At 36.5% G+C, this 252,652-nt stretch overlaps 8 protein-coding genes, 1 long non-coding RNA gene and 2 other non-coding genes across 23 annotated transcripts; 6 read left to right on the top strand and 5 right to left on the bottom strand.

The window, feature by feature from the left end:
- Nucleotides 1–20,422: 20,422 nt before the first annotated feature.
- LOC123564162 (cyclin-F-like) lies at nucleotides 20,423–30,316 on the bottom strand. Of its 2 annotated transcripts, none has more exons than XM_045357527.2 (13): nucleotides 30,157–30,316; nucleotides 28,691–28,857; nucleotides 28,072–28,178; nucleotides 27,761–27,828; nucleotides 27,174–27,364; nucleotides 26,794–26,955; nucleotides 26,269–26,498; nucleotides 25,811–25,975; nucleotides 25,219–25,523; nucleotides 24,931–25,018; nucleotides 24,580–24,679; nucleotides 24,100–24,409; nucleotides 20,423–23,789 (listed from the first exon to the last, which is right to left on the bottom strand). In XM_045357527.2, exons 1-13 carry the CDS (start codon nucleotides 30,161–30,163, stop codon nucleotides 23,278–23,280), a joined length of 2,412 nt encoding a protein of 803 aa, XP_045213462.1. In that variant the 5' UTR covers nucleotides 30,164–30,316; the 3' UTR covers nucleotides 20,423–23,277. The 2 variants fall into 2 exon arrangements, with proteins under 2 accessions (XP_045213462.1, XP_045213461.1); XM_045357526.2 differs by lacking the exon at nucleotides 30,157–30,316 and adding an exon at nucleotides 29,256–29,461.
- A 2,347-nt stretch (nucleotides 30,317–32,663) lies between these two features.
- Nucleotides 32,664–59,285, bottom strand: LOC123564158 (coiled-coil domain-containing protein 40-like). The gene is made up of 18 exons (XM_045357523.2): nucleotides 59,232–59,285; nucleotides 56,326–56,450; nucleotides 55,748–56,104; nucleotides 53,930–54,165; nucleotides 53,324–53,407; nucleotides 52,669–52,888; nucleotides 51,070–51,368; nucleotides 50,297–50,400; nucleotides 49,653–49,896; nucleotides 48,812–48,994; nucleotides 47,373–47,618; nucleotides 44,954–45,167; nucleotides 43,582–43,751; nucleotides 43,180–43,271; nucleotides 42,684–42,872; nucleotides 40,416–40,536; nucleotides 39,128–39,286; nucleotides 32,664–33,883 (listed from the first exon to the last, which is right to left on the bottom strand). The coding sequence occupies exons 1-18, from the start codon at nucleotides 59,255–59,257 to the stop codon at nucleotides 33,635–33,637; spliced, it is 3,318 nt and encodes a 1,105-aa protein (XP_045213458.2). The 5' UTR covers nucleotides 59,258–59,285; the 3' UTR covers nucleotides 32,664–33,634.
- On the top strand, nucleotides 58,460–58,532 carry Trnae-uuc (transfer RNA glutamic acid (anticodon UUC)). The gene has a single exon. It is a non-coding gene; the product is annotated as a tRNA-Glu (tRNA).
- Nucleotides 59,286–59,350: 65 nt separating the features above from the next.
- Nucleotides 59,351–107,667, top strand: LOC123564159 (TBC1 domain family member 16-like). Its single transcript, XM_045357524.2, has 11 exons — nucleotides 59,351–59,458; nucleotides 62,786–63,049; nucleotides 63,333–64,650; nucleotides 67,443–67,615; nucleotides 69,861–70,028; nucleotides 87,727–87,875; nucleotides 91,108–91,242; nucleotides 93,468–93,654; nucleotides 94,101–94,198; nucleotides 94,477–94,705; nucleotides 98,773–107,667. Exons 2-11 carry the CDS (start codon nucleotides 62,852–62,854, stop codon nucleotides 98,956–98,958), a joined length of 2,841 nt encoding a protein of 946 aa, XP_045213459.2. The 5' UTR covers nucleotides 59,351–59,458; nucleotides 62,786–62,851; the 3' UTR covers nucleotides 98,959–107,667.
- LOC123564161 (uncharacterized) lies at nucleotides 80,591–84,354 on the bottom strand. The gene is made up of 2 exons (XM_045357525.2): nucleotides 83,905–84,354; nucleotides 80,591–82,114 (listed from the first exon to the last, which is right to left on the bottom strand). The coding sequence occupies exons 1-2, from the start codon at nucleotides 84,147–84,149 to the stop codon at nucleotides 80,719–80,721; spliced, it is 1,641 nt and encodes a 546-aa protein (XP_045213460.2). The 5' UTR covers nucleotides 84,150–84,354; the 3' UTR covers nucleotides 80,591–80,718.
- A 7,459-nt stretch (nucleotides 107,668–115,126) lies between the features above and the next one.
- On the bottom strand, nucleotides 115,127–115,199 carry Trnav-aac (transfer RNA valine (anticodon AAC)). The gene has a single exon. It is a non-coding gene; the product is annotated as a tRNA-Val (tRNA).
- Nucleotides 115,200–115,393: 194 nt separating this feature from the next.
- On the top strand, nucleotides 115,394–127,082 carry LOC123564157 (p53 and DNA damage-regulated protein 1-like). Of its 2 annotated transcripts, none has more exons than XM_045357521.2 (4): nucleotides 115,394–115,616; nucleotides 121,571–121,733; nucleotides 122,285–122,385; nucleotides 125,617–127,082. In XM_045357521.2, exons 2-4 carry the CDS (start codon nucleotides 121,594–121,596, stop codon nucleotides 125,775–125,777), a joined length of 402 nt encoding a protein of 133 aa, XP_045213456.1. In that variant the 5' UTR covers nucleotides 115,394–115,616; nucleotides 121,571–121,593; the 3' UTR covers nucleotides 125,778–127,082. The 2 variants fall into 2 exon arrangements, with proteins under 2 accessions (XP_045213456.1, XP_045213457.1); XM_045357522.2 differs by having other exon boundaries at nucleotides 115,396–115,483.
- A 16,326-nt stretch (nucleotides 127,083–143,408) lies between these two features.
- On the top strand, nucleotides 143,409–168,819 carry LOC123564155 (uncharacterized). 2 transcript variants are annotated; one of them, XM_053536819.1, is made up of 8 exons: nucleotides 143,409–143,552; nucleotides 149,481–149,627; nucleotides 155,239–155,441; nucleotides 158,677–158,935; nucleotides 160,701–160,917; nucleotides 161,358–161,459; nucleotides 163,976–164,091; nucleotides 166,506–168,819. In XM_053536819.1, exons 2-8 carry the CDS (start codon nucleotides 149,499–149,501, stop codon nucleotides 167,313–167,315), a joined length of 1,836 nt encoding a protein of 611 aa, XP_053392794.1. In that variant the 5' UTR covers nucleotides 143,409–143,552; nucleotides 149,481–149,498; the 3' UTR covers nucleotides 167,316–168,819. The 2 variants fall into 2 exon arrangements, with proteins under 2 accessions (XP_053392794.1, XP_045213454.1); XM_045357519.2 differs by lacking the exon at nucleotides 143,409–143,552 and adding an exon at nucleotides 143,906–144,061.
- Nucleotides 168,820–177,003: 8,184 nt separating this feature from the next.
- LOC123564156 (interferon regulatory factor 1-like) lies at nucleotides 177,004–182,744 on the top strand. The gene is made up of 10 exons (XM_045357520.2): nucleotides 177,004–177,129; nucleotides 178,213–178,485; nucleotides 178,711–178,899; nucleotides 179,333–179,451; nucleotides 179,659–179,794; nucleotides 180,438–180,560; nucleotides 180,908–180,978; nucleotides 181,344–181,452; nucleotides 181,593–181,654; nucleotides 181,920–182,744. The coding sequence occupies exons 2-10, from the start codon at nucleotides 178,221–178,223 to the stop codon at nucleotides 181,944–181,946; spliced, it is 1,101 nt and encodes a 366-aa protein (XP_045213455.1). The 5' UTR covers nucleotides 177,004–177,129; nucleotides 178,213–178,220; the 3' UTR covers nucleotides 181,947–182,744.
- Nucleotides 182,745–184,144: 1,400 nt separating this feature from the next.
- LOC123564153 (uncharacterized) lies at nucleotides 184,145–221,704 on the bottom strand. The gene is made up of 3 exons (XR_006688952.2): nucleotides 221,570–221,704; nucleotides 216,253–216,485; nucleotides 184,145–186,096 (listed from the first exon to the last, which is right to left on the bottom strand). It is a non-coding gene; the product is annotated as an uncharacterized LOC123564153 (long non-coding RNA).
- LOC123564151 (interferon regulatory factor 2-like) lies at nucleotides 186,569–225,474 on the top strand. 10 transcript variants are annotated; one of them, XM_045357511.2, is made up of 9 exons: nucleotides 186,569–186,707; nucleotides 214,757–214,991; nucleotides 215,355–215,591; nucleotides 215,819–215,943; nucleotides 216,261–216,408; nucleotides 217,388–217,420; nucleotides 222,520–222,918; nucleotides 223,555–223,601; nucleotides 224,872–225,474. In XM_045357511.2, the coding sequence occupies exons 2-9, from the start codon at nucleotides 214,778–214,780 to the stop codon at nucleotides 225,055–225,057; spliced, it is 1,389 nt and encodes a 462-aa protein (XP_045213446.2). In that variant the 5' UTR covers nucleotides 186,569–186,707; nucleotides 214,757–214,777; the 3' UTR covers nucleotides 225,058–225,474. The 10 variants fall into 10 exon arrangements, with proteins under 10 accessions (XP_045213446.2, XP_045213443.2, XP_053392795.1 ...); XM_045357508.2 differs by lacking the exon at nucleotides 186,569–186,707 and adding an exon at nucleotides 191,504–191,548; XM_053536820.1 differs by lacking the exon at nucleotides 186,569–186,707 and adding an exon at nucleotides 191,504–191,548 and having other exon boundaries at nucleotides 214,757–214,995; nucleotides 215,359–215,591.
- Nucleotides 225,475–252,652: the final 27,178 nt, after the last annotated feature.

Here is a 252,652-nt window from a genome sequence, read left to right as displayed (position 1 = left end):
TGTCATAGTTCATGTGCAAAATTATTGCATAAACTCAAGAGTACTAAGGTTGATATTATATAGATTAGATTAAAAATTGTTTTTTCTGGAGAAATTGTGTATAGTTATATGATTTTAATTGCATTTTATGACTAAATTGAAACAATTTATGAATTTTATTATGCATGGAACATAATTAATTTGTCATTTGTGTTTTATTGCTTTATATTAGCTTTAGTATGACTGAAATATTATTTCAAGATAAATCAAAGCTTTTTTGAAATGTATCAATTGTCACAATGACATTATGACAATACAGGATTTCATCAACTCATTTGTTTCTTTCTGATACAAATCCTTTAGTTAAAATACTATTTTTGGACATGGACTCTAAAAACTCCTAGAATTCTCAAAGGGTGGATTGGTCCGATAGAATTGATAAATTAAACGAGACTTACTGTAAGGTGAAGTTTGATTTCAATTCTGTCGGACCAATCCACTGAGAATTATAGGCCCTCCCTCTTTTTCGAAACCCACCCAAATTTCATTATTTCCATGTTCACAAAAATATAGTATAATACTCTGAAGTCTGAGGCTAGGTCACGTGACAGCAGGCGAGTTCACTCCTATAATTCTCAGTGGATTGGTCCGACAGAATTGAAATCAAACTTCACCTTACAGGTAAGTCTCGTTTAATTTATCAATTAAAATGAGTACCCCGGGGGTCACATGGTTTATATAGACTTATATAGGGAAAAATTTGAAAATATTCCTGTACAAAACCACAAGGCCTAGGGCTTTGATATTTGGTATGTAGTATTATCTAGTGGTCCTCTACCAAGATTACTCAAATTATCACCCTAGGGTTAAATATGGCCCCGCCCCGGGGGTCCCAAGTTTTACATAGACTTATATAGGAAAAAATTTTTAAAAATCTTCTTGTCTGAAACCACAACACTTAGGCCTTTGATATTTGGTTTTTAGCATTGTCTTATGGTCCTCAACCAAAATTGTTCAAATTGTACCCCTTGGATGAAAAGAGGCCCTGCCCTGGGGGTCCCAAGTTTTATATGGACTAATATAGGAAAAAGCTTTAAAAATCTTCTTGTCTGAAACCATACGACCTAGGCTTTTGATATTTGGTATGATGCATTGTCTAGTAGTCCTCTACCAAAATTGTTCAAATTATGCCCCTGGGGTTAAAAGAGGCCCCGCCCTGGGGTTACTTAGTTATTATGTGAGTTATATAGGAAAAATACTTAAAAGATCATCTGATCCTATCTTCAAGACTGTTTAATTATAATTACCTGATGACCCCAAGTAATATGATGTCACTTGACTGTGACCTTGACCTACTGATGTACTTTCTTGTTTTTTTGAAGATACAGCCTTGAAATTTTGATGACATATACAGTTTTACACAGTAAAACTGAATTTCTTTGACCATGTATGTGACCTACTGACATTCTTAATATTTTATCATCATTTTGGCATTTGAAACATGTAGCTCATATTATTCAGGTGAGCGATCCAGGGTCATCATGACCCTCTTGTTGAAGAAAATGTAGAGCTATTGCACTCGCCCTAGTGTCAGCGTCACCGTTGGTTTAAGCTTTTGATAAAGTCTTGATGTTACTTTCAGAGCTATTGATTTGAAACTTAAAATAGTTATTTACTATCACAGTCAACACAAGGAGAAACAATCCCCATAACTCTGATTTGAATTTTGACAGATTAATGCGTCTTTTTAACATAGAATTTTTCAGTTAAAGTTTTTGATAAAGTCAAATATCTCTGTTATTATCAAAGCTTTTGACTTGAAACTTGAAATAGTTCTTCACTATTACAGTCTACACCAGGAGCAATAATCCCCATAACTCTTGATTTTTGAATTTTGACAGATTTATGCCTGTTTTTATGCCCCCGAAGGGAGGCATATAGTTTTTGAACCGTCTGTCGGTCTGTCAGTCTGTCCACAATTTTCGTGTCCAGTCCATATCTTTGTCATTGATGGATGGATTTTCAAATAACTTGGCATTAATGTGTACCACAGTAAGACGACATGTCGCGCGCAAGACCCAGGTCCGTAGCTCAAAGGTCAAGGTCACACTTAGACATTAAAGGATAGTGCATTGATGGGCGTGTCCGGTCCATACCTTTGTCATCGATGGATGGATTTTCAAATAACTTGGCGTGAATGTGTACCACAGTAAGACGATGTGTCATGCGCAACACCCAGGTCCGTAGCTCAAAGGTCAGGGTCACACTTAGACGTTAAAGGATAGTGCATTGATGGGCTTGTCCGGTCCATATCTTTGTCATCGATGGATGGATTTTCAAATAACTTGGCATGAATGTGTACAACAGTAAGACGACGTGTCGCGTGCAAGACCCAGGTCCGTAGCTCAAAGGTCAAGGTCACACTTAGACGTTAAAAGATAGTGCATTGATGGGCATTTCCGGTCCATATCTTTGTCATCCATGGATGGATTTTCAAATAACTTGGCATGAATGTGTACCACAGTAAGACGACGTGTCGCACACAAGACCCAGAAATGCAGGAATTCTACCAACATGCTGGAATCTAATAAAAAAAATCATTACCTTTTTTTTGGCATCCCATAAATCTATATACTTTTGTATCATAGCTCGGTGTTTTTTCTTAACAAATTTGGTGCAGGTAATTCGTATACACTGAGTACAGGGTGCGGTAACTAAAAGTGTGCAGGTATTTAATACCCGCATGCTAGTTACCGCACTGTTGGATAGGGAGGTATGCCAGCATGTCTGGAAGAGTAGACAACGAAGTGTACTTTATTGATTTTCTGCTCTAGCATTGGTTTCTTTTACCTGGGCTTTACACATTTGTAAAGCAAGGATTTTAAGTACTCACTGAACTGCTGTATATGGCAATGTGGAACGCCTACAACTACCATATATGGATGGCTATGATATAAAACAGAAAGAACATTAAAACTCTCGCTCCCTCGTACAAATCGTTTACCCTCGAGTTTCAATGCTCTTTCTATTACATACCAGCCACTAGACCATTGATAAACACCTTTATTGGTACAAACCCAATGATCATAGACAAACTGTTTTATATCTTTAAGATTTTCAATTTGTTTTACTGTAAATTTAAAATATTTGTTATTAGCAAAAATGTATTACAAAACCCAATCAGCAGAATAAGCTGTAGAAAGGTTAGCTACTTATGGAGTTTGTAGCTTGTTAGCTTTAAGAACATGAAACCTATCCCCAATCTTGACTCTGATAAGCTGAATATTAACAAAAAAGTAGTATAAAAAATCCTAAATGTATGGTATTCGGATAAAGAGCATGAGCTGTCTAAGGACAGCAATGCTCCACTATTCAACAGCCTTGTCAAATGAATGAATATAAAAGTAAAAAAGGGCATAATTTTGTAAAAATGCAAAACCGGGATATGGAACCTGTACAGTCCATATCAGCTAATGACAAGTGTGTGACGTTTCAATTCATTCCCATTAGTGGGTACTGAGATACCAGTTTACATATAAGAACTTGATCAAAAATTTCTAAGTAAAAAAAAAGGGGCATAATTTTGTACAAAAGCAAAATAGAGTTATGGAACTTTGTGCAATATAAGTCATTTCATCACAGTGAGTAAGTGTGTGAAGTTTCAATCCACTCCCAAAAGTGGTTTGGAGACACCAGCTTATATACAAATTGGGACGATTTGATTTGGGATGAATTGGGACGATCGGTGCGACACAGACACCGATGAATGGTCGAGTCCAATAGCTCTACTTATTCTTTAAATAGTGAAGCTAAAAACCAGTTTTATTAAATTATTTTACAATATCTTTTATATCAGGACTTAAACTTATAGTAGCATTACTATTAGTGCAGTTATCAATGGCTGGCATCTTCCTAACAATTCTACCATATCATGTTGAAATTTTGTCCAAAAATACATGCATGTGGCCAAAACTGCCCTTAAGATGTGGTGATATGGTAGATTTATAAAACCAGTAGCCAGAATTAAAACTTTTGCCTTATGCTGTCATATCCCTAACAGATAATACTTTCTGAAACAAGCAAATTCATATCCCCCACCAAATGGGTTGTTTTGTGAATCATACAGCACTATATTTTGAAATATAAAACAATTAAAGGGCAATAACTTTGCAATTACTGAAGAGATCCTGACCAAATTTGTGTGTGCACCACCACCTTATAGGGATCTATATTGTATTAAGTTTCAAGAAAATCCAACAAAGGGTTTCTGTGTTGTAATTAAAGGACAATAACTCTGCAGTTACTGAAGAGAACCATATAGTGTATTAAATTTCATGAAGATCCATCAATGGATAACTTGTTATGTGGGAACTTATTGTGGACAGGCTGACTGGTGGGTTGCAGGGTGTTGTATGAGGTGTGCAGGGGTGGAGATGAGGCCAGATGAGCCCAGGCAAGAGGGTAAGGTTTGCTGGTACAATGAAGGGATGTTGATTTTTTTGCCAGCAAGGAGAGGGTCCAAAATTAGTCTCAATTTTTTAACTGCAAGGCAGACCGATTTCGCAGACTGACATTTACCGTATGTGGAGGAGAGATATTGATCGACCTATGCAAAAATTATCACAATATCGCAACTCGCGTTCAGTTAGTTGGACTATCCCATAATATGTCCCAAAAAGACAGGCTTTTGTTTACGGCCGTGGGTTTGACCCCTGTCGAACAAAAATTACTAACATTTGATTAAGTTCTTCACACATGGCTATAGTCCAACTAATTTGTCTCGACCTCAGGAAATATTGCGTTGTTTTTCTTATGGGCAATCGATTTTGATATTAAAACAATCCAAACGTCAAAACATTGTAGATTTACAAAAACTGTCATCAGTTACACACCTGGCTGGCATGCTGCAGAACCAGTGAAGCTGTCTGGCACTGGAGCCTCTTCTGTACCAGCTGAAAAGTATAGTCTCCTGAAGTAATCGCACTATGAAGTTCAGTAGTGACTATGAAGTAATAAACAAACTTCAGTTATACTCAATATTATATCATATCATTATCAGATCATATAAAGCCATAGGCCCCATCTAACGGTATCCTTATGGTATAGCATTATATAGTAAGAAAAGATTGTGTGCGTATAGGGCCGATTTTGCCCGGACAATAGTTTCGACATGCAGAGATCAATCATTTACATATTAGACGTAGGGGAGTTAGCTGGTGAATCCCAGTTGACAAAAACTAGTATTTTCTAGCAAATACCTTTAATCGGTAATGAATGCAGTGAGGTCCATAAAGGTACATTCTGTATTTGCAGCTCCCATCTTTATTTTTTGGCAAGCCCACTTGCGGCGAGCCCGGCATAGTCACTAAAATGATAGTTCGGTGTGTGTGTGTATGGCCGATTTTGCCCGGACAATAGTTTCGACATGCAGAGATCAATCATTTACATATTTCATAAATGTTTACCACAAAGAGATAGTGTCGCGCTCTAATTCCAGGTCCCTATCTGGAAAGTCAAGGTCGCTCTTAGATCGCCTTGATAGTCTAGTGGTAAAGCATCTGCTTCGAGTGCCGGAGGTCGTGGGTTCAATCCCCAGCCACGTCATATCAAGGACGTGAAAAATGGTACCAGTAGCTCCCTTGCTTGATGCTCAGGGAAACTGGCGTCTCTTCTGCCATACCCTCGTGGCGATAGATTTCATCAGGAATGAGGTGAACAGTTGTCACGGTGGCGATACCCTGGGTATGCAGGGGTGCAAAATGGCGGCGGAATCTCTCGATTCAGGTAACATTTTTCATTATTACTGTCTGAATACTTAACCAATTTTAACGAAATAAAGACGAGTGCCCGCTCATAAGAATACTACACCCTCGGCTATAAAGCTTGGGCTCCTGAATTTCGTAGTTTTTGTGAAAAATGCAACGGCGCATTCTTAAGGAAAAAATGCAACTGCTATGTAGGGGGGTATTTTTATGAAAAAGACTAAACCAGCTATCCCCCTGTGTTTCGAAAGACGGCTTGTAGGGCGGAACCGGGCTTGAAATGTTCCAAAGCTGTTGTAGAACTTTAGCAAGTGAAATCAACAGTTTTCGGCAATTCCGTGGGATTGAAAGGAAATGCTATGTGGGGGAGGTGTTTTCATTATGTTAAGTGGGGGAGCTTTTGACATGTGGGGGTGACTTAACTGGCTGCTAGGCTGCTAGAGGCACGCGGTGATATGATCATTTGATATATAAAGTATATATAATATGGATAGAAATTATCTCAGTAGAAAAAAAGCCTTTTCAAGAATTTTTCATTTTGAAGGTCGGTGTGAAGTAAACATATAAATGCCTTATTCTACGGACACATTTGGGTACATGTCTCTAGAACAGATTGTCAACTCCGTCCGCTCAGATTCGTACTTGTATTTTGATAAATCGGGGGCAATATCTTTGTTGGTCTCTCTCTCTCTCTCTCTCTCTCTCTCTCTCTCTTTCTGTGTGTGTGTCTCTGTCACGAAACATAAACATATCATATCAATAATTCATATCTTAATTGATGTCTTTGAAACTCACATACTTTACTCTTTGTCATATTACCTTTACATATCAATGTCATATTACCTTTACATTGATATACAGACATGTTACCATGACCTTCAAGATAACTTTTTCACGGTAAGACACTTGGCAATTTTCCTATTTATCAAATTAATGCTAATGAATGATTCATTTCTTTATATATATATATATATTTGAAACTCACACATGCTTCTTCCCGCTTAAAAATATGAACTCGGTATTCAAGATAACTTATTCGAGGCCAAACACTTTTACCATTACTTTTTCGTATCTTTGCCCATTACATTTGTAAATAAACATTTGACCTTGGTCTTCGTTTTGGCATATTTATACGTCAAGCACTTAGCTCTTTTTCCAGCTTCATATTTCAACGAGGGCAATGGCTTCTAAAACACATCTAGTTTTTCTTAGTTTTCTCATATACTTATAGTCAGTTAGCGTACTCCATGCCCCACCTACCAAATATTTTATTTTCTTGTGGCAGCAATGTTTCCTTATCTAATTTTCTGATTACGGTAACCGTTTTAAATTTGGCAAAAAATGAAAAAGAACGTGTTAGTGTATTTATTAATTACAACGTAAACAGAAATATATATAGTGAAAGTCAAACTCGTAGCATGATATTTCAAACCGAATTGTTGTATATTGTTCCGGACAGAAATTTCGCCTGTGTATGTGAAAAAGTTTGACCCATCAAAATATTGTTCGAACGCCGAATTATTTCCCGTGTACTAGCAGTAAATTTATACGGGCAAACACGGTTCTTGCAACTGAAAAAAAAAAGAAGTGAAAGGTTCTATTCAAAAATATTATGTTTTACGTGCAGTTTCTTTTAAAAATAAGGAGGAAGATAGTGATATCGAAAATGTTAAAAATCGTTATTTAGACAACTGCTTTACCACTTAGAACCATAGAATATTTTAAGTTTCAACTGTCATGCCTATACTTCAGTACAATACAACTTCTAATTCCACCTTTAATATTTTTTCTCAATTTCTTTGAAAGAGTTTTTATGAATGTAACCATCGCTGTTCCTACTTGTGGAGATGCAGCCGATCAACTGATATAAACCCCGTCGCAAAATTCGCAAAAAAATCCAACAGATATAATATACTTTTAGTAACACACGTCGGGGTTAGTCTTATTGAAACAGCATTTGTATTTCAAATTAAATTTTACTATTCTCACATGACATTTGCACCGGTGGTAAACGAGGTCGTGAAGCATTTTCTCCGTTAAATGAAGACAATCTTTGTCGTATAATACCGTGGGTAGTGACAAACTGCCCGATCGTTCAAAATCAAATTATTTTGCACGTAAAACTCGGGGTTGCATGGTTATAAAATGGTCAAATAATAAAGAATATAATTGAACGTCTTGTCAACAATGTTGTTATTTGATTATTAGCCAAATCGATCAAGTACTTATTAAGAACAAGTTATGGCCAAATTTAGTATAATAGATCCAGCCCCTTATGACACCTATAGCTTTATATCTAGGTGTCGTATGAAAATGCACTCCCCAAAGGCCATAGCAGTATTGTGATCAAGTTTCTAGCAGCCTAGCAGCCAGTTAAGTCACCCCCACATGTCAAAAGCTCCCCTACATAACTTTATGAAAACACCTCCCCCACATAGCATTTCCTTTCAATCCCACGGAATTGCCGAAAACTGGCGATTTCACTTGCTAAAGTTCTACAACAGCTTTGGAACATGTCAAGCCCGGTTCCGCCCTACAAGCCGTCTCTTGAAACACACGGGGATAGCTGGTTTAGTCATTTTCATAAAAATACCCCCCTACATAGCGGTTGCATTTTTTCCTTAAGAATGCGCCGTTGCACTTTTCACAAAAACTACGAAACTCAGGAGCCCAAGCTTTATAGCCGAGGGTGTAGTATTCTTATGAGCGGGCACTCGTCTTTATTTCGTTAAAATTGGTTAAGTATAAAGACAGTAATAATGAAAAATGTTACCCGAATCGAGAGATTCCGCCGCCATTTTGCACCCCTGCATACCCAGGGTATCGCCACCGTGGTTGTAGAACTTAGTTTACAATCGACCTAACATAATTTAGTATAAACTTTTCTTGGGGGTAAAAGACATGTCAAATCTTGTTTGGACAATAAATTCAGCCTTTTTTTTATTTGGTAAAAATGTTTGACTTAATGAAACGAAGTGTCATACGCAAACCCAGGACCCCTATCTTACAGATCGTCACACTTGGAGGTCAAAGGTCACTTTAGATATTGTCTGGGCCCTAACTTTGACATATATGGAACAGTTTTTGTTTTATCTGGCAGAAGTGTTTGTCTCAACATCTTGAACTCCAGCTGTAGTGACTGCTGTTGAGAATGCTACATCCTGAGAAACTTCCAGTTGCACTGGCCAAGGACTTCAGCTACATCCTGAGAAACTTCCAGCTGCTCTGGCCAAGTACCTCAGCTCATCCTGAGAAACTTCCAGCTGCTCAGACCAAGGACCTCAGCTACATCCTGAGAAACTTCCAGCTGCTCTGGCCAAGGACCTCAGCTAAATCCTGAGAAAACTAGAACCTCAGCTACATCATGAGAAACTTCCAAACTAGGACCTCAGCTACATCCTGAGAAAACTAGGACCTCAGCTACATCCTGAGAAACTTTCAGCTGCTCTGGCCAAGGACCTCAGCTACATCCTGAGAAACTACCAGTTGCTCTGGCCAAGGACCTCACCTACATCCTGAGAAACTTCCAGCTGCTCTGGCCATGGACCTCAGCTACATCCTGACAAACTTCTAGCTGCTCTGGCCAAGGACCTCAGCTACATCCTGAGAAACTCCCAGTTGCTCTGGCCAAGGACCTCAGCTACATCCTGAGAAACTTCCAGCTGCTCTGGCCAAGGACCTCAGCTACATCCTGAGAAACTCCCAGTTGCTCTGGCCAAGGACCTCAGCTCATCCTGAGAAACTTGCAGCTACTTAGACCAAGGACCTCAGCTACATCCTGAGAAACTTCCAGCTGCTCTGGCCAAGGACCTCAGCTACATCCTGAGAAACTCCCAGTTGCTCTGGCCAAGGACTCAGCTCATCCTGAGAAACTTGCAGCTACTTAGACCAAGGACCTCAGCTACATCCTGAGAAACTTCCAGCTGCTCTGGCCAAGGACCTCAGCTAAATCCTGAGAAAACTAGAACCTCAGCTACATCCTGAGAAACTTCCAAACTAGGACCTCAGCTACATCCTGAGAAAACTAGGACCTCAGCTACATCCTGAGAAACTTTCAGCTGCTCTGGCCAAGGACCTCAGCTACATCCTGAGAAACTACCAGTTGCTCTGGCCAAGGACCTCACCTACATCCTGAGAAACTTCCAGCTGCTCTGGCCATGGACCTCAGCTACATCCTGACAAACTTCTAGCTGCTCTGGCCAAGGACCTCAGCTACATCCTGAGAAACTCCCAGTTGCTCTGGCCAAGGACCTCAGCTACATCCTGAGAAACTTCCAGCTGCTCTGGCCAAGGACCTCAGCTACATCCTGAGAAACTTCCAGTTGCTCTGGCCAAGGACCTCAGCTCATCCTGAGAAACTTGCAGCTACTTAGACCAAGGACCTCAGCTACATCCTGAGAAACTTCCAGCTGCTCTGGCCAAGGACCTCAGCTAAATCCTGAGAAAACTAGAACCTCAGCTACATCCTGAGAAACTTCCAAACTAGGACCTCAGCTACATCCTGAGAAAACTAGGACCTCAGCTACATCCTGAGAAACTTTCAGCTGCTCTGGCCAAGGACCTCAGCTACATCCTGAGAAACTTCCAGCTGCTCTGGCCAAGGACCTCAGCTACATCCTGAGAAACTTCCAGTTGCTCTGGCCAAGGACCTCAGCTAAATCCTGAGAAACTTCCAGCTGCTCTGACCAAGGACCTCAGGCACATCCTGAGAAACTTCCATCTGCTCTGACAAAGGACATCAGCATCCTGAGAAACTTTCAGCTGCTCTGACCAAGAACCACAGCTACATCCTGAGAAACTTCCAGTTGCTCTGGCCAAGGACCTCAGCTAAATCCTGAGAAACTTCCAGCCGCTCTGGCCAAGGACCTCACCTACATCCTGAGAAACTTCCAGCTGCTCTGGCCAAGGACCTCAGCTACATCCTGAGAAACTTTCAGCTGCTCTGGCCAAGGACCTCAGCTACATCCTGAGAAACTTCCAGCTGCTCTGGCCAAGGACCTCAGCTACATCCTGAGAAACTTCCAGTTGCTCTGGCAAGGACCTCAGCTACATCCTGAGAAACTTCCAGGACCACAGCTACATCCTGAGAAACTTCCAGCTGCTCTGGCCAAGGACCTCAGCTACATCCTGAGAAACTTCCAGCTGCTCAGACCAAGGACCTCAGCTACATCCTGAGAAACTAGAACCTCAGCTACATCCTGAGAAATTTCCAGCTGCTTTGGCCAGGGACCTCAGCTACATCCTGAGAAACTTCCAGCCGCTCTGGCCAAGGACCTCAGCTACATCCTGAGAAACTAGAACCTCAGCTACATCCTGAGAAATTTCCAGCTGCTTTGGCCAAGGACCTCAGCTACATCCTGAGAAACTTCCAGCAGCTCTGGCCAAGGACCTCAGCTACATCCTGAGAAACTAGAACCTCAGCTACAACTAGAGAAATTTCCAGCTGCTCAGACCAAGGACCTCAGCTACATCCTGAGAAACTAGAACCTCAGCTACATCCTGAGAAACTTCCAGCTGCTCAGACCAAGGACCTCAGCTACATCCTGAGAAACTTCCATCTGCTCTGACAAAGGACATCAGCTACATCCTGAGAAACTAGAACCTCAGCTACATCCTGAAAAATTTCCAGCTGCTCAGACCAAGGACCTCAGCTACATCCTGAGAAACTTCCAGCTGCTCTGGCCAAGGACCTCAGCTACATCCTGAGAAACTTCCAGCTGCTCTGGACAAGGACCACAGCTTCATCCTGAGAAACTTCCAGCTGCTCTGACCTAAGGACCTCAGCTACATCCTGAGAAACTTCCAGCTGCTCTGGACAAGGACCACAGCTACATCCTGAGAAACTTTCAGCTGCTCTGACCAAGGACATCAACAAAAAACTAGATCTGCCAGGTAGGTTTTAGTATGATTAGAAATGAATCATTTGACCGTGTATGTTCACTTTACAATTCAAAAAAACACAAGTAAGTGGAAGATGTCTGCAACTGATCTCAGTGATAACTTCTGAAGGGACTTGACTGCAAAGTTTGAAGTTCAGGGTATGTCAATCCGTGCCATTCCTAGTTGAAGCTTTAAAGAGACGTATGCTTGATGAAAGGTGACTGCTTGTTATTGTCAATATTTTTATATTATAAAGTAGGGGTGGCGGGGAGGTGAGGAGAAAACATGAAAATTTTGAGTAAGTCGAATGATGCTATGATACCATTTTATTAGCTTTAATGTGTTTTCAGCACAAATTTTCCTATCATATATGTGAATTTAGAAAAATTCTATGAAAGGAAAAAAACTATAGGAATTCTCTTTAAAAGTATATTATTATAGAGTCAATAAACAAGAGCACTGCCTTGCGGGTGCAGACGCTCGTCTGATTTTTTTGTCCCAGTATAATAGAAGTATTGTCCTACCTGTGTGTATTTTAGATATAAGTCCAAAAGGGGCCATAATTCTTGCAAAAAGCAGGATGGAGTTATATTAATTGCTGTACAGAGACAGCCATTGATGGTGAACAAGTGTTGCAAGTTTTAAAGCAATAGCTTTGACAACTAGAGATGCTTTTGAGAAAAGCGCATGTCTCCCACAACTGCCCCTATGAAACATGTCTAGTTTCTCTAGATGGTTTAGACGAGTGGATCCAATTAGACGGTCTGGGCGAGTGGATCCAATCAGTAATTCAAGGGCCATAAATCAAAAGTGCCTAGGCTAGTTATCAAACTTGGCTAAGGTCCCTTACAGAAGAAAAAGGCCTGCTGCGTACTTTTGCTGTGTACATACAGTGTATATGATGCGTACATGATGTGTACTAAAATCAAGGGCTTTAAATAGTACGCAGGATATACACCGCACATACACCGATAGTACGTTTGTAGTACGCTTTTGACATGCAAATGAGCTCTGCCGCGTACTACTTGCTGGGTACATGCTGTGGACTACATAGTACACAGGATGTACGCTGGAGGAATTTAGTATGCGAGAAATAGTACACAGCACGTACGCGGCACATACACTTTTCACATGCAAATGAGCCTGCGGTGTACTACCCCTGCGGTGTACATGCTGTGTACTCTTGCGGCGTACATGCTGCGTACTCCTGCGGCGTACATGTGGTGTACTCCTGGCCAGAGTCCTGCGGCGTACATGCTGTGTACTCCTGCTGCATACATGCTGTGTACTCTTGTGGCGAAACTGCTGTGATAATGTAAATTCCTTACCCCACCAACTTTCGTATGCAAATGCTGATCATTTGGACAGATACAGAAAAATAAGTGACATGCATCAATAAGTATTTACCCTTACCAAAATAATGTAGATTGATGTTATCAAATAAATTAGTATGCTTTTCTTCATCCACTTTTCAATGAAATAAATCAATTTTTGTAGCATGTAATTTGGTAAACATTTGAAGAAAATGGCGTAACTGCATCAAGGGGAAACCACTTTAATGCAACTAAATATAAGTGTTGTGATTTATTATAGACAATGTGTGCGTAGTATGTATTTATTCTGATTAAAATCCATCTGAGAACAATCTAGGACTGGAATTATATAAGCATTTATACACATTTACGTCCGTAAAAAGTAGCGCACCAAAAAATTTTGGATTGATTTTTTCCAATGGGGCGAGCGCAATTAGCCAAAAACGTTATGGAAATATACAAGCGGCAAATCCGATGAACAACTTTTTAATTTGGTGAGGCCTTAATGAGTTAACATAATGAGCATTAAAGCCTTTATAAAAATGATAGAATGGTGTTTTGCTTAAGAGTATTCAAATAACAGTGAGAGCTATTAATTCTTCTCATTCGGGCGCTGTTGAGGCATTATCTTGGTAATTATTTCATGTATTACAAAATGTAATGCAACGAAGTTCAAATAAGGCTTTTCAATTATCCAAGCTAGAAAGCTCCAGGATTAATTCGAAATGAAAAAGAATATATTTTTACACTGCATGCAAGGTGCAGCTCAGAAATCACCAAGATGTAAGCTTCACAAATGAACATTGCAAATAGTTTGGCAAATTTTCATTGTTCAGAATACCGGTAATCTGAACTACTCTATGCTATTAAGATAAAAGTTACTCGGAAATCAAGTTCTTGCTTCCAAGAAAAAAAAATGTACAAATCCTTCCTGCATGAAGAGTATACTTCAGACTTTTACCTAAAAAAATTCAAAGTATAAACACCAAAAGAAAATTAACAAGTCCCTCCCGCGTATATGAAGTTTACTTCAGACTTTAACTTATAAAAAAAGACTAAGTATAAATGCCAAAAGAAATTGTACAAGTCTTTTCCGCGTATATGAAGTGTACTGCACAAATTTCAAAGTATCTGCAGTGTACATGCAGTGTACTATTTTCTTGTACAAGTCCCTCCTGCGTACATGCAGTGTACTCATTAAATTTTCAGAGTCTGTGCTGCGTACTTGAAGTGTACTAGTGACCTCCTGCGTACATGCTGTGTACTCGTCGAAATAGTACGCGGCATGTACACAGCATGCGGTGTATGTAAAATGTACTCCTCTGGCGTACTACTGTGTTCGCAGCATATACACAGCAAATACGCAGCATGTACGCCACAGAGGCTTGCTTCTGTAAGGGGTCTTATGGCAAAACACATTTTGTTCAAGTTTGGTGAAGATCGGATGAGAAATGTTTGACTTAGAGAGCGGACAAGAGTAAAAAGGCGAATTTTTCGGTAATTCAAGGGCCGTAACTCCAAACTGCCTGGACCGATTTGGCTAGTTATCAAACTTGGCTGAGGTCTTATGGTCAAACACATTTTGTTAAAGTTTGGTGAATATCAGATGAGAAATGTTTGACTTAGAGTGCGGACAAGAGTAAAAAGGCCGATTTTTCGATAATTCAAGGGCCATGATTCCAAAACGCCTGGACCGATTTCGCTAGTTATCAAACTTGGCCGAGGTCTTATGGTCAAACACATTTTGTTCAAGTTTGGTGAAGATCGGATGAGCAATGTTCGAATTAGAATGTGGACAAGAGTAAAAAGGCTGATTTTTGGTAATTCAAGGGCCATAACTCCAAGATGCCTGGACCGATTTGGCTAGTTATCGAACTTGGCTGAGGTCTTACAGTCAAACACAACTTGTTTAAGTTTGGTGAAAATCGGATGAGAAATGTTTGAGTGCGAACAAGCTTTGTGACAGACACACACACAGACTGGGGTAAATCAATATGTCTCCCACACCACTGTTTGGTGGGAGACATAATTAAGAAGAAGAGCTGACCTAAACATAAAACTACATACCATATTTTCTAAGTCCAAAAGGGGCCATAATTCTTGCAAAAAGCAGGATGGAGTTATATTTCTTGCTGTATACAGAGTCAGCTATTGATGGTGAACAAGTGTTGCAAGTTTTAAAGCAATATTTAAACTTTGATAGTTTAGGAGAAAAGCTGACATAAACATAAAACTTAACCAGGCAACACCAACGCTGATCAAGTGATGACAATAACTCTTCCTTTTTTCAACAAGAGGGCCATGAAGGCCCTGTATCGCTCACCTGACCTTTTGACCTAAAGATCATCAAGATTAACATTCTGACCAAGTTTCATTAAGATATGGTCATAAATGTGGCCTCTAAAGTGTTAACTAGTTTTTCCTTTGATTTGACCTGGTGACCTAGTTTTTGACCCAACATGACCCTGATTATAACTTGACCTAAAGATTATCAAGTTTAACATTCTGACTAAATTTCATGAAGATACAATCATAAATGTGGCCTCTAAAGTGTTATGCTGCGTTTACACTTAGCCACGATGTTCACGATTTGAGAGAAGCGTGGTGAGTGTGGGGGCTCGTGGGATCGGATCGTGGTGATCTTGAGGGAACTTGGTGGAATCATGATGATCGTAAGGATCCTGGCAAAATTTTTGACTGTCAAAAATTTTGTCACGATCCTTACGATCATCATGATTCCACCAAGTTCCCAAGTTTTTTGACAGTCAAAAATTTTGCCACGATTATCCCGATTTATCTTAAATCTTGAGAGAGCTTGATAGAACGTAGAAATCGTTGTAGAGCGTAATGCAGCTTAACAGACCTTAACGTAGCACATCAGACCTTGATGCTCCATCGTATGGGGATCTTGATGAACGTGGAAACACGATTCTAAGTTCCACTAGATCTGCAGGCATTCTTACATAGTTGACGTTGGAGCCGACATCTTCACACCAGAGTTCTGTGAAAAGTTGAGAGCATTGTCCCAGTTGGTGCCTTCGGTTTCCACTTAACCATGGTCTCACCCACCAGGTCTTAAGCTTTCTATTTCTTCTTCTCATTTCTCTCTTATATCCTGCCCTATTCTGTTGCTTGTTGCTGCTGCCGACGAGTAACTATTATAGGCATACACGAAATATGCAAATTCAGCATTTTGTTCAGCTCTTTGATGCATAGCTCGTTCCTCTTTGAAATCTCTGGAGAGAATGAGAGGGTGACCCATGATTTCTATTTATACTCCAGTCGTGCTCAAAACGTGACAATCTTGATCAAATCGTGACCATAAATCGTAGGAGAGCATAACAAAACTTGATAACGTGAGGGATCTAAACAGAGCGTGACAAAGCGTGATAGCATATCATGGTAATCGTAAGAGAACTTGAGAGAACGTGATGAAAATCGTGGCAGATCTCGACCAGAATCGTGTTGGTTTCGTAATAAAACGCTGCAGGTAGTAACAAAACGTACTGAGAGCGTAAAAAAGCGTAGGAAAACGTAGTAATACAAAATCTGTGCAATAAATCGTGGAGCTCCGAGCTTTTCTTTAAATCGTGGACATCGTGGATATCGTGGCTAAGTGTAAACGCAGCATAAACAAGCTTTTCCTTTGATTTGACCTAGTGACCTAGTTTCTGACCCCACTTGACCAAGATTTGAACTTGACCTATAGATCATCAAGATTAACATTTTGACCAAGTTTCATTAAGATATGGTCATAAATGTGGCTTCTACAGTGAAAACTAGCTTTTTCTTTGATTTGACAGGGTGACCTAGTTTTTGACCCTACATGACCCAGATTCAAACTAAACTTTTTTTTTTGTTGTTGGATTTAACGTTGCACCGACACATGATAAGTCATATGGCGACTTTCCAGCTTTAATGGTGGAGGAAGACCCCAAGTGCCCCTCTGTGCATTATTTCATCATGAGCGGGACCTAGTTTTTGACCCCAGATGACCCAATATCAAACTCATTCAAGATTTTATTGAGTTTAACATTTTGACCAAGTTTCATTAAGATTGGACCAAAAATGTGACCTCTAGAGTGTTAACAGTCAAATTGTGGATGACGGACAACGGACGATGAAAACAGATGAGCTAAAAAAAGACCTTAGAAACCTAAAAGGGGTCAAACAAAGTTGAGAGAGGACCTTGCCAGAATGCAGTTTGCTGGAGTTCTGGCCAGTAGCTTCAGAGTAGAAGATAATTTGAAATGTTGACAACAAACCAATTGCCTATACCAGTATACAGTGTAATACTTAATATGTAAATTAAGCAATACACTTTTAATTTGAATTTCCATTTTAACTCATTTCATTGATGAATAGTGTCATATAGATAGCTAAGAACAACTTGGTTTGTTGTATTCATCCCTATTGGCCAAGATGTGCACCCAAACTATATATAACGCATACCACATAGAAACTTTGGGTTGAAGTTTAAAATAATAAAAACCTGTAGTATTCACGATTTGATTTTGATGAAATTTTCACAGAATTAAGAAATAATTTATAGCAAAAAGAGTGCTTTAGCACTATTTATGCACGATTGGCGGTTATACGTCAGGCGTAATAATTTCACGAGGGCGCAGCGCGAGTGAAATTATTTGTACGATGTATTACCGCCTGAGTGTATAAATAGTGCTAAAATACGATTATGCTAAATCATTTTAATTCTAATATGCCTTTAATCTAAATTAGTAGATAAAATATAGTAGCGCTCTTTTTTGATCGCAACAAAAACTTGACATCACCGCCGTTAATGTGAGTCATCTAGCGATAAAGGTTAAAGAGACAAGCATTTAATGAGTTAAATGGTAGAGTAAAATTTAATTATCTAATAAGTGTTTATTGAAGGAATATTAAATTTGTTTTCAAAGTGTATCTTTACACATTTAGACAGGATGATTTCGTTCAACAGGAGTTTCATATGGGAAAACTTGACCAACAGGACAACTAGAGCTACCGTTTTGATACAGGGCAAGTAAAATATGTGATCAGAACTTGGCATACTTATGAGAAATCTACCGTGTTTCAGAATTTAAGGAATGACACAATTGAGCAACTGATATGACTTAATTGACCTGACCAAGTGACCAGGGTTGTGTGCTCTGCATTTTCCTTGATAGATTACAATGGCTATTTTATAAAATGTTTTCACTGCAAGAGAATGAGCAGACAAAATTGAGCTATTGATCTTGACCTTATGGTGACCTGGCCCGTGTCACAAAATTTGATGTCGCGCTCAGCTGAATTGGAGTTTAAAATTTTAATATCAATTACTAAAACTTTAAGGTTAAATTCTAACTGAGACTGCCATCAATACTGAATAGCACTTCAAATTAGTATAACTTAAATATTAGTTATAATGCTATTAGATGTAATGACAATACAGTTTCATTATCAAACCAGCCGAGCTGAATGTTTTGTAAACGGCCTGATGTGCATTCTGCAATGTTCTCTTGATGAGCTAAATACCCCCACTGCCAATAAGCCAGAGATACGCTGGGCACTTTTATATAATAGCTGCTACCATCAGAGCTTTTCAAAATTTTAATAAACTACTGAAATAAAAAGTTATAAAAATTGCATATTTGAAAACATTCTTCATTGGTGTATATTTTAAAACAAAAATTCGTGAAGTATATTTCACAGAGTCGTAGACACAATGCTCCTGATGCAGTCATAATCTTTTTATTGTTCAAGTTATAGTCTGGAAACAGTTTAACTGTACCAGGTTATCGTGACCTTGACCTTTGACCTACTTATCTCAGAATCCGTAGGGGTCATCTGCTGCTCATGATCAACCTCCATATTAAGTTTCGTGATCCTAGGCCCAAGCGTTCTTAAGTTATCGTCCGAAACTGTTTACTGTAAAATCATTTAATTTCGTGGGCACGAATTTTCGTGGTTTTGGTCAAAACGGCAATTTCGTGGGGATATGAATTCGTGGATTTCAACTTTTTAACATATCGAGGGCTGAGCGCGAAACTATTGTATCTTGTTCTTGATTTATATACAGTTACAATAGTTTCGTGCTCAGCCCACGATATAATGAATGGGAATTTTACTTGTTTGTTGGGATTAAATTTCGTGGATTGACTCAACCACGAAAATTAGTCCCCCACGAATTTTAATGATTTCACAGTAACTGTTCCGGGTCACTGTGACTTTGACCTATTGATCTCAAAATCAATAGGGGTCATCTGCTGGTCATTATCAACCTATCCTAGTCCCAAGCATTCTGGAGTTATCATTTGGAAACCAACTGGTCTACGGACTGACATCAGTAAAACAATATACCCCTCCTTCTTCGAAGGGGGGCATAAACATAATTTAAACTAACTTTCAAAAAAAGGAGCTAATGAGGTCATGAACACTGGAAAATAGAGAATGTAAACAATTCCCACATGGTTCATTTTATCAAAAAACAAACTGATAGTGTGTATTGTTCTACATCCCAAACTTGAATACCTTATTCTAACACGATCCGATTCATTTTCCTATTAAACAAAGAAGGCTGAACACAGTGAATTATTATACAACAAATCACTGTTCTGACGTCACAATTATTATGTCATAGCGTCAAATGGCATAGCGGCACGCTGGAAAAGAAACTGATTGAAAACGAGCAAATATTTCATGAATGTCGTCAAGGATGTACTTAAAAATCCTTGGTAATGTGTTAGAATCGAAATAATATATCTCATTTAGTGATTTGCTCTTGAATAAATCATTGTTTGTCGTTCAGATGCATATTATTATATCACTCGGGCCGCGCCCTCGTGATATAATTCCTTCGCATCTGAACTCCAAACAATGATTTATTCAACGACAAATCACTGGATGAGATATATTATTTCTTAATTATTTCTACATTGATTGTTAGATTATCTCAATTAATGGGCATGTCAGCAATAAGAGAAAAGCTAGATTTGAAGTTTCCCTGTAACCATCAAAACATGTAAGCTCATGTTTCTTCTTCAACTGCCCATTGTTTATATTTGCTTGTGAATCATTGAAAGCGAGCTATTTTAGGCATTGTTATTTGATAGGCCTCTCCTACAAAAGTTACTGCCAGGGTATTAAAAGTTGGTGCTTTAACAACTGATGCTAGTTTTATGAAAATCATTCCTGTGGTTTTGGAAATTTTGAACTAACACAAATTTAAGCTATCTGATCTTTGACCTCCAAGTATAACCTTGACCTTGGAACCAGTGACCAAAGTTGTAATCTCGGCTCTGTTTTGATAAGATAAATAAGTGATGCAAGTTTTATGAAAATCTTACCAGCAGTTAAGAAGATACCGAGCAGACATAAATATGTATGGATTGACAGACAAATGGACAAGACTCCAATATAGCCACCATATACTTTGCATCTGGGGATATGATAATGGCAATTTTTGCACTTGCTATGTTGAGTAAGAGTTGTATAAAACTAACCAGTGACTGAAGTTGAAATTTCATTTCATTTATTTGATACAAAAATATATCCAGTAATATATATATATATATATAATAATCATAGACATAATGTGCATATCTCATTAACAGTAATCAAATCTATAACATAGACCAAAACAAACCAAACCTGAGTTTCATCTCTTATAAGGAATATATATTTTCACAGAATTTATGGAAATCCAATATCTAAAATGCTGCAATTATTGAAATGTAACTGACCGTGAAGTGTAGTATGATATATGCAGAGATGAAAACCTCAGATTGTATTATACTGGCCTAACAGTGAGAAGATAGAAAGATGGACAGGACAGACAGAAAACATACATTGTAAGCCTCCCTTTCTGCATTCTTTGGACAAAATATGCTTAAAAATTGAAACTGACTCGCCTTTTGTTAAGACAGACGAGCCATTGACAAGGTAACATGGTACTGAAGCTTACTGTATGTACAGGTAGGAGGTACACGAGTATTAGATACATGTACATATATATGGCAACAACATATTTACACATTTCTGTGTTATACTTTAACACACAAAGACACACATTAACAACACTACTCTACTTTAACATACAATAAATAACCTTTCATACAATTTTTAACTTAAACAGCACCAAAGTCTGCTGATATTAAATACACAAGCAAGGATCAAAAATGCAATAATAACTCCTTGGTTATTCTGCAGGAGTATACTGTATGCTAAATTTTGTTACCAAATACTTTTTTTACAATGAAGTCTTATTTAAGAAAATTGAATGACTGTTCAAAGAGCTAGACTTCTTGTTAACCTGCCTGCTGGCGGCAAGTGATTATGCCTTTGCGACCAGTGAAGACCAAGATCAGGCTGATCATGGTTTGCACTGTTTGCTATTCAATCAGTAAATTTTCAGTGAACTCGACTTTGAATATTAAATGGTATTGCCCAAACTGAATGATGGACCAGTCTATTATAGAAATTTAGCAGTCTAAGGGTTAATGGCTGTAATTTCTCTATTTATAAAAGTAACTGATGAAAATCTAACAAAACAGACAACAAATATCAACAACACACATGTTGTGATTTAGGCAGTGAAAAGCTTCATATATAATCTAATAAACATATTAACAATACTGTGTAATGATTAGAAGTAAAAATAAAACTCAATTATCTAAAAACTGACTAGTGTTTTTCCCAATATTGTGATTATACAAAAAGCACAACTGGTGCATTATTAGTGGTTAGTAGTAGAAGCTGAAGTTGTAAGTTTGATAGCACAAAATGACTTGCCATGCACCTACTGTAGATACAGGTAACCCATACTTCTTTAAAACAGAAGCTTGGTTTTGAATTTAAATAAAGCTACTACCAACAGAGAAAACTATGGAAAGCCCACATAGTATGTGGTCAGTGTGTCATACTGATAAAAATGTTGTTTCTAAATTTCAAATTTGCTTTGCAAAAAGAAAACTTGTCTCAAATAAGCTTTATCTTGGAACATTCATACAAAGTTCCAGTAGATTATTCTATCAAAAACTGGCTGAATGTAAAAATTATCCAAGACACTGATAAATAAAAGCCTCTGACACCAGTGACTTCTCCATATTGATTTTCCTTTCTCAATGCAGTGAATGGTTTATTCAATATAAAATCTAACCTACATAAATACTGTGCACCAAACATGATTCTAGGTATAGACTAAAACATTACTGTTTAAAGCACATGGTGTGCTGCATTTCCCAAATAATTTATCATCATTGTACATAAAATACATGGGCAAATTGAATATCAATTTAGTTTTATTAATAGTATTATGATGAATGTTAATTTTTTTTTACAAAAAGACAGTTTATTATAAAAAAAAAACTGTATTCAAAAACCAATCTTATGGGTACAAATAAAACAATCATCAAATATATAAGATTTACAAAATTTACAAAATTAAAAAAAAAAAATCTGATTAGAAAATCACATTCACTTCAAATGCCTGGCATATAAAGTGTAATCTAATTAAATTATAGCACTTCATTGGATAACTTAATTATATCTTACACAAGTTCTTGTAATAAATAGTAGTTATACATGTGTCACAACAATGTCTCTAAAAAGCTTCTTTTTTTTTCAAATTTCTTTCAAAATGTATGAGTTCAACTAAACTTCAAATGCCCCTTCGATATCTTTGATCTGTCATATTACAAAATGGTGTAATTTTGAAATTTACAAATTTAGAAAAATATGTTGTAAATAACTTTAATAGTGTAGTTACTATAGTACCATTTTATCTACCAAATTTCGATAAGTCACAAATAACACATAAATATCTAGAATTTAGAAATGATGCTTTGAGCAAATTTGTTGTACGGCAGAAAAATTATGACAAAATTAATACTAAATAACCTTTTTATCCAATCATATCCTGGAATCAAATTTAAATTTGATTTGATATTTTTCAAGAAAGAGATTGCCAAAAATATCCAGGGGTTGTCAGAAGTTTTGAATTAAAAGTATACACAAGTCAAGTCATATTAATAAAGCTTTAGCTCTGCATCGAAACACTGTACTAGAACATTACAAGCACAAATGCACTTGGATTAAAGGGTTACACAAGCAATTTGTATATTACATAGTAGCTGCCTATCAGGCTGTTTTACTCCAATTATCATTCATACACCTGTCAGTACACATGTATCGACAAGGATATCACAAGTTAGTTTTGAACATTGCATCACAAAATCTTCTGTGAAAGCTCTCCGGGATCACTAGAATATCAAGAAATGCCAAAACTTTGGTCAGTACAACATATATGCTGTATGAACTAGAAATGCTTGTATTATGCACACGTAGCAATATTACATGTTGTAACTTTATTTGAAGATGAATGTTCTGCTGCCACCACTGATCCTACGACTTCGTCTTTTTGGGGTATTTCTCAAGGTCATATGCCTAGGTGATCGTGAACTCTTTAATCGCTTAATTCCAGACAGTCCACTAATGTCACACTCTGAATCACTGGAAAGAGAGCCACATGCACCAGAGGTAACGGTTGCCGATCGTAATGTCATGGAAGTGGATCGCAAATTAATGAATGATGTAGAAAATGCACTATTGTCAGAACTAGAACACAATCCCATCGAGGTGGATGGACCGTCGCTATCATGAGAGCTCTGTGATGATGATATTTGAGATGAATAATCACAGTCAAACTTTGAGCTTGAAAATGAAAGACATTGTTTAAAGGGTGATGGTGCGGAGAAATTAAATGTCGACTTCTGTGGAGATCTGGTATTGTCACTAGAGAAAACAGAAATATGGTCCCCTTCATTTCCCAGCATTCCTTCATCTGACAAAACTTCACGCTTGAGATCCTCGATGCTCTCTGAAATTTACAAATTTGAAATTACTTTTTTGTATATACATGATGTATTAATCATATCTTATGTTGGCTATGCCCAACAGATACATGTATTTAAAATTATTTAAATCATTCTATTTCAAAATAAAAAGTGGTCAAATAACTTTTCTTACAAATCGGATATGAGATGAATAATAAATACAACATATCCCAGGAATCATTCACAGCATTAAATATTACATAACTTGTATTCTTTGATAAATTTAACTACACACAGCTATGATGATAACGTATTTTAAACAACATTAGATATATCAGAGAAAAAAGTAAGTACCATCAATGATGATAGAATCATCAAGATCATCTTCTCTGTCACCATCATACCCTGACAGCACCGATTCATTCAATCTTGGAGAGTCGTTTAACATTGGGGAGTCAATGACTGGTCTATGGAGCCTGGTTCTAGGAGTTTTGGGAGTACTTGTTGTCTTGTTGGATTCACTCCTCAGACCAGTTCGCCGCCTCTTCTTCTGAGGTGACACTATCAGCTCATCGTCGTTTCTGAAACGCACGTGGATGTCCATCCCATGCACAATATGATGAGTGACTCCCAAACTCTTGCACAAATCTTTGTAACTAATTATCTGCAAAAGATAAAAAAGGAAATCAGCATTATAACAATGTCTGGGAAGTGTTTTTGTTTTGGTTGCTTCTAAAATGACTTTTTATCCATAGTTAAGAAAAATAATTAAAATACATGTTCTGTCCAATAATTCTAGAAATGCATATATTGTGATATTGCTGTAATACTTACTTCAATTTCACTGACTCGGCAACAGTCATCATCAGCGTACCTCTGCTTTACTGCTTGCAGCGTAACATCTCGGTGATCCACTACAGAACCCTCCAGGAAACTGTACAACAGAAAATCACAGAAAACTTAATACATACGTATTTGCATTAGAATTTAACATAAAATGTATTGACTATTCTATTAACCGTCAACAATCCTGATACTTATTATTTGTTGACAAAATTCTGCTAAGCAATCCCTTACATTTAAAGGATATTTTGCATTAAGGTCTCAAACCATTATAAAACTTTTTGGCGTTTTTTTTTCCCATTTTTTTTTTAAATTTAATATACTGTTTTGCTGAAAACCTACCATTTCTCGTGCATATGGAAGGCACATCTGTTCAAGTCTTCTATACAGAACCCTGTTGCTTCTTGCATTGTACTAGGCCATGCATCATCTATAAAGACAAAATACCATTGTACTTAATTTCTACAGTGTAAACAATATCTCACTGAAAAATCATCAAACTATTTCATTTTATGTGTCTGACATCTACAATATCATCTGCTTATCAAAATCTTTGCAAACTGAAGAACTTATTGCCAAAACCCAAGTTGCTGTTATAGATGGAAAACAACATCATTTATAAACACTTACCCATCTTTGTAAGGAGTCTGGACAGGAGAACAGCACTAGCAGCTGTTTCTGCAGGACTGTACTGTCCCATCTCCGCCTGTAGCAATGCAAGTTCACAGATATACTGAGACAGGTAACATAGACGACGATCATGACTCAATATAGTGTTGAAGATTTCAGCAAAGTCAACGCTTGTTGCAGTACGCAGATTTCCACGCAATGTTGCCGTGATTTCTCCCATCATTCTTACGACATCTTCATATTTGTATGTGTTGTCAGTTAGCCAGGCAGCTTCTCGTATTGTGATAATGTCAGAACCAAGTAACCTAAACACACAAAATCCAAACTTAAATTCACTCAGAACAAACTTCCGTTTAATTGTAATATAAATGTAATTTCAAAAATTAAATGTAATATGTTAAAACAGATTTGAACAAAAACTTCATCATTATTAAAGAACAACTTTAGCAGGCTCTGAAAACTTCTATTAACAGATTTTCTCAAAGCATTCTCCACTGTCATAACTCATTAGGAACTTAATTCAATCTCATCTTAAACCACTGTCTAAACACTTTTTCACTGATAATTGGCAAGTTTGTAATTTGATTCCTACCTTGAGCATAGAACCATAGCTGAAACACCGAGCAACTGAAGCTTGGACCTGGGTACAGAGTTTACTTGAAGAAACCGATCCACAACCCCAACAGCCACGTGGAATGTGTGTGTCGAAAACAACTTCATGGCAGCTACCTCAGCTAACCAGTCTACTAGAATATATCTGAAACAGACAATAACATACATCTAAATGAAACTTACACAAAATATTTCAGTCTTGAAAACAACATTATGACAAGTATTGCACAGTGAAAGTTTAGATAAATATTTCACTGAACACTGCTTGAAATAACGAAAAATTATGAAAATTTAACCTGCCCATCTCTTTATACAGACACAGATAAAGTTACCCACTCGGATAGTGCTTTCTGTCATTTATCTGAAGTTGAACATCCTTAAAGTTTAGTTTATATGCTTAACAAAATGTATTTACTGGAGAATTCCAATACAACTTACCTCATTGAGGCAGTAAGTTCCTGAGATCGCTGGAAGCTCTCCTGAGTATTGAGGGCAGGGACGGAATGCACGAAATCTCGAATGAAAGACATGGCTTTGGATTTGCATATACCGCCATATTTGGAAACAGCGTAGTATTTACATAGCTCTAGTTTAGCATCAATATGTCCTAGGCTGCATATATCACGTAGTTTACGTATACATTCTAGTTCCCCAGCTTTATCTAACACCTGAAATGTAGAGCATGAATACATAAAACAACAGTCCTATAAAACTTACACTTACAGTTTCATTTATATAAAGATACCACTTAGTTCCACCAAACAGAGATTTCTTTCAATAAAAAGATCCAAAAAGGCTATATACACGTTTGGAATTCAACTGAAAATCTATATTTAAAAGTCTGAATTCCCCTTTCCCAATAGAGCTATACACGGGAATTTGGCATTTAAAAGCCTGAAATCAGGACCACTCCTGATAAGTAAGAAAAATTAAATGTGTTGCATGAGAAATTAATTTACATACCGAAAAATTACATTTTGTGTGTGACCACAACATGTAGGCAGCAATCCCAGAGCCTTGACTTGCTGCCTGTTCGAGGTAGGATACAATTTCATCATTATTCTTGTCTTTATCTAACAACTGTAAAGTCTTCGCTACACACACCTCCATCTTTCTACTTTCATCCTATAATTGTAAAAGGAATATTATGTTGTAAACATATCATACGTCACCAGCAAATAACATCTATATTGAATTTATACAGATTTTCATTCTTTTATCTGCAAGTGAAAACATGCCATGTTGTCTGAAAACTAATGCTATTTGTTGGATGCTTTTCATTCTTAAAAAAAAATCAAAACATTTTGTTAATGTAAAATAGCATTTTCTTATCATTTACATACCTTTTTCAAATATTCCTTCATGTAGTTGAACACACACTCCTTACAACATGCCCCATTTAGGGACCATGGTGGTCGTATAAAGAGCCAGGTAAAGGGGTCTGTGTTAGGGGTTAATGATTCTACTCGGCAGAACATTTCTGCTGCTTTAGTTCCATTCCTTGACACTTTTTTCCCATCATTATCGCCTTGTACTGAAATAAGAACAAAAACATATTCTTAATCTATTTGTCAAAAGCTGGCTACATGTGCAGAACAATGACAGAGAAATTTTAAGAAAACGTGATACAAAACTAATAAATCTTTCTTAAATTTGAATGACACTCTGGCTTCATTAATGATAGTCATGTGACAGTACTGTGTAACCTATTACAACATCTTCAGAGAACAAACAGCTGTATATAAAGGCAAGTATTTTGTTTCCCCGCAATGTAGGATAATCATGGAACCAAATAACTGTTGTTACATTTGTAAAACCAGCACATTCCTAACAACCCTCGAGAGATTGCAATGCAGTATAAATTAAAGATTAAACTGTTTCTATGGAAACACTGGAATAAACGCAAGGAAATGCTGCAACAAATACTTACATCCTTCATTATAGAGGTAGGCTATGGCAAGTTTAACCAGGGCTTCAATATTTCCTACTTCAGCAGCTCTAAAATGCAAAAACACATCTCAGTTAGAGAACAATTGAATTCAACAAGTAGCTATATGTCATTATTGTGGGATTATGGTTACAAATACAACTTAATTTAAAGAACAGAGAAAAATGCTTGTTTCTGTCAAGGAAAATATAAACAAACTTTACTTTTGGTTGTAGAAGAACTGAGTATATGGAAATAAAGCAATTCAAATGGTATAATAATTACTGCTTAGTGCATTTTATTAAAAGACTTACTTGTCAAAGTGTTGAAGATTAACAGAAGATGGCCAGGATTCCTGAAATGTGACACATGCCCAAATTGACTGACTGTTGTCAATCAAGTCTCGAAAGTATGGATGAACCTGAAACAAAGAATTGAACTGTAGTTATCTACATAGATGATGCCTGTTTAGATATTATTAAGAGCAAATAAGAGAGAGATCAAGAGTTCACTGGTTACCAAATAATTTTATTCTGTATTGTGATACTTTAGCAATCTCTTGCTTCATACTAAAAGAATTTAACATGTAGCAGAGTCTGCATGTAGGCTACAGCGATGAGACTTAGATAAAGAATAAAGAGTTTAACATGTAGCAGAGTCTGCATGCACGCTACAGCAATGAGACTTAGATAAAGAATAAAACCTACAAGTATATCACTTTTTGACTGCCAATAACTGAAAATTATTTCTTCAGCAGATGTTCTTTTCTTTGCTCATCACAGGTTCATTGATGTTGATATCACTTGATAAAACTGTGTCAATGTCCAGACAGACTGATTTTGATATTTCATCACCTTGTGAATGAAGTGATAATAAACAAACTGGGCATCAATAATCTAGTGTGAGAAAATAAGTCTTCAAAGGAAAGTTTACCTGTCTCATGCTGAGAAGATCTTTTACATGTAGGCTTTTGAGGAGATGTATCAGGATTTCTTCTGGCAGGTCCCATATTGTCAATCTCTGCTGGCAGCTTCTCAGATGTTTATGAACTGGGATAAACTCATTTGGTGACCTCTGGAGTCCACTTAACATTCGCATCACTAAAAGCAAGAATTATAAAAACCACTAAAAAAAAATTCAGAAGTATTAACAGTCACCTGTTCCCATCCAAAGCAACTATTTTCTATTTTGTAATATAGCTTCAGTATTTATGCAGCAACCTTCAGTCACCTTCCATAATGTCAAGCATCCTTCAATTATAAAATGTTAAAAATATAAAAACATTTCTAAATGATGTTTACTTGTGTCAAAGACATATAATCTAAGTAATGCTACTGTTTATTTAATGTAATTATCTACCACAATCTGATAAAGATAAAGCTAACTGTCATGTTATTGGTCCCTATCCAATATCCTAAAATGTTTGTAAACATTACAATGTCAAAGTCATCCTAAAATTTTATCATAAATTATCATCAGATCACAATGTTCTACTTACAGTAAGAAACAAGCACCATATTTCAAAACTAATTCCAATTCAATAATTTAAATAAGTATTATCTTTGTTCCAGGTTTACTGTTTAACTATTTTTGCAAAGTAACTCATTGCTTAAAACGTAAAGCGATTTTGACAGATGAAATGTACATGTACAAACACATGGATTTTTTTTTCTAAAATTGGAATTGTTTTGGAGAATACCTTTGCTGATTGGATAATTATTGGAACAAGTTTCTACCTGGTGGCGATTAACCAATGAAAAATACTGTTACATTGTTTCAAGTCTAAACGGGAATTTCCGCCAGATGCAGGTTTAAACTTATACATACATGTGTGAAGTTATACCTACAAAGAAATCGATTATTGATTTATCACCGAGTGATTGAGTCGCCTTGAGCCGCGGTGATAAGCTGATTAACGGTTATAAATAGACCGTTAGACGATCAAAGACCGCTATGCATCAACAGTTCGGCAATTTTTTTATTATGAATTTAAATAATCTTAAAACCATTTCAAAAACAGGCTGACTGTATCATCATGTATTGCTTAGTTAGCCGTAATAGTAAAACTATTAAAAGAAAGAAAATGCTAGAGTAACGAATGTTGTCACTGATGTTTTAAAAACAGATCAACAACAACAACAAAAACAAGAAAAGTTCATAATCAAAGAACTGGCGAAAATACATCTGCTGATGATTTATATGGTCTTAAATTAGATACATTAAAAATATCCTGAAAAAAAGCCTGAATAATTTAATGCCTTTTAAAATTTAAACTTTGGAAAGTCAACTTCAAACAGCAGGATCCCCTATATTGACCTAATTATTTTGAACAAAACTTAGAAATTTGTGTTTAAACAATATCAATATAATTATAATGATAAATAAATAAAACACTTTACCTTTCATATTCACTCTATTGCACAAAACGTAATAATTTCACAGTAAGCAGAAACACATCATACACGCTACACATACATCCATTCAACTGTCAGTTTTCATCAGTTGTACGCTGAGCATTGATTGGCTGATACGGTAAATCGTTTACAAACAGTGGGAACTACGCCTTCCCAAGATTCCCGAGGCACTTTCAAATTTTGAACTATATATCTTGGTTTTGATTGGTCCATTAGAAAAAAGTTTTTGACAAGATGCGGACGGCAATTTTGTAAACATCTAACATGTCACTATGAAAGAGAAAAAAATGTTTGCACCCAGTTGAAAATAAATATCTAGATTCTATTATTTTCCAAATGAGAAAAAAAATGCAAATTTTTTCTTTTAATAGATCTAGATCTAGATCTAGATCTAGTCAACATTCAAACTTTTTGGAGTCCTCAATAGCTGGAATTTACGATTGAATTTGTTATTAAGTAACATCATTTACTTGTAAAGTTTTAAATTCTAGCTCTAATATTCAGTTCCGCAGCTCGTTTTACAAAAGTTGAAAACCAAGTTCCCTCTCTAATGTATAAGAAAATATTTATAACTTGTATGTGGTTTATTATATTTAAGGACATATGAGCCGTGCCATGGGAAAACCAACATAGTGGCTTTGCGACCAGCACGGATCCAGACCAGCCTGCGCATCCGCACAGTCTGGTCAGGATCCATGCTGTTCGCCAACAGTTTCTCTAATATTGCAATAGGCTTTGAAAGCGAACAGCATGGATCCTGACGAGACTGCGCGTCTGGGTCCATGCTAGTCGCAAACCCACTATGTTGGTTTTCTCATGGCACGGCTCACTATCTGAAGTGTGTTCAGCTTTAGTCAGCTAGCCAAATAATTAAAATGAATCTAGCTGTACCAAAAGTAGGCCTACTGTTCGTGAAATAAGCCTAACTTGCCCATAAGCCTTAATTTTGTCCCAAGTAGGATACGGGTCCCCAAATCCTAATTTAATTGATATACTTACGATGTTAAGCATGATTAAACGTTCATATGCATCGTGTATTCAGAAGATTACCCCTTGCTCTGGAATGTGTCACATTGATGCAATGCATGAAAAAGCTGGCTTCCAAATTTGACACGTTCAAATACACAACACCATCTTAAAATACAAAATATTTTAAATTCTTGAGACATGTGGATATACAATTATCAACACATTGTGTTTTTTAATTTGCGCCGGGTCCGTCTCTTTTCATCTTTGTACGCTTCATTAATCTGAATAATTTAAGGGCACGTGCCGACATGCGCGAAATGATCTTACGTAGGTTGTAATTGATAAGTAATTGATTAATAATTGACATTAATATTCGGCTAATCGCCAGAATCATTGGCGCCAAGACACGTGTCCATTGTACCGCTGATTGCTAAAAGGGATACGTCTATGTACAGTTTAAGTCAAATAAAACAATTCTTCTTCTTCTCTTTACTGTACTACATACTGGAAATATGCCTACATTCAGTAGTAATACCAGGTTTTTAACGACTTTTCCTTGTTCTCTTGCTTCTTTTTGTTTGAACTGGCCTCTAGCTTTGCACTATTTATAGTTCTGTAGGTTGTCAAGTCTACTGGAACAACTGCTCTTTTAAGGAGCTCAAACATTTGGGATCTGGGTCAGATAGTGGCTTAGGTAGAGTACTTAGACTAATACTTGTAGCGTGGGCTGATCAGCAGGATAGCAAGTAATTGAGATACTGAGGTCTCCTGCCGACCCAGACGTTTTGGCAAACAGATGTGATTGTAGATAATCTATTACTGCTTTACCAAAGATCAGACTGTGTGTACACAGACAGGCCATTCCGTGTTCTAAGCAAGTATGATGATTCAACACATACAATCCCTATTTTCGAAGTTGTGTGGACCTGAAAAAATGCTAGGTCGCATTTTTCATATCAATTAGATGTCTGTAATAACATTCTGATGTCGACATCATTTCAATCATAGAAGAGATGAAGAAGAAAAAAATTCAATGTTTTGCCAGAAAGAAAAAAAAATACATGCAAGAAAAAAAATGTTACATTTGTGTCTTTCCACATTAAGTTATTGATCTCGTTGAATACATATGAGAACCTTCCATTTTATTCAACTTGTTTCATAAATTTAATAAGAAAAGACTTGTAGACAGTCCTACAAGATTCTCTATATAACATTTTCTAGACAACAAAAAAGCTATTGTGGTAGTTCAATTCATTTTCCTTTTAGTACTAATTTCTGAAATAAATATTACTTCTTTCTTTAGCACCTATTGTCCACAACCTCTTCCACCAAAGGGGCTAATCTCTTCTTGTTTACCTGCAACATTCTTAGATCGAACAATTCTCTATTTGTCAATGCAGAACAAGTACCTTGATAAGTGAGAAATACAAACAAATGCAATTTCGTATTTAAATGCAATTTTCATGTACAAAAGTTTTCATTGGCAATTAAGTTGATCTAGAATTTAAACAAGATAACAATACTCTGATGTAATCGGCCCTTTATTGGATGTACACTGCAGTGCTTAGATCCTGTTCCATTTGAAAAAATAAATTGACAGAACTAGATATCTAGACAGAACAGAACAGAATTGCTCTACACTTCACTAGTAAACTGTTGTAACACATCCTTATAAACTGATCTTTCACATTTACGTTAAAACAGTCATTCCTTCCAACAAATAATTGCAAACTATTTAAGTCTAATAAAGATAAAACAAACTTTTTGTTTAGATTTATTTTAGCACAAATATTGAAATTGTGACATTTATAACAAAGAAAATACGATCACAGATGTTCATTGATATGTACACATTTATACATAAATAAGGAGAAAGACACAATGTTCAAACACAAGAATACAGTTCTCAAAAAAAAGACAGATGATTCAAATTTTAACAAATAAGAAATTTGGATGGAATAACTTTTATGAAACCATACATACCGAATTATATGGATATAGACATTCTTATAGATAAACATGGTCATACCTCCATTAAGACTTTGACTGTGGAATTCTTTAAACATTGTGCATAGTACATGAGTATGTGCAGTGATTCACTATGCAGTCATAGTTCACAAAATACTTCATAACCGACAGTCTCTGTACACCAGTACTTTTTACAGAAAATATCAAATATTCCTATCTTATGAAACTCTGTGTTAACGTCATAAAAATTTAACCAAAAGAAGCAACAATTTAATAATTAAAGAGTTATACATGCTGCAGGGAACCAGCAAGTTCTGGCAGTGTTTTTATGCAAAATCACAAATTTTACATTTTCAATAAGAGGGTAAATCTTTTGTAGAAATAAATAGCGGTTTATATACTTTAAAAAAGTCATATATCTATATTTTCACATAATTTAACAATTATAATTTCATACAACAGAAATTCAGTCACTTGTTTTCAGTTTTATCACAGAACAGTTTTTTTTTTGTCGACTTTTATTCCTCTATAAACTTTCATCATCTACAGACTTTGAGCTAAGATTAACAGTGACACGTCGTAAAGTGGGCTGTGCATGAGGATACTCCTGGTTCAACCTGTCCACGATGGCGCTCAGAGATTGCATCCGGTCAACCTGTTTCTGATACTCTGATTCTAATGATGCCTCGGACTTGCAGAGCCGGTTGTACTTGCCTTCCTTTGCCTGCTGGTAGTATTTCATCTTCTGTTGTCTGGCCAGCAATTCTGTCATGTTCTGAAATCACAAATTTAACATTGAGACTGAACGAAACTAAACTGGTACATTTTAGTTGTCGATAAAAGTGTAAATATCTTACTTTTTGTGATGCAGAGTGGCAAACAAATACTTCCACTTGTTCTTTCATTGGCTAAACAATCAATTGATTGTTTGTTCCAGCCCCTTAATAGATGTAAATTATTCTTAAAAGGCTCCTTGATAAATAAAATTTTTGTTCTTAAAATACTTGACTAACGTGTCAAAAATTCCATTAAATTAAAGCCTGCCATATGCCTGTCACTCGTATTATATTGCAAAGCAAAAGTGTGCCAAAAGCAGCAGATTTATAACAAAGGACAGAAGTTGATAATGGTTTCATCTTGTACAGTTAAAGCTGATTGTAAGGGATTACCAGGTATTAGCAGAGTATTACTATGACATGTTGTTACAGTCCTATCTGCTAAAAGCTACCACATTAACTGAAGAATTCCTAATCTTATAAGCTTTAGTAAATTGCATCCTTTATAAAAATAAATAATATCCAATTTTGTTGATAATTTAACCGTACAACAGATAGGTATAAACACATTCCAGTTCAGCAGTTTTCCTTGTAAACAATTTTATGAACACCTTGTTTTTATCGTAATATAAAATACGGCTAACCATCATACCCTATAAGAAATAGATCTTCTTGTATGGAAGAAACATTCCTTCATTTCTCTGTTTCTGAAGATGGACAACATCGCCCAAAACTATGTATTACAAACCAAGACCTTGAAAATTACTGCCAGTGAAACTCACTATAGAAATAAGACTTCTTGTCACAGAGCCTTTGTAAACAAGAGATGATTCTAAAGGTCTTCTTTGTAAATGTTAAAAAAACAAAAAACAAACAAACAAAAAAACCCCTAAAAATTCAAAAGCATTTAACAGCAAAAAGCATATGTCACAAATAGGGAAGTTGCAATATGTTTTTTTATCAGATGAAAAATAAGTTTCAACTAATTTGTCAACTGTACAAGATAAAACAGATGCTGACAAAGATAAATTCTGACACAGCCTTAATGTCATGACGAAAGAGTGGCGGCAATTTTAAACATCATCTAACTGAAAATTTGAACATCCTCAGGCAAACTTTCTCACATTTCTAATGAAAAGGTGTCAAAAACCGTTGTGTTACAGTAACAAAGAGATACTTAGAAGCAAGTGATGCACCATACAACTGAGGTCTATAATTGTAAACTACAGCAGCCCCTAGCTAAAAATGGCGGGATCAATTTATTCAAAATTTGTTCATTTTGACAGTTACCAAGTTTGCAACAATTTACAAAAGTACCATTAATGGTACAAATAAACATGTCAGAACCTAATTGTGATTATATGGTAATAGTTAGGTCACACTTTATAACACCTTTATGCATATTTAATATACTGTATGCAAATTTTATAAACATTTTTATTGATTTATTTGAGCAAGTTGTTACATGATGTTAGCAGTCAATAATAATTTCAATAAAAGCAATCATCAATGTTGTTAAAGTTGTAAACTTGTCAATAATCAGTTTTCATGATGTTTTCACAAAAATTTATGGCAAATTCAAACATGGAAATATATGTCTGTGGCTCAGTTGAATATGAATTTTAATAAAGGTTGATATATTTGTTCAGGTAATAAATAAAGACGAAATAAATAACATATTTGAGATATATTTTCATATTTCAATGAATGACAGATTTGCCATTATACAACAATGCACTCTTTTGCAATATCTCACTATAAACGCCATTTGTGGCTAAGTTCATAATTTCAGGAAACGAAATAAGCAGAGAAAAAAATTGTAAAAGATATCACGGTTTGACTTCAAACAGACTTAAAATGAAGGACAAATTACTCACATATAAAATCACCCAGGACCACTTTATTTCACCAAGGCACAAAATATGCCCCACTTTGTTAAATAAAAACAAAAATATTAATACCAAAATATTCTGAATTATCTTTGTAGAATCAGCCCTGCTACTTTTAAATAAATATATTACAATAGATATAATTTTTATTATTTTCATGCATTCATATAAGGATTTAGATATAAATCAAAATATTTTGCTTATATTTAATATTTGTACTAATTGTATAGGGGAACCAGCAGGACCCTACTTGGTGATGTAACACAGTAATCAGTTGGTATTTATACATCTGAACATCACAGTGATCTAACAGAATAATGCTTAACTACACTGTTACCTTCAAAGGGAAATGTTGATCAATGTGCCACATACAGCAGATAAATGGACAAAAGCCTAACAGTTGTTTAATATATCATTAAGTCTGTATTCATAGATATCTGCAGGTAACAAAGGAATCTGATAACAATGAATGAATGCGGCTTAATTTATCAATCATTAATAACACTACAGCCTGCAGACAGGCACAGTAGGGGTCATTAGGGGTCAAAAATACCCTGTCGGGGGTAGGGGCTACATACAACCCTTAATCCTGTATGAAGAATTAATAATTTAATTTTTCATGCAGTAATTTATTTCAAATAGAAAATGTTTTGAACATTAAAGAATTATCTGTTAATCTTTTATGAAAGTAAACCTGTCTATAATTTACTTGTTATATTACATTTGCATTCATTATCAAAACTTATTCAATTATTTTTCCCAATTCAAGTGTACTAAAGTCCTTGAACACAATCTAAGCACAGTTTTTCTTCTTTGAGCTAAGTATGATGTAATTCGGGGTTAAATTCAATTGGTTCATTCATATATATAAGTAATGTCTAGCTTAATTAAACATAAGCCTCTGCTTTATCAACAAAGACAACAAAAGAACAGAAAGTAAATATGTAAATATTTGCACAGTCTAACTATACTGAGATATCTATCACATCACTATCTATGTACCACAGTTAGGCAGTATCACAAATATAAGGGGTCGCTTGGATATAACAAGAAATTTGGAGGGAAACTTAAAAATCTGGAATAAAGGGGACAGGTGGAGACAATCTCTAAAGTCTCACATTTTGTGTTAATATATAGCAACTATACATACTTTAAGCAGGTGACTTGTAAAGCTAGCTGGAAATCTCACATTTGTTTATGATACTTCATATTTCTGCTAATTATCTATTTCAATATTAGCAGGGAACATGACTTTAAAGAGATAATGTTATACTTGTATGACACCTACATTGAAAGGTTGGAATATTTTCACACTGGTCTCTTAACTAATTTAGATGAAATATATCACATAAAAAATACAATAAAAATCAGACAAATTCTAGGGACTGTGCATGTCAGTATTACCCTGTATGAATTCTTAACATCAAGCATTTACTGAAATTCTGAATGTTTTCCATGCTTATTTATTAATTATATTTTGCTATGTCAAGTTATAGGAATTTACCTAGAGACTGACTGAATGTAATTATGTTCCGTTCTTACTATGTCTATTCTAATCAAAGAAGGTGTTTTTTTCATTTAGAAGGGAAGAGTCTGTATTGTTATTTGGGGAAAAATAGCTTGGTATACGGGCACAGAGGAAGAAAACTCCTCATGTAAAGTCAATTTTTGGGAAAAGTGCATTTTCGAAAGAACTTTTCTGAAAGCGTGAAATCTATAAACAACACCTAGCAGAAGGAAACAGAAGCCCTGCAAAGTAACAAAATCTTTTTTTTTTGAAAAGTCCATCTTTTTAAAACTTTGCTTCCGCTTAAGATAATGTTTCAATTCAGGTCAAGAAAGATGGACTGTTAGTTAAACGACAGTCACTGCTTTTCCCACCAAATTTTGAACAGTGGAGTGGGGGCCGTCTCAGCACACTTATAGCTCAATTATCTACTTTAGAGTTATTACTATATAGCCTTAGGAACACAGAAACTGGCATAAAATGTTACATGTCATCAAACATGACAGTTAATTCATCTATTATTGACCTAAACCCTCAGGAAATGTGTCTGGTCAGAACTGAAGGGGCAGGTGACCCTTTTAAATGTAGCGGCAAATTCAAACAACAGTTAAACTAACAGTCACTATGTTGACTTGTATGTTTACTTTATTAAAGCTTTGATGATAAGGTATTCAAATGTATGACATACTAATAAATACAGTTATATGATGGTAATGCTTTCATACAGTTTTCTGTTGCTGATTTTAATTCAAGCCTTAATGAGCATATCTATGATTAATGAAAACTGAATTTTTTCATTCAAACTTTTTGTTTCAGTAATTTTGAATATTATATATTTTATGGAACAATATGACAATGAAGGATTGAATCCAATGTGATTGTTCAGACACATTTCATGCTAGTCTAGACAGCCTACAAAGCTCGATCAGGGCTTAATTAAGAATTAAATGCTACTTTTAGTGAATGTAAAATTTTTAACATATTTATTGTACATTGACTGAGGAGAGAGGCAAACCACTGTGCCTTTTAGTCTACCCCAACATCAAAGTGCCTCAAAGAAAGACAAGTTCAGGAAAGGAATCATATCCCCTATGTAATCATCAAACCGTACTTAGTTGCTAGTAGCTTTTGTCTTTGTTTCACCTATCAGTCAAGATCTGAAAATTTGATTAATTAGAGATTTGACCAGGCATGCCCTAGAGCACCTGAACTAATTTCCTCCTCCCCCAGTATTGTTTACTTGACAGGTACCATATTGTTTCCTTGTGATATCTATTAGAGAAAGGGCCATAAATTTGTGAAAAGATCTGTATTTGTCAAATTTAATTGCATTCAACAAATTGAGTTTTTATTGCTTTTTTTTTTCAAAATGTACAGTTATCTATAATCTTTCAGATGTCCACTGTCATCATGTAACTGTGTGAAACTACAGTACCATAAATATGTCATCTCTATATATTGTTTATAGAAATATTTGTATGCTTAACTGAGGAGAAAACGTAAAATTGCTTTTTTAAACTTTTCTTTACATTTTCAAATCCTTTCTTACAGAAACACGTCTTGTGCAAAATGTAATAGTTTACTTTAAAGGCTGTCTTAATATGCTAATTAAAAGTACAGTTTAAATTTCACTTATTTTTAACTGACTGCATTTCTGACAGTTAATTTAGAAAAGATGTTAATCTATAAATCACTCAATAATTTAGCAATTAGCAGATGTTCATTCTCTACCTTTTTAATTAATTAACAATAGTATAGTTTGTACATTTGAATAAAGCTAATAGAACAAATAACATTGCAGTTCATATAGGGTAATGGAATTTTGGGAGAATAAACGTATATTATACCTTCTGTTTAACTTCAATAAGTCTATCAATATCTCCATCAATGGTGTCCGAGTTGCTCTGCAATGATTGGACGTTCAGCTGACCCTGTTCCAGCTGCGAGCTCAGTTGTGTCTGGTGATCACGTAACTGCTGGATTTCACCATCACATGAATTTGCCTCCTGTACAACACAGCAATGTTCATACAGCTATTACAAATTTATGTAAGTTTGTGATTCTCAACAGTTTATATCATTATATCTCATTTTTAGTGAGGAAGCTACTAATAGCATTTTTCATATTTTTGGTATGACATGGCCAGAAATTGAACCAACAACCTCCTGCACTCGAAGCCAGTGCTCTACCATTAGGCTTCCAAGGTGGTACCAGATAACAACAAATTCTATGTTAAACTGAACACGGAATTTAGTAAATCATAAGTCACACTGAATGCAGATTTTAGTAAAAGTTAAACTATCAGGAATATTACACAATCTACAATTGCCAACTCTGCTTCAGCATTCATATTTACAATGTTCCAAAGTTTTGATTTAGAAAATATGTTTTATCAAAAGTTACATATAACATTGCTTGTCTTATACTAGAAAATATCAGTAAAACCAATAGATGCTCCATGAAGTACCGCTATTGCCTTTTGAAAGCACAAAAGCATAATTCATTGAGAAATACTCCAGACAAGGATGCCACTATAGTTACTAATGTTGAATAATCAAAGGGCAATGACTCAATGAAAAATCATCTGACTAGAACATGAAAGGTAATACATCCATCTATTCTTGACAGTGAAGCTTCCTATGAATTGTCACTGAATTGTTGCCAAAGGTTGCTGAGGGATACTCCAGACAAAAATTGGTGCTATAGTATACTAATGTTGAATAATCAAAGGGCAATAACTCAGTGAAAAATGATCTGACCAGAACATGAAAATATGCACATCTCCTGATATGAAGTGTCACTCAATGCCAGTGAGCAGTTGCTGAGAAATAAACTGGACAAGAATATGTGACGGACTGATGGATGGAAAGACATGAAACAGCAACATATAATTATGTGTCCTCTTTCTGGGAGCATAAAAGACTTTATGGCCTTTTCTAAAAACAAAGAATTGACTTGGGATATAAATTTAAGTCTAAAGCCTAATTCAAGAGTCTTCATAAAACAAAATAAAGATATCTTGAGCCATGTCATTTCTAAAATTTCTCTTAAAAAGGAAAAATACCAAAGTGAATAGATAAGATTATCACTTCTGAAATCAGAAAAGAGTTATGGACTTATGTTCAATGATCATACCTGAATTGTTTGTTTAATCTTTTTTCTAGTTTCATTCATTTGGCGTTCAAATGTTCCTTTTGTTAGCACCTTCTTGTTGATTTTCTGTGAGGCGTCCCCTCGAGTAACTATCGTGTCACGTCTGAAATACAGAATATCAAGGCTTCGGTATAATAACAGGGACTAAAGAATGATCAACATTCTGAGTTGTGTTGAAACTGGAATTTCATTTCTGAATCCTTATAAAAGCGAGGGACTGAAGTGTGGTTTGAATTCCTGGAAGCTATTCAATTTACACTAATTTATCTTAGCATGATCGTGATGAAAGCTTAAAGCTTACTTGAACCACTCTCTAGTACACTTTCTGGAAAAACAAGTACTGGTATCATATCAGGTATGCTGATGATCCTGGGAGGCGGGGCTAGAATCCAGAATCTACATGTTACCACTCCCCTTAAGGAACCTTTTTTCAACGGGTCCTGCAATATACCACTAAGGACCGCTAAGGACCACTAAGGAGGCACAAAGGACCACTAAGGACCTCTAAGTGTGCACTAAGGACCACTAAGGGGTGACTTAGGGTACAATAAGGGCCCTTAAGAAAAATCTAAGAAATAAATGTTAAAATAAAAAAGATATGAGTAAATTATTTCAGGCAGTTTTCCTAGCAAAGACCGCTAAGGAGGCACTATGGGCCACTAAAGACTATTAAAGATGCACTATGGACAAATTAGGGGCAATTACGATAATAATTATTGAAAGCAGTGCCAATAGATTGTATTACTTTAATTTTCAAGTTTAAATTTTAATTATAAGATAGCATGGCCAGCTAACAGACTGCTTAAGTTATAAATGTCTCATGAATAAATATGCATTTTGTCTGTATCGCATAACAACACAATCAAAATTTAGTAACTTTATTGTCTTCAATCTAAAATCATGAAATCTTATTTAACCTTATTTATCGATATAATAATTATAATATATTGATATAATGTACCTTAACAAATTCATATACTATATGTCTTATCAAAAGTTCTATATACATACATACTAATCAATTAAGTCAACGGAAATTTTAATTAACCTTATTTATTGATTTTTTAAGAAATCCATACTATATCATAATATTATGTCATATCAATAAATCATATATTATATATATTTTTACAGAACAATAAAACACACAATTGCATTACTTATCAAAAGTTCTATGTACAAACATACTAATCACTAAAAGTCATTGAAAATTTTTATTTTAAAACCTTATTTTAATTTTGTACCTTAGTTTAACAAATTCATATACTATATTATATGTCATTTCAAGAAATCAGATATATATTTATAGAATATTAAACACACAATTGCATTGCTTATTAAAAGTTCTACAAACATACTAATCATTAAAGTCATTGAAAATTTTGATTCTTATTTTAATTTTGTACCTTAACAAAGTCATATACTGTATTTTATGTCATTTCAAGAAATCAGATATATATTTACAGAAAAGTACCTACAAAGGACTAATTAAATATCATTTTCCACTGAATAGTTGTTTGTAACAATTTTTACAATACAACAGAGCAACAATTTAATATAACTGAAAGATTTTATCAAACACAGCTTGAATGGATGCAATCAAGAAATCTGCAAAATATATTCATTTCTTAGAAAGGGAATTATTTATGACAAATTAATTATTGATATTTATTTCTGTACAAATTTATCATATATGCTTCTATATTTGAAGACATATATTTTAGAATCAATATATTTAGATATTTCTTTTCACTTGATGGTATAAAGAAAACTGCCTGAAATAATTTACTCATATCTTTTTTAAAAATTTAACCATGCTATCTTAAAATTAAAATTTAAACTTGAAAATTAACGTAATACAATCTGTTGGCACTGCTTTCAATAATTATTATCGTAATTGCCCCTAATTTGTCCATAGTGCATCTTTAATAGTCCTTAGTGGACCATAGTGCCTCCTTAGCGGTCTTTGCTAGGAAAACTGCCTGAAATAATTTACTCATATCTTTTTTATTTTAACATTTATTTCTTAGATTTTTCTTAAGGGTCCTTATTGTACCCTAAGTCACCCCTTAGTGGTCCTTTGTGCTCACTTAGAGGTCCTTAGTGGTCCTTTGTGCCTCCTTAGTGGTCCTTAGCGATCCTTAGTGGTTTATTGCAGGACCGTTTTTCAACCCTAAAATCCATGAATAATTTCTAATCACTCAAATGCCCTTACTTCCAAATTTAAATTGTTACAGTAGATGTTTTTACCTTGACACAGCCTTCTCCATCTCTTGTATCATCTTTTCTTGTTGCTTCATCAGCTGTGAATATCGGACCTGCATACGATGGATTTCGGCCTTCATGGCACGCACCTCGCCTTGACCAACTTCGGAGTCCACAGCAGCACGAGTTTCACGAGCAAGCTGAGTTTTCTTCTCCCACAACATAATCTGACGTCTAAGCGAAAAGTAATACCAAACTTAGACATTCCATCATATGTCAAGTATTTACATCATAACAAAAGTTCTAGTAAAAGTACTATGCATTGTGTTGAATAACTATTTACGATATTTCAAATATTGTAAAATTAACGCTCCTCAAAGAATTTTCTGTGTAACATTTCATTTATCTAATTTATAAAATTGTTAAAATATTTCTTTGTTTTTTCCCCTTAAAGATTCTATAAAACAACTGGGTTGAAACTATCGCTTCTCTTTAACTGTAAGGTATAAACTTAGCCTCTACATGACTTTGTTATACTTACTCAGCCTCAACAAGACTGTTGAGCAGCCTTTCTTTCTCCTCCTTCAGAGCCTCGAGGTTAGTCTGTAATTCTATAGACTCATGTTCGTGGTCCTGAAAGACACAGCATTTTGCATACACATATATATCTATTCTTTACACTTACTTGTAACAGTTAAATACAATAAATATTCAAACTTCTTTGTAGGATGATGATTCCTCAAACAAAAATAAACTTTGTGCACGATTCAAACTACTGACCATCAGTTCAAAGTACAAGTACTATGCTCTACAACTGAAACAGCTTTTGTAATTACGTACATTCAACAGACCTGTTGCTTTTGCTATTTTTTGTTTTTAGAGCCTATTTTTCTGACAACTTATTGACACACAGCAAGGATACTGCTAAAACTTTGGAACATACCTTGAGCCTAGTGATGAAGTCGTTTTCTTTGAGGATATTGTCTTGTTGCAACATGACTTGTGTTCCCTTCTCTTTATGTAAGAGTTTGTTTAGTTTGATCATATCATTCTGCATGTTGCTGATGCTGCGTTCTATCTCATACGTCTCCAACCTCTGACCATCAATCTCACCTGATGTACAATATAACATACACATGAGCAAACTTTCAGAAATTACCAGGCTCTCTGTAGCTTGCAGAACAAACTATAGTGCTCTATAAGCTAAAAGAACTAACTGCATTGCTCCTCAAGCTAGCAGAACATATTACAGTGCCCTACACACTAGAGAACACACTCCAGTGCTGTACACACTAACAGAACAAAGTACAATGCTGTATACACTGACATAACTATAATGCTCTACAAGGTAACAGAACTAAATACAGTGCTCTACAAGCAAACAGAACTTACTACAGTGCTCTACAAGCTAGCAAAGCTAACAAACTTAATTGCAGTGCTCTACAAGCTTATAGAACTACAGTGCTCTACAAGCTTACAGAACTACAGTGCTTTACAAGCTTATAGAACTACAGTGCTCTATAAGCTTATAGAACTAACTGCAATGCTCTACATGCTAACAGAACTAACTACAGTTATCTGCAAATTAACAGAACCAACTACAGTGTTCTACAAGCTAACAGAATTACAGTGCTCTACAAGCTAGCAGAACAAACTACAGTGCTCCTTGAGGTAACAGAATTGCAATGTACTACAAGCTAGCAGAACCTATTACAGTGCTCTACACACTAGTAGAACACACTTCAGTGCTGTATACACTTACAGAACTAAGTATAATTCTGTATACACTAACATAACTAACTACGGTGCTCTACAAGCAAATAGAACTGACGGCAGTGTTCTACAAGCTATCAGAACTAACTACAGTGCTCTACAAGCAAACAGAAGTGACTACAGTGCTCTGCAGGCTAACACAACTCACTATAGTGCTCTACAATCTAGCAGATTAACTACAGTGCTCTACAAGCTAGAAGCATTAATTACTGTGCTCTACAAGCTAACAGAACTAACTACATTGTTCTACAATAATAGCAGAACTAACTACAGTGCTCTACACTTAGCAGAACTAACTACAGGGCTCTAAATAACACAGAAAATGTCCTAATATGAAACAGAGGCAAGTGGTAAGTTACTACCAGTCAACTAGTAGAAGAAAATAGTCAAATGTTTGATATTTGCTTATTGAATGCTTACTGAAATTTTTGTATAACCAAATGAAATACAATCAAAGCAAGTTCTGTACAAAGGTTTAATGTACTTCATTCCCTAAAAGAGAATGTTCTGTAATAAATTATAACAAACTAAGCAAAGAATACCTTCAGTTCTAGCTTTTTTCTGGGTAAGAATTGTAAGCTGTTTCTTCAGCTTGGTTACATCAACAGATTGTTCATCCTTGTCCTTAGAAAGTCGCACCAGCTCAGTCTGCTGTCTCAACCACAACTGTTGCAGGTCAACAATCTCCTGTACTCGAGCATCTATTGATTTCTGTAGTGAGTTGATGTTGATCTCAAGTGGACCAAGTTCAACACCCTAAAAAGGAGGTAAACGTGTTAACATCAGAACTGTCTATACATAGTATTTATTAACCAAAGTTTAGTTTTTTTCACTTGTTGAGGTGTTGTTGTTGCAACTCTTATTTGACTTTATGATACTTTAAACTTAAATGCAGACATTTCATTTATAAGCTATACCTTTTGGGAAATTATGACAGAAAATGGTGGCAGCTTCAGAACAAGTTCCAATCCTACTTATGTCAAGTGCTGTAGACTGAAACACTGCCATTATAAAAACTATACAAGGATAAAAATTCGCCACCAAATGTAAACAAGAGGACCATGATGGTCCTGAATCGCTCACCTATCTCCACATGACCCAGTGTTCAACTGAGTATGACATCGTTATTTCTATTATATGACATAGTGACCTAGTTTTTGAGCACATGTGACCTAGATATCATCAAGATAAAAAATTCTGACCAATTTTCATGAAGATCCATTGAAAAACATGGCCTCTAGAGAGGTCACAAGGTTTTTCTATTATTTGACCTAATGACCTAGTTTTTGAAGGCACGTGACCCAGTTATGAACCTGACCTAGATATCATCAAGGTGAACATTCTCACCAATTTTCATGAAGATCTCGTGAAAAATATGGCCTCTAGAGAGGTCACAAGGTTTTTCTATTTTTCGACCTACTGACCTAGATTTTGACTGCACATGACCCAGTTATGAACCTGACCTAGATATCATCAAGCTGAACATTCTCACCAATTTTCATGAAGATCCATTGAGAAATATGGCCTCTAGAGAGGTCACAAGGTTTTTTCTATTTTTAGACCTACTGACCTAGTTTTTGACCCCACGTGACCCAGTTTTGAATCTGACTTAGATATCATCAAGATGAACATTCTGACCAATATTCATGAAGATCTCATGAAAAATATGGCCTCTAGAGAGGTCACAAGGTTTTTCTATTTTTAGATCTACTGACCTAGTTTTTAACCCCACATGACCCAGTTTCGAACTTGACCTAGATATCTTCAAGGTAAACATTCTGACCAATTTTCATGAAGATCCATTGAAAAATATCGCCTCTAGAGAGGTCACAAGGTTTTCCTATTTTTAGACCTACTGACCTAGTTTTTGACCGCACATGACCCAGTTTCGAACTCGACCTAGATATCATCAAGGTGAACATTCTGACCAATTTTCATGAAGATCCATTGAGAAATATGGCCACTAGAGAGGTCACAAAGTTTTTCTATTTTTAGATCTACTGACCTAGTTTTTGACCCCACATGACCCAGTTTCGAACTTGACCTAGATATCATCAAGGTGAACATTCTGACCAATATTCATGAAGATCTCATGAAAAATATGGCCTCTAGAGAGGTCACAAGGTTTTTCTATTTTTAGATCTACTGACCTAGTTTTTCACCCCACGTGACCCAGTTTCGAACTTGACCTAGATATCATCAAGGTGAACATTCTGACCAATTTTCATGAAGATGCATTGAGAAATATGGCCTCTAGAGAGGTCACAAGGTTTTTCTATTTTTAGACTTATGACCTAGTTTTTGACCCTACGTGACCCAGTTTCGAACTTGACCTAGATATCATCAAGATAAACATTCTGACAAATATTCATTAAGATCTCATGAAAAATATGGCCTCTAGAGAGGTCACAAGGTTTTTCTATTTTTAGACCTACTGACCTAGTTTTTGACCCCACGTGACCCAGTTTCGAACTTGACCTAGATATCATCAAGGTGAATATTCTGACCAATTTTCATGAAGATCTTGTGAAATACATGGCCTCTAGAGAGGTCACAAGGTTTTTCTATTTTTAGACCTACTGACCTAGTTTTTGATGGCACGTGACCCAGTTTCGAACTTGACCTAGATATCATCAAGATGAACATTCTGACCAACTTTCATAAAGATCCCATGAAAAATGTGACCTCTAGAGTGGTCACAAGCAAAAGTTTACGGACGCACGGACGCACGGACGCACTGACGCACGGACGGACGACGGACGACGGACACCGCGCGATCACAAAAGCTCACCTTGTCACTTTGTGACAGGTGAGCTAAAAAAACATTAATATACTGGTCTTACAGAAAACAATCATTTAAAATTGGTAAACAAGGTAAAGGATGTTATAGAAATTTGCTCAACTTTATTATTATTAAACCTATTCATTAAAGTCATTAAAACTGACAAGACAGACACTTACGCCAGCCTTGCTGATCATAACTTCAAGTTTTTTGTTGAACTGATCAATGAGATTCTGTTTACGCTCAATGATTGCGTTTCTGCGCACAATCTCGCTCTCACTCTTGTTAATGATCTCATTCTGTCTGGCAATCTCCTTATCAAGATCTGCTGAGATTTTCTGTAGACGTTCTATACGAGCTTTGACATTGGAGATCTGTAGGGTATTCTGGGATATGTCGTTCTCCACCTCGGCCATTTGTGTTTCCTGTAGTAAATCAAACATTTCATTTCAAGCTTTTAACCCTTAGCCTGCGACATTTCTAAAATGGAATGGTCCTTCATTCAATTTGGGCAATACCAATTGTTATTTGAAGGGGTGTTCACTAAACATTTACTGACTGAATAGTGAACAGTGCAGACCATGATCAGCCTGCACGGATGTGCAGGCTGATCTTGGTCTGCACTGGTCGCAAAGGCAGATACAATTGCCACCAGCAGGCTAAAGGTTAAGAAGATTACTGAATTTATAAAACAATAGATCATACCCAGATAAGCCCATTGTTTCCAACAGTGAGAAATCAAGATTTTTCAAAGACAGGGAACTGATCCGAATGCGAAAGAATATGAATTATATTAAAATACACATCCTGTCAAGTTAAAATGTAAAAGAAACATACATATGAGCCATGCCATGGGAAAACCAACATAGTGGCTTTGCGACCAGCATGGATCCAGACCAGCCTGCACATCCGTGCAGTCTGGTCAGGATCCATGCTGTTCGCTAATGGTTTCTCTAATTGCAGTAGGCTTTAAAAGCGAACAGCATGGATCCTGACCAGACTGCGCAGATGCGCAGGCTGGTCTGGATCCATGCTGGTCGCAAACTCACTATGTTGGTTTTCTCATGGCACGGCTCATATATTAAATGACCTTTTAGCCTTTTTTCTAGGATATACATTGTGATGTAATGACATTCACTCCACCCTGTGCATTACACATCATGTTGCACAAGTGAAATATATTTGTTTTACTAGCTAAGTATCTTCCATTCTTTAACTACTAGATTTTACAATTTCATTTGTGGCTTATTGTGCAAGTATTGCAGGACATGTTTATCTATGAATCAGTTACAGATAAATTAATCCATGTGAATGCTACACATGGCACAGAAAGACAAAACATTGAATGTTCTGTACAGAAAATTTATCTCAAATTCAATATTTCCAACAGATTTATTTTTGTTAAAAAATACCCTTTTACATTTCACTTTTTCAATTATCTTTTTTTGATGTGAAACAAGAGACAAATTCAGAAAATAATTAATACGAATATAAATCAACTTTATGCATCGAGGCATGTCTGTACTTTTAGCTCAAAACAATACTGCGGTAAACGCCGAGGATAGCGGATAAGTCACGCCTCTCTAATTGTCGTTGAATTATAGTCTATGTTATTTACCAGTTGTTTAGTCAATTCCCGTTTCTTTGTGGTAAGTTTTTTGGTATACTGAGCAGCCTTGTCCATGGTGAGCTGACTCCTCATCTTTTCCATGATATCATCCTCCAGCTTCACTTTCTCCAGATATTCTCTCTCTATCTGCTTCCATAGAGCATTCAACTCATTCTGTCTCAGTGTTTTGTCCTACAAATAATGAAAGTAAAAGTTTGAATATAAAAACACTTTCTGGCATTCTAAACTTTTACTGCAAACAAATATTAACATAATGGATACTATCATTAAATGTTCTTTAATTCATAATCATAAAAGTTAAATACACTATGCTCACAAAAACTGTGATTTAACCCATTTTCCAACTGCACACAATAAGTTCTTATTTATAATTCATCAAGGAACAGCAGGATCAATATGATACCTTGAAGTCATTCAGACATTTTTGTTATTTGAAGATACAAGGCTCTGAAGAAAACAAGAACTGGTAATTTAACCTTAATATACTGTGAAATCATTAATATTCGTGGGGGACAAATTTTCGTGGATTTCGTGGTTAAGTAAATCCATGAAATTTAATCCCAACGGACAATTAAAATTCCAATTCATTTTATGTTCAAAAGTTGAAATCCACGAATTCATATTCCCACGAAATTGCCGTTTTGATCAAAACCACGAAATTTCATGCCCACGAAATTAAATGATTTTACAGTAATGTTATAATGTCAAGACTGGAAATATTATACTGAGAGACATGTATTTTGAACAGTTGTTGAACAGCATCCTATTATCCACTATTCTGGTCTGAAAATAATGACACAAAGGTTGTTCTCTAGACTACTAAACTTACAGTCATTGCTCTGTTCAAACTCTGCTCAGTCTCATGAAGTATCCTGGTATAAGTGGCATACTCTGACTTGAGGGCGTCGTGTTTGCTCTGGCACTGTGTCAGCTGTTTCTTCACGGTCTCGATATCTCGCTCTGTCTTGTTCAGTATCAGAGTCAGCTTCTCATTTTGCTCCTGCTCTTTCTGGATTGATTTCTTGTACCCTTCAATCTCTGTCTCCAGGGACAGCACCTTCTGTTGTTGCTGACTGATAATCCAATAGAATATTCCCATTAGTATAGATATAAAATTGAACGCAATTCAAAAAGGAAAAATAGTACATCCATTACCTGGAGAAAGAAAGAGGTAGAAATGTTACAACCCCCATCCTGAAAAATGATATTAAATCGGGATAGTGATGTAGACATGTACCTTTTGATATTTCAATATGCTTCTGTAAATGTACAAGGAAAATTTAATCAAGACTCAAGAAAAGGTAAAAAATTTTAGATTTATAATTGATTTAAAAATGAAATTACTCTGGTCTATAAGATTAAAGTCAAAGTCTTAAATACTGTCAGGTGGAGCACTTTGTCCTTTCTATCTGTAATGGTAGAGAAAAGCTGTATGTCTACAACCATGACTAAAAAGATATGGCAGTTAGATACCTGAGTGCCTCGAGCATGGCAGCATGAGCCTCATCTCTCCTCCTCATACCAATCAAACTGCTGTTCCACTGCTGGTATAACTGCTTCTTCTCTAGACTGATTGCCTGAAATACACCAGCAGCTATAACACAACTTGAAACATAAAATACATGGTGTAAAATATTATACAAAATACCCTGACTCAAAAGACTTTTCTTTCACTATAAACATAATATTTACATGTTTTCTCTTTTCTGTCTACTGTTCACACCTTCCAATATTTTTCACCAGCTATCATGTTTTGTCTTCAATGCATTTAACACTATTTTTTCATGAAATATACCCCAACATTATCTTTAAGATTTCAAGTTGTGCATCAGCTATTTCCTTTATGTGAAAACATTATTCAAAACCGAGCATCAATGTTTATATCTATACGGCAGTCAAAAAATAGCTAGGTCCGATGTGAAGGGTCAGGGCATCTGACCGTACGTCCAATATGGTATGGAGTGGGTTGGTTTTTACTACTGCCGAGGTATTTTTGCAATGCAGTTTTCTTACATGCATGTTCAGTTTTTATCACATCTGCATGGTCAGACGAGTTTCCATTTGGTCAGATGGGTTATCCTGGATCGTCTGACTGAATGTCAGACAAGTCTTGAACCTCTTTCACCATGACTGATACAGTTATCCACCCACTAAACTAAGCAAACTTACTTTTACTCTAGATTATCATGCAGTCAAAAGCCAATAATACCAATGTTCTATAACACAGTTCACGTTTTTAAACTTACCTCAATTTCCATATAAGCTTCCATCAACTGTTCTTTGGCAGCTTTTGTCTCTTCTAGCTGGGCAGTGAGCTGTGCTTCATACATGGCGATCTCTTCCTTGAGTTTATCTACCCGTTCTACAAGGCGGTCTACAAACAGATCCTGTTTCTGTTTCTCTATTTCAGCCTTGGCTACCTCGGTGTCGGCTTTCTCAGCTGCTCGCCTCATGATGGCAATGTCAGAACGCACATCCTCCTTGGCATTCTGCATGTAGAACAGTCTCAGTGCAAGGTTCTCTACCTCACCCTGCAACTCAGACGCTGAAAACATCCAATAAAAGAATTATTACGAAGATTATTAAATTAGTAATATCAACTTCCAAGTTATATTTATAATTTTTCAGAAACTCTTTACTGCAATAATAAATATGTTATTACCTTCACTCTGCAGGAGTCACAGAAGCACAAGGTAAAGTATCCAATCTAATCATATCTACAATACTGACCTGGTATGCATCTGACAACATCAGAGGCACTGTAACTGAAACTCTATTCAGCTGCCAAAAAAACCCCCAAAAAACAAGAGCTGTCGGAGGACAGCAACGCTCGACTATTCAACAGCCTTGTCGATTGAATGAATACGAAAGTCGAAAAAGGGGCATAATTTAGTAAAAAAGCAAAATAGGGTTATGGAACCTGTATAGTGCTTATCAGCTCATGACAGTGGACAAGTGTGTGAAGTTTCAATCCATTCCCATTAGTGGGTACTGAGATACCAGCTTACATATAAGAATTTAACCCAAAACTCCTAAGTTGAAAAAGGGGCATAATTTTGTAAAATGCGAAGTTGAGTTATTGACCCTTTGCACTGTATGTCATATCATGACAGTGAACAAGTGTGTAAAGTTTCAATCCTTTCCCATTAGTGGAAACTGAGATACCAGCTTACATACAAAAACTTAACAAAAAATTTCTATGTTGAAAAAGGGGCATAATTCTGTAAGAAAGCAAAATAAAGTTATGGGACCTGCTTTGTGCATGTCAGATCATATCAGTGAACAAGTGTGTGAAGTTTCAATCCATTCCAATTAGTGAGTACTGAGATACCAGCTTACACACAAAACCTTAACCAAAACATTCTAAGTCGAAAAAGGGGCATAATTTTGTAAAAAAGCAAAATAGAGTTATGGAACCTGTGCAATGTAAGTCAGTTTATCACAGTAAATAAGTGTGTGAAGTTTCAATCCATGCCCACAAGTGGTTACTGAGATACCTGCTTACATACAAAACCTTAACCAAAAATTTTTAAGTCAAAAAAGGGGCATAATTTTGTTAAAAAGCAAAATAGAGTTATGGAACCTGTGCAATGTAAGTCAGTTTATCACAGTGAATAAGAGTGTGGAGTTTCAATCCATTCCCACAAGTGGTTGCTGAGATACCAGCTTACATACAAAAACTTAACCAAATCGGGACGCGGATGCGGACGCTGACGCGAACACCGACACATGGGTGAGCTAAAAACAGAAATATTTTATTTGAGAAATCCTGTTTAACAAAATCCTGTTAACCCTTTAACACATTTAAAACATGAAACAGATTGTGCTGTCTTGAATACACTTACTCTTTTTCTTCTCCACATTAGCATTATACTGTAGATCTTTATACATATTTCTGACATCCTCTAGCTGTTGTTCCTCCTGAGTTCGCACCTGTTTCACCTCCGAGAACTCATCATGCCGTTTCTCGAGCATCATCTGGTACCGAGCAAGTTCTTGTTGTATTCCGTAAAGATCTACACCAAGGTCCTCGCGCTCCTTCTTACGATTTTTCAATGACTCATCCTGTATTCATATTATAAATGTACACAACTAAAGTCATCTATCGCTTTTTTAAATTCTTTGATGGAAACAACATGTTTCAAGCTATTTATGCAATTCATTTCACTGCAATAACTACTTCATGAGAAGAAATTTGAACTATTTGGAAAGACTTGCCTTTTCTTTACTGCAGAATCCTTCTACTAAATTGTAAATCTTATGTTTGAATTGGGTATAATAATTTTTTTTTTCAACAGAATTTCACTTAACAGGTCAGTTATCCTTATAGCCTTTCTGCATTTCTTGTTAGCAAAGACTTCAATCTCACAAAAAAACTTAGCGGCTAAGGACATTTTTTCCCAATTTCTTTCATTAAATTATATCAGGTGACTACATCTCAAATATGCAAATCAAGCCATCATGATTGACACTGACTTTAAAGTACAAGATTTTCTTTACCAGTTCTCTCAGTTCTAATGTGACTTTCTCATTCTGTTTGGTAAGCTGATTCTTAAGAGCAGCTTGAAACCTTTTCATCAGTGGCTGAAAGGTGAAAAGCATTTGAAATATAAATATAACATAGCTAACAGTTGATGGAAACATATTGCATCACTTAATAAAACCTTATAGACATCAGAGATCATTTACAAAATTAGAGAAAATATGAAATTAGAAACAAGGTTAAATAGTTTCAGTGAAATATAAAATGAAATATATTTTTTAACATGCTAAGTTGTAAAAGAATTACCAGAACAATGCTTAAAAGGGTAGTTAGTAAAATCAATATGAGCCGCGCCATGGGAAAACCAACATAGTGGCTTTGCGACCAGCATGGATCCAGACCAGCCTGCGCATCCGTGCAGTCTGATCAGGATCCATGCTGTTCACTATTAAAACCTACTACAATCAGAGAAACTGTTAGCGAACAGCATGGATCCTGACCAGACTGCGCGGATGCGCAGGCTGGTCTGGATCCATGCTGGTCGCAAAGCCACTATGTTGGTTTTCTCATGGCACGGCTCATATATTGTACTGAATGTCTGTAAAAAATAAAGGTTAACTTACATGGTCGGGTTCAAGAACTACCATAACGTTACTCTCAGCATCACTGCCCTCGTCTGAGTCCTCTTCCTGACCCTCATCTTCTTCCTCATCATCATCACCTGAGCCATCACTTCCATCACCATCTGGTGGTCCACCCCCTCCTGCAGCCATTAGCTGCCCATAGTTCTGGTCCATACCCTGGAAATCATCCTCCACTACATTGTCACCATCCCCATCATCCCCACCTGGTGCAGGAGCTGGTTGAAACAGAAATATACATAAACAAGAGCACCGCCTTGCGGGTGCTGACGCTCATCTGATTTTTTTTGTGTAATAGAAATATTGTCCTACCCATGATTTTCTAAGTCTAAAAAGGGCCATCATTCTTGCAAAAAGCAGGATAGAGTTATGTTTCTTGATGTACAGTGTCCACTTATGATGGTGAAAAACTGTTGCAAGTTTTAAAGCAATAGCTTTGATAGTTTATGAGAAAAGTTGACTTAAACATAATACTCAACCAAGAAAATGATTTTCTAAGTCCAAAAGGGGCAATAATTATTGCAAAAAGCAGGATGGAGTTATGTTGCTTGCTGTAGTTTATGAGAAAAGTTGACTTAAACATAATACTCAACCAAGAAAATGATTTTCTAAGTCCAAAAGGGGCAATAATTATTGCAAAAAGCAGGATGGAGTTATGTTGCTTGCTGTACAGGGTCAGCTTATGATGGTGAACAAGTGTTGCAAGTTTCAAAGCAATAGCTTTGATAGTTTATGAGAAAAGTTGACTTAAACATAATACTCAACCAAGAAAATGATTTTCTAAGTCCAAAAGGGGCAATAATTATTGCAAAAAGCAGGATGGAGTTATGTTGCTTGCTGTACAGGGTCAGCTTATGATGGTGAACAAGTGTTGCAAGTTTCAAAGCAATAGCTTTGATAGTTTAAGAGAAAAAGTTGACCTAAACATAAAACTTAACCCAAGAAATCTGATATTTTCTAAGTCCAAAAGGGGCCATAAATCTTGCAAAAAGCAGGACGGAGTTATGTTTCTTGCTATACAGGGTCAACTTATGATGGTGAACAAGTGTTGCAAGTTTTAAAGCAATAGCTTTGATAGTTTAGGATAAAAGCTGACCTAAACATAAAACTTAACCAAGAAAACTGATTTTCTAAGTCCAAAAGGGGCAATAAATCTTGCAAAAAGCAAGATGGAGTTATGTTTCTTGATGTACAGGGTCTGCTTATGATGGTGAACAAGTATTCCAAGTTTCAAAGCAATAGCTTTGATAGTTTAGGAGAAATGTTGACCTTAACATAAAACTTAACCAAGAAATCTGATATTTTCTAAGTACAAAAGGGGCCATAAATCTTGCAAAAAGCAAGATGGAGTTATGTTTCTTGCTATACAGGGTCAGCTTATGATGGTGAACAAGTATTCCAAGTTTCAAAGCAATAGCTTTGATAGTTTAGGAGAAAAGCTGACCTAAACATAAAACTTAACCAGGCAACGCCGACGCCGACAACCGCTCAAGTGATGACAATAACTCATCATTTTTTTTCAAAAAATCAGATGAGCTAAAAAGAACATGTATTTATCTCATACAATTTTCTTAACTGGCAGAACAGTAAAATCATTCATCAACTGCTTTATATATCAAATTTCATGTTTCACTCCAGCAAACTACTTTAATGGATAATGTAACAACCTTTTGTCCCCGAGGTTGATGTCAAATAAAAAAAGAAGTTTAAACAAAACTTATGACAATGGCCATCATAACAACTGTTTTAAGAAATCTGAACATCAAAGCTCCATAAATGTCAATTCGACCCAGTTCTTACCTCCAGCAGTGTCCTGTGTTTGTTCTCTGGATGCTGACTGTGGTCTACTAGCACTAGCAGGTCTTGAACCTTTTCTAGAGCCAGCTGATGCAGGGCGGTCCAGTGACTGGCCTGTTTCCTCTCTGTCCACACCAGGTTGTTCCCCTTGTTGCTCAACTGGCTGTTCTACAGCCTCTGGTGAAGGTGCTTTATTGTCAGCTGCTGAACCACGCCCACTTCTTGGTGCTGACGGAGGTCTGTTGGAACCACCAGATTTGGCAGAAACAGGTCTTGATCCAGGTTTGCCTGATGCTGGCCTGGAGCCTGGTTTGCCTGATGCTGGCCTTGAGCCTGGTTTTGCTGATGTGGGTCTGGATCCTGTAACAGATTTTTATCTAAATAAAAACAGACAGAAAATAGAATACGTCTTCAGTTAGTATTTCAGGAAAAATTTATGGAATTCACAGGAGAACAAACACTTTTTCTAATGTTAAGAGCTTCAGCAGTGTTTATTCTAAATGCACCAGTATCAATTAAGTTAAATCATAGTCACTTAAAGTAAATCAGGAAAAAAAGAAGAATCATTCAAAATGACAAACCTGCAGCAGATTTTGCTGCTGACTGAGGTCTACCAGATGGTGGTCTCTCTGCTTGTGCTTCACTGGGCTCCCCTGTCCCGGTGTTCTCTGCAACTTCATCCTTTTTGGATGCACTAGATGCAGGTCTGTACAAAGAAAACATTAAATGGTGTTACACCAAAATCAAAATCAACTGGATTTGTGCAAGAATAATTTATGCAATCTTCAAAACTGGAGGTTAGTATCCACTTTTTGCAGTTGCTAATTAATATATATATATATATATATATATAGAAATCTTAATTTGTGATTATTAAAAAATTAAGTGGATTAAGAATTGGTAATATTGGGTACATGGATTTAAAGACAAAGTTACAATGTAACAAAGATCCTTTAAAGTAAACCTAGGGGAGAAAATACCAGGGTCCCTACTGGGGACTGAATCCTGGACCTTGTAATTAACAGCAAGGCTGATGGAAGTGTTCTATAAACCTACTATCACTACACTTCTTATGACTTTTAGCCATAAAAAATCAAAGACAGGGCTTTTTTCCCCTACAAATCTACCTCTGGTAAAAGGAGGTAATCTCAAAGCAAACAAGTATCTTTTTTCCCAATTCTGAATTTAAAATTTGAAATGATTGTGACCTTTTAGGGTTTTGCTGTTTTAAAATAGTTTTGCTAATTTGTATTTATATTTTGGTTGCTAAAACAACAGTTATACTGTTGAACATTTACTGAAATGCAATCAATTAATATTTTACACAAAAAATATCTTTACATAAATTTTGGTAATTTGCAAATTTTCCCAAACTGGCAATTAGACAATTTCCAAGAGAATTTTTCTAATTCCACTGGTGTTGGTGGCATTCTCAAAATTATGACAAAAAAAAGGCCTGAAAGAGCATAGCATTTTTATGACGAAAAATCCCGACTGCCTGTGGTGGGCAAACCCTGGTCGCTCAGGTGTTAGTCCAATGCTCTAACCACTGAGCAAAGGAGTTGACTCCCTGACGCATTTGTGAGAGACTGGCTTTAAACATTTATCATTCAAATTCTGTCTTGTATTATAATTATATAATCAGTTTTTATCTATTTTTGTGTGTTGAACTGTTTTATTAATATCATAGAAGGCCACATTGAAACTTAAGATGTTTAATATGTTCTAATACTGTTATATATCTTTATGTGTTACCTTCTTTAAATAAAGTTATTATTATTATTATTATATATTATCATAAACATGCAGGCGATGCGTAAGCCCTTCCCCTCTTCAGATTCCAAACAACCTCACCTTTATAGCTCAGTGGTAAAGTGTCCGCTTTGAGTGTGGGTGGTCTGGGGTTTGATCCCTTGCAGTGTCATACCAAAGACGTGAAAAAATGGTATTGCTTGGCACTCATCATTTTAAAGGGTTGTACCAGGAGGTAAAATCAGCACAGGTAAGTATATCTTTAATACTGGATACCTCCTTTGTCACACAAGAGCTTTGTAGCTCAGGTTATATGTTGATTATATGCGACATTAAATAAAGCTTACCTTTATCTTTATGACTTTAGCCTTAACAAATCAAAGAGGGTAGCATTTTATGACGAAATAATCCCAACTGCCTGTGGCAGGATTTGAACACAGGTCACTCAAATGCTAGTCCAATGCTCTGTCCACTGAGCCAAAGAGTTGACTCTTTGAAGAGGGAAGTGTTCCGGTCCCTTACAGGGCTCAAATTTAACTTTTTTGACCACTTTCAAATTTTAGTAAGTAGCTTTTTTTTTCTTACTTGCTAAATCTGAAAATCTTCTTGCAAATTTAAACTTTCAATAAAATTTTTACAATATCCTTAAAAATCATGTTAGAACACTAATATTGTTTGCAGGGTTTTCCTTGATGCACAATTTTGTGCAATTTAGCACACTGATTATCAAAATGACCCTGAAAATAATTGAGAACATGTCATTGATGGCGCAACTTAACTACCAGCTGAAATTAGGGTGACACGAATTTTCGTACTCAATATTGTGAGTAAGTACCGATTCGCGAAGTAGTAAGGTAGACTGCGTTCTAAATTTAATTATCGGATAGACTGCTACATCTCTTTATATGGTAAACCATTTGTAGCAGTGTGTATATAATTTATAATTTGTCTATGATATTGATTGTCCGATTAGCTCAGTTGGTAGAGCATCTGACTTTCAAGCATAAGGTCGCAGGTTCGAGTCCTGTATCGGGCTGCACGTTTTTCCACTCCTATTACGCATTCAACAAAAATGGCTCACCAACAAAAGATGCATGATTTCTGTCTTCTGCATGCGAGAAAAAACCCTGTGACTGCCTCATCCTCAAACGAAAACGCAAATATTAACAAAAACTGCGGCAATACCGTCTATATTATTTGTACTGTAACTCACAAAAAAATGTGTGTGACGTTTTTATCAACTCACATTCTGTGAAATCTGCTTGCATTTAGCAAGTTAGCGATAGCAAAATTTGAGCCCTGACTTACACATAGCCTGCACATTTAAAGCCCATGTCTGACAACTGCGTCAGGGAGTAGACTTCGACAATATACTCTACAATGCCTCTGTGGACATCGACTGGAGAGGGCTTTTCAGTCTTTGGCTTTGATTTGAAATGCAGTATCTGTTTAAATTTGCACAGGAATGTTCAAGCTCTTTGGTACAATCCAACAATTTCAATATGTTAAATCCCCACCAACGTCGATATATTTCTTGTTTGTAAACAACATTGCCTTGGAATGTTTGAGAAACATTTGGGAAACTACAATAACCCAGTTTTATTGCACAACGAACATGAACATGCTAGTGTCATTATGTTAGATAAATGTACAAATGAAAAGCGATGTCAATCACTTAGAATTAGGATAAAATCATAATTCGTGACGTTAAAAATTAAGTAAAAAACTCTAAAACCTTTCTGTAGGATCAGAATCCGCCATGATGTTTTGTTGCTAGGCAGGAAATAACAGTAGAACGTATTATGGGTAAATATAATCCAATGAAAACCTTTGTTACAAAATCAATAAATAAACGGATATGTTTTGAGATATACCCATCGAATTTGTCCAAGATAATGCGTGTGTAAAAATCAACATTTCATTACGTTTCTTTGCTGCCTGTTTGTCTATTTGCTGGAACAAGTATGACTTTAATGATTTAACAAGTTTTGCTTTTTCATCATGAGTTACATACATTAAACTTGAACCTGTAAAACTAATGAAAGATAGAGAGACACAAACTAAAACAATACTGTAGTCTGTACTGCCGATAGTTAGCCTATCCATCATCATCATTTTCCAGTCAAGAGATGGTTGTGGAGTGGTAGTTTTAGCAACAAAATGGTCTCTGTTTTCATCTGATGGATATGCTCGTAGTTATATAACTTAAACAATTTTTTTTGCTGTAGTGGTATAGTACTTTTTACATGCCTCCTGTTACTTGAAAGGCATATAGAGCAAATCTCACCAACATCACATGGGAACTGAAAGATCTCATTTTACTGGTGTATGAAACAGACAAAAGAAGGATAAAAAATTGTGTCATGAAAAACTTTGTATCAAATCGTTTGTTTATAATGTTAATGGCCGGTGTTTTTTAAATGTAACTAGTATTTCCTACACGAGGAAAGAATGAATTTATGATTGGAAGTTTGAGAAGTCAACAGTTGTCATATAAAAATTGGACCCGATTCGGTTTATTACATGCCGGTCGTATCGCCAGTGCATTTAATACTTTAATTAAGTGTCTGTTGATTTGAGCACAAGTGATCAAGACAGCAAAAGCTTCAAGTTCAATAAGATAACGCCGTGACATGACATTACGTGAGATTATCTCTTGTTGCCATTCTGTGTATTTATACTTCTTTGTGACGGCGTTTAAGCCGTCTTTTATCAATATTTTTATGGTAGACCACAGATGAGATTTCTTAAAGTCCAGTAGAAAATCTGCAGTGATGCTAATGAATTACAGCCTGTGAAGTGTTTTGGTACCAACTTCACACACATGTAGGTGTTATTCTGTATTCTACACAGAATCTGATGACTTTCTTGTGCTCCCTGGCAATTTCCCAGTATATGTTTCATCATTCACTTAAAATGCCTGTGTGACACGCTGAACAACTAAGAACTAAGTGATGCTACATTTCGCGGTTCCTATTTTAAAGTTGGGAGATACATCCAATTAAAAGTATGTAACAAACCAAAATGTGCACCAAAGAAAACTCGGGAGTTAATAATTGGTTTCTGGCTTGAACAAGGATATGACGGGCTAAATTCGGGAGTGCTTGAATTAAATATATTATCGAATGAAAATAAACCTATTTTTTTGCAGCATACATGTATATAACTTTGATAAAAAGTCAAAGAAAGTTTTTTATGCCCCCGAAGGGAGGCATAGAGTTTTTGAACCATCTGTCAGTCTGTCGGTCTGTCCGCAATTTTCGTGTCCAGTCCATATCTTTGTCATCCATGGATGGATTTTGAAATAACTTGGCATGAATGTGTACCACAGTAAGACGACGTGTCGCACGGAAGACCCAGGTCCGTAGCTCAAAGGTCAAGGTCACACTTAGACGTTAAAGGTCATTTTTCATGATAGTGCATTAGTGGGCGTGTCCGGTCCATATCTTTGTCATCCATGCATGGATTTTAAAATTATTGGGCATGAATGTGTACCACAGTAAGACGACGTGTCGCGCGCAAGACCCAGGTCTGCAGCTCAAAGGTCAAAGTCACACTTAGACGTTAAAGGTAATATTTCATGATAGTGCATTGATGGCGTGTCCAGTCCATATCTTTGTCATTCATGCATGGATTTTAAAATAACTACGCAGCGCAAGACCCAGCCGCGCGCAAGACCCAGGTCCGTAGGTCAAAGGTCCTAAACTCTAACATCGGCCATAACTATCCATTCAAAGTGCCATCGGGGGCATGTGTCATCCTATGGAGACAGCTCTTGTTGTATAGTTATTTTTGATAAAAGAAATTTCTAATTTCTTGGAAATAGACAAATGTCGCAAAATAAATGTGATTGTGAAAAAAATACAAATAGACATCAATGAAAATGAGCAAATCTCGCCAACATCACATGGGAACTGAATGAGATCTTATTTTACCAGTGTATGAAACAGACAGTAGAAGGATAAAAATTTGTGTCGTGAAAAACTTTCTATCAGATCATTTGTTTATAATGATAATGGTGTTTTTTTAATGTTGTTAGTATTTTCTACACGGGGAAGGAATGAATTTATGATTAGAAGTCTGGGAAATCAAAAGTGGTCGTTTGGAAATTTGACCCCATTCGGTCGTCCGTTACCTGTGTATGAAACAGAAAGCATAAAAATCTGTGTTGTGAAAAACTTTCTATCAGATCGTTTGTTTATAATGTTAATGGTGTTTTTATTTAATGTTGTTAGTATTTTCTACAAGGGGAAGAAATTAATTTATAATTGGAAGTCTGAGAAATTAACAGTGGTTGTTTGAAAATTGGACACGATTCGGTTTATTACGTGAAGGCCGTATCGCCGGTGTAATACTTTAATAAGCGTCTGTTGATTTGATCACGAGTGATCAAGTCAGGAAACGCTTCAATAAGATAACGCCGGTTATAGGCTATATACCAATAAAAGAAATTGTTCTTTGTTTCATATAAAATTCAGCTACTTCAGAACAATTTTTTTACAGTTTCTAGATTTTCACTCCATCGTAGACCTATTTTCCATAAGATATCCATACATTTGCTTTAAGAAAACGAAAAGAAAAAGGGGTGTTGAATAGTATGCAGTGAAATGCAAGTCAACTGACGTCAGGTACCCACATACTGCCGCATTTCAGAAAGCGGTCCGAAGAATAAACACCCTACTTTCGTTTTCAAGTAAACAACTCGAAAACATGCGAATATTAGCATGAAAAGTGTCCTATTTTATGTAAAATTCATTCCACCAGTGAAATAATGCCCATTTGGCCCCCGATTTACGCGCAAATGTGCCAAAATAGAAAAATTAGGATCTATTTATTAGGGACTTCTTTCGACTACACCACGGAGGCATATTTTTGACCGAATTACTGCATTATAACCTTAACGCAGTGATACATGCCTATGCGAGATTATCTCCTGTTGCGATTCTGTGTATTTATACTTCTTTGGACAGAATGATAGGCTTTTTTGAAACTTACAGGAGGGACTTATTTTTGGTAATATGCTGGTTTTCAGACATAGCTGAGTTGTCAGATTGAATTTGAAATGAAATGAAATAAATTGACAGTTATAATTAAATACAAACCGTTACTGTGTGGGCTTAAGGTCTCGTTACCAAACTGACAGACCTGGACTCAAGATGCGTGTTTACATTCTTCAAGTAAATAAGTATACATTTAACTTATATGATTGATAGCATTAGTGAGCAGGACAGAAATTTAAGCACTTTCATTTGAGATTTAAGCAATTGATAACTGATATTTACATTGCAGTTTGATATCCAGGAAAGCTTCTGACATGATTTTGGAATAAGGAGACTGTCAGGCAGTCTGGAGAGTATGGCATTCAGTAACATTTTCAAGAAAGCTTCAAACCTGTTGGGTTTTACTTCACCAACGAATGTGAAGCCGCCACCTCTAGATGGAGAGATTATCTACTGTAAGAACAATGTTTGTGTCCATCCGCCAGCAACCTTGAATACTGACAAAATGGAACATCATCAGGGATATCTCACCCTCAGGTCAACTAATGACAAGGTATACCTCTAGATGGTTCCTTATTTCTGGAACCAAGTATTGCAGTCATGTCAGATTGATAAGCTGGGACAAATTATTTTCAATTCTTCAAAAAGATTCCTTTTTTAAATGTCAGCCAGCTCTTAAGCCATGAATTGTAACATTTCTGAATTGTAACATAACAGTCATTTTCAAAGAGTGTTTATTGGTCTCTTTTTTTATGCAGTTACGCACCTTTCATAGTCTTTAAAATATGTATGAAAAGTAGATTAATTCCTGTTTTCAAACTTACGTTTATTTGTAGATTGCTGGCCCAACCTTGATTCTTACATGGATTCCAAATTCAACCCTTAAAAAGAATACCAGAAGCATTGAAAATAGTCCCAACAGGTCACATGGAGCTACACCTAAATCCAGTCCCAGACGAACACCACGTCAAGAATTTTCTAAAACTGAAAATAGCGTAACAACACCGACAACATGTATGACAGATCTGTCTCCAATGGATTCCTGTGTATCTGTTGGGAGTGATCTTGGTGAAAAATCGTCACAAAATGCTGCCAGAAAGGAAATGGATATTGATAGTAATTCAGACTCCACAGGATCAAAGGAAGAAGGTGTAGATAGCTTTACACAAGATGATGAACATCGAAGAAAACTCAGCAGTGCCAGCAGTGGAAGTAACTCCGGAATTGCTTCAGCTGGTGATGAATTCATTCAGAACAATGAAAAATGCATAAGTAATTTGAACAAACATAAAAATGTAGGCCAACATGTTAATGATTTATATGTTGAAAAGGTTAGTAAAATCAATTCTGAGCTGAATAACCTAACAAAACTTGCTCTTGAGGATGACATTACAACTTCGAAACAAACTGCTAGTAGTTTAGAAGCATCTGATCTACACCAAAATGAGTTAAATGCACAGAGAAAGCAGCGGACAAGTTCAAGTAAATCTATCAGTATTGAAATGGATGGGGATAGTTTGTGCGTAACTACAGAAGAGCTTGATGATGAAGTTCTGTCCAGTGAGAAAAATCTCAGTAGTGAGCATAGTGATGACAGTGACATGGAGTATAGGTATGAATGCAGCAATAATAATCCACCAAACAGGTGTTCACAGGAGCAGTCAGTCAACAGTATAAATGGGAATAAAAATTCCGGTGCTGAAAACATTGACAATGTATCAAGTATGGACCATTTGACACAGAATGGAATAAATAGCTCAGATTCTCCAAGTACAGAAGAAAATACTGTACAGAGTCAGCAGACTGTGCCACCTCATCCTCAGAGCTTGGATCTTAGTGCAATAAACACAACAGCAGTCTCAGCTGGTTTAAATGAAAATGACTTTATAGCGCCCAGCATTTCAGTTACACACCGACAATATTCGTCAGATTCGTCAACAACAACTTCAGGTCCTGATTCAGAACCACCAAGCCCTTACTCGTCGTCTCCTTCATCGTCACAATTTGAGCCCATAATTTACCTGGACACACCTTCCAGTCCAGAGTCCCTGTCACACAACCTACAGTTTCCGGAAAATGCTGTGAGTTCCAAGAAAGACAAAGACAAGAAATCAGCAAAGGAGCAGATTTGTGGGGTGTTCTCTGTAGATCTTGGTAAGACCTTGACAATGTTTTTTACAGTTTTCTTTTTATACGCCCGTTTGAAAAACGGGACGTATTATGGGAACGCCCCTGGCGGGCGGGCGGGCTGGCGGCGTCCACAGAATTTGTCCGGAGCATATCTTCTACATGCATGAAGGGATTTTGATGAAACTTGGCACAGTTGTTCACCATCATGAGACGGAGTGTCATGCGCAAAAACCAGGTCCCTAGGTCTAAGGTCAAGGTCACACTTAGAGGTCAAAGGTCAAATTCAAGAATAACTTTGTCCGGAGCATATCTTCTTCATGCATGGAGGGATTTTGATGAAAGTTGGCACAATTGTTCATCATCATGAGATGGAGTGTCATGCGCAAGAACCAGGTCCCTAGGTCTAAGGTCAAGGTCACACTTAGAGGTCAAAGGATACAAGAAAGAAAACTTTGTCCGGAGCATATCTTCTGCATGCATGGAGGGATTTTGATATAACTTGGCACAAATGTTCACCACCACGAGGCGGAGTGTCATGCGCAAGAACCAGGTCCCTAGGTCTAAGGTCAAGGTCACACTTAGAGGTCAACGGATACAAGAATGAAAACCTTGACCGGAGCATTTCTTCTTCATGCATAGAGGGATTTTGATATAACTTTGCACAAATGTTCACCACCACGAGGCGGAGTGTAATGCGCAAGAACCAGGTCCCTAGGTCAAAGGTCAAGGTCACACTTTGAGGCCAAAGGTCAGATACAAGAATGACTTTGTCCGAAGCATTTCTTCTTCATGCATGAAGGGATTTTGATGTAACTTGGCACAATTATACACCATCATGAGATGAAGTGTCATGCGCAGTTCCCTTCTTTAGAATTACTTCCCTTTGTTGTTTCTATAAATAGCTTATATTGTAACTTTTTCATTACTAGTCGTAGGGAAAAATCGAGACCACTTTTCTGTAGTACAACATGCATGCTACATCCAATTAGGAGGTGTATTTTGACCAATCTCTACCTGGTAAAGATTTTTGTGGGGACTTACAATTTTTTTTTGGATTTTTTTTTTTTTTTTTTTTTTTTTTGGATTTTTTATTTTTAAGATTATCTTCCCTTAGTTGTTACTATAAATAACTTATATTGTAACTTTTTTATAATTGACCGTAGGGAAAAAACAAGACCACTTTTCTGTGGTACAACATAGATGTTACTTTCAAATTTTAGGTGTATTTTAATGTATCTCTACCTGGTAAGGAGTTTTTTTGTGGACTTAGAAAAACAAATGACTTACAATGATTACTAAACAACCACAAAATTAAAATTCCATTTGCAAATACAGGTGCTAGAGTAAAGAAATTTGCTGTGACGGGCGTATATTGTGACATTCTGGCACTCTTGTTTAAAAAATATATCACTACTAAAGTGATTTTAGTTATGCCCCTCTATTACCACCTTAACTTTAACAGAAAAGTTTATATATAAGGGGAGCAGTGGTTAAGGTTTCCGCCGCGCAACCCAGGGGTCGTGGGTTCAAGCCTCATTGGGGTCACGACCATGACCTCATATGACACCAGTACTGGTTTTCCCAGGAAGCGGACTCGAGAGTGGTTCAGGTAAGTTTAAAGCATTCATCACAATCGAGCTAAAATAAATTACCGGTAGTATAAATAAATAAAAAACTTAACAAACATCCTTGGGAACGGCTCCAGCACATGGTCTTTAATCAGTATAAACAAGGGAACCTTTTACCCTATAGCCATTATGACCAGTTGTTGTTTTCTTAAGATAAAGCTCACAGTGATCTTGAAACTGAAAATCTGTTCCGTTTAATAACTTAACGAAAGGCAAACTTGATTTTTCTCAAATTACTTCATATTAATTTTTGGATCAGTAGGTCAAAGATCAAGGTCAAATTTAGTTTAAAATTGGTTTCTTATTATTGAGTGGCGCTGTGAGAAAACTAAGAATCCAAAACAACAAATTTTATTGTTAGAATGCCCTTATTGGTATAGGGGTCAGTAGGTCAAGGTCACACTGGACCATAAACATTGAAGATAGCTTCAAGTCAGTAGCTTGAGAATGAAGAGTGGACTCAATGGTTCAGTGATATGATGCCAGGCTAGGAACCAGTGTCATGAATTCAATTCGTAGCTCCCCAATTAGGAGTATTAACGTTCATGAGACTTTAAATAATAGTCCATTGTTGGTGTTGTACTCTTTACATAACAAGAGGAAACTTCTCTTCTCTATTTTTAACTGCAAAAACCTAAAATGACAAACTTTTTGTAGTGGAGGTCATCCAAAAGCCCTGGATGACTGATAGCAAATTTGAATAAACATTATACTAGATACATAAAATAGACACTTCATGACTGTCCTAACCATGATATTCATCTCTTTCTGGCCTGGGTTTGACATTTCCTGATTATATTTTTGTCAGTAGGTCAGAGGACCAGGACTTGATTTTTTTGCCAAAATTACCTTGAATGAATTCCTGTTGTAGGATAAGGACTATGGATTTCAAAAAGTCTGGTGAATAAACCAGTGTAAACTGTTTGAAGCCTGTGTTTTAACAGTGCTGTGAATTGGATTTGATGTTCTAGCGTAAGTTGTAAGTATTCCTTGTTCTATTTACAGGAAAAAAATCTTCAGCTGTATAAGTGATGTTGATTCTTACCAAAGTCTTCCCTAAAGATGTTCAGATGCATTGCACACTATTTCTTTTTCCAGAAAGAAGTGTCTGATTTTTCCTGTTTGTTCACTTCCAGTATGAAAATAACAGAACTATGTCTGAAATATGATGTAATTTATATTTTTCAGGTCAGATGAGGTCATTACGTGTGTTCTACAGTGATCCTGAAAACACTATTGGTCAGATTGTGATTGCAAGTCGAGAGAGCCAGTATAAAATACTGCACTTCCATCACGGAGGCCTAGATAAACTGGCAGAGATATTTCAGGACTGGAGTCTCTTTGCTACCAATCAGGACAAAGTAAGTGAAGTATGCCGTTCATTGCACACAGATGTTCCAGTGGCTAAAAACAGAAATACTTAAAACAATTTTTCTCAAGAACATCTTACTGGATATTTAACATGGTCAGAAACACCATCTGTGCATGGATTTTTAGCTCGATTATTCAAAAAATAGTTAGAGCTATTGGACTCGCCCATGCATCGGCGTTGGCGTCCCGATTTTGTTAAGATTTTGTATGTAAGCTTGTATCTCAGTAACCACTTGTGGGAATGGATGGAAACTTCACAGACTTATTCAGTGTGATAAACTGACTTAAACTGCACAGGTTCCATAACTCTATGTTGAGTTTTTAGCTCTTTTTGAGCTTTTGTGATCGCTTTTTGTCCGTCGTCTGTCCGTAAACTTTTACTTTAAACAACATCTCCTCATAAAGCGCTAGGCCAATTTCATCCAAACTTCACAGGAATGATTCTTGGGTGACCCCCTTTCAAAATTGTTCAAAGAATTGAATTCCATGCAGAACTTTCCAAGGAAAAACTTCAAAAATCTTCTTGTCAAAAACCACAGGGCCTAGGGCTTTGGTATCTGGTGTGTAGCATCATCTAGTGGTCCTCTACCAAAATTGATCAAATTATTCCCCAAGGGTCAAATATGGCCCCGCCCCGGGGGTCACATGGTTTATATAGACTTATATAGGGAAAACTTTGAAAATCTTCTTGTACAAAAGCACATGCCCTAGGGCTTTGATATTTGGTATGTAGCATCATCTAGTGGTCCTCTACCAAAATTGTTCAAATTATCCCCCTAGGGTCAAATATGGCCCCGCCCAGGGGGTCCCAAGTTTTACATAGACTTATATAGGAAAAATGTTTAAAAATCTTCTTGTCTGAAACCACAACACTTAGACCTTTGATATTTGGTTTGTAGCATTGTCTTATAGTCCTCAACCAAAATTATTCAAATTGTACCCCTTGGGTGAAAAGAGGCCCTGCCCTGGGGGTCCCAAGTTTTATATAGACTTTTATAGGAAAAAGCTTTAAAAATCTTCTTGTCTGAAACCATACGACCTAGGCTTTTGATATTTGGTATGATGCATTTTCTAATAGTCCTCTACCAAAATTATTCAAATTATGCCCCTGGGATTAAAAGAGGCCCCGCCCTGGGGTCACTTAGTTATTATTTGAGTTATATAGGAAAAATACTTAAAAATTCATTTGATCCTATTTCCAATACTGTTTAATTATAATTACCTGATGACCCCAAGTAATATGATGTCACTTGACTGTGACCTTAACCTGCTGACCTACTTTCTTGTTTTTTAAGATACAGTCTTGAAATTTTGATGACGTACACAGTTTTGCACACAAATCGTAAAACTGAATTTCATTGACCATGAATGTGACCTACAGGCTTTCTTAATATTTTATCATCAGTTTGACATTTGAAACATGTAGCTCATATTACTCAGGTGAGCGATCCAAGGTCATCATGGCCCTCTTGTTTACAAAATTATGCCCCTTTTTCGACTTAAAAATTTTTGGTTAAGGTTTTATATGTAAGCTGGTATCTCAGTACCCACTACGGGAATAGATTAAAACATCACACACTTGTTCACTGTGATGATCTGACATGCAGTGCACATAATCGATAACTCTACTTTGCATTTTTACAAAATTATGCCCCTTTTTCAACTTAGCTGTTTTTGGTTAAGTTTTTGTATGTAAGTTTGTATATCAGTACCCACTAATGGGAATGGATTGAAACTTCACACAATTGTCCATTGTCATGATATGCATTGTACAGGTTCCATAATCCTGCTTTGCAATTTTACAAAATTATGCCCCTTTTTTGACTTTAATATTTGTTCATTTGACAAGACTGTTGAGCATTGCTGTCCTCCGACAGCTCTTTTTTTAAAAGTTTGTTAGTTCAGGTGATTTGAGATATGTTACTGTCTTTTTGTCACCAGTCTAGAAAGTTTAGGTTCTTAAAATGTTATCACTGACTGGGTTAGGGCTGATTGTGCAGTTTTCTGTAGTTTTGTTTATTACAGCTTGAGATAGATGGTTGTGATTTAAGCTTATGAATACTGTTGTTGTTGTCTTCTGGGATTTATTAACAGTTTTCTGTACAAATCATTTTAGAGGTCAAGGTATTTTTCAGTGATATGGTGTGCTTGTTTCTCAGGAAATTTCAAATGTTTATCATATACCAGAAAGAAATATTCTTTTAAGTTTTATGTTTATTTTTTTTTTAATTGAAGCTGAATGAGACAGACAGACACTATAAGCAGTTTATGATAGTGAAACCATCTATAACAGATGACCAATGTGATCCTGAGGAAGGGGTTTACAGTATGGTGACAGAGGATATCTGGCAAACACATCTCATGGATGATGGAGTCATAGAAGATGATTATCAAATCAGAAAGGTAAGTAGTACTCATTTTTCTCAAGGCTAATTATACTCATTTTCTCTCAAAGTTAGTTATACCCATTTTCTCTCAAGATAAGGTAAGTAATATTAATTTTCTCTCTGGGTTAGTATACTCATTTTATGTCAAGGTTAGTTATCCACATTTTTTCTCAAGGTTAGTAATTCTCATTTTCTCCCAGGGTTAGTTATACTTATTTTCTGTCAAGGTTAGTTATACACATTTTCTCTCCAGGTTTTCTCTCAAGGTTAGTTATGCTTATTTACTCTCAAGGTTTGTAATTCTAATTTTATCTGAAAGTTAGTTATACCCATTTTTCTCTCTAAGTAAGTCATAATGATTTTCTCTCAAGGTTAGATTTGAAACTTGTTTTTTCTTTTTCTAGGTCAATTACCAACCTCACTGGGTCATGTCCCATAACTCTGATATGCATTTTGGGCAAATTATGCCCCCTTTTGGCCTTAGAAAATTATGGTTAAAGTTTTGCATGCAAGTTTCTTTCTCCAAAACTAATACAGATATTGAATTGAAACTTCACATGTGTCTTCAGGGTTATAAATATAGTTTACAGCATCAAGAACCATAACTCTGACATGTATTTTGGCCAAATTATGTCCCCTTTTGGACTTAAAAAATCCTGGTTAAAGTTTCGCATGCAAGTACATATGCTATTACTTAAAGGCATATAGATTTGAAACTTATTTTTTTCTTTTTGCTAGATCAATTACCAACCTCACTTGGTCAAGTCCCATAACGGTGACATGCATTTTGAGTAAATTATGCTCTCTTTTGGACTTAGAATTTTTCGTGCAAGTCACTATCCTCAAAACAAATGCAGATATTAAATTGAAAGTTCACATATGTCTTCGGGGTTATAAAACTAGTTGATTGCATCAAGTCCCATAACTCTGACATGCATTTTGGCCAAATCATGTCCCCTTTTGAACTTAAAACTTGCATGCAAGTTACTATCTCCAAAACTAATGCAGATACTGGATTGAAACTCAATAGATATTTTAACATTTAGGGTAATATTCCCGCTTCTGGGGCAACAATTCGAATAGTTGAGCACTGGCTGTCTTACGGACAGCTCTTGTTTTGGAAGATTGTTTGCTGGTTAAAAAGTGGCCATTGCTATTTCCTGGTCAATAATTACATCCCAGTATTGATTAGGTACAGACTTCAGTAGGACATAGGATTTGTTAACAAAACTGGTTCTTTTAAGGGGCACCAGCTTATTGAAAGAAATCTCTATCCTCTTTGTAAAGAAATTTGTTAAATATATGTATTTATATACCCACATGTTTTCTTGTGATATGATTTATTAAGACCCTGTTAATAGGCCTGCAACCAAAGGACAATTTCAGTGTTATTAAGTTAAATGGAAAAAATAATTGAGAATCCTAAAAAGGTAAATAAGAAGAATTTGTTTGTTAGGGGCCAGCAGAAAGATAAAGAAATTAAATGGGAGCCATTTTTGCTAGGTAAGTCAGGTGAAGGATTATCCCTTCATGTCTTCTTTCCTCTTTGCTTTATACATGTGAAACATTGAACTACTTATTACTCTGCCTTAATTGTATGTTGCTTAAAATGCATTTCACATTCTCCTAGGTGGCTCTGTTGACAAATAAAGTATATTTACTCTATGTATAGAGTAAGGCTACGTGTGTATAGTCAGGCTTCATGTGTAGAGTCAGGCTACATGTGTAGAGTCAGGTTACATGTGTAGAGGTATGCTTAATGTGTTGAGTCAGGCTACATGTATAAAGTTAGGCTACATGTGTAGAGTCAGGCTGCAAATGTAGAGTCAGACTACATGTGTAGAGTCAGGCTTCATATATAGAGTCAGGTTTAATTGTAGAGTCAGGCTACATGTGTAGAGTCAGACTACATGTGTAGAGTCAGGCTACATGTTTAGAGACAGGTTACCTGTGTTAAGTCAGGCTGCATGACTGTATAGAGTCTAACTACTTTTGAAGTCAGGCTACATGACTTTGTGGAGTCAGGCAAAATGACTGTGCAGAGTCAGGTTACAAGTGCAGTCAGGCTACATGACTGCGTAGAGTCAAGCTACATGGTTGCATAGAGTCAGGCTGCATGGTTGTGTACAGTTAGGCTACAGATGCAGTCAGGCTGCATGACTGTGTAGAGTCAGGCAACATGTGCAGTCAGGCTACATGACTGAGTCAGGCTGCATGACTGTGTAGAGTCAGGCTACATGACTGTGCAGAGTCAAGCTTCATGACTGTGCAGAGTCGGGTTACATGACTGTATAGAATCAGGCAACATGACTGTGAAGGGTCAGGTTACATGTGCAGTCAGGCTACATGACTGTTTAGAGTCAAGCTACATGATTGTGTAGAGTAAGGCTACATGTCTGTGTAGAGTCAGCTTGCATTACTGTGTAGAGTCAGGCCACATGTGCTAGTGTTATTTCTAGAGCTCAAAAAGGGCAGGGTGCTGTCTAAAAGGGGCAGGGTGCTGCCCAAAGGGCCAGAGTGCCGTTTTAAACTGGAAAGTTACCGCAGCAGTAGTTACATTTCTAGATGTTTATAGTTATGTATTCATTACATTTATGATCATTGTGTACACACTTTTAAATCACAGAATAAAGTGGTAAAAGATATGTTCCCAAAACCAGTAACAGAGTTTACAAAGGGTTTTACATTACTTTATATATTTTTTTTTAAACCATTCATTGAAGCTTTTTTCTTAAAAAATGTCAACAAGGATGTCAATTTATTCATATGAGTATGATATAATATATAGTGGAGGGCTTTTATATGTTATTTGTAGGCCTATCTAATAAGCTTGAAGCCAAGATCATGTTAAAACATAATAAAAAGGTCAGTTTCAGGTCACATTGTAAACCAATATGTATCAAAATTCATGTCATATTAATTAGGAATTTCATCAATTTTTTATTAACAGAAAAATGCTAGAAAAGTTTGTAAAAAAATGTATCCAAAATGTACTATCTGGATACTGGTACACATTCAGAATGTCATGTGAAAATGGGTTTTGCTCAGTTTACTTGACTTACTAAAGTAAACCAGAGATAATTCCTCAAATTATGATGTTACTTATCATAAAAAATAACATTGATAGTCAGCTTTTTAGCTCACCTGAGCACGAAGTGCTCAAAGGTGAGCTTTAGTGATCACCCTGTGTCCGGCGTCCGTCGTCGTCCGTCCGTCCGTCCGTCGTCAACAATTTGACTGTTAACACTCTAGAGGTCACATTTTTGGCCCAATCTTAATGAAACTTAGTCAGAATGTTACCCTCGATAAAATCTTGGATGAGTTCGATATTGGGTCATCTGGGGTCAAAAACTAGGTCACCAGGTCAAATCAAAGGAAAAGCTTGTTAACACTCTAGAGGTCACAATTTTGGCCCAATCTTAATGAAACTTGGTCAGAATGTTACCCTCAATAAAATCTTGGACAAGTTTGATATCGGGTCATCTGGGGTCAAAATCTAGGTCACCAGGTCAAATCAAAGGAAAAGCTTGTTAACACTCTAGGGGTCACAATTTTGGCCCAATCTTAATGAAACTTGGTCAGAGTGTTGTCCTTAATAAAGTCTTGGACGAATTTGATATTGGGTCATCTGGGGTCAAAAACTAGGTCACCAGGTCAAATCAAAGGAAAAGCTTTTTAACACTGTAGAGGCCGCATTTATGACTATATCTTCCTGAAACTTGGTCAGAATGTTAATATTGATGATCCTAAGATCAAGTTTGAATCTGGGTCATGTAGGATCAAAAACTAGGTCACCCGGTCAAATCAAAGGAAAAGCTAATTAACACTGTAGAGGCCACATTTATGACCATATCTTAATGAAACTTGGTCAGAATGTTTATCTTGGTGATCTTTAGGTCAAATTTAAATCTGGGTCAGCTGGGGTCAAAAACTAGGTCACTAGGTCAGATCAAAGGAAAAGCTTGTTAACACTCTAGAGGCCACATTTATGACTGTACCTTCATAAAACTTAGTCAGAATGTTAAACTTGATGATCTTTAGGTTAAGTTCCAATCTGGGTCATGTTGGATCAAAAACTAGGTCACCCGGTCAAATCAAAGGAAAAGCTAATTAACACTGTAGAGGCCACATTTATGACCATATCTTAATGAAACTTGGTCAGAATGTTTATCTTGGTGATCTTTAGGTCAAGTTTAAATCTAGGTCAGCTGGGGTCAAAAACTAGGTCACTAGGTCAAATCAAAGGAAAAGCTTGTTAACACTCTAGAGGCCACATTTATGACTGTACCTTCATGAAACTTAGTCAGAATGTTAAACTTGATGATCTTTAGGTCAAGTTCCAATCTGGGTCATGTTGGGTCAAAAACTAGGTCACCCGGTCAAATCAAAGTAAAAGCTAATTAACACTGTAGAGGCCACATTTATGACCATATCTTAATGAAACTTGGTCAGAATGTTTATCTTGGTGATCTTTAGGTCAAGGTTAAATCTGGGTCAGCTGGGGTCAGAAACTAGGTCACTAGGTCAAATCAAAGGAAAAGCTTGTTAACACTCTAGAGGCCACATTTATGACTGTATCTTCATGAAACTTAACACTTAAACTTGATGATCTTTAGGTCAAATTCGAATTTGGGTCGTGTTGGGTCAAAAACTAGGTCACGGGGTCAAATCAAAGGAAAAGCTTGTTAACTCTCTAGAGGCCACATTTATGACTGTATCTTCATGAAACTTAGTCAGAATGTTAAACTTGATGATCTTTAGGTCAAGTTCGAATCTGGATCATGTTGGGTCAAAAACTAGGTCACGGGGTCAAATCAAAGGAAAAGCTTGTTAACTCTCTAGAGGCCACATTTATGACTGTATCTTCATGAAACTTAGTCAGAATGTTAAACTTGATGATCTTTAGGTCAAGTTCAAAGCTGGGTCATGTTGGGTCAAAAACTAGGTCAGGGGGTCAAATCAAAGGAAAAGCTTGTTAACACTTATTTATGACCATATCTTAATGAAACTTGGTCAGAATGTTAATCTTGATGATCTTTAGGTCAATAGGTCAGGTGAGCGATACAGGGCCTTCATGGCCCTCTTGTTTGAAGGAATTATGGAAAATTTGAGTTGAGTTGAGTTGAGTCACAGCCTAAAACTTGGCAGATTGAACGCTTCCGATTGCATACGACATCGGGAATAATAAGAATCGTGAACGGATATTCTAAACTTATTTTTGCTTCCGAAATTCATTAAAATTTGTGGATTTTCTGGTTGAAATTAAGGTAGGATCAGACTGCAAAGATATATACTTCTTATACTAAACAATGGTCTAATATAATGCTTGCTAGAAGAAATTTTACAGGGGACTTTCACGTGCTCCTCAATGATTCTCGTCACCTGTGTGCACTTGCCGTGACATAATTTGCTGATCAAATAATCGGCGAGGCATTTCTACAGGATAAAGGTCGGGATTTAGCAGAAGATCAAAGGCAGGAGGGCACATTTTAAGGGCAGCGTGGCGGCAGTTAAAAAGGGCAGGGAGGGACGCCCCGCTGCGTCACTCTAGAAATTACACTATGTGCAGTCAGGCTGCATGATTGTGTAGAGTCAGGCTACATGTGCAGACAGGCTACATGACTGTGTAGAGTCAGGCTACATGACTGTGTAGAGTCAAGCTACATGTGCAGGCAGGCTACATGACTGTGCAGTCAGGCTACACAACTGTGCAGAGTATGGTTACATGTGTAGAGACACACTAAATAACTGTGTAGTCAGGCTACATGTGCAGACAGGCTACATGACTGTGCAGGGTCAGGCTACATGACTGTGTAGAGTCAGGCTACATGACTGTGTAGAATCAGGCTACATGTGCAGTCAGGCTACTTGTAGAGTCAGGCTACACAACTGTGCAGAGTAAGGTTACATGTGTAGAGTCAGGTACATGTGCAGACAGGCTGCATGACTGTGTAGAGTCAGACTACATGTGCAGAGTCAGGCTACATGGACAGTAAGAGGCTACATGACTGTATAAAGTCAGGCGATATGATTGTGTAGAGTCAGGCTACATTTGTAGAATCAGGTACATGTGTATAATCAGTCTACCTGACTATTTAGAGTCAGGTACATGTGTAGAGTCAGGTACATGTGTAGAGTCAGGCTACCTGACTGTTTACAGCCAAGCTACATGTATGGGACCAAGCTCAACCAATAGATGGGGCTTTATCTAGTTCAGTAAATGTTCTCTGTAGAGATTTACCAAGCACTAGATTTTGTTTTATTGTTAGGATTATGTAAGTTACTAGTCAGACTGTTTGTTAAGATCTTAAGTGATCACTCCACCAGCTATTAAAGTTTTGTACAGTTATGTCCTTTTTCTTCCAAAACATACTGCAAGTGTCAGATTATATAAGAAATTATTAAAAAGAAAATTAAAAAAGATCCAGACAAGTAAGTTACATGTATAGTTGTGTCAGTTAAATTAAGAAGGGACGTAACTGTTTTGTGCTCTTTTCATCAAAGTTTGTACACAGTTATCTCTCTTATCATATAACCACACCATATTTATATCACATTTCAAACTTTTTGTTGACTGGCAGAATAAGCATGTGATTTACTGGATATATCAATGATGTATAAATATAAGAGAAAAGACAGAGATATTGTTTCCATGAGAGTAGGAGACTACTGTATACGTCTATATTTGCACGGCGAAATGTTGGCGTTTTTAGCTCACCTGTCACAAAGCGACAAGGTGAGCTTTTGTGATCACGCAGCATCCGTCGTGCGTGCCTGCGTGCATGCATACGTGCGTGCGTGCCTAAACTTATGCTTGTGACCACTCTAGAGGTCACATTTTTCATTGGATCTTTATGAAAATTGGTCAGAATGTTCACCTTGATGATATCTAGGTCAAGTTCGAAACTGGGTCATGTGCGGTGAAAAACTAGGTCAGTAGGTCTAAAAATAGAAAAACCTTGTGACCTCTCTAGAGGCCATTTATTTCACAAGATCTTCATGAAAATTAGTCAGAATGTTCACCTTGATGATATCTAGGTCAAGTTCCAAACTGGGTCACATGCCTTCAAAAACTAGGTCAGTAGGTCAAATAATAGAAAAACCTTGTGACCTCTCTAAAGGCCATATTTTTCATGGGATCTGTATGAAAATTGGTCTGAATGTTCATCTTGATGATATCTAGATCAAGTTTGAAACTGGGTCACGTGCGGTCAAAAACTAGGTCAGTAGGTCTAAAAATAGAAAAAACCTTGTGACCTCTCTAGAGGCCATACTTGTGAATGGATCTTCATAAAAATTGGTCAGAATGTTCATCTTGATGATATCTAGGTCAAGTTTGAAAGTGGGTCACGTGTCTTCAAAAAGTAGGTCACTAGGTCAAATAATAAAAAAACTTTGAGACCTCTCTAGAGGCAATATTTTTCATGAGATCTGTATGAAAGTTGGTCTGAATATCCAGCTTGATGATATCTAGGTCAAGTTCGAAACTGGGTCACATGTGGTCCAAAACTAGGTCAGTAGGTCTAAAAATAGAAAAACCTTGTGACCCCTCTAGAGGCCATATTTTTCAATGGATCTTCATGAAAATTAGTCAGAATGTTTAACTTGATGATATCTAGGTCAAGTTTGAAAGTGGGTCACGTGCAGTCAAAAACTAGGTCATTAGGTCTAAAAATAGAAAAACCTAGTGACCTCTCTAGAAGCCATATTTTTCATGAGATCTGTATGAAAGTTGGTCTGAATATCCAGCTTGATGATATCTAGGTCAAGTTCAAAACTGGGTCACTTGCCCTCAAAAATTAGGTCAGTAGGTCTTAAAATAGAAAAACCTTGTGACCTCTCTAGAGACCATATTTTTCAATGGATCTTAATGAAAGTTGGTCTGAATGTTCACCTTGATGACATCTAGATCAAGTTTGAAAGTGGGTCACGTGCAGTCAAAAACTAGGTCATTAGGTCTAAAAATAGAAAAACCTAGTGACCTCTCTAGAAGCCATATTTTTCAATGGATCTTCATGAAAATTGGTCAGAATGTTCGCCTTGATGATATCTAGGTCAAGTTTGAAAGTTGGACACATGCGGTCAAAAACTAGGTCATTACATCTAAAAAAAGAAAAACCTTGTGACCTCCCTAGAGGCCATATTTTTCAATGGATCTTCATGAAAATTGGTCAGAATGTTCATCTTGATGATATCTAGGTCAAGTTCGAAACTTGGTCACGTGTGGGCCAAAACTAGGTCAATAGGTCTAAAAATAGAAAATCCTTGTGACCTCCCTAGAGGCCGTATTTTTCAATGGATCTTCATGAAAGTTGGTCTGAATGTTCACCTTGATGATATCTAGGTCAAGTTCGAAAGTGGGTCACGTGCAGTCAAAAACTTGGTCAGTAGGTCTAAAAATAGAAAACCTTGTGACCTCTCTAGAGGCCATACTGTTCAGGAGATCGTCATGAAAATTGGTGAGAATGTTTACCTTGATGATATCTAGGTCAAACTTTTCATGAGATCTTCATGAAAATTGCTGAGAATGTTCACCTTGATGATATCTAGGTCAAGTTTGAAACTGGGTCACGTGCCTTCAAAAACTAGGTCATTAGGTCAAATTATAGAAAAACCTTGTGACCTCTCTAGAGGCCATATTTTTCAAATGATCTTCATGAAAATTGGTCAGAATTTTTATCTCGATGATGTCTAGGTCAAGTTCAAAACTGGGTCACATGAGCTCTAAAACTAGGCCACTATGTCAAATTATAGAAAAAACGACGTCATGCTCAGTTAAAAACTGGGTCATGTGGGGACAGGTGAGCGATTCAGGACCATCATGGTCCTCTTGTTTTATGGCTTTGATTTGGCGGTGTTAAGATTTGGTGGTATAGCTCTCAACCTCCAAAATAAAACCTACTGTCAAAAAATCGCCAGATTAAACCACCTACTTTTTTTTCCGACAGTCGTAATGACCAGTTATAGGTATAACCTGTCAAAAATGAATTAACGATAATCTTCTGAAAGACAAGTTATGAGTGATTGAGATTTAATTCCATTAAATCTCTCGGAGCATTGTAGTATATACACGTAATTTGATTAAACATTCACCAATCATGTTGTTATCGTCATAATCTGTAATGGTATCTGTCATTATTCAATTATAATTATGTTATATTATATCAATACCGTACATGATTATTACAGAACAAAAGGTACTATTGATAGTTCTAATATCTTATATTCATTAGCTACTTGTACATCTTTTGTCATATGTTTGTTGTATACGTTTTCATACCTGTCGCATTTGAGATATCGACCTGTAATTTACAACTTCAGAATAATACGCGTGTCAAGAAGCTCCCCATTATTAAGATCAATGATAAAATGACAATCACTGTTCTACTGGCTGTAACACTAAATTGCTAATTTAGATATATTATAGGTGCAAAGTAAGTCCCAATAAAGAGGATCGATGACAAGCGCCAAATAGCCGTTCTTCTGTAGTATTTGCCAACAGAGTGTCATTGCCAACTGAATCTGCAGTACTTTTCTCCCTTATGTTGAATTATCGGCAGATGTTATTAAAGAGCGGTGCTTATATTTGGCGATGTTTAGAATTGGTGCATTTGTTGTTGCCCGCCAATATAGCCATTGTAAAGGCACATGGTATGGGTATAATATTATGTGGGTTATTGTAAAGGCACATGGTTAGGGTATATGTGGGTTATTGTAAAGGCACATGGTTGGGGTATATGTGGGTTATTGTAAAGGCACATGGTTGGGGTATATGTGGGTTATTGTAAAGGCACATGGTTGGGGTATATGTGGGTTATTGTAAAGGCACATGGTAGGGGTATATGTGGATTATTGTAAAGGCACATGGTAGGGGTACATGTTGGTTATTGTAAAGGCACATGGTTGGGATATATGCGGGTTATTATATCTCAGAATATCTCAATCAGGACTGATCCAGATTGTTCATGTGGCTCTGGAGGTATGGCCTGTGAATTACTAAAAGTTGTGAAAATTGACAGTGACCACTTTTTAACTTGAATATTCTTATCTGATTTTCACCAAACTTTTTCAATGTTTATGGGTAACTGTGTTATATCATGACAAAGATTGAAATCCAAGTCTCTGAAGTTATGGCCTTTAAAATTGGAAAAAATGACAGTGTTAGCTTTCTTACTGGAGTAACTCTTTTCAAACGTTTATCAAACTCTGTCACAATGTTTATGGGCATAATGCTTCGTTCAGGTTTGATAAGTTACTGCGCAGTCCACTCTAACTTGAGCAATTCTTATCAAATAATCACAAAACTTGGTCACAATGTTTCTGTGCATATTATCTTGGCCATATTTGATAAACAGTCAGATACTCGCTGTCACTTTTGAGTCTGGCCCTTGAATTACTTAAAATTGTGAAAATTTACAGTGTCCACATATTATAGCTAAAGCAGTTTTTAACCCATGGTCATCTTAAGGGCATATTATCTTAATCAAGTTGGAAATTCAGACTCAGCCAGTTAGTCCTTGTTGCTCTGGAGTTATGGCCCATAAAAAGTCGAAATGGGTAAAAATAACAAGTAGTATGCTAAATAATTATCCATTTAATTCAAAAAAACAAAAGTAGTCTACTGCAATGGGCATATATTAAAACGTTTTTGCACGCTCATTTGCATAATGTCTAAGCTTCCTTGCTGTGACAAATATACAAAACTATTACTCTGTTTCCATGTCAAATACTTGAATGAAGTTGGTATTTCCACTAGTAACTACAAGCTGTTTCTTATTTCTGTTGTAACATAAAGACTGAGGATTGCAGATGTCATCGTTTCTGTCCAATAAGGTTTGAAAACTTGCGCCATCTCTTTCAATATTGTTATGCACATCTACTGTGTTTAAGATAAAGTCACACATAACAATGTCAGAATCCCCAATCAGACATATACCTTTGGCCTCTTCTGTTTTGCTTTCTACTGCACTTAAATATATTTCAGCTGGAATTGTCATCTGCAGGTCTATCCTTACGACCCCAGAGTGTTTATCTGCTGTGTATAGAAATTCCCCATCATCACTGACAGTCATATGTTGAGGGCATGAAAATAAATTTCTCCCCATAGTGTCAAGTTTGAACGTTTTAAGTATTGTCCCCTCTCTGGTGAACATGTGTACTTGCCCCCTTCCCTCTAGTATGCCTCCACCACCACAGCTTACAAAGATCTTGTTACCTGCACAAGCCACGCCTCTACATTTCTGGTTTACTTTAAAAGAAAATGTAAGTTTCATGTTTCCCTCATTGAGTGATACAAACTGTATTTTCTGAAGAAAATGGAGGGACACCGCCACCTCGTCTCTTCCACTGCAGCAGATGGCCCAAGGTATTCCGGGGAGATCACATGTGTTAGTCAGCTGATATGTTTGATTGAGATATTTAATGTTTGTGTTATTCCAGTCTGTCAATAGGATCGATCCATCTGACATAACACAGGAACCATTTATATCACATATAGATGTATCTTCTGGTCCCGTAACATCGTAGAATTTGCATACTGCTTCTCTAGGTTCTGAACTATTGTCTTCTATCAAACACTTTCCCAGTGCATTAATGTTACCTAGAAATTCCTCCATTGATTCAGAGAATATAGCATTAGCATTTTCTAGTTCAGCAGCTGTTATCTTCTTCAGTATTCTTGCATAATGATTGTCAGGGTCTTCAAGAATTCTCCTTGCCTCTGACTGAGTTTGTTCAGTGAAACCTGCAATGTCATCTACGTCAGACTTTGTTTTTGCATTTTGGAGTTTAACCAGTGTTGCATCAGATTTAGCCATCAGTATCTTTACTGACATTGTTTTCTCTGAATAAGCCTTTTCTATTTCATGATGAAATTCTTCTATTGCTACAGCAGTGTAAGTTCGAAATTCTTCCAGCCAGTCAAGAATGTTTGTTTTGAGGTCAGTTATCTTTCTATCAACATGTTCTTTGACTTTCCGGAGTCTGTTTTCACATTCTGCTTGGTCATGTTCAGAATGATTCTGAAGTTGTTTTTGCAGTGTTAGAAGCTTCTCTTTGATTTCTATGAGTTGTTGGGTTGTTTGATTGGTGTTTTTACTGTATCTGAAAGATAATATAGTGTTTATTGACAAAACTGTCTTATTTTCATATGGGTAATTTCAGATTGAAGGTTTGGTTGAATGGGGAATATGCATTACTTCTTCAGATAAATGGTATTGAAATTTTCTTATGATGAAATTCTCAAGTATGTTTCAAAATTATGTAGAAACTCTTCCTACTTTAAAAGCTGTTTTTAAAACAAGGTCTTTGTTTTTAAGTATGACAATAACTTCCTTTTGTATTACTTTTGAACAATGCGTATGCTTTTCAATTATGCATGGACAAGTAAAAAACAAAGGTAAAACTACTTTACTGTCATATCAGTGTCATTTGTTTTTTAAGACCAGACTTGAACAGATTTCTATCAGTTTGACTGTACATGTTGTAGAAACCTTTTCTATAGTGTGCATATTTACATTTTCTTTAAGGATAGCTCAAACATTAAAATAGATATAACAGAAGGATGGAGTTGAAATTCAAGAAAAATACAAAATTGTGTTTACTTTTATGTATAATTGCAACCCTGCTGGATTCTGGATTGGTATTTCCTGTCTTTTCAATGGTTTTTAACCACATTTATTTATATAATTTAGTTTTGATCTCTCTTAAGTTTACCAAGTTGATACCTTTATAATTTGTCTGTCATCTGGTCCTATCATTTTAGCAGTTATAAATAATAATATTTGTGAGCAAGAACCAAAATGATTAAAATGATGGTGTCTCAATTTTAGGCTATCAAAATTGTATGCTGGCTGGATATTATATAGAGGGAATAGTTCACCTGCGGGACTCGTGTTGTATTCACCATTGATAGCAGTTCATTACCCCTGATGGTCGAATGATTAAAAATATTGAGATTAAATCTATCAATATTCACATTTTATGATCAAAACAAATATGCTGAGTGTTTTATTAACTCAAGCATACCAAATGATACAGTGGTTGAAATAGTTTTACATGAATTATTTCCTATCCTTAGTAGCTTGATGTAACCATACAAAATGGACAAATTGTTGTTGACACAAGATTCTGGGTGTTTGTTCCATAAAACTAGATTATACTGGCTGTGATTATTGCTAAATAGTTAGTCTTGATTTTTTTCACACACTACAAAAAATGTATTCGCAGAACAGGTAGAGCTATTGAACTTACAAGTGTGTTGGCGTCCGCTTTCCTATTTCCTATTTATTTTGTTTGTAAGCTTGCATCTTAGTAATCACTTGTAGGAATGGATTGAAACTTCACACACTTTCACTGTGATAAACTTACTTACATTACAAAAGTTCTATAACTCTTATTTTGCTTTTCTTACAAAATTATGCCCTTATTTTGACAAGGCTTTTGATTAGTTGAGCATGTTTGTCCTAAAAAACAGCCATATTTTTACCAGAAAATCAAAAAAATCAGAAATGAAGTAAAAAGCATTTATTACATTTCAAACTCCACTATTTTAGAAATTAATGTTTGTAAATACTGATTTTTGTCTGTGACAAATTAAATTTCTTACTGTATCAAGAATGAATAAAGGAGTAAGTAAGAGGGTAAATTTATTAACTTTTTCAAGAAAGCTTTCAAAAATTCTCTCTTAAAACATGTAAACGAAGATCATCCATCTTACAGTAAAAGTACTAATATGAATCCTGTTTAAAAAATAACTCAATGGTTCTTCTATGTTCCAAGAAAATATGTGAAAAAAATTAATATATAAGATATCATTTTCTTTCTAAAAGCAGAATTTTGCTAATAACATTTTTCTTTAAATATCAAACACATAATGCATGTATTTTACCCACCTGTTATTGTTTTTCTCTAGTTTCCAATTGTTCACATTGGAAATATTGTCTTCATCAACCATCCATTCAGAACTGGTATCATCTCTTCTGTGATCTTGTAAACATTGAAAACAAAATAAACTCTCACAGCCCACACAGAAATTCAGAATATCAACACTGCTTCCATTCCTTGTACACTCAGTACAAAATAGTTCATCAAAATCTTTTTCCTTAATATCTAAACTCTGATAAAATTTTAAAGCCATTTTTCTAAACTTCCCTATATATATAACTTAATTTAGTTGTTTGTAGGTATTTCTTTGTAAACTGTTTAAAATTGTTTTTATGTTGAACTGATCGGGTTACAGTCTTATTGTTGACTTCAGTCCTGTATCAGCTACAGTTATTGACACCGATGTGACGTACTGGTGAACATGGTTGCCTGTTGCTGTTTGAAGTACTTTACTTGTTTGGGTATTTATGTTCGCTTGACGCAGTGAGTGCATCACACTGCCTTACTATATATGAGGGTTGTTTCATAGGTTCCTCATGTCATACTTTGCTGTTATTATATTGATGAATTTTAACAGGTTGGGAAATATAATGAATTATAGAGACTAGTGCAACCAAATTCTTCACATCTTTTTACCCAGACTGTATATATCGAGAGCTATCCTACTAGCTCCAGCAGTCGCAGCCGCTTCCCTTTTTACTTTGAATTTCAGATTAATTGACTTTATCTCTATTATTAATGAATGGATTTGATTCTAACTTAAACTAATTGTGCCTCAACATCACCCACATCATATGACACTAATGCCATAACTCTGGCATAAATATTTTATGAATAATTATAATGTCCTCCTTTTACTTAGAATTTCAGGTTAATTTTAGTGCATTGTCACTGTATCTCGGTTATTTTTCAAATGGATTTAATTCAAAATTGACATGGTTGTTCCTGTTCATGATACACATCATATGACTGAAAGACCATAACTCATATATGGGTTTTGACTGTTGGACTTTTCAGCTCTTTTAACATTTTTTACCTTCCTTGTTCTGATATAGCCAGTGTATTTCAGTGTATTAAAAATGTCAGTTGACAGTTACAGCTGTCTGTAGATGACTGGACCTCAATGGATGCAGTTCATATTGTCAGATTGGGAAATCTAGACTGTGTCACTGTCAGCATGTGTTCAGTAATTTAAACCACATAATTGTCAGCATCTTCACATTAGAAAAGAAAAACATGTTTTATGATAGATATTTTTTTCTGTTTGACCATGGTCAGTATTGCAGTTTTACAGTCACATTCTTTATTGTTCTGTCTCACTTTTTCTTTTAAACATTTAAAATTGTATAAATCTCTTAGTTACTGGTGCCTATGCAGTTTCTGATATACATGCATTCTCAATAATTTCTAACATGTCTACCTATGTTCTATGCATCCAATGTAATGTATTGCTATTATGTTACAGTAATATACAAAGTACTTCTATTTTCAATATACTTGATATTATTTTTGCAAATATTAATTCTTGTACAAATTATATATAAAGAGATGGAAAAAGTCAGAAATAGTTAATATAGAAAGATCTACCCCAGCTGGGATCACAACTAGGCCAAGCTTGGGTCACAACACGGCCCGGCTGGGGTCACAACTCAACCCAGCTCAAAGCCCACTCACTATAGGTTGATAAATATTTCCTCTACATGAAATTCACAAATTTGTTGATAAGTCTCAAAGTATTTATGTCTGAGCATTTCATATCTTTAAGAGTCATTTATTGACTAAGGACACCTTTACAACATCCAGTACTAATAATCATAAATACCAATAAAGGGACACATGTACATGCAGGACATACTCTGGCTGAATAAGAATAAGACCCACTTGCCCTGGTAACTTGTGAACCACAAGATGGCTTAGTCCCATGCCCTTCTCAAAAAAGTCTCTAAAAAGTGTAACATTGTTGTGCCTTCTGGTCTTCTGCTATGTAATAATCATTGCAAGCGTTATCATCTACACTATTTTTGTAAAAAAATATGTCTCCTCCAATTATCTTATAAATAAAGATTTTCATAAAACTAGGATTAGTTGTTGACCTCTTCTAGACAACATACAGTCTGCATAATCTAGGTCACTGGGTCCAGTTTCAAGGTCAAAGTTGGAGGTCAAGGACATGCTGAACATTTCCTTTAGCCCTTTGAAGGATTTTCAGATAACTTTGCACAGATGTTTACAGTGCTGAAGTCAACTTTTGTTCATTCAGTAGCTCAGTCATACTTCGAGGTCAAAGGTCAGATAGGCAGTATTTCATGGTCTCCGTATCTCTTCACCCATTTGAAAGAGTTTTAAATGACTTGGCATAATTGTTTTCAATTCCAAAAGGATGTCCTTTCTGTTGTACATTTTCCAGTCATACAAGATCAAGGTTATAGGTTATATGGTGAGGTCAAAGGTCAGATTGGCAGTATTTTTCCACCCTGTATCTTTTTCCTCTTTGAAGAATTTTTCAAAGAAATTTGCCGTAATGAGACCTTGTTCAGAATTCAGTTTTCAGCCATGACAGTTCAAGGTGAAGGTCATAAGGTGAGATCAAAGGTCATGTTTATGTTAAATTGGCAGTATTTTATGTTATCTCTGTATTTTAAAACCTTTTGAAAGATTTCCAAAAGAATTTGGGACAAAATGTTTTGTCTTAAGAATTCTACAAGCAAAACACAACATTTAAGTCATGTTTGTTCAAGGCTACTACCCTTCCATTTAGATACAGCAGTATGAGGAAATACATACATGTTTCACATGCAAATTAATTCCATATTTGCCTTACTCCTTTTATGCCCCCGAAGGAAGGCATATTAGTTTTCAACTGTCCATCCATTCGTTAGTTCGTTCGTTCGTTCGTCACAACGTTAACTTTTTGCATGAAGGCACTTTACTCGCGAACCACTGCACCCAGGACCTTCAAACTTCACATGCTGATAGTACTTATTGAGTACACGACCCCTACTGACTTTGGGATCACCAGGTCAAAGGTCAAGGTCACCAGGTCAAAGGTCAAGGTGCTGCAGGGGAATTTGTCACCATTAGTGACAGCTCTTGTTTCCAAGAGATGTTAGGTCAGTTATAAGAAAATTAAATTATTAAAGGCAGCTACTGGCATTTATTGTGGAAAAAGTCAACTTGGGATTTTTCATCAACCCCTGTAGTTTTCCTATACAAATGGCTTAGTTGTCGGAATATTAAAGCTGTAATAATTTTAATTTTTCAAATGTTTTGTAGAAACATAGTGTTATTAATCTTACGTAAGAGAGTAATAAATTAATATTTTTAACAGAAGAAATTTATGAAAGACTCTACACTGAGCAGTTGTCAAATCTGACGTAAATTCGTACAATAATATGTAAGTATTGTCGTCAAGTATAGTGAATAATGTTCTATATATTTTATTCATCAGGCAGGTTCATATTGAAAATGGGGAATAATGAACATACTATAATATTTGTCTTGTCTGCATTTCATATTGCACAGAAAATATCAATTTAATGCTAACTGTATTTCTGTTTGTCAGAAAATTCATTGAAAAATATAGCATTCTTGTACAATCATAGAGAAACAGTTGACATTAAATTTATCATATTGTAATAAAGTGAAAATATTGTTGTAATGAATTTGTTGTTTGATGTTACATTTGATGAAGGTTTTGTAGACAATTGAATGGCAAAGAAAGTTTCAAAATTGTAGTCAGTGTGCAGTATGTATTCATTATATTGCCTTACAAGATATAGTTTAATTGAGATCAAATTATTTCACTTTCGAACCTGTTCTGTATTTTTCAGGCAATATTTTTCGGTGGTTTAGAGCCATGTTTACGCCATGAAGTATGGCCTTTCTTACTTCACTACTATCCTTTCGACTCAACATTTGAAGAGAGAGAACAGATCAGGAATGACAAGTATATTGAGTACCAAAACATCAGAAAGAAAAGGTATATCATCAACACTTTTCCCATAAACTGATAAAGATATCTGTCTTTCCGCCCTATAGGTTGTTGTAGATAGTCTATCTATCTGTCTGTCTATCTGTCTGTCCATCTGCTGTTACATATTTTATCAGGGTGGCTAGAACCTGTTTGCTGGATTATGTCTGACTTCATAAAGTGAACAGAAGAGCTGACCTGCCAGTTCTGACTGTTTGATCTCATTGGCAATAAAATTGCACTCTTCATTTGTTTACCATCTCTTCAAGCCCCCCACCCCCCCCCACCCGATTTAGTTCATTAGGAAAATTGCATATGGATCCCCATGAGTTTGAACCCCGAGTGACACCGAAGGGGACTGTAGGAATGCCCTCTGTTAGCTGTCAGTCCACAAATCTGGATCCTGCAATAACTCAGAAAGTATAAGCTATGTTCATAAAACTTGGTATGTGAATAGAGGGCAATGTACATGACTTATACTTGTAGGTCAAAGTTCAAGGTCACTATTGAAGGTCAAGTAAAAATTGTTTCTGCTCAGTAACTTTTATATGCATTGATGGATTATCTTAATGCTATACACAAACATTCCCCATGATGAGACAATGTGTCAACGCATGATCTATGCTTGTCGGTTAAAGGTCAAGGTCACTGTTCAAGGTCAATTAAAGATTTGTTTCTGCTCCATTACTTTAATTGCATTGAAGGATTTTTTAGTATTACACAGAAATGTTTCCCATGATTAGACTATTTGTTGCACACATGGTTACGGTCAAAGGTCAAGGTCACTATTGAAGGTCAAGTAAAATTGTTAGGGGACTTCTTTATTGCCACTTCAGTACTCAGTCACATGTTGTATATCCTTTAAACACATGACCACAAAAGAAGAATTTTTCAACAATTCTGGGATGAATATGGACAATATTTATCATATTATTAAACTAATTATCTCCCCTGATTTCTTGTTAGTATAGACCCCCATTGGACAGCGCTTACCTCCAACTACAAGTATATGAAAAAACTTAAAATATATATTTTTTTTAAATCATTTTTTAGTCCATTCGCACATACTCCAGCAGTTTGGAAATAATAAATGTATGTATATGTATATACATTTTTAATCAAAATTTGAATTCAGTCACGAATTTCAGTTTGGTATTCCAGAGCTGGCAGAATTTATTTGTTCCCAGGTAGTGATATAGGCGCAGTACAAAGCCGTGTTCAGACCCTGTCCTTTAGATGATGTCAAATGATGACGAGGCTTTATATGTTTATTTGCAAGAAAGTGCCAGAATAGTTATTATGTCTCCCCAGGAGACATATTGTTTTTGCCCTGTCCATCCTTCCGTCCGCCCGTCCATCCGTACGTCACACTTCATTTCCGAGCAGTAACTGGAGAACCATTTGACCTAGAACCTTTAAACTTAATAGGGTTGTAGGGCTGCTTGAGTAGACGACCCCTATTGTTTTTGGGGTCACTCCCTCAAAGGTCAAGGTCACAGGGGCCTGAACATTGAAAATTATTTCCGATCAATAACTAGAGAACCACTTGACCCAGAATGTTGAAACTTCATAGGATGATTGGTCATGAAGAGTAGATGACCCCTATTGATTTTGGGGTCACTCCCTCAAAGGTCAAGGTCACAGGGGCCTGAACATTGAAAACCGTTTCCGATCAATAACTAGAGAACCACTTGACCCAGATTGTTGAAACTTCATAGGATGATTGGTCATGAAGAATAGATGACCCCTATAGATTTTGGGGTCACTTCGTCAAAGGTCAAGGTCACAGGGGCCTGAACATTGAAAACCATTTCTGATCAATAACTAGAGAACCACTTGACCCAGAATGTTGAAACTTCATAGGATGATTGATCATGAAGAGTAGATGACCCCTATTGATTTTGGGGTCACTCCGTCAAAGGTCAAGGTCACAGGGGCCTGAACATTGATAACCATTTCCGATCAATAACTAGAGAACCACTTGACCCAGAATGTTGAAAATTCATAGGATGATTGATCATGAAGAGTAGATGACCCCTATTGATTTTGGGGTCACTCCCTCAAAGGTCAAGGTCACAGGAGCCTGAACATTGAAAACCATTTCCAATCAATAACTAGAGAACCACTTGACCCAGAATGTGAAACTTTATAGGATGATTGTACATGCAAAGTAGATGACCCCTATCGATTTTGGGGTCACTCTGTTAAAGGTCAAGGTCACAGGGGCCTGAACATTGAAAACCATTTCCGGTCAGTAACTTGAGAACCACTTGACCCAGAATGTTGAAACTTAATAGGATGATTGGTCATGCAGAGTAGATGACTCCTAATGATTTTGGGGTCACTCTGTTAATTGTCAAGGTCACAGGGGCCCGAACATTGAAAACCATTTTCGGTCAGTAACTTGAGAACCACTTGACCCAGAATAATGAAACTTCATAGGATGATTGGTCATGCAGAGTAGATGACCCCTAACGATTTTGGGGTCACTCTGTTAAAGGTCAAGGTCACAGGGGCCTAAACATGGAAAACCATTTCCAATCAATAACTTGAGTACCTCTCGACCCAGAATGTTGAAACTTCATAGGATGATTGTTCATGCAGAGTAAATGACCCCTATTATTTTTGGGGTCACTCCATTAAAGGTCAAGGTCACAGGGGCCTGAACATTGATAACCATTTCCGATCAATAACTAGAGAACCACTTGACCCAGAATGTTTAAACTTCATAGGAGGATTGAACATGCAGAGTAGATGACCCCTATTGATTTTGGGGTCAGTCTATTAAATGCCAAGGTCACAGTGGCCTGTTCATGTAAAATCATTTTTTGGAAATAACTTGAGAACCACTTGACCTAGAATGTTGAAACTTAATATGATGATTGGACATGCAGAGTAGATGACCCCTATTTATTTTGAGGTCACTTGATCAAAGGACAAGGTCACAGGAGCCTGAACAGTGACTTGAGAACCTCTAGGCCAAGAGTGTTGAAATTTAGCGGGATGACTGGACATGCCAAGTAGATGATCCCTATTGCAGCCAACCATCAGTGTCTCTTTGACTTTCGCTCCTGACACCTATTGACTTCTTGCCTATAGGACTTTGCATTGGGGGAGACATGCGCTTTTTTACAAAAGCATTTTCTAGTTACACTTTGTTGAAAGGTTTTTTGTTGAAATTAGGACCCATTTGTTTATGTTATTGATATTTTGTTTAATGAATTTCTTACAAAATTACCAGAGAGTCTATGTCCGAGGAGGAACAGGAATCATTCTGGCGAAATGTTCAGTGTACTGTGGAGAAAGATGTTGTTAGAACTGATAGAAGCCATCCATATTTCAAGGGAGAGAATAATCCTAATATAGAGGTGCTCAAGTAAGTCGCAATTATCTTTCCTGGGTGAACATGGTGTGTAACTGGATCACAATAATTTGACAGAATTTATTCTTTTCAAGTAAAAGAGAATAGTTAATCAACTGTCTACATTGTAAACATGTTTTTCAAGCATATTTGCAAGATATTTGATGACACCTGTCTGCAAGAGTTTTTAGAATAAATTGTGGTAATTTGTATTTTGTCTGTTTCTAAGTTTTCTAGTTTATTTATCATTGCCCCAGTTTCCAACATGGAAGAATGTTTTATTTCAGATTGCTTAAGTTTAGCGCAGAGTAACTATTGTAAAATACTCGCACATGGGATTACAGTTTCTGTCTAGAGAAACTGTGTACACTGAATCTGGTTTTCAGGTCCATTGTCTTACACAGGGCCATAGAACTGCCTCATTTGTCTATTTTCTAAGACTATTTTGACTTTGTATAAACTAGAAAGCATACTTTTTGTTTGTTTTAACCTTGAGAAGGAAAACATATTTATTTCTGTGTTGTAATCCTTGCATTGACCTCTAAAGTTTCTTTAAATGAATTCACTTGACTACATTTGCCTGAGCTAAGATTAGAAAACCATGTACAGGATTTCTTTCTATGAACTGCTTCACCAGACTTTGTAGCATCCTTGCATGGACTAGACTTTGTAGCATCCTTGCATGGACTAGACTTTGTAGCATCCTTGCATGGACTACTTTCAAGTTGTTTAAACTGGTTTTGCTGGGACATCAATTATGAATTACGGTATTTACAGAAAACTAAAATAACAAACTTTTTACAAAAGTGCAGTGATATGAGGTTATTACATGAAGCATTACTTAGTAGTCCCCTAACAACTTGTTACATCCAGGCTACTAGGATCGAACTGTGGTGTCACCACAAGGTCCGTTATTTTACCTAGAGCTTCATAAGGTAACCTTGAAAGAGTTACGCAGGTAACATTGTGGATGAGAAATTGAAATCCTTCAGGTTATTGTAGATATGATATTTCTCTCATTTTACTGTCATACTGACATGCATAGTTAAAATGGATTGATTATTTCTTACCTTGATGAATTGGGTGTGCAATAATCATGACCAAGTTATGCAATGTTAGGATAAAACCTAGAAATTGCTACAAAATGTCATTTTCCACTTTTGAAAGGGATTTGATTCATACCTAAAATAATTGTTCATCGTCACCACCTACATCATTTGACACAAGGGCCATAACTGTGACACCTGTATTTTATGAGTTATCCCACTTTTAACTTAAATTTCAGGTTAAAGTTTAACTCTATGTTATTACCAAACAGATTTGATTCAACCTTTAAACAGTTGTACTACATCAGCATCCACATCATATGACACAAGGACAATAACTCTTGCACCAATATTGTTTTTAGTTGTCCCCCTTTTTGCTTATAGTTTCAGGTTAAAGTTTTGATGCACTTTCACTTTATCTCTGTTATTCCCAAATGGATTTGATTCAGACTTAGAATAGTTGTACTACATTATCACCCACATCATATGATACAAGGGCCGTAACTCTTGCACCAATATTTCATGAATTATGCCCCCTTTTTACTTAGACATTCAGGTTAATTGTGGTGCACTTTCACTATATCTTTGTCATTACTTAATAAATTTGATTAAAATTTAAATTAGAAACTTAAAATAGTTGTTCCACATCATCACTCACATCATACAACACTTGTTCGATAATGCTGGCACCAGTATGTTCTGAGTTATGCCCTCTTTTCACTAATAGAATTTCGGGTTCAAGTTGGGATGCACTTTTGCTGTATCTACAGAATTACTAAATAGATTTGATTCAAACTTAAAATACTGTTCCGAATTATTAGCCACATAATATGACACATGATGCATTACTTTTGCAGAAGTTTACCATGAATTATGTTCCTTTTATTCCGATTTAATGTTTTGAGACTTAAGCTATTGTCCAATATCTTTATCCACATTTGAGTCATTAAACACTCCAGTGACAGCTCCAGCTTCCTCAGATGTACCCAATTTCACTATCCAACATTGAAATAGTCGAGCACGCTGTCTCCTGTGACAGCTCTTATTGGTTGCCTCCTCAGTCAAGGGACTTGTCTAACAGTTTAAAAGAAGGACTTAACATTTCATCTTAAACTATTTCTGTGTCTAAAATTAATGTTCACATCATCAAATGAAGCCAGTTTGTAAATGACATACAAAGTATTTGAATTTCAGGAATATTTTACTAAATTATGCTGTAGAGAATCCCCGGTTCGGATACACACAGGGTATGTCAGATCTCCTGGCTCCGGTGCTGGCTGAGATCCAGAAAGAGGTAGATGCATACTGGTGTTTTACTGGCCTCATGCAGAAAACCATCTTTGTTAGCTCACCAAAAGATTGTGACATGGATAAACAACTGGTATAGTGTTTGATGTTGTCATCTCATTTCACTCATTACACCATTTAAAAACTGATTAAGTATGACCCTGACATTGAACTAAATCGGACATTAATGACCTGTATCTAAATATTTTTGTTGGGACCGTAAATTTAAGATGCAGTTATATGGTTTGTTATTTCACACTAGCCTCGGAATCAATGTATATATCGATTACTAGACTGTTTATAAACATAGAGGAATTTTGTACTGTCGCTATACAGGTAGTGGTAGCTGGAACCTGGAAATAATACAGTCAACCCCCTAGTGCAGTCACGTACTTGGAACAAACCATCTTGTATATAAGAAAAGAGCTTACTTAAAAAATAAGAACAAAATTTATAAATCTAAAACTTTAATTGTTAAGGAGATGATGTTGGGCAGTGACGTGATGTTTTGACATGATGAATGCTGTTGTATATTTCCAGCTGTATCTGCGAGAGTTGTTACGACTGATGCAGCCTACATTCTATGAACATCTTGTCCATCTGGGTGATGATGCCTTGGAGTTACTGTTTGCTCACAGGTGAAACTGTTAAATCATTATTTCCATTGATACAAAGTTTATTGATGTTGAATAACAATTGGTGTCATGCAAGATTATTGATTGTAAGACTTTTATTCCATTCTGGAGATATATCTCGAAAATCATTTAATGAGCCAGGAAGATGTCTTTTTTGCAGGTGGCCTGTATTCACAGTTTAAAATACACTGCAAAATATTATATGAGGGAATGATACTAATGGATTTTAAAGCTACATGTTTCACTGTATATGATATTGTTAACTTGTGAATGTATTTTAGATGGATCTTGCTGTGTTTCAAGCGAGAGTTCAATGAGAAAGCTGCCCTGCGTATCTGGGAGGCTTGCTGGTCCCACTATCAGACAGATTATTTCCACCTGTTTATCTGTGTAGCCATTGTGAGTATCTACGGAGAGGATGTGGTAGAACAGTGTTTACCTGCTGATGAAATTCTCCTACACTTCAGTAGTCTTGCCTGTCATATGAGTGGAGAACTTGTCCTCAGAAAGGTACTAACAAGTAACAACATAAATCAGTGCTCGGTTTCTCAGGTTTTCTTTCCCTTAATTTCACTTCATGTTGTTTTAAAGGACTGTAAAATTTAATCTGACAGCTAACTAAAAGTTATTTTATGGAGTAGGAAGTTGGGGGTAGAAGGCATCATGGAGTAGGAAGTTTGGGGTAGAAGGTATCATTGAGTAGGAAGTTGGGGGTAGAAGGTGAGGAAGTTGGGGGTAGATGGTATCATGGAGTAGGAAGTTGGGGGTAGGTGAGGAAGTTGGGGGAAGAAGGTATCATGGAGTAGGAAGTTGGGGGTAGAAGGTGAGGAAGTTGGGGGTAGAAGGTATCATGGTGTAGGAAGTTGGGGGTAGAAGGTATCATGGTGTGGGAAGTTGGGGGTAGAAGGTATCTCGGAGTAGGAAGTTGGGGTAGAAGGTATCATGGAGTAGGAAGTTGGGGGTAGAATATATCTTGGAGTAGGAAGTTGGGGGGGGGGTAGAAGGTGAGGAAGTTTGGGGTAGAAGGTATCATGGTGTAGGAAGTTGGGGGTAGAAGGTATCATGGTGTAGGAAGTTGGGGGTAGAAGGTATCATGGAGTAGGAAGTTGGGGGTAAAAAGGGGTAGTTTCCATTTTAGCGGTCCCCACTGACTTTGACTATTTATTTTAGAAGGGTTGTGTTTAAATTCTTGTTAAAATAACATAGCTTTGGTATGGGGCCAGTAACGCTAATGATAAAAGCAGGGGTGTGGGGACAGCAGCCCCCAAAGTAACGTGACGTCATGACGTATTTCCGACCGGGGACCGCTAAACTGGAAGTGTCCCGTAGAAGGTATCATGGAGTAGTGATTAAGATGATCTGGTTCATTCCAAAGGTAGTTCAACCTTTTCGTAACACAGTATCAAAAGTTGATTGCCAAAGATGTATGCACAATAATAATGATTTTTTCTAAACAGTAATTTCAAGTGTTATGTAATAATAGCTGTTGAAATGCTATTTGAATTAATGTCAGAAGACTAATTAATAAGGCACTTAAGTCAAAAGGATTGGCATAGTGTTAAAATGGGGGACAAAATTTCAAGGATCTCATAGTGGTGTCTATCAACGTAAGTCCCAATGGAAATGGAAGCAACTTTTCATATAACTTTTAAATCCACAAATTTAGTCCACTTGAAACGGCAGTTTTTGGCAATGACCATGAGATTGTACTACATCAAAATTTAACAATAATATTAATATTATCCTATTTTGCAATGCTTTTAATTCACCTGAGCACAAATGGTGCAAAATAAGATTTTTAAGATTGTGGATGTCTGTTTTCCAGTTCATTGTCCACAATTTCTCAAAAGAAAACATCTCCTCATAAACCACTATGCTAATTTCAACAGAAATTCATGGAATATTTGATTGGTGTCCCCTTTCAGATTCCTTTTAAATCTAGGTCATCCATTCAGTGGCAACCAAAAGAAAAAACTTCAAAAATCTTTTCATCAGAAACCTTTTGCCTTATTTTGCAATAGTTTCACAGAAAGGTTCCTCAGGTGACCCTCTTCTAAATTCCTTCAAATCATTTTGTTTCGCTAAAAAATCCACTACAGCCAGGGGGCAGGGCTAGTTTTTCCTATATGGGTGTACTTAAAAAAAAGAAAAATCTTCTCTGAGACTGGTGGTCCAGGTTCAAAATACCTTCACAGCAGTGTTCACTTGGTGAGCCTCTGACAGATTCTTCAGATTATTCTGTTTCATTTAAACGTATGGCCTCCAGTCTGCATGGAATACTTTGAAAATCTTCTTTTCTGAAACTGCCAACCCAATTTTAAATTTATTTTACAGCAATGTTCCTTTATTGGCCCTTATCCTTCAAATGATTGTGTTTCTTTAAAAAAAACGTGGCTGCCAGGGTGGGGAGTTAGTTTTCCCTGTACAGAAAAGTTTGAAAATTTTCTTCTCTAAAACTGCTGGCCAAATTTCAAAATTTCGCAGCAGAGTTCCTTGAGTGGCCATCTGCAAAATTCCTTAAGATTGTTCTGTTTTGTTTAAAAGCATGGTCTCCAGGGGGCAGGGCTAGATTTCCTTACATGTCTTTATGCAGATCATTATGAACATCTTCTCCTTTAAAACTGTTGACCCAATAGGTAAAAACATCACAAGCATTGGCCCTTAAGTGGCCCTGTACCAGATTCCTTCAATTCATTGTTTCTTTAAAAAAATATGGGCGCCAGAAAACAGGGCTAGTTGTCTCTGTACTTCTTTATGGAAAACTTTAATAATCTCCTCTGAAACTTTTGGTTTGATTTTAAAAATAATTAGACAACAATGTTCCTTAAGATCCTGTACAAAATTCCTCCAAATTATTCTGCGTTGTTAATAAACATGGCTGCTATATGAAAAACTTTGAAAATGTTCTCCTGAAACTGTTGGCCCGAATTCAGAATAATTTCTCATAGATGTTTGTTGGAAACAGCTGTACCAATTTCTTTCAAGCTCCCATTACTCCAAACTGCTTTTCCTGTAAAACCATAGCCTGCCTGCTTAGCTCAATATGGAGAGAGCAGATCTACGGATCGCAGGGTTGTGAGTTCAATCCACAGACGGGGCGTATTTGATATAAGAAATTGTGTCTGAAATCGTTCGTCCTCCACCTCTGATTCATGTGGGGAAGTTGGCAGTTACTTGTGGAGAACAGGTTTATACTGGTACAGAATCCAGGAATACTAGTTCGGTTTACTGCCTGCCGTTACATAACTAAAATACTGTTAAAAACAGCATTAAATCCAAAACAAACAAACACCTGTCGGCATTGTACTTTGGTTTAAGTTCCTAACTCAGCAACCATTTCATGTATTGGACTGAAACTTTGTGCAAGGCTTCCTAGTCACCAAACCTGCTGAAATAACTGAGTTAGATAATGCTTGGTCAAATTTAAGTCAGATTAGACAATTCAGTTTCAAGTTTTGTGAGCTATCATGAAGCTGTATCTCAGGTACGCCTCAACTTCTGACATTTCTTTCTAGTCATCAAGCCAAATAAAGTAACCATGTTAGATAATTCTTTGTTTTATTTATTCTAAATTATGGTTTTTTTTAGACATAGAAAATTTCTGTTAAGTTTTACATGCAACAATCAAGTTACATAATTCCTGTTAAAGGTTTTCATGCAACTATCAAGTTATACCTCAGTGGACTGAAACTTCACATAATGCTTTACAGTCATCAGACTTAATGAAATAGCCATGTAAAATCACTCTTGGTTGAATTTTTGTTCACAGTTTTGTCATTTTTAGCTCGACTGTTCAAATAATAGGTAGAGCTGTTGGACTCACTCATGCATCAGCGTCAGTGTCACGATTTGGTTAAGTATTTTTAATGTAAGCTGGTATCTCAGTAACCACTTATGGATATGGATTGAAACTTCACACACTTATTCACTGTGAAGAACTGACTTACAAGTACCTTGCACAAGTTCCCTAACTATGTTTTGCTTTTTTACAAAATTATACCCCTTTTTCTCCTTTCATTTTTAGCTCACCAAAGCCAAAGGCTCATGGTGAGCTTTTGTGATCGCTCAATGTCCGTCATCCGTCGTGTGTTGTGCGTCCTTCAACATTTTAGAAAAAATCTTCTCCTTGAAAACCACCGGGCAGAATTACACCAAACTTCACAGGAATGATCCTTGGATGGTCCCCTTTCAAAATTGTTCAAAGAGTTGAATTCCATGCAGAACTCTGGTTGCCATGGCAACCAAAAGGAAAAGCTTTAAAAATCTTCTTATCCAAAACCGCAAGGCGTAGAGCCTTGATATTTGGCATGTGACATCATCTTATTGTCCTCTATCAAGATTATTCAAATTGTGCCCCTGGGATGAAAAGAGGCTCCGCCCCGGGGGTCACAAGATTAACATAGACTTATATAGGAAAAAACTTTAAAAATCTTCCTGTCTAAAACCACAAGACCTAGGTCTTTGATATTTGGTATGTAGCGTTGCCTTGTGGTCCTCTACTAGGATGTAAGCAATATGGTACTGATGAATTGGGAAATTAAATCTTGAATAAATGAAAGGCACACATTTTATTTCAGGCTCGAGGTTTGTTGCATGAGTACCGTCGACGTCCTGTGATACCATGTACACTACATGGTTTGTGTTCCCTGTGTGGCCAGGGTATGTGGGACTCGGGTCATGTACCCACAGTGGAATGTGCAGGCAACCACCTGAATGTCGAGTGCCCCTACCTTAGCCCAGTCAACTCGCCAGAATCTGAATAAGATCAGTAAAGAAGGAGCAGAGAATCAACAGTTTGAGCTTGAGTCAAAGTGTGATTCATGTTATAGAGATATTGTGGAAGTACAAGAAAGTTTCATATAGGTGACTGGATAAAGCCAGGTGTAAATGCAGAGGTTTTATCCCATCTTTCCACAAGTTATTCCATGAAAACTTTGGATTGATTTGGAACCATTTGTTTCTTTTGTTTTTTCTTTTGTATTCTGTTAATCTCAGTTTTTGTTTGTGCCAAAGATGGCTCACAACTTTTATTTCACTTGCCCTTGATTGAGTCTTGTTTCACTTGCCATAGGTTAACATTTTTTGTGGGGTTTTTTATACTTGTTGACCAGAATTTTACTTCAATTGAGCCTTTAGAAACTGTCTTTTTTCATGGAAAATATTGAAATTACTTGTCCACAGTTTGGGTGAAATTTTTCCACATGTTCATTTCCACCTAGTTTGACATAAAATGTATAGATGACACTGAAAAGTGTTAAATTGGGTGAAAATAAAAGTTAGATATCGGTAAATATGCAAGAAGAATTTAAATTTTCTGCATTATTTCAAAAGCTTCGCAACAGTTTACTACTTTTGCACAATATTTTTGGTTGCCCGTAAGAATATCTTGGAAAAATCTTATGTCAATAAGTTTGTACCACTAGTCACTTTCAGAGCAATCACTTTTAATAGATTTTTGAGAGAAATTTTTTTCACCTTAAATGTGTGGGTTATTAAGACTAATTGTAAAATTTTAAGAATTGTAGCCTGTTATAATCTGGCCCGGGCAAAAGCAATATTTAAAAATGAAGTAATATGTTTTGTTATTCTGTCTCTGTACACTAACAATGTGAGTGAATAGTTTACTAACAAGTTTATAAGACGATGTTTACATTGATGATCTCAGTGATGAAGCATTCCTGTAACACAGTACAGCAAAAAGTGGCACTTTAAGCAAATTCTTAGAGTAGGATAATGTCTGAAAACATGATGTATTCAAGATAATTCCTTACAATTATTGAATATTATTACAGTTATATGATACTTTACACAAGGCTTGAAATAGTCGAAGATTAGATGCTAACCTTTTAACCTAAATTGAATTTTTTTTTTTTAAATTCTCATTATTTAAGGGTTTTTGCAAGTCTGTTTTCATGACATATGTTTGTAGTTTCTTATTTTTTTGTGATCATTTTTTATTTTGATATCTCTAGTACTTGTGGGTAAGCTAGTATCCATTGTTAGGCATTCACAGTTGATTTGGTGAAACTCTTAAGAGATCATAATTTAGGCTGGATCCTAATGAAATTTAGGTCATTTGCCTTAAAATCCCATACACCATCAGAATTGGGTCAGAAACTAGGTCAGTAGGTCATATCATAGAAAAGCTTTGTTAATTCTGAAGAGGTCATATTTCTGTCTGATCTTCATGAAACCTGGATAGAATGTTTGTCTTTATGAAAGTTAGGTCAAATTTTAAAACTAGGTCATCTAGGGTCAGAAAGGTAGGTCACTTGGTCAAATCATATTCTAGAGGCTGTGTATTTTCTGCCTGATCTTTATGAAACCTGGTCAGTGTTTGACCACATGAAATCTAGGTAAAGTTTGAATTTGAGTCAGTTGAGGCAAAAAGGCAGGTCACTAAATTATGTGGTAGAGTCTTAACACTTTAGAGGCCATAGTTTTAACTTGATATATATATGAAGGCTATTAAAATGTTTTTCCTCATGAAATCTAGGCCAAGATTTAACCTGGGTGGCTAGGATCACTTTTTTTGTGCAGTAGGTCAGTTAGTCAAACATTAAAACTTAATTAACACATTAGAGGCCATATGCTCTACTTGATCTGTGTTTAATTAACTGGTTTATAGTTTTTGTCTTTATGAAGGTTTAGTTAGAAACAGGGTCATACGGGATCAAAAAGATGGCCACATGGTCAAATCATTGAAAGCACTCTAGAGGGAAGCCATATTTTGTACCAGATCTATAATGAAACCTGGTCAGAATGTTTTTCTTTAGGAAGGCTGTATTAGGTGCTGAAGTGGGTCATCTAGGAGCCAGAAAGTAGGTCACAAGGTCAAATCATATAAAATTTTCTTAACCCTTAAAAGACCTCATTTTACTCTTGATAAACATGAAACCTACTGAAAATGTTTATCTTACAGGTATATCTAGGACAAATTCGAATCTAGGTCATCATGACATCATATATAATATCTTGGTATAATTTCAGTTTTTCCCAGTTTATTTTTTCATTTTCCACATTCGATTTTGGGATACATTTACAGTTCAGATTAATTAATTTATGTCTTCCATAGAGCTGGAGTATAAGACAATCTCCCGCCTCCCAACACTCTCCCTTGTTCATTTATAATTGGTTGGAATTTAACATAAGTTGTATAGAATGAAGGAAGGTTGGGATTTGTTGGCCACATTTTTGTTTCTCATTCTAATGAAGACCATCACAAAAACTTGCAAGTTTTTTTATGCATAATATTTTCTGTATTAAGACAGGTAGTATCTTTATGAGAATGAAGTGTCCATTTTAAATTGAAAATGAAAAGCTTTTAAAAAAAAACGTGTGCAGATTACATTGTTTGTTAATTGACATGTTATTTGATAAGAGGATATATTTCATGAGAAATAATATATTATTAGTCAGATTTTTATTAAAGTGTAGGAGTAAGGAAGAGGTAGTGTTAAAGCCGTCCCTTGTAGTACATAATATTACTGTATAGTACATGTTTTATTACATTTGATGAATCTGGTATTTACATTTCAAAAAATCTCAAGGACTCATATTTTGGTGACATTTTGATACATGATTGTTTTAGAAATTATGGCATTTTCTCATTTTGTTATTTTATGCCAGTTGATAGGCAGTCACATAGTATGACAGGTGATTTAGACAGGAATAGGTTGTTAAGAGCCTGTCAGAAAACATGCATTTCTTCTACATATTCAGATACTATTTCCTAGACTTATTTTAATGTTTTGAATTTTATACCGTAATATTCCTAGGAAACATACCAGAAATAAAAATAAACTAATGTTGTCATTCTGATACACTTTGCTGTATTACGTGGAAGGGTCAAGCTTTTGTTTATGATAGTGCCAAATTAATCTTAACCCTTAGCCTGCTGGCGGCAAGTGATTCTGCCTTTGCGACCAGTGCAGACCAAGATCATCTGTGCAGTCTGATCATGGTCTGCACTGTTCGCTATTCAGTCAGTTTCTTTTTTGGTAAACACCCCTTTTAACAGGTAATGGCACTGTCCAAATTGAAAGATGGACAAGTTCATTATAGAAATTTAGCAGGGTAAGGGTTAAATAATGTCCTAGAGACAATTGTATAATGTCCTGTTCAGGTGGTTATTGTGAACTTCAGTTAAAGCTTGCAGTATATCATAGTTTATCATGATCACTTTAACTACTGTTTACTGCTAGTTTGTATTTCTTTTGACATTACCTAGTTGAATACTCACTGAGTAGGGAGGGAGAAGACATTTTCAGAAAATTTTACTAAGACTTATGATAAAGAAAACTCAGTTGTACTATGATCTCAGTAGTGTTTTGTTAGCTTTTCCATTTAATAACGGCTAGTACCTTCTAATTATGGTACCTAGGTGGAAGTAACAATTACTGTTTACAGGGTTTGAATGTTTTATTATAAATCATGTGTCATTGTAAATGTTAACAAAGTTCATGTTTTACTATCAGGACTAAGATTTTGCTTATACTCAGATTGTTCTAGCTTGTCATAGTCTGAAAATGGAGTAGAAATTTGCTAGACTTAAAAGAAATAAACATTGAATCCTGTAAATATTAACAGTTGAAGACAACCTGTCATTCTAGTGGTATTGTTAGAAAAATATTTACATTCGTCCTATTCTTTTCCATTGAAAATTATGACGTTCATTTTGTATGAACAGCAAAAGAAAAGGGGTGAAATTTACGTCATTGCTGCTTTGTGATAACTCACTGCTGTTTTGACGATGTCCGCATATAGTCAGGGAGAACCTTCCTTAGATGATGTCGCAGTTATTCCGTGTGTTGAAACGGAATGGCCGGGAAGCTGATTTTAATGTTAAATGCCACAAAATATGTGCAATTTATAATATTATCTTGTTTACAAATGGAAAGGAAATATAATATAATTAGAAAAACTATTTTTTTCGGTGTTCATGCAAAATGAATGACAGAATGGGATCGGCGGATTAAACATGAATTGCTAGTGCGATTCATGATTTGCCGATCCTATTCTGTCGTTCATTTCGCATGAACACCAGAAAAAATTATTTCATTTCTTAAATACATTGAAAAATACAAGGCGGATCTTGTGTTATGGTACTGATATATCGTATAGGTATATTATGTAAGTATATTCCATATGCTGATATAATAAAATACATGTATTAATGTTTCAAGCCTTTAGGGAACACAGAAGTTAAAATGTTACCACAGGAATGACATACATCTTGTGCTAAACACCAGCTGACGTACTGGAGTATTATTTAGATGCAGGAAATATTGTGCCAAGGAATAGAGAGCTGTCCAAATGTTCAGCACATGTACCTTCTACCTTTAACATCCAGTACAGGACCGTAAACAATGATTGTCAAGCTAGGGTGTTTAAAGGGATTTTAAGAATCAGTAGTAGGCCTAATAATTTTAGAAATTTTAATGTTGATATATTACTGAGGCCCATATGGAAGATTGCTGCTGCCTTGTTGAATAAAGTATTATTATTATTATTATTATTATTGTAATAAACTTAATATATGATCAGATACGACCTGGTAAATAGGTATGAGCTCCAGTGTAAAACATTGTAATGTCATAAAAATTCTGATATTTAAGTTACAGTGTATTATAAGCCCTGCATGTGCCATGTAAGTCTCAGTGTTTGACAGAGTTAATCAATTATTTTTATAGAAAAAAAATCCTAGTTATTATTATAAATATAAATCTTAAAATACAAAGTGGCAGAAACTGCTCTGAATGTTTGCACAATTACTATACATGTACTTCATCATCCTAGATGTATTTCAATACTTCATTGCCCCTGTGTCACCCTTATATTGTAATAAAATTACTCATAACCAGGCCCAGTGTTCACGAAACATTTCTTGGTCTCAGCTGAGTCAGAGACTGAAATTTTGATAGCAAATTTTAGTAGAACTTACAGATTAAATTCTGATTGAAACTGGCCATCAGTACCGAATAATCCCTTAAAAATAGTTAATACCTTAACATTTAATTCTAAACATGTAAATTAGATATAGATAAAAAATAGGTTTTATTATCAAACTTAGCTGAGACTGAAAATGTTTTGTGAACATGAGGCCAGATATTACAGGTTATACTCAAAACCTCTGCAGCTCTCAGTTCTAGTTATTTAAGCTTTTTGTCTTTACAGGACATCCTCAAAAATATGCTATTTCTTCCACTTTCTTTTAGTCTTTACCTTACTTAGAATTAATTTTGCAAATTGCACTCAGACTATATTAGTTAATTATCATTTTTGTTCAGCAGGTTGCCAGTTGTGTATTGTATGTTATGTTATCTGAAAAAGTGAGGGCATTGAAAAGGGAATGTATAGTATAAATGATAAATTAAAATGTTTGTATAATTGTGTGATAGTATAATTTTTAGGAACATAAAATGTCCTAGCCATGCATCCCTTTGAAGAAGTGGGATGTTTTGCTTTGCACATGTTGGTCATATTGGTTGGTCTGTTTGTCTGTCTGTTATTATTGTATTTATCTGAGTGAGAAACACTTGACCCAGAACAATCAAACCTGGTAGCATGATCGGGGCATATGAAGTATATGAACCCCAATGATTTAAGGGTCAATTGATCAAAGGTCAAGGTCACAGGGGCCTGAACCTTGAAACGCTTTCCCCCAATAAATTGAGAACCCCTTGACTCAGCACATTAAAACTTGGTAGCATTATTGGGCTTATGAAGTAGATGACCCCTTTTGCTTAGGGATCAGTAGGTCAAAGTCAAATAAACCTGAACTTCGAAAACATTTTCTGCTCACTAACTTGCCAGATCCAGTATCTTCAAGCATGATAGCTTGATTGGACTTATCAAGTAGATGACCTGTGTCATTGTGGGGTCAAAGGTCAAGGTATACCGCCTCAGTAGCCTAGTGGTAGAGCGTCTGCTTCGACTACAGGAGGTTGTGGGTTCGATCCCTGGCAGCCTCATACCAAAGATGTGAAAAATGGTACTAGCAGCTCCCTTGCTTGGCGCTCAGCGTTAAAAGGGAAACTGGCTGGCTTCTCTTCCCTTATACCTTTGTGGTGATTGATTCCATCAGGAATGAGGTGTGATTAATATAAGTTGTAGAACTTGCTTAACAATCGACCTAAAATAAATTAGTATAAACTAAAGTGTCAAGGTCATTGTGATCATGGGACTGAATATGGGACAACCCATCATGGGGGGCATATGTTTTTTTATACACAGCTCTTGTGTGAGATTTAGACTGGTATAATTTAAATAGTACTTGAAACAGACACTTGCAGTAGTCACATTTATATAGGAAAAAAATCTCATGTACATTTTTGTATATAGTTCAGCATTCAAATGTATATAGGCGACAGTCACCTGTATAGGCAAGCAGTCACTTTTATGTAGGTGAACAGTCACATGTGTATACACCGTGTCAGTCCATAAAGATACCTTATAGTGCATTTTACATGCCCAGTACTTCCAAGCGCAGGGCACAGGGCACAGGAGTCTCACAGCGGAGTATAAACTGAAATCATCATTTCACTGGAAAAGTGTCTATAAACAAGGGTGAAATTAAAGCATATTTTTTTAAGACTCTGACAAAACTTCTGATAAAATTTATTACTGTATGTTGATATGCATAGTTCAGTGATGTGTATTATCTGACTGAAGACATTGTTAATAGTCTTTGACAGACAATGTTTGGAATGAAGCCATGTCCACTTTTACTCGGCATAGTAAATTGCTCTACAAGGAGACCTTTATGGATTGACACAAATATACATGTATGTCAGTTGGATTATTCTAATCTCGTTTTCTCATAGACCTATTTATATATTAGATTTATATTTGTTTTGGGCTTTTTTTTTGTTAGGAAAACTTTTTATTAAGCATTGTTGAGTGTTATAAAGACTTCCAGTACCTTGCTGTAGAGAGACTTGTGGAACTGTCTTTTTATTGATGTTTTTAAAGCAAATCAGAATGGTAACTATAATACATAAAGGTTATATATGGAGGTTTAAAGTGTCAGAAAATGTGAGTTAACATTCATGGAATGTCTCTTTATTAGAACTTTACCATGCTGCACTGACAAAAACATATTATATAGCGAAAAATACATGTAATTAAGTTTGCTTGTTTGTTATATTTCTTACTTCTGATTGCTGTTTATATTTGCTGGCTTTTCCTTAAGCAATTCCTTAAAATTGAAAGTCCATCAAGAAGTATTATAAAGAAGTATAGTTTATATGAAAGTTAGTCTGTGTTCACTTAGAGAACACAGCATTAGGGTTTAGTGCAATATCACATAAAAGTGCTTAATATCTTAAATAGAATATTTTTTCTGATCTTCATTTTATTGTTGTTGTTACTTGTGCATAAACATTCCATTATTTGAGTTTTGTGTTACTGTAAACACCTATAATGCCGGTGAAAAAAAATGTATTAGTTATCACATAACAGATTTTCAGTGACCTGTACAAGTGACAGATCACATGGTTTTAGTGCCAAATTGTAAAAACTGCTAAGGTACACACAATATAGTATTTCAGTAAGAGGTTGTTTTTTGTTGCAAATACATGTACGCTGTATGAAACTTTGCAGCTTCAAGAGGAGCATTGGTCTGGTAGTAAAGGTGTTTGCCACTCAACCCGTGGATTGTGGGTGCCTAGGGCCACTGCTTCACCTGATATGACATCAGGACTGCCTTTTCTAGGAAGTGGACTCGGAAGTGGTTCAGATAAGCTTGAAGCTTTCATCACAATTGAGCTAAAATAAATTAGAATACACTAAACATTGTGTCAGTGGTTTTATCTCTGATGACTGGTGGTTTCTTTACAACTTTATGGCAGGACTTGTTCTTAAATACAAAAAAAAAGTTTTAGTAAATCTAGGACAGAAAATGAGGTCACTTGGTTGGTATAAAGGTTATTAAAAATGTATAAAACACTAACAGCTGTATTTTAAGACAGACTCATTGACATAAATCAACATGTATTTATCCAACTTGGTCAGTTGTATTTTAGTAACAGCAAGTTTTCATTAAAAACGATAGCTGCAAAGGTTAAATAATATGTGACCATGTCAAGTTTAATAGATAGAGCAATGAAACTGAATATAGTTTTTTTGTATATAAGATGTATTAAAATTGATTTATTAGGACAGAAAATAAAACCTTAAATGCTTTACCAGTTATTCAAAAGAACATCCATTTCTCTTATAAGATATAGGAAATAACACTGTATATATTTTGATTTCAATACTATTATTATACACACATGCACATTCTTGTAAACTTTTGTCTTTCATTCTGTTTTGGTGATATTTTTGTTTTTTTTGTTGATATTATTTCAGTGACAAGTCATAATATATTAAAAGTGTATTTAGTTCTGAATATTATATGTAGTTGTGGTGTTAGAAGTGATATTACAGAAGAATATATACATGTATATAAAGATAAAAACAACAGCAAAGTTTGTCTTTTGTTAGCCCTGTCTTTGGTCCAGTCACACAAAGTCGGCTTTCAGCATTTATATTATCTTTTATTGAAAATTACTATATAAATGTTGATATATACCTATATTACTTTTTGAGGCAAAATCTAACAGCTCTTGCAACGGGAACCAACCCCCTTACAGTCCTCTTCACAAATTAAAGTAAACATGTAATAGACTTAGCTATGGGAAATATCCACTGTGGAAACCCAAAATCTGGACATCATGTAAGAAGTGTTAATGTTTCAAGATATTTATTATGATTTAAATATTTTAACAGAACATTTACAGTGACTTTGCAAGGCAAAGATGCATCCAAAGGGGCGGGTTTCCAAATCAGTAACAAAAGAACGCTTTGGCCTACAGTGGTTTCACCTCATAAGATAATTGCCTAGTGTCAGTAGATGACCCCTATTGTTTTGGAGGGGGTCAGTAGGTCAAGGTCCCAGTGACTTTGAGTTAAAAATTGGTTTCTGTTAGACCACTGAAGAACTCTTCATCCTACACTTGTCAAGTTTTATACAATGATTGCCTGTTTTCATTAAATGAGCCTATTGTTTTGAAGGTTAATATGTCAAAAGTCAAGGTTGCAATGACATGGGTCAGAAATAGGTTTCTAATCAACAACTGAAAAACACCGGCCTACAGTCATAAAACTTCATAAGATGATTGGCTGTGGTCAGTAAATTTCCCCTATCATTTTAGGGGTCACAAGGTCAAGGTCACAATCATCTTGAGCTGAAAATTTGTTTCTGATTTTTAACTGAAGAACACTTAGGCCTGCATTCATCAAACTTCATAAAATGATTGCCTTGACTCTTAATGTTTTTAGCTCGACTAAATGAAGTATATGGAGAGCTATCCTACTTACCCCTGCATCAGCGTCTTTCCGCGTCCCCACCTTGGTTAAGTCTTTTTACACTTTCTCTTTTTTCTCCATATCTCTGTAATTACTTGATGGATTAGCTTTAAACTTAAAATAGTTATTCCTCATCATCACCCACATATGTTACAAGGCCATAATTCTCACACCAATATTTTATGAGTTATCCCCCCTTTTTACTTAGAATTTCAGGTTAAAGTTTTGATGCACTTTCACTCTTATGGATCTGATTCAAACTGAAAGTAGTTGTTCCACATCATATGACACAAGGCCCATAACTCTGGTACCAATATTTAATTAATTATCCCCCCTTTTACTTAGAATTTCAGGTTAAAGTTTTGATGCACTTTCACTATATCTCAGTTATTACTAAATGGATTTCATTCAAACTTAAAATAGTTGTTAAACATCATCACTCACTTCATATGACACAAGGGCCATAACTTGTGCACCAGTATTTCATGAATTACCCCCCCTTTTTTACTTAGAATTTCAGGTTAAAGTTTTGATACACTTTCACTCTATCTCAGTAATTTCTAAATGGATTTGATTCAAACTTAAAATAGTTGCTACACCTTATCATCCACATCATATAACACTAGTTGCACACCAATTTTTCATGAATTATGCCCCCTTTTACTTAGAATTAAGGTTAATTTTGATACATTTTCATCTTAGTTATTACGAAATGCATTTGATTCAAACTTAAGTAGTTGTTCCACATCATCACCCATTTATGACACAAGGTGCATAACTCTTGCACCAATACTTCATGAATTATGCCCCCTTTTTGCTTAGAATTATACTTATATAGTGTTTTGATACACTTTATCTTTACCTCTCTTATTACTTAATATTTTTGACATTGACTCAAGCTATTGTGCAATATCTTCATCAACCATTGGAGTCATTGAACACACCAGTGACAACTCTTGTTTCCTCAGATGTGCCCACTGTCACTATCCAGCATCGAAATAGTCAAGTGCGCTGTCTTCTGTGACAGCTCTTGTTGGGTCAGCAGGTCAAAGGTCAGTGTCACAGGTTTTGCTCAGTAGATTAAGAAGGCTTTGGCCTACAGTCCACAAATTTTTTGGATGAATGTCTGTGGTCAGTTTATCGAAGGGAAATGTCATAGTGGCCCCTGGACTGAAAATGGGATGTCTGACTCAGCCATCATGGCAAGCATTCATATTTTACAAACGTGTTTACAAACGTGTCTTGTTTCCCTGTCAAATTTGATCATAAGTTTTTCGCACAGGTCCATACTTGTTATCAGCTCTGCCCATATGTTAATGTATCATTAATCATATGACTGCTTAGACTAATGAAAAATGTTTGATCATAAGTTTTTTAATTTAATGATCTTTTTACCGTCTGTCTGTTCGCAACAATTGTGTCTGCTCCATACAACTTAAACCCCTTGAAGGATTTTCATGAAATTTGGGTCAAATGATCACATCATCAAGAGGATGTGCAAAACTCATAAGTCAGCCATGTTGGCTCAAGGGAAGGTCACAACTCTAGGTCAAAGATTTGAACCTTCCATTTTGTTTCCGCTCTGTATCTCCTAAACCCCTTGAAGGTTTTTCATGAAAATTTAGTCAAAATGATCACCTCATCAAGACTCTATGCAGCACTCATGAGTCAGCCATGTTGACTCAAGGCAAGGTCACAACTCGAGGTCGAAAATTTGAGCCTTCCATTTTGTGTCCACTTTGTGTAATATTCCCCTTACCAAGACTATGTGCAGAACTCAAAATTAACCCATGCCAGCTCAAGGTCACAACTCGAATGTTTAAACCTTCAATTTCCTAAATGATCACCTCATCAAGTCTCGGCATATCGCTTGGAACAAATTCATTAATGTTATCATACATGGACTATAAAATGTACTTAACAGCGTCAATGCTAATCCATCCAATACCATCAGCTCTTTCAGTATCCATAACAGTGGCAGGAAATATAGCTGTATTTCAGACTGCCTTGTTGTCCCCTGCCTTTTTTGAAGAAAAATAGGGGGGACATAGAAATAGGCTGTGTCCTTCATGTCTGGTCCATAACTCTGCCATCCATGAAGGGATTTTGAAATAACTTGGCATAAATGTTCACAATAATAAGATGACATGTCATGTGCAAGACCCAGACCCCTAGCTCCAAGGTCAAGGTCACACTTAGAAGTCAAAGGTTAACAGGGTCTGTTTCTTGTCCGTTTCATAACTGCTATTCATCATGGGATTTTTAAACTACTTGGCATCAATGTTCCCCATGAGACAATGTGTCATGCACAAGATCCAGTGACCTAGCTCTAAGGTAAAGGTCACACTTAGAGGTTAAAGGTTAACATGGTCTGCTTCTTGTCCAGTCCATAGCTCTGCCATCCTTGAAGGGATTTTAAAATGACTTGGTATAAATGTTCCCTATAATAAATGGACATTGTGTCATGCACAAGACCCGGATCCCTAGCTCCAAGGTCAAGATCACACTTAGAGATCAAAGGTTAACAGGGTCTGTTTCTTGTCTGGTCCAATAACACTGCCAATTATCAAGGGAGTTTCAGATTACTTGGCACAAATGTGTCCCATAATGTTTTAATTTACCATGTGCAAGAATGCGAGACCCAGACCCCTAGCTCCAAGGTCAAGGTCACCTTTGGACATTTTTAGTATTTTTAGCTCGACTATTCGAAGAATAGTCTAGCTATTCTACTCACCCTGGCGTCGGCGTCGGCGTCGGCGTCACACCTTGGTTAAGTTTTTGCATACAAGTACATACAGCCATCAATTAAAGGCATATAGCTTTGAAACTTATTTTATCTTTTTCTAGGTCAATTACCAACCTCTCTGGGTTAAGTCCCATAACTCTGACATGTATTTTGAGCAAATTATGCCCCCTTTTGGCTTTAGAAAATTTTGGTTAAAGTTTTACATGCAAGTTACTATCTCCAAAACTAATGCAGATATTGAATTGAAACTTCACATGTGTCTTCGGGGTTATAAAACTAGTTGATAGCAGCAAGTCCCATAACTCTGACTTTCATTTTGGCCAAATTATGCCCCCTTTTGGACTTAGAAAATTCTGGTTAAAGTTTTGCGTGCAAGTACATACAGCTATTTCTAAAAGGCATATAGATTTGAAACTTATTTTTTCTTTTTCTAGATCAATTACCAACCTCACTGGGTCAAGACACATTACTCTGACATGTATTTTGAGCAAATTATGCCCCCTTTTAGACTTAGAAAATTTTGGTTAAAGTTTTACATGCAAGTTACTATCTCCAAAACTAATGCAGATATTGATTTGAAACTTCACATGTGTCTTCGGGGTTATAAAACTAGTTGATAGCAGCAAGTCCCATAACTCTGACCTTCATTTTGGACTTAGCAAATTCTGGTTAAAGTTTTGCGTGCAAGTACATACAGCTATTACTAAAAGGCATATAGATTTGAAACTTATTTTTTCTTTTTCTAGATCAATTACCAACCTCACTGGGTCAAGTTCCATAACTCTGGCATGTATTTTGGGCAAATTATGCCCCCTTTTGGACTTTGAAAATTCTGGTTAAAGTTTTACATGCAAGTTTCTATCTCCAAAACTAATGCAGATATTGAATTGAAACTTCACATGTGCCTTCGGGGTTATGAAACTAGTTGATAGCAGCAAGTCCCATAACTGATATGCATTTTGGTCAAATTATTTCCCCTTTTGAACTTAAAACTCTTTTGATATTTAACCTTTTTGGGTAATATTTTCCTGCTTCTGGGACAATATTTCGAATAGTCGAGCTTGGCTGTCTTACGGACAGCTCTTGTTTATTGTCTGGTCTGTAATTTTTTTATGCATTGTTGTATATTGTAATAACTTGGCATAAATATTCACCATTACAAGACATATGTCATATGCAAAGGTCAAGGTCACAGCCATCCAAGTTAACTTTCTTTTTTTTTGTTCATGAAATTACCTCCCTTTTTATATGGTTAAATATAATACATGTGTTTTATTAGCTCACCTGAGCTTTTGTGACCGCTTGGTGTCTGTCATCCATCAACAATTTCTAAACAATCTTCTTCAAAAGAATTGGGCAGATTTATACCAAACTTCACAGGAATGATCCTTGGATTGTTCAAGTTATGATCCGAGGGTCAATCCCAGATAGCAGACATGCGTTGGCCCAACGTTGGGCCAACGGCAGACTCTTCGTTGGCCCAACGAAGATTTCCAACGTTGGCCCAACGCCATTTTGCTAATTGGCGCAACGTTGGCCCAACGGTTGGTACACCGTTGGCCCAACGACTGGAATCCTACACATATCGTTGGCCCTCCGTTGGGCCAACAACTGGTATCCTGCACTTATCGTTGGCCCTCCATTGGGCCAACAGTATTTTTTCGTCTATCATGGTTGGTCCAGCGTTGGGCCAACGCTATCCCAACGATTACGAAACTGAAAAAAAGACTAAAACTAACACTATTTAGTAAGTATTTTATTTTCAAATAGTTGTGATTTTGTTAAACTTTAACAAAAAGAAATCTAACAGTTATTTAAAGTTTGTTTGCAATTTTCCTGAAGAAATATAACAGAATATTTCATCACTACAACATGTCAATTATTGATTCCAGCCTTTTATAAATCTAAATATGTTTCTTTTAACAGTCACTTATTAAATCCCACTAATTTAAAAATGAATAACTGTCTGTATATTAACTCATTATATATCCAAGTTCTGTTTAATTGTTTTCTTTTCTCACTGAAGTTGCTGCTTTCCTTTTTTCTTCTTGTTTTTTCTTGTGCACCACAATGCTAGGCACTCCATTATTACTTTCTTGAACAGCACCCTGTAAAAAATCATAATGTTGATTAAACCAATTAACAATATAACAAAAGAAATGCACATAAACCTCTGGATATAAACTTGCGTAAAATGTATGAAATTTATTTTTGTCTGTATTTAACCGAGAAAAATATGTTAGAATTAACGAGAATATGAGTTATTTTATTTAAAGAATTTAATACTCAACACAAGTGCCATCCGCCGGCTTTAGATAAAAGTATTTAACGTATGTTTAAGTCACATGGATATTACTTGCATACAGGATTAAGAAATTCTCTGTTTACTTGATTCCACAACTTTATAAAATATATTCAAAAACTTCTACTTACAGTTTATAGCTGGTAGACCGGGTTTTTGTTAAATCTAGATCTATCACATGTAAAACAGTTTCCTTTACTTCACATATATGCAGCTAGAAATCTGGCCTAGAGAGCAAAATCAACCACATTTTCTGGGATTTCTTACATAACCCGGGTTAACGAGAGTTCATGTTCTGGAATACTCAACAGATTTATTGTAAACATGTATAAAATTAGATATTTGTTATAGAGTTAGTAGTGTTTTTTTTTCTTCTTTTTTAACTTTCTTTTTCAAAGTAGTAGATTTGAAATAGTTCAAAATGTCATTACGGCTGCAGATAAATTTTAGGTTTAATTAGCCCAGATTTAACTGATTACGAATTGGTGCAGAAAAGTATTTAATTATTAATTAAATATTGCATGTTACACGTACACAACGTGTATACCTGTAGGAGCTTGTGATAAAATATTCACCTGTAAAATATATAATTATTATATTATTATTTTTAATCGGCCAACGTTGGGCCAACGTTGGGCCAACGATGTTTTCTCTGTATAAGTCTTTCTCTGAAAATCTATATTGGGCCAATGCAGAGATATCTGTGAATGAAATTCAACGTTGGTTCAACGTTGGCCCAACAGCTGTATTTACAATACTTATTAATCATTGTTGGGCCAATATTGGCCCAACAACGATTATCCTTTGACGGTTTTTCGTCGTTGGCCCAATGACTTCATGTTTACAGGGATATTGGTCCCGCTCTGTGGTCCCTTGAATTTATTTATCTTTTCATACTGCTTAAGCCGCTTTCGGGTAAACTAGCAGGTGCGCGTCAAGTGCAAGAATAAAAGTAGTTTAAAAGCAATTTGAATGAAGACTTCAAAAGTAGTTTAAAAGCAATTTGAATGAAGACTTCAAAGTAAACTAATGAGAATGAAATAAAAGCGTGATAGTGTAACGTTAATACAAGATGAAGGTTAAAAGCTTAAAAAGCTGGTAAAAACAACTGTCTCTAGTACTCAGGGACCATTTGAAATGAGAGAGGGGCTAAGACTTAAAGCTTAAATTTCCTCTAGGTCAGATATTAAGAAGGTAGTACTGGGTAGGCTATTCCAAAGAACAACTGTGTAGGGAAAGAAGTAATACTTATATTGCTGGCAGAGGTGTGAATTTGCCTAAAGGAAAGGGGGTGCATGTGGCGTGTCATTCTCATGAGCACCACAAGATGTGATGGAACCGGCACCGCCACCAAACCATACACAATTTTGTAGAACATTATCAGTCGTGCCATAGAGTTCTATATAGGACATATAAAAAAAAAAGAAGAAAAAACTGTTCTTCTCTGGACCTAAGAGGCACAGAGCTTATATTTGGACTTGATAAATCACCAAAAAATTGTTGAAACAAAAAAAAAAAATTAAAAAAATATTGATCCCGCTGAGGATTGAACTCAGGACCTTCCGCGTGTTAAGCGGATGTGATAACCACTACACCACGGGATCTGATAGTAATGTGCAAATAAAACAATGGTTATTAAATAAAAAGGTAAGCATTTTTTATTTCAGTTTGAATCCCGGAGGAAAAATGTTACTAGATCTATATACATTAATCACAACTCATCAATCAGATATAATCTTCGGCAAATAAATAACATCACGCCAAACAAAAATTCAATAAAGAAACCGGAAACGAAGTTATTTGCTAAAAACGAAACCGGAAACAGTACTGTGTTAAACCTACTTGCTCGCAAAATATCTAAAACTGCTTCTGTCATTATTTCTAAAAAGTAAATATAGAAGATTAAGGAACAGATGTTTATTTTCTTTACAACTATACATAATATTGATGTTTAAATGTTATGCCGACCAACAACTGAGTTTTCGTTACACTGACGAACTATTCGGATAGACATAATTTTGGTAAGAAGAAAGCCCCAAGACTATCATCTATGATATCTTCAAAAGAAAATCGTTGTTTTCTAGAAAAAAACGCGAAGCACTTATTTTACAGTTAGATGGCCTCATATTACCTTTTTCACCTAAAAGTATTGTACTGTTTAGATTAGGAATTGTCGAGCTGTCTAGCCATCCACTAGTTGGACTAATCTGACGCATGCATACAGTTTGTTTTATAGTGTGACAGGTCAAACTGTAGCGGGGACTGCAAATGTCAGAAATTAAAAAGCAGTCACTCAGCGACAGTAAGCTTGTCAAGCCATCCGCTAACCGTAGTCCAACTAATTTGACGGGATCCTAGGAAATATTGAGTTATTTTTCTTATGGGCAATATCTAATTCGCATCAAACACTGGAAAGACCAAAATAGTAGTGGAAACTTCTAATTAAATTGTCATCCCTGCTGATTTGGATTTAAATGTGATGTTGTTGTGAATATCAAATAAATTAAAATAAAACTTACATGTATTAAAAGTTACCAAATAATTTCCAAAATTACAAATTTTCTGATGATCTATGATTTAAACCTATGTATGTACTGTACACGATTAACGTTTACTGAGTCTACAAGGCAATATGCGCAAGCAATTAAAGCAATAACTTTACATGACCATTATTTTGGTCCTTCGAAGTTTTGACAGATAGTTCTGGCTACCATAGCTTAACTGACGCTAGTTTCATTTTCTGATGGTCGCGTCCATTAAGTTATGGTGTAACCCCATATGGTTAACTGACCAGTGTCGATCCGCAACATCTTACACAGCCTCTCGTGAGAAACTGATGACATCATGCAAAGTTCAGAGCATGTGTTTATTTTTGAAAATCAAGATCAACATTTTGCACATTTATGAATTTAATTGAATTATGAATATAACCATTTTCAATAAAGTTCATGAAAAACATACATTAGAAGGTTTAAGTCCACAGAAAAGGTCAATAAATAACGATTCTATACTGCCTTTTTGTTTTCAAAATGAAGAGTACCCACTACCCAGATCAGGTGACAATTGCAATGGTGGGCAAAATATTGCAGACAGCAGTACCTTTTTGAAACCTGTGTGTATAACTTGTGTTCAGATTGTGCTGCATGGATTAATCATGTCAGATCAAAAGGAAAATGGATTAGCAATATTTTAAAGTAAAAGTTGAGTCCATTGCATTTCATTTGATGAAATTACAGCGTGACAGACTTCTGGCACTATTTCTGGTTAGGTTTCAATACAGGATTAATTTCAGCTAGGAGAAGCATTGACGAGCTAACTGTCCCTGATTAGCGGCTTTTGAGCCGTGCCATGGGAAAACCAACATAGTGGGTGTGCGACCAGCATGGATCCAGACCAGCCTGCGCATCCGCGCAGTCTGGTCAGGATCCATGCTGTTCGCTTTTAAAGCCTATTGGAATTGGAGAAACTGTTAGCGAACAGCATGGATCCTGACCAGACTGCGCGGATGCGCAGGCTGGTCTGGATCCATGCTGGTCGCACACCCACTTTGTTGGTTTTCTCATGGCACGGCTCTTTTTAATTTCTGACATTTGCAGTTTGACTGTCACAATATAAAACAATCTGTATGCGTAGGATTAGTTTGACTAAGAGATCCATAACAGCATATAAACATCTCTGAGGCTGAAATTTTTAAAATGATCTGACAGTAGCATTATTTTGACTGCCGGTAACCGGAAGCCAATTCGCTAAGGCTTTTCTTGACCTAAGGAAATCAAGTGTAATAATTTAATTCCATTTTTATATATTTTATTTGCAACTCGATATATTTTTAGCTCACCTGAGCAGGTGAGTTATTGTGATAGCTTGATGTCCGGGATCTGTCATCTGTCAATATTTAGCTTGTGTATGTGATAGAGGCTGTATTTTTAAGTTGATCTTCATGAAATTTGATCAGAATGATTGCCTTGATTAAATCTAGGTCAAGTGTGAATATTGGTCATCTGGGATCATAAACTAGGTCACTAGGTCAAATCAAAGGAAAACCTTGTGTATGCAATAGGGACTGCAATTTACACTAGATCCTCATGACATTGATCAGAATGTTTTTCTGGATAAAATCTAGGTCAAGTTCAAATATGGGTCACCTGGGGTCAAAAACTATGTCACCCGGTCTAATAAAAGAAAAACCTTGTGTGCGCAATAAGGGCTGCATTTTACACTGGATATTCATAAAATTTAGTCAGAATGGTTGCCTTGATGAAATTTAGGTAAGTTCGAATAAGGGTAATCTTGTGTTCAAAAACTAGGTCAACTGGTCATATCAAAGAAAAACCTTGCATGTGCGATAGAGATTGATCTTCATGAAATTTGGTCGAAATGATTGCCTTGATGAAATCTGAGTCAGTTTCGAATATGGGTCACCTGGGGTCAAAAACTAGGTCATTAGGTCAAATCAAAGAAAAACCTTGTGTATGCAATAGGGACTGCATTTTACACTGGATCTTCATGATATTTGATCAGAATGTTTGTCTGGATCAAATCTAGGTCAAGTTCAGATATGGGTCATCTCGGTTCAAAAACTAGGTCACCCAGTCAAATCAAAGAAAAATCTTGCATATGCGATAGAGGCTGTATTTTTCAATCGATCATCATGAAATTTGGTCTCACATGGTCAAATCAAAGAAAAATCTTGCATATGCTATAGAGGCTGTATTTTTCAATTGATCTTCATGAAATTTGGTCAGAATGATTGCCTTGATGAAATCTATGTCAAGTTAGGATATGGCTCATCATGGTTCAAAATCAAGGTCACCCGGTCAAATCAAAATAAAATCTTGCATATGCGATAGAGGTTGTATTTTTCAATTGATCTTCATGAAATTTGGTCTCACCTGGTCAAATCAAAGAAAATCTTGCATATGCAGTAGAGGCTGTATTTTTGAATTGACCTTCAAGAAATTTGGTCAGAATGATTGCCTTGAAGAAGTCTAGGTCAAGATCGAATATGGGTCAACGGGGTTCAAAACTAGGTCACTAGGTCAAATCAGAGAAAAACCTTGTGTATGCAATAGGGACTGCATTTTACGCTGGATCTTCATGAAATTTGATCAGAATGTCTGGATGAAATCTAGGTCAAGTTCGAATATGCGTCATCTGGGGTAAAAAACTAGGTCATCAGGTAAAATCAAAGAAAAACCTTGTGTACACAATAGGGGCTGCATATCACGCTGGATATTCATAAAATTAAGTCAGAATAGTTGCCTTGATGAAATCTAGGTCAAGTTCGAATATGGGTAATCTGGGGTCAAAAACTAGGGCACCCAGTCAAATCAAAGAAAAACCTTGTGTATGCGATAGAGGCTGTATTTTTAGCCCACCATCATCAGATGGTGGGCTATTCAAATCACTCTGCGTCCGTGGTCCGTCGTCCTTCCGTCCGTTAACAATTTCTCGTTATCGCATCTCCTCAGAAACTACCGGGGGGAACTTTGTCAAAATGATGTATTGGTACCCTAGTTGTGTCCCCCTGAAAATCAGACTGGTTCAACAATTTTTGAGTGAGTTATGGCCCTTTGCTTATCTTTATAATTTACATAGATTTATTTAGGGAAAAACTTCGAAAAATCTTCTTGATCAAAACAACAGGGCCTAGGGCTTTGATATTTGGTATGAAGCATCATCTAGTGGTCCTCTACCAAGATTGTTCATATTATCCCCCTGGGGTCAAATATGGCCCCGCCTCGGGGGTCACATGGTTCATAATGACTTATATAGGGAAAAGCTTTTAAAATCTTCTTGTCAGTAACCTACAATATTCAAATTTGGACCACATGTATAGTTTTGAGTGGCAAGATGAACCTTGACTTGAGTTGACCTTGATTTTGACCTAGTGACCTACTTCCACATTTCTGTAGCTACAGCCTTCAAATTTGGACCACAATAAAATTTGTGACATGCATAGTTTTGTGCACCGAAAAAACTTTGACCTTGACATTGACCTAGTGACCTACTTTCACATTTTTGAAGATACAGGCTTCAAATTTGGACCACATGCAAAGTTTCGTGTTCCTAAATGAAATTTGACCTTGATTTTGACCTAGCGACCTACTTTCACATTTCTCAAGCTACAGTCTTCAAATTTGGACCACATGCATAGTTTTGTGCACCGGAAAAAACTTTGACCTTGACATTGACCTAGTGACCTACTTTCACATTTTTGAAGGTACAGGCTTCAAATTTGGACCACTTGCATAGTTTCATGTTCTGAAATGAAATTTGACCTTTATTTTGATCTAGTGACCTACTTTCACATTTCTGAAGCTACAGCCTTCAAATTTGGACCACATGCATAGTTTTGTGTAATGAAAAAAACTTTGACATTGACCTAGTGACCTTCTTTCATATTTTTGAAGATACAGGCTTCAAATTTGGACCACATGCATAGTTCTGTGTTTTTGAAATGAAATTTCACCTTGATTTTGACCTAGTGACCTACTTTCACATTTCTGAAGCAACAGGCTTCAAATTTTTGTGTTCTGAATTGAAATTTGACGATTTTTACCTAGTACCTACTTTCACATTTCTCAAGCTGCAGCCTCCAGATTTGAAGCACATGCATAGTTTTGTATACTGAAATGAACTTTGACCTTGAAATTGATCTTGTGACCTACTTTCACATTTCTCAAGCTACAGCTTTCAAATTTGGACCACATGCATGGACTGCATGCACAGTTTGTGTACTGAAATGAACTTTGATCTTGATTTTGACATTGAGCTAGTCTTGAAATTAGAACACTCAAAACTGGCTCAATGGTGGGCGCCAGGATCGCTCTGTGATCTCTTGTTCAATTCATCTTCATGAAATTTGGTCAGAATGATTGCCTTAGGTAATGTTCGAATATGGGTCATCTGGGATCAAAAACTAGGTCATTAGGTCAAATCAAAGAAAAACCTTGTGTATGCAATAGGGACTGCATTTTACACCAGATCTTCATGAAATTTGATCAGAATGTTTGTCTGGATGAAATCTAGGTCAAGGCTGAATATGGGTCATCTGGGGTCAAAAACTAGGTCACCCAGTCAAATTTGGACCACATGCATGGACCGCATGCACAGTTTGTGTACTGAAATGAACTTTGACCTTGATTTTGACATTGAGCTAGTCTTGAAATTGGAACACTCAAAACTGGCGCAATGGTGGGCGCCAGGATCAGTCTGTGATCTCTCTTGTTCAATTCATCTTTATGAAATATGGTCAGAATGATTGCCTTGATGAAATCTAGGTCAGTTACCAATATGTGTCATCTGTGTTCAAAAACTAGGTCACTAGGTCAAATCAAAGAAAAACCTTATGTATGCAATAGGGACTGCATTTTACACTGGATCTTCATGAAATTTGATAAGATTGTTTGTATGGATAAAGTCTAGATCAAATTCAAATATTGGTCATCTTGGGTCAAAAACTAGGTCACCCCTGTCAAATCAAAGAAAAACCTTGTGTACGCAATAAGGGCTGCATTTTACCCTGGATATTCATAAAAGTCAGAATAGTTGCCTTGATAAAATCTAGGTCAAGTTTGAAAATGGGTAATCTGGGGTCAAAAACTAGGCCGCTAGGTCAAATCAAAGAAAAACCTTGTTTGCAATGTATGCAATAAGGACTGCATTTTACACTGGATCCTCATAAAATTTGATTACAATGTTTGTCTGGATGAAATCTAGGTCAAGTTCGAATATGGGTCATCTGGGGTCAAAAACTAGGTCACCTGGTTAATTCAAAGTAAAACTATGTGTATTCAATTGGAGCTGCATTTTTCACTGGATCTTCATGAAATTTGATCAAGCTGTTTTCAGGTGAGTGACCTAGGACCATTTTGTCCTCTTGTTTTCTGGTGTTTATTTATTATTCTATCAAACATTTTCAGAGTGCATTTGCTGTGCAATGTTGACATCATTCTTATTTTGTGTATTACAGTACAGATCAACAGTTAGTTCAAGATGGCCAGCCAGAATGAGGAGATAGGACGGCTTACACAGCACCTTGGAGAGATGGAGGTTGTAGCTGAGGATATCCTTACAGACAGACAACAAATCATTGACCTAGACAGAAAGAGACAGAAAACTAGGGAGGCCGTAAGGTATAGAAGTAATAGAAATCACATGATATGTTATACACATTGAGGAGGCAAAATCCGCAGTAACGGGTTTAGCAAATTTTTTTATTACCATTGTCATTGAAACTGATGTAGTTAAACCTACTGACCATTTACATGTTCAGGACATTATTGCTGAAGTGCATGTTTACAAATTTCTGTGTCATGTTTTACAGTGAATGCATTCCTTAAAATAATTCCTGGTCACAAAGGGATGAATGTAAAACATTCAGTAACTTTCAGCCCACAATACAGCTACTTCATGTGATCGGTAATAGTGTAATACAGTCTATATTGTCCATATTACTGTCGTCTGCTACAATTCTTCTATTGGGCCATGCTAAAATGAATGTCAGTATACATAGATGTTCCGCTCTAACTGCTTATTTCCTTGAGTTTACAAATTGCAAGAAAAAAGGTTGAATTTGAAAAGAAATATGAATTTAACGGATAATGTTACATGTACCATGGTTATACTTTAAGAGATGACGATGATACTTTAATGATAATTCACATGATTTTAAACTACATTTCAGAGTTCTGTCGAAAGACAAGAAGAGTCAGAAACAGTGGGTATGCTTTGGGGATATGTTCATCAAATTTCCGTCAGATAAAACCAGGAGAATGCTTCAACAAGGTAAAAGTTTTGGACAGAGTGTGGAGAGTTGCAAAATGACATATTTCAGTCCTGTTTAAGTTCAGAGTTATATCTGTAATATTTAGTTAATTGAGAACATCTTGTTGATGTACCTGTTGTTCTCCTGCAATGGAACCAACAGTTCATATTATGTGTAGGTTTCACTTGGAGACAGTTCCTTGAATATAAATATTGCTTTAACTGAGCTGTTAGTAAAGGTGGATATTCCAGTGTCCATCATCAGCATTTTTACTTAAACATCTTTCTTCTGAAACAACAGGTCAGAATTACACCGAACTTGGTCAGTAGCATTCTGGCATGGACCTCTTTCAAGTTTATTCAGTTGGTTTAACCTTGGCCCCTTTGAAGGACCACCAAAGCTAAAAATAGAAAAAACCTTTAAAGAACTTTTTCTCGTGAACCCCTTGATGGATCTTCATCAGATTTTGTCTGTAGCATCATAACATCCTCTCATAACGTTCAAATTGGTGCACTTGGCCACTTTTAGGGGCCGCTAGAGCCAAAATTATAAATACCTTTAAACAACTTCTTCTCATGAACCACTTGAAGGGTCTTCATGAAACTTGGTTTGTAGCATCATTATAAGGTTCTCTTTCAAGTTTGTTCACATGGGCGCACTTGGCACCTTTCAGGGGCCACTGAAGCCAAAATTAGAAATACCTCTAATGAACTGCTAGAAGAATTTTCATCAGACTTAATCTGTGGTATCATTAAAAGGTCCCCTCCCAACTTCATTCAAATGGGGGCACTTGGTCCCTTTTAGGGGGCCACTAGAACTTAAAAAAGAAATGCTCCTGACCCTTGAGTGGGATCTTCACCAGACTTGATCTATACCATCATTATAAGGTCCTCTCCCAAATTTGTTCAAATAAGGGCACTTTGAACTAAAAATAGAAATGACTGTAAAAGACTTCTACTCATGAACCGCTCCAGTGATCTCCATAAAACTTGGTCTGTAGCATCATTATAAGGTCCTCTACCAATGTTATACAAATTGGGGCACTTGACCGCATTTAGGGGCCATTAGAACTAAATATAGAAATGCCTTCAGAAGACTTTTTTCTCATGAACCGCTTGATGGATCTTCATTAAACTTGATGTGTAGCATTATTATAAGGTCCATCACCATAATTTTTCAGTTTGAGCCAAAATTAGAAATACCTTTAAATGACTTCTTCTAATGAATGGCTAGATAGATTTTCATCAGACTTGTTATGTAGGATCATTTTAAGGTCTTCTCTCAGATTTGTTCAAATAGGGGCAATTGGTCCTTTTTTGGGGTCGCTAGGGCTAAAAGTAAAAATACTTTTAACAACTACTTCTAGTGAAATCACGCAATGGATCTTCATCAAACCTGGTCTATTGCATCATTAGAAGTCCTCTCATGGGGTTGCTTGGCCCCTTTTATGGGCCGCTACAGCTTAAAATAGAAATTCCTTTAAATGAATTTTTCTCATGAACAGCTTGATGGATCTTTATCAAACTTGATTTGTAGCATCTTTATAAGGTCCTTTACCAAATTTGTTCAATTAGGGACACTTTGCCCCTTTCAGGAACTGCTAGAATTAAAAATAAAAATAATTTTAAATAACATTTTCTCATGAACTGCTTGATGTGTCTTCATGAAAGCATCATTATAAGGTCCTTATTTCAGACTAAAGGTAAGCAGGTTTCTCAATAACTACTAAACCAAATGCTTACAACGTCACACATGTTTGCAGTATCTTGAGACAACCTCACTTTGTAAGTGACATAACTCTAGCTTATATTTTGTGAAAATTAAGCACACATATTTTACGTCAAATTACAGGTTAAAATTTTGCAAGCATGTAGAAGTTGCAAGTGTATAAACTCCGATTTTAGCATGCTCTGCAAGTATGCCAAGTCAATCGCCGTAGCGTTACGCTCACATGGTTCACCTTGTCAGAGTATATGATACTGTGATCGGATGTTTGGTCATTGATCTTCTTTTCATTTGACTGACGTATAAACAGTACATTTGTGTGAAAAGAAGGATATTTGATAAATAGATTACACTAGACCAGTGCCTGTGGTTACATTAGCGCTGATAGTAATGAAATTTTGCATGAATGTGCATTTTACATGACAAAAACATGCAATAATCATAGTTATAACAAATTTAGTATTCCTCATTCTGAAGTGCAAGTTTCAGACTTCAGATGTTGAAGCCGCAGGCTTAGCTCAGTAGGGAGAGCGTTGGTCTACAGATCGCGGGGTCGCGAGTTCGATCCCCAGGCGGAGCGTATGTTCTCCGTGACGATTTGATAAAAGACCTTGTGTCTGAAATCATTCATCCTCCACCTCTGATAATTCATGTGGGGAAGTAGACTGTTACTTGCGGAGAACAGGTAAGTAGTGGTATAGAATCCAGGAACACTGGTTAGGTTAACTGCCCGCCGTTACATGACAGAAATACTGTTGAAATATGGCGTTAAATCCAAAACAAACAAACAAATCAGATGGTGAATATGAATACAGGCCCTGGATCAAATTTTGTATCTATTGTATGTATTATGTAGATACTGTTTTGGTTATATTTGCATGTGCATACAGATCAAACTGAAATGATTGCTAAATGTAGGCTGAGACATCTGATAGGTAAATGCTCCAGTAAGCCTGATAGGTAAATGCTATGGTAGGGCTGATAGGTAAATGCTCTAGTAGGGCTGATAGGTAAATGCTCTAGAAGGGCTGATGGGTAAATGCTCTAGTAGGGCTGATAGGTAAATGCTCTGGTAGGGCTGATAGGTAAATGCTCTGGTAGGGCTGATAGGTAAATGCTCTGGTAGGGCTGATAGATAAATGCTCTAGTAGGGCTGATAGGTAAATGCTCTGGTAGGGCTGATAGGTAAATGCTCTAGTAGGGCTGATAGGTAAATGCTCTAGTAGGGCTGATAGGTAAATGCTATGGTAGGGCTGATAGGTAAATGCTCCTCCAGTAGGGCTGATAGGTAAATGCTCCTCCAGTAGGGCTGAAAGGTAAATGCTCTGGTTGGGCTGATAGGTAAATGCTGTGGTAGGGCTGATAGGTAAATGCTCTAGTAGGGCTGATAGGTAAATGCTCTGGTAGGGCTGATAGGTAAATGCTCTGGTAGGGCTGATAGGTAAATGCTCTAGTTGGGCTTTCTGTTTTATTAACTTGGAATCTTTTGATTCTTGTAATCAGTAAAGCAACTTTATTCATTTCAGACTTTGACCAGCTTGACAGTGAAATTGGTGATCTTCGGAGAAATTTAAAACCAAAAGTGAATAAGCTGAGAGACTTGGAAATGAAAGAGGATATTAAAGGATTTGATTTAAACCCGTTAAGTAGGGAGGAACTGAAGACATTGGAAGGATACTGTGACTGATGTACAGGTCTCATGGAATTGTTAGCTACACCTACATTGACAGTGTTACCAAAGTTAAAGTTACAGGTTACAGTGAACTACTATGGACAACTAGAGTGTTTGAGAAGGAGTATTTGTTACACCTTCAATTGAGAATGTTCAAGCACTAGTTTGTCTTCCATATAAGATTATGCTTTCTGTTTGAATGAAGTTGTTCAATCGTCAATAGCAGTCGATTCCGTCTGCATCATCAAGTAGATTCAGTCTGCATTGTCAAGTCTTCAGGTGACAAAGGCCTCTAAAAGGTATTTTAGTGTGGTTCCTGGACTTAGTATGACACAGACCTATACAAGATTTTGTAATCTGACTTTAGGACTTCAGATAACACAGACCTGAACTAGATCTTTTGTTCCGGCTTCCTACTTAAGATTACTTAAATCTGAAGAAAATCTTGTGTCCTGACTAATGAACTTCGCATAACACAAACCTGAAGATCATATACATTAAGATATCCTCCAAAAAAAAGCTAAATCAGGGTACATGTTTCATGTAGAGTATCGACTTGTAGTTGACATTTATCCAACTTAAAATTGTGTGTTGTAGGCAAGAATTTATGTTACATTATACTGTAAAAGCAGAAATTTTCGCAAGGGTTTAATTTTTGCAATATTCGCATTGCCCTACATTTCGCGATAATTAATCCCAGCATAAATATTCACCATTAGTTTAATTCAGATTCAAGCAGGATACCATTTTACAATTTCGCGATGGTAAAACCTCTCAAACATACTCAAAATTTCAAATTCGCGAAAATTTGACCCAGCGAAAATATGTTCTTTTACAGTAAGCATTGTGTATGTGATCTCAATGAAAATTATATTGAAATTCTGATTAAGTTGATGTACAGATACACAGTAATTGAGAACCACTGCATCATGGGTAAAAGCCAGATATTTATTCATCAATTTCTGTTGTAACAATCTGACATGTACCAACTCCTGAATCTAACCACATTTTTTTAGAAAATTCTTAAGTTTGTATAGAAAGGTGAACAAAAATCATATGTGTACTTAAACTTTGAGTACTGTGAAGTTATTTTAAAATATTTAGTACCGATTTCTATGGATTTTGTGGTTGCAGGTATGCGTGAGATTAAATCTCAGCAAACAGAAAAGTTATTAATTCATATCAGCAATACATTAAAAATATCAGTACTTAATATCAGAATAATCTCAGTACATATATCATTTCATATCAAAAGTTATTTAATATCAGCAATACAGCAATACAAAGATTACAATTAAATATCTTTATATATGTTTATAACAGTAGTGTTGTTTTTTAGCTCACCTGTCACAAAGTGACAAGGTGAGCTTTTGTGATCGCGCGGTGTCCGTCGTCCGTCGTCCATCCGTGCGTCCGTCCGTGCATGCGTCCGTAAACTTTTGCTTGTGACCACTCTAGAGGTCACATTTTTCATGGGATCTTTATGAAAGTTGGTCAGAATGTTCATCTTGATGATATCTAGGTCAAGTTCGAAACTGGGTCATGTGCCTTCAAAAACTAGGTCAGTAGGTCTAAAAATAGAAAAACCATGTGACCTCTCTAGAGGCCATATATTTCACGAGCTCTTCATGAAAATTGGTCAGAATGTTCACCTTGATGATATCTAGGTCAAGTTCAAAACTGGGTCACGTGCCATCAAAAACTAGGTCAGTAGGTCTAAAAATAGAAAAACCTTGTGACCTCTCTAGAGGCCATATATTTCACAAGATCTTCATGAAAATTGGTCAGAACGTTCATCTTGATGATATCTAGGTCAAGTTCGAAACTGGGTCACGTGCCGTCAAAAACTAGGTCAGTAGGTCAAATAATAGAAAAACCTTGTGACCTCTCTAAAGGCTACATTTTTCATGGGATCTGTATGAAAGTTGGTCTGAATGTTCATCTTGATGATATCTAGATCAAGTTCGAAACTGGGACACGTGCGGTCAAAAACTAGGTCAGTAGGTCTAAAAATAGAAAAACCTTGTGACCTCTCTAGAGGCCATATATTTCATGAGATCTTCATGAAAATTGGTCAGAATGTTCACCTTGATGATATCTAGGTCAAGTTCGAAACTGGGTCATGTTCCGTCAAAAACTAGGTCAGTAGGTCAAATAATAGAAAAACCTTGTGACCTCTCTAGAGGCCATATTTTTCATGGGATCTGTATGCAAGTTGGTCTGAATGTTCATCTTGATGATATCTAGGTCAGTTTCAAAAGTGGGTCACGTGCCTTCAGAAACTAGGTCAGTAGGTCAAATAATAGAAAAACTTTGTGACCTGTCTAAAGGCCATATTTTTCATGGGATCTGTATGAAATTTGGTCTGAATGTTCATCTTGATGATATCTAGGTCGAGTTCGAAACAGGGTCATGTGCAGTCAAAAACTAGGTCAGTAGGTCTAAAAATAGAAAAACCTTGTGACCTCTCTAGAGGCCATACTTGTGAATGGATCTCCATAAAAATTAGTCAGAATGTTCACCTTGATGATATCTAGGTCAAGTTTGAAACTGGGTCACGTGCCTTAAAAAACTAGGTCAGTAGGTCAAATAATAAAAAAACCTTGTGACCTCTCTAGGGGCCATACTTTTCATGGGATCTGTATGAAAGTTGGTCTGAATGTTCATCTTGATGATATCTAGGTCAAGTTTGAAACTGGGTCAACTGCAGTCAAAAACTAGGTCAGTAGGTCTAAAATTATTAAAATCGTTTGACCTCTCTAGAGGCCATATTTTTCAATGGATCTTCATGAAAATTGATCTGAATGTTCACCTTGATGATATCTAGGTCAGTTTCGAAACTGGGTCACGTGTGGTCAAAAACTAGGCCAGTAGGTATAAAAATAGAAAAACCTTGTGACCTCTCTAGAGGCCATATTTTTCATGAAATCTTCATGAAAATTAGTGAGAATGTTCACCTTGATGATATCTAGGTAAAATTCTAAACAGGGTCACGTACCTTCGAAAACTAGGTCAATAGGTCAAATAATAGAAAAACCTTGTGACCTCTCTAGAGACCATATTTTTCAATGGATCTTCTAGAAAGTTGGTCAGAAATTTTATCTTGATAATATCTAGGTCAAGTTCAAAACTGGGTCACATGAGCTCAAAAACTAGGTCACTATGTCAAATAATAGAAAAAACGACGTCATACTCAAAACTGGGTCATGTGGGAAGAGGTGAGCGATTCAGGACCATTATGGTCCTCTTGTTTTTAAATCCCAAACATTGAGTTCAAAGGAAGTTTGAAACAAGACTCTATGTTTAGGACAGTTTTAAAAGAATCTATTGATTTGTTTTGTTGTAAACTGTGGATCTTTCTTTTAAAATATGATCAAAAGAATGTCAAGCTTTTTTGAGTTATTCCCCTTTAATCATTACAATCTGATTTTATTAAGTACTTTTATATTACTTTTTTGATTTAACCTTCAGCCTGCTGGCAGCAAGTGACTTTGCCTTTGCGTTCAGTGCGGCCCAAGATCAAAGAGGTATTATCGGTCATGTCGGGGTATTATCTGACAATACAAAATATTCCTGATCAAACACCACCAAATTAAGTTACACATATTCCGCTAGTTATGTTAGTTGTAAAGCATTTTATGATGATTCCTCTTAACCTTTCCAGGCAATAATAATAGGCTGCAAGTTAGATTCAATGCATATTAAACAACTTGCCCAATAACGATCTTTATGAGTAATGTTTACAAATGCTTCCTGTATGCAAAAACGGGGAAAATTGAGTCAGATTACACAAATGAGTTTGTCAGATACCCTTTAGTTGTTACCTGACTTAGCGAAAACAAAATCTCCAGTCTTCATCCAAGATACTCGGGTACTCCAGGGTCTGTAGAATGATGGTCTGCCTATCCAGTTCCTTATTTGTACCCACATCCCTGTTCGGTAATACCACAAAGTGAGCTAGTCTGTGCAATTATGCAATGCAGTAATTCTGAGTACAATTTCACCTTAATTTTTAGGTTTTCAAAAGAAAATGAAAAATGTACGTGACAATAAACTTCACATTCACATCATCATTCTTGGTTTTATCTAAATACTTTTCAATAAATATTTTCATGGGTTTTAATTATTTGTTATAGGAAATACCGGTACATTAATTTTATACAGGCAATTTTTTCATGCCACCATGTTTCTGCCATTGTTATACTTTGTAAAAAGGGGATAGATTTTTTTTAAATACATGTGGCTGGTGTGTTATACAATTTAAGCAACATAACTGTCAGGGATAAGATGTTTATTGCTATGTCCATTAATACCCCCATGTCCAATAATTATAGGTTATTAGCTTTGTATCGGGAAATATGCACGAGTTCTCAGCGGAAATATTGCGCGACTTAGGAGCGCAGCATTCTTCCGCTGAAGAACGAGTGCATATTTCCCGATGCAAAGATAATAACCCTTTTATTACATACACATCTACACCTATTAATATAATGTAAATATCATAAATTTGTTCAATAGCCTGAATAGGATTGACACTACTGAACTAAATAGAAAAAAATAGTGCAAGAACAAACACTGAATTACGTCATGCACCCGATATGAAAATCAGGCGTCGGTGTATGGAAAAATATTGACATTTTTGGTACCAGCGTAATTTAACGGGGAATAGAAACATGTATGTTATAATACCCTGATCGACGTTACTGACTTTTAAAACACATTTATTTTATAGGATATAACTTTTATCCTTATAAAAAGCTGTTGTTACTTCAATTTTAAGACAAATCTATCTTACTTTTGTTCAGCTTAGATTCTAAGAATAACTAAATATTTTTAAATCGGTGTTTGTGAAACACCTATTCTTTACTTCTAAATGCGTCCTGAACTTTCTGAAAGGCAGTTAAAATATCGCATCTAAGTGCTGCGCAACATTCAACTGGCATGGTTCATATTTTATTGCATGGGGAATCTGTTCCTTGCAAAGACATGTATAGCAATCTCAGACAATAATACATTGCAGCCTGTTTTCACAGATTTTTTCTTCCCAGATGAAACCAGCTTCTATTTATGTTTCAGAAGTGATCTCAGACACAGGTTTTTAGCTCACCTGTCACAAAGTGACAAGGTGAGCTTTTGTGATCGCGCAGCATCCGTCGTCCATCCATGCGTAAACTTTTGCTTGTGACCACTCTAGAGATCACATTTTTCATGGGATCTTTATGAAAATTGGTCAGAATGTTCACCTTGATGATATCTAGGTCAAGTTCGAAACTGGGTCATGTGCGATCCAAAACTAGGTCAGTAGGTCTAAAAATAGAAAAACCTTGTGACCTCTCTAGAGGCCATACTTTTCAATGGATCTTCATGAAAGTTGGTCAGAATGTTCAACTTGATGATATCTAGATCAAGTTCGAAACTGGGTCACATACCTTCAAAAACTAGGTCAGTAAGTCAAATAATAAAAAAACGTTGTGACCTCTCTAGAGGCCATATTTTTCATGGGATCTGTATTGAAATTGGTCTGAATGTTTATCTTGATGATATTTAGGTCAGTTTCGAAACTGGGTCACGTGCGGTCCAAAACTAGGTCAGTAGGTCTAAAAATAGAAAAACCTTGTGACCTCTCTAGAGGCCATACTTTTCAATGGATCTTCATGAAAGTTAGTCAGAATGTTCACCTTGATGATATCTAAGTCAAGTTTGAAACTGGGTCACGTGCCATCAAAAACTAGGTCAGTAGGTCAAATAATAAAAAAACCTTGTGACCTCTCTAGAGGCCATATTTTTCATAGGATCTGTATGAAAGTTGGTCTGATTGTCCATCTTGATGATATCTAGGTCAAGTTCGAAACTGGGTCAAATGTGGTCAAAAACTAGGTCAGTAGGTCTAAAAATAGAAAAACCTTGTGACCTCTCTAGAGGCCATACTTTTCAATGGATCTTCATGAAAGTTTATCAGAATGTTAACCGTGATGATATCTAGGTCAAGTTTGAAACTGGGTCACGTGCCGTCAAAAACTAGGTCATTAAGTCAAATAATAAAAAAACCTTGTGACCTCTCTAGAGGCCATTTTCATGGGATCTGTATGATAGTTGGTCTGAATGTTCATCTTGATGATATCTAGGTCAAGTTCGAAACTGGGTCACGTGCGGTCCAAAACTAGGTCAGTAGGTCTAAAAATAGAAAAACCTTGTGACCTCTCTAAAGGCCATACTTTTCAATGGATCTTTGTGAAAGTTAGTCAGAATGTTCAACTTGATGATATCTAGATCAGGTTTGAAACTGGGTCTTGTGTCATCAAAAACTAGGTCAGTAGGTCAGATAATAGAAAAACCTTGTGACCTCTTTAGAGGCCATATTTTTCATGGGATCTGTATGAAAGTTGGTCTGAATATTCATCTTGATGATATCTAGGTCAAGTTTGAAACTGGGTCACATGAGCTCAAAAACTAGGTCACTATATCAAATAATAGAAAAAACAATGTCATACTCAGTTCAAAACTTGGTCACTTGGGGACAGGTGAGCGATTCAGGACCATCATGGTCCTCTTGTTTTGTGGGAGACATTGTGTGTTTTCTTCCAAGCTTACCATAACAGTGTACAAGGGATATACACCCACACTGATACACCTGGGTCACATTTTTGTGCCCCTACCCCCTCCGCCTTCCCCAACTCCCATTTGAAGTTGGCACCTGACTTTCTGTTTTGGATTTTGCTTAGCCAGACCAGACTTATTAGCCCTTGACTTAGAGAAAAATATGCCTAAAAGGGCATAAGAGTTTGTGTAGCAAGAATATTAACATGTTTTTGACCAGGGTCATGAAACATGAAAGGAATATTATTCAGCATGTGAAATTGTGTACCTGGGGTTTTGTTTGGGACTTCTATTGATCTAGATTTATGGCCCTTTTTAGCTCACTTGAGCCAAAGGCTCATGGTGAGTTTTTGTGACTGGTCAATGTCCGTCATGCGATGTCAGTCGTCAGGGTTCGCACAGGCTTGAAAAGTACTTGAAAATGAAGGGCAGTCTTGAAAAGTCCTTGAAAACACAATTTGTCTTGAAAAGTGCTTGAAAATTGCCCAAAGACCTTGAAAAGTACTTGAATTTCTTATTTTGTCGTATGCTAGACAATTAAAATCTCCCCAAAAACCAAAAGTAAATCTTTTAGAATAAAATGGCAAGTTTCGAACAATGGGCAGAGCTACGAAAACGCCGTAATAAAAAAAGGTCGAATGTGTTCGGGACGAAAGCAAAGTTTGGGTACGAATGTTTCGTACTTTCTGTTTAGCGTTGTCTCCCCTGAGTAAAATGGCGTCAATTCGTCACGGAGCATGAATCGCAATTCTTAGGAGGCAGTAAACAGTTTTCTGAGCTTCTCGGCCTAGAGTCGCCAACCTAACTTTCAAAACCTCACACAAAAGTCTGTAACCACACACCTGAAATAAAGATATTGCAACATTAACATCACTGTATGTCTACCGTTACAAACCATCTGCAATACATCTCTAATATCTGGGTTTTCTTTTTACAAGACCTGAATTTTGTGCTCTCCCGGTTTCGCGGAAACTGATGCCCGAAAAAAGCTAAATTTGCCAATTTTTCAATCGCTGCAGAAAATTCCCTAAAAATGATAGCCACAATTGCTACACTGTTCCGTACTCAGTAACACTGTAAAATCTGAAAATAAGCTGAAATATATGGGCCCTCCGTACCGTTTTTTCACTATTCACTTTTCCTGAGGCACCTGCTAAAATGACAACCCCACTTTCAGCTAGCTCAGAGGAAGCATTTTTATACGCTCCTGCAAGTCATTACGTCATACTATAAAGATCAAGGCTACTAAATGATTTTTCTTTAAAATAAGTGAAAACTCAATTCTAGCCGCTGAAACTTCAATTCTAGCAATTATTATTATTTAGAAGTTCAAATATGCACTTCATTCCGAAAATTTGCTCTTATTTGTAAATTTCACCCGGCCAATTCGACACTAAAGCTCAAAAACTGTTTACTGCCTCCTTAAGGGAGACAAAAGTGACCCCAATAGTATGAATTTGTTTTTTTATTTGTAATTTAATCAATTCTGACCAAAAGAAACCCAATTTATACATATCCAACAATGCTGTTGAAAATTTTGACAACTGGAGTACATCATGTATGCAAACTTCTACCAGGAACGCGTACGAAATTAACTAGTAACTTTATAGTTTCATTTAAGGCCCACTGCATACAGAAATGAGGTCTCAGCCATGTGTTTAGTATCTAAATATGTTCAGCTGCCAAGCTGGCTGAATATTATAGAAATTTTAAGTCACTGGTACTGTGCTGGACCTGCTCCAAAGGGAAACTACAAACACATGCATGAGCACCTATGTCACCGTTTTTAACGTTTCACAAAATACCACTACATGCTAATTTGTCTATTCCAAGACAGTAAATGGTGTCTTATGAAGATAATTTTTGCACTGTGATATTTTGCTATGATGTACATGACTTTCAACCCATAGAACTGACTGCATTAAACCCCGAGTCCATGTTTAAGACCTCAATTTGATAACGATCACTTTCCGCGAGTGATGAAATATGAGAAAACGTTACTTTTGAGACAAACCTTTCAAAATCCCCTCTATTTCAGGGAAAAGATGTCTATTCTCTAAACTTTGTGTGCTGTGACTGGAATCTATGTTATATGCAATATGTACATAAATTCTAAACTGAAACGAACAACGAAATACTGATTCAGAGGACATACTGCCGAAAGTACCCCCGAGGTCTGTCCACAGTCCGAGCCCCTATTTTGCCCTTAAAAAGCTTACTGAATTAATAGAAATCAAAGAATTTGCATTTTAAATGCCTTATTTGGGCGCTTTAATGTCACAGTAAGCAATGTCTAAGTAAAATGGTGTCATAAGATATATCTTTCATTATATGGCTCGGAAAACACTGTAAAATGACTTTCATGTCTGAATCGCGGTTATCTCCCTTAGTTATTTCTCTTAAAAACTCTCATTTTGCTTCAAAATTAACTTTAAAAACTCATATTCTTCACAAATCATACTGAAAAACCCCTAAGACATCAAATAAATGCACATGGAAGAAACTTACAAATTTTCAAGATTTGCTCTTAAGGAGGCAAATAAACAGTTTCTGAGCTTCTCGGGCCCAGAGTCGCCAACCTAACTTTAAAACCCTACACAAAAGTCTGTAACCACACACCTGAAATAAAGATATTGCAACATTAACATCACTGTATGTCTACGTTACAAACCATCTGCAATACATCTCTAATATCTAGTTTTCTGTTTACAAGACTGAATTTTGTGCTCTCCCGGTCGCGGAAACTGATGACGAAAAAAACTAAATTTGCCAATTTTCAATCGCTGCAGAAAATTCCTGAAAAAGATAGCCACAATTGCTACACTGTTCCGTTTCTCCTAACACTGTAAATCTGAAAATAAGCTGAAATATATGGGCCCTCCGTTTCCGTTTTTTCACTATTCCACTTTTCTGAGGCACTGCTAAAATGACAACCCCCCTTTCAGCTAGCTCAGAGGAAGCATGTATACGCTCCCGCAAAATCATTACGTCATACTATCAAGATCAAGGCTACTCAACTGATTTTCTTAAATAGTGGGAAACTCAATTCTAGCCGCTGAAACTTTAAATTTAGCAATTATTATTATTTAGAAGTTCAAATATGCACTTCATTCCGTAAATTGCCTCTTATTTGTAAATTTCACCCCGGCCAATTCGACACTAACAGCTCAAAACTGTTTACTGCCTCCTTATCGTAATGGGAAAGTGTGTGACAGTCTTACGGTACCCCCACCCCAAACAGTTACCATTCTGTTTGCATCATCGAGTGCTAGTATTTCAACTAAGTATAAAAAAATAATGTACTTTAAAGCAGAAATTATATGGACAATGCAAACCAGAAATATACCTTAACAAGTCCAATGAAAAAATTAATAAAATATTTCAAACCATGTTTCCAGACAGTAAAATAGCCCAAAAAGTTTGCTCTTGGTGAAAGAAAAAATGCTATATTGTTATTTGGCCACTTTAAAAACTTACTGATGAAAAGATCAGGGGACCATTTGTCGCTTTTGATTGTGAAACTTGAAAATAAAGATGCAAGAAAAAAGATGGATCATCATATTTAGGTTTTGGGAAGCAGAATCACAGCAGGAAGTAACACGGTATTATGGTTGAATAAGTCCTTGAAAAATATAAGACAGTCTGAAATAGTCCATGAAAAGGCCTTGAATTTGACTTGGCCTTGTCTGTATGAACCCGTCGTGTGTTCCGTCAACTTTCCTAAAAAAATCTCTCTTGAAAACTACTGGGCAGTTACCCCATACTTCACAGGAATGATCCTTGGGTGGTCCCCTTCAAATATATTAAAAGAACTTCATTTCCATGCAGAACTCTGTTGCATGGCAATGGAAAGGAAAAACTTAAAAATCTTCTTGTCCAAATTACTGAAAGGCAAGAGCCTTGATATTTGGCAAGGACATCACTAATGGTACCTCTATGAATATTGTTCAAATTGTGACCCTGGGATGAAAAGAGGCCCCGCCACGGGGCCCAAATTTTACATAGACTTATAATAGGGAAAAAATTTAAAAATCTTCTGTCTGAAACACAAGACCTAGGCCTTTGATGTTTTTGTATGAGGCTTTGCCTTGTGGTCCTCTATGAAGATTGTTCAAATTGTGCCCCTGGGGTGAAAAGAGGCCCCACCCGGGACCACAAGTTTAACAAAGACTTACATAGGAGAATACTTTAAAATTCTTCTTGTCTGTAACTAAAACGCCTAGCTTTTGATGTTTGGTATGTAGCATTGCCAAATGGACTTCTACTCTAACAGAATTGTTCAAATTATGCCCCTGGGATAAAAAGAGGCCCTGCCCTGGTTCACTTTGTTATACGATTTTTGTAGGAAAAAAATACTTCAGAAATTATCAGATCATATTTCCTAGACCTGATTATTCATATTACACGATTCTGAAGTACCCAAGTGATTAGAGTCACCTTACTGTGACCTTGACCTACTGAACTACTTTTTGTTTTTTTAAGAAACACCTTGAAATTTTGATGACAGTACATTTTGCATACCGTTCTTAAAGCTGACTTTCAGAGACCATGAATTTACCTACTGACCTACTTTCAATATTTATGCATCAGCTTGCATTGAAACATGGACCTCCTATTACTTCATGAGAAGATTCAGATCATCAGGACCCTCTGTTTCTGTCAAGAAAATATTGATATGCAAAATATCGCATGTATCTCAATAAAATATTGGACAAAGAAAGATAAAACTTTAGAGGATTTTTACATATCATGTGAAGTTGTGCACCAAATATTCTATTTGGGAATTCACTTAGTCAGACCAGAGTTATGGTCCTTGACCTAGTGAAAATACTCATAAAATGCTTAGTTTGTTGTGTTGCATACATGTATGTCTTAAAAATATTTGACATATTTTCATAGATCCATGTTAGAATATCATTCAGGATATAAATTTGTGCACCTGAGTTTTGATTATGATTTCACTCTGCAAGACAAGAGTTATAGCCCTTGACTCAGTCAAAATATGCATTGATGGAATAAAAGTTTGTGTCCCATGAATCTCAAAAATTATTTGACCTAGAGTCATAAAATATTAGAGAAATGATCATGTGAAGTTGTGCACCAGGTGTTCTGCTTGCGATTTCACAAAGCTAGACCAGAGTTATGGTCCTTGACATAGTGAAAAATACACATTGTGTTGCATATACAATGTATTTTAAAGAAAATTTCACCAATAGTCCTGAAATCATGAACAGTGACAGGAAGTGGGGAAATTTCACCTAGAGTCCTGAAATCATGAACAATGACAGGAAGTGGGGAAATTTCACCTAGAGTCCCGAAATCATGAACAGTGACAGGAAGTGGGGAAATTTCACCTAGAGTTCTGAAATCATGAACAGTGACAGGAAGTGGGGAAATTTCACCCAGAGTCCTGAAATCATGAACAGTGACAGGAAGTGGGGACATTTCACCTAGAGTTCTGAAATCATGAACAGTGACAGGAAGTGGGAACACCAGTGTCCTATGGACACATATCTAGTTTGTGTCTGCTTTGGTACTTAATGCACAATTCATAAGGCATACATTTTCTTCAGATATATCAATAATATGATTATTCTTACAGGCAAATAATTAATCACAGAATAGCATATGCTAATAAAATCATATTAACTTTAATTATATCTATATTTGTATCATTATTATCATCTACTATTTATATATACATACTTCATATTGTCACTATGCTATGCTGTTCTGTACAGCAGGCAGGATAAATGTGACCTGAAAATAAAAATAGCAGTGTTGCTAATCTGAAATCTGACTGGTTCTGGAATCGCCTGTAGCAGGTATGGGATATGAACCAAAAAGGGCCACAAGAACCAGGCTGGTTCTGACATCATCTGTAGCAGGAACTGTTTATGACCTGTCCATTGCTAAAAGAACCAGGCAGGTTCTGGCATCGACTGTAGCAGGAATGGGATATGTCCCGCTCAGAGTTATAAGAACCAGTCTGATTCTGACATCGTCTATACCTTGAAGTAGTTATGACACGCCCATTGCTACAAGAATCAGACTGGTTCTGACATCGTCTGTAGCAGGAATGGGATATGCCCCGCCCAGAGCTACAAGAACCTGGCAGGTTCTGACATCGCCTGTAGCAGGAATGGAATATGCCCCGTCCAGATCTACAAGACCAGGCCCTTGGGGGGGGGGGGGGGTTTTTTTTCTGACATCGTCCGTAGCAGGAAATGATATGCCCCCCGCCCCAGAGCTGCAAGAACCCAGCAGGTTCTGACAGCATCTGTAGCAGGAATGGACTATGCCCCATCCAGAGATACAAGAACCAGGCTGGTTTTGACATCGTCTGTAGCAGGAATTGGATATGCCCAGCCCAGAGCTACAAGAACCAGGCTGGTTCTGACATCGTCTGTAGCAGGAATGGATATGCCCAGCCTAGAGCTGCAAGAACCCAGCAGGTTCTGACATCGTCTGTAGCAGGAATTGGATCATATGACCCGCCCAGAGCTACAAGAACCAGGCTTGTTCAGACATCGTCTGTAGCAGGAATGGAATATGCACCGTCCAGTGCTACAAGAACCAGGCTGGTTCTGACATCGTCTGTAGCAGGAATTGGATCATATGACCCGCCCAGACGTCAATTTCTTGTCCAGCTGTTCTGACAATCGCTGTAGCAAATGGGAAAAAAAAAAAAAAAAAAATCATATGACCCGCCCAAGCTACAAGAACCCAGCGAGGTACTGACATCGTCTGTAGCAGGAATGTGATATGCCCCGTCCAGAGCTACAAGAACCAGGCAGTCTCTGACATCGTCTGTAGCAGGAATCGGATATGCCCTGCCCAGAGCTGCAAGAACCAGGCTTGTTCTGACATCGTCTGTAGCAGGAATGGAATATGCCCCGACCAGAGCTACAAGAACCAGGCTGATTCTGACATCGTCTGTAGCAGGAATAGGATCATATGACCCGACCAGAGCTACAAGAACCAGGCAGGTTCTGACATCATCTGTAGCAGGAATGGGATATGCCCCGCCCAGAGTTGCAATAACCAGGCTGGTTCTGACATCGTCTGTAGCAGGAATTGGATATGCCCCGTCCAGAGCTACAAGAACCAGGCAGGCTCTGACATCGTCTGTAGCAGGAATGGGATATGCCCTGTCCAGAGCTACAAGAACCAGGCTGGTTCTGACATCGTCATCGCTTGAACTAGTTATGACAACGCTCATTGTGCTACAACACGAATCAGACTGAAGTTTCTGACTCCTCGTCAGGTAGCAGGAATGGATATGCCCCTCCCAGAGCTACAAGCACCCCATAGGCCCTGTTCTTGTCATTGTGCTGTCCGTGTCAGGACTTGGGATATGCCCCGTCCAGAGCTACAAGAACCAGGCAGGTATCTGACAGCGTCTAGCATTTGGGAACTGGCCCGCCCAGAGTCTACAATACCAGGCAGGTTCTGACATCGGTCTTGTAGGCAAAAGGGATCATAGATCCGCCCAAGCTACAAGAAACCAGGCTGATTCTGACATCGACTGTAGCAGGAATGGGATATGACCCGCCCAGAGCTACATCGTCTAGAGCTTGAATTAGTTATGACACGCCCATTGCTACAAGAATCAGACTGGTTCTGGCTTCGTCTGTAGCAGAAATCGGATATGACCCGCTCAGAGCTACAAGAACGAGTCTGGTTCTGACATCGTCTGTAGCAGGAACTGGTTATGACACGCCCATCGCTAAAAGAGTTAGGCAGGTTCTGACGTGGTCTGTATTAGGAATGGGAAATGCCCCGCCCAGAGCTACATGTGCCAGTGTGGTAGCAGGAACTGGTAATGACACGCCCATCGCTAAAAGAGTCGGACTGGTTCTGCCATCTGTAGGTAGCAGGAACTGGTTATAACACGCCCATCGCTACAAAAATCAGGCAGGAACTGACATCGTCTGTAGCAGAAATGATATATGACCCTCCCAGTGCCACAAGAATCGGGATGGTTCTGACATTGCATGTAGCAGGAATGGGGTATGACTTGCCAAGTGCTGCAAAAATCATGGCTGGCCCTGACATCGTCTACATGAGGAATTGGATATCAAAGAAATTTTATATCATGAGTTGTGACAGCACAATAGTAAAATTAGATGGACTATTTTTTTTTAAGAAAAACTAGGTTTTATATATCAAGTACTAACGAATTCACAGTAGGGAGGCCGGGGCGCCCACTTAAAATGTGTCAAGCATGTGTTTTCCTCGCAAGTAAAGCTAGAGGTATTAAAAATTGATCGTTTCGCTCACACATCATTTTTAATCATAATTAATACCACGGCTGCGGTATACCTATGTTTATTGGGAATTTTAGCTCGTTTCACTTGTACATGCTCCTTATAAGTATATAAATATTATAACACATGTTCTACTATCTTCCCTCTCACAATAAATTTCAAGGGTGTAACTACTGTTACGCACAATACGCACGTGCGTATAATATTTTCGCCTATTTCTTGTCTGACTTACGCTATTTCAACAAAAATGTTGAATATCAAGCGTCCTGTGTTTCCAAACTTTGTGACCACCTATTTAGTATCAGCTTTCAAACAAACTACATGTAGGCTATAAAGCTTGTTGTTCCATATAAACCATCTGTAGTACGTATTGATGTACCTTTCCTTTCCTTTCTTTCCTAAACGCGTCATCGGGAGGTACTAATCTTCTAAAAAAAAAACAAAATAAAAACGTGCATTATAAGTTTTTATAAATAGAACATTTTGTACGAATTTGGACGAGTTATCATATCGATTATCTCAGGATGATTTCTCGATAAATCCCAGAAGGGTTTGAATATGGATCGTATCGAGTCGTGAACTATGTAACTAGACCAGATATTAAAAAAAAGAAGCTTTGTATGCCATAGAGGACACATTTGTGATACAGCTTTCACGAAAGCTGGTCAGATTTTTGTAATGAATTACCAACATACTTGTGCAGAAGAGAGTAAACCGATGTAACGCTGTTGAAATAAGCAAGGAAATAAACACTCTTCTTGCTTTTTCACCAATAGCTAACACTTCTTTTACTCACTTCGTCATAGATACATTATTATGTGCCAAACTTGGTGGAAATAAACATGCTGAAAAATTCACAAACTGTGGGCGTGCACTTTCACTTCTTATTGGAGAAACATCTTCTAACACATGACAGACCAAAACATGTTAAACAACACTGAGCAACTGCACATTCAATTTTTACAACTTTGTTTTATGTCCTTATTCAACATCACATCGATGTATTTAAGATATTTGAACAACATGCGATTCCATCGCAAAGGAATAACGAATGTTCAACAGTAAATAAAATCTGTAGGAAAACCCTTTGGAAGCACAGAGTGCAACCAAGTATGATAATAACAGAGTCTGTTTATGAGAGGTAGTGCCAAGTGCAACACCCCTCACGCCCCCTAGCACCGGCTTAAGCGGAACTCTATTACCAATGAATATTGGAAATGCAAATTTGAAATCCCCGTTGCTTTATAATATAACAATGTGGTAATCAACATTTTCCTCCCTGACATATCTACAAGGTGTCTCGATGTTAACACCGAGCATTTCTGGTGAATTTTCAGCTAAATATACAATTGTTAATATATTATTATTTACCAGATTTTTAAAGCGCTCTTTTCATCTATAAAATAAACGTTCAAAAGCGCTGTACAAACTACACATCACAGAATGATATGGGACATACTATACAACACAAAACAATATAATCAACAATAAAAGGTATTTAGCCTGAATCAGGTTTTATTTCTACATTTTAATTGTTCCTAAGATATTTTAAAGACAATTTAACAATAGAAAATCTTTTCCATTACAAAAGCTTGTTAAATCTCTTATCTTATCTTATTTTATATTATCTTACCCTGAACTACAAACTGAGTTTATAAATGTTTTTCCATGCTCATTGTTGAGTCTAGAAAAGCACCAAGATTTCCTTACACATTTAGTGGTTTAATGTTCTCTTCTCCCAATTTACACAGTAACCGATTGCAATATGTTTCTCGTTTCTTTGAGAGAGATAAATACAATGACTCTCCAGTTTTATCGGCTTTTGATACTCACATGTTGCTGTTCATCCAAGATTACGATTTCTACCGATTCGAGACAGTTTTTCAACACAGCGTAAAGCATCCTTTTGAGAGACCGGATTTGTGGTTTGAAAGATAAATACTGCAGCCTCAATGAAGAATTAGTCAATGTTTCTGCATATTGTACCAATCTGGTTTTAGTGAGCATTGTGAAAAATTTTGATCGAGAAAAATACGGACCCCTGTGGACACTGTATGTCAATTTTGCAACGGTTTTGACAATTCAACTATCTATGGGTCACTGTTTGTAGCGGTCGCTCAGATATTGAAGTTTCACATCAAAAGTGGTTCCTCCCTGTGATACCAAAGTGTCCGTGAGGCGGTGCATTAAAGGTGTTTGTGGTCGATGGTATCGAAAGCAGCCGAAAAGGTCAAGCATCACTAACATGTGTTACATCATTTTGGTCAACGGGAGTTGAGAATACGGAATTATGAAATAAATCATCCCCGAATAAGCCAACTAAACAGCTTGCTTTCTATTAGCTGTCGGTCCCTGACAAATGTCTCCCAGTCATATTCAACAATGATTGTCATTAGGCGTAAAAAAAATGTTTGTTTCAGGTATCCCGATCTACCCTAAATTTTAAGCCCAACCCTAAATGTTTTTAAGAGAGAATATGGAGATTTTTTTTTTCAACTTTTTAACAAGAAGTTGCAAAACTGCACTTTTAATGCTTTACACATAGCCAGTGATGTTAGAAGTCAACTAACTGATACTCTAAAGGCATAACTCCTTTTTCTGTATTCATTTTTTTTTTTTTTTACACAAAAATAATTTCAGAAAAGTCTCCCTTAATAAAAAAATCCCCCCCACCCCCCTAAAAGAAAAAAATTCCGACCTACCTACCCTAATTTTTTTGAGCATGTTACCGAAAACAAAGAATTTTTTTAGGCCTTTGACTGGGAGGCGTTTGTCAAACCACCGCCATTGATGTACAGTACGGTACAGGTACGGGTACTGGTACGTAAACAATCGTGAAAATGGGTCAAGTTCAAGTTCAACGTCATAATTTATGATTAGTGTGAAGGTTGGAAAAACGTGACCAGATTGAGACTCGGCTAAGGTATGTCTTTACTTTGGTTTTTATTTTATACATGAATGAATTTAACCATTTTTATTTATCACAAATGTGGTCTTACAAGTTAATTGTTTCGCTAAACTGATGTACAGTAGGCCTACCATGAAAATAAATTTAATATTATCAGATTATGACAAAGTCAAAGCAGCACCCTTATGATAAGTTATGTGCAGTGCCAGTAAGGAATCTTTTTCAGATCCACGAAAAAAACAACAGAAAACTGTTTTTGTAGTTATATAGAGTGCTTTGTACTTTGGGTAACTGCAGCATAATCTCCCTTGAGGAAGTATCGTCATTCTTTTTTCCATAAGTTTCACATAAAATTTTGAGGTTTTCCAAGAAAGAAAAAAAAGTATAAACTTAATGTACTATTAGGCAGTTCCTTGGTTGAACTAATAGTGAAACTTTGGAGTAACTGGAAGTGGCCTTACATACCTACAACCACCTCTCCTCTAACATTGAAGGACCAGGCATCAACTGAACTGCCAAATCAAGTAATATTTATTTACAAAATCGGAGATAATAACAAGTAACATTAGCTCTAGTTAGTTTTTTGCACTGCCTATCAGTTTCTAGCCAGAGACATCAACTGAACTTTCTATCAGTTTCTAGCCTCATCCAAATGTATGAGTCTGTCAAACATCTTCGTCGCCATTGTAGTAAGATACTGTGAAATTATTAATATTCGTGGGGAACTAAATTTTCGTGGTTGAAAACCACAAAATTTAATCCCAACGGACATGAAAAATTCCAATTCATTTTTATATCAATGTTCAAAATGTTAAATCCCAACGAATTCATATCGCACGGAATAGCTTCTTTCAGACCCTTACCAGCAATTTCATGCCCACGAAATTAAAATGATTTTACAGTACCGAAGTCTCTACCGAGGATCGATCCTGGGACCTTGTGAACTGTAGGCAGACACACTAACAGCATCACTAAAAGGTTAACCTAACAGAAAGGCTGCTAGAAGTGGCCTATATACCAACAAACAATTCACTCTTCTCCTCTAACATTAAAGGACCAGGCATCAATTGAACCTCCTATCAGTTTCTAGCCCGAGGCATCAACTGAACCTCTATTAGATTCTAGCCCGAGGCATCAACTGAACCTCGTATCAGTTTCTAGCCCGAGGCATCAACTGAACCTCTATTAGTTTCTAGCCCGAGGCATCAACTGAACCTCGTATCAGTTTCTAGCCCGAGCATCAACATAATAACCTACCTACTCAGTACTATCAGTTTCTAGCCTCATCCAAATGCACGAATCCGTCAAACATCCTCATCGCCATTGTAGTAAAATACCATAAACTCTACTGAGGATCGAACCCCAGACCTCGTTATCTGTAGGTGGACACGCTAACCACGTCGCTAAAGGGTTAACCCACCAGCAAGGCCGTTGGAAGTGACCTTATATACCTACAACTACTACATAATAAGACTTACTTTAAATTTGCATGGAAACAAAGTCTGGCTTCAACTTAATGAAAAAAAAATTCTGACACCCACACTAAAAAAAAAATGCTGGCTCCAGGTCAGATTTTTTGAAAAAAATTATTTTCCGTTACTCTGAAAGCCATATTCTTTGCTTTTGAATTGCTTTTAGAGGTAAGTATATATGCATGCATGTGTGTGTGTGTGTCAGCACATAACGTCACAAGGATTTTGGTTCTTTGTTATCAAGGAAGACCATCATTGCTTTTGAAAACAGCTGCAGAAGAGTGCAGAAATTAATATAAAGTATTAAAGCTGTAAGGTGTAGTTTTGACTGCATCATTTCAAAATATATGAACAGTAACCTATACTGTATACATAGGCATATGAGTAGGGGGAGGGGAGCACCACCTTTTGAGTGTACATATATTTCCTTCTTACTGACAAGAATATACAGATAATTTTATCCTAAAACGTCTCTAGAATTGTGCATGTGACTTTTGAAACAATTATCAATGGTACCGTCTAGAACCCTAATAAAAATTTGTACTAAAAATATCTTTGTTTTTCTTGGAAAATCAGACATAATATAACTTAAACCTAGAGTAATTGATGAACATATTATAATCGCACTGTCCGTGTGTGCTTCCATGTAAATTCTGGTCCGAGCTGTAACTATGCCATCCTTAGACAACGATAATTCGTAAATAGTCAATCGCAAAGCAGACTTGTACCCGTCTATATTTCATATACAACAGTAGCGTTGTATATATATCGCGGGAAACTTGGGCAAAAAGGCGTGAATTTTGTGTCAATTTACCATCTAACAATACAGGCGAACGCCGGAGTTAAATGACCTTGCAATATTCTCACCAGTTATCAATGGGATAAAAAATAAGACTGACTTGGAGGTAAATTCAGTTGACAACGTCTAAATATTAATATCGTGAAAATGACCCCATGTTATTAGATACCAATAAAATTGAATTACAATAAACTACATATTTGTAGTGTAGAACCAACTGGGTAAAAACGTAATTTACACATTCACTGAAATGTTTCCAACAGTTGTAACTTTTTATGTTCACTTGTTATAAAAAAGACATGTCAGCACGATCCTTACATTTGCAAACAACTGGATCCAGTTCTTCGAAACTTTAACAGGCGATTGACTAAACGGTCGATTAACTTTATCAGTAGATTTCGACAGTTTAGAAAACTTAGAAAATCAAATGTACTTGTTAAGGATTATAAACACTAATTAAATCATCTTTACAGTAAAATTACAATATCATACTAGTGTTTCCCACCCACCAAGACTAGTATCTTGAATAGAAATTTAACAGGCGGTTAGTTTAACAGCTTAATGCAGTGGTCGTGGGTTCGAGCATCACTGGGGTCACGACCATGACTTCTCATAAGACCCCAGTACTAGTTTTCATAGGAAACGGACTCGAGAGTGGTTACAATAAGCTTAAACAGTTAAAGCTTTCATCACAATCGAGCTAAAACAAATTAGTATAAACTAAACTAAATTACAGCCTGTTAAAGTTTCGAACAACTTGGCCCAGTTAGAAAGTAAAACAACTACATCTAGGGCTGTCATCGATAGAAACGATATCGATGTATCAACGATATTTTTTTGTCGATCGATTATCGATTCCCATTTTCAAAAATCGATATTTTACAGAGAGAAAAAAACTACCCAAATAAACACTCAGACCCTAAAAAACAACTAAAGTTCACAAAATTGTAAATTTAGATAAATGCAAAAAATAGGAGTGAAGGCAAAATAAAAATGAAAGATGTTATTAATTTTTATGTATTTCTTTTATTTTATAAATACAAATACAACACAATCAAACAGAAATATGGAAAGTAGGCAATAAAACTACAAATAGCATTTACAGGAAGGTATATAGTATGCATATGAACAAATAGGTCGTTAATGTAACTTAATAATCAATATATCGATGTATCGTCGATATTTGTCTTCTGATATATCGGTATCGCCGATACGCCTAAGACCCAATCAATGACAGCCCTAACTACATCATTCTTACAAGAAGGGCACGATATAGTAAAAGGTATTCCTAGTCCTACGAGCATCTACCCACTGACTATATCCTGATAAACAAAGTAAACAAATAAAAAAAAAATAACTAACTAACTAAAAAAATAAATAACCTGGCTATCTTCTTGAATCAACGTATCTGTCATCGTGTTTCGCCAACATGCAAACTCCTCACAAAAACTAATTGTTCAGCATGGAGTCCAATTTTGAGTATTTTTGAGAAATCCATACTTAACTGTTTAGCATTTTGTGATTGCAAATGACTCAAAGTGTTAATGAACGTTAAATCTTAGTAAATCCGGTATTTGAGTAAAACTGAATTTATACAAATAACCTGCATTATTTCATATGCCCTACTGACAATTAAGCGCTAACGGTACAAAGATGATATTACTTTTATAAAAACACGTTAATCCTAATTTCTATTGAACGCCTGGGAGAGTTTTCAATAATTGCAGTTTTTATGTCACGTGGTCTAAGTCGGATAGACAACTCGTGCCATTGTCTACGGGATATATACAACTCGCTTTGCGGCACGAGTTGTCTATCCTATACATAAAGACATTTTGAAAAAGCCTGGCATAAATGTTCACCATAATGAGACGACTTGTCCTGCGCAAGAACCAGACCCCTATCTCTAAGGTCAAGATCACACTTACAAGTCAAAGGTTAACAGGGTCTGTTTCTTGTCTGGTCCATAACTCTGCCATTTATCAAGGGATTTGAAAATAATTTGACACAAAATTTAATGTTAATAACCATATTGAGGTGTGTCACACTTATGACCTGGGTCTTTCAGGTCAAGATCACAAAATTATTCATACCTAAACTATTCTGGTATATTTTGCACAGACAACTATGGCATTCTTTTGCATACTTAGGGCGCATTTGTCGTTAATAGTAACAGCTCTTATAAGTGTTGAAATCCTCTTAGAATTGAGGATTTGACATGCATACATTTCAAAATGTTCATAGTATTGTCGTACCTCCTTACTACAGAAAGTTTGCAACACCTTTTGAAAATAGATGACCATTTTATTGAAAATAGTTCTCAAACAAATTGATAAAAAGATGGAATAACAATATTTATAATGTTTAACACTTTATAATAAAAAAATCACTTAAAATACAAACTTTCCTTCTGATTAAAAACAGAAAACACTTGATGTCAGAAATTTCTAAAGTTCTCTTAAGAAGTTAGCATTTAAAATACCAAATTTTGCAGGGGGAGCATTCCTCTGACCCCTCCTAATTTATCCCTCAACATCCATTTGGCTTGCTATGTCCCTTAATGCTTAGTTATCTTTTTACACACATATAATATATGTGGGTGTGGGTATGTGTGTACACAAATAGCAGATTTTTTAACATTTTGCTTATAGAAGTATATGACTGTCCTCAAAATTAGGAACTATAATTTGAATCTTACAGCTTCTTATTTATAGAATTTAATAAAATTTAGTTATTTTATGTGTACTTACTAGCACTTACATTTTGCCATATAACCTATAATTGTGCCAGTGCGACGTTAAACCCAACAAAATAAATAAAATGTTCTAAGTACTTACATGTATTACAGCAAATTATTCAGTACAGAATATTTTTCTTATATTCATACTTATTTTAAATAACAAAAAAAAAAACTTTTGAAAAAAAAAAGTCATATCTTTGGTTTAATCTTTAAAAAAGATTCTGACTTCATACATGAAGAAAGGGAAGAAAATTCTTGACTCCAAGTAAAATCCCAGCCCCACTCCCCAGCCATCAGAAGTCCAAATGGTCGGCCCCTTAGAAAATTTGGCCACAGCTTTTGTTTTAATATCAGCTAGTATGAGCTGGAAGGGCTTCAAGAGAGAGTTGTCTTTAGACAGTCCTTGTTATCTAAAAAAGCCTGTCAGTTAGGCCTAAAAAAATTCTTTGTTTCCGGTAACATGCTCAAAAAAATTAGGGTAGGTAGGTCGGAAATTTTTAGTTTTTTTTTTATTAAGGGAGACTTTTCGGAAATTATTTTGCGTCAAAAAATAAATGCAAATAAGGGGGTAATGCCTTTTTAGAGCATCAGTAAGTTTATTTCTTCCCTTATGCAGTAACCAGTATAACCTGCAACCAGTTTGAAGGTTTATTACACTTAACAGACATGGATATTTGTCAACAAGTCGAAATTACTGTCTCATCATAACTTTTGACCTGATTTCCTATGCTAGACAATACATAGGGTGATAGGGAGATAAGATAAGAATGTTAGTAAGTAAGTAAACAAAATGTATAAATACCTATACCATCACGTTCACACTGTTCACATTTAAATGTCAGACAACCTCATACTTGGCAGATATTCAGCTGAGATACTGCTTACCTATATAAACCGACAGTATTAAAGTTTGTTTATTTGATAATTCACAGAGAAATCAATGCAGAAACATGAGTTTTATGCCAACAACAAGTGAAGATCTAAAGCTGAACACAATGACAGAGAACATTGCTACATTGCAGAAAGCCCTTCAACGTATCACTGATGCTAAAAGACAGTTGGGCAGGAATACCACAGAGGTAAAAAAATCTTGAAATTTTCCTTTGTTCTGTTTTTTGTTCTGTGGTATTTTTTGTGCATTATTTGTGGATTAGTTGTAGTGGTTTTATTATTTTATTGTTTGTCTTTATTTTATTTAGCATTAATTTGTTATTTTCCTGGAAAAATTAGGAGAAGGATTTCAAGGATTTTTATACAATGTCGCCAGGCATATGTATGGTTTTGACAACACAGAAAATGACATTGGATGACCCCAGCTTTTTCAGGAAGTAAAGAAAATGAAAGTAAACAGGCTAAAATTGAAAACAAAAGTCGCATTTGCATTGGTCTATTATAAGTCAGGGGTCACCCTGTCTAAATGTACCGGTATGTGCGTGCACTTTTTTTTTTGCTAATGGGGATTTTCAGCATTTCCTACAATTTGAAAATACCTTGGCTTTAGCACGACATGAAAGCTTTTCATCTACGAAAAAATATTTGAACTTGGAATAAAGTCCACAGGTGTCCATAACGGAGTAAGGGTATAATATGGAGATTTTTGGAACTTCGTCAAATCGTTCAAAAGGTCCTTTTTGATGTTGACAAAAGCCAAAAAGTTTAGCTGTTTTTTTGATGAAGGGGACAAATCCTCATCCGTACTTATAACAGACAGGAAAAAAACCCTCCCATCAAAATTTCAAGGTGGACCAAACCCTACTTAGACAGAACCTCCCTTTATGCTATAGAAATGCTTGTAAAACATACATCACATCAGATATTTTTTTCTTTAAGGATTTAATCTTTTAGATGCATCCACTATTCATGTAAATCTGTTCCACAGAATATGTTAAATGTGCCAGGTGGGGGTGGGGGGTTGGGGGGGGGGGGGGTGAGTAAAGTTATGGGTAAAGTACTTTTAATTTATTGCATTTTCCTTTTCTGTTTCATGCACCAAAAGTGTAATGAGTTTCTGTTGCTGACAAGACCTATCGGAGGACAGCCAGGCTTGTCTTTTTGTTCAAAGTCTTGTCACTAAGGAAGTTAAAATAAATCAAACAAACTATCCTGTTTCAAATAGCTGTTTATTTATAATGTATGTGCCTCATTTCTCTTTCATAACATTTAAATATTTAACAGTGTCACCCCATTCATTTTAAAAATGTCTTGAACTCGTGTCAATATTAAGTCTGGACAATTTTACATGCTACTATGTGTAACTCTGAACTGCGGTTTGTTTCAATATTGAAAGTGTAACAATATAAAATATATACAGCATTCATTATAGTCTAATTCTCTTATTTAAATTTATTATTTTGTGTTATCTGAACAAATATACTGTGAAATCATTTTTATTCGCGTAGGGCGAATTTTCGCGTATTTCACGCTAGAATTTAAGACTGCGCTATTGTATTTTTTCATTTCTACAATTGAAAATGCGCGAATTAAAGCCCGTGTGAAACAGTCCTTTTTTACGTTTGCGTGAAATTTCATGCCAGCGAATTTAAATGATTTCACAGTAAAGTTTTCATAGCATTCTGTAGCCTATGTCACTATTAAAACTAATATCATATCAGTTAGACCTCTACAGGTAGAAATTAGTAACGGCAACAGTAATTCTGAATACCTTGAAATGAATGAAATAGCCTAGGTCACGGAGGTAGGGAAAATCTAAATATTATGCAAAGTAAGCGATTTTCATCACTCAGATAATGTCTTTTTATAGGTAATTTAATGATTAATTCATAGATATGTATAAACAATACTGTATGTTTTGAAGCATTAATCCAGTTTTAATTTTTATGAAAACCAGAGTACACTGTACAAACCAAAATACAAATTGCTAAGTTGAAAGAGGGCATAATTCTTACTGTGGACATCGAGATACCAGCTTACACCAAAATAGGAACGTGGATGCCAATGACTGTTTGAATAGTCAAGCTACAAATTATCAACATACAATTTGACACTTTGCCTTCAGGGTAAATGACCTCCATTTATAAGTATACAATAACTAATCCAAGGTCAACTGGTCATATGTGTACTTTGTACATGAAGTTCATGGGCATTATGTAAAGAAATGTTTAACTGATTTGTACATATATAGAATAGACACAGTCACGAGTTTGTCCAACTTACTGTCTGACTTACAGCACGTGACATAAAAACTGAAATCACACAAAATATATATAACTTTGTATTAAACTGTTATGGGGGATAAACATAACATAAACAAAAACTTAAACTGCTGGTTAGATATCTAGAGTTATTAACTTTGACTGGCAACTTTAGACTATATAATATATTGAATATTAGACAGGTTGTTTTATCAAACCTTTTCTTTTATCACATAAATTAACAAGAGCTGTGGGCGTAGGAGCGAGTTTAACTTGGGGGGGTGGGGGGGGGGGGGCAAACCTTTTCGACCGGCGGTTTGTGTGTGGGGGGGGTAGCGGCAAGGTATCCTCGTTGCATTATTTGTGACAAAGCTTCAAAGCCTTGTACAGACCATAGGCCCCTCCAACCTTTATGTTTTAGCAATCATTGAGTTATTCTGATGATACACATACGACTAGGCACTGAACGGTCTTAATCCAGTCATATTATGTATTGTTCTAATTAAGTGTGCCATTTTTTTTACATTCTTCTGTTGAAGCCCTGGACATACAATCAGTTAGCACTGCATTTGTCTAACTGTGGTATAAAGTTGTGGAAATATCATTTCCCTTGAATGGACAATGAAAAACAAAATAATACATAATGTTTACATGCATAAACAGGCTTAATAGTTAGGCCTACATTGATTTTGCAGACGCTCAAACCGGAACTGTAGTGATTGCGCTCAATGATATATTATTTTTATAAAATGTAAACAGTTCTTGGCGTGGCGCGTACAGATTTCAGTTCTCACACTATGGAAAGAGACAAGTCAGAATACAAGGGAAGGCCAAATGTAAATCAGAAATCAGGTTGAAAAGAATTATATGATGCTAAGTAAATGTTATATTAGACTGCAATTTATATCTCTTTTCCAAAATATTCGGGGGGCCAAACTATACTTTGGCCCCCCCTCTCCTAGCTTTGGGGGGGCCTGGCCCCCCCTGCTCCTACGCCAGCATGCTTGACTATTCTCAGTGCTTGATAGTATAATATAAGCAATGAGTAAAACTTTAACATTACAATAAGCATATTCTAAGTCAAAAAGGGGCCATAATTCAGTCAAAATGCTTGATAGAGTTGCCTCCTCCTTTTTACAGACTGGGGTCATGATGGTAAACAAGTATGCAAAATATGAAAGCAATACCTCAATGAACTTTAGAAATATTTGGGGTGGTACGCAAACTTTTAACATTTATTCTAAGTCGAAAAACGGCCATAATTCAGTCAAAATGCTTGATAGAGTTGCCTCCTCCTTTTTACAGACTGGGGTCATGATGGTAAATAAGTATATGCAAAATATGAAAGCAATATCTCAATGGACTTTGAAAATATTTGGGGTGGTACGCAAACTTTAACATTTATGTGACGCTCACAACATGTAGGGTACTATAAATATGGAAATTTCTGCTTCATAACTTGTGACATATATGACCTAGAACTATGAAACTTAAATTAAATTTAAATCACCATAATGGAAGAACATGAATAAATTGGTTTAGAGATTATTTTTATCGTGTGATTCCCCAAATAACTTTCAAACTGCTGCCCCTTTTGTACTTGTTTTTCATTATTTTAACTTTTTCCGTGACAAGGCTTTTGAATAGTGAAGCGATATGCTGTCCTCCGAAAACTCTCCTTTATTAAACAAGTTCAGGGTACTTTAGGTGTAAAAAAAAAAATTGTTTATTTCCGGTATCCTGACCTACCCTAAATTTTTAGCCGGACCCTAAATGTTTTTATGGCCTTGGAGAATATTTTTTTCAACTTTTTAACAAAAAGATGCAAAACTCCACTTTTTATGCTTTAAACATGGCCAGTGATGTTAGAAATCAACTTACTGATGCTCTAAAGGCACAACCCCCTTATTTGTAATCATTTTTAGACAAAAAAATAATTTCCCAAAAGTCTCCCTTAATAAAAAAAAATCAACAAAAAAAAATTTCCGACCTACCTACCCTAATTTCTTTGAGCATGTTACCGGAAACAAAGAATTTTTCTTTTAGGCCTTATTAATTTATGTATTTTCTCATTATTTTCTATTAGATTGCCTTTCTTGAACAGTGATCATTTTATTACTGTATGTGTTTTGCCGTCGGCTTATTTTCTCATTACCAAGTCTTACAATCAATGAAAGAGATAATTACGAATTTCTGATGTATTGATTTTCACAAAAAAGGTATTATTAAGTCACAGCTTAAGCCCTTTAATATGTGGTTTGGGACAGAAATCATTTTGGCTCGAAGAAACATTGACATTGTTACATGTACAGGTATTTGTTTAGGAGCTGGTTAGTTAGGAATTTTCTGTTACTACAAAGCTTGGAAGTATCTAACTCTGTGTCAACTATATACAAATGGATGATTGAAGTTTTGAGTGTTTGATTACTTAAGAGGAGTTAAAACATTAGGCAGTTATGTGTCTTTGGTCATGAATATTTATTGCACTGTTATAGAGATTTTAACACTGTATAAAAAGTTTGATTTCAAATTTTAGTGACTGCCACCATAGATCACAGGCATTTGGCAAATTTCTTTGGTCATTAATGATGTTGTATATGATACTATATAGTAAATTAGTGCTGGATATATTTTTGGGGTCCTGGACTATGGATGTTTTTATGCCCCCAGCATCTACTGATGCGGGAGGCATATATAGTGATTGTCCTGTCCGTCCGTTCAAGCACACGATTTGTACCTTATGTGGTAGGAGGTGTGGCCTAGGACAATAGAAATCTTTTGTATTCGTTCCGTAACCACTTAATTCTTTTGTTCCTTAAGTGGTCATTCTGTTGTTTTCAAACAATGGAATGACCACCTAATACATGAATCGTATGGGTGTCCGTCCTTACGAGGTTAACCAAATGGGACTCTGCCCGGACCGTTTCGTCTAGCATCAATACCCCTTCCTAGAATGACTTGATACTAATGCAGATGTAACCTGTGACCATTCCTCATCTTCAGACATCACCTGACCTCAGTTTGACCTTGACCTTGACCTCATTTTGGACTTAGGTTGCTTTATATGGGCCATCTCTTGGTTAACCAAATGGGACCGTTTCGTCTAGCATCAATACCCCTTACAAGAATGAATTGATACTAATACAGATGTAAACTGTGACCATTCCTCGTCTTCAAACATCACCTGACCTCAGTTTGACCTTGACCTCGTTTTGGACTTAGGTGGAAAATCTATCGACAAGGATGCCACTGGGGGCATCAAACGTTTATTGAACGCAGCTCCTTGTTTTAATCATATATAGCATCATTTATAACCAAATAAATATGCCGAATGCCTGTGCCATAGATGATATCTATCACGAAACAGCAGCTGAATCTTTTTGGTTTGGAATTATCATGTGCAGTTAATACATTTTTTAGTGCTGAAGGACGCTAAGACATGCTTTGGTTTTTGCAGCTTGATGCAGAAACTATGACAAATGAAGGTATACAAGTTTTGTTGGTACATGATGCATAAATTATACACTATTTGTTGTAGGCCAAGTCTAGAATACAGTGTAACATCAGTCGTCAGCTAGAGAGCCTACGTAACAGGGAGGTGTGGCTGTTGAACCAGTTGGATGTAGTGTCTAGTGCAAAAGAGGAGGTTCTACAACAGCAGTCAGCTCGCCTCAACCAGACTCTTGGAGTGCTACAGAGTGCAGTCCAGTTTCCAAACAACAGCAGTGATAACATTGTCAGGTGAGCTTGTACATACGCTCAGGATAACATTGTCTGGTTTAGTTGTATGTGTAAGCTCAGGATAACATTGTCTGGTTTAGTTGCATGTGTAAGCTCAGGATAACATTGTCTGGTTTAGTTGTATGTGTAAGCTCAGGATAACATTGTCTGGTTTAGTTGTATGTGTAAGCTCAGGATAACATTGTCTGGTTTAGTTGTATGTGTAAGCTCAGGATAACATTGTCTGGTTTAGTTGTATATGTAAGCTCAGGATAACATTGTTTGGTTTAGTTGTATATGTAAGCTCAGGATAACATTGTCTGGTTTAGTTGTATATGTAAGCTCAGGATAACATTGTCTGGTTTAGTTGTATGTGTAAGCTCAGGATAACATTGTCTGATATACTTGTAATATAAGCTATGTATAGCATTGTCCAGTATAGTAGTTTGTAAGCACAGGATAACATTGTCAAGCTTACTTGTAGTTAAGACCAGGATAACATTGTCTGGTAAACTGGTGTGTGAGCTCAGGATAACATTGTCTGGCTTACTTGTATGTTAGCTCTGGTATACTTGTATGAAAGCTCAGGATAAGATTGTCTTGTTTGTTTTGTGCATAAGCTCCAGATAACATTGTTTGGTATAATTGTATATAAGCTCAGGATAACATTGCCTCATAATACAGCTCAGAATAACATTGTCAGCTGCTACTTTAGTTCAGCATAACATTGTCAGATACACTTTTACCTTAGCTGAGAATGACATTTTCAGGTATGCTTTATGTAAGCTCAGAATCACAAGGTGTATATGTCTCAGTCTTCTTGGAAATGTCCAGTATGTGTATCTCGGTCTTCTTGGAAATGTCCAGTATGTGTATCTCGGTCTTCTTGGAAATGTCCAGTATGTGTATCTCGGTCTTCTTGGAAATGTCCAGTATGTGTATCTCTGTCTTCTTGGCAATGTCTAGTATGTGTAATATCCAGTATTTGTGTTTCGATCTTCTTGGCAATGTTCTGTGTATATGTGTCCCAGTAATGCCAGTATATGTGTCTCAGTCCTCTTGGCAAGGTCAGTCTGTATGTCTCAGTCTTCTTGGTAATGTTAGTAATGTCTCAGTCTTCTTGGGAATGTCCAGTATGTGTGTCTCAGTCTCTTTGGAAATGTCAGTATGTGTGCCTCGGTCTTCTTGGCAATGTCAGTATGTGTGTCTCAGTCTTCTTGGAAATGTCCAGTATGTGTATCTCTGTCTTCTTTGAAATGTCTAGTATGTGTGGATCAGTCCTCTTGGCAATATCCAGTATTTGTGTTTTAATCTTCTTGGCAATGTTCATTGTATATGTGTCTCAGTCTTCTTGGAAATGTCAGTATGTGTGTCTCAGTCTTTTTGCCAATATCAGTATGTGTTACTCAGTCTTCTATGCAATATTCAATATGTGTGTCTCTGTCTTCTTGGCAATGTGTAGTATGTGTGTCTCAGTCTTCTTGGCAATGCGTAGTTTGTGTGTCTCGGTCTTCTGATAATGTCAGTATGTGTGTCTCAGTCTTCTTGGCAATGTCTTGTATGTGTGTCTCTGTCTTCCTGGCAATGTCAGTTTGTGTGTTTCAGTCTTCTTGGCAATGTCTAATATGTGTGTCAAGGTCTTCTTGGTAATGTCAGTATGTGTGTCTCAGTCTTCTTGGCAATGTCAGAATGTATGTCTCAGTCTTCTTAGCAATGTCTAGTATGTGTGTTTTGTTTTTTTTGGCAATGTCAGTATGTGTGTCTCGATTTTCTTGGCAGTGTCAGTTTATGTGACTAAGTCTTCTTGGCAATGTTCAGTATGTGTGTCTCAGCCTCATTGGCAATGTCCAGTATGTGTGACTCAGCCTTCTTGGCAATGTTCAGTATGTAAATCTCGGCCTTCTTGGCATTGTCCAGTGTATCATTGTATGTGTTTCAATCTTCTTGGCAATGTCCAGTGTATGTGTGTCTCAGCCTTTTTGGCAATGTTCAGTATGTGTGTCTCAACCTTCTTGGCATTGTCCAGTGTATGTGTTTCATTCTTCTTGGCAATATCCAGTATGTGTGTCACAGTCTTCCTGGCATTGTCCAGTGTATGTGTTTCAATCTTCTTGGCAATGTCCAGTATGTGTGTCTCAGCCTTCTTGGCAATGTTCAGTATGTGTGTCTCAGCCTTCTTGGCATTGTCCAGTGTATGTGTTTCAATCTTCTTGCCAATGTCCAGTGTATGTGTGTCTCAGCCTTCTTGGCAATGTTTAGTATGTGTGTCTCAGCCTTCTTGGCATTGTCCAGTGTATGTGTTTCAATCTTCTTGGCAATGTCCAGTGTATGTGTGTCTCAGCCTTCTTGGCAATGTTCAGTATGTGTGTCTCAGCCTTCTTGGCATTGTCCAGTGTATGTGTTTCAATCTTTTTGTCAATGTCCAGTATGTGTGTCACAGTCTTCCTGGCAATGTCCACTGTATGTGTTTCAGTCTTATTGATAGAGTCCATTATGTGTGTCTCAGTTTTCATGGCAATGGCAATGTCCAGTATGTGTGTCTCAGTCCCCTTTGAAATGTCCAGTATGTGTGTCTCAGTCTCCTTTGTAATGTCCAGTATGTGTGTCACAGTCTTCCTGGTAATGTCCAGTGTATGTGTTTCAGTATTCTTGGCAGTGTCCAGTATGTGTGTCTCAGTCTTTTTCGCAGTGTCCAGTATGATACAAAATATTAAAGGGGATTGATGTCATGTAAGTTCATCAAGTTAAATGTCAAGTTTTTGACTTTAATACATCTAGATATATGATTAAGATGCTAACAGGTAGATAAATATTGTCACTGACAGTAGTGTAACCAGATCAACATAAAATATGACACACAGAAATGATAAGTGGACAGATATAATGTGTTGTTGAATAGAAATAATGTAAATATTGTTAAAGCCATATATAGGCCAATGTTCTTGTTTTGAGCTGATATCAGTGTTATAATAGATATAACAAAGTTTAACAATGAGGATGAGTTTATGAACCTGTAGTCACGTTTTTAACAGTTTAACATTATTTACTTGCATTCTTAAACTCAGTATTTTAGAGAAATTCATAGATAAATGCTATAAAGTTGAATGAAAAAGGTTGAAAAATATTTTTTGCTGAGACTTATAGTTACCTTTTGATGTTAACCAAAATAAAAAGACAATGGAAAATCAAATATACACTGTTATATGATGTAATGTTAATGCTGTCCTGTTATTGATTACTGTTCTTGTGTTGCTAGGCTGGATCTAGGAGATGTTCATCCTGAGGAGACCCCCTATGTATGTTTCAAGTCAGACCCCAGCAGTCTCAGAGATGCCATCATGAATTATGGTCGTATTGACCCAAACAGTGCTCCACCCCTCACTTCCCCATTCATGGCTGCAGGCCAGTCAGCGCCCAGTCTGCCAAAACAGTTTGAGGACTACAATGATGCGGAGCACCATGTTCTGTACAAGACTGTGGAGGAAATCAACAGAACAAAGACCAGCGAGCCGTGTGTAAGTACTGATTGTATCCTCTGTGGGTGTAACAACTAACAAGGACAAGGACTAGTGTGTCGCGCATAAGTACACATCTATTGACTGGAACAGGTAAAAGCCTGCATTGACTCTCATTTAAAATGATTTTTAGCTCATCTGATTTTTTGAAAAAAAATGATGAGTAATTGTCATCACTTGAGCGGTTGTCGGCGTCGGCGTCTGCGTCTGCGTCGGCGTTGCCTGGTTAAGTTTTATGTTTAGGTCAGCTTTTCTCCTAAACTATCAAAGCTATTGCTTTGAAACTTGGAAGACTTTTTCACCATCATAAGCTGACCCTGTATAGCAAGAAACATAACTCCATCTTGCTTTTTGCAAGATTTATGGCCCCTTTTGTACTTAGAAAATATCAGATTTCTTGGTTAAGTTTTATGTTTAGGTCAACTTTTCTCCTAAACTATCAAAGCTTTTGCTTTGAAACTTGGAATACTTGTTCACCATCATAAGCAGACCCTGTACATCAAGAAACATAACTCCATCTTGCTTTTTGAAAGAATTATTGCCCTTTTTGGACTTAGAAAATCAGTTTTCTTGGTTAAGTTTTATGTTTAGGTCAGCTTTTATCCTAAACTATCAAAGCTATTCCTTTAAAACTTGCAACACTTGTTCACCATCATAAGCTGACCCTGTACAGCAAGAAACATAACTCCATCCTGCTTTTTGCAAGATTTATGGCCCCTTTTGGACTTAGAAAATATCAGATTTCTTGGTTAAGTTTTATGTTTAGGTCAACTTTTTCTCTTAAACTATCAAAGCTATTGCTTTAAAACTTGCAACTCTTGTTCACCATCATAAGCTGACCCTGTACAGCAAGCAACATAACTCCATCCTGCTTTTTGCAATAATTATTGCCCCTTTTGGACTTAGAAAAATCATTTTCTTGGTTGAATATTATGTTTAAGTCAACTTTTCTCATAAACTATCAAAGCTATTGCTTTAAAACTTGCAACAGTTTTTCACCATCATAAGTGGACACTGTACATCAAGAAACATAACTCTATCCTGATTTTTGCAAGAGTGATGGCCCTTTTTAGACTTAGAAAATCATGGGTAGGACAATATTTCTATTATACAAAAAAAATCAGATGAGCGTCAGCACCCGCAAGGCGGTGCTCTTGTTAAAAATATATCCACTTGCTCCTGAAAGTCACAAATCAGCGAGGCAGTCAAAGTGCTTACAGTAAATTGCTATAGTTTTTCAGATTATGTGATAATGACTGTATTTGTTCAATGTACATTTTTGCCCTATTTGATACCAGTAAAGTACATATATTGTTTACTAAAAAAATAAGTTATATTCTGTTAAGATTATTTTGGCAAGGGATGGTACAGACAAAATTTAGTTGCACCTTGCCTTTTTCAAAGAAAACTCTGACATCCATGAAAGGATTTTATTAAGAAAAAAACAATAACAAAAAGCAAATGCTGTAAGACTAAGTGTCACTTGCAAGATCCAGACCCCTAGCTCCAAGGTCAAGCTCACAGTTTGGAGGTCAAAAGTTAACAGGGTCTGTTTTGTGTCCCGTTCATAACTGTGCCATTCATCAAGGGATTTTGAAATTACTTGACACAAATCTAATAAGACCTTTGTCTCAAAGGTCAAGGTCACACTTAGTGGTCTAAGATAATAATAATAAAAATCAGTGCAAGTGAACAGAATGGCTGATTAAATATTAATTGATATAGTATTATTTGAATTAACACAATGTAATTTATCTCACTTCAGGTGCAAGTCAATATACCAAAGTTGTCTGGCAGGATTGAAGACTGGCTACTGTACCCATCTGGTAGTACTTCAGTGAACTCTGACCCAAGGTTTACCTTTCCACAACTTTCAAACAACCTTTCTGATTGGCTGAGGGCTCCTATCTCTATGACAACATCGTCAAAGCCAGCACCTGTGGTGACTTCATTGAAACAGAAGACGTTGACACCAGTTGAAGGTAGAACATTGTTTACATGTTTCTGTGATTAGTAGTGGGACGTAACTATGTTCTCCGTGACGATTTGATAAAAGGCATTGTGTCTGATATCATTCGTTTCCACCTCTGATTCTGGTTGGAAAGTTGGCAGTTACTTGTGGAAAATAGGTTTGTACTGGTACAGAATCCAGGAACACGGGTTAGGTTAACTGCCCAACATTATGTAACTGAAATACTTCTGAAAAATAGCATCAAACCCAAAACAAACAAACAAAACGAAGGAAAACAATCTAAAGTCATTAAATTTTAATCACATTCACAAAGCTATCTTATGTGTAAATCATGGTCAGAATCATATACCAGATGTACGAGAAGGGCAAAATATGCAACTGTTTTATGAAACAAGTAAAATCACATTAAATAAAGAGGACAAGAGGTAATATATTGTGCTATAATGACAGGTATATCAACTGATGCAAGTATCAAAACATGGCTGCACAAGATAAAGCAGAGTCCACACGAGGAGGAGGAAGATGATTACGACTTTGTGGAGGAAATGTCAGGTAATATAACAACATGTTCAACTTGTTGCTACATGCTTGAATAAATTCTATAAACTATAAATGTTTTAGTATGTTATCCTGCTTTTGACTTCTTTAGATCAGCTAATTTACTGAAATGTGATTTTCTTGCACATTTGAACAAAAAAAAAAAACAACCCCAAAATATGTAAGTTGGTCTTATGACTAATATAAGATTAAAGTTGTAGTTAGTTTTGACTAGACAATGGTCATAGTTACATGACATGAGCATTGCTATTGAAGATAAAAACTGCTGTATGTTCAGGTTCAAAAATAATAAGATACATTCTAACATGACCCAGTGTGTTATCCTATTGAACAAAGAAAGCTGAAAGTTATTTTTATGTTATTTGCAATAAAATCAGCATTTGATAGATCAGAGTATCATATGTCATAACAGCATGCTAAAATAGAATATTACACAGAAAAGGCAAGTGTTTGGTTGAGGCTCTAAATAGTAATCTCTGATTCCACATTACAGTCAAAATAATATACAGTCAACATTGTATTAAGAGACCACCCAAGGGACTGCTAAGAAGTGGTCTCTTAATGGAATGGTCTCTTAATGAATTTCAGTCAGATGAAAATAAAAGTTATTTTAACTGTTAGTATAACTGTATTTATTATGAACATACATGTCGTGGGCTGAGCGCGAAACTATTGTAACTGTATATAAATAAAGAACAAGATACAATAGTTTCGCGCTCAGCCCTCGATGTATGGTTTCAAAATCTGTTTTAACATTATGAACACTTTTCCAAGTCCACAAACTGTGAAAATTATGGCTAGATTGTTTGTCAGTTTGACTGATACAAAGGTCAGTTGCATTCAGTCACGTGCAAAATGTACTCGCTAATTACGCAGATGAAGAAATGCCCGGTAGAAATTTGGTACCCAGTCGCTTAATAGATACTTTTGTCAAATATTTTACCAGTCGGGACTACATTAATGTGGTCGCTAGTCGTTTAATAAAAAAGTCGTTTAATGGAATGAATCTATATACTGAAAACGTTCGGGAGGGATTTTGACCGGTCGTTTAATACAAAAATCGCTTAATAGAGGTGGTCGCAAGTACGATGTCGACTGTATCTTAAACAGTGATTTTCTCTTGAATAAAATCATTGTTTGCCATCCAGACAAGTATTATCGTATCAAAATTGTTTTAGTGGTCTTATTAAATGGGAGACATATCGTTTTTACCGTGTCCGTCCGTCCTTCGTCCGTCCATCACATTGTATCTTAAACAGTGATTTTCTCTTGAATAAAATCATTGTTTGCCATCCAGACGAGTATTATCATATCAAAATTGTTTTAGTGATCTTATTAAATGGGAGACATATTGTTTTTATCTTTATATTTTGTTTCCATCCATCCGTCCTTCGTCCGTCCATCACACTTCATTTCCCATCAATTACTGGAGAACCATTTGACCTAGAACCTTCAAACTTCATAGGTTGGCAGGGCTTACGGAGTAGATGACCGCTATTGTTTTTGGGGTCACTCTATCAAAGGTCAAGGTCACAGGGGCCTAAACATGGAAAACCATTCTCGATCAATAACTTGAGAACCATTTGACACAGAATGTTGAAACTTAATAGAATGATTGGTCATGCAGAGAAGATGACCCCTATTGATTTTGGGATCACTCAAATAAAGGTCAAGGTCACAGGGGCCTGAACATGGAAAGCTTTTTCCGATCAATAACTTGAGAACCACTTGACCCAGAATGTTGAAACTTCATAGGATGATTGGACATGCAGAGTAGATGACCCATATTGATTTTGGGTTCACTCTGTTAAAGGTCAAGGTTGCACCTTACAGAACATGGAAATCCATTTCCGTTAAGTAACTTGAGAACCACTTGACCCAGAATGTTAAAACTTCATAGGGTGATAGGACATACAGAGTAGATGACCCCTATTATTTGGATCACTCTATTAAAGGTCAAGGTCTCAGTGGACAGAACATGTAAATCCATTTCCAGTCAATAACATGAGAACCGTTTGACCTAGAACCTTCAAATTGCATAGGATGATAGGACTTACAGAGTAGATGACCCCTATTGTTTTTGGGGTCACTCCATCAAAGGTCAAGGTCACATGGGGGTGGCTGAACATAGAAAACACTTTTCAATCAATAACTTGAGAACCACTTGACCCAGAATGTTGAAACTTAATAGGATGACTGGACATGCAAAGTAGATGACCCCAATTGATTTTGGGGTCACTCAGTGAAAGGAAAAGGTCACAGGGGCCTGAACATAACTTTCATAACTTGAGAACCACTAGGTCTAGAATGTTGAAACTTAGTGGGATGATTTGACATGCCAAGTAAATGATCCCTATTGCAGCCAACCATCAGTGTCTCTTTGTCTTTTTCTCCTGTCCCCTATTGACTTCTTGCCTATATGACTGTGCATTGGGGGAGACATGCGCTTTTCTACAAAAGCATCTTCTAGTTATCTTCTAGTTATAATTCATGTTTTACTTTTTCTACAGATACGAGAACACAGTGTAGCTTGGATACCTTGGAGCAATTCTCAGAGGACCATGAGAAATGGCTCCACAGAGCTGATGACTTTGACATTGACACTGACCCACAGGTTCATATACAGGTAATTTTTTTTTATTAGCTCACCTGTCACAAAGTGACAAGGTGAGCTTTTGTGATCGCGTGGCGTCCGTCGTCCGTCGTCCGTCCGTGCGTGCGTTCGTGCGTAAACTTTTGCTTGTGACCACTCTAGAGGTCACATTTTTCATGGGATCTTTATGAAAGTTGGTCAGAATGTTCATCTTGATGATATCTAGGTCAAGTTCGAAACTGGGTCACGTGCGGTCAAAAACTAGGTCAGTAGGTCTAAAAATAGAAAAACCTTGTGACCTCTCTAGAGGCCATATTTTTCATGAGATCTTCATGAAAATTGGTGAGAATGTTCACCTTAATGATATCTAGGTCAAGATCGAAACTGGGTCACGTGGGGTCAAAAACTAGGTCAGTAGGTCTAAAAATAGAAAAACCTTGTGACCTCTCTAGAAGCCATATTTCTCAATGGATCTTCATGAAAATTAGTCAGAATGTTCACCTTGATGATATCTAGGTCAAGTTCGAAACTGGGTCACGTGCGGTCAAAAACTAGGTCAGTAGGTCTAAAAATAGAAAAACCTTGTGACCTCTCTAGAGGCCATATTTCTTAATGGATCTTCATGAAAATTGGTCAGAATGTTCACCTTGATGATATCTAGGTCAAGTTCGAAACTGGGTCATGTGGGGTCAAAAACTAGGTCAGTAGGTCTAAAAATAGAAAAACCTTGTGATCTCTTTAGAGGCCATATTTCTCAATGGATCTTCATGAAAATTGGTCAGAATGTTCACCTTGATGATATCTAGGTCAAGTTCGAAACTGGGTCACATGCGGTCAAAAACTAGGTCAGTAGGTCTAAAAATAGAAAAACCTTGTGACCTCTCTAGAGGCCATATTTCTCAATGGATCTTCATGAAAATTGGTGAGAATGTTCACCTTGATGATATCTAGGTTAGATTTGAAACTGGGTTACTTGCAGTCAAAAACTAGGTCAGTAGGTCGAAAAATAGAAAAACCTTGTGACGCCTCTAGAGGCCATGTTTCTCAATAGATCTTCATGAAAATTGATCAGAATGTTCCTCTTGATGATATCTAGGCCAAGTTCGAAACTGGGTCATGTGCAGTCAAAAACTAGGTCAGTAGGTTGAAAAATAGAAAAACCTTGTGACCTCTCTAGAGGCCATATTTTTCATGAGATCTTCATGAAAATTGGTGAGAATGTTCACCTTAATGATATCTAGGTCAGATTCAGAAGTGGGTCACGTGCCTTCAAAAACTAGGTCATTAGGTCAAATAATAGAAAAACCTTGTGACCTCTCTAGAGGTCATATTTTTCAATGGATCTTCATGAAAATTGGTCAGAATTTTTTATCTTGATGATATCTAGGTCACATGTGCTCAAAAGCTAGGTCACTATGTCAAATAATAGAAATAACGACATCGTACTCAGTTCAACACTGGGTCATGTGGGGATAGGTGAGCGATTAAGGACCATCATGGTCCTCTTGTTGTTTATGCATTCATATTTCAGTTGAAATTAAACACTAACATTATTATGTCTCTCCTAACACAAACAAAATTAATTAGTATGGGTTTTGCACTTTTTAGCTCATCTGAGTATAAAATGCTGAGAGTCAGCTTTTAGAGCATTGAATTCCATTGTCCACATTTTCTTGAAAGAACATCTTCTAAACCACCAAGCCAATCAAACTTTTGAGGAATATTCCTTGGACGGTCCCTTTCAGATTCAGAAATCTGGGTTATCTATACAATTTTAGTTCCCCTGGTAACTTAAAAGAAAAAAAACTTCACTCTAGAAACTGCTGGCCAGATTTATAATAATTTCACAAACTTCCTCTAAAGTTGTTCTGTTCTGTTACTAAATATGTCTGCAAGGAGTCAGCTGGCTTTCCCTATATGGCGAACCACAGGTTCATTTTCAAAAGAAATTCCAAAATAATTTCCTTTGGTGACTCTCTACCAAATACCTTCATATCTCTCTGTTATGTTACAAAATGGGGCAGGCATGTTTTCCCAATATGGCTGTATGGAAAACTTTGGAAATCTACTCGCAAATCACTTATCCAATTTTAAAATAATTTGTAGTTTTCTCCATAACTATGGCTGTGTTTCTTTGTTTGACTGTCTATAAAATGCTGTATATGCTATATGGACTACTTCCTCCAAAACTGTTGGCCTGAATTTATTCTTGTTTTTTTTTTTTTTTTTTTTTGATAATGTCTCTTAGTATCTTGTGTCATCATTCACACCTCCCGCCACCTCCCACTTACCCACAGTACCAAATACTTTCCTTGCATAACAGTCTGCCAGAACTGCCAAGCAAGCTTTGAAACTCAGGTGAGCAATGAAAGGTCATTATGGCCCACTTGTTGTCCATCATTTTTGACCATTCCTACTTTTACTTATCATTAACTTATTTTATACAGGTAATGTCTCAGCCAATGGATAAATGGTTGCTGAAGTCGAGTCACATGGAGTACAGATGTGAGGAGCCAGCTGTGATTGACATGAGTCGCTACTTGAAGAAAGTCACAGATGAATTAGATCAATGGCTCTTCCACCGTGCAGCAGGCAAACAAGGCAGTGACAGTGGTGTTGAAATGGAAAGCCCCATCAGTGAACGCCTGCGACCCATTGTACCATCATCCCTGGATCTGACCTGGTCAGTTGGCAGTCATTTGTCAAGAGCAGACAACCCTTGGATTCACAGGTCAAGGACAAGTACAAGGTCCAGCAGTTCATTCTCACCAGTTTCAAGCAGAAGTTCAAGCTTCTCCAGCGTATCCTCCAAGCTCTGTAATTACAACAAATGGTTGTTAAAGGGAGACAACTCTGAGGATTCCTGTCCCTCATTGGGTATTTTCTGTCCAATCATGGACAAATTTGAAAAGGATATGGCTGATGTATCCTGGATTAAATCTGATAAAAAGAACTCGACACAAAAAAGTGATAATCCACTTTCACGTTATGATGCAGAAAATTTTGATCCTGCAGTGTGGCTGAAGCCCCAGGTAACTACAAGCAGCACATTCTCTGATGTAGATTCTCCCCTAAAGAAAGTGATTGAGTTCCAGAAATCCTCCAATAGTTCATTTTGGATTTTAGATTGCCAGCAGAAAGCTGAGTCACATCCACCATGTTTTGAGAAGATGCTAGATAAGGGAGGCAATCAGTGGTTGTTTCAGCCATTCAAACCTATTGTTGAAGGTGATTTGGTAGAAGAAGAGTTATGCTAACAGATAACTGATGTTACGTTACTTTTATGCTTTCTTTATTCTTAACTACTTATATAATACTTTCAGTAAATGAATTTGAACATTTAAACGTTGTATATAAACTAAATTGTAGGTTGAGGAACCTCATCAATGCATTTGTTATTCAGAGTACATATATACAGGATTGTTCTAATCTGAAAGTGATTTAATTGTTCATTCACAACAAATCATAAGAGATATAATTATCAATAGCTGTAGTACAGTAGTATGTTTGTTGTGTAATACACTTGTACAGACAGTTGATTTCCGTTTTAAATCTAGAACACTTGATAACATTAATGTCAAAAATAAACCTCTAAACATGTGATACAATAGTGCTTTCTTTTCAGTATGCTTTGTCGTGAATATATTTTACGTTTACTAGCGTTTGAATTATCTCTAGTTGTTGTTTTTACAGCAGTGTGGTTGGATGATATTTGTAAATAGTTTTGTATTCCAATTTTCATACACTGAGGGCAAGGGAGTGATGGTTGTTTCTCTACTTTTGGAATTTTTGAAGATTTTTTGAAAAAGAAAATCTCATGTTGAAATTTTACAAAATGGCAAACCTACTTGGCTATTAGTTGGTTATTATTTATGGTTCTTTTATGAAATTTTGTTGAACATGGTTCCTTATATAAATTGATTGACAGGTCATGGTTTGTGCTAAAATGACTGGTCTAAAGTTAACACGTATGACATTCTGTGATGTAATGTAATAAAACTCTTATTGAATGCTTGCAGCTAGATAGTTAAAACTATATGCTGTCTGTTAAGCCATTCAGTAAGTATATAATATTGTATTATTTTAGTTACTTTTAAACAATGCTCCTTGAGAAATTATATATTGGGATTCTATACAGCATTGGAAATAACCTCGGAAAATATATTGAGAAACTACGCATTGTCTCTGGTTTCCCAATGAGTCAGCAGAATCCCACCAATCAATAGTATGTAAACTAGACAATAGTTAATTGTTTTTACAAGATGTGATGCTCAGAACAGCACAGAAAAAAAGTGATTTTAAGTATCTTGACCAAGTCTTGCTATAATCTCATTGGGTGAACAGAAAAGGGAAAAAAAATACATTATAGTAAGCTAAAAAAATTCTTATTTGAAAGGTCTCAAACTTGTTTACTAATGTTTAGTCAAAATCACTGTAGACAGTTTGACCATACGGATACATTGTTTAATATCTCTCCCAGACTGTTGTAAATAGTATGTATCATTTGTTATATGATTTTAAAGTGTTCAGTTTTATTTTTATCAAATATTATTCGTTTATTTCTGTTTCTTACTTTACATTTCAGTTGATTATGTATACATTAAATATTCTTGTTTGAAAATTCATTATATCAGAATATTACATAGCCAGTTATAACTGCATTGATTTATGTAGGCATTGTAATGGTTTCCTTATATACCTGAATATCTCCCTGCACTGTTCTGTTTTTAATCAGTGGAATAAAACAATATTTTAAATATGTGTCTCTTTTAGTTATCACAGTAGTTCCCATTTATCGTTAGAGAATATCCCAGCCTCTCACTGCCTGGTTTTAAGACACAGTTGATTCTGCCTTTGCGACCAGTGTGGATTCTGATCAGCCTGCACATCACACCCTTTTTACGTCACCAGGTCCATGAGGTCAAATCAAAGGAAAAGCTTGTTAACTATCTAGAGGTCATAATTTTGGCCCAATCTTAATGAATCTTGGTCAGAATGTTACCCTCAATAAAATCTTGGACGAGTTCGATATTGGGTCATCTGGGTTCAAAAACTAGGTCACTAGGTCAAATCAAAGGAAAAGCTTGTTAAAACCCTAGAAGTGACAATTTTGGCCCAATCTTAATGAATGTTACCCTAAATAAAATCTTGGACGAGTTCGATATTGGGTCATCTGGGTTCAAAAACTAGGTCACCAGTTCAAATCAAAGGAAAAGCTTGTTAACAATCTAGAGGTCACAATTTTGGCCCAATCTTAATGAAACTTGGTCAGAATGTTACCCTCAGTAAAATCTTGGACGAGTTCGATATTGGGTCAAAAACTAGGTCACCAGGTCAAATCAAAGAAAAAGCTTGTTCACACTGTAGAGGCCATATTTATGACTGTATCTTCATGAAACCTGGTCAGAATGTTAATCTTGATGATGTCAAGTTCCAGTTTGAATCTTGGTTATGTAGGATCAAAAACTAGGTTACCAGATCAAATCAAAGGAAAAGCTAGTTAACACTGTAGAGGCCACATTTATGACGGTATCTTAATGAAACTTGGTCAGAATGTTAATCTTGATGATCTATAGGTCACGTTCAAATCTGGGTCAGGTGGGTTAAAAAACTAGGTCACCAGGTCAGATCAAAGGAAAAGCTTGTTAACGCGCTAGAGGCCACATTTAAAACTGTATCTTCATGAAACTTGGTCAGAATGTTAATCTTGATGATCTTAAGGTCAAGTTCAAATCTGGATCATGTGGGATCAAAACCTAGGTCAACGGGTCAAATCAAAGGAAAAGCTTGTTAACACTCTAGAGGCCACATTTATGACTGTATCTTCATGAAACTTAGAATGTTAATCTCTCCAAATAGAAAGATGGACAACTTCATTATAGAAATTTAGCAGAGTAAGGGTTAAGTGAAGGATAAGGTAGTAGTGTTTCCTCGTGCATTTTACCAAAGATTAATTTCCAGTTTGCAAATAGTGAGGGTTTTGACTGTTAACACTCTAGAGGTCACAATTTTGGCCTAATCTTAATGAAACTTGGTCAGAATGTAACTCGCAATAAAATCTTGGACGATTTCAATATTGGGTCATCTGGGGTTAAAAACTAGGTCACCAGGTCAAGTCAAAGGAAAAGCTTGTTAACACTCTATAGGTCACAATTTTGGCCCAATCTTAATGAAACTTGGTCAGAATGTTACCCTCAATAAAATCTTGGACAAGTTCGATATTGGGTCATCTGGGAAAAGCTTGTTAACACTTTAGAGGCCACATTTATGACCATATCTTAATGAAACTTGGTCAGAATGTTAATATTGATGATCTTTAGGTCAATAGGTCAGGTGAGCGATACAGGGCCTTCATGGCCCTCTTGTTACAGTTAATGGTACTGTCCAAACAGAAAGACGGACAACTTCATTATAGAAATTTAGCAGGGTAAGGGTTAAGTGAAGGATAAGGTAGTAGTGTTTCCTCATGCATTTTACCAAAGATTAATTTCCAGTTTGCAAATAATGAGGGTTTTGAGTGGGTTATGGTCCTTTGCTGGTAGTGCTAGTGTAAAGAAGTTTGCTATGACAGGCATATATTGTGACATTCTGGCATTCTTGTTTATGGATGTCATGAAACAATCAACAACTGTAGGTTTTTGTATATGCAAATTTTAATCCAAGTGTTTTGTTATAACATATATAGTACAATATTGTTTATACATCATTAACAGATATTGGTTCATTATGTTATTTTGCAGTAGGGAAAATTTGGTGCCTTCCAGTAGTGGACGGCAATACTTCATTCACTTATTTCCCGGTTTAGCTTATAAAATACCACAGGCACCAATATTGGACCAGGGATGAAAAAAGATATGATCAGACAGTTCATCCTTATCAATCCAAAATGAAAAATATGTTGTGAAATATGAGCCTCTTTCAAATGATATAAGGCTGGAATCCAGAGATTCGAGCCTGCGAGCAATGGGTTCACTTCCCACGCTGTTGTGAAATAAATTCTCTAGAAAATTAAAAAAAAATTATGTATTTAGTTAGGCCTGAAATGGAAAACCATTTCTGATCAATAACTTGAGAACTACATGACCCAGAATGTTAAAACTTCATAGGATGATTGGTCATAAAGAGATGATGACCCCTATTAGTTTATACATAATTTATTTTAGGTCGATTGTGAAGGAAGTTCTACAACTTATATTAATCACTCTCGACACCATTCCTGATGGAATCCATCGCCACAAAGGTATGAGAGAAGAGGCAAGTTTCCCTTTAATGCTGAGCGCCAAGCAAGGGAGCTACTGGTACCATTTTTCACGTCTTTGGTATGACGCGACCGGGGATCGAACCCACGACCTCCCCGCACTCGAAACGGACGCTCTACCACTAGGCTATCGAGGCGGTTAATTTGATTTTGGGGTCACTCTTAAAGGTCAAGGTCACAGGGGCCTAAACATTGAAAACCATTTCCGATCAATGACTTGAGAACCATTTGACCAAGAACGTTGGAACTATAGGATGAATGCACATGCAGAGCAGATGACCCCTATTGATTCTGGGGACACTCTATTAAAGGTCAAGATCACAGGGGCCTGCACATGGAAAACCATTTCCGAACCACTTGACTCAGAATGTTGAAACTTTATAGGATGATTAAACATGTGGAGTAGATGACTGCTATTGCTTTTGGGGTCACTTAATTAAAAGTCAAGTTCATAGGGACCAGAACGTGGAAAACGGTTTCCGATCAAGAACTTGAGAACCATTTGACCCAGAACCTTCAAACTTCATAGGATGATAGGACTTAAAGAGTAGTTGACCCTTATCGTTTTGTGGTCACTTGAGCTAAGCTCAAGGTCAAAGGTCCCTGAACATAGAAAACTCTTTTCAAACTATTTTCAATCAATAACTTGAGAACCACTTGACCACAGAATGTTGAAACTTTATAGGATGATTGGACATGCAGAGTAGATGACCCCTACTGATTTTGGGGTCACTCGATCAAAGGTCAATGTCACAGGGGCCTGCACATGGAAAACCGTTTCCAGTTCATAACTTGAGATCCACTAGGCCCAGAATGTTGAAACTTAGTGGAATGATTGGACATGCCAAGTAGATGATCCATCGGTGTCTCTTTGACTTTCGCTCCTGTCCCCTATTGACTTCTTGCCTATACGACTATAAAGGTAAAGGTAAAGGTAAATTTTTATTTACCGTCGCTTTAAGACACAATTAACATAAGCTTTGTAGAGCTTTTTGGGCGACCCTATTTTAAAAACAGTTAAAACCAAATTGCTGGTACCCATTTACAGCTGGGTCGACTGAGGCAATCGTGATAAAGTGCCTTGCACAAGGACACACCGCAATGGGAGTAGCAGGCATCTTCTAGTTTCTAAATATTTTTGTTTGTTTCCTGAAACTATTTTAGCGCAAAATTTCGCATTAATGCTTGTCACGACCGAGATGCTTGGTAGTTATCACGATATCCTAAACTTTCTAGCAAAGCTGTGCATTTTTGCTGAAACATTATCGCAATATTTTTTTTTCTAGATATGTTTCTTATTTCCATGAAACGTTAGACTATTGAGATAAACTTTTTCAGAAAAGTACGAAATATCGATCAAGATTAGTTCTGAAAGTATTGGAATAACTAGATCTATTTAACTTATAAATGGCAGCTGTGGGCACTTACACAAAAGCTTTCAGATAATAATGTAAATGATCGCAATAATATTTCCAGGAAACCTTCAACTATTGAGTATATTAACCTTTTCAGAAAACTTGGCATTTTGAAGTATCGCGATTGCTACCATTAGCTATCTTGTGGCAGAAATATGCCATTATATGGCACAGCTAATATTGTAACGTTAATACCTGACTACAAATAAAAAGTTGCATCTTGTATCTACGTTTCTGTGCCCTTTGTATTCATTTTTGATGAAAAACAAATACAAGCCGTGTACATTTTGTGTATTTAAAAATGGCTGAGGTCGTAAAATGGATCACTTGTATCACTCGATATTACATGAGTGTCTTTTCATATTGAATTTATTTTAATAACGAGTTGAATAATATTAAATAATATTAAAAATGCGAGGCCCTTCGAGCATTTTATCAGTTTAATAAAATCAGTGTGGTAAGTCACGAACGTAATTTTTTCATCATATGTTAGCTTTTCCTGCCGAAACATGAAAATTTAATCAACGTCTCCTATACTTTAAGGAGGTAGGATACCTTGTTACAAGGGTAAATTCAAATTAGTTGAACCGCAGCATGTTTTTGTATTTCGTGTAATATGAAGTTTTAACTGCTACAATCTCAATTTCGTTTGTCTCTGTCCCTTCAAGTTCAATTTTTATCCAGGTTTGAAGAACATGACCCTCCAAAGGTATTTCATATTGAAAGAAGAAGGAAAATACGGATATTAAACACTTTTCAGTGTATTTTAGTTTCACTGATATCCGTAGAAGTCTGCATAATTGATTATTTTACTGGTATGCACGTTATTTTTCTTATATAAGCTTAAAATGTATATGTCGCGGGGCTCGTGTTTCCATGGTAACGCATTTTCTCTCATTTTTAAACAACTATGTATAAAAATAGGGGTTTTCGACGGCTTCAGTGCCATTCTGTTAATGACCAACATGAAATATTTGGGTAATATTATTAGCAAAATACCAAGCACTTTATATGGTACCCTATTTTTCTTAAATTTTAAAGTAACCATGGCAACAGAGATGTTTAAAATAGCTTATATCTTGCTGTTTATCGTAATTTCTTTAAAAAAATATTGAATAAGATTATCTTTCTGGTTGATGTAGCTTTAAAACATATTATTTCTAACGTAGGTTACATTTTCGTGCTATTTGCATTTATTCAAACAAATTTCATAGCTTAGAATACGTACAGCAGTACCCCTCGTCTGCCATTTTTCATGGAAAAATCGTTCAGCGTGCTGCTATTATTCTCATGGATATTGTTGAAATGAAAATAAAAAGCCGAAGCTGTGTTTCTGAAATAGACCAGTGTCAACGCTTTTGAATTTTACATTTAGATACATAGGTCACGGGCTTCGTTTCCATGGTAACATCAATTCAATTTAAGAAACCACAATTTTCTACTGAAATTTGAACAATTTTAGATCTTAGTTTTAGTATGTAAGTAACAAATTATCAATGGAACCTGAAAAATAGGTATTACAAATCAAACTGCTAGACTTTTTATTTGAAAATGGCCGTAACAAGTAACCTTTTACCCAACTATATTCCAAATAACATTGGTTGCCATCATCCATTTTCTTACATTCCGCATAACATTTCAATATAACTACATAAAAGAAGCAAAATATTGATTATTATTCAGAGCAAAAGACTCATAAAAATATTTCAGCAAATAATGGTTATTTCAAAATAGTTAAAATAAAGAAAATGTACAGAAGTACGTACTTTCAAGATAAAAGCTATTAATTTTGCGCGGTAACTGACACGTAACGTCATGACGTCAATGACGTCATTTTAAGGCAACAATGTTTTGAAGCGTTTCTGCGGCAATTTATTCATTATTTCTGCATTATTAAACCATAAAGCATCAGATCGAAGACAAGTTCATGATTTGTTTTCAAAAGAATGAATATACAAACACATTTAGTTTGTCGTAAACGTTGTCGTAAATCGTCACGTTAGCTTCCGGTTGGACATGCGCACATACAAATATGAAGGTAACCTACCTCCTTAAACGACGTAGACGTCAAAGCTTCATTACACTAAAGTCTGTCCCACCTAATTTTAGACCTCCGGCTATAGTGTATTATCAAAATGTAACGGCTTTATTTCACTCCCACGACGTCAAATATGTGATCAAATTATTCATCGTATATGTTACTAAATGCATGATATATATCGTGCATTAATACATATAACACCGTATAACAAACACGGACATGGCAAAATATAGGAAGAAGAAGACTTTTCGTCATTAAAAACTTCCTCACACATTGTATGGTTTTCCAACACTAATTGCTATTCCAAGAGCGACTACTCGCGCGAACTTATTTAACCTTTCAGGTTAATAAATAAAATCTGAAAAGTAGATTTCTTCCCCTCAACTGCAAAATCAGTTTACCGCCTTCTCGTCACAGTGTTTTGATAAACGCCCACATATGCGGTATTGCACAAGTTATTTTTTAAAGAACCAGTTTTCTTGTACCGCGTTACATCTGATGTAAAGTTCAGCCTTATATTTGGTGCCCCACAAGGACCAGCCTACAAGGATCAGGTTTCAAGTTACATTCGGTGCCCCACAAGGACCATTCTTCTTATCCACTTATCTTCGGTGTCACACATATCCAGCCACATCTAGTGCCCTACAAGGAACAGCTTGAGGATAGTCTATTGTGTAAAGGGATATACTGCTGACACTATTACCCTGCTATATGACCTGGACAGACTCCAGAAATGTTAAAATGACTGGATGATGTCGTTGCGAGGTGATCCGCTAAATCAATTGAGTCCCCGATCCACGGCCAACTGACACATCTATCTGGGACAATTCATGTTGCAGCCTTAGTCAAGAAGATCAGTTACTCCCAAGACTTCCTCCGAAAAAAAGATCTTGTTCAGGCCTATTCTGAACCTGTAGGCTACATCGCCACGCACATTAAAGGCATTGACCTCCAGATTGTGCGATGGCAATTAAAAAAATTTTTTATATAGATATCAGAAAATTATTGCTTTATTTCTATACTGAGAAGCTTTGAAACTTAGTTACTGATAGATTATATGAGCCGTGCCATGGGAAAACCAACATAGTGGGTTTGTGACCAGCATGGATCAACACCAGCCTGCGCATCCGCGCAGTCTGGTCAGGATCCATGCTGTTCGCTAACAGTTTCTCCAATTCCAATAGGCTTTAAAAGCGAACAGCATGGATCCTGACCAGACTGCGCGGATGCGCAGGCTGGTCTGGATCCATGCTGGTCGCAAACCCACTATGTTGGTTTTCCCATGGCACGGCTCAATTATGTTATGGAAACACATAAGAAGTAGTTACTTTTACATATTTTTAGACCACAGGAAAAAAAATTATTGAGGTGGCGGCATAGGTTCAATTCCCGACTACAGCATGTTTGTTTTTCTTGATTTGGCATTTTTAAAATAGTTTAGACGCAAAAACTACTCATGTTTTAATGTTGATAATATGACCGAACTTCAGTTTTAAATAAAGAATTCGACAATCTGTCGCCAACATTCTTCCCAGCGCCCGAGCTAACTCGCTTTAGTTTCTGGTCATTTTCTGCAAAACCCTTCGGACACCAGACTTTGAAACATCCGCCACAGCTGACCCACCATGCAGTAGTTCAACGCGAGACGTAATCATCCCTTCCATTTCATTTTAGTCTGTGGACGGACCGTGAAGCAACGAATTTATCTGCGCCATATGCCTATACATAACATGTATTTTTTTTGTACGACGCTACCTCAGGGTGGGGTTATGTGCAAAACTATGATGACATGGTAATATTATAATTATCACATTCGACACATTGATACAATTTGGGGAAACTGGACACACGGCTGGATGCCCGCACGCACGAAAGGCACAGGGCGGCAACTTCTTAGATGATTGTATGTACTTTACAGTGTACATCGTCGTACTCATACTTAGGAAAACCCATACTTTCAGAAAATCCAGGTTAAATTTACATAATTCTGTAGGAGTTACTCACTGAATCACCGACATGCTTGAAATAGAGCAGACACGTTCATTAGGAATACCTAATTTAAGTAAACAACCATTAAGAAACAATTTTTCGAAAATACGTTAATAGGTTATATCTATTAATAGACAATGGGGAAAAATATTTTTCCGTGTTACTAAAATTAGTATTCGCGGAAATTTGCAATCGCTATTCTCGGAAGAAATTAGATATAGATATCACGTGACCGCGCTTAAGTATACTAATATTTTGCAGTCGTTGTGACATTGTGTGAATAAACAGCAAGAAAGTTACGTCTAGTAAACTGCCAGTTTATAAAAGTTTTAGGATTTATTTCTGCAGCAATCGAAACGACAGTAAAGGTTAGTGGATATTTCCTGTTATGTTTTAAAATATTTAATTGCCGCGTATTACATGTATCCTGTATTCGGACGGTGGCGTAGTGAAACCAAATCCAGGATGTTTATTTTTAATCGAAACAAATTGCTTACATTGTTCCTATTGCTGAAATTGTGCAGCGACGAACACATTTAACAGTTTTATGTCCAACAACAAGGACAGTTGTCATTTTCAGAAAACCTTGATCAGTTTTATTGTCCTGGGTTTTATTAAATTTAACGCATCTTAAATGGGGATTGGTCAAGTGCCGTGATTTTAGTGCATTGACCATTTTATGTTTACATGGCCTAGTTTTGGAAAACAAGCCAGTCTGTGAAGAGAAATATATGGCGAGTACCGATGGCACTTCTTGCGAGTTTTAAAATATGTGCCAGTGTATCCTTTGGTTTAAAAGTCTACAATTAATGTACCTAGGTTTAAATATACTGGATGGAGAATAAAGACCTGTTTAACAAATTTACAACACTGTGAAATAAAGTCAAAAATAGCGACAATTTAAGTTATTGAATTTCTACCCCGGATAGCCGAGCTACCTCGCTATCTGCATAATTGAACAAAGCGATACCGGCCGGGTAATATACCAATATAAACACTTTTTCACTTCCTTGAAGATAAAGTGACTTGTCAAAATACCCGGGACTTCATCTTTTATCTATTAATCGTCAATGCACTATAGATAAAAACTATATTTCATCTAGAGCGGTGCATGTCTGCAATCATATTTTACTTTATAAATGCATAATATAATATTGTCTGTGCTTATAGTACTTGACGTCATATCAAGGTAGTTGTCAATATAGGCTATGGATGGATTGCTGACCAAACTTTATAAAATAAACAAATAAATGATAATAACACGAAAAAATATGTGCACGGGCGGTTATCTCCGTTACCAATATTGACATTTCTCTTCGTGTTTTACGTCGTTGCAGTTTATGGTGCCACAATTGTTGTCATTGACTAAAAGGGCAATTTGGAGTATGTAAATGTTTAAAATCGTTGATTTATTTAGCTTGCATAGCCACAAATGGTTTTTTACATTGCAGAATTGAAAATGCCGCGTGGAAGACCAAAATCCAAGAACTCGTGCAAGGGTCGCGCCACATTGAGGACTATTGACCGGAAGCCAATACGTCCTCTAGAGCGACAGCGCATGCGCCCCTGGCTGATGGACCTGCTGGACAAAAGGACATGCCACCAACTCGTCTGGATGAATAAAAAAGACAAGACGTTCCGTGTCTCATGGAAACATGCAGCTGGTCAGACGTTCGATCCTGCAGCAGATGCCACCTTGTTTGAGCTGTGGGCAAGGCATACAGGTTAGTACATTGCAATAAAGGGTTACAGTTACGGTCCGGTTTAATACTTCTTCTGATATCTTAACAAGGAGATGAGTGAATTTTAATGGACGAGGTCGATGTCCAGGTCTGTGGGCTGCTGGACATGAAGTAAATATAATTGACATGCAGACCATGCAGTGAATATAAATAAGACCTTGTGTAAAACTTCCTGGACTGTTCTTAAATGCGATGTTTGTTTTTCAGGAAAGTACTACCCTGGAGATCGTCCTGACCCCAAAAAGTGGAAGGCCAACTTCCGATGTGCCTTGCATAGTGTACCGGATGTTGAGGAAGATAAATCACTCGGTGTTCGGCGTGGAAACAACGCCTATAGGGTGTACAAATTCCTGGATGAAAAAAGAATTAGAAAACCAAGCATTAAGAAAGAAAAAGGTAAAGTATGTTACATGTTACAACATTCGGATAAAGTAGTCATTTGAGTTTGTTTGGTCGCGTGTCCGGTACCCGCGTGTCTCATCTTGGTGAGCGACATGATGTTTTACTGTACAAAGGGTAGATGAGAGGGAATTGACTGCTTTACTAAGTTAGCCTACATGTTGTCTGTATTCATGAGAAATATTTCGATTTATAAACCTCAAGACCTTGAACAGCGGATCACTGCATGATCATGAAAATAGGTATATTATATTACGGGTTGTATTGTTGTACTTTGAAATATGATACCGGGTGCAGGAAGACATGAAAAGAATTGGCATGCATTCAGTAAACGTTTTTTGCAAAGGACTTGTCAGTATTATTGGGAAAGAGAACATGTACGAGTAAATAAATGGTTTATTAGTAATTATTTTTGAATTATTGGTTCCAGATGAAAAGAGCTCTGACGAGGATTCCGAGTTTGAAGATTTTGCAGTTGTTAGGAATCTCGGAACAAGGTCAAGGCCGAAGAAAATCGATGAGGACGAGTTCGATAGTGAGGGATCAGAGGTAAGTTGAAAAGCAAATAAAAATACGTCATGCAGCCTTTATTTTGATCATACACCTTGTTGTATAAATAAGCAGCCCATGGTCTGAAAACATGCGCACTCAAATTTTGATAAAAACTATTAGGCTAAAGCGATCAAGAGTGGTTCGTTTTATTGAAGCTCTTGTGTGTATATTCTGTTTTTTAACTAAGTAATTTTATCACTGCAGACTGGTTACAGTCCTTCCCATGAGAGTAACCACTCAGACTGGGATCTCACAACCGAGGATTTAAGACGTCAGGATCACGACACAGAAGCGGAGAGGTCGCCCCTTCCAAACTTCGAGGAATTGTGTCAGTCCTGTCGTAAGTATCTTTTTTAAAACAATGTCACCCGTACGAAAAAAGAGCAGTTAAAAGTGTTACGGATGTTTGGTAACAGTAGGTTACAATCCTTGTCATCAAGGTACATATCTGTCATGGGTTATTCATCCAGACTATTCGAGTTTTAATTGTCCGCTTTTAGTATTGATCATGACTGTTTATTATGGCATGCACACATTGCACAATGTTTATTATCTGCGCATAAAGACATTTTTGTGCAGTTTAATACATGTCCAGATAAAAGTCGAACCTACTTGGCATTGTCCTCAAAAGATAATTATCTTGAGTATGCAGATAAATCTTTCAATGCGCAGTGTTCAAACCTCAAACTTAAATAGCGATAAAATATCTGTATATAAATAAGATACACTAACAAAGTGAAACTTCCGAAAACACTTTTATCTTCAGATCTATGAAATAAATAGTTCGCTAGACACACAATGATGGTTCATTATTAAACTTCCTTGGTATAAAACCGCTTATGTACATGCTTGACAACAATTGTTCATAACATACATGTTCTTATAGTATGTTCAGTGTTAATAGTGATTTTTCCTGTTGTAATTGTTGAATATTTACGACGCTAGAAGTTTTAAGATTGACATTCTTTTCTTCTTCGTTTTAGCAAACAGCTTTTCCAACAGAATACCCAAAAAACAGAAACGAGTCCCTGATATCCCCACCCTGGAGACCATGAACGCTGTACAAAACCTGCAAACAATGGAAACTGAGATATATACCCGGCAAGGTATACATTTTAACTCGAACCATTGAATTTTCGTATTATCATTCTAATATCTAGGTTATCTATCATTCAATATTGATAAACTCTTCACTTTTACTGACGAGTTATTTGATTTATGACAAAAGTACTGGTATCGTGATAAAACTAGAAGATAGCGTACAAAGTATTACATAAGTATATTGATTGTGTCCCATCCAGTTCAGATGACGAGCTTGTGTCCACTGTGACTCTTGAAACGCTCTAATCAAAACGCTCTGAACTGGTTAGGAAACAAGCATACATTTGTATATTGTGTTAAAAATTACAGGGTCTTGTTTTTTCTAAGTATGGAAATTGAACTTGTTTTGCAGGTCCAGCAGTGACTGACCACACCTACACAGAGACAGAACAATCCGAGGGGGAGCTAATCCTTTTCTTGAATGTAAGTGTCATATACAACTTGTAACTCTTGTGACATTATCTAAAATACAACATACTAAAAGCTCCCATTTATTTAAAGCCCCGAAATGTAAAAATATTTTATACAGTTTTATAGTACATTAGGTAAAGCAAACAATTAATATATTATGGTCATTTAAGATACTTAATGTATTATGGTCATTTGTCGTGTTTATACTGGAAAAGAAGTAAGGTTAAGATACTTAATGTATTATGGTCATTTGTCGTGTTTATACTGGAAAAGAAGTAAGGTTAAGATGCTTAATGTATTATGGTCATTTGTCGTGTTTATACTGGAAAAGAAGTAAGGTTAAGATGCTTAAAGTAAATGTGACCTTGACATTTCAGTATGATACTGTAGACCAGGACATGGCTGAGGAGTCAGACTACATGGAGGGTTTCTGGAACTCTGTTATTGACACAAGTCTTGATGTACAAGAGGAAGTAGTTTCATCAGGTAATTGTCGTTTATAAACGTATTTTACATAGAATACTAGATTAGATTTTGAAAGTAAAGTACACTGGTTTAAATAGAAAATTTATATCGCTCTCTTAATTGTCTTTCCCTTATATTGATTATTGTGTCTTTTTTTGCAGGGGACTGTTTTGATGGACCCAGTGTTATAGTGATGGAAGAGACAGATAAATCCTATGACTATGTAAGTATTTAAAAACAATATTGTGTGGATAGAATAAGTGCTAGTTCAAGGTGAGATCCAGATAAAAAGTACTGAAAATAATGCACGTGATGCCGTGCGCTACTGTTTATTGCTATTTTAACCGTTTTAAGGTATTGTTTAATAATATCTGCCACAATTACCTAGTAAACAACTAACCAATTAGTTGCCAAAGACTCCTGATGTTATTGAGGAAATATGGTCAAATATTATTTATTTAAATTATGTATTGTTTTATTTTTTCCAGGAATACACAAGTTTGTCGCAGCTGTAGAACTATACAAAGGCAACTGGATCTGACTGGAGGAGAATGGTTGTTACAATGTACATAGATGTCTGAACTCCTTAATCTGAACAGTCCGAGATACGCGAGACATGTCTCCGTGTCAACAGTGATTTCGGCCGACAATATGTATACCAGCACGGTATTCTGCAGCCCGATACTTTGTGACTATCATGTATGACGACATTTTGTGGTCATCATGTATGTAAACACTCTGTGGCCAACATGTGCAGATTGTGTGCAAGCAAATGGCCAACATGTTGTTGTCTGTGAGATAATACACTCATGATGTGTCTGAAAGTGACACGACGGGAAAATGTCCAGGTAGAGCAAGTGACGTTGATTCATACAGGAAGGATAAAATTGCTTGTAGTTCCTGGAAACTTGGAAAGCCATGTTAATAAACACATACAAACAAATAAGACAGAGACAATAGTTCTTTTTCTTTGTTTTAGAATATTAATGACCAGTAGATAGCAATGTTACTGGAAAAATTGCATTTGTTACAAGTGTACTTGAAATTGAAACGGTTTTTTGTTGTTGACAATTGTTGTACATACTGTAAGATACTGACTGATTAGTGTTAGTTTATCTAAGTTAAAGTATGAATACTTTGCAGATTATGATTAGATCTGTGCAATATGTATGTGATATAGTCCTGATCTTTTTGACATTTCATTTCATAATTAGATGCATTCAACATTTTGTTTACTCTTTTTATGATAATGTGGTTATTGTTGAATGGTGATGTAACATTATATATATTTTGAAAATAAAATTTAAAACGAATGCTGTTGTTACTGAAGTGTAAGATGTTTCACAGAGCCCGACTCAAACAAATGAACCGTGCCATGAGAAAATCAACATAGTGGGTTTGCGACCAGCATGGATCCAGACCAGCCTGCGCATCCGCGCAGTCTGGTCAGGCTCCATGCTGTTCGCTTTTAAAGCCTATTGGAATTAAAGAAACTGTTGGCGAACAGCATGGATCCTGACCAGACTGCGCGGATGCGCAGGCTGGTCTGGATCCATGCTGGTCGCACACCCACTATGTTGGTTTTCCCATGGCACGGCTCAAATTAAGTTTCAAACATCTGTTAACGTTTTAATTCGTTTATCCGCCCATCCCTACCCAAGAACAAAGCTTTTGGTCAGAATTGTTTGTCTGCACTGATTTCGCACCTATTCTAGTTCGAAAGCTCGTCAGGTTCTATCAAAATCTAATTGAACCACCGTGCACTGTTACAACCGGCTTGGGATATATCGAAACACGCCACGTCATAATTATTAAACAAGATGCGGATATTTTTCAAGTAAAACATCCGTAACTGCATCACAGACTAGACTTTAATATGATCTTTGAATGTCCAATATTGTCACAAGGCCCAGGACATACAAGACATGATATATGGCAAGGCAGTGTACAACACACACACATATATATATATATATATATATATATATATATATATATATATATATATATATATATATATATATATATATAGTTAGGTAGTTCATTTTCAAACAAATGCGATATACCTATGAGTACATACAATCAGTGCAGACGTTTTACAAAGTACAGTATATGACAAAACTTGAGACCATTTTTGAATCAAAAAAATGATTACCATATTTGTCTTTATTAGCAACACCCTGTAATCGAATCACAACATCATGACAGTTGAAATATAAAAGGGTAACTTTTGATTTATAAAACACAGCATATTGTACACTAAAGTAAAGTATACACATTTGCAAAAATGATAACACACGACAAGATCAAAAGTATTATGGCAAAGTAAAAGGAATAAATAATAACCGTACTTACAAACAGATTCAGTGCACTATCAAGTTATTGCGACAAAAGGCCAATATTAAATGATAACATACTGTATGCATATAAGCAGAATGAGCACGATGCAGTTAAGGTCAATGCAGTTATCCGCTTCTTGCGTTGAGGTGACGATATATGAGCCGTGCCATGAGAAAACCAACATAGTGGGTTTGCGACCAGCATGGATCCAGACCAGCCTGCGCATCCGCGCAGTCTGGTCAGGCTCCATGCTGTTCGCTTTTAAAGCCTACTGCAATAAGAGAAACCGTTAGCGAACAGCATGGATCCTGACCAGACTGCGCGGATGCGCAGGCTGGTCTGGATCCATGCTGGTCGCACACCCACTATGTTGGTTTTCCCATGGCACGGCTCTTATGTGTTTTCTCCACAAAGTAAGATCATGACTTGCTATATATTCAAAATGATCAATGTATATACGAAACATTAATAACAAAAGCATGTGTTCTGCGACCATATATGTTATACATTTCAATAAACTTTGGCATATTTGGTCTGTTCTGATGTTAGTAATAGCAAATTGGTATAAATGATTACCTTAAATCAATTTACATTAAATAGTTTACATTTTAGTAAAAATGAAATTTCGTCTCTTGAAATACTGTCTCTAGCATTTAAAGGTGTTTTCCGTCTGCCATCTATGAGACGGTACTTTTAACTGAGTAACTATTGCAAAACCATTTTATATCAATTATTAATTAAATTGAGTGACTGTAAAGTGGAGCCCTACTCGAGTGTCTCACCTAGTCGACCAATTTTGTGCAAATTGATCTTTTTGTTAAAAATTGCATTATCAACATGTATCATTAAAACCAAATGTCAATAGATTTTTAAACTATATTGAACCTGAATTTGTTTAATAGGGTTACCTTCCTAGTCGTTTTCTTTCAGTTAAAGATACACGTTAATAACATGTTTATTTTATATATGTGTTATAATTTTATGAACTGAAAAGAGTAAGAAAACAAGCATGCAAATTCACTGCCGTGCGCGTAATTTCTTCAGCACCGGATGTTCTGATAGTTGGGTGTCCATCGTCCGTTAAAACACTAACACTCTTAGCAACATTCCTGGAACAATGTTACTCAAACTAGGACGCAGTGATCAAACGAATATGATCAAAAGACCTAAACCTATGATAAAGTGTTAAGGTGGATATTTAGTTACATTTAGTCAATAAGCACTACAGACCTGTACATGTTTAGACAGAAGGTTTGTACAGCACCGTCTCCATGTCAACCCGACTTTGTTCAGCATGCAATCTCCGTAAGATACTGCTGTTGGTTTTTCAAACACCGCAAAGCATTTCGAAGTCCGAAAACCCATATGCAGAATCATTCGCTATTTATACGATTTTTTCCAAATACACGTTACTTCAAACAACTTTTAAAAACTTTTATGTTATAATGAACAGTAGAAACTTCTTCTCGCATCCCTTAAAGGTCCATTACTAAGGGAAAGTGAGTTGGCATTTTTTTTCATAGCCAGTGCATAAACTTCTGCAAGACACTAAATAATGAAGATTGGCAGGTCAAAATTTACAGGAGGTCTTTGGAACTCAAAGAAATGTATGTGTATTATATTGAAATTTCAATGAATCGACAGAATGACCCCCAGGTCTTTTTAACTTTCTTCATATTTCATAGAAAAATAATTGTACATATACTGCGATTTATTTCGAATTTCTACATACCAACTTTCATTTTCCAATAAAATGAATAAGTTTCTGTGCTTTTTAAAAGAAATTAAAATGTTCACTTTCCTTAGTATTGGACCTTTAAACATGTGCACGCGGACAAACCTTCCAACACTATGGTTTCTCATCCTCATCAAAACAACGAAAATACTTTCACTGTGTTTTATTTTTAAACAGTTAAAAATCAAACACTATAGTCAAGCTCACTCATTATTAATTATTTATTCTGGAGGCAAAATATTTACACTGAAAATAATCATCTTATCACAGTAATGATACATTCTTACCACAGTGGAAAAATACTTTATAACTGCAATGAAAATGCATTTTGACGAGGATGGCCAGCCATTAGCGACCTGTAATGCAATCACCTACAACTGTTTTATGGAGGCTCGCCTCGCGGTCAAGCGTTTGTTTTTTTTTTAAAAAAAGGTTTCCAACTCGTCCCCGCTGTTTCGTTCCACGCAAGGGTTTATACTTCACTATTTTATCCATTATAAGTTATCCGGCTGGCTACAGGGGTGTTGTTTGAGCATGAGAGAAACACAAATTTAGTAAGCACTTCCGTCCCAGGGGAGCAGGCGTGGCTTCTGCAAAATAAAGAAAAAGTCGCCAGGGTGTCCTAAAAAGGAAAGAAGAGAAGAAGGAAAGAAACTGGTTTTTCGGAAAGACAACATTAGGACCGCATTCAAAGTGTATGTGGCTGCTGTTACATACGCCCCGACGTAATTCATATTTATGTTAATTATCTCAAAGAAACAAAGAAATTTACCTTTAAGAAAACTTAATTTTAATTATTTTCCCCAAATTAACAGGTGAGTTCATAAAAATGTGAAAATAAGGGATATATATTATATAAAACTGCAGTGGAAAAGGTGTTATTAAATGCTCCTAAAATGCCCCAGAATGCAGGAGTTGAAGCGCTTCATAATTGTCCACTCCTTATCCCAAACTGAGTAAGTCAAAAAATGATCCGCCACTGCATTTTCTATTCGATATGCTAACTGTGTCAATACGTTCCTGAAGAATATGTATAGCGGCTCGATCCGATTTTCCGAAAATGAGTACGTTAAACGATTTGTATATCTTTGTTTATAAACAAGCGTGTTCATATTGTGTTTGATACCGGCTTAGTGGTTTTAATTCACAGTGACAATTGATTGCAATAAATCTATTATATACTGGATTCTTTTCTGAAAAGGTAAGCAATATTTTGTTTTCAACTAGTAGGCTAGGTAGCTTCTACATTGGTGGCCGAGCGTAGTACATCTGACAGTCATTTCTCATTGTTTCTTGTAGCCCGTAGGTGCGTGTCAGTTACGGAGCACAGCCACTTCTTTGGTCAGTAATGATGCTATAACATTCGAGTAAATATAGATACTGCACTAGTTTACTATATAGAGGACATATCTATTCATACTAAATCATTTTTCAACCGAAAAAAAGAGATACTACATAATAATGTACATGTATACTAATACCGTCATTAAAATGCAATAGGTAGTACCAGAGTTCCAGAAACAGTACATCTAGGTTGGTGGGACCGCAAGAGCTTTAAATCCTGGGAAACTCGGGCGCATTATTGTGGGGCACGGGGAGATGAGAATGCAGGGACCTCGGGTAATGACGTAGGCCCCGTTAAGTTTAGGCTGCAGTGATCTATACTCTGGGATAACTCGGCCACTAACGTAGGGACAGGGGAGTTGAGGCTGTGGGGGCTTGTACTGCGGGATACCTCCAGCACTAACGTGGAGCCCGGGTCCGGGAGGTTCGGCTGTAGGGGCTTTTACCATGGGGTATTTCTTGCACTAACGTGGGGCTCGGGGAGGTAACGCTATAGGGGCTTGTACTCCGTGGTGCCTCAAGCACTAACGTGGGGCCCAGAGAGATTAGGCTGCAGGAGCTTGTACTCCAGGGTAACTCGGCCACTAACGTGGTGCCTGGAGATGTCAGGGTGCAGGGGTTTATACTCTGGGGTACCTCTTGCATTAGCATCGGACTCTGGGAGGTTTTTGCTGCAAGGGCTTGTTCACCCGGAAAAAATGGGCTCTGACGTGGGGTCCGGAAAGGTCCGGCTGCAGAGACTTGTTCTCCAAAGTCGTTCTTGCATTAAAAATGGGCCCGGGGAGGATAGGCTGCAGGGGGGTGGGGTACACCAGGACAACTCGGTCACTGACGTGGGGCTCGGACTGATCAGGCTGCAGGGGCTTGAACTCCGGGGTAATTCGGGCACTGACGTGGAGCCTGGGGAGGTCAAGCTGCAATGAAGCTTGTACTACGGGATAGCTCGGGCACTGACGTTGGGACCGGAGATGTCAGGCTGCAGGGGTTTGAACACCGGAATAACTCGGGCTCTGACGTGGCCCGGCGAGTGCAGGCTGCAGGGACTTGAAATCTGGGGTTACTTGGGCACTGACGTGGGATATTTATATAGCTATAGCCTGGGTAGCGTGTGTATAATATAGATAGCCTGGGTGAACTCTTGGTCTGAGCGTATTTATATAGCTATAGCCTGGGTAGTGTATGTATAATATAGATAGCCTGGGTGAACTCTTGGTCTGAGCGTATTTATATAGCTATAGCCTGGGTAGTGTATGTATAATATAGATAGCCTGGGTGAACTCTCGATCTGAGTGTATTTATATAGCTATAGCCTGGGTAGTGTATGTATAATATAGATAGCTTGGGTGAACTCTCGGTCTGAGTGTATTTATATAGCTATAGCCTGGGTAGTGTATGTATAATATAGATAGCCTGAGTGAACTCTCGGTCTGAGCGTATTTATATAGCTATAGCCTGGGTAGTGTATGTATAATATAGATAACCTGGGTGAACCATCGGTCTGAGCGTATTTATATAGCTATAGCCTGGGTAGTGTATGTATAACATAGATAGCCTGGGTGAACTCTTGGTCTGAGCGTATTTATATAGCCATAGCCTGGGTAGTGTGTGTATATAGCCAGAGCTTGGATGACCTTTTGAACAAAGTGTTTATATATCACTGTAGCATGGCTGAACCTTTGACCAGAGTCATTGTATATATAGCTATAGGCTGGGTGATAGTGTATACATAGTTGTATAAATGGCTATAGCCGGGTGTACTTTTGCTCATAGTTTGTGTAAAATGAAGATAATTATATCTGTTCAACCAAAGGGCGAAAAGGCATACCCAAAGTTAACCTGGATTCGTCTTGCTTTAGATCCAATTGAAGGATAAAAAACCCATAAAGCACCACTGTACATGTAACGTGTAATACATGACAATTATTAGGCCTAGAAATTGTTTGAGCATTTTACCGGAAAGAAACAATCTTTTTGTATGTCTTAGAATTTAAAATGTAATTAGGTTAAGCCCTTGACGTGCACAAATACAAAAGTCTATACAGCTAGCTTCCACGTGTGTGCAGTAATCGTGAAGAAAAGCATTCATTTCAATACAAATTAATTGCCTGAAAAAATCAGTCCTTTATTTTTTATGTGTTTTATCCATATATTGATTCAATCAACGATATTGTATCAAGCAGTTAAACAAGTGCCACTACACCACTGCATGTTAATATTTAAATAACAATAATAATAACTGATAACATTTTCATAAAGTCTTATTGTCCATTCACAGAATGATTTGTGACATTAATCTAAATACTAAGAACGACCTAAACCTTAGTGTAGTGAGGAATTTAATTAAAGTTAAAAGTATGTACAAGAATAAATGTTTTGCAATCCGCGCACCATCATAAATGAGAAAAGTACGGGGTGAGGGACTACATATCGAGCAACTAGTAATTCGAGGGCAGAGCGCGAGACTATTGTATCTTATTCTTTATTTATGAATAGTTACAATAGTTTCGCGCTCTCAGTCACGCTACATGTACTTAATGTAACAAAAATTACTCTTCCGCTCCTAGGACACTAATTAAAACAAAAGTGGATAAAGCTATAAGGCCGTGTAATTCATATAACGTCGACATTTATTTTACTTTTTTACTTCCTTCCTGTCACCCCCCCCCCCCCCCCCCCCCCCCCCCCCCAAAAAAAAAACTGCCTGTCAGACTTAAACGAACAAACTTCTATTCATGTGATAGGTACATTTCCTTAAGTATCCAAGTTAATTGAAAGAAGGTTAAGTCCTATTTGAATGGATTACTTTAAGACTTTGTGTCGGTAAATCAAAGGTCAATTTGACATTCCGTTTTTGCGATTAGTTTTACAAGTATATGGCCATAAGATAGCGCTATAAATTAGATTAAATTTTGTATCCCCGACCTTGAAATCGTTAGGCTGGAATGCTCCAGACATACTTCAGGCCGAGTATTTATTGTCCGTTGCATAGTTGCCAAGGTCAAGGTCATGACGGCCCAGCACAGAGAACTGTGCCGGTCAGTATCTGGACAACATGAACCAGAAGGCACTAAACGATTGCTCCGGTCAGAGGTTGGCCCTTATTTCCTTGAATAAGAGATTGACATTCTTACCATGTCCAAAAATATCTATATAACCAACAACGTCCTAGTGCTGTCCTGGTCACATTGTCAATGGTATTCTTTACAAATCGCTCTATTAAGTTGAATGTTTACAGTCTTTCGAGAACAAAACAGCAACACACATTGCTAATGTTACATCTAACACGTCTTCATCGGAACAGATATAGCACGTTTATTTTATTTTTTATTGGATTTAACGTCGCACCGACACAATTATAGTGTTATAGCCGGCGATTTTTTCCCAGGCCTTTGTTGGTGGAGAAAGAGCACATTTGCCCCTCCATGCATTATTTGATCATGGGCGGGCGTCTGGGTAGAACCACCGACCTTCCGTAAGCCAGCTTGATGGCTTCCTCTCATGAAAAATTCAACGCCCCGAGTGAGGCTCGAGCTCGCATTTGTTAGGGACAAGTGATTTCAAAGCTAAAAAACAAGGCTTCATATAAACAAAAAGCACGCATCATTCTTAGTTGGATATTGTGTTATCGTTTTATAGTTATTTCAACTTACCAAATGGCACGTTACAAAAGAATATCATATAGTGCAATGACAAAGATGAGTCTTATCTAACTGCTTAATGTAGGACAGCTTAAAGAAAAGGCTCCATGCAGTTTCAACTTGTGTACAATCTTTTGATGCAATTAAATTACAACACGAGTTCCAACAAGATCGTTGCCAATAACTTGAAATCTTAGGCTGAATATTCGGCGCATTTATTTATGTGAATCGTTCAATTCCTACAATAAACCTACTTTGACTTAAATCTTTCAGGGCGCATAGGTCACTGGGACCAAATTTGGTTTTCCTTATATTTCTTTTTTTCAAGCAAGTGTTTACTTTTTTTCAAGAGTTATTATTGATTTATTGTACAAAAGTGAAAAAAAAATCATTTGATAAGTGATTTCTTGCTAGTCAAAGTGAATTTACCTCCAAAACAGAAGAGGGCAGAGTTAGACATCGTTAAAAATACTGAGTTACATGCGGTAAAGGTTCTTTTCAATGATGTCAGTGGTAAGCTGAAGGCGGGGTTTATGAAAAAAAAAAGTTTATACCGGTAACACTGAAATGCAGAGGCATATTAATAGGAAAAATGAGTTTTTCATAGTGTGATCTAAAGTGTAAACAGAACAGAACATATCTTCATTTCTTACATAAATAAAACAGATACCTGCCCTGTATACAGTTTTATTCTACTGAGAGCAGAACACGAACCATAATTAAATAATTTATAATTTTGAGAAAAATATTTTAACAGTACTCTAGGAAATGAAAGTTAAATGCATTAAGTCTGAGTGTGAAGTTCACTTTGGTACGTGACTGTTATTTTCAATTCTCGGAACGAACCGTGATTTGGCGTATGGGAGTGTCCAGGAGATTTTTGAAAACGACATCCGGTATTTTGGGGGGAAAAAGCTGTTAAATTATTTTATTTTTGTCAAACAGTGCTTGGGTGATAACAGCGTGACTGGAATAAGATGTTTTCTTTTTCTGTATATTTCATTTAAAGAAATCAAAATTGATGATAAAGATGACAAAATACCATAGAACAGTGACTGTGGTAAAATAATTTGGAACTTTGTCTTAAACAATATAATAGACTTAAAATATAGCAACAGTGACAGTTGTTTTTGTATGCGCCGATTTGAAACGAAGTTGTTATTGCATTGTTTACTGGTACTTGGGCTTTTAAAGACCGAGTATATGACTGTACTTAGCAGACGACTGTTCCAGGAGAAATTGATAGTCTCGAGAATGTGTGTCATTAAAGACTTGTAATTACAAAGTTTTCTTGTCAAAATTTTCGTTCAATAAAACTCAACAATATTGACATCACGTGATGAGGCGTCATCGTCGCTTTTCAAAATGGCCTCTCAGAGGAGCCCACGGGAATCTTGGTTTTGATGCAAAAATAACAGTTTTGTGTAAGTTCCTTTTTTTTTTGCGTGGCAAATACATGTCCTTTTACTTTTAACGTAGAATGATGTCGCACATATAAAAATGCATTATTACATACTCTATAAATATGTAATAAGTTTTGTATTTTTGCCGTGAACGGTCCGAAATACTTTTGTTTATTTATTTATTTATATATTCATTTTTTTATTTATCTATTCATTTATTGATTTATCTTTCATAAGCAAGAAACAGGTGTGTTAATAAAATTCTTGGGGTGATTTGTGCTGTTTTATTTATTTGAATGAATGGGACGAAAAGACTGTCTGAAATGAAAAAAAAAAACAGAAATCGTAAGAATAAATTTGTATTTATAATGTTATAATGAACTCCTTATTGTAAAAAGTAAATATATATGTATTTTAAAAATAAAATGTTACGAAATGAATATCTTTTTCATTTCTGTTGCTATTTCTTATGGCAAACCATAACCCAATGTGTCTGTAGGTCTATGATTTTCAATCCATATAATTAATATGCATATGATAAAATATTAAGAATAAATAATGTTTTTTCAAAATTATACCATTTACACAAACGGATAACGTATTGAAAACTTTAAATCAAAATATCTTCTTTACAAAACTGTGAAATAAAAACAATATGGTTTATACACACTCCAAATTTATAAACAATTTTAATTAAAAGTTAAATGTATTTTCAGTACCTTGTTGTGATATTCCTTCCACACATTAAAGTTTTTAATTTGTTGTCTTTTTTTTTTCAAATTTATCTTAATTAAATTGATGCAGACCCTACTTTTATAATAATAATAATAATTTTATTTATGAATGAATGAATAAAAAGGGACTGGCCACATAACAAATAGCTTCTTAAAAATTAGAAACATTTTTCTCTAATGGGGTTATATACAGACAGATCGTTTCCCAAATTTTAATACAACAACAACTTACAACTTTATATTATATTATACATGTAGTTCACGTGACGTTGTTTTTTACATAAATTCTTACCATTTTTTACTTAAATTATCAAACATAATACGAAATAGCATTTTTATTATTTATGATATTTTATATATTAACATAAATGGATAGAGGGGAGAAAAACATAGTTTTAGGTAGAGACAAATGAGAAAATATTTCCCCTGCGCGTACATTTTAAAAAGGTCTCGGTCTCCAGTAAAAATGATTCCGAGACTTACTTCAATTACTAAAATGCGCACGAAACTGAGGTGACTGGAAATGCAAAATTTACTGGATGTAAAAATATATAATTATTATACTTCAAAATGAGAAATAAGAATCAAAATAGAATAAGGTTGACAATGGTAGAAGTATTTCAGTTAAACTGGGTGTCTAATAAGAAATTTAAAGTTTCTGTTCCAAAGATTTCCAGCTCCTCCAACTTTCATCATTTTTTTTTGTCACGAGGTAACGTTTAAATAATAGTTGTTAGTTTTAAAAAACTCAAGTAGTTGTCGAAGAATTTTAACAGACATTTTAATGTCTCTATGCAAACAAATGCTTTTAAAAATTTACCAAATATTTCTGTATTAAACAACTATAGAAAGATCTTGATTTGTATTTTTATATTACTTTTGTGTTATTCACACGAGCTCCGCCTTGCAAAAAAGTTCAATAAATGTATATAAACAATAAATGATCGATTCAGGTAATTGAATGTTATCATAAAATACCATTTGGACACCGGTATTTTGTCAATATAACTATAGACGAAGCATGCGCGGTCATTTGTATACATGTGCTTTATGCTAAATATGTTGAATGCATTTTGACATTGAAAGTACAAACACGTAAGATGTGAAACTAAAATTTATTCAGTTTTCATAATCAGTTTTCAGAAAATCGAAATATAAATTGTTTTCATCTGTTGACTACGTCGTTTACAATCGTGAACCAGATATTTTTTATGAAAAAAAAGAAAAGATTAATTAAAAACAATAGACGACTTGGAATACCGTATTGCATGCTGAACTACGAGACGTAATTCATGCAAATACCGCGAAGTACATATATGTACATTTTCCTGTAGAATTTCATTCTCTTCTTTAATTTTATTTTTGAATAAACGTGCATCATTGCTCGGGAAAAACACTTCAATTTCAGTATTTTACAAGTCAATGGCCACAATACAAATGGTTTGAATCAAATTGAATTTTGTATCCACAACCCTTTCGTTCGTTGCCTTTAGAATGGGCAGAACATATTTCAAAATACACATTGAGATCATAAGCCTTGTTGATTCTCTAGACATTTCGGACAACATTACCTTCTCTTATCCAAGAAAATATGGATAAACCTCTGGCTGCTCAGTTATGTTATGATTGCCCTGCACAGGGAATTTACTGTGTTTGTTAGTATCTGCACAACACTTGAGCATGGGAAAACTAAACGATTGCTCCGGACTGAAGTTGTTTTTTAATGAAATGGTTTTAGAATCAACAAGGCTATGGTCTCAAACTCGTCATGTGGTATCATATGAAACCGCGCTTCTGATGTCAAATTACCTGACAGACTTTCAATGGAGTAGGGGAGATTGTCGTGCATGGTGTGCATGCATATTTATAAAACAGCTTTTATTAAATTACACGTGTTTTAGACAACAAAAACATCTCATTGTGAAGCTTTCATCTAGCAGGTCTCATTGGAAGAGGAATAACATGCAAGTTTTAATTAAAAAAAAATTAATAAAATAAAATAACACGTACCGAAAAGTCTTCATTGGAAGAAAAATAGCACCTACTTCAGCTCTAGAACAATGTTTCATATGAACAAAAATAACATGTAAACAACTAAAGCAAAATACTTCGTCAGAACAGAAATAATACATACTTAATCTTTTAACCAAACCTTCAGTAGAACAAAAATAGCACAAAATTTTGGTCTGGAACAAAATTTAATTTTCAAAAGAACAAAAATAACACGAAATTTTGATGAAGAACAAACCTTCAGTAGAACAAAAATAGCACAAAATTTTGATCTGGAACAAAATTTAATTTTCAAAAGAACAAAAATGACACGAAATTTTGATGAAGAACAAACCTTCAATAGAACGAAAATAGCACGAAATTTTGATCTAGAACAAAATTTAATTTTCAAAAGAGCAAAAATAACACAAAATTTTGATCAAGAACAAACCGTCAAAAGAACAAAAATGACACGAAATTTTGATGAAGAACAAATCTTCAGTAGAACAAAAATAGCACAAAATTTTGATCTGGAACAAAATTTAATTTTCAAAAGAGCAAAAATAACACGAAATTTTGATCAAGAACAAACCGTCAAAAGAACAAAAATGACACGAAATTTTGATGAAGAAGAAACCTTCAATAGAACAAAAATAGTACGAAATTTTGATCTAGAACAAAATTTAATTTTCAAAAGAGCAAAAATAACACGAAATTTTGATCAAGAACAAATATTCAAAGAACAAAAATAACACGAAATTTTGATGAAGAACAAACCTTCAATAGAACAAAAATAGCACGAAATTTTGATCTAGAACAAAATTTAATTTTCAAAAGAGCAAAAATAACACGAAAATTTGATCAAGAACAAACCTTCAAAAGAACAATATAACACGAAATATTTATCAAGAACAAACCATCATGAGAGTAAAAAGCGCCAACGCCAGACAACGAAACATTTTAGGCTGATCACTACCAAATCAAGTGTAAGCCTCCGTGTGTATGTGTGTGTATTTCACACAGCGTCCGTACTGCTACCACCAATGTCCCAAGCTGGGAACCATCAGTCAACATCTGTTTCGTCCTTTCATCCGAGGAAAGGCTCGAGATAGTAGGGCAGTAATGTTGGCCAAATATTACCAATTGGTGGTTGGCTTCCAGCTACTAACGTTCCTTCTGTACCATAGCCAGCTGGAGCTTCTTTCAGCAGCTAGAGCTATCTTCCTGACGGCAGCTCTTCTTTCTTTTCCAACAACCCCAAATGCATTCAACATTTTTCCACACTGAGTGGGCAATGAAACCCCTGCAGCCAACCTCAACAGGAAAGTTCATTCTCTGCCATCCTCGTTGCTGGCACTTCGTACTTTCCTCTCTTCCGCTCGTTGGATAGTAGGTACCTTTCTTCCCATGGGACCCGGTAAGTTCCACAATCGCAACCCTTTTGGCCTTTTCCACAGGTCTAATCGCAAGTACTCCAAATATAAATAGTGATAATCTTTATCTCTTTCTGTAGCAACGTGTTTTCTTTTACTTTACCGCGTTTCGGTATAAGTATGCGTTTATTTTCGCGGAGCGTTTGTTCTGGGGTTTACTGTAGTGCATGTTTATCCTCACATTATGCTCATGTTCACATAAAAGACTGTAAATAGGTTAGGACACATTTATACTGACTTTTACGGTAGAACATGTATATCCTGATAATGCTGTCAGGTTTGCATGTATATCCTGACAGTATGCGCATGTCGCATGTATATCCTGACAATATGCACAGCTTAGCATGCATATCCTGACAATATGCACAGCTTCGCATGCATATCCTGACAATATGCACAGCTTCGGATGCATATCCTGACAATATGCACAACTTCGCATGCGTATTCTGACAATGTGTACAAGTCACGTGTATATCCAGACAATGTGTGCAGATTCGCATGCGTATCCTGACCATGTACGCAAGTCACGTGTATATCCAGACAATGTGTGCAGTTTCGCATGCGTATCCTGACCATGTGCGCAAGTCACGTGTATATCCAGACAATGTGTGCATCTTCGCATGCGTATCCTGACAATGTGCGCAAGTCACGTGTATATCCAGACAATGTGCGCATCTTCGCATGCGTATCCTGACAATGTGCGCAAGTCACGTGTATATCCAGACAATGTGCGCAGCTTCACATGCGTATCCTGACAATGTGTGCAGCTTTGCATGCGTATCCTGACAATGTGCGCAAGTCTCATGCGTATCCTGACAATGTGCGCAAGTCGCATGTATATCCTGACAATTTGCACAAGTCACGTGTATATCCTGACAATGTGCGCAAGTCACGTGTATATCCAGACAATGTGTGCAGCTTCGCATGCGTATCCTGACAATGTGCGCAAGTCACGTGTATATCCTGACAATGTGCGCAAGTCACGTGTATATCCAGACATTGTGCGCAGCTTCACATGCGTATCCTGACAATGTGTGCAGCTTCGCATGCGTATCCTGACAATGTGCGCAAGTCGCATGCGTATCCTGACAATGTGCGCAAGTCGCATGTATATCCTGACAATTTGCACAAGTCACGTGTATATCGAGACAATGTGTGCAGCTTCGTATGCGTATCCTGACAATGTGCAAAATTCGCATGCATATCCTGACAATGTGCGCAAATCACGTGTATATCTTGACAATGTGTGCAAGTCACGTGTATTTCCAGACAATGTGCGCAGCTTCACATGCGTATCCTGACAATGTGCAAAAGTCGCATGCATATCCTGACAATGTGCGCAAGTCATGTGTATATCCTGACAATGTGTGCAAGTCACGTGTATTTCCAGACAATGTGCGCAGCTTCACATGCGTATCCTGACAATGTGCGCAAGTTACATGCATATCCTGACAATGTGTGCAAGTTGCATGCATATCATGACAATGTGCGTATATTCAGACAATGTGCGCAAATCCTTATAATATGCTTATATAGCATACTAGTTTATATCCTGACAATATGCGCATGTCGCACGAATATCCTGTGAATATAACAATGTGCGCAGACAACTTGCGCAAATTCACGTCATAGTAATACATTTTATGTTCGGATCTGAATCTACTCCCCCACCCCCACCACCACCACATGAAATCTTTAAGAGGTGTTAATAATGCATGTATGTATTCGGCAATATACAGCATTCTGTTAAATTTCAGTGTCATAACCTACTAACCGGGAACCTGAGAATAACATAGCATAACATATCATTTAGTTGGCGTTAAACACAACATACATTTATGGCCGAATATTTTAACATGCAAGATTAAGTACTGATATTGACCCAGGTCCCTTGAAAACTGTAGGAGTTATCTGGACAAGGTGAATGTTAGTATTGCAGAATATACAGCTTTTAGTAAAATTTCAAAGGGCCCTCACTATTAAACAGGGTATTTTGTCCTGACAATATGCGCAACTTCACTTCATAGTGGTATGTTCTTTTAGGTTTGAAAAAAGCAGGAGTTATCCGGATAAGAATTTTAGGACGGGGAACATAAAAAGTGACAGAGGCCTTCTTTGAATTCTGAAGTCAAACATATTGCTATTTTTTTCTTGTCTGAGATGTTTATACGGGAACGATTGTTTTGGGCGAGACTGTTAGTTGATAATACTTGGAACAAACTGTGATTTGTCATTTAAGCCACAGCAGATTTTTGAAAATGACGTCTGTTTTTTTTTCATTTTGAGCTATTGAAACTGACGATATCACAGAACGTTGGCCGGCGTGAAATGTTTTGGGACTTTTTCTTTAAAAGACCGAATATAGTTACGTAATATAGACGGCAAATGACCATGTATCGATATCTTTTTTATTTTTGTATGCAACCTCCTGGATTGTTGTCTTTTCATTTATTTTATTTTTTTGGCATCGAATGCTTGAACTTCGGCTGTATAAAAGACCGAATATAAATTATGTAAACAGCAGACATGGAATAGTCCGGACAGTTCCTCTTAGTGGGGCAGAGAAATCTGGAGATGTCTTAAAGCATTTTAAGATACAGATCTATAATAATTAAAGACTTGTGATTAAGAATGTTTCTTGTCAAAATTTTCGTTCACTTGATCTGGTAAAAAACAACAATATTGATATCACGTGATGAGGCGTCATTTTCGCTTTTCAAAATGGCCTCCAAGAGGAGCCCACGGGAGACGTTTTTAAAGCAAAGTTAACTGTTTTGAGTAAGTTCCTTTTATTTTTCTGTGTGGCAGAAACATGTAGTGTTTTTTTTGGCGTAGATTGATGCATCGCACAAATAAAATAGAAATGCATTATTACACACGCTATATACTTGCAAGTCCGGCTCGCAATGTTAGATTTTTTCCGTGAATGGTTCGAGATTCTCAGTTTTATTTATTTGAGGTGCGGGCTGAAGTGGGTTATTTACTAAAACCATATTAATATGTTGCTTTATTTTTGCTAAAAAATGTGACAAACAAAACATTTGAAATGGACTTATGATTTATGTTGTAAAACAGAAATCTTACAAAATTTATATACATTTATGTATTTACAAAAAGAAATCATAAATAAAATAATAATGAAAAATGATTTTTAAACTGTGGACGTTTCATCAGGTAAACTATAAAGCTGTATTTTGTAGGTCTATGACGATCAGTATATATTCATATAATAGAATCTTCAGGAGAAATAATATTCTTCAAAAAAAGTTATAATCTACAAAAAGGATGAAATGTTGAAAATAATAAATATACAAACTATGAAATAAATACAAAATGTGGTTCATACACAATAGGAACATTTCAGAATACAAATTTATGCAATCTGTTTTTTTAAAAACATTCACACTAAAGTCTTAAGTTCTGTTAGATATGTTTTAATTATATAGGGTTTTTACTTTCGTGAATAAAGAAGAAGTAATAACTGTAGAAATAACTCAGAAAATTTCTCTCCTTTTCTAGTAAAATACAAATTTCTCATATCAGTTAAGTTGGTCTGCAGTTCGCAGTTCGCAGTTCGCGTTTCGAATTGCGAACTGCAAACTGGTCTGCAGTTCGCAGTTCGCGATTCGAATTGCGAGTTCGCGATCAATGCGAACTGTAAACTGGTTTGCACTTTACGATTCAAATGTCAACGTGCAGTCTGATCTACACTGTCCTGTGCATTGCAGACAAGAATGCATTTCACGGTTGGTCTGCAGTTCGCGTTTCGAATTGCGAACTGCAAACTGGTCTGCAGTTCGCGATTCGTGTTGCGAACTGCAAACTAGTCTGCAGTTTACGATTCAAATTTCAACGTGCAGTCTGATCAACACTGTCCTGCGCATTGCAGACAAGAATGCATTTCACAGTTGGTCTGCAGTTCGCGTTTCGAATTGCGAACTGCAAACTGGTCTGCAGTTCGCGATTCGTGTTGCGAACTGCAAACTAATCTGCAGTTTACGATTCAAATTTCAAAGTGCAGTCTGATCGGCACTGTCCAGCGCATTGCGGACAAGAATGCATTTAATAATTAGTCTGCAGTTCTCATTTTGCGTTTCCAACTGCGAACTGGTCCGCGGTTCGGGTTCCAAATTGCAAACTGCAATCTTGTCTGCTGATTACAATAAAAATTTCAAAGTGCAGTCAGATCAGCACTTTCTTGCGCATTGCAGACAAGAATGCATTTCACAGTTGGTCTATAGTTCGCCGTTTGTGTTTCCAATTGTGAACTGCAAACTGGTCTGTAGTTCGCAGTTCGCGTTTCGAATTGCGAACTGCAAACTGGTCTGCAGTTCGCAGTTCGCTATCTGAATTGCGAACTGCAAACTGGTCTGCAGTTCGCGATTCGAATTGCGAACTGCAAACTGGTCTGCAATTCGCGATTCGAATTCGAACTGCAAACTGGTCTGCAGTTTGAGATTCATATTGCGAACTGTAAACTGGGCTGCAGTTTACAATTCAAATTTCAAAGTGCAGTCTGATCAGCACTGTCCAGCGCATTGCGGACAAGAATGCTTTTCATAATTAGTCTGCAGTTCGCATTTCGCGTTTCCAAGTGCGAACTGCAAACTGGTCCACAGTTCGCGTTTCAAATTGCAAACTGCAATCTTGTCTGCTGATTACAATAAAAATTTCAAAGTGCAGTCTGATCAGCACTTTCTTGCGCATTCAGACAAAATGCATTTCACAGTAGGTCTATAGTTCGCCGTTTGTGTTTCCAATTGCGAACTGCAAACTGGTCTGCAGTTCGCAGTTCGCGTTTCGAATTGCGAACTGCAAACTGGTCTGCAGTTCGCAGTTCGCGATTCGAATTGCGAACTGCAAACTGGTCTGCAGTTCGCGATTCGAATTCGAGCTGCAAACTGGTCTGCAGTTCGGGATTCGTATTGCAAACTGTAAACTGGGCTACAATTTACGATTCAAATTTCAAAGTGCAGTCTGATCAGCACTGTCCAGCGCATTGCGGACAAGAATGCTTTTCATAATTAGTCTGCAGTTCGCATTTCGCGTTTCCAACTGCGAACTGCAAACTCGTCCGCAGTTCGCGTTCCAAATTGCAAACTGCAATATTGTCTGCTGATTACAATAAAAATTTCAAAGTGCAGTCTGATCAGCACTTTCTTGCGCATTGCAGACAAGAATGCATTTCACAGTTGGTCTATAGTTCGCAGTTTGTGTTTATGATGAGTGACATGAGGAGGTGACAGTTAAAATTTTGGCTTATGTTTGTTGCTTATTGTATTGAGAATAAATCTAGACCATTTTCATTGTAAATTTCCTGGAATAAGTTTTATTCTTTGCGACAAATGTCTACCTACGCGTAATTGCTAAACGGCTGTTTTCATGGGGGCATTTTTAGAGGGTGATGTTTCTCAGAACAGATTATTTTTCTAATATACAACATAACATGTCAATATTTTTCTATTTTTGATAAGAAGACATGTTATACTAAATGACCATATATGGTTTTCATATCATTGAAATGCTCTAAAGTGCTGAAAATGAGGTCTGAATGTTTTGTTATTAATATGAAATAAATAAGGAATTGAATTGGTAGAATGTAACCTACATGACAAGAATTCACAAAGACTGTACGGGCAAGGATGAAGTGCCTCGGATATCTCCGTTAATATTCGTAATAACACGTTCATTTCCGAGGATATCCAATTCAATTAAACAGCAGACGATACCGCCAGGGAAAAGTATTAGTTTCCCCGCTATGCGCGGCGCACGTCACTATTAAGTTTAAAGAACATGAAATGTTACATCTCGTGACAAACATGCTATAACTTCTACATGTTTTCATTGTCTATATTTAAGCTTATCTACTAATAAACTTTGATAATGTGGCAGTTGACCTGAATACAATCGACATTGTTTATTGTCCAATACAGGTAAATCCAATAATTGCTTTGCAATAGATCTATGACGGATTATCTTTGAACACCCCTGGACTTATTAGACTCAACTGCCACATTATCAAAGTTTATTAGTATATTCGTCACCGGTTATTGATATGGGCGGCTCCTCCATAAAAATGTTACTAAATTCATTGGAAAAAATCCTGCAAGATAGAGAAGCTCCATTTCAAGATTTTTCATTTCTTCTTTACTTTTCCTTTTGCAGATCGCATTTGAAAACGTGAACTGAGAACTGCAAACTGCAAACCAACTGTTAAATGCATTCTTGTCTACATTTTGCTGGACAGTGCTGATCAGACTGCACTTTGAAATTTGAATCGTAAACTGCAGCACAGTGTACAGTTCTCAATACGAATCTCGAACTGCAGACCAGTTTTCAGTTCGAATTTGAATCGCGAACTGCAGACCATTTTGCAGTTCGCAATTCGAATCGCGAACTGCGAACTGCGAACTGCAGGCCAGTTTGCAGTTCGCAATTCGAAAGGCGAACTGCGAACAGCGGACCAGTTTGCAGTTCGCAATTCGAATCGCGAACTGCGAACTGCAGGCCAGTTTGCAGTTCGCAATTCGAAAGGCGATCTGCGAACTGCGGACCAGTTTGCAGTTCACAATTCGAAACGCAAACTGCGAACTGTAGACCAACTGTGAAATGCATTCTTGTCTGCAGTTCTAATGGAGAGGGAGGAAGTGCAGACTTTTCACATTTATGTTTAGCAAACACTTGCCTATTACTTTAAAGTATAAGAGTAACCTTCAAATCCATTTTCATTTTGAATCTTGAACTGCAGACCAGTTTGCAGTTCGCAATTCGAATCGTGAACTGCGAACTGCAGACCAGTTTGCAGTTCGCAATTCGAATGAAGAACTACGAATTGCGAACTGCGAACTGAGAAATGCAGACCAGTTTGCAGTTCGTAGTTCGAATCGAAAACTAGGAGCCGCAGATTTGCCGGCACTTTGCAGTTCTACTGAAGAGGGAGGAAGTGCAGACCATTAACATTAATGAGCCGTGCCATGAGAAAATCAACATAGTGGGTTTGCGACCAGCATGGATCCAGACCAGCTTGCGCATCCGCGCAGTCTGGTCAGGATCCATGCTGTTCACTTTTAAAGCCTACTGCAATTAGAGAAACCATTAGCGAACAGCATGGATCCTGACCCGATTGAGCGGATGCGCAAGCTGGTCTGGATCCATGCTGGTCGCAAACCCACTATGTTGATTTTCTCATGGCACGTTTCAAAATTTTATATTTAGCAAATACTGACCTGTTACTTAAAAGTATAAGAGTAACGTTTAAATATATTTTTATTTTGAATCTTGAACAGCAGACCAGTTTGCAGTTCGCAATTCGAAACGCGAACTGCAGACCAGTTTGCAGTTCGCAATTCGAAACACAAACTGCGGACTATAGACCAGCTGTGAAATGCGCAAGAAAGTGCTGATCAGACTGCACTTTGAAATTTTTATTGTAATCAGCCGACAAGATTGCAGTTTGCAATTCGGGATGCGAACTGCGGACCAGTTTGCAGTTCGCAGTTGGAAACGCGAAATGCGAACTGCAGACTAATTATGAAATGCATTCTTGTCCGCAATGCGCTGGACAGTCAAGTCAAGTCAAGTCAAAAGTTTATGAAATGTAACAAAGGCCTCCGGCCCAAAATACACTACATAATATATAGTAAGTAAATATATAAACAGTTGTGATCCCACAAAATGTATACATATACAATCGGATAAGTTAAAATACATATTCATAGGTTCAGCACACAGTCGACTAGTAAACATAGGCTGCTGAATATCATATTTAACAGGTCAAACATTATTTAAGAGTTTCTCAAGATACAATGCTGTTAGATATAACACCTTTTCATTATCAGAGCTAAGTATGTTATAAAAACTTTGTATACTTCTGTCAGAAGAATACCAATTAAGAAGATACTGATTACGGATCTCACTAAATTTCTCACATTAAAAAAAAAGCATGATATTCACATTCAACAATACTAGTGTTACTTCTATTATAACAAAATTGGCAGATACGAAGATACGAGATTCAAAAGGTGTATTGTTGTGCCTACCAGTTTCAACATGCAGCTTATGGCTTGAACAACGAAATTTTGACGTTGCTAGTCTGTATTTAAATGGCAAATTTATTGTAAGGTAACGTTCTGTATTTAATAAAGTTTTAAAATGTTTATAATGGTGACATCTACTTGATTCTTCGATAGACTCTTTCAAGTTTTGTTTATGACAATCTATGAGTCTTTGATGAAAAATACTAACGAAGTAGTCAATATTTCCAACATCATGTGAAACACAAACATAACCCAAACCATACAAAAATAACAAGTGTTTGACCTGAGTAGCCCAGGTGATTCTACCTACGTTATCTAAAGATTTTAGCATAAAATAACACCGTTTAGGGTAGCTAGAGTTATCCATCTGTATTAGTTAGCTGATCAGACTGCACTTTGAAATTTGAATCGTAAATTGTAGCCCAGTTTACAGTTTGCAATACGAATCCCGAACTGCAGACCAGTTTGCAGTTCGAATTCAAATCGCGAACTGCAGACCAGTTTGCAGTTCGCAATTCGAATCGCGAACTGCGAACTGCGAACTGCAGACCAGTTTGCAGTTCGCAATTCGAAACGCGAACTGCGAACTGCAGACCAGTTTGCAGTTCGCAATTGGAAACACAACCTGCGAACTATAGACCAACTGTGAAATGCATTCTTATCTGCAATGCGCAAGAAAGTGCTGATCAGACTGCACTTTGAAATTTTTATTGTAATCAGCAGACAAGATTGCAGTTCGCAATTTAGAACGCGAACTGCGGACCAGTTTGCAGTTCGCAGTTGGAAACGCGAAATACAAACTGCAGACTAATTATGAAATGCATTCTTGTCTGCAATGCGCTGGACAGTGCTGATCAGACTGCACTTTGAAATTTGAATTGTAAACTGCAGCCCAGTTTACAGTTCGCAATATGAATCTCAAACTGCAGACCAGTTTGCAGTTCGAATTCGAATCGCGAATTGCAGACCAGTTTGCAGTTCGCAATTCGAAACGCGAACTGCAGACCAACTGTGAAATGCATTCTTGTCTGCAATGCGCAGGACAGTGTTGATCAGACTGCACGTTGAAATTTGAATCGTAAACTGCAGACTAGTTTGCAGTTCGCAACACGAATCGCGAACTGCAAACCAGTTTTCAGTTCGCAATTCGAATCGCGAACTGCGAACTGCGAACTGCAGACCAGTTTGCAGTTCGCAATTCGAATTCGAATCGCGAACTGCGAACTGCGAACTGCAGACCAGTTTGCAGTTCGCAATTCGAAACGCGAACTGCGAACTGCGAACTGCAGACCAACTTAACTAAAATAAATTTCTCTCCTTTTCTGATAAAATACAGACCCTATTGCATACATTTTAAAACTATTTGCAGTGTTATATTTCTTTATGAATTTTGATGGGTAAAAGAGTCGAGCTATTTTTTTATTTACTGATCAATATGAAACAATACTTCATCTCTGTAACTCCGTAAGAACACAATATTCTACTTACACATGCACATGCAGCATGCACGTGCAGTCAAGAAAAAGGTCATTTTTAGCACGTAAATTTAGCTTCTTATACAGCCTATAACATGATGATTGTTTTAAAGTCTTATTTTCATCACTTGTTTTATTTCCCTTTGCGTGGGAAAGAGGGGACTCGAAAATTTATAAGTATTTGCTACATATATTTGATGTGAAAAAATTATAGAATTTTGAAATGAGTTATTAGAACCAAGGTGGAATTATATTGATAGCGTCGGAAGTATTTCAATTAAATTGGGTTCTAGTATTTGACTGATAGGAGTGACTGATTAAGAAATGTAAAAAAAAATGAAAATGAAATAAAAACAACCTGCTAAAGATTCCCAACTCTCCCCCTTTGGTAAAATACATTGTGGAAAGTGGTGTTTGGGTCCGGACTGTATGTATCAAAGGTTAAATCTAGAGCAATAATCATCAAGGCTTATTTAAAGTAATTATACAAACACGTAAGATGTGAAACTAAGCTTTATTCAATTTTCAGAAAATTTAAATGCCTTGCTCACAAAGAAATATCAAAACACAAAAGTTTGCAAGTGATGTTTTCGTCTGTTGACTACGTCTTTCGAATATCCAATCTGATCACCTCGGTCTTTATGCTACGCGTATTTACCGGAGAATACGGAAATGCCCGATGTTGCACGATTGTCGAATATCATGAAGTACTTACGTTTTATGAAAAGATGTGCGTTGCAAGACAATTCCTCAAGCCTGCTCTAGTTGATGAGTCAAATGTAAATATGTCGTAATGTGCATACATGTACATTTTCCCGCAAAACTTATTGGAAAAAACAATATTTGGTTTCATTTTGATAAAATAAAAATGTGACAAAACGGTCCTAAAGAATTTTTAAATTCAGCGTGGGTCTCGAAAAATTAGAGCTATAATGTTTTTTAAAGTTCTATACTTTGAGGTACAAGTCTGAAAAAAAAGAAGAAAAGAAGAATGGAAATACAATTGATCTAGAACAAAATTTAATTTTCAGAAGAGCAAAAATAACACGAAATTTTGATCAAACACAACCCGAGAGAGAACAAGAATAACACGAAATTTTTATCAAGACTAAACCTTCAACAGAACAAAAATATCACGATATTTTGATCTAGAATAAAATTTAATTTTCAAAAGAACGCTGAAAATAACCCGAAATTTTGATCAAGAACAAACCGTCATGAGAACAAAAAGCGACAACGCGAGACAACGAAACATTTTAGGCTGATCACTACCAAACCAAGTGTAAGCCTCCGCAAGTGTAATCGCAAGTAGTCCAAATGTAAATAGCGCTAATCTTTTTTCCCTTCCTATAGCAACGTGTTTCCTTTTACTCTACCACGTTTCAGTAAGTATGCATTTATTTTCGCGGAGCGTTTGTTCTAGGGTATACCGTATATAGTGCATGTTTATTCTGACATTACGCTCGTGTTCACATAAAAGAGGATGCGTTTATACCGGGTTTTACGGTAGAACATGTATATCCTGATACTGTGCGCTGCTTCACATGCATATCCTGACAATGTGCGCTGTTTCGCATGGATATCCTGACAATGTGCGCTAGTCGCATACATATCCTGACAATATGCGCATATCACATGCATATCCTGATAATGTGCGCAAGTCGCATGTATATTCTGACAATATGCGCATCTCCGCATGCATATCCTGACAATGTGCACAAGTCGCGTGTATATCTAGACAATGTGCGCAAGTCGCGTGAACATCCTAACAATGTGCGCATGTCGCATGCATATCCTGACAATGTGCGCAAGTCGCATGCATATCCTGACAATGTGCGCAAATCGCATGCATATCCTGACAATGTGCACAAGTCGCATGCCTGTCCTGACAATGCGCACAATTCGCGTGCATACCCAGACAATGTACACAAGTCGCGTGAACATCCAGACAGAAAAGCGAAAAAAAAAGTTTTTTTGTTGTTGATTTTTTGCAGTACGATACTGTATTTTCTTTTTTTCTTCAATTCTTGATTTGATAAGCGATTGTTCACATATATCACATAACGACAGTATTTCTAAATAACATATAGTCTGCTTTGTCAGGGGAGGGCCCCCGATAATGTTGTTATAACTTCTGGCCCAACCCTTTTGTATATTTACATTGATGTATTTATATATGTTTGTTGTATGTGTGTGTATTGAATATGTATAATATATATATATATACAATAAAATATGATTAAACTAACATTCAGACAATGTGCGAAGCTTTGCCTGCGTGTCCTGACAATGAGCGCAAGTCGCGTGCGTATCCTGACAATGTGCGCAAGTCGCGTGCGTATCCTGACAATGTGCGCAAGTCGCGTGCGTATCCTGACAATGTGCGCAAGTCGCATGCGTATCCTGACAATGTGCGCAAGTCGCATGCGTATCCTGACAATGTGCGCAAGTCGCATGTATACGTATCCTGACAATGTGCGCAAGTCGCATGCATATCCTGACAATGTGCGGAAGTCGCATACGTATCCTGACAATGTGCGCAAGTCGCGTGTAAAAATCCTGACAATATGCGCATGTCGCATCTATAATCCGACAATTTATGCATGTTGCATGAATATTCTGTGAATATAACAATGTGCGCAGCTTCGCTTGCATATCCTGACGATATGTGCAAAAGGCTAACACATATAATATTATATGATCTATATTGTTTGTAAATTGGACGGTGTATGTTTATTGGAGGATGGGATGTTTATACTGGAGTGTATACCCTGACAATATGCGAGGGGTCACTTAAAAACATCGCATTTCCGTTGTTTGGGCTTAATCCCTTAAAACTGCTATGAGTTATCCGATAGCAAATAGAGCAATTTGTATATTTTAAAGACAACTTGCGCAAATTCACGTGATAGTAATACATTTTATGTTTGGGTCTGAATCTACACCCCCCCCCCCCCACTCCCCACACATGAAATATTTAAGAGGTGTTAATATACATGTATGTAATCGGCAATATACAACATTCTGTTAAATTTCAGTGTCGTAACTTACTTACCGGGAACTGAGAATAACATAACATCATTTATTTGGCATTGAACACATATGCAAAATGTACATTCATAGCCAAAATATTTTACCATGGAAGAATAAGTACAAGCTCATTTCGTAATGATATTGACCCAGGTCCCTTGAAAACTGTAGGAGTTATCTGGACAAGGTTAATTTAGTATTGTAGAATATACAGCTTTTTGTAAAATTTCAAAGGGCCGTTACTACTTAACAGGGTATTTTGTCCTGACAATATGCGCAAGTTCACTTCATAGTGATATGTTCCTGTAGGTTTGAAAAAAAACAGGAGTTATCCGGACAAGGATTTCAGGATGGGGAACATACAGATGTGACAGAGACCTTCTTTGAATTCTGAAGTCAAACATATTTCTATTTTTTCTTGTCTGAGATGTTTTATACGGGAAAGATTGTTTTGGGCGAGACTGTTAGTTGATAATCCTTGGAACAACTGTGATTTGTCATTTAGGCCACGGCAGATTTTTGAAAATGACGTCCGTTTTTTTCAGAATCTGAAAATGTTAAGATACTTTTATTTCGTTGGTTTAGTACCAGTACACAAACATTGTAAAACAGTGCGTGGTCGATGGAGTTCGAGATAGAAATACTCGACTGGATAACAGTTTTCCGTATATATCATTTTGAGCTATTGAAACTGACGAGATCCCAGAACTTTGGCCGGCGTGAAATGTTTTGGAACTTTTACTTTAAAAGACAGAATATAGTTACGTAATATAGACGGCAAATGACCATGTATCGATATCTTTTTTATTTTTGTATGCAACCTCCTGGATTTTTGTCTTTTCAATTTCTTTTTGGCATCGAATGCTTGAACTTCGGCTGTATAAAAGACCGAATATAAATTATGTAAACACCACACATGAACTAGTCCGGAAAGGCCCTCTAAGTGGGCAGAGGAATCTGGAGATGTCTTAAAACATTTTAAGATACAGAACTGTGATAATTAAAGACTTGAGATGAAGAATGTTTCCTGTCAAAATTTTCGTTCACTTGATCTGGTAAAAAACAACAATATTGACATCACGTGATGAGGCGTCATCTTAGCTTTTCAAAATGGCCTCCAAGAGGAGCCCACGGGAGTCTTGGTTTTAAAGCAAAGTTAACTGTTTTGAGTAAGTTCCTTTTATTTTTCTGTGTGGCAGAGACATGTAGTTTTTTTTTTTGGCTTAGATTGATGCATCGCAGAAATAGAAATGCATTATTATTATTAATACACACGATATATAACTGCAAGTTCGGCTCGCAGTGTTAGCCTAACATGATTTTTTCCGTGAATGGTTCGAGATTCTCAGTTTTATTTATTTGTTGTGCTGGCTGAAGTGGGTTATTAACTAAAACCATACTAATATGTTGCTTTATTTTTGCTAAAAAATGTGACAAACAAAACATTTAAAATGGAATTATGATTTAAAATGTAAAACAGAAATCTTACAAAAATTAAATACTTATATGTATTTACAAAAAGAAATCATAAATAAAATAATAATGAAAAATGATTTTTAAACTGTGGACGTTTCATCAGGTAAACTATAAAGCTTTGTTTTGTAGGTCTATGACCATCAGTATATATGCATATAATAGAATATTCAGCAGAAATAATATTTTTAAAAAAAGTTATAATCTATAAAAAGGATGAAATGTTGAAAATAATAAATATACAAACTATGAAATAAATACAAATTGTGGTTCATACACAATATGAACATTTCAGAATACAAATTTATGCAATCTGATTTTTTAAAAACATTCACACTAAAGTCTTAAGTTCTGTTAGATATGTTTTAATTATATAGGGTTTTTACTTTCATGAATAAAGAAGAAGTAACAACTGTAGAAATAAGTCTCCTTTTTTGATAAAATACAGGCCCCATTGCATACATTTTAAAACTATTTGCAGTGTTATATTTCTTTATGAATTTTGATGGGTAAAAGAGTCAAACTATTTTTTATTTACTGATCAATATGAAACAATACTTCATCTGCTTCAACTCCGTAAGAACACAATATTCTACTTAGACATGCACATGCACCATGCACGTGCAGTCAACAAAAAGGTCCTAGTTTGCACGTAAATTGAGCTTCTTATAGAGTCTATAACATGACGATTCTTTTAAAGTCTTTTCATCACTTGTTTTATTTTCATTTGCATGGGAAAGAGAAACTGGAAAATTTATAAGCATTTGCTTCATCTAATTGATGTGAAAAAAAAAATAGTGTTTTGAAATGAGTTATTAGAACCAAGGTGGATTTATATTAATTAATAGCGTTGGAAGTATTTCAATAAAATTGGGTACTAGTATTTGACTGAGTTAACTGATTAAGAAATGTAAAGAAAAAAAAGCTGCCAACTAAAGGCTCCTAACTCTCCCAGTTTTCACCACTTTTTTGTGAAAAGTTAAAGTTTTATGTTTGTTAGTTTTTTTTTCTAAATAAAAAAGCAAAACTCAAATCATTGCCGATGATTAAAGATTGCAACAGATTTCCAGATTAGACATGTTAATATAATATAATGTCTATATAAATAAATGCACACATTCTATATAAATAACTTTGTATTAATTGAATAAATATGTTTGTAAGGTAGTAATGACTTTTATGCATTTATTCGATTTACGTTTGAATTAATGGATAGACCCGGATAATTACGTGGTAAAATACGTTGTGGAAAGTGGTGTTTGGATCCGGACTGTATGCATCATAGGTTAAATCTAGAGCAATAATCATCAAGGCTTAATTAAAGTAATTATACAAACACGTAAGATGTGAAACTAAGTTTTATTCATTTTTCAGAAAATTGAAATGCCTTGCTTACTAGGAAATATCAAAACACAGAAATTTGCAAGTGATGTTTACGACTTGTTTTCGTCTGTTGACTACGTCTTTCGAATATCATGAAGTACTTCTTTTTTATGAAAAGATATGCGTTGCAAGACAACCCCTTAAGCTTGCTCTAATTGATTAGTCAAATGTAAATATGTCGTAATGTGCATACATGTTCTCCCCCCCCCCCCCCCCCCCCCCAAAAAAAAAACTTATTGGAAAATAAATTATTTGGTTTCATTTTGATAAAATAAAAATGTGACAAAACGGTTCTAAAGAATTTTTAAATTCAGCGTGGGTCTCGTAAAATTATAATGTTTTTTGTAAGTTCTATACTTTGAGGTACAACTCTGAAAAAAAGAAGAAAAGTAGAATGTAAATACAAAGGATACGCTTTCGTCTGTGTACGTGTACAATACATTTATATTGCTAACTAAACTGTGAACCGCGGGATACATGTTAATTGTTACGAGTCTGTTTGGTAAGCGATGCAGCATCGTACCTGGGCAGCGGTGATAGCCATAATGACCCTATGGCTGTCATTATATCAATATTTGGTGAAACCGCATTTTTTTGGCCAAGATATCACCGCAAAGAAAGCAGCTTATCCGTTAAAATACATCACAATAATACCGACACGTAAGAGATGCGAAACCATCGTAACACTAATGTTTTCAGAAAACCGATTGCGATCCCAGCAGACACCACCATATTGTCATTCATAGTATTCCAGTGATACGTAAATATAGGAACGTGCAGAATATTTTCCTGGGAATTGCTTTGTCCCGGTGCTTTCCGCAGAACTTTTTTTAAAAAACAACAACAAACAAAATCGGATCAAAATATCTTGAACAAGAGCTGCATCTTAACTTGTGTACAAAGGCCAGAAACTAGGCATGGACAATTTAAACATTTTGCCTTTTTATACGTTCTTGGATGTTATTTTATAAGAGTTGGATTAAATGCAAAAATCGTTTCTTCTATTGCATATCAATTTGTGTTGAGATATGTGCAGGATATACCGCTATTTGTATGCGATGCCTTAAAATTACACCCCACCTCAGTCAGAGAAAAGATATAATGAAAACAATTAATTGCATCTACAGTTTTTTTGTCATTCGAAAACATTTTATAGTAGTCTACATCGGAAGTTGCAATGTGTCCGCTTTCGCGGGAGTCGCTACATTGCGACATTGAACGTTTTTTTTTATTAGCTCTAATATTCAAAGAATAGGTAGAGCTATTGGACTCGTCTATTCGTCGGTGCCGGCGTCTGCGTCCTGATTTGGTTAAGTTTTTTTTTGTATGCAAACTGGTATCCTAGTAACACCCATTTGGGAATGGATTGAAACTTCACACACTATTCACTATGAAGAAATGACTTACATTATACATGTTCCATAAGTCTGCTATGTTTTTTTTTACAAAATTATGCGCCTTTTTCGACTTGGCAATTTTTATGCCCCTCTTCGAAGAAGGAGGGGTACTATAGTATATTGTTTTGCAGATATCGATCGGTCGGTCGGTCGGTCCGTAGGCCAATCCGTTTCCGGTTGATAACTCAATAACGTTTAGTCCTAGGATCATGGAAGTTCATAAGGAGGTTGGTCATGACCAGCAGATGACCCCTTTTGATTTTGAGGTCAGTAGGTTTAAGGTCAAGGTCACAGTAACCCGGAACAGTTAAATGGCTTCCGGATGATAACTCAAGAATGCTTGGGCCTAGGATCATGCAAGTTCTTAGGTAGGTTGTTCATGACCAGTAGATGACCCCTATAGATTTTGAGGTCAGTAGGTTGAAGGTTAAGGTCACAATGACCAGGAACAGCTAAACTGTTTCCGGATGGTAACTTGAGAAGCCTTTGGCGTAGGATCATGAAAGTTAAAAAAGAGGTTGGTCATGACCAGCAGGTGCTTCCTATTGATTTTGAGGTTAGTAGCTCAAAGGTCAAGGTCACAGGGACCTGGAACAGTTAAACGGTTTCCGGATGATAACTCAAGAATGCTTAGGTCTAGGATCATGAAAGTTGAGAGGGAGGTTGGCATGACGAGCAGATGACCCTTATTGATTTTAAGGACAGTAGGTCAAAGGTCAAGGTCACAGTGACCCAAAACAGTTAAACTGTTTCCGGACGATAACTTGAGAATGCCTTGGCTTAGGATCTCGCAACCTGATAGGGAGGTTGGTCATGACCAGCAGATGAACCCTATTGATCTTGAGGTCAGAAGGTCAAAGGTCAAGGTCACAGTGGCCCGGAACAGTTAAACCGTTTCCGGCCGATAACTTGAGAACTCTTTGACCTAGGATCATGAAACTTAATAGGGAGGTTGACCATGACTGGCAAATGACCCCTATTAATTTTGAGGTCAGTAGGTCAAAGGTCAAGGTCACATTGACGCAGAACAGTAGAACTTATTTTTACCTAATAACTAGAGAATGCTTTGGATTAAAACCACATTTGATACACAAGTCACCTGTGACTGGTAAATGACCCATAATTATTGATTTGAGGTCAGTAAGTCAAATATCCCGTGCACATTGACCAACTAATTTCTGTTCCTTGTGCAGTTACTGAATGCATAAAGGGGGGCGGGGTGGTGGGTGTGGGGGGGGGGGGGAGGATTTCGTGTTCGACGAGCTCATGTTAGTAAAGTTTTCGTATGTAAGCTAGTAGGCCTAGAATGGATTGAAACTTCACCCACGTGTTCACTATAATGATTTGACTTGCATTATACAAGATTCATAAATACGTTTTGCATTTTTACAAAATAATGCCCCTTTTTCGACTTATATTCGTTCATACAGGGCTGTTGAATAGCCTAATGTTGCTGTCCTCCGATAGCTCTTGTTTGTATAATGTACATACATAGATTCATTCTGTCAAGTTATTTTTATGAAAACTTGAAACAATTTTTATTTTCAAATGGTTCGCTCTATTAGTAAATATTCTCCCATTTTTTTTCAAAAAGCAGTTTCCCCCATAAGAGCCTTTTGCAACAGGCATGCTATGCAGATAGGCGCCACTTCAAAACACAAAATGCAGTTGCACATACCCTTTTATGACCTTTTCCCATAAACTGCTTGATGAATCTTCACGGACGAGCAGCGCTCTCAAGTTAAATAGTCAACCAATTACATACTCCGGCTAGCGTAATAGTATTAGAACGCTCATACGCCATCGAATCGTAATCTCGAATACATTAACTGGATGTAAGAGTAAACCAATCTCTTAATGGGTTAAAGAATTCATTTTTACATTCAAAAGGAACTATTTCTTCTTTCATTTACAGGTGAATATCGCACAGCTGATAATGACTGGGAGAGCAAGGCAGCGACTGATGCGACCGGTTGAGCGTCAGCCAATGAAAGATTGGCTGTCAGACAAACTCAACGCAAAAGAAATCCCAGGATTAGAATGGGTAAATAGGGACCAGAAGGTATTCCGAATAAAATGGTGTCATGGATCAAGGCATGGTTGGAGTCTGAAGGATTCGGTTCTATTTGAAAAATGGGCCCATCATTCAGGCAAGTATACTTTATTTCCATGCAAACAGCGTTTTATTTCACTGAAAGTTAATTTGAGTAAACAATAATGTTTAAACATCGAACGATACTTTAATCCCGAAAGTATCTGGCCAGCTACGAATTAATATCTGCCATTTTTCTGGCCATTTTTTTTTAACATTTAAATTTTCATTTCATTTAAATTTTGAGCTGCGCAAAAGTACATATTTGTGCGCTGTCGAGCCAAAAAAAAAAAAAAATAGGAGAAAACATTTAAAAAAATGACGACAGGATAATGTTACAGTTGTACAAATAGATCAATAGCTTCCTTAGACCTCTAAAGAACCGCCGACATTTGATTTTATGTTCTCTGTTATATTCTAGGTAGATACAATGACGGCGACCCGAAACGCTGGAAAGCTAACTTCCGGTGTGCCCTAAATTCACTTAAAGACGTGGAGGAAGTAAAAGGCATGTCTATTAGCAAGGGACAGAACGCGTTTAAAGTGTACAGGATGCTCGACAGTCGTAAGAAAACAGAAAAATCTAGGGTAACGAAGCGATTGAAATCAGAACCTGACCAAAAATGTGTTCCAAAAGACAACAAACGTGTTCTTCAAGGTAGTTATATGAACATACATATTTTGTCCGACTATGAAGGGGTCTAGTATGACAACACGCTTAATGTATTAGAAAAATTGGCTGATCAACGCCATGTAGCATTATTCTTTTTTTTACAAATGAAGTTTCGCTTGATTTTGTGTTCAGAAGGAATCAAGAATTGACTTTCTTACTCTGGTTTTTGTGTTGGCTGACCTTTTCTTACTCGTTATATATCTCTATTACAGATGTAGCTGTAAGAACCAGTTCAAGACTGTCTGCACAAGCAGTTCTTGTCAAAACTGAAGCAGAAGATCAGAGTGACTCAACAGAGAATGAAAGTGACAGTGAAGGGTACCAGACTGAGGTCCAGGTAAATAGAAAAAAATGTACATGTAGAATACTCGATAGCGTTAGGAGACCGGGTAATACTATATCTCCGAAAAAAAAATATCAAGTATGCATTCAGTATAAATTCGTGTTCTTTTGGTTCATATACAAAGCTGTTTGATATCCCTTCCAACATAAATGCATAGATTCTACAAATTTATCACGTAGAAAAAAAATCATCAGCATTGAAATTTGGGAGACTAGCCACTGCAGGGTTTTACATGTCTGTTGTTACAGAGAGCAAGACTAGTGATACGTTCTGTACAAATGTTGACAGTTTGAGTTGAAATACCTTTTCAGGAAGACACAGATATGGACTGGACACCAGCAGAAGAACGCGTGACTTTTCCCGCCTTTTCTACTGTAACTAAGTTAAAAACAGAAGATCTGAATTCTTCCTCACAGATTCCAAACTTTGATAAAATCATTCCAGGCTTCTACAAAGTCGGTAAGTAGCGAGAAAAAAAACTTCAAATGCACGTGTCGCTTCTTTTCTTATATCTCTAAACTTTCCTTCATCTGTAGCTGAAAGAAAGGAAATAAATATTTGGCGTTGGCAAGTTAAAACGTTACTTTAAAATACCCCAGCAAAAGTCAGTAAACATTGTTGCAACGTGTTCAAGAGTTCAACGTGTGCAAGCAGTTTTTTTTATCAGTTTTATCGACAATGCCTCTGCAGACGTGTATTTCTGTAAACAGTTGGTGCAGACGCTGAATAAGAACACCTGTTGTTGAGCAACTCGTTAATTTATTTTATAGTTCATATAATAATGAATGAATGTCACTGAAATAGTTAATTGGCCGCGAGTGAGGGTGCGGGTCAAGTGGAGGTGGGGGACAGGATTTCGGTCAATATTTTTTTTTTGGTATTCATCTAATAATGAGGTGACTGCTCAATCAATAGTGTATCTTCGAGACAGAATGACAGAAAGTGTTGTCCAGTCTAAAGAGGAAAGATACTTTGCTATTTCATCTTTCTTTATTATCAGCTAACCTATTGTCTTTGACAGATCAAATATTTTATCATTTGGCTGGTAAAATTATAAGTAATAATAATAATAATAATAATAATGATAATAACGACTTTTATTTTAAGAGGCTACACATGCCTCATAAACGCACGACTCATATTGGTCACCTTTGAAATCTATATTTTTTAAACGTATTGACTTAAAATTGCAAACTTTTCAAGTTGCTATACATGTATTCCTGCCGAGCTATTAGAATTCCTACTTAGATTTAGCAGACATGTTGATCGTACACACTTGTGCAAAACTTCAGTAGAGTTGATATTTAGCTTAAATGACAGCCGGAAATAGGAAAATTTGCATTCTTGAGTCAGAGTCAAAAACTTAACTATACAGCCAAATGAGAAATATTTAACCAGTCAAAGCTGTCAAATTCTGGAACTTTCGCTACCTTTACAGAAACGGAGCAAAATCCCAACAAAAATATTTTAGGTAAGTTTGGTCAAAGCATGTATTTTGCATGGTTTAGTTAGTTAATTTTATTATCATTTAAACAGCTTAAATAAGCCTAGTTTCGGTGATGGCAAATTGCACCCTGTTAAAGAGGCATCACAAAATAACTGTATTCTTTTGTGTTTCCATGATGGTAATTATACATGCTTTGCATGAAGAAAATGAGATATGACAAGTATCTAGTTACAAATTGACAGTGACATATTTTCGGCCAAGACGATATGTGTAATGTCTAAACATTTTTAGCCCACCATCATCAGATGGTGGGCTATTCAGATCACTCTGCGTCCGTGGTCAGTCCGTCCGTCCGTCCGTTAACAATTTCTCGTTATCGCATTTCCTCAGAAACTACTGGGGGGATTTTGACCAAACTTTGACAGAATGATGTATTAGTACCCTAGTTGTGTCCCCCTGAAAATCAGACTGGTTCAACAATTGTTGAGTGAGTTATGGCCCTTTGTTTATTTTTAAAATTTACATAGATTTATATAGGGAAAAACAGAGCCTAGGGGTTTGATATTTGGTATGAAGCTTCATCTAGTGGTCCTCTACCAAGATGATTCAAATTATTATGTCCCCCCCCAGGAGACAATTGTTTTTGCCCTGCCCGTCCGTCCGTCGTCCGTCCGTAAGTCACACTTCATTTCCGAGCAATAATGGGAACCATTTGACCTAGAAAACCCTTTAAACTTCATGGGTTGTAGGGCTGTGGAGTAGACGACCCTATTGTTTTTGGGGGTCCTCCGTCAAAGGTCAAGGTCACAGGGGCCTGAACATTGAAAACCATTTCCGATCAATAACTAGAGAAACCATTGACCGTGAATGTTGAAAAATTCATAGGGATGATTGGTCATGAAGAGTAGAGACCCTATTGATTTTGGGGTGATTTTGGGGGTCACTCCGTCAAAGGTCAAGGTCACAGGGGCCCTGAACATTGAAAACCATTTCCCATCAATAATAGAGAACCACTTGACCAGAATGTTGAAATTCATAGGATGATTGGTCATGAAGAGTAGATGGGCCCCATTGATTTTGGGGTCACTCCCTTAAAAAGGGCAAGGTCACAGGGGCCTGAACATTGAAAACCATTTCCGGTCAGTAACTTGAGAACCACTTGGACCCCGAAAGTTGAAATTAATAGGATGATTGGTCTGCAGAGTAGATGACCCCTAACAATTTTAGGGTCACTCTGTTAAAGGTCAAAGGGCCCCAGGGGCCTGAACATGGAAAACCATTTCCAATCAATAACTTGAGAACCTCTCGACCCAGAATGTTGAAAATTCATGGATGATTGTTCATGCAGAGTAATGACCCTATTGTTTTTGGGGTCACTCCGTTTTAAAAGGGCAAGGTCACTGGGGGGCCTGAACATTGATAACCAGTTCCGATCAATAACTGAGAACCACTTGACCAAAAATGTTGAAACTTCATTTGGATGATTGAACATGCAGAGTAGATGACCCCTATTGATTTTGGGGTCAGTCTATTAAAGGTCAAGGTCACAGTGGCCTGTTCATGTAAAATCATTTTTTGGAAATAACTTGAGAACCACTTGACCTACAATGTTGAAACTTTATTAGGATGATTGGACATGCAGAGTAGATGACCCCTATTTATTTTGAGGTCACTTGATCAAAGGTCAAGGTCACAGGAGCCTGAACAGTGACTTGAGAACCACTAGGCCAAGAGTGTTGAAATTTAGCGGGATGACTGGACATGCCAAGTAGATGATCCCTATTGCAGCCAACCATCAGTGTCTCTTTGACTTTCGCTCCTGACCCCTATTGACTTCTTGCCTATAGGACTTTGCATTGGGGGAGACAAGCGCTTTTTTACAAAAGCATTTTCTAGTTTCCCTGGGGTCAAATATGGCCCCGCCCCGTGGGTCACATGGTTTATATAGTCATATCGGGAAAAACTTTGAAAACCTCTTTTCTAAAACCACAGGGCCTAGGACTTTGATATTCAAAATGTAGCATCATCTAGTGGTTCTCTACCAAGTTTGTTCAAATTATACCCCTAGAGTCTAATATGGCCCCGCCCCGGGGGTCACATGGTTCACATAGACTTGTATAGGGAAAAGCTTTTAAAATCTTTTTGTCAATAACCTACAACATTCAAATTTGGACCACATGTATAGTTTTGAGTGGCAAGATGAACCTTGACATGAGTTGACCTTGATTTTGACCTAGTAACCTACTTTCTCATTTCTGTAGCTACAGCCTTCAAATTTGGACTACATGCATAGTTTTGTGTTCCGAAATGAAATTTGACCTTGATTTTGACCTAGTGACCTACATTCACATTTCTCAAGCTACAGCCTTCAAATTTGGACCACATACATAGTTTTGTGTAACGAAAACACTTTGACCTTGACATTGACCTAGAGACCTACTTTCACATTTTTGAAGGCACAGACTTCAAATTTGGACCACATGCATAGTTTTGTGCACAGGAAAAAAAATTTGACCTTGACATTGACCTAGTGACCTACTTTAATATTTTTGAAGGTACAGGCTTCAAATTTGGACCACATGCATAGTTTTGTGTTCCGAAATGAAATTTGACATTGATTTTGACCTAGTGACCTACTTTCACATTTCTCAAGCTACAGCCTTCAAATTTGGACCACGTGCATAGTTTTGTGTACCGAAAAAAAACGTTGATCTTGAGATTGACCTAGTGACCTACTTTCACATTTCTGAAGCTACAGGCTTCAAATTTGGACCACATGCATATTTTTGTATTCTGAATTGAAATTTGATATTGAATTTTACCTAGTACCTACTTTCACATTTCTCAAGCTGCAAATTTGAAGCACATGCATAGTTTTGTGTACCGAAATGAACTTTGACCTTGAAATTGATCTTGTGACCTACTTCCACATTTCTCAAGCTACAGCTTTCACATGCATGGACCACATGCACAGTGTTGTGTACTGAAATGAAATTTGACCTTGATTTTGACCTTGAGCTAGTCTTGAAATTTGGAACATTCAAAAATGGCTCAATGGTGGGCGCCAAGATCACTCTGTGATCTCTTGTATTTAATTACTGTAGCAATCAGTAGAGAAATCAGTGTAGTAAGTTATATTTCAATCACATTTTGTTTTTACATTGTATTATGGTTATTTACCTACATTTTTGAAACTATTTGGAAAACAGATTGACTGACTAACTTTGCAGATGAAGTTGTCAAAACACATTTATTTAGGAATAGCCTAAATTGTCCACCTGAAAACTTGTAGTATAGCTGTATATTACCTGTATTTTAAGAATGATTTTCATGAAGTTTTCGTAAGTGAAAAAAGTAGGTCACTAGGTCATGGTGGGTCTTTAAAGACGCGCCACGGAATAACTGTACTCTTTTTGTACTTCCATGATTTGCAGTGACATATATCAGGCCAAGACCATGTATTTAATGTCTTAACATTTTATTGAGTGAATGTAGTAGTCTCCACAGTATTTGATGTATCAAGTTGTGTTTAGACCACACTTCGTTTCTACAGTGTAATATAGTTATTTATTTTTCTTCTAAAATCTATACTGAAAAGAGATTGACAAAATAAGTTTGCAGACGAATTTGTGAAAACACATTAATTCAGGGATGGCCTAAATTTTCAACCTGAAAGTATAGCTATATTATAGCAGAATTATCAAAATGATTTTCACGAAGTTCATGTTGGATGAAAATGAAGACCACAAGGTTGCGGTGAGTCTTTAAATGTGCGATGTCGTCTGGTGTCCAGTTAGTGACGATATGATAGATGTTACATGTACATGATGAACAACCTCGGTACATGCACGACTGCACGTATATCCCATGCATTATCGTGTTACTGATTACACGACTATTATCTATTGATACAGTCATATCTTGCAAAATGTACTTTGTTGATGTTGTTATATATTTACTTTACAGATCAATATGTCGTCTGCTGTCTTGTGATGTTTTTTTTTTCTGTGCCTTGATAAGTCATACTTAACGATAAAAATACTGACATAAAGCGAATTAACATAAGAAAAAATTACAAGTTCTGAACTGCGTCAAACTTGAAATGAAACTATAATTTCGTTTCTATATTAATGACATAGTTTGAGTGGCATAATCATAATCTCTTCTACTTACCGAAAAAATCCACTCCTCATTTTCTGAAACACATCGCTCGAACTCGAGGATAGCATAAAATGCGTGCTCTTAAGACGTAGATGTTGTCTTTTCTAAGAAAACGCGAAGTTATATTTACCATTTTAAATGAGGAAGTAGAGTTTCAATTTTCTTGGAAGTCGAGATTGTTACATCAGAACCATGAATGGTTGATCAGTACTGTATCTGTTAACATCCTTGTTGTGCATTTTATAGAAAGCATCGCAGATTTCAGGTTTTATAAAAAAAAATATAATCGCCTGTAATAAAATAACAGATGAAGAGTAGCTGCAGTGAAAGATCCTTTGGAGGCATAAAACACAACCAAGCAAAATAACAGCAGACTGTTGGAATGACTCTCATATATAGTTGCGGGTGCCCCGCCCTCGCCCCCTACCTCTGGTCCCCCATGCTTCTACGCCAATGCGCTTATAACGCCAGAATGATAGTTGAAAAGATGCATCGATTTAAAATAGTCCTGTATAGACGCATATAGCTTAGCTGTAGTGTTATCAATGTACATACTTATTTCATAATTTAAGTGCTACTTTGGATAAAAAAGTTCACCCTTGAAGGTCACTCGAACATATGCTTGTTGTACTAAACATCATTGCAGATCTATAACAGTTAAATAAATAAACAAAGAAATAAATAAATAGAAAGAAAGAGATATGAGTCCAATGTCGAAAAGATAAAATATGCAAGTGGACAGATTCCAAACCCTTGAAAATTAAATAATTTTGTCGCTCATTGCTTGTTGTAACTTGGCGGTTTGTTTTTACAAAAATCAGGCTAAACTTTGTATTGTTCAGGAATAAACTGCCTGTGTGAATAAAGCGAGACCAAATCAGTTACTAAGACTGGCGGTATATTATTTGCCGTTTCTATACCATATTATTATTTTATATGATGTTGTGTTTTACTTGTTTCAGAATTTGGTAAAGACCATTGGCTTCCCCGTCATGGTTCCGGTTTTAAGGTTGAACAGTTAAAACAGCAGACACCACTAACACCCATTTTACAATCATTCCAAGTTCAACTTCCGGAAAGTATCATCTCACAGCTGAAGATATCTACTGGAAACCGAACAAGTCCTCACACGACGCCATCGAAAGAGCTTTCAGCAATACCATCCGTCTCCGGAATGGCATCCGTTTCCACCACCAAGAAGGCGACTTCATTTACACCATCTGCATCACAGGTCAGGGAGACCGCGACCCCATCCCTTCATGCCCAGACAAAGTTCTCACACCGTGTTAATGTTCCCACCAATAGCCAGCTTGCCGGGCGAGACAGTTCTAACTATATGACGTTTCCAGAAACACCGGATGGTACGGTATACCTTTATAGCTCTCTCAGTATTTAAGCATGCTCAGCAGTTTGTGTTTAGGATTTTAGGTAAAGCAAACGTAATGTGTTTGCCCATTCCCTGTATTTTGTCATACAGTGATATCACTTTTATACATTATACTGTTTTAAAATTGTAACATTTTTCGTTTTCGTTTTTAATTTAAATCATATTTAAAATGTGTTATGAGCTTGTCCAGAGGTCTGCAAAAGTTTATTTAAAAGAGTTGCGGCCAGATCTATCATTCTGTGACATCTTATTTAATTTGTTTTAAGTCTTAAACATTGACAAAAGACTGGGCATTGTAGATAAAATCGCCCACACACACTTTACTACCGGTCCCATATCGCCTCGAGTCTTAATCATTTCATTATCTCTACTTGCCCTAGCTAACCTATAACCGTACTTTGTTTGAGGTTTGCCTTTATTTAATAATAAAGCTCTACCTGTAAAATTGTTGGCATTGCATTTATCAAAGCATTGTCCGTCGTGTTTAGTGTAACATGTATGTAACGAAGCCACTCACAACCGTGATAATGGTGGACCTTTAATCCTCGCATACAAATAGTTTTCTCAACAGGTCACCTTAGTTGGGCATAAAGTTTGTCACTTCTTTCAGGTTCCGAGGTATCTCATGACAGTAACTCGAGCGAATTCATTGAACTGGTAAATATTCTCATAGTTTTTGAAGCCTTAAAAGAAACTGAGAACAGATGTTTTTTGTTTTATTAATACCTCCATTGAATCCTGACATATACGTTAAGGTGTATCACGTTTTGAATTTCCGGCGAATGACAAAAAAAAAAGAATATTCATTTCTTTCCAAAAATCGTTATATTTTGATTCAACCAAATAGTTTCATTTACCCACCAGAAAGGAACAATTTGTATCTCTTAATGTCGAGGTTTGGTACCTTTATTACAGACAATAAACTAAAACAATAGAAATTCTTACGTGACTTCAGTGGGCTCAACAAAGCAGTTTCAAGCGGAATGTAAAGTTCCTACCAAGCGGCTCTATTAAACAGTATTAGTGGATAACCTTCGCAAGCGGCTCTATTAAACTGTATTAGTGCATAGCCTTCACAAGCGGCTCTATTAAACTGTATTAGTGGATAACCTTCGCAAGCGGCTCTATTAAACTGTATTAGTGCATAGCCTTCGCAAGCGGCTCTGTTAAACTGTATTAGTGCATAACCTTCGCAAGCGGCTCTGTTAAACAGTATTAGTGCATAACCTTCGCAAGCGGCTCTGTTCAACAGTATTAGTGCATAACCTTCGCAAGCGGCTCTATTCAACAGTATTAGTGCATAACCTTCGCAAGCGGCTCTATTCAACAGTATTAGTGCATAACCTTCGCAAGCGGCTCTATTAAACAGTATTAGTGCATAACCTTCGCAAGCGGCTCTATTAAACTGTATTAGTGCATAACCTTCGCAAGCGGCTCTATTAAACAGTATAAGTGCATTGCCTTCGCAAGCGGCTCTATTAAACTGCATTAGTGCATAGCCTTCGCAAGCGGCTCTGTTAAACTTCGCAAGCGGCTCTATTAAACTGCATTAGTGCATAACCTTCGCAAGCGGCTCTATTAAACTGCATTAGTGCATAACCTTCGCAAGCGGCTCTATTAAACTGCATTAGTGCATAACCTTCGCAAGCGGCTCTGTTAAACTGCATTAGTGCATTACCTTCGCAAGCGGCTCTGTTAAACTGCGGTAGTGCATTACCTTCGCAAGCGGCTCTTTTAAACTGCGTTAGTGCACAACCTCCTCAAGCGGCTCTATTAAAACAGATTCAAAATAATATAAACGAAGCCAAATAAAAAAATGTGAATTAACATTTATCAAAATATTTTTAATATTTGTCTTAATACCTGTACACAGTATATCATTCGAAGATCAAAACACTTGAGAAAGAAAATCTTACAATATTTTCAGACAATTTACGAAGAAGAAGTTGCGGATACTCCCCACGAATCAACAGCTGATTGCATCGTCCTTACAGATTTAAGCAAGACAACATTTAACACATTTCACAACATTAATGGACTCGAGCAATACGGACCTGGCCACACTGGACTGACAACTACTCCATACATATACAATCCACTCACGCCGCCATGACTCCTTATCTCGTGCAATGTAATCACACGTGCGCAGTATCTGTGCAAGGGAGCAATAATTTTATGTACTTCTGTGTTTTCTAAAATGATCGGAATAAGTAGAATGTGTGTTCTTTAGCTATGTGACTGCCTGGTTTATATTTCACAGAGATTTATATGGAATCTCGTACGGTGGAACAAGTATTGAATATTTTTGTATCAGTTTTTGAGAAAGTTCAATGATTTGACAGTTAGTATATACAAATGTAAATACTATTACAAGAACAGTTAGAAGTGATGACAATTTATGTTGAAACTTCCACAATATATGACAGAATCTCTAGTCACCTTCTCATTTACAATGTAAGCTTAACTACTGTATGCAACTGTATCATTATTGTTTATCTGTGAATATGTAAATAAAAACGATATACATGTACTGGTGTTCAGAATTCACTGACCATGTTTCCGAGTCTAAAAACGATCTGGATGGAACAAACAGAAGCGCATTTTAAACTATGTGCCAAAAAGATAATATTATACACAATGGCTATGCAGATATTGCATTTTCATTACAACAACATTCATGTGCATTTATATAAAGAATATATTAATAATATATGTAAACAACAACGCGCACCAATATTCGGTGATTTGACAGTAAAATGAATTTGTCTCGGTAAGAGACCTCTAATTTAAAAGGAAGATACACCAAGATGATGGTGGTAAAAGATATATTTTGAGTTTCAAGTCCTCTTATATACCGTAGTGCCAAAGTTATGTCCAGAAAACGAAGTTTGTGGAACAATTTAAGTATGAAAGGGGCATAATTTGGTCAAAAATACAAATCAGAGTTATGGGGATTGTTACAAAACATACAGATGATGATGATAAAGATACATTAAAGTTTCAAGTCTTTATCTTATATTGTACTAAAGTTATATCCAGAAAACGAAGATTGCCAAAAAAAAATATTAAGTATGAAGGGGGCCTAATTCTGTCAAAATACGATTAGAGTTATGGGGATTGTAACCAGACATGCAGATGATAATTATAAAGAAATATTTTTAGTTTCAAGTCATTATCTTTAAAAGTACCAAAGATACGTCTATAAACGAAGCTTTCGAAAAAATTTTAACATGAAAATAATTCCAAGTATAACAGTTTGATGACCTTGACCTTGGGTAAAATGGGCCCGGCCACTGCACATACTTTGTATTCTGGACAATGTTCATGTGACGATACACTAAGGTATAGGCAATAGTAACAAAGATATGACAGAAAAACAAAGGTTGCCGAAAAACTTTAACCTTACAAATAACCTAAGTATAACAATTTGGTGACCTTGACCTTGGGTATAATGGGCCTAGCCCCTACACATACTTTGTTTGTATGCTGGACAATGTTTATGTACACTTACAGTAAGATATAAGCAGTAGTAACAAAGATATGACAGACAAACAAAGGTTGCCGAAAAACTTTAATCTTAAAAATAACCTAAGTATACCACCTTGGTGACCTTGACCTTTGGTAAAATAGGCCCAGCCCCTGCACATACTTTGTATGCTGGACAATGTTTATGTGAACTTACAGTAAGATATAACAATAGTAACAAAGATAATGACAGGGAAAAAAAAGGTTGCCGAAAAACTTTAACCTTGAAAATAACCGAAGTATAACACTGTGGTGACCTTGACCTTGGGTATAATGGGCCAAGCCCATGCACATACTTTGTTTGCATGCTGAACAATGTTAACGTGAAGTTACAGTAAGATATAAGCAATATTATCTACCTCTTCTTTTGTTAGACAGAGGCCTATATTTTTCTGAACGACCTTTGAACAAAAGAATTCTCGTGCAGAGGTCCAGCTGTTCTGACCCAGACCTGAGCACGTGAAAAGTCATGAAATAGCATCTATCAAACGCATAAATATGTTTCAATAACCTGCTTTTTATGGTGATTTTTTTTTCATGATTACCTAATAAAATAGTCAGTGGTTTAAATAAACAAATTTTTTCAAGAAAACCATGCATATTTTTTTTTATTGAATGCACTTTACATGTATGCATGATGATTAAGATTAGAAAAATCCTAATTTCCACATAAAGCCATAAAAGATGAGAGGAAAAAATATGTATGTGAAATCAAAATAATAAGTCAAAGTAAAGAATTACCACTCTACCACTGAGGCAGACTAAAAAGTTATACAATTCACCAGTTCCCAACATATTCCACTCAAAACGTTATTTTCAGTCAATTGAATCTTAAGCAACACAGATTTTAGCAAGCATATTGGTATCACCCGCAAAATTGATTTGTGGTGAGGAATTGCAAAGAAATATATCCGGCAAATAGTTAAGGATGCAAAGAATTTATTTAGTCAGGATCAATTTTACAAAAAAAAAAAACAACAAAAAAAAACGAATGTTTCAAGTGTACATAATACATGTATGCTGAGTTGATCCTGACTAATGAAATTATTTTAAATAAAATTTTAATTACTGTAACAGGCTTACCTTTTAGAACAATTTCATATGTTGATAAATATTTATGGAAGATTTGAATTCGTTTTATATTTTAGGCGTGTGTGTGGGGAGTGGGCGTGGGGGGGGGTACAAAACTTCACATGTTTAATAAATGTAATAAATACATTGCATGTTGATAAATATTCATGGAACGTTTAAGTATCAAAAAAAAAAGAAAAAAAGAAAAAGGTTAAGACTGTGGGGTTGGAAGGGGAAGAGGTGTGACCAGGGCGTTGGGGTGACCGAGTGTGGGTACACAGCTTCACATGTTGATAATAAATGTTTATGGAAAAAAATGCAAGAAGTTTAATGAAATTCTACCAATAGGTTATTTGTAATGTACAAATAGTGGATTTTTAAAAAGTTAAAGCGCAATAAGTTAATAAAAATCCGCACAGGATAAGAAGCAGAAATTGCCATATTTATAGTTCCCGATATATAGTTAACACTAGAACCTACTAAGAGGCATAATTCCGGTATTACTTGAGCAGTCCGACTGAAAATTGACGGGTCCCATTTCCCTATAGTGGTGAACATGTATATGAAGTTTTAAATATTCCGAACCACTTCCTAGATATGGATCCGGACGGACGGATTTAAGTGACCTGTCAAATTTTATCAAGTTTCTTCATGGACGCTTTAAGTAAAAGGTTTTTAAAACAGTTTGACAATGCTTTCTGCATAATTTTCCGTCTACAAAAATGAAAGTATGTTTCCTTTTCCGGGGTTTCATATTGTCTAACGATATCGAAGTACTGTTTTGGTATGCTGGCGATAATTATCCTGCATAAATCTTTCAGGTAAAATACCTTCCCGGCCTTACATGTACACTATTTCCACTTCCAACACCTATATAAACTGAAGTACGAGAAAGATTATTACGCCATAACTTCTACGAATAAACGTAATTTTCTAAAAGTAACATAAATTCCTTACATGTATGTGTTCTGTATCAGGAAAATCTTTCTGTCTTCAAGTTCATTATATAGATTTTATGCCTGCGATACAATTTCGCCAGCATCGTAACCGCTGGACATTTTGAGAAGGAAAGACGATATGTAAGTCGGCTATCAACCTTGTACATCGGCCTTTCTCTGTAGGAAAGACCTGCGCACGGGCTTCTCGAAACACCTCGAGCGCTTCGCGCTCTCGGTGTTCACGCTCGAGGTGTTTCGAGAAGCCCGTGCGCAGGTCTTTCCTACAGTGAAAGACCTCGTACTCGGTCGATATCCTTCCTATACGTAACAAAGGAAAACAAAGATTGCCGAAAAATTTTAACCATGAAAGTTCACGCCGACGCCGGGGCGAGTACAATTGCGCTAAAATGTGACAAAATCGAAAATCTACGATGAACAAACTTTTAGACAGGTATCACCTACATGAAATATTGACAACGAACTGTGTATCGTTAATTATTGGTTATACTAAAATGAGATAGTCTGTCCAGTTCGATCGACGTAGTTTTCTATCTGATCAGATATCAAAATAGTTATGTAATGATTGTTGAAAATACAAGTCTATTCATAAAGAGTTGACGGCTCAATGACTACCAAGGACAAAGTGGTTACCGCGCTGTTTCATTGTCTGACTACCCGGGACAAAGTGGTTACCGCGCTGTTTCATTGTCTGACTACCCGGGACAAAGTGGTTACCACGCTGTTTCATTGTCTGACTACCCGGGACAAAGGGGTTACAGCGCTGTTTCATTGTCTGACTACCCGGGACAAAGGGGTTACCGCGCTGTTTCATTGTCACGATAACAATACACGTATTTTTTTCGAATTTCGTCCTCAGTCTTACTTCCACTGTGAATTCATCTTTGACAGAAGTGAAAATAACATTTTGGGTTTAAACACATTTTTTTGGCTCTTTTGCAAGTAAATGAACAAAGATGGACTGAAAACGGAAATTTAACATAAATGTCTCACTTTCGAATCTGATTCTCCTCAGGCAGGGGGCTGGTGGTTCTTGCAAGACCGAGGTCAGTGTAGAAACTTGTAGATGTACGTAAATAAAAATGAGATTTCAGTTTTTCTCGTAAGTTTGTTTCATTTTAATACTGATCACATTTTGTAGGAATCTGCTGACGATACCATTCGTACGCGTAAATTTAAGAAAAAAATGTCATTACACTCTTGCAGAAAACCACAAAACCTGTTCTCCGTTTGAATTTAATTGTTCATGGGATTCCTGTAAAATTTTACCAGCTGCTTTATTTGCCCGCGTCGGTTCTTTAAAATATCCGTAAATGCCGGGAAACCAAACTCCTGAGATCGATGTTTGGGTCGAAAGTGGTCACAATGGCCTAGAACTGGAAAACGATATATATTGCATTTTGAATAATGCCAGAATGACGGAGAGTAATAAACTAATATCATTATGTAAATCCGTTATCCAATTCTTGCTTCGCCTATTCTTGCAACGTCGCTGTCACATTATACCATAAAAGGACTTTAACTAAAGTATGTATATTGAACAGGTGTGGTATGTTGTGGCCATAAAGGAAATTTTCATGTCTATAAAATTTTGTAACCCGCACATCAGGTATAAGCACAATTTATAGCTATATCTGTTGTTATACTTTTATTTTTAAGCCAAGAAGAAGTAAAAGTATGATGCAATATATGTATTTATCAGAATATAGCACACTTATGAATGTCGAAGTAATACAGTCGTATTTTTAGCTCAGGTGAGTTTTTCTGATCGCTTGATGTCCGGCGTCCGTCGTCTGTCTGTCGTCTGTCGTCTGTCAACATTTAGCTTGTGTATGCGATAGAGGCTGTATTTTTCAATTAATCTTCATGAATATTGGTCAGAATAATAACCTTGATGAAATCTAGGCCGAGTTCGAAAATGGGTCATCTCGGGTCAGAAACTAGGTCACTAGGTCAAATCAAAGAAAAACCTTGTGTATGCGATAGAGGCTGTATTTTTCAATTGATCTTCATGAATGTTGGTCAGAATGATTGCCTTGATGAAATCTTGGCCGAGTTCGAAAATGGGTCATCTCGGTTCAAAAACTAGGTCACTAGGTCAAATCAAATAAAAACCTTGTGTATGCGATAGAGGCTGTATTTTTCAATTATTCTTTATGAATATTGGTCAGAATGATAACCTTGATGAAATCTAGGCCGAGTTCGAAAATGGGTCATCTGGGGTCAAAAACTAGGTCACTAGGTCAAATCAAAGAAAAAACTTGTGTATGCGATAGAGGCTGTATTTTTCAATTGATCTTCATGAATATTGATCAGAATGATTGCCTTGATGAAAACTAGGCCGAGTTCGAAAATGGGTCATCTCGGGTCAAAAACTAGGTCACCAGGTCAAATCCAGGAAAAACCTTGTATATGTGATAGAGGCTGTATTTTTCAACTGATCTTCATGAAATTTAGCCAGAATGATTACCTTGATAAAATCTAGGCCGAGTTCGAAAATGGGTCATCTGGGGTCAAAAACTAGGTCACTAGGTCAAATCGAAGAAAAACATTGTGTATGCAATAGAGGATGTAGTTTTCAATTGATCTTCATGAAATTTGGTCAGAGTGATTGCCTTGATGAAATCTATACCGAGTTTGAATGTGGGTTATCTTAGGTCAAAAACTAGGTCACTAGGTCAAATTAAAGAAAAATCTTGTGTATGCGATAGAGACTGTTTTTTCAATTGATTTTTATGAAATTTGGTCAGGATGATTGCCTTAATGAAATCTAGGTCGAATTTGAATATGGGTCATCTTAGGTCAAAAATTAGGTCACTTGGTCGAATCAAAGAAAACACTTGTGTATGTGATAGAGGCTGTATTTTTCAATTGATCTTCATGAATTTTGGTCAGAATGATTGCCTTGATAAAATCTAGGTCGAGTTTGAACATGGGTCATCTAGGGTCAAAAACTAGGTCATATCTAAGAAAATGCTTGTTTTATCGCAAGAGACCAATTTTTTGGTCCAATCTTAATGAAAATTGGTCAGAATATTTGTTTCCATGAAATCACTAGGTCAAACATGTTTTACACTGTTATGGTGTGTTTCTTAGGTGAGCGACCTAGGGCCATCTTGGCCCTCTCGTTTAACAAAGCAACAAAAGATGTAGCTTGACAATACATATGTAGACAGTCAGTTTGACCACAGGGTTCATGATATATCATAAAACAAATACCCGCCTTCTTGTAAAGAAGTAAAATTACTTGGTTGAGAAGGAAAAAAATGATTAAAGCCATTTTTAATAAATCTTCGTTCGATTGTGAAAAAAAGGAAATTTATTAAGGCACCGCCACAGTCACAACTTGGTATCAGTTAATATTTTCAGGCCGAGTATTTTTCTCTTGAAAATTGCACTAAAGCCTTAACAGTTGATCAAATTATCATCAGCATAGCAGCATATGATGACTTATCATGCAGCCACTATGCAAAGTGCCTGATATCACTTGCCTGATATTTTAATTTGATATCAGACCTGTCCGGGTGGGTTTTTGTCCTACATTCGTTCAATTCAAGATAATTTTACATGAAACCAATTTCTAATACTGAATGATAGTTTACAGAAGTAATAAAATGTTGTATGCATCACGCATAAATCCTTTTTATTGGACCTGTAATAAAACGTGTCAATTACCTCTAAAACAACACAGACGTTTATAACACTGATAAGGCTATAATTGCGTTTTGAATGATTACGGGTATTTTCTTTTTGTAATTACAAGGTATAATTATCATGCGATTGTAATCTTTCGCATATTTTTAGCTCACCTGAGCAATGTGAGTTTTTCTGATCGCTCGATGTCCGGCGTCCGTCGTCTGTCTGTCGTCTGTCGTCTGTCTGTCGTCTGTTTGTCTGTCAACATTTAGCTTGTGTATGCGATAGAGGCTGTATTTTTCAACTGATCTTCGTGAAATTTGGTCAGAATGATTATCTTGATGAAATCTAGGCCGAGTTCGAAAATGGGTCATCTGGGGTCAAAAACTAGGTCACTAGGTCAAATCAAAGAAAAACCTTGTGTATGCGATAGAGGCTGTATTTTTCAATTAATCTTCATGAATATTGGTCAGAATGATAACCTTGATGAAATCTAGGCCGAGTTCAAAAATGGGTATTCTTTGGTCAAAAACTAGGTCACTAGGTCAAATCAAAGGAAAACCTTGTGTATGCGATAGAGGCTGTATTTTTCAATTAATCTTCATGAATATTGGTCAGAATGATAACCTTGATGAAATCTAGGCTGGGTTTGAAAATGGGTCAACTCGGGTCATAAACTAGGTCACTAGGTCAAATCGAAGAAAAACCTTGTGTATGCGATAGAGGCTGTATTTTTCAATTCATCTTCATGAATATTGGTCAGAATAATAACCTTGATGAAATCTAGGCCAAGTTTGAAAATGGGTCATCCCGGGTCAAAAACTAGGTCACTAAGTCAAATCAAAGAAAAACCTTGTGTATGCGATAGAGGCTGTATTTTTCAATGATCTTCATGAACATTGGTCAGAATGATTGCCTTGATGAAATCTAGGTCGAGTTCGAAAATGGGTCATCTCGGGTCAAAAACTAGGTCACTAGGTCAAATCAAAGAAAAACCTTGTGTATGCGATAGAGGCTGTATTTTTCAGTTGATCTTCATGACATTTGGTCAGAACGATTGTATTGATCAAATATAGGTCAATTTTGAATATGGGTCATCTAGGGTCAAAAAGTAGGTCACTAGGTTAAATCTAAGAAAAACCTTGTGTATGCGATAGAGGCTGTATTTTTCAATTGATCTTCCTGAAATTAAGTCAGAATGATTGCCTTGATTAAATCTAGGTCGAGTTTGAATGTGGGTTATCTTAGGTCAAAAACTAGGTCACTAGGTCAAATTAAAGAAAAATCTTGTGTATGCGATAGAGACTGTTTTTTTTTCAATTGATTTTTATGAAATTTGGTCAGGATGATTGCCTTAATGAAATCTAGGTCGAATTTGAATATGGGTCATCTGAGGTCAAAAACTAGGTCACTAGGTCAAATTAAACAAAAATCTTATGTATGCGATAGAGGCTGTATTTTTCAATTGATATTCATGAAATTTCCTCAGAATGATTGCCTTGATAAAATCTACGTTGAGTTTGATTATGAGTCATTGAACTCAAAAAGTAGGTCACTAGGTCAAATCAAAGAAAACCCTTCTGTATGCGATAGAGGCTGTATTTTTCAATTAATCTTCATGAAATTTGGTCAGAATGATTGCCTTGATGTAATCTAGGTCAAGTTCGAATATGGGTCATCTGGGTTTACAAACTAGGTCACTAAGTCAAATCAAGGAAAAACCGTGTGTATGCAGTAGAGACTGCATTTTACACTGGATTTCATAAAATTTGGTCAGAATGGTTGGCTTGATGAAATCTAGGTCAAGTTCGAATATGGGTAGTCTGGGGTCAAAAACAAGGTCACTAGGTCAAATCAAAGAAAATACTTATACTCAAGATTTTTTTGCTCCAATTTTAATAATTAGTCAGAAAATTTTTTTCCATGAAATCATTAGGTCAAACATGTTTACACTGTTATGGTGTGTTTTATGGTGTGTTTCTCAGGTGAGCGACCTAGGGCCATCTTGGCCCTCTTGTTTATTTTGCAAACAGTTTTCATATATTGGTGGAATATGTGTAGTTGTATTAAAATGAATAATGTCTGCTTGAATACGGCAAAATACCTGTACCACGCTGATTGCCACTGTCTTTTCTTTTTTTTTTTAAATTTTACAAACATACCATAATTTTCGATTCATTAAACTTCCTATTTTGCCAATATGTTTTACTGAATTGATATACGTATGATGTTCAACCATTCCAGAATAAAAAATTCAAAACCTACACCTGTGTAATTATAAATTGTAAACAGCTGTTTAAAAAAAACAAAAAAAAAAAAAACAAAAAAACTTACGTATGTATTTTTGTGACATAAGAATGGATGTGGTAGTGGCAGCAGGTATAATACATATCAATCAGACAATTTTCAAATGTCAATTCTAAAATATATTCGTCAAGTTTATTTGTATTTTGTGACTTGACAGAATTGTGTTATGGCCGTAAAAGTTATAAAATCTTATAAAACATAGTTCGATATTTTTTTTGCGGGGTGGGGGGGGGGGGGGAAGGGGGCGGGGCGGTGGTACTTAGGTCTTTTACACATATTATACTTAAAGACAGCGTTATTTAAAACAAATGTAAAATCAGATCATATTTCTTAAATATATATGTCAGATTTTATTTTTCAACGACAGCGAATTTTATAGATGGGAGACGCCGTAAAAATATCAATGCTAGTGCTATATAAATATAAAAGGAAATGTCTAGGGGTACGAACCTCCTTTTTTCTAGAGATTAAGGGTCATTTGCATTTCAGATTTGGTTGAAAATGAAAAAAAAAAAAAGACTTCATCGATATTGGCCTTTAACTTGAATCTAAATGGTTTACAGATAGCAAAATTACATATTAAACATTCTTTTGATAAAAATGACTTGTTTTATTTCTAATGAAAAATCCCTTTTCCATAGTTTGTAACTCCAGTGACATTTCAATTAAGCTTGTTTAATTATCTTATGAAAAACCTTCTCTTTTATTACACTTGATATTGAAATAAACATCCAGGTGACAATACCCGGAGGCAATAGATATCGACATCGCAATACCGGTCACCTGTTACCAATACCATATAGCTGTTGTCTCCCCTGATATCGATTTTTCTGCAATATCGGTCATGAGGTCAATTCTTCCTCATGATTAAGCTCCTCCCATACTGATACTGACGGGCTAGCTTTTACATCAGTTTCCTTCCAGATTGAAGTCTGTTTCTCTGTTTATAGTACAAATGTTTGAGTCTCGTTTAGACCGAAAGTTTACCCCAAAATATTGAAATATTACATGCACTCCAACTCCATATAACACATATTACAAAGAAAAAAATCAGTTTTTTTTCGAAGTACAATATGTATACTACAAACTAGGTATCCCAGTACACATGTCTATAATATCACCTGATTAAGGGGACGCATACTTTGAAATTAGAAAAAAGTGGGTGGGGTATTATAAAATTTACCTGCAAAAAAGTACAAGGTTTTGGTAAATGAAATGAATACTGTTTCAACTGTTATAAGTACACAAAGGATTGCTCACTAAAATAAAAATGAGAAAAACTGAAACAAGAAAGTTATTGTTGAATTACATAAGACTTCTTGTGTACATTCAAAGTCAACAATTAAGACTTTTTGGTGCGAAAATAATAGTGCTTCACTTTGTCCAAACATTTATCAATGTCCTACAGATTCTAATTTAAAGAAAGAATGTGAAATAAGTTCACTGTCTTGCTTTTCATTTCGCATATGTGAGCTAAAACACATTATTTAGTTTGTTTACAAAGTAGTGCATAAGAAAAGATACGGTGGTCAAGGAATGCCACATTCCAAAACTAAAAGAGTATATTCCTTAAGGGGACGCATACTTTGAAATTAGAAAAAAGTGGGTGGGGTATGATAAAATTTACCTGCAAAAAAGTACAAGGTTTTGGTACATGAAATGGATACTGTTTCAACTATTATAAGTACACAAATGATTGCTCACTAAAATAAAAATGAGAAAACTGAAAGAAGAAAGTTAATGTTGAATTACATAAGACTAATTGTGTACATTCAAAGTCAACAATTAAGACTTTTTGGTGCGAAAATAATAGTGCTTCACCTTGTCCAAACATTTATCAATGTCCTACAGATTCTAATTTAAAGAAAGAATGTGAAATAAGTTCACTGTCTTGCTTTTCATTTCGCATATGTGAGCTAAAACACATTATTTAGTTTGTTTACAAAGTAGTGCATAAGAAAAGATACGGTGGTCAAGGAATGCCACATTCCAAAACTAAAAGAGTATATTCCCCTTAACACATTAAACATTTATCGTTACAGAAGTCTAGTGGCTTACAATAAGGGCCTAGAAATGTTGCCATTATTAATTTTTAACTTGGTATTCATGAACTACAATGCACTTAAATATCAAAACACATTCAACAAACTTTTGAAAATGTATTGTCTTAAAAATCCCTAAAATAAGGTATGAAATTTGGTTGAGAGGTCGAATCAATGTGTATATGTGCAAAAGTAACATTTTAATCTTGTTCACAAAAGTTACTAATACACAGCAGGCATGTCAATGATCAAAACTGGACGAATATACAGTTATCCTCACTTTAATGTCATTTATAATTTGTCCTTGAATTCTCCACCATACTTTTCATAACTCTGTTTGCACGAGAATGCTGTCATTCACGTAAAAAAATGGGGTCAAATAAGTTGTAAATGCAATATCATCTAAACGTAATTAATGGATTATGCAGTTCAAGATAAACTTTATCTCATAACGTAACGAACATGTATAATTTTGTAACAACAACTTTACTTACACTGATTTAAGTAGCAGTCGGTTTATAAGTGACTTTATTGATTCATTTCGTGTTTTGTTATTGTTGTCAAAAAGTATAACGGAAGTGCCTCACAACTGAAGCGGAAACCAGTTTGATGCGCAAAGTAGTCCACTGTAAGTAATATTTTTTGACAAATGTCCACAGAAATGAATAATTTTGTAATATTAAAGACGAATATCTGAATAGGATTCATTATTTGATAAGAAATTATAATCATCGACACGATTTTTTTAAAAATCGTACACGTGCTGACACCTAAGTTGTCTCCCGTTGTTTATTAGAGTTACCTTTCGTCCGGCGCAGTAATATATTTGCAGTGAATCGCCGAGAAGTCGTGGGAAAATTAAAAACGATGTAAACAAACTAAAATTAACCACATTTTCAAGATGAATTTCAAGTGATCGACATTATGCATTTAACCCGCCTGACCTGTGTAGCATCTTAGATATCTGTTCTAAGGTATTCATTGTGTAGAATGTCATTTTATGTCCTTGCAATGCTAATCCCACTCTGATTTTTTTGTTTACATTTTTTATCAATGAGAAATATGGCGTCCATCCCGAGATGAACTGACGTGGCGTTAAATTTTTACATGTTTAAGCAAACCTGGTGTGTTAGAAAGAAAATCTCATCCCTTCAACATTATTTGGAACACTGTTATTGTAAAAAACCTGTTTTTTCCTTATACAAAAGCTTAATATTTTGTGTTGAATGTACTTTCACAAAGACCTCTGTTTTCCTATTACATTCATAGTACCACATCCTTATCCACAAAATACTGAATATTACAGGTGTCCATCAGTATTATATCAGTTTAGGAATATGTTTTTTATGTTCCCACCATCGATTTCTTGAATATGCACCCCTTCCGCATTGCTGTATGAACTGTGAATGTAGCAATATGCGTCCCCTTAATACATGTAAATAATGTGTGAACAGATAAAACAAATTGGATAAATTGATGGTGTATAATTCAGTAACCAGGTAAAATTTCAAAATAATGCCCTATAAAACTTTCATCTTCACGGTCTGCTTTACAATTGGCTGTAATTATTTTTTACATGTATTGAATATATAAATGAGTTTGACTGCACCTAAAATTGCAAAATTTTGTCATTTTGGCCAAGGAAAAATATCGAATAAAGGCATAATACAGGTAGTGAAATGTACATCATTTTACTTGCATATGTTCTCATGGATATTTAGAACATAATTTTGACAAAATTATTGACTTTATTGTTACCATTTAAATTTTAGTCATCTTTTATTTTTATGAAAATGTGCATGTAAAATTTTGATGACTTAACATGTGCACACAAAATGCCAAAAAGCCTCCTGGCCCATTCGAATGTAGTCCATATCAATACGTAGTGTATTTTTCTCGCCTAGTAAAAGCCATTTTCATGCAAGATAAAAGCTTTATTGAAGGAATGCCTGCGGATGATTTTGCTTCAATTGTTTAAAGTAAAATGAAAGTGAAAGTGAAAGTAGGTATTTCCTGATTCTACCTACGCAATATTTAGCGTTTTCATCACATGTCTCAGTCATTTGTTTTTTGCCAAAGACTGACCTGTCTCGCTAGAAATGCTGATAAAAATGTTATACATTGTTGTTTTTACATAGAAAATAGTAGTGGAGGCATTTAATACCTTCTAACCTGTATGCGATTGGCGACGTCATATATAGTAAAGCATTTGCACATACTATGACATAACCATCCATGTGCTGGTGAAACATTTTTTTTCTGTAATTTTATAAACTGATTGTTCCAATGCACTTAGATTTGAATAAAGATGTCCACTTACTGAATAATATGGCTTCTTCCGCTAAAACCTTATCGCTTTTTCGATAAAGAAAATATAATTTTATCATAATGTCCATAAACAATACACAAACAGATGACGCAAAGGAATTAAAAGTTTCTTACTGCAATAAATCACAAATTCTTTTAGAAGTTAAAATCATATACATTATGCCTCTGCTAAAGTCTATGCATTCAAGGTCTCATTTACAACGGATCTGTATTGTGTTCATGTAGGAAAAATATTTCAATGATTACGTATTTTCCAACACCCCAAAATGAGCTCTATAGGATCAAAGAGAATATCCATTCCGAGAGCAACAAGTAGAAATAATTCTGCTGAATTTCCCGTGTCTATATTGTCCCGACCATAGATTGTCCCAGCTAAAGTGCACAGAGCAAGCAGTAAGTTTACTGTTTTGAAAGTGAGGAAAAACTTGTTGAACCGGCGCCTTTTTTCCGAATCGTCAGTTTCATTTCTTGTAGTCGCTAAGTGTAGAATTGGAACTGCTTGCGCAGTGACCACTAACAAGGCCACACAAAAAAGTAACGGTGTGGCAATAGACAAACCAGTCTGCAATGAAGAGTTATCTTTCGTTTTATCATGTAGCACATATAGCATTAAAATCAGAAGTTCTACTCCATCTATTAAAATTCCAACGAGAGCTCGACCAGGCACTAGAAAAATACGTCCCAGTTCCCCTCCGAAGCATTTTGAAAGAATCTTTATTATCAACAGCGATAAATCGAGCGGATCTTCACACAAACTTCCACAATCCATGCCCCGTGGTTACGTATCAAAATTGAAAATTCCAGCTTTTGTATTTATAATAACCTTGACCACACCTAACTACTCCAATTTTTGTTCAATAGAGCGACAAAATAACTATAGTGGCCTTTCAAAAACGGATTATTTCCATATGGTAAAGTATTTGACCTTTTCGGGCATTTAAAGTTAAATTCAGATGTGTTCGTGTTGAATATCAAATATAGTAAATGAGATTGTGCCTACTGTTCCGTACTAGTAGTACTGTATGCCAATGGTAGTAGGCTTACTGTATGCCGAGGACCTCAATATTTTTATTTTACAACAATGGTCCATATTGATTTTTGTCGGTCAATAAATAAACGATGCATACATGTACGTATAAATCGCCTAAGAATCAGATCGATCTGCGAGACGTGTAAATATAGAACGATTTCCTACCTGACTTATCTTGCAAACGCTCAGCTCAGAGTTCAAGCAGGAAGGTCTAATACGTATCAGTTGTTCCAGCTGTAAATAAGCTCGATCCCACATCGATGAGGGGCAAGTGATTTGAAGTCAGCGACCTTAACCACTCGCCCACGGAGGCCCATACTTACTCACTATGCTTCATTTCAATCTGTTTGTAAATATCACGCTTTTGTTGGGGACGTGCTTGCATTCGTGTAAAACTCCTCACAACGACTGCTCCAATGGTGCCCTTTACACCTGGCATGTAAAAGAACAACTGATGTCTCCGGAACGGGACCCTTTCTGAATCCTGCATTTTCCCCGAAACCAAAAATATAGACTAACCTTTTCTCAGGGCGTTGGTTATATGTGAAACAGATACCAACCAGTCAGTGTTGGCCTTTAAGGAGCCGCTGTCATGAGAGTGCTTAAAATAAGTTGTAAGAAGTTGCTGCACAGTCGATGTAAAATAAATAAGTTTAATAGTCGGCCCAATGTTTTCTCGTAAATAATTGTATATTGTATTTTTTCTTTGATCATGATCGCCTAAATATTATATAGACCACGAGGGGTCGGAATGTGGCATGGTTCCTACAATAGCTCTTTCCATGTAAAACAGTAACATTTTTTTCCCATTGAAAAATGATATTCTGTGACAAAAAACCCCGCTTCTCCGTCTTTTTTGTTACAGAATGTCATATTTCAATGGGGAAAAAAGTTTTTTCCTTTACTTGGAAAGAACTATTTTAGGGACCAAGCCACACTCCGGTCCCCTGTGATATAGACGAGACGTTTTCATCAACAATTTTTTGTTAAATCGTGCGTATCTTACCCTGAAAGAATTTATTAACCCATTGCCTGTGAAAATAAATGAGAAATACACAGTCGAGATCATTTATTTTTGCACAGGGAGAAAGGAAAATCCTTTATGTCTTTTGCATCACTACATTTGGTTTGAAAATGCAGGGTAAGCAGTTTTACTGTAGGAGCAGGCCATGGTGTCACCACTTTGGTCAGTTATGGATCATTTTGGTCTATCCCAGATAATTTTTGAATAAAACTAAATTGTTTTCTTTCATCCGACTAAATCATTACATACGGGCAAGTTAGAAATAAATAAAAATGTTTCAAAAATAATGTCTAGATTGTGTTGTGGCCTTGTTGTGTGAGTTCCAGCTCACATAGATTGACAAAATACGATTTTTCTTCACATTCCAGCGATTTTGGTGTCATTTCCCTCATTTAAGCAAATATTCATGCTAAGAAATAAATGATTATCGTCGTCATATACAGAACAATACAGAACAGTGATCCGGACCCCCACCCACCCATTATCCGATCCGAAACTGTCTAATCAACTGTAATTTAAGTTATCAGCACTCATAGTTCACATATAGTACACGAATCTCTCCCACAATGGTACAATTTTGAGATAAGCAAAAACGTAGTGATACGTCGTGCTATAAGAAAGCCATGCAACAAAAGCGGCTTGCCGACTAATATGGAATGGAACTAGGTCCATATAACGCTACCAAAATATTGCTTTTTTCATCGACAGTACTTACGGCCAACTTCTTTTCTCTGACTCGAAGCTTAATCCTTGATTTCAAGCCGCTGACGGTTTTCTTTTCTAAAAAATCTTTTGAGAACTGGACGCTTGGTTTCGATTTCCTTTTGTATTTTCAAACCACTTCTGGTGTAAGTGTCGACTTGGACGATTCTTATTAAGTGCAATGTCATATAGCTTCTGTATTTAGGTAAAACCATTTCCGATCAATACCCTTTTGACCCAGAATCTTAAGTGATAGAACTTACAGAGTAGATAAACCAAATTCTTGTTGGGGCCACTCCATCATAGATCAAGATCACAGTGGACCGTTTTCAATCAATTACTTGAGAACTCCTTGACCCAGAACGTTGAAACTTCATAGGATGATTGGATATGCAGAGTGGATGACCCCTATTGATTTCGGGGTCACTTGATCTAATGTCAACACTTCATCAAAGGTCAAAGTCACAGGGGCCAGAACATGGCATACCGTTTCCGATCAATAACTGGAGAACCATTTGACTTAGAACTTTCAAACTTTATACGATATGGCTTAAAAAGGAGATGAGCCCTATTGTTTTTGGGGTTACTCGATCAAGGGCACGGGTCCTGACCATGGAAACCCGTTTCTGACCAATAACTCGCGAACCACTTGACCCAGAATGTTGAAACTTCATAGGATGACTGGACATGCCAAGTAGATGACCCCTGGTGATTTTTTGGGATAATTTGATCAAATCTCAAGGTCACAACAGCCAGAACATTCCAACCGTTTCCGTTCAACTTTAGAACTATTTGACCCAGAACCTTCAGACTTCATAGGCTAAAAGGACATACAGAGTAGATGACCCTTTATGATTTTGGGCTCACTCGAGCAAAGGTTAATGTTACAGGGGCCTGAACATGGAAAAGTCTTTCCGATTAACACCTTGAGAACGACTAGACCTTCATAGTATGATTGGACATGGTGAGTAGATGATCCCTATCGAAGCCAACCAACCATCAGTGTCTTTGACTTTTGCTCTTGTCCCATATTGACTTCTTGCCTATTACTACTATGCTAATGGGGAGACATCATTGAGAAAGTTCAATGACTTGACAGTTAGTATATAAGTATTGTTACAAGAACAATTAGAAGTGACAATTTATGTTGAAACTTCCACAATATATGACAGAATCTCTAGTCACTTTCTCATTTACAATGTAAGCCTAACTACCGTATGCAACTGTATCATTATTGTTTATCTGTGAATATGTAAATACACACGATATACATGTACTGGTGTTCAGAATTCATTGACCATGTTTCCGAGGCCAAAATACACTGGATAGAACAAACAGAAGCACATTTTAAACTCTGTGTCAACAGAATAATATTATACACAATGGCTATGCAGATCATTATTGCATTTTCATTACTACAACAAACAAACGCATTTTAGCTCACCTGTCACGTAGTGACAAGGTGAGCTTTTGTGATCGCCATTCGTCCGTCCACAATTGCTTGTGAACACGATAGAGATCACATTTTGCAATCAACTTTAATCAAACTTGCACACAACTTTTATCGGCATAATATCTAGTAGGTTCCTTTCGAAAACTAGCCATATCCCACCATGGGTCCCAAAGTTAGGGCACCATACAGGGCCAAAAGTTGCTATTTTTTGGCTTGTGAACACAATAGAGACCACATTTTGCAACCAACTTTAATCAAACTTGCACACAACGTGTATTGGCATAATATCTCGGTTCCTTTCGAGAACTGGAAAGATTCCATCATGGGCTATAGAGTTATGGCCCCTTAAAGGGCCAAAATGTGCTATTTTGGCTTTTGCAGCCATATAGACTTCATTCATGGTTTGCTTTGATACAAACTTGCAAAATACTTTTAGCAACAATAACTCTTGGATTCCATGATGAATCTGTCAGATTCATTTATAGGTTCCTGAGTAACGGCCCCTGATTGACCCCTGAAAGAGCCAAAATTTGTTAATTTTTACCTTGTGAACACAAAAGAAGTGACATTTTAAATTTGATTTTAACCAAACTTACACACAACTTAAGTCACAATAAGATATCGGTTCCTTTCGAAAACCGGCTGAATTCCATCATGAGTTCAAGAGTTACTGCCCCTGAAAATGACAAAATTTTCTATTGTGGCCCTTTCAGTCATAAAGGGGTTTCATTTATGCTTTGATTTGAAACAAACATGCACATAATGTTTATCTTGATGATCGCTACGCCAGGGTCGAAACTGGGTCATGTTGGGTCAAAAACTAGGTCATCAGGTCAAATCAAGGGAAACGCTTGTTAACAGCCTAGAGGCCACATTTATGACTCTACCTTCATGAAACTTGGTCAAAACTTGATGATTCCTAGGCCAATCAAAACTGGGTCATATGGGATCAAAAACTAGGTTACCGGAAAAACCAAAGGAAAGGCTTGTTAACACTCTTGAGGCCACATGTGTGACCCTATCTTCATGAAATGTGGTCAGAATGTTTGTCTTGATGATTCCTAGGCCAAATTTGAAACTAGGTAATAACCCATGTGGGGTCAAAAAGTAGGTCACCCACTCAAACCAAAGGTAAAGCTTGTAAACACCCTATGGGCAATATTTATTACCCTACCTTCATGAAACTTGTAAGAATGTTTTTCTCGATTATTCCCATGCCAAGTTAGACACTGGGTCATGTGGGGTATAAAACTGGGTCACCACTCAGATCAAAGGAAAAGTTTGTTCACACTGTAGAAGCCACATCTATGACTCTTTCTTCCTGAAACTTGGTCAGAATGTTTATATTGATGATTCAATGGACAAGTTTAACAGATGAGCGATATAGGGTCATCATGACCCTCTTGTTAACGCATCTGAATGATTAGTATAGTTGATACCCATTGCCCTGTGCCAAACTTTTTTACTTAAACATCTCCTCTGAACCTCACAGTTTTTTTTTTGGTTGGTTTTAACGTCGCACCGACACATTTTAGGTAATATGGCGACTTTTCAGCTTTGATGGTGGAGGAAGGCCCCAGGTGCCCCTCCGTGCATTATTTCATCACGAGCGGGCACCTGGGTAGAACCACCGACCTTCCGTAAGCCAGCTGGATGGCTTCCTCACATGATGAATTCAACGCCCCGAGTGAGGCTCGAACCTCACAGTTACACCAAACTTAATTGGTCAGTAGCATCCTGGCATTTTGTTCAAATGGTTTACCTTGGCCCTTTTTAGGGGCCGCCAGATCTAAAATAACAAAATCTTAAAAGAAACAAGAGCTGTCTCCATAGGATGACACATGCCCCCCGATGGCACTTTGAATAAATAGTTATGGCCGATGTTAGAGTTTAGGACCTTTGACCTACGGAGCTGGGTCTTGCGCGCGACACGTCATCTTACTGTGTCACACATTCATGCGTAGTTATTTTAAAATCCATGCATGAATGACAAAGATATGGACCGGACACGCCCATCAATGCACTATCATGAAAAATGACCTTTAACGTCTAAGTGTGACCTTGACCTTTGAGCTACGGACCTGGATCTTGCGCACGACACATCGTCTTACTGTGGTACACATTCATGCCAAGTTATTTGAAAATCCATCCATCGATGACAAAGATATGGACCGGACACGCCCATCAATGCACTATCCTTTAACGTCTAAGTGTGACCTTGACCTTTGAGCTACGGACCTGGGTCTTGCGCGCGACACGTCGTCGTACTGTGGTACACATTCATGCCAAGTTATTTGAAAATCCATCCATGGATGACAAAGATATGGACCGGACACGCCCATCAATGCACTATCCTTTAAAGTCTAAGTGTGACCTTGACCTTTGAGCTACGGACCTGGGTCTTGCGCGCGACACGTCGTCTTACTGTGGTACACATTCATGCCAAGTTATTTGAAAATCCATCCATGGATGACAAAGATATGGACCGGACACGCCCATCAATGCACTATCCTTTAATGTCTAAGTGTGACCTTGACCTTTGAGCTACGGACCTGGGTCTTGTGCGCGACACGTCGTCTTACTGTGGTACACATTCATGCCAAGTTATTTGAAAATCCATCCATCGATGACAAAGATATGGACCGGACACGAAAATTGCGGACAGACTGACAGACCGACAGACCGACAGACGGTTCAAAAACTATATGCCTCCCTTCGGGGGCATAAAAAAAACTACTCATGAACCACTTGATAGATCTTCATAAAACTTGGTCTGTAGCAATGTAATGGTTCTGCTAGCCTAGATACCTTTTAGGGGACACCAGAGCTGAAACACCTTTTTATCATGAATTTTGTTCTAATGGTTATGCATTTTTTGGTTCTACACAACAAAACATTGAAAAATTTGAAATAATTTTTGAACAACTTGGTTAAAGGATTTTCATCAAACCTAATTAGAAGTAATGTCCTCTTCAGATGAGCGACTTAGACCCATTCGTTATAAAGGATAAATAATAATTATCAACACATAAAAAAAAACACGAGACAAAATCGAAAATCTACGGTAAACAAACACTTTTAGAAAGGGCTCACCAACATGAATTGACAACGTATATGAAATTTAAAAGCGTTTGAAATACAAAGCAATTTATTATACTAGAAGATAGCCGTCTATTCAGTTTGATTGACACTGTAATTATATTGATTTTCTGCCAGATCAGATAATAAAATAGTTATGCAATATCTACTTAAAATGTTGAAAATACCAGTCTATTCATTAAACGAGTTGACGGCTAAATGACTGCACGGGATATTGGGGTTACCGCGCTGTTTCATTGCCATAATATATACACTTCTTTTTTCTGAATCTGCTGATCTTTTTTTTTTTACTAAAGCTATTATAGAAGTTCGATTTCCGTTCACCTTGAATTCATCTCTGACAGCAGAAAGATACATGAAGATCTATATTGGCTCAGAAGACAAAACGTCCACTTCCGAATCCGATTCTCCTCAATGTTAATAAAACAATGGAAAATTGTAGACGTACTACGTAAATGATTTTAGTTCTCGTTTGTTTCATCTCGTAGTTGTTACCATATGTCGCATATTGGCACAATCATTTCTATTTATACTTGTACATATTTAAGAAAAAGGTCAAAATACTGAATAGATTTTTATACACTCTTGAGGGAAACCACAAAACCTGTTTCTCCGTTTGAATTTAATTATTTAGTGGGACACATTATTCGTAGATTGTTCATGGGATTTCCAGTAAAATTTAACCATCTGCTTCATTTACCCGTGCCGGGTTTTCAAGATATCCCTAAAGCAGGCAAACCAAAACGCAAGCCTTTGTGTATTGGTAATTAAAACGAGTTTTTAGTTTCCATAAACAGCCATGATGGAAATCATACAACCAAATTCGTCCGACTTAAACACCGACAAAGAATTCGTGGTTCCGTGATGGTTATTTGCATGAAAACTGAGAAATACAAATATCTAGTTACATAATTGACTGTATAGTAGAAATAAGGCCAAGTTAGTGTTTAGTGTCTTAAAATTTTATTGAATATATAATGTACCAGTATTCACAGTCCTTTGTTTAGTCTTATACTGTAGAGATAAAGTGTAGTCTAAACCTGGAACAACTGATACTGACCTTCCTGTCTAAACTTAACTAAATACATATGTAGTTATTTATCTATGTACTTTAAAACAATTCTAAACAGAGATTGACTGAACAAGGGAGGGTATAAATCTGTCCACATTTCATCTTATAGTAATATACCCGTATTATCAGAATGATTCACATGAAGTTTATGTGGGAGGCAAAAAATATGTCGGTCTTTCATTATAAAAATCATACAAGTCTGTTTTACATAAATGTCTCCATTCTAACATGCTTTAAGAAACATAATGATTTATTAGATTTGACTTGCGCGGTATTTATAAATTACATGTACGAACATGGTAAAGGTATTGTAACACAATTATTCCTCGTAGTTCAATACGAATGGGAGAACCCGACGGATTCGAGTCCTTTTCATCGTTCTCCAACACGTTTTTTTTTCAATAATAAAGTTATTTCCATCTCAAGTGTACGTTAAAATTTGGTTTAGAGCCAAACCGACACGAGCTTTTAATTGTAGAGGCAGACTCACAGGAGTCCCTCCCTGGCATTTTATGACGGGCGGGCACCTGGATAGAAACACCGGCCGTCACTCACTTGGATAGCTTTCTCACAAGAATTACACCATGCGAGGTCAACCGCCGGTTTGCTCTCTGGTGTCTCGATCTGCACGACCTCGGTTGCTTCTCTGGTGTTTCGATCCGCGACTACTCGGTGGCTTCTCTGGTGTTTCGATCTGCGATCTACCTCGGATCGCTCTCGGTGTCCGATCCTGCGACCTACCTCGGGTGGGCTTCTCTGGTGTCTCGATCCTGCGACCTACCTCGGGTGGGCTTCTCTGGTGTCTCGATCCTGCGATCTACCTCGGGTGGGCTTCTCTGGTGTCTCGATCCTGTGTCTCGATCCTGCGACCTACCTCGGGTGGGCTTCACTGGTGTCTCGATCCTGCGACCTACCTCGGGTTGGCTTCACTGGTGTCTCGATCCTGCGACCTACCTCGGGTTGGCTTCTCTGGTGTCTCGATGCTGCGACCTACCTCGGATCGGCTTCTCCGGTTCTGCGACCTGCCTCAGGTCGTCTTCACTGGTGTCTCGATCCTGCGACCTACCTTGAGTCGGCTTCTCTGGTGTCTCGATCATGCGACCTACTTCGGGTCAGCTTCTTTGGTCTCTCGATCCTGCGATCGACCTCGGGTCGGCTTCTTGTGTCTCGATCATGCGACCTACCTCGGGTCGGCTTCACTGGTGTCTCGATCCTGCGACCTACCTCGGGTCGGCTTTTGTCTCTCGATCCGGCAACCTACTCTGATGTCTCGATTCTGCAAACAACCTCCGGTAGGCTTAAATGTACCTTCAAAAATATTTCAAGGCCAAATACATACATATTTACGATGTCGGGAAAACCTATAAATTCGTCATTCCATTTTCGGAAAACCAATGGTTTCACCCAGGTTAAGAATGAGAACATAATATCTATTTTTGAACGCATCTATTTTGGTACATTAGGAGAAAAAACAAATTACTGGTTTTCCGTGTGTTCCTGGATTTTACGGTGCGCTTGCAAATATAGTTAATAATATATATAAGTACTTATTAAAACAAGAGCTGTCCGTAAGACAGCGCGCTCTACTATTCGGCGATTTGGCAGTAAAATGAATATATGTCTCAATAAGAAACCTCTACTTCAAAACGAAGATAAACCAAGGGTCATTATTCTGTCCGACCACAAATTAGAGTTATTGGGATTGTTACTACACATGCAGATGACAGTGATAAAGATGCATTTTAAGTTTCAAGTCTTTATCTTATATTGTACTAAAGTTATATCCAGAAAGCGAAGACTGCCAAAAAACTTGAAAGCTGCATAGTTCTGTCAAACATACATACAATTAAGAGTTATGTGAATTGTAACTGCACATGCATATGATTATAAGGAAATATTTTTAATATCAAGTCATTATCTTTGAAAGTAGATCTTAGCCAAAGATATGTCTTTAAACGTTTCGAAAAAATTTAATATGAAAATAATTCCAAGTATAACAACCTGGTGAGCTTCACCTTGGGTATAATGGACAATGTTTATGTGAACTTACAGTTAGATACATGTATATAAGCCATAGTAACAAAGATATGACAGGAAAACAAAGGTTGTCAAAAAACTTTAACCTTACAAATAACCTAAGTATACTTGGCCGAGATATTATGCCCACAAGCATTGTCACCAAGTTTGGTGAAGATCGGATAAAAGCTATTTGACTTAGAGAGCGGACATGCTTTTGAATGCCAACTGCATGCCTGCCGCTGCACATACTTTGATGTTTGTATGCTGGACAATGTTTATGTGAAGTTACAGTAAGATATAAGCAATAATAACATAGATATTACAGAAAAACAAAGGTTGCCAAAAAACTTTAATCAAGAAAGCCGACGCAAGTAGAATAGCCCCCTTATTCTCCGAATAGTGGAGCTAACAACAGCTGAATGTATCAGTGTAAGAACGCATCCTTTAAGTATAGTCATCAGCCTTTGTTACCGGTATGTAACTTTGTCTCTATCTAAATTTCCTTCTTAACATTTTAGGAGTAAACTGTTTTTGGTCCAATTTTCTTATAGCGGGTAGAACATGTTATTATTTCAAGTATGACTGGTAGAATATTGTATGTCTTAAATAATTAAAGGCTACATTCATTAGGTTAAGAGATAGAAATTTTTAATTTATTCATATAATTAACCCTTAGCCTGCTGGCGGCGGATGATTCTGCCTTTGCGACCAGTGCAGACCAAGATCAGCCTGCACATCCGTGCAGTCTGATCATGGTCTGCACTGTTCGCTATTCAGTCAGTAAATTTTCAGTGAAAACCCCTTTGAATAAAAAGTGGTACTGTCCAAATTGAAAGATGGACCAGTTCATTATAGAAATTTAGCAGGGTAAGGGTTAAAGAATTTGATGATTAGTATTTATCATTTAGCAATTAGCATTAACTATCTGACATATGGCATTTGACATTTAGCATTAAGTTTGTGGCGTACAGTACAGCATTTGGTACTCAGAATTTAAAATTAAGTAAATGACATTTAGCATTAAGTAATTGGCATTTAGCATTAAATATTTGGCATTTGGGAATTAAATGGCACACCAGCCTTTCATAAGTACCAGTTACTATCTTGTTCTCTGCAAGTAACTGCCAACTTCTCCGCATGAAACAGATGTGGAGGACAAAGACTTCAGACATAATGGCTACTGAGAGGACAAACACAGCAGTAGTGATTTAGCAATGCAATACACCTAAATCTGTTTATAAGTACAGATATCAAAAACTTGAGACTCTCAGGTTATATTTTGGAAATCTAGCAAGATTGTGTCAATCAGCTATGGCAAGTACATACAGGTGTTCTATCTTGTTCCCACCAAGGACATTTAAAAACTTTAAATATTTTATTTAAAGATTACACCCAACTAAGAAATTTGTCAGTTCACAGAAAAAAATCTTCTTTTCCACTTTATCTATTGATATACTCAAATGTAAATATAACTGACCTTCATGCAATCAATCACACAGCCTTGAATATTTTAGGGGTGTAATGTTAAATATTTTGGCAACCAGTTGTTGAACTTTTGTTCTGGGACAATACTAGTCTAGGACAATACATATGCTTACATGGCAAAGCAAAATTGAGTACAATATTGGGTAAGTTAATTAACAGTTTATTAAAAGTATAAACCAAGTAAATGTATTGTATGGGTAGAAAACACTAGTAAACGGCAGGGAGATACACTTTAAACTGGTTTTAAGACATTAACCTATCTTACCAGTATATAAAATCAGTTTATACAAAAACCTTTTGTAAGGTAAATTTACCCAGTTTGGCTGGTTAATAATGCAGTTAAAGCTGCATGATTTATGAGTTTACCATACTTGGTGAAATATGAAACCACTATAAACTATGTATAAATTTTTTCCCTTGAGGATAAGGTAACACTATGTATACCAAGCTGCAAAGATAATGTAGACACCTTAGAAAAGATTCTATCCATCAGTTAAATGATAAATAACATTTCAGTTTTATTAGGTAACAGTCTGTGAACTTAGTTACATATTTTAGCTTCTGTAACCTAAAATCTTCCATTAGCAGCACTGTTAAGACCAATCGATCGGACACAGCATGATTATAGGGACCTAATATGCATGTCTGTGAAGGACCCAACCCATGTGGCAATGAGAAAATAAAACCTTATTTTGATATGATTTCCTTGTAGACCATATTACCATTTTTCTAGCTGCATACATAGCTGTAACAAGAGCTGTCAGTGGACAGCGCGCTTGACTATTCTCAGTGCTTGATAGTATAATATAAGCTATGAGTAAAACTTAAACATTACAATAAGCATATTCTAAGTCGAATAGGGGCCATAATTCAGTCAAAATGCTTGATAGAGTTGCTTCCTCTTTTTTACAGACTGGGGTCATGATGGTAAACAAGTATACAAAATATCAAAGCAATATCTCAATGGACTTTGAAAATATTTGGGGTGGTATGCAAACTTTAACATTATATTCTAAGTCGAAAAGGGGCCATAATTCAGTCAAAATGCTTGATAGAGTTGCCTCCTCCTTTTTACAGACTGGGATCATGATGGTAAACAAGTTTGGAAAATATCAAAGCAATATCTCAATGGACTTTGAAAATATTTGGGGTGGTACGCAAACTTTTACATTATATTCTAAGTTGAAAAGGGGCCATAATTCAGTCAAAATGCTTGATAGAGTTGCCTCCTCCTTTTTACAGACTGGGGTCTTGATGGTAAACAAGTATGCATATCAAAGCAATATCTCAATGGACTTTGAAAATATTTGGGGTGGTACGCAAACTTTAACATTTGTGTGATGCTCAGGCTAACGCTGACGCCAGGGCGAGTAGGATAGCTCCCCTATTCTTTGAATAGTCAAGCTAAAAATGACTGTACATGACTCATAACCAAAATAACTAAACAGTGCAGATTGCTCTCACAGACTGCTCAAGTTGTACCCCCACTTCAGGCTCCGGGCAAGACAATTTTACAGGGTTAACTTGATCTGATACAACACAAAAAAGCAAGTCCATAATAGTTTATCTTTCAAAAATAAAACATTATGCTTGGTTTTCAACAGAAAATAATGATTCTTTAACCCTTATAATGCTGGACACAATCAACTCTGCTTTTGTGACCAGTGCAGATCTGCACTGTTCACTATTCAGTCAGTATCTTTTTGGTAATCAACCCTTTTAACACTTAAAGGTGGTCAATCACATTTAAACAACATTTAATGACATTTTTTACTTTTTGTATATTCTGGTAGAGAATTATTTAAGGAACAAAAAGACCGATTACATAGAGTTAGATTCCTATTTGAAATGTATATTTTATTATTTTTATAAAATTTTGTAATTACTCCCCTTTAATATGAAAGTATATAAAAAGCTGGGTATTTCCTTTTATTTCGATACAATGTCTAGTTTTACATT

This window comes from Mercenaria mercenaria, chromosome 2 (assembly GCF_021730395.1).
Source record: "Mercenaria mercenaria strain notata chromosome 2, MADL_Memer_1, whole genome shotgun sequence".
Lineage (NCBI taxonomy): Eukaryota > Metazoa > Mollusca > Bivalvia > Venerida > Veneridae > Mercenaria > Mercenaria mercenaria.
This window is presented reverse-complemented; position numbering and strand designations above follow the sequence as displayed.

Bases quoted from the DNA above. Each gene is read 5' to 3' on its own strand.
- LOC123564162 (XM_045357526.2), bottom strand. The intron at 28,179-28,690 runs GTAAACTTTCCT...TCTTTGTTTCAG, and splicing joins ATCTTCTCAGCATGAGACAG to GTTCATCCATACTTTCGAGA. The intron at 27,829-28,071 runs GTAAGTCTTTTA...TTTGCATTTTAG, and splicing joins AATCTTCAACACTTTGACAA to AGCTGCTGAAGTAGGAAATA.
- LOC123564155 (XM_053536819.1), top strand. From the start codon at position 149,499: ATGAGTTTTATGCCAACAACAAGTGAAGATCTAAAGCTGAACACAATG. The intron at 155,442-158,676 runs GTGAGCTTGTAC...TTGTGTTGCTAG, and splicing joins AGCAGTGATAACATTGTCAG to GCTGGATCTAGGAGATGTTC. The intron at 160,918-161,357 runs GTAGAACATTGT...CTATAATGACAG, and splicing joins GACGTTGACACCAGTTGAAG to GTATATCAACTGATGCAAGT.
- LOC123564158 (XM_045357523.2), bottom strand. From the start codon at position 59,257: ATGGCGGATTCTGATCCTACAGAAAG. The intron at 42,873-43,179 runs GTAAGTATAACA...CTTTTCGCTTAG, and splicing joins AACAGTCTTGTTGAGGCTGA to ACGTCAGATTATGTTGTGGG. The intron at 40,537-42,683 runs GTAAAAACATCT...TCTGTATTTCAG, and splicing joins ATGGAGAAGGCTGTGTCAAG to ACGTGACACGATAGTTACTC.
- LOC123564151 (XM_045357508.2), top strand. From the start codon at position 191,510: ATGATAAAGATGACAAAATACCATAGAACAGTGACTGTG. The intron at 191,549-214,756 runs GTAAAATAATTT...TTTCATTTACAG, and splicing joins ACCATAGAACAGTGACTGTG to GTGAATATCGCACAGCTGAT. The intron at 222,919-223,554 runs GTACGGTATACC...CACTTCTTTCAG, and splicing joins GTTTCCAGAAACACCGGATG to GTTCCGAGGTATCTCATGAC.
- LOC123564161 (XM_045357525.2), bottom strand. From the start codon at position 84,149: ATGGCTTTAAAATTTTATCAGAGTTTAGATATTAAGGAAAAAGATTTT. The intron at 82,115-83,904 runs GTGGGTAAAATA...ATTATCTTTCAG, and splicing joins CTAGAGAAAAACAATAACAG to ATACAGTAAAAACACCAATC.
- LOC123564156 (XM_045357520.2), top strand. From the start codon at position 178,221: ATGCCGCGTGGAAGACCAAAATCCAAGAACTCGTGCAAGGGTCGCGCC. The intron at 179,452-179,658 runs GTAAGTTGAAAA...TTATCACTGCAG, and splicing joins TCGATAGTGAGGGATCAGAG to ACTGGTTACAGTCCTTCCCA. The intron at 181,453-181,592 runs GTAATTGTCGTT...CTTTTTTTGCAG, and splicing joins AGAGGAAGTAGTTTCATCAG to GGGACTGTTTTGATGGACCC.
- LOC123564159 (XM_045357524.2), top strand. From the start codon at position 62,852: ATGGCATTCAGTAACATTTTCAAGAAAGCTTCAAACCTGTTGGGTTTT. The intron at 91,243-93,467 runs GTAAGTCGCAAT...TTTGAATTTCAG, and splicing joins CCTAATATAGAGGTGCTCAA to GAATATTTTACTAAATTATG. The intron at 94,199-94,476 runs GTGAAACTGTTA...AATGTATTTTAG, and splicing joins GAGTTACTGTTTGCTCACAG to ATGGATCTTGCTGTGTTTCA.
- LOC123564157 (XM_045357521.2), top strand. From the start codon at position 121,594: ATGGCCAGCCAGAATGAGGAGATAGGACGGCTTACACAGCACCTTGGA. The intron at 121,734-122,284 runs GTATAGAAGTAA...ACTACATTTCAG, and splicing joins AAAACTAGGGAGGCCGTAAG to AGTTCTGTCGAAAGACAAGA. The intron at 122,386-125,616 runs GTAAAAGTTTTG...TATTCATTTCAG, and splicing joins CAGGAGAATGCTTCAACAAG to ACTTTGACCAGCTTGACAGT.